This window comes from Cupressus sempervirens, chromosome 3, assembly GCF_028749045.1.
Source record: "Cupressus sempervirens isolate cs-2001-9-10 chromosome 3, ASM2874904v1, whole genome shotgun sequence".
Lineage (NCBI taxonomy): Eukaryota > Viridiplantae > Streptophyta > Pinopsida > Cupressales > Cupressaceae > Cupressus > Cupressus sempervirens.
This window is the reverse complement of record NC_143120.1, coordinates 184,566,471-184,854,828: the sequence shown is the minus strand read 5'-3', so window position 1 is coordinate 184,854,828 and position 288,358 is coordinate 184,566,471. Positions and strand designations below refer to the sequence as shown.

General features: G+C 36.4%; 2 protein-coding genes across 5 annotated transcripts; both read right to left on the bottom strand.

The window, feature by feature from the left end:
• Nucleotides 1-53,932: 53,932 nt before the first annotated feature.
• Nucleotides 53,933-250,739, bottom strand: LOC149565406 (Chaperone DnaJ-domain superfamily protein). 4 transcript variants are annotated; one of them, XM_089818918.1, is made up of 7 exons: nt 250,377-250,739; nt 176,294-176,374; nt 125,449-125,489; nt 115,257-115,336; nt 114,250-114,336; nt 54,388-54,496; nt 53,933-54,249 (listed from the first exon to the last, which is right to left on the bottom strand). In XM_089818918.1, exons 1-7 carry the CDS (start codon nt 250,620-250,622, stop codon nt 54,108-54,110), a joined length of 786 nt encoding a protein of 261 aa, XP_089675044.1. In that variant the 5' UTR covers nt 250,623-250,739; the 3' UTR covers nt 53,933-54,107. The 4 variants fall into 4 exon arrangements, with proteins under 4 accessions (XP_089675044.1, XP_089675046.1, XP_089675043.1 ...); XM_089818920.1 differs by having other exon boundaries at nt 114,250-114,333; XM_089818917.1 differs by having other exon boundaries at nt 176,294-176,377; nt 250,377-250,731.
• LOC149565407 (uncharacterized) lies at nt 233,184-236,636 on the bottom strand. The gene is made up of 6 exons (XM_089818916.1): nt 235,815-236,636; nt 235,443-235,675; nt 235,175-235,327; nt 234,633-235,033; nt 234,090-234,495; nt 233,184-233,955 (listed from the first exon to the last, which is right to left on the bottom strand). The coding sequence occupies exons 1-6, from the start codon at nt 236,474-236,476 to the stop codon at nt 233,375-233,377; spliced, it is 2,436 nt and encodes an 811-aa protein (XP_089675042.1). The 5' UTR covers nt 236,477-236,636; the 3' UTR covers nt 233,184-233,374.
• Nucleotides 250,740-288,358: the final 37,619 nt, after the last annotated feature.

Below are 288,358 nucleotides of genomic sequence, written 5' to 3'. Positions count from 1 at the left end.
ATTTTCACTTTTGACTGGGGGTGAAAGTGAAACTCAAAATATCTCATAAGAGGCCAGGAGGAAGAGTCCAACAGACTTGGTTTTGAGGATAATATGAGGATTTTTCAAATTCTTTTAAATGGTAAAAGGAAGATTTTCAATCTTGTGAGGACAAAATGATTTTATTGATTTAATAAATGATTTATTTTCAACACACTGTTTAATTCCTATGATCCTTTGGTTTCGCACATTACTGGTGTCCACTCACAAGAGCCTCCTCTCGAATGGAACACCATGTGTACCTCGACCAATTTTGTGCATTACCTTGGGTGAGGTCCTTTCTCTGACATGTGACAGGTTAGTGTGCCTATTTTTATTATTCTGCAACTATAGCTTCTACTTCTTAGTGATTATCATTTTTTTGGGTACATTGTTCCTCTTTGCTGGTACTTCTCGATGTGACAAAGTATTCATATCACTATAGCTGAGCTAGTGGTGGTTGTACTCAGTCACTTTTATCACATGCTCTATGATGACAATTAGTTTGCATCTCTTTGAAAAATAATTGTTTCATTTAGGTTTGTCAGGGAGTAACTTGTTGTATCAGGTGGATGAGAAGGCATGGGATGTGTCAGTGGTAATTTAGCAGCAAAATCTAATGGTTGATGTGCATCGGTGGAAATTTGGGTGGCGAAATATTAGAGCTGAAGGTCAAATGTACTAGGTACCAGTGCGATAGGGTGCAAAGAGTGGATGATCCAAAAATTAATAAACAATGGAACCATTGAAGTAAACAATCTCGGTAATAATGAAGACCATACAGCCTTTAAGAACCCCTTTATGATTCATGAAAAGGGGGAGTCTTCCAATACCAATCAAAACACACCTCTGCAAACCAAGGTTAATTATGTGCACCACTACAATAGTACCATTGGCATGATTTCTTGATTTGATGAAATTGTAAATGTCATCATAATTAAAGATAAAAATAAAAAACAATCCTCAAATGCCATCACCCGAGGTCAAGCCTCCAAAATTATCCTACCAGGACTAATGAAAAATCTTGACTAAACAACTCCAAGTTCCTCCATGCCCAAGTATAACCTAGTTAACCAATTGCTCAAGACTAGTTCACATCTCCATTTTTGAACTATTGCAAATCTCTCTGGAGCATAAAGAGATACTCACTAAAACCTTAGTGCCAAATGACCTAGATGTGAGTAGATTCCAAAACATGGTCAGTAATTTAGTTGCTTCTCACTACATGTCTTTTTCAACTTAAGATGACATGTCTGTCATATAGCCACAAAATTCTCCTTTGCACATAGAAGTATTCATCCATAGGAACCGAGTTAAAAGGGCATTGGTTGATGGTGGGGCTGGTCTAAGTATCTGCACACTCAATTTAGTGAAGGCCCTCGGGTATGCAGAGGATGTTGTTGACCCAAGAAAAAAGATTACCATCAAGGCCTATGATGATGAAGAAAGGTCCTCCAAAGGCATGGTCATATTACCAATCAGAGTAGGGCCAATCATGAAAGAAACGGTTTGTTAGGTCTTAGACCTACAATTAACTTATAACATTCTACTGGGAAGACCATGGATTCATGACATGCAGGCCATTCCCTCCACCTACCACCAATGCCTTACATTTCCATACATGGGTCAAGAGATAACCATACCTGGAGATCAACACTTTGCCCAATATTGTAACTCACTTGTCCCTCATAACAAAGAAGAAGTTGATACACCGACAGATGCCAACAGTTAGTCCACAGTTATGGGCACTTCATACTCAACTAACCAAATGAGCAACCACTTATCAACATCAACTAAGGGTAAAGAGAAAGTGGCTTGTTCGGGTCCTTCTACTCCTTCACCACCACCATCATCAAAAGATCCCAAACAACTACACTATGAAGAAATGGATAAACTGATGAAGGAATTTGATAGAAAATGTAAGTTGCACCATAAAGGGGTAGGTGAGTACTCAGTCTCCCTATTTGATCCCCCACTTTCTCCAAGGTCTCATGGAAAACTAACTTCCACCAAACCATATCATGCACATTTTATTAAAGCAAGTGGCACACCTCCAAACCTAGTGGAAGACATCAGTCAATAGAACATTGACATCTCCTCCCACCTACATGGGAAAAGCTTTTATCTAATGAAAATGATGGGATGCATGAGAGATGGCCCCTTAGGGAAAGCAAAAGGAATCATCGAACCTTTGATGGTATAATTCAGATCTAAAAAATCTAAAAAAGGGGTAGGGTATGATGGACAAGACAAGGCACAAACCTCTTCTACCTTGGTGTGGGTACCCAAACCAAAGGATAGTTATACCCCAGTAACAACTGATGACATGAATAAGAATTTAGCCCTCTCAAGTTCACATTCCATATAAGAACCACCCTTAAATACCTCTAATAACGAAGATGATGACGATTCCACTAAGTGGGAATTTGAGTCACTATCTGAGGAATCTCTCCATGACAAAGAATGTGATGTTGTTTACATACCCACCCCCAACAGTTTGGCTATGCAAAGAACAACTCATAGTTCAAGATCCACTTCACCAAGAAATAGAACACATCAGGGTGGCTTAGAAGATGACGAACACATTGAAGGGTTTCACTTTCAAACTTCATTCCCTAACTTCTTCCTAGTAGAAGTTGAAGATGATTACTACGAGCCTCTCACAAGCTCTACTTTCCTTGACACTCTAGAAGAAGTCCATGTCATAGATCTGATGGATACATCGTATGATCCATCTAATGAAGTTATGTCTTTAAACCCCTTTGAACCCTTCCCATATTAAGAATCGCTTTCCCTAGTCCATCCTGAGCTCATTAACTAGGATACAACCGAACCTCATCACCTCCCTCATTTTGACACTGACCATGAAGTTTTCATCTAACTTAACACGGTTGAACCATCTTGTCAACAAAGAATGAAAGAAGAGCATATAGTCAGGTCAGGTATCAATCACCTCAGTCACACTAGAGTAGGGCAAGCATCCCACAACCTTATTGACCACCACCAAGTTGTGGCCAATCTTGATAAAAAAATGGAAACAAACAAAAGTGGCCTATCCCAAGGTGAAAACCCAACTATGCCACCCATTGATGGGGTAACTGATACCTTACCTGAACATTTCGAGGAACAATCTTCTATTTTGATTGATCCTATAGAATCGGTCAACATCAGCATAGAACAAGAACCAAAGGTCATTTACTTGGCACAATCCTTGAATCCAGAAGAAAGGAAGCCATTCATTGAATTCTTCAAAGAAAGACAGATAAAATTTGCATGATCCTATGCAGACATGCCCAGCGTAGACCCAACCTTAATCCTCCACCATCTTAACATCTCTTTGGATGTCAAGCTAGTGAAATAGAAACTTAGAAAGATGCATCCACATATAGCCCTGTTAGTGAAAGAAAAATTGGAAAAATTAATTAGTACCAATTTAATTCGGCCCCTAGCGTATGCATCATGGATCTCCAACATTGTCCCAATATCAAAGAAGAATGGTAGCATATGCATCTGTATCAACTTTCAAGATTTAAACAAAGCATGTTCTAAAGATTACTTTCCTCTCCATAATATCGATACCATTATCAATCTCACAGTAGGACATTCCATGTTTTCACTTATGGATGAGTTTTCAAGATACAATCAAATCAGAATAACACTAGAAGATCAAGAGAAAAAAACTTTTACTTGTGCATGGGGCACATTTTGCTGGAAAGTAATGCCTTTTGGGTTAAATAACACTAGGGCCACCTATCAACGGGCCATGACCACTATCTTTCATGAAATGATGCATATCTTCATGGAAGATTATGTGGATGAGATTCTTGCTAAATCCCATAGTCGGGAAGAGCATCTCTCTATACTGGCCAAAATATTCACCCACCTAGAAGCATTTAAGGTCAGGCTCAATCCCAAGAAATGCACTTTTGGCATCAAATCAGGCAAGCTCCTAGGATATATTGTCTCATCTAAAGGGATAGAAGTTGACCTCGAGAAGGTACAAGCCATAGTTAGTATGCAACCTCCAAAGAACCTAAATCAGTTACGTTATCTTCAGGGTAGGCTTCAATCAGTGCATCGGTTCATTTCTCAGTTGGCAGAAAAGTGTATACCTTTCACACACTTGCTACATAAAGACATAAATTTTAAGTGGGATGATCAATGTTAGAAGGCTTTTGAAACACTTAAAACCTATTTGATGAATCTTCTTGTGTTGGTACCTCCGATATCACACAAACCATTACTATTGTATATCTCTATAATGGATAAGTCAATTAGAGCCCTCCTGGCACAAGAAAATGACCAAGGAAAGGAACGAGCCATTTACTACATCAGTCACACCTTAGTCAACTATGCGTTTAATTATTCTTTCATTGAAAAGGCTTGCCTAGCCATAGTTTTTGCTTCCCAAAAACTATGTCATTATCTCCTAATGCACAAAGTCAAGCTCATCTCCAAGATTGATCCTCTCAAATACCTTCTCAGCAAGACAACATTAATAGGTAGACTGGCTAAATGGGTAATGATCCTAAGAAAGTTTGACATTAAGTATGTGGATAGGAAGGCAATAAAAGGATAGGCCATTGCCGATCAATTGGCAGATGCACGTATAGAAAGTTCCAATCCTATCTTAGTTGACTTTCTTAATATGCACATCCTTCAAGCAGAGCTAGTAACATGGAAATTTTATTTTGATGGTTCCTACACACACCATGGGTTGGGCACCGATATTTTGTTCATCACACCACTTGGTGTTACCATCCCCAAATCTTACAAACTGCTCTTCCCTTGTACCAACAACATGGCCGAATATGAAGCTTTTGTCTTGGGTCTCAAGTTGGCTTTGGAATGGAAATTGATGGCCCTAGAAGTTTATGGAGACTCCCAGTTAGTCAACAATCAAGTTACAGATATTTATTAGATAAAAAATGAAAAATTGTTACCTTATAAACATATAGTTGATGCACTTAAGGCATGTTTTGTCCACATTACTTTTGAAAAAATTTCCAAAGAAAGAAATAGAGTAGCAGATGCTATGGCCACCTTGGCCTCCTTACTTTAGCTCTTGGAACAACATGAGCGGTATGAGTTCCTAGTGGAAGAGGTGGTTCAACCTGCATTTACTCAACTCGATTCCCTTATCATTTTCCATCTAAACGCCCCTGATTCCCTTTGGTACGGTCCATTATCACTTACCTCCATGATAACACCATCCTGTCTAAGCTTTCATGTAACCAAAAATGAAATTTCATTCGCCAAGCCTCCCGTTACACCTTGGTGGTTGATATGTTGTATAAGAAAGGCCTTGACGATACTTTATTTAGGTGTCTCAAAAAGGATGAGTCTAGAGTTGCTCTGAAAGAAGTCCATGTAGGGATTTGTAGGTCACACTCCAGTGGGTTCACATTAGCCAAGAACATTCTTAGAATGAGCTATTTATGGTCAACCATGGAAAAAGATCCTATTGATTTTATCAAAACTTGTAAAAAATGCCAAATCCATGGTAACCTTATTCATGCACCAGCCTAAGAGCTAAATCCTTTGGCCATGCCATGGCCTTTTTATCAATGGGGTTTTGATTTGATTGGAACCATCCATCCACCCTCCTCCGATGGACGTAAATGGATTATCACCGCCACCGAATACTTCACCAAGTGGGTCGAAGTGGTGCCACTTGTCGACTCTACGGGAAAGCAGATCTCCTCTTTTATTCTCAACCATATCATTTATTAGTTTGGCGTACCTCATGCAATTCTCATAGATAACGCCTTGTATTTTAAAAACCAAATAATTGATGAATTATGTGAAAAATTTCATATTATACACCATTCTTCATCAATTTACTATTCCCAAGGCAATGGCCAAGCAGAAGCTACCAACAAAACTATCATCAACATCCTCAAGAAAACAGTCAATGATACTAGTAAGGATTGGCATTTACAATTAAACCCCACCCTTTAGGCCTACAAGAAAAGTGTTAGGACGCCTACCGACATGAAGCTATTCTCTTTGGTTTATGGTTGTGAAGCTATTCTCCCTTTAGAGGTTGAGATCCCATCCTTGAGAGTTACTCTTCAAGACGTCCTATCAGATGAGGATTACAGAGTGGCCTATCTAGAACAACTAGAGTTGTTAGAAGAATATCAACGTACAACCCATGACCATCTCAAAGTGTATTAGAATAGATTATCAAGGTATTATAACAAAAAGGTCAAACCTCGTGTTTTTCAGACTAGTGACCTAGTGCTTAGAGAAAACCCCAAGAACCAAGCAGCAAGAGAAAAGAAAGGGAAATGGAAGGCCAATTGGATTGGTCCTTACCTTATCACATAATCCTTTGGGATTGGTACCTACTGACTTTCAGATTGTGATGGTACAGAATTAGCAGAACCTATCAATAACATCCATCTCAAACTGTTTTATGTCTAAAAGCTTCGAGAAAAACATCAAAAATACCAAAAAAAGAAAATAAACAAATAAACAAAAATTGGTACAATAGAAGTGAGAATGCCGCTTTTGGTTTGAAAAGGGGCGAGAGATAGCACTTTTGGACTTCACTAAACAACACAAGGCCTTCAATGCTAAAAAAGGGCTGTAGTTGAATGGTTGATTTACCGTCTCTGAGACAAATTTTGGTTCTTTGAGGCTTTTCATTGCAATTAGTGGAAGAGAGGAATAAGAGAAAGGGGTAGCATTTATAGTTGAATTATTTGAAGGTATTTGGAAGAAAATTATTTGTTTATCTGGGGTTGAGAAGTTTATAGCCTAGACCAGAGTAGTCCATCAGACTAGTATTCAATCTAGAATTAATTTCACACATACCCCATTGAGAAACATTTGTAGGTTACAATTCTGAGGTCTTTTGGCATCAAAAGTGGGTTCATAGCAGCAAAAATAATCAGTACCGAAGCAACAGTAAAGAAAGGGAAACAAAGCTCATAATGGCAATAATAATAACAATAACAAGAGCAAATCAAAGCCCTTTTCCTTGAGTGAATATACACAATAGTGTAAACAACTAGTATAACAACAACAACGGGGAGCACCACAAATTCAGCAACACAGGGAGTTTGATTACGTATTGAGATACCATAGACATGAATTGCAAGAAAATCAATGCACATCTCTGCCATCCACCTTGCCCAATGATCTCCAATATTTATTTTAGTCGTTAGTCAACTCATTTGGTGTCATAAACTCCTTTATTGCCTCTTTAGGTACCTCACATGGTTCTGGTTACCCCCGTATTCCACCAAATCTCACTCACATCCTCTGTTTCACCCCCACACATGCAAAACTTATCCAAAATTATCAAAAAATTCAAATACCATCCAAAAATGCCAAAAAAAGTCAAAAATAGCTTAAAACTACAAAAAAAATTCAAAAATTGTCCACAAATATCAAAAAAATTAACAAATTACCTAAACATACCAAAAAAAATCCAAATATCATCCAAAAATGTCAAAAAATTTTAAAATTATCCAAAATGTCCAAAAAAATTCAAAAATCATCTTAAAAAATAGCAAAAAAATTCACAACTAGCCCAACACATTCAAAATGGGGGCAATTCCTATCAACAACACCCTAAAATTCCTGTAAATTTCTCAATTTGGCTATCCAACAAAACATCAGCTCCCAACACACCCCATTAATATTAAGAAGAAGTGTGGTAATGTCCTAAAACATTTCGTAAGACTTTGGAAAATCTGGCACAACACAGATAGCACAAGAGGTGCCCTTGTTTCCCTCCTCTTGTTAAGAGCAACAATTCCCCACAAATCATTAGTCTTATCTAAGTTGTAGTGGCCACGATTAGTCTAGCCTCCTTCAACAAATATGTCAATGCTATCTTGAAAGCCCAGATATCTATCGAACTCTTTCATCCTCACTCAACTAGAGGCATAGAATAAGTAGGCGTAAGCATGTGAGCTTGGCCTTCCCCTCTAGTGCCTTTTTGAAGGCCCAAGCATCCTTTTTGGACCCCTCTAGTGCCTTTTTCGGCCCAAAGCACCTTTTTCAAGGCCCAAGCGTCCTTTTGGACCCCTCTAGTGCCCCTTTCATGGCCCAAGTGTCCTTTTTGGGACCCCTTTAGTGCCTCTTTAGGCCCAAAGCACCTTTTTTAGGCCCCTCAAGCACCTTTTTTGGCCCAAACGGCTTTTTATAGGCCCCATTTTGCCATTTTTCAAGACCCTCAATGTCTTTTGGGCCCCCAACATGCTTTTCTTGAGATAAAATGCCTTTTCAAGGTCCTATTTCACATACTTGAGACCCACGTGTCCTCTTTTGGGCCCCAAATGCATTTTCATAGGCCTCGAGAATGCTCGTCTTGTCACACACCTAGAGAAACATCCTCCTATTGGCATTATTATTGTCTATACTAGTGGTTCATATACACACTGACATTCTTGCTAACCCATCATGGTTATCCTCAATCTACGAATGGTCTTGTTCCCATTTTTACAAGAGTTAAACCATTCCAACATTTATCACAAAAATACAAAAACATCCAAATATTTGCCAAACATCCCAAAAACATTTAAATATTTGAACAAATACAAAAACATCCAAATATATTTTGAAAATACCAAAAATACACGTGACAATGCATTACAATCAACATCAGTTGCCGTAACAACAAACACCAACTTTTTATTCACCTATGACATCATTAACTGCATTACATCCCAACAATGTCTAGTGGATTATTTATTTTGGCCTCCTAGGGGAGGTGGCATAATAGGGTGTCCGATTAATGGTGTCTCTTCTAGCCTAGCCCTAGACAAAGAAGCTCCTAATGTCAACCCCCTACGTGTCCATACCGCTTCCATAGGAATTGGAAACCTTTCACCATGTAATTGCGCATTTAATAGATTTATAAATTCTTTATCTATAAATTGTGTTTCTTGCCAGTCCTCATGTAAGAATGCTTGATAATAACATCCCATCCAATAAGTGGCTTCTTGGTGTACCTTGGTCGTCTGGTGCATTTCCATAAACACATTCTCCACCAACTTGCTTACCCCTTGTGTACTGATCGCTCGTTGGGTCGCATCCTGCTCCTGTTGCATTTGATTGGTCATCATTCGCCAACACTCCACGTCTTCTTTTGCCTCACCCAAACACTGTTGTAGTTGCCTCACCTTCCCCTCACTTAACACTAACTGCTCTTGCAACTTCAATGCTAAGGAATTTGCTTTCGCAATCACCTCCCTAAATGACTCAAACTGTGACTGCAATAACACTAGCTCATTCTGTGCACTCTACAAACCTACCTACACCATCTTCATTGATTCTTGCAACTGTTGAGACTTTGATCGTTCAACCTGCAATCTTGCATCGCTTCCCTCTACTCGTGCATGTTCCATGCGCAACTCCATCTCTAACAATTACACCTGTGCTCGCTTTGCATCTATCATCGCTTGCACCGCTTTGCCTCTGTTTGTGCTCCATCCTCCTGAGCTTTCTCTATCAATCCTAGCAAAAATGCAACCTCCTGTTCTACATTCTCCACTCGCACTCTCTTTATCGCCAACAGTTTTCATAATCCTTCCATGTCCCATGATGCTTGATCACTATCTCCCACCTCTAGCTATGGCTACCCCATGTTTACAATGCTCGCTCCCCCTTTTGTTGAACCTCGTCCTAGTATCTTGAGGCTAATCCACTATCACATTACACTCAGTGCTTCACCACCACTAACACGCCCCACATCCTTTGCAGTTTCTCCCACAGAGTTTTCAAGAGACTTTATTTCCCCCACTTCCTCCTTTGCTCCCGACATACTCTTCGTCTTTTTATATGAAATATCCTCCACTTGTATCATTGGCCCATCATCTACTGCCTCCTACAGTGCATGTTGCACTGCAATACTAGATAACATCATTAAAGCTGACAAGGGCATTTCTTCCACCTCCATTTCCACCTCTTCGGGTTGAGCTGACCTTTATCCTTGCTGACTTGTCTCACCCAGACCCGAAAGTATCACTTGCAGCTTTGGTTGATTCACCTACTCCTCAGAAGTTTAACTCGTGCATTTCACTCTCTGACATTGCCTCCTTCACCTTCCCTAGTTAGTGTCACCCTCTCGCTGTGATTGATTTGGTGAGCTTGACATACTTTCACTTGCATGATTCTCACAACTTCTTGCTGTCTCCAATAATCGCATTCTACTCTCCACTTGACCTTGATTCATTATCATACTATTCACCTCCTTATAGCCATCATTCACCCGAGCCTCATTCTGCACCAGTCTTCCTCATATCCACTCTTTGCACCCTATCGCATTGGTACCTGGTACATTTGACCTTTAGCTCTGACATTCTGCCACCCAAATTTCCACCGATGCACATTGACCAATAGATTCTGCTGCTAAATCATTGCTAACACATCCCACACCTTCTCATCCACTTGATACAAGAAGTTACTCCTTGGAAGACCTAAACAAAACAAACAAAATAACGTGATACTATTGCACACAACTGGAAGCACACCTAGTTCAAACATAATGGTTTTCTATGCTATCATGCACTTTTAGTATCTCGATGATGTGTTCGACTAGAGGTACCAAGATAAAGTCATGATATTTTGTTGGTTTTTCACTGTTTAATTCCTATGATCCTTTGGTTTCGCACATTACTGGCATCCACTTATAAAAGCCTCCTCTCGGACAGAATGCCATGTGTACCTCAACCAATTTTGTGCGTTACCTTGGGTGAGGTCCTTTCTCTAATATGTGACTAGTTGGCGTGCCTGTTTTTATTATTCTGTGGCTATAGCTTCTGTTTCTTAGTGATTGTTACGTTTTTCTAGTACATTGTTCCTCTTTGTTGGTACTTCTCGATGTGACAAAGTATTCATATCACTATAGTTAAGCTACTAGTGGTTGTACTCAGTCACTTTTATCACATGCTTTATGATGACGATTAGTTTGCATCTCTTTGAAAAAGTGATAGTTAGTTGCATTCATCTAGTTTGCATTTTTCATCTTGGGCTCCTTGCAAAACAAATGGTTGGCACATAAATTTGGATACAGTTCACTGACATTAATCAAAAATTTCATTACTGGTTATAAACAACACCATCAACATCACCCTCAAAGCGAGCTTATGAGCACTCATGGACTTTGTTTCTTCATCCCATCCATGCCAGTGTTACATGTCATCAATTCACCATCAGATTGCACCACCTCATTTTCTGCCTTGAGTGGCTTTTGAATCTCAAACAATCTCATTTAACCACCTTCCATTTTCATCTAATTCATTGCATCGCCTTTTCTCATTCTCCATCTCTTTCATTTCACCATTTCATCCATTCATTTAGTGGCTTTTGAATCACAAATATTGACATACCAACTCAGAGCCTTGGAATCTCAAACAATTTCATTTCATATTCCATTTCATTTTCATTTCATGACTCATCTTATTGCATTTCCTAACATATTCCTTGTCATTTTCATTTCATGTCATATCCTTTCTTCTCATCACCTATTCCATATCCTTTCATTTTCATTTCATATTCCATCTCATTTTCATTTTATATTCCATGTCATTTCATTTCATTCCATATTCTATCTCGTTTCATTTTTTTATTTATCTCATTTTCATCTCATGTCATTTTCATTTCACTATTATACCATTTTAGTACATTTTTAACTATCATTACATTTTCACTACATTTCATATCATTTTCACTCTATTTCACTACATTTCATATCATTCCATTTCATTTTCACTTATCATTCCATTACATTTTCATTTCATTTCATTTTTTCATGTACATCTTATGATTACATTTCATATCATATTGTTCCATTTCCTTACATTTCACCTTATTTCATTCCATTCCATTTCATTTCATTGCATAATCCATTTCATTTTCACTTCATAATTCATTTCATTTTCCATTTCATTTTCATTCACATTCCATATCATTTCATTCTTCCATCTTCCATCTCATTACTTGTCTTATTTCATTTCATTTCATATACCATTGCATTTTTATTTCATTACTCATTGCATTTCATTACATAATCCATTTCATTTCATTTCATTCTCTATTTCATATCATGTCATTTTCATTTCATATATCATACCGTTTCGTCTTCATCTCATTTCACTTTTATTGCCTAATCCATCTCATTTCATTTCATCACGTAGTACATTTCTCATTTTAGTTCATTTTCACAGTACATTGTGATTCACTTTGTTTCATTTCATTCCTCATTTCATTGCATTTTCATTACATCATAATTCACACATTTTTATCGCGTTTCATTTTCTTACCATGACATTTACATCATTACAATTCATTTCTCATTTCATTCCATTATATTGCATTACAAACCATTTTCATCACCTCATATTATTTTTCATTATATCCCATCCCATTATTTCATTTCATTGCATTGCATTGCATTACATGTCATGTTATCACATCTCATTTCATTTCATGTCATTTCATATTTCATTTCATTTCATGTCATTTCATTTCATATTTCATTTCATTTCATTACATTCATGTTGCCACATCACATTTTCATTACATCATTAGTAACCTACCATCTATTCTAAATCATGATTCATCTACATTAATCATTCACATATATACACACATCCACATCCACTGTCAACATAATCATCACATCAAACAATCACATGACAATGTAAGTCCATGATATAATAAGTGCACACATCTAAACCATCAATGAAGCTCAGATATCTCATAAAGCACCATGACAATTAGAAAGTCCTGCAGAAGGCTAAATCACATGAACAACAGATAAAATGAATCAACATCACATGATCATATAACATGACAAAACATAAATCGAGGATCAACCAAGTATGTCAACATAAATTTCTAGTACACATCAACGTGAATAATCATACATGATGAAGAATGAGGCCATAGTACAATGATAAACACTCATCCCTGTAAGGGTGCTTGATCTAACGGTCCCTGCTCACTGGGTGCACCGTATCCTCTCGTTGTGACTACTCTATCACCTCTGATGATGGTGCAATCGGTCCAATCACAACCATCTAACTCGAAGATGCGCCATCTGTCCTCGGTGGTGGCATCAACGGTGGTGGTCCTGGTGTCATCACTACTATGAGTGTCTGCAAGATACTTAGCACCTTGCCCATCCAAGCCTCTATGGCACTCACTCAAGTGTTTAAATCAGTCGATCCTCCAGACCTCTTTGGTGGCTGTGCCTCTGGTGATACCTATTGCTACACCTGCGGCTGTGCATCTGGTAGATCTCTAATATGCCCATACACTCGTGGCCTTGGTCAGCAGACAAACTGTACATCCTCTAGTAATCTCGCCCTCATTTGCTCTGCTCCATCACGCTGCTCAACCATCCCACCTCTCACCCATGCACCACCTTGCCCGTGGATACCTCTAACTCTCCCTCCACCCACTGGTCTCTGCATTGGGCCTCGTGCCACTCCCCTCTATGGTAACACCATGGCTGCCCAACCTCGTCTCCCCTGTGCTCTGCCCACTTTGACCTTGGCTCGTCATCTCCCTCTACCTCTCCTTGGACCACCCTCATCATCATCATCCTCTCCCCCACTCAATGGCTCATCAATACCTAACATTGGCTCACCCGGATCTGTTTATCTCGGGAAAGGATGATCCCAAAACCACCGTGCATTATCTCCCTCCATCCCAACATCTGCCTCCCCATCTCATAAGGCCCAAGGCTATGGTGTGTCTATCATTTGTAAAAAAGCCTCATACTCCAATGTCGACCCCCACATTGCTCTCTCCAACTGAACTCGAGCATAATGTGCAGTCCCCTATGGCATGCCCTACCGTCAACCGAACTACCTCACCACTCGCCTGAAGCAAAACTGCTCTAGTATAGAAAGAATCTGACCAAGTAAATACCTCAGATTATAGAAATATACCATTTCATCATCATCCTTTTCCCATGGCTCTGTAAATCTGTAAGGTCTCCATACGAGCTCATCAATATCATCTAAAATCTGGCACAAGTACTCTATCTTGCCCAAATGGGGCTGCATGATAGGACCTGAATAAGTATACATATATGGCATGCCCTACGGCTGCTATCGTACACACACTAGACGAGTAATGGGTAGATGCTCCCATGTCCATACTTGTAGCAAAATAACCCCTTCTGATAATGACAAGGCCCCCGAATATACAACCTGCTGTAAATCATGATAAAAATGAGCCAAAATATAGCTACCCCATGCAAATCTTTGTGGCTCATAAATCATCCCCTGAATGAGCTGGCCCCATCCCACTGGACACCCTCGCCCTCAGCAATCTAGTAACAAGAACCCTCCTATTAGTCCTGCCAATAATGCTGGTAATGTATCATACTACAACATCTGAAACTAGGACATGTTGTCATCACCAATTCTGCCATCTCCAAATAGGTTTTGGAATGCAACCCCACCCACAATCTAATCATAATACACCAAATCCCCTACAGTCGGGATCCAAAAACTCCTGTACACATCCTTGGGAGTGACTGTCATCTCCCCCATTGGCAAATGGAATGTGTTGTGGTCCGAGTGCCACCGTTCGGCCACAGCTGTCAATAATCCCCTATTCACTTGGAACAGGGGCATTTGTAACAAATATGTGAAGCCACACCTATCAGTCACTTTCCATTCTGCATCAGACAATCGTCCCACTGACTCTAAGGGCCATAGATAGAGTCCTCATACCATGAGCTTTTGCCCACGCACCTGTTATTCATCAAGAAAACACAATGCATTAGATTTTTGTCACAAAGTGATCATCAAAAATCAATCTCATCATTACATCTAGCCATCTAGCTACTGGTTCTATCTTGGACCTATTGCTTGTCTTTCTCTATCCTGAGTTGGACTGGCTTGGCTTCCCTACTCTATATCCTGAGTTGGGGCATCACCTATCTATTATCATATCGATCTTATGAACTTCACTTCACGAATACCTGACTACTAATGTTTACTTGATGCCCATCTCTGATTGACAAACTTAGACTCTAATCTTTGGCGATATCTTACGCTCGACAGAGAATCTACACCCCATCAAATGAGTTACATAATTCAACTGCCCTACTCTGATATTCAAAAGCACTATTATATATATCATATGCACTATTTGATCCCATATGCACCATTATATCGGGTGGATGCACTCTTTTATTCATATGCGCTGCAACATTATCTATATGCGCTACTATAGCTCTCGCAAGCACTATTTTACTATAAGTGCTACAACATTGATCATATGCACTGTTTTATCCATAATATGCACTAATATATGCAAACGTGCTAATACATTATGTGTATGCACTATAAAATTGTTTGTATGCATTGTTTGATTAGTATGCGCTGCTATACTCCTCAGATGCGCTAATCTACCTGAAAATAGTGTTTCAAAATGCGCTAAGAAACCCTACGTATGTGCTAAAACACTACCCATATGTGCTAAAATAATGCAAATGCGCTAAAAGTATATGCAAATGTGATGAAGTACTAAAATAAACACATCTACCCTACAAATCCGTGCAAAAACTCACAAAATACAAGTAAAAAAAGCTAAATCTCAAACAAAGAGGGTCTCAACAACTTACCGGGACACCGTAGTCTGCTGGATGCTCATACCAATGACCCCTCTTGAATCTATGCTCACGTAATGACAGCAACATCTTTGTTGCATCAGAGCTCCAAATCACCAAATGCAAAAGCCAAAAGTGAAAATGACCAGGGTAAAAGGTCTTTTTGACCTATTTAACCCACCCACCCCCCCAAGTGGCATTTATATCATCTTTTCAAATTATTTACCTCCTCTTGGCATCTTTTTGTTCCCCAAAGTTGAATTGAGTATTGTATCAAACCATTCTAACTACCTTTCCTGCCAATTTTCCACCATGTTAAAAATAAAATTGGAACCTACTCAACTTTCTCATTTTCTCATTTTCTTCCAATTTTATTTCTGAGGGGGCAGTATATCTATATCAAATCGAGGCATCCAAACTAGGGCATTAAAAGGGCATCCAGGCTGAGGCATTAAATTTTTTTGAAATATCAAAAACATCCTACCTTGGCTAAAATTTTCAAACATCAAAACTAGGATATCCAAGCAAAACCATTGCAACTCCAAATCAACATCGCAATCCAATCATCAAATCAATGACAATCAAAACATCAAATCATCAATGATCAAGCATTGTGTCATCAACAGACAGAGACCACGACAACGACAAAATGACAGAATATCACCAAATAGACATCTAGTCATTAGAATTTAACCTAAAATCAGAAAATCAAGATAGTCTTTGAACTAATATGCTTTGCATATTAGCTCAAAGAGAGGCATTTGTAGACACCCAAAAATTGGCAAAGGCTTAAATCATGCAATCTTGATCAATCATGACTAAATTAAAGAGAAAATCAGAAGAAACACAATAGACTTTTAAATCAAAAAACACATTGGGTCATTAATCACCTATCGAATCAACTTTAAAAGAGGAAGAAAACAATTCAAATTCACAAAATAAAATTCAAAAAGGGAGGAAAGAAAAAAAAAACGTATTGAAAATAAATCATTTATTAAATCAATAAAATCATTTTATCCTCACAAGATTGAAAATCTCCCTTTTACCATTTAAAAGAATTTGAAAAATTCTCATATTATCTTCAAAACCAAGTTTATTGGACTCTTCCTCTTGGTCTCTTATGAGATATTTTGAGTTTCACTTTCAACCCAAGTCAAAAGTGAAAATCCTAGTTCTTACCCCAACCCCTTCTGAAATCCTATAAATAGGAGGGAAATCTAAGAGACAAGGGACCGAAGTTTTTATGCATCTACACTATAGGCATATTTAGACTCGTCATTTTAGCATTTTCATTGTAGCAATTTCATAGCATTGTTAAAATCATTTTGTGTCATTTAGCATCATTTGGTATCATTTAGCTTCATTTATTGCATATTTAGTTCATAGCATGATCATTTGAAGAGCATTTCTAAGAGTTGTATTTCACAGATAATTTGCATTTTAGTCATAGATATTGCATGTTCATTGTAGACCTACATTTTTCGCAATATCCCATTCTAGAATTGTTACTAAGATGCTGGTCTGAGTGTTATTTTAGTGGTTGTAGTTAGGGAGACATGAGACACTTGTAGATATTATATTATGTTGATGACATCTTGAGTCTAGTATAGTTTGTCATCAGTCCATTTGCTTTCTACAGTAAGGTTTCAGGAATACACGTTCTCACCATGTATAGTAATTAGCATGGTCATAGAGCAAATGAATGCAAAGAAAAGCCAAGATTTGAAGGAAAATATCACAAATGTAAGAAGAATGGACACAAGTCATCAGAATGCAAAACTAAGATATTGAATCCAGCAGAATAGATTGTGAAAGCTATATTTGGTTGTGACTATAGCACTTGGGGTAGATGTCATTACTGTGGAGAATTTGGACATATTGGAATGAATTGTGTAAAACATCACATGAGGAAAAGAGATACTACCAAAATATGTTTCATTTGTATAGAACTTGGTCATCTTGCCAAGAACTATATGGATACTAGAAGAATAGAAGATGAAAAGAAGGAAAAATCTAATAACATCAAAAAAAAAATGAGACAACAATGGGTTCCAAAATCTATCGAGAATGCAAGTCCAAGCAATGATGATCAAGTCACTCAAGAATTGAGTGACTCCACCATTTCCACTTGATTTCTTCAAAGACAACTAGAACTAGGCTACTAAAGAAAACATCTAGTTCAATTCCAATTAATAGGACAAAAGATCCATATCAACATTGAAGACACAAAGGGATCACTGAGTAAGAGGTACCAGTTACTATCGAGTTACCTTCCTTACCGAGCAAGGTTAGGTTACAGACTCCATTGAGTGAGGTCAGGAGTAACTAAATCTTATGTGGTTACCGAGTTAGGAAAGACTCCACTGAGTATTCAATGCAAGTGAAGTGGATGACAGTCTGTCAATTTGATCTAACATTCATACCAAGCATTTATGATGAAATCTAATAAAAGGAATGAAATAGAAGTCATTTTTCACTGTGAATTTTCAAGAGTTATTTGTGCAGAGCGATCTTCAAGAGCATTCAAGAAATTTGAGTGAATTGTTACCAAACGTTTTCAAAATTCTCTCCAACTCTACCAAGCGAAGATGGCAGCTACCAACATCAATTTTGGCCACAAAAGGTATTCCTACCACTAGTATTTCGATAAGTGCAGTATCCATTTTTGCAGTGAGTCCTACTAGTTCAACAATTGTTTACATTCCTAGTACGCAAGCAATAAGTGTAAGGATAGTTGATACCAAGCCTCAATTGAGCACCAATTTTTTGGGTAAGGGCAAAGAAAAGGAGGAGGATATAGATCTTGATGAGGAGATTGTCATTCCTAAATGGGACATCTCAAATCTAAATCTTGATCAGATGCAAACTTTTAGTGAACTTGTTCAAAAGAAAGCCAAGCAACGAAGGCTAAGAGAAGAAAGAAACAAAGAGTTTAAGATCATTGAAGATGCTAAGAACATTCTAGTCGAGGCTCTAGGTATAGAGGTTGATACCTCTTAACCAATTTTGTATCAGTTGGCAGAGGCAGTCCAGAAATATAATGAAGATTTGGATGGACAGGATAAATTATTTTAGAAAGCTGAAAAAAAAAATTGAGAATAAAGTTTTAGAACTTATTGATCAACAAATTGCCATTCATCAAGTAGAGTTATCTACTATTTTAAGCTCTTTAGAAACCTCTTGCATTAATGTATCTTTACTTTTTTGGTGAATTATGTGATTCATCAATTTTCACAAAAGAAATAAGAGACAAATTGTCTAAAATTGATGAAGATATGAAGGCAAGTTCATAGCAATTGCAACTTGACCTGAGTTCTAGCTTTGATCACTTCAACAGGATTAGATTTCTGATAGATATGCAGTCAGAATTGCTCAGAGAAGAAGCAAAAATCAGATCAGCTTTAATAGATATTCAAAATATGATTCTCCCTAACATGGATGCACTGCAAAAGTATATTGCACATTCAAAATTGTTCATCCATGACAATAATTTCTCCATTGCAAACACATGATTGAATTTTCAATAGAAGTGCAAATTGCATTGCACACATGCAAGGTCTTGCAAGAAAATTGGGACAAGTCTTTAGCACTTATCCTTAAGGTACACTCAAATTTCTTGTCTCATTTTGGCATTACCATGTAAATACATATAGCATAAATCTTTGGCAATAATGTCAAAAAGGGGGAGAAGATATAAGAAGACATAAAAGGGGAGAAGATTAGATAAGATGTAAAAAGAGAAAAGGGAAGAATTTTAAAAAAATATTGGAGAAGTTGTGTATTGTATATTGTATGAATAGTATACTGTAAATTATGTATGGGGGAGCATTACCATGTATAGAAATATATCTCTTACAAAACCGATTTTAAAAAATCTCAAAAACAGTATACTCTACTAAGTTGGAGACATAAGGTGAATGGACAAAGATATTCTTGAATTTAGTTTTGACTGATACATGTTTTTGTCACTAATGCCAACGGGGGATATTGTTGACATTCCAATCATGTTTGTTATTAGTGACATACACTTATTCAGATTATAAGCTTATACCAAGCATATTATACAGTTAACAGTGTTAACCAAGCATTTTTGTTGTTACCGATTCCTACAGTTGCTACCGAGTCCTTTGGACAAATTTTAGTTTGTACCGAGCAGTTACTACTAAGGTGATGATCAAAAGTGTAAACTGAGCATCTCAGTGTATGAAGGGTTTACTAGTACAAACCGAATTGTGCAATGCTTATCGAGTTCGTAGTTAATGTAATGTGAGTCTAGTGTTAACCGAGTTACTCAATGTTAACCAAGTGACTCAATTTATACTTAGCTTGACGTGATAGCATTGACCAAGCTATGCAATAAGAATCAAGTGATTCAGTTTATATGTTGAGTTTCACAATATTTTCCAAGTCACCAATGCAGACTGAGTTCAAGACTACTTGGAAGTGATCAGTACGGATCGAGCTTCTATGTCGACCTAGTGCATGACGATGCCAAGCATTGACAATGGATGCCGAGTATCAGAACCAAACCGAGTCAATCTTCGGAACCTGAGTTTTTACACTTTAGTTGACTTTGTAATATTTGTGTAAACTTGTATTATGGCTGATTTTGTAATTTTGTAATTGGATTGGTATATATGTTTTCATGCCCAAAATCTATGGGCATAACACATACAATTTTTTTTTAAAATATAATTAAAATTAAATCCACTTTTAAAAGTTAATCACACTACTAAGTTCGATATGTTTATATGAACATGTTAATGTATAGGCATAAAGAGAACCAGGTAAGTGATCTCCTATCAATGTCCTATCTCATCTATTAAGTTTATGATCAAGGGAAAGAAAAAGGTCAGTAAAACTGAGCGTGCATTATTACATTGAAAGAGCCATTTGTTTCGTTATTACTCTAATTATTTTGAGACTTTATTTAAAGAGCCCTCTAACTAAAATAATGTCTTACATACAAATAAATAAACTTTATTCCAAAATAATTTGCTTCAATCTACAACTACTCCCAATCCTCGCAAATTATAAATGTAATACTTTAAACCTACTAACAACTTTAATACAACTAAATCGAAAAGCGAAATATAATACTATCTTAACACTTATCAACCAATTAACTTTAATTAATATTAAAATTCAACTTGCCAATACTAATTGCTAACATCATGGATCTAAAGTATTTCTTAAACAAATTAAATAAACCCACTAACTTAACTTAAGCAACATGTTATGCTAACAATAGACTACTACTTTTCAAATTACGATCTAATATTAATTCATTTCTAACACTAAGTTTATCAATCATTCAAGTAACAATTATAAGACAAATACTATCCTAACTAATATTCTAAAATAATTTCCAAAAACAATTTATACTATCTACCACTTAATTAAAAGCTAACACTACACTTACAACTAAATTTAATTAAAACTAATAATAGAATATTTCTATTAATAAAATAACTTAACAAGGTATTTTAACTTATCTAAATTTATCTATCTATATTTACTAAAATTAAGAACATTAAACATATAATCACAGACTAAATAACTTTAAAACTGTAACAATATAAAACAACTAAAATCTAAATAGCCAATTAAAATTTCTAATCATTAGAATACTAAATAGCTAGTATTCAAACAACATGAACTATACATTACTAACACATAACTTTAACTATGTTTAAAACTAACCCTACCCCATTACTATCTTGACCAATCTAACATTCTAATTTAATACTACCCACACATAAAACCTTAATTTAAAAGTTATCTATAATCTAATACTAAACAATAGCATCTATAACATTCTGATCTATATCAAAACACTTTATTAATCATTGACTTCCGCTAATTAAACTTTAGTTACAACCCTCTAACCCTATACTTCCCTAGCCCAACCCTTGGCCACTTGACATATGGCAACCCCTACTTCCTAGGCCATGTGTTTCTCAAGCTACCCCCACTCTTTCCAAGGTCATAAGGTACGCTAGCTGCACTGAAGGATAAGAAGGGAATGATTCCAATTCCTTATGAAATTTCAAACAAAACTAAGGGGCAACTCCACAAAACATAATTTCCATGTCATGTCAAGACTGACATGGCCCTCCCATGTCTGCACACGGAAGCCAAAGTTGAATGCAGCTCAAGGGAGATGTGACAAGGATGCACACCTAGCAAGGGAGGAGAAAAAGGTTAAAACTATAAGCTAACTTGCTCATAGCGAAATCTGCCCCCCCCCCCCCCCCCCATCACCAATGACATGACAGTCCTTGCCTTGGTGCATGTGAAGGACATTAAGTCAGCCCACAAAGCCATCAATTCACCTCAAAAGAAGGGAGCTTGAAAGGAGTTTTAAGTGTAGACACCTAAATCCTTTAGAAAATAAAGTATTTTTATTTTCTGAAAAAATTTCTGATGACATCATCATTTATTAATTAATTAATTAATTAATTTTTATGCCATTAAATCCCTTTATCTTAATTAAAAATATTTAATTAAAGAATCCCTCCCAAAAATATTTAAATCTTATTTAAACATTATTTCCTTATTTATCAATTATTTAATTAATAAATTGACCAAAAAATCCAAAATAAATTAAAAAAATATTTTTTGCCCAAAACTTGGCCAATTTCCTTAAGACCACTAACCTCTTCCAAAATCTTCTAATATTTCTTTAATTTTGATTAAAAGCTAATCCCATCATTTCCTACCCCTAATCCAACTCAAAATATTTAATTAAGATTAAATATTAATCCTCATGTTCATTAAAAAAGTTTTAATAAATATCTCCTCAACCCAAACCCTTGAAATAAATAAAACTTTATTTATTTCTTAAAAATCTAATTTATCCTTATCCTAAGAAGTTCTAGACTCTTCTAGAAAGTCTTCATCCTCATCCTAGGAAGTTCTAGACTATTCTAGAAAGTCTTTATCCTCACCAAAGTCTAGACTCTTCTAGAAGATGTCTTTAAACCTAATTCTAATCCCTTCCTAACCTTCTCATATTCCCTAAACATGGGTTAAGACTTACTAACCCAAGCCAAAGTTAACAAATATCTCCTCCTTCACCCACCCCCATTAAATGCCATCCACTTGTGTATCCCTAAGCTAATCCTAAACCATCCTAATCCATCCTCTAATCATTTGCACAATCCTAAGCAAGCTTAAAACCTTCCTAATCAAGCCCAAGTCAAAATTCCTCTCATCTCCCTCAAAATATCCCAACCATAAAACTTTATGAAGCTCACTAGGCCATAAATGACTCTTCCAAGCCCTTTCATTGCTTTTACAAGTCATTATGAGGGTCTTTATGAAGATTTTATCCCTTGAGCCTCCTTTGTTGACTCATCCTCCCCCTTTCCTCCATCCTCTCACCCTATGACATGTGTCACTCTCTGATTGGTTGTAAGGAAGCACAATCCATGTGCTCTCCTCTCATTCAATCTAAACCTTCCATAAGCTTTTTCCCATCCTAGCCCTTGATTCCTCAAGCCCTTTGCCTATTTAAGGAATCCTCTCCTAAGCCATTTTAACACAATCCATGAAATAAAGTCATAATGCCATTTTACATCAAAATCATACACTCACACCCAAATTCCAACTCCATTTGAAACCCTTTTTGAAGCATAAGCTTGAGCATACATCCTATCTATTTAGACAAAGCCACTCAACAAGAGAGCTTCTCATTGAGAGAGCCCATTAATGGCTCATATTCTCAATTGAAAGCTCATCTTAGTCTATCTTGAAGTTTATGAATTTTTTTTAGTTTGTAGAAGCTTTATTTAAATTTGGTTTCTATTAGCATACTAACATTGCTTATATACATTTTGGCACACCCGGTGGGACCCCGCATGAGTCATCTTCATTAGCTTTTTTAGTCAAGTTTTGTATATCATTTGCTAATTTTGGCTAATTTTGCTTGTTTTTGTGATTGGTAGGATTGTATAAATTGGTTTTGTAGGTCCACATGAGCATGAAGAAGACAAAGGAACTCATAGTCTATCTTATAGTGTTTGCAGATTTTTCAAGCTTATAGGTGGACAAAGCACTTGGAATTCTTCTTCCGCTTCTTGTCTATATTCTTCTTATTCCATCCACTTTTTCTTCTTCTTCTTGTGGGAGATTTTGGCCCTTTTTTTTTTAAGGAAGCAAAATCATACACACTTCTTTTTAGTGCTTAAAATGAACCCTCAAATCATACTTAAATCTATTAAAAACTAAAAATTTGCAAAAAAAAAAAACTTTTAACAAGTGAAACTAAACCAATCCAATCATTTGCATCCTTGCAACATCAAGATTTTAGATGCATTCATGCAAAGTTAGAAACACTTTATTTTTAGGAATTAAAAAAGAACTTCAAGTTTCTATTTCCAAAGGTTCAAAATCAACACTAAGTGCACACTAAAATCTAAATCAAACTCAAAGCATCAATCAAGGATAAAATGAACCTCATTTGCAAATATTTTAAAGTTTTTTAAAAAATCTCATGAAAACAAAGAGTCCTAAATGGTTTCCAAAATTGTCTTAAAAGCTTTGTTATTTGTTCCAAACAAATGTCTTGTTCCAAAATCTTGAATGTTTCTTAGGTTTTTCATGCATCAAAACAATCTAGGAATATCATTTTTGAGCTTAAAACATGCAAACTAGAACACAAAATCTTGAATAAAAACCAAAGTCCAAAGAGTCATTTTCACTTTTGAGTCCAAAACAATCTTAAATGAGCTAAGGTTAAAACAAAGCACTTCAAAGTTCTTAAAACAACACACAAAATCTCAATCTTGAATGCTCAAAGGAAAAAACTTGATGTTTAATCACGTGTCTTTAAATGCATGTTGCTAAAATCACTCTTGAGTGCCATGGATTAAAATCAAGTTTTTTTTTTAATAAATGCATGATTAAAATAACAAATCCAATCTTGAATGCAAAAGGTCAGTTAATCATTACAATATCTCACACTTCATCTTTTGGGGCATAAAAAGAATTTACATTTTAGAAACTTTCTAAGTTATAAAAACAAATAAAGACACTTTGAGTGAATTTGTTGTTGGACTCACCCTCTTTAATCACCCATTATTCTAACCATTGGTTGCAATATCAGTGCCATATATGGGGATGGGTCTACCTAAGAAGGTGTTAAGTGCTCCACAAAAATAGAATTCCACTCACTTGAGTTTTTATTGATTTTTCTAACATAGAAAATTTTTTGAATGCACATTAGTCTCGCTAACACTTCATTTGGGCATAAAAATTGAACAAATCTTGACGCAGAGGGCCTCAGGGCGCACGCTTGAAACCGAGTTTTACACATCTTTATTTTGGGCTTAAAACAAACTCACACTCAATCTTGAATGCCTTAAAGAAAAATCAATCGATACTTGACGTGGAGGGCCTCCAAGCGCGCGAGTTTACTTTTGTTGACCCTAAATCTTCTTGGTGTATTCATTCTTCGATCGATTTTACTTTTGTTAATGCTTTAAGTTGGAATTGAACATTTGCATCCTAATCATGTGTATTTGCAAGGTCTAGATCCGAAAAACTTAAGTGTCAGTTGGAAAAGAATTTTGTCTTTTAGCCCAAGATCATCCAAGTCTTCTCTCCCCTTGTCATCTTTCGAGGCCATCTTGGGTGCATAAGATTAGGATCCAAAATCTTGTTTAAATTTTAGGAGGCCTGCTTGGGGATTTTATCACCCCTTGGGACGACCTCAACTCCAGTGTTCCGATGGAGTATAAAGATCGGGAGGTGAATCCAAAGACACCTCTCTTGGGATCAAGATTTTGTCACTCAGGCTAAGCCTCAAGCAACTTTATACCCTTGAGAAGTGAAAGAGGAGAAGTGGGTTACCGCTCCTCTCAGCTGTGCGACATCTTTTTATTTTTATCTACGAATTTGGGCCTCATGTACCTTGGATATATCGAGGACTCCCTAGCTAAACCAACTATCAGCCTTGCAGACAACCATCTAGGGTGTTAATGTGTTTGAAATGACTGATCAAAACATTTGTAAAACATACACACTCCTTGGTGTAAGTATCACATTCTAAGAATCAAAAACTTCTATCTGGTTGTTCGTATCTATTGCTTATTTTTTACTTGTTGAATGAATGTTTTCCAAACTTGGTCAATCCTAGCTTAGGGCATAATTAGCGTAGTCACTGCCTATTCCAAAAGTTGAACGAGTTGAAGCAAAACAACCAAAATCTCTCTAAGCCAAGTAGATTCAAGAATTTATGTCAGAACAACCCAAACCCAAACAGAAGTTTCACAAAGCCAAACTCAAGCCATCTCAGGTATACCAAGAAATTGTAGCTAAGAAAAAGGAAGTAACACCAAGCCCTCAAATTGCCAAACTCGACAAAGTAGAAGACAAAGCTGTCGACGAAGCCCTTCAAGATGCCTGGTTAGATTGCACTATCAAATTTAGCAAGAATCCAAGAGTTAACCCTGCTTATGCCTTACCAACTAGGCATGATTTCTATGATTAGGCTCCCTTGTTCCTCCACATCTTCTTGCATAAGCTCCACTTTAGAGTCATCCTTGTAGGTAAGCCGACCACCCTTAGTCATTCCCTTAAGAATTTTAGCTCACCCATCTCATTTAGATCTTTGCCTTAGAACCAAACCAATCCCCTCAAACCTAGGTAGCATCCCAAAAGCCTAAACTTCACATCCAAGCCTTGAAAATTGTTGTCACCTTGCCAAAGTCTACCATTCCTACCATCTTGCAAATCCACCAATCTCACCAAGGTTATCCCTTTGACAGAGCTTTGTCTAGGGTAATCTAGCTTTGTCACTTGTTATCCCTCATCACCTTGAGCTAAAGGTTGGGATCCACAAGTGGTCAATCTTGTATTTTTCCTAAAAGATCATTAGTCTATCCTTAAGTTGACACAATCACCACCAAGCTTGCACATAGGAAAGTAGACCTTTCATGATTTGGCGACATATCTTTGAAGTTAGAATCCCCAATCCAATCCTCCTTAGGTTTGTCATATAGCTTTGCCTCAACCCAGGAAATCATTTGCATAGAAAAGCCTTCCCCTTTGGCATCCATCAACATTGTTGCATCTCATCCCTAGGAACATTTTCATGCCACTCGTCACTTGCTTAGCCAAGAAGAAGAAAGAAACAATGGAACCCTATCATTTGGATCAAATAGCATCGCTCCCCTTGAGCACTCAACCATCCTTCAGCCCAAAGAACACTATACCATCACCTACTGACATTGAAGCTTTCATGAACCAACCAGGAAATGCAGTATTGGTGAACGCCATTATAGACAAGAACAAAGAAACAATCATGGCTAACTTTCGAAGGGACAATATTGGAGCCTTCGACTTTGGAAGACCTCCTCCCTTATCAGATCCATCTCACCCGTTGTTTGGACAACTACCACTCCCAATAGGCTCTTATGATTTAGATTATCCTCAATATGTGCCAAAAGAAGAGCCTGAAGCCAATCCTTATGATCCAACAGACCCAAACATACCAACCTCCACTCAAGTTGAAATCTCCCTTCCACAAGCCAATCCAGCCACCACCACTCCACCATTGGTCCATACCACTCCATCCCAAACCGCCTTCGCCCAAAACACCTCATCATTCACTCCCTTCACTATTGTTGCTGCTGCTCTCCAACCCAGCCTTCCAAATCCATCCATCTCCCAAATTAGTGCTAGCATCTTTGGCCAACCTCAGCAATATACAACCAGGATGCCACCCATGGGGCCAAGAAATCAACCTTTCATCACCCCCAGCTTGTTTACCTCAGCTCAGAGCATAATTCCATCATTTCCATTAGGTCCTTGGAGCTCAGTGCCATCAGCCACAAATCCACAAGTTACTTCCCTCACTCCACAAAGCTATCAAACCCCACAAGATACTACCAATGTTCTGCCAAGCTCTCAAGTGACCCAAGCTCCTGCTAGCACTCTACCAAGCTTTCAAATCCAACCACCAAGCTATCAAACCCCATTAGTTCCATTCCCAAGCTTTCAATTCCCACCACCTCCACCACCAACTAATCCATTACCTCCTATTACTAACTATTTTTCTATGCCACTTCTAGGAGGAAATCCACCACCACCAACCACCAATTACTTGGCCTCCTTTGCCATGATACCCTCCCAAATGGGGGCACAACCCACATATATTGGTCAAACTCCTCAAATCCCAAGTCCAGTTTCACAAGCTCCTCGATCCTTTCTCCAAGCTTCACAACCATCTTATACCTTACCTCCACAAAGCAATCCATTTATCCCACAGCCAGCCTACGTCCCTCAATCCCTGTCCCAAATCCCATATCAGCAGCAAGCCTCGCAACACATGTAGCAATATGTGCCTCCTCCAGCTCAGCAACCCATCATCCACCATTCAATTTCCCAAGCCATGTATAATCCCTACCAGCCCATACCTCAAAGCCATCCATGTTCCATTGCCCCATCTAGCACATACCTACCTCAGGGCACTCTTACATTGGGTGCACCCCAACCATCACCTATTAATTTAGAATGGGAAGCCATGAAGACAGCTTTGAAGAACATCCAGGAGGGAAATGATCCAAAAACCTTCAAGTTTGAAAATGTGTGTCCTTACCCATTTGACAGAGCCATTACCATGACACCATTTCCCAAACACTGTGAGATACCCAAGTTTGACAAATTTAGAGGAAAAGGAGACCTTGTCTCACATATCAAATAATTTTACATGCACTGCCAAGAAGTGGCATATGGTGACATCTTCCTCTTGCGTCTCTTTCCCAAAAGCTTGGCCAAACTAGCTCTTGAATGGTTTTATAGAATCCCATATGGCAAAACTAAAAACCTTGTTGAATTGTCTGAGGCATTCTTAGCCCAATATGCCCTTCTTGTTGAAATAGAGCTCTCAGTAGTTGATCTTGTCCACACTAAGCAAAAAGGTGGAGAAAGCCTTCCCGAATATCTGCAAAGATGGAAAACCCTTACCACCCACATATCTTTCACCTTTCCAGAACGCCATTTGGTGAAAATGTTTATTGATAATGCCCATCCCAGCTTGACTCACCACATGACCATGAACTATTTGCAGACGTACAAAGATATCAAAGAAAAAGGAATGATCCTTGAGCAAGGACTCATTAAAGATGGTGTGGTCAAGATTTACAAGGAAGCCAACCAAAATCAATCACATTCCAATGACAAGTCTAGGTATTGGAACAAAAACAAGCACATTGCAACAGACGACGCCACTAACCCCAGACATGTGAATATTGTTGGTCCCTCCCAAAATCAGTCCAACCCACTTTATCAACCAAAAAATCAACAAACTATCAACTAACAACACCAGAATCACCTAAGCTCTCAAGGCTACAATCCAAGACCCAACTTTCAAGGGTCTAGCAATCAAGATAATGCCATCAATGTAGTTGTAGGACCAAAGCTCAAGTTCCAACCTGCACCTAGAAATTATACACCCCTTGGTGAGCCATTGAATGTCATTTTTGAGAAATTGACTAAGGAAAACCTCATCAAATTTCCTCCTACCCAGCAAATTGACCTAGGCCAATCCAAAGCTGCATGGTACAAAGACAATGAGTACTGCAAATTTCATAGAGTAAAAGGTCACACCACCCTCAGATGCATGAAACTAAAAGATTATGTGCAGGACCTCATTGATCGGAAAGAAATCATCGTTCGTGCCCAAACCTCTCTCAATGCAAGCTTACAGATCTATCAAAATGCTTTCCCCCTCACAACAACCAAAATCCTGGAAAAGAACCTATCCAAACCAACAACAACACCAAAAATCGCTAGCCAAACCAACAGCATGAGAAGAACAATGACCACACTTCATCCTATATAGATTATGGTAGCCTCATAGGTTGTATATCCGAGAATGAGTCTTCTGTAAATGTTATCAATATCCAAGGACCAAACAATGAGTGTGCAGTCACTACTCGAAGAGCGCAATTTAACATTGTAGGCCCACCAGTTTCACCAGCACCATCAGCTCCATCAAAAAGCTAGTACAATATCTTGGAAAACCTTGGGAACATGCCAGCCCAAATCTCCATTTTAGACCTTCTCCACACTAGTCCTGTGTACAAAAACATCCTTGACAGTGCTCTCATAGAATCTCATGTCCCTTCAGATATCAACGCTACTAATTTTCATAATCTCGTTGGACACCTATCCTCATGTGCCCTATCATTCAAACCCACCGACATAGCCGTGGTCGAGCCAGATCACACCCTTCTGCTCCGCATAGCCATTATGGTATCCAATTTTGCCGTAAAAAGAGTAATGATAGATAATGGATCAGCCTTGAATATTTTCACCCTAAAATTCATAAAACAAGCTGGGTATACTAAGGCAGATATCATCAGTGAGGTTATCACCATCAAAGCTTATGACAACTTGGAAAGAACCACAGAAGGAACTATTTTGCTGTCAATCAAGGTTGGGCTAGTCATCCAAGAAACACTCTACCATGTTATTGATCTAAAACTACCATTTAACATCCTCCTCGGTCGCCCATGGATTCATGCCATGAAAGCCATTCCATCCACTTACCATCAGTGCGTCAAATTTTTGCATTAGGGCACTGAGGTAACCATCCATGCCGATCCAGAACCCTTTGCTTACTGCAATGCGGTTGAAGCTTCATATGCAAACCATTTCCCTAGAATTGATATCGGAACAACCATTGCCAGCTCATCCCACACTTGTAATGACCCAAAAACCATCCTTGCCTCCACCCTATCTACTGTGAAGATCAATAACAAAGGTTGTGGAGAGTATAGTCTGTCAGATGCATTTGCTGTCGGGGCACTCCCACTTGATCCACACGCCCATGGACGACCAACATATCACAAAGCTAAGGAGATTCCACCTCCTCAATACAAATAGTTTGGCCCAACAACCATTGTATCCTCGAAAATCCCTCTTCATGAGGAGCTCACTCCAGATATCAACAATGCCCATGACGATATCCCAGACCAAATCTTCCTCGGAGACTCTATTCTCCAAGAACTATCCATCCATTTCATTGACCTACCACTCACCCATCCACAACTCATAGATTGGGACCAACCAAGCGTCATACACATTGATGAGTTCACATCAGAGGAAGCGCTTCTGAGATTCATGGGAGCCGAAACTCCTCACAAGCAAACAAAGCCAGATTCTACCTATATCTATAAGCTAGATCCCAAGGGGTATTTTGGATAAAATTCCCAACCTAGTTCCGATACACCCAAAATTGGAACTAAGGTGAATCTAGGACTAGCTAAGGCAGTGAAGATAACCCCTCAATAAGAAAATCTAGAGTCACAAGTAGAACATGAGGATTTAGCATTGCCTCCTCAAGATAATCGACCAGAGGTGTCTTCTATTCTAATTGAGGATACTAGAGAAGTCAACATTAGTTCTTCAGAGATCCCCAGACTTGTTCACATTGCTGCATCCCTATCACAAGACCAAGCTGACCTCCTCTTTGAGGTCTTAAGAGAGAACATTGGCTGATTTGCATGGTCATATCAGGACATGCCAGGACTGGATCCAAAGCTTGTAGTTCATCATCTTGTAGTCGATCCAAAGATCAAGCCCATCAGACAAAAGCTTAGAAAAATGCACCCCAAGGTGGCATTGCTGGTCAAAGCTGAATTAGAAAGAATGTTAGCTGCTAAGGTTATCCGACCTATCGACTACTCAGAGTGGATCTCCAACATGGTCCCTATCACGAAGCCTTCTGGTGACATAAGAATCTGCACTGATTTCAGAGATCTTAACAAAGCTTGTCCAAAAGATGATTTTCCCTTGCCCAACATAGATATGATTGTAGATCTTACAGCTGGACATGAAATTCTATCCCTCATGGATGGATTTTCTGGGTATAATCAAATCAAGATTGCAGAAGAGGATCAGCATAAGACAACATTCTCTACCCCTTGGGGAACCTTTTGATACAACATGATGCCTTTTGGCCTAAAGAATGCTGGGGCTACCTGTCAAAGAGCTATGACAACCATTTTCCATGATCTTATCCATAGCATTTTGGAGGATTATGTGGATGATATCTTGGTTAAATCTCATACCTTCATGGATCATCTTACTGACCTGGAGAAATTCTTTGATAGGTTAGCCAAATATCATCTCATGCTAAATCCCAAGAAATGTATCTTTGGGGTCACATCTGGCAAGCTTCTAGGCTTTATAGTTTCTAAACGAGGTATAGAGATTGACCCCAAGAAGGTCAAAGCTATCTTAGGCATGCCTCCTCCCCAGACACTGCGACAGCTTCACACTCTTCAAGGAAAGCTTCAATCTGTTCGACACTTCATCTCCCAGCTTGTAGATAAGTGTACATCGTTTGCACACTTACTGAAGAAGGATGAAAACTTCAAGTGGGATCCTTTATGTCAATGCAGCTTCGATCATCTCAAGCAGTATCTCATCAATCCCCCTATCTTGGTTCCACTAGTTCTTGGTCATCCCTTGATCTTGTACATATCAGCAACGCCTACTGCTCTAGGGGGCACTTCTAGCATAGCTCGATTACTATGACAGAGAAAGAGCCATCTACTACATCAGTAAAACCCTAGTTGGTTATGAACTCAATTATACTCCTATGGAAAAAGCTTGTTTGGTAGTTATTTTCTCAACTCAAAAGCTTTTCCACTACATGCTAAGTCATACCATCCAACTAGTCTCCAAGACCGACCCTCTCAAGTATATGCTCTCCAGAACAACACTTACAGGCCATTTGGCCAAATGGGTTATGCTCCTTAGCGAATTTGACATCTAGTATGTGGACAGAAAGCCAATCAAAGGGAAAGCTATAGCAGATCACCTAGCTAATGCGCCTCTAGTAGATACATATCCTTTGATCACAGAATTTCCAGATGAGCATATTTGTCTAATTGAAGAACAACCCCCATGGAAACTTTATTTTGATGGCTCATATACATCTCATGGATTAGGGGCAAGAAAATTGTTGGTCACACCTCAAGGAGATTACATTCCAAAAGCCTTCAAGCTACAATTCTCTAGCACCAACAATATAGCTGAATATGAGGCTCTCATAGCAGGATTAAAGATAGTTGTAGAATGGAACATCACTGAGTTACAAATATTTGGTGATTCTTAGCTCATCATCAAGCAAGCCCTAAATGAATATCAAACCAAAGATGAAAAGCTATTACCCTAAAAAGAGCTAGTTGATCAATTAACCCAGCATTTTACAAAGCTTTAGTTTACACAAGTGCCTCGAATACAGAACAAAGCAGCAGACGCTATGGCTACTATCGGTTCGCTCTTGGAAATTCCCCAAGCAGTTACGTAGTATGAGTTTTTAGTCGAGCAACTCCTCACACCTACCTATGCGAATGATGACTCAAACTATGTTTGTATCTTGGTTGGTCTCCAATCCCCTTGGTACCATGAGATTGACACTTACCGTAAAGATGGTATCATCTCCCCTCACCTCACACATACCCAATGCCAAAACCTCATCCAAAAATCATCCTGCTATGTTATCATAGCCAATACCCTATATCGTCGGGGTTATCATGATACTCTCTCGATGTTTAGATGAAAATGAGGCCGCGATGGCATTAAAAGAAGTATACTCCAAACTTTGCGGTGCCCACACGAGTGGTATTGTCCTCATGCGATAAATCCTTAGAGCAGGCTACTATTGGCCTACCATTGAAGAAGACTCCTATGACTTTGTCAGAAAGTGTCTCCCATGTTAGCAACACACAAATCTTGTGCACACTCCAGCACAAGATCTACAGCCTATTGCACCACCTTGCCCTTTCGCTTGTTGGGGCCTTGATCTAGTTGTAACTATCACACCTCTCTCATCTGATGGACATAAATGGATAATAAAAACTACAAACTATTTCACTAAATGGGTGGAAGCAGTCCCCCTAGTCTCAGCTACAAGAGTTCAGGTCTCCAAGTTCATCTTGTACCACATTGTTTGCTGCTTTGGCATCCCATCCACCATCTTCACCGACCACGGAGGTAACTTTGAAAATCTCAACATGGAAGAATTATGCACTTCCCTCCGCATCCATCACTGCTTTTCTAGCCCATATTTCCCACAAGGTAACGTCCAGGTAGAGACAACTAACAAAACCCTCCTCAAAATCCTAAAGAAATTTTTCAATGATTCTGACTGGGATTGGCACCTACAAATAAATCTAGCCTATCGAACTTCCTTCCATACATCCACAGGCAAAACTCCATACTCCTTAGTCTATGGTGCCGAAGCAGTACTACCCATAGAGGTTGAACTTCCCTCCTTGCGCATATCTTTGCAAGGGAAAATATCAGATGAAGAATATAGAGTAGCTCGACTCACCCAGCTAGATCTCTTAGACGAGAAGCAATAACAAGCCTATGATCATCTCACAGTCTATCAAACTCGTCTCAAAAGGAATTTCAACAAGAAGGTGCTTCCACGACACTTTCAGTCGGGCGAAATGGTCCTCAAAGAAAATATGAAAGTCCAAGCTGATCGAGAAAAGAAAGAAAAGTTTGAACCTACCTGGCTTGGTCCTTATGTTGTCACTGCCTCCTTTGGCTCCGGAGCCTATCAGCTATCTACACCGAAAGGAGAACTCTTGAATGATCCTACTAATATCATTCATCTAAAGAAGTTCTATGCTTGAAGATCCTTGGTATACTTGGCTTTTGAAAAATACAAAAAAATAAGAAAGGGAAATAAGCGTCCAATGGTGAAAACTTGACAATTCAAGCACCTTGGATAGGTACCTTGGTGAAAACCTGGTAATTCAGGTGCCTTGTGTACTAAGACTAATCCATTATCTATCACTATCCTATCCCTCATCCATCCATTCACAATCCAATAAAACACCTGCTTGTTCCCTTGGTGTTCCGATCAAATATCCAAAATCTAATGAAGCTTGTAAATACCTCTTGTACAACTTGTAAATCTTGTACCTCGGCTTGTAAATCTTGTACCCCAGCTTGTAAATCTTGTATCATCCCTTGTATCATAGCTTGTATATCCAAATCTTGTCCAAAGCTTGTATCATATTCCAACTTGTATTATATGCCAAATCTTGTATCCTAGCTTGTATCCTATCACATGCACACAAAGAATCCCATTTTCTTTAAGCTTTTCGCAAACCATCTACCTATCCGCCTATCAACTATTGCAGACATCCCACCCTTCACGAACATTTCCATCTCACAAAAACCAAAACATGAACAACCTTGTACATTTGTAACATATCTTGGTCCGTCATCTTGTACATCCTCTTTAGCTTAGTACCATTGTATCTATCCAACTTTTGTGTCAGTTCCTCCTTGATCAGCATCTTGCACACATCGCATAACCCTTGGTTAGCTATTCCAATGCATCCTTTAGCTAGATCTCCTGTCACCAAAGTGTTATCCTTCTTAGTTCAGCTTGCCAAATGCATCACTCATCCAAAATCCATCAGCTTAGGTGCTCTCCGATAGATCCTTGCAGGATATAGCTTTCCACATGTCTGATCTTGGTCCATTAGTACCTCATCCTACCCATCTCGTTGGCAAACAGTTCTCTTTTCAATTTTCTCTTTCTTTTGATTTGGAATCTTCCCTTTTGGGTCTTGAAGTATCTTTTCTAAGCAATCTCCTTGTTACCTCCTCAAGGTTGCCACAATCTTCCATATCATGGTATATTGCGAATGGGGCAATCTGAGCGTAAGGTCTTGATCAGGCCTTTTGTTTGTTTTTCTTTTCTGCTTGTGGGTTACCCAGTGTCTATTCCACACTGCTTCCTCTGGGATTCATGTGTGATGCTGGGGAAATCCTTGCATGTTTGTTTTGAGTCAGTCCGTCAGTCCTTTGGACAATTGGTGCAAAGGCCTTGATGTTCTTGGTAACTTTGGCAATTAACCAACAGTCCTATAGAAAATCTAGTGCTCAACTACATGGTTGTACTTCTCTTTGAAGTATCACCTTGCTCAAAAAAGCTTCAATGGTTTCCCTTCATCTCCATTATCCCCCATCCATATCCAACATCTGTCTCTCCTACCCCAGCTTATGCATCAGTATCTCTTTGAATCAATCTACACTTTTAGCTTTAGGGATCCACCAATCCAATCAATCCACCAAGCCTCATCTTTCGAGCTCCACAATCCTAGTCCTAGGGATATCTGAAACCCATCTTCCACCAATCTGACTCTTTGAAATCCTGTTGCATCAGCTTTATCATCCCATCATCCATCTCCCTATCTTGGATTCTTTTTTATAGTGCTTCGCTCCTTCATCCTCTGCAATCCCTAAGATCTTAAGCTTGCTTCCTCTTGTGCCTTTGATTCTCCCTTTATCATTCTCCCGTAGTGAGAGTTTGAGCTAACTAAACCTCTTCTCTTAAGCCAATTTGAGTCTCCTTGCTCATCTCGAATTCTTGTACTTTTCAAGAAGTCGTTGAGCCTTGCTTTCTCTCCCCGCCGCCTTCTTGAGGGGGCATCTTGCAGTCCATTCTCTCCTCTTCTACTCTAGCCTTGGGCATCTTATTTTCTTATCTTTGATGCCATGCCACTTGCGGCATCACATCAAAGAGAGGCAAAATGTAGACGCCTAAATCTTTTAAGAAATAAAGTATTTTTATTTTTTGAAAAAAAATTTGATGACATCATCATTAATTAATTAATTAATTATTTAATTTATTTATTTATTTTTATGCTATTAAATCCCTTTATCTTAATTAAAAATATTTAATTAAAAAATCCCTCCCAAAAATGTTTAAATCTTATTTAAACATTATTTCCTTATTTATTAATTATTTAATTAATAAATTGACCAAAAAATCTAAAATAAATAAAAAATTTATTTTTTGCCCAAAACTTGGCCAATTTCCTTAAGACCACTAACCTCTTCCAAAATCTTCTAATCCTTGTTTAATTTTGATTAAAGGCTAATCCCATCATTTCCTATCCCTAATCTCAACTCAAAATATTTAATTAAGATTAAATATTAATCCTCATGTTTATTAAAAAAGTTTTAATAAATATCTTCTCAACCCAAACCCTTGAAATAAATAAAATTTTATTTATTTCCTAAAAATCTAATTTATCCTCATCCTAAGAAGTTCTAGACTCTTCTAGAAAGTCTTCATCCTCATCCTAAAAAGTTTTAGACTATTCTATAAAGTCTTTATCCTCATCCAAAGTCTAAACTCTTCTAGAAGATGTCTTTAAACCTAATCCTAATCCCCTTCTAACCTTGTCACATTCCCTAAACATGGGTTAAGACTTACTAACCCAAGCCAAAGTTAACAAATATCTCCTCCTTCATCCACCCTCATTAAATGCCATCCACTTGCCTATCCCTAAGCTAATCCTAAACCATCCTAATCCATTCTCTAATCATTTGCACAATCCTAAGCAAGCTTAAAACCTTCTTACTCAAGCCCAAGTCAAAATTCCTCTCATCTCTCTCAAAATATCCCAACCATAAAACTTTATGAAGCCCACTAGGCCATAAATGACTCTTCCAAGCCCTTTCATTGCTCTTACAAGCCATTATGAGGGTTTTTATGAAGATTTTATCTCTTGAGCCTACTTTGTTGACTCATCCTTCCCCTTTCCTCCATCCTCTCACCCTATGACATGTGTCACTTCCTGGTTGGCTGTAAGGAAGCACAATCCATGTGCTCTCCTCTCATTCAATCTAAACCTTCCATAAGCTTTTTTCCATCTTTGCATTCTAGCCCTTGATTCTTCAAGCCCTTTGCCTATTTAAGGAATTCTCTCCCAAGCCATTTTAACACAATCCATGAAGTAAAGTCATAATGCCATTTTCAGAAGCCATTTTACATCAAAACCATACACTCACACCCGAATTTCAACTCCATTTGAAGCCCTTTTTGAAGCATAAGCTTGAGCATACATCCTATTTATAACTTGAGCATAAGCTTGAGCATACATCCTATTTAAATTTAATGTTTTTAGGCCTTAAAGACTTAATAGAACCCAACCAAAGCTAGGAGAATTTAAAGACTATATAACAATCTTCAAAGAATGACAATGCAATTTAACACAAATAGCAAAGGGTTCAGTCTTGTCTTTCCATTTGATTTCCTGGTTAAGTATCCTACACGCTAATTGCACACATCAATAGTTCAAGAAAATCACATACATGTATTCAAAACTTATCTGTATAGTTACATAAATCAAAACATGAATCTTTCATATAGTTAACTGTTTAATTCATTTTTTCTCACATTTAATCATCAATAGACACAAATCAATATAACATAACTTATTCATTAATTCAAATTAACATACTAGAATAATCAACATTAGGTATGCATCTACCTAACATCATAACATCACTAATTTAGGAATACTAAACTATCTGAAAGCATAAAACTTAATCATTGAGGTACCAAAATCAACATCCTTATCACTGGGTGAAAAATGCCTTAAACTGTCATTAGTAGAATTTTAATATTTACATAGTCGAGATAAAGTAGTAGTTCTTGAATCACTGAGCATTTTAAATAGGGAAAAATTAACTGATCAAAATTTCATTAGGGCATTCACAACATAAAACATTACATCTTATCCATTCCAATCTCCTATAGCAATTTTAACAGAGCATTTGTATTGATAATTACATACAAGGAGAGACCTTACATATGTAATGTATTGTATCACATCCTAAGTAATGAATAAAAGAAATATAATAAGAAGAGAAGAGCATAAGAGTGAATTACAAAGGCTACAACAATATAAGGAGCAAGAAAGATTCATCTATCATAGCAAGGTGATTTGTACACTCAAAGGAATCTCATTCAGCAAACCAAGTTGCAAATCAGAGATCAGCTAGTGTGTCATCCTAATAGGTGGATCAGTCAAATCCTTTAACAAAGTAGACCTAATAGTCTTATGTAAATCTCTTTACTGAGTGCATACTTCATTGTATGTTTGTAAATCCTTTTGCAAGGTGGACCTAGCAGTCCTTATTGCTCCTAATAGGGTAGATCATCAGAAGTGATCATTGTAAGCCTTAACATGCCAATTTTATACTGTGGTACTAAAGCTTGTGGGTATCATTCCCACCCCAATTTTACTTTCTATTTGGAAGGTTTCTTGGTCACCAAATTTTGTGTGTTAAATCATTCTGTATGCTTTCATGTTTTCAATTTCTCATGCATGCAATTAGAATATACATAAGAATTAATTGTTAATCAAGGATAAAGTTTCATAAGTTACTGATTCACCCCTCCCCTCTCAGTAACTTAGCTTTTTATAATATTTTCAACAAAAGATAGCATCTTGAGAAAGCATGATCCAATGTAAATAACACAATTAAAGTATTTAGCTTGATTTCTTCTAAATTGCTTGCAGAACTGATGTTGTTGGGATTTATCATACTTTTTCTTACTGTTTGGCAGATAAGAATTGTAGAGATTTGTATATATGAAAGCTTAGGAGACTCTTTCCTTCCATGTCCAAAGGAGAATGCCTCAAAAGAAGAAGATAGTAGTGTTGAGGAGACTGAAAAGTTTTCAATACATAGAAAGCTCATGTTCATAGCTTCTCATGAAACCCAATTAAGGCAGAGCTTGGCAACTAGTCATTGTGCTTCGGAGGTAGAATATTTTTCTTGATTATTATGTTGTAGATCTTTCAAGGTTTAGATTTACTCATGAAACTACTTTTGGAGTCAATCAAATCAATGGTATGATATCATTCACATCTACAATTTTGCATTAGCAAGTTTAGTTAATTGTAAGGTGTTTTGTAGAGTTTTAATTGATAGATTCATGATAAGTAGGCAATATTCTTTGAATTGTGTAAAATTATGATATTGCTATTAGAATTCATGTGTACTTTTAAAAGTAAAACTCATTGATTTATGAAATTTAGTTGCAGTATTTGAAGTATTCAAAAGAATGAATTTCTATGAGATTGCCACAAATTATTCCTCTCTAAGGTATTCTATTGTTTGTATTTATCTGTAATCATGTTTTATCTTTGTTTGGGATACAATTCTATTGTATGTTTGAAATTAATTAGAAAGTATATACAGCTTTTAGATTTGATTTTGTAGAATTATTTGCATTACATTCTATGGATTATCATTAGAATGATAGAGCACTAGAATACATATTCTAAGATGAGTCCCAAAGAGTGGATCTGGCACATTGATGAAAAGGTTCAACACAATTGAATCATATTATGATGAAATGATCAAATTACATTCCATGATTCATTATTAAGATAATCATATTTGTAAGATCATAACTAAAACCTAATAAGTTAATATATATCTTGGTTTAATATCGATGCAAAATCTATAACCATGTTTAAAACACCACATATTGCTTCTTAAAAGAATATTGTAATTCCTCCAACTTGATCTCCAATGCATATATATGACATCATTAAAAGAAAAATCATGAAAGGCCATTACAATCTAACAACATACAACATAATACAAATAATTGATATTGTTTTGCATATGTCTAATAGATTGTTTACTTTGAGAGGTTCATGAAGTCTCATAGAAACATAGGAGCAAAGCAATAAAGAGATTGCCTATAGTATTTGACTTAATTTATTTTGAGAAGTTGAAGAAGTCTCATAGAAGCAGGCAAGTAGTACCAATGAAGGAGCAGATTAATCAGAGTTGGGATAGTAGCGGTATCCTCGCCCATCACACTTTCTCTTCTTGCAACACACATCCTCATGTTCCTCACAGTCACCATCTATGTTGCACAGAATGCCACCATAGGGATCAATGTAACAATAATATCCCAATGTCTTACCACCACATTTTTCGATGTCGTAGCATACATCAATCTCCTTCTCATAGTCACCATCTTCACTACATATAAAATTTTTGTCATAGGGATCTTCTTAAGCCACTTTTAATATATCTACCATACACATTGAACAAATCAACATCATTGTAATTCATAAAAATTTCATGAATGCTCCCATTCTCTTTCTTTTTCTATTTTACATTATGTTGGAAAAAAACTTTGTTCCATTTGAATTTATAACCGTCCAAGAAATTTTTAGAGTTATGAAATTTGGCTCTAGTTATTGCCTTTGTGGAGAGTGTAAGAGTGGAGTCTAAGAATGTTATTATCTGAGTGTAGTTATCAATAAAGTCTCCAACATTATTGTTCCAAGCATTATTTATCATGCTCATATAAGAAACAAAAAGAAACAATAGCCATATGAATGTTGGCACTCCAAACTTTCTATGCTCTTGACTTTGTAGCAGTCTGTAAGTTCAAATACTCAGAGAAAAGTTGATTGTGCAAAACTGGGAAGTGCAATCAACTCTGGGTTTCCTACTATAGAGATTCTTTGGAGAGCATTTGGTGGAACTTCTATCCCAATGAGATGACTATTATCATGAAGTGAGATTGTCTCGAGGGTGGGACAAGAGATGGAGATCTTGGTCAGTTGAGTTTTATATAGATCTATTTGCTTCAAACAAGTGAACAACCCTGTCCCCAGACCCAATGCTTCGAGTGGGCACCAACTTATTTTAAGTGACTGAAGATTAATTAGTTGTCTAACTGATTTTGTTAAGATCACTCCTGAAGAGAGTATGTGTAAATATTGCAAGAGATTAAGGAACCCTAGCGAGTCAGGTAAACTTTCCAACTTGGGACAACCCCAAATTACAAGAGAAGCCAAGAACCAAATAATAATTAAATTTTGATTTTATTTCAATATTTTTTTTAACAATACAACAAGTCATTGCTCCCACAACATTTTCATCAAATTCTAGTCATAATGATGATGGACTAGCCTAATGGATAGTCGTCGCTCCCACAACACTATTGTCGCATACGACAGACTGAAGACTTAAGCCATCATATTCACAATGGTCTATTGTTGTAATTGGGATGATGTGAAGATGAACTTTTCACTTTCCTGATTCCAAGTTGTGATGACTTTAGGTGTCGCAATTGCAACAAATGACCTTGCCATCGCAATTTGTGATAGTAAAAGTCTAACGCCCTTTCGATGGGAGCCAATTCGTGGTATTGTCGCTTGGGCGATAGGTTTCCGTTGCAATTAGGGCCCAAATGCAGTAGTGGAGTGACTTAGACTTGTTGACCCAAATGGGGAAATACCCTCTATGTCTAACCACTCAATGCATACATCAAGCATGTTAGAAAAAGAAAAAAGATAACACTAATTATCGAGTCATGAATTAATTATGACTGAACTAAACCATTCACCATAAATCCTATCTGAAAACTTAAAGACAATGCAAAGAAAATAACATCATAACACAACACCATTTTTTTTTGCATGGAAATCCTATTAGGGGAAAAACTACAATAGGGATCATTTCCACTATATTATGTACTAGCACATATAAAACCTTCTTAAAGGAAGATGAGGAATGCACATGCATGTAGGCACTCACTTAGAGCTCACTTCTCTTATTACAACAAGGGAAACGACTTATATTGGACAACAATCTACTATGGAAAATAGTCAACTAAGATGAAATGATTGATAGCATAAACTATGCCAATAGAATTCCTTTAAAGTATAATAGATTCCACTCATGCATCTTCTCAATCAACTCTATTCACTATCTCTACTTCAAATTTGCATAGTCAACTTCATATTATATTATTCTCTCCATCAGCACACATACACTTGCACACTTGAATTCTTCAAGTTATACAAGTCTCTTAACACTTATTAGGTAAGATGAAATGATATCTAATTAAAAATTAATATTACATCACAAAAATTATTTGCAAGTGTTGGCCAGAACCTATATAGAATACATAAAAATATAAAGTAATATGACATTATCCAATAATCAATCATAATAATATAATCAAGATGCTTCCTATTTGAGTCAACAAAAAAAAATTCCCTTCATTTTCAACAAGAAAAATGACTTCCAAGTCTCCACTCCATGATTTTTTTAAAAATTAGATGCAAATCTAAGTCTTCATGATATATCCTAAATTGCATACCAAAATTTTGTTCCACCAAAACTCACCGAAGACTATAACAAACCTCTATCTGAAATAGTTCTCAGTAAATATTGTTTTTAACCATGCTTCATAATTACTTATGTAACTTATTTGAATCAACTTAGGAACACATGCAATGGAAAATATAGAATGTAGACTCACCTAACATTATCCCATAAGGTTTTATATCTTAGGTTCAACATACTATGTCTTCACTAAAAATCTCTTTGCATTGTTCTTTAATAGGAACACCATTTGAATGACATATATGTTGACATCAATGACAAAGAATTAATGCTAAACATAACAAAAAACAATTCCTAATAGGAATCTCTCCCACCATCCAAAAATCTCCCCCTTTGGTATTGATGGCAACATATGATCTGAAAAACCTTCAATGCACAAAGACTCTCTCTCTCTCTCTCTCTCTCTCACACACACACACACACACACACACACACACACACACACACACACACATTTCTTACATAATTATTGCTCTCCACCTTTAACATCAATGGAAAGTGTTTAATTCTTCATTTTCACATCTCTACTAAAAAATAACCCCCCTAAGTAATACATACCTTGGTGTATCAATTACTCAAATAATCCCACATAGAAAAAACACACTGAAAATTAAGTCCATATGTAGGATGAGTTATTAAGACCACTGGACTAATCTCATCCTCCATCAACAAATTTTGAAAAGAAGGGGTCATCACCCTAGGAATACCTCTAAGATTTTCAAAGGAATACCTTAGTGAATGCTTTGCAAAGATGTAAACAATTTTTTCCTTGGTAGGTCATTACAAGAAATTCACTTCCTTCTCATTTACTTTCTCTCTCAAGTAATGATAATTTATTGACAAATGATTTTCTTTGAGTGAGACATAATATTAGTTGAAATATTTATCACACTTGAATTATCACAATGAATAGTAATAGATTAATCAAAATAACTTTGATATCCTCTAGCATTAAATTCTTCATCCAAAAACTTGTGTATAGTTAATAACAACAACATATAACTTTGACAATAGAATACAATTCTAATTTTGACTAACCAAGAAACTAATCTTCTTCCTAAGAAGAATGATCATCTACTAGTACTCTTCATGAAATCAACATTTCATTCCCAATTAACATCAGTATATGCATGAAGTGTAAATTCATCCTCTCTATCACACCATAATCCATAATGCATTGTTCCTTTTAGGTGTTTAAATATTCTCTTGATAGAAGCAACAATCATTCCCTCGATTGAACTTCAAATCTAGAAACAATTCTAATTGCCTTAGATATGTTAGGTCTTGTATGATTTAGGTATTAAAGTCTACCTATCACATATTTGTATCTAGTCTAATTAATAGTCCTAGATTCATCATCCCTTTTTAAATTTACATCTTGTAACCATCAGTGTTCCAAATGGATTTAAATCTTCCATACCAAATTTCTTCAAAAATTCTTTCACATGCTTTCTCTATGACATATAAATCCCTATCTTACCTTGATTAATTTGCAAACAAAGAAAGAACTTCATCTCTCCTATCATAGACATCTCAAATTTCTTCTACATCTCATTAAAAAAAATCTGAACTCATCTTATCATCATCAAAAAAAATGATATCATCAACAATAAAGTCAACAATTAAAATGCTTTCGGATTTAAATTTAAAGTATAAATTACTGTTGATAGTACCTATATTTAGTCCAAGATTCAATAAGCATTTATCTAATCTTTCATACCTAACTCTAGGAGATTTCTTTTATCCATAAAAATCTTTTTTCAATTAGTAAATCATGTCCTTTTGATTATCCATAGTAAATCCATCATGTTGTCCAAGATAGACTTCTCTCTCAAGATCTCCGTTAAAAAATGTTGATTTAACTTCCATTTGATATACCTTACAAAATTTGTAAGAAACATAGGTAAAAAATATTCTAACAACTTTAATTCTAGTAACCCATATATACCTATATAGTAATGGGGTGGCATATACTTTATGAATGAGAGTAACATTTTTCAATGGTGAAAAACCTATGTGCCTATAGGTTTGAGTTGATAATTTTAAGTGAGATAAAATCTTGTATAGTACACCCTATGCAAGAGTTGCATGATTTCTCACATATTTTGAAATCAAAGTGATATAGGGAAGATATTGCATTTATTGGGGAGTATACATTTTCCAAAAAAGCATACACAATCAAATCCAGAAGCAAAAAAATCATTGGAATCTATATTTCCAAAGTGTCTTGTAAATTAAGAAGTGCGAGTGTTTGAAGGATACTAGATGAGATGGAGGCAAACTTCACTATCTTGACAACCACACAATATCAAGCATTTTTAGGGAAAATCAAAGAGAACCAACTAAAGTTTGTGTTTAAAATCCATGACTCTATTTTTACAAATTGTGGATTTAATCACAAGAGATGAATTTATAAAGATATATCATATCTATCAAGTTAATGTTTATATCATGAAAAAAATATGGCATGGAAGTTTTGATTTGGCTCATATGAAGAGGTTAAATGGGTGGTAGGTGAATGTATAGAGGATGAATGATTGGAAGGATTTAGTCTCAAGGAAATGTATCTGATATAATGGGGGTTTTGGAGAGAAATAGAGATAAGGAAGGATTATTTGAAGCCCTTTGTTCTCTGGATTGTGAACAAATTGAGCAAGGAAAGCATATCAAAGTAGAGGTCAGGTGGGACTTTTCATTGGAGTACCTATAGGAACAAGAATTCATGGCACAATTAGATAAGAAGGATAATAACTGTGAAGGAACATCAATGAAAACTTTTGAACTCTCACGTTTTTGGATTTAACAAAAACACTCAAAAGTATCAAATATCAATTGCTTACCATAAATTATGAAACAATGAACTAATGTTTTGGAGTATGGCAATGAGCCATAAAATAAATATATTGAAATATTATCAAATAGTCAAGCTCTGACTATGAAGAACAAATAATTAGAAATAATATGAAGGTTGTACTTAAATGATCAAATTCAAGAAATAATCCTAGTTGCAAATAAGGAAGGCACAACCACAGATGGAGACATGATTCAAAATCATCCTAGTTGATGTGAATTATGATAAATGTAAAAACTTATACATTCGTCACCACTCAATAAGAATATTTTAACTATTTAGAACCAAAACATTGTCTTCACATAGTCGATGATGATTATATAAGTGACTCCTACATAAACTAAGTCAATATTAAGGCTAAAATGCTTTCAAACACTAAGAAACATATGAGAGAGACATACAACAACTCCTAGTTGAAATATTGTGACAAGTGTAATCACTTAATAATAATAATAATAATAGTCAAGAGGAGCTTAATACAGAGCATTTGATATTGACAAACATGGTGAGAAACTAATTCAGCAAAAGCTATGTTACCAAAATCAAGAAATAACAAGTGACACAAAGTGTCAAAATTCCTGTCAATAGTGCAATGCATTTATATCGTAAAAAGTGTATAGGGCTTTGTGATGTGAGCAGGGAAAATTGTGAGCACTTAGGTTGCAATCTTATAGAAAGGGCTTCTTAGAAAAATGTTATTTAAACATGTCGTACATGTACTATTATTGAAATTATTCTCCCATCTTCAACTTTTGACTTGAGTTTATGTCTTGAATAATAATTGAGTTGGATTGTGATAATTTTGCATGACAAATGTGTATTTATGTTAACTTGTTTTGAGGAAGTCTTTAAAGAACCATCTTATTGTTACAATAAGTTACATGTCGATAATAACCTTATTAATTTTAAATATTTTTAACAATTAGAAAATTAAATAAATCCTCAAAGTAAATTAAATGTGAAAATTTTGTAAGACCATTTACTATAAAATTGTCAACATCTAAGTTTAAAAAATAATAATTCATTGATAATTACTAATATAATTTATTTTGTATTAGTTTAAAAAATTGTGTAGTTAATAATATGTCAATAAATGAGATTTATTAACTTAATTATATTTAATTCTAATATGGAAAAAATGCACAAGCCAAAACTATATTAAATAAATAACAATTAACTCAATTATAAAAGATGTTGTTAAATTAATGAATGACATAAAGTTGCCATGAAATGACATCTTTGAAAAATTCTAATTAACATTTGGTAATTGTAAAAAAGATAAAGTTGTCACTAATGCATGACAGAAAGTGTCATTAATGATATAGCATATATTTTGTATTTTTGTTGAGGGAAATTGATTTTTATCCCTACCAAAATTAACATAGACAAATAGAATTACTGATAAATGTGAATTATGAAATCTTAAAAAATAAAGAAAACATGTAAACATTTGAAATTTCATTTATCTTTTTAAATTCTATTATGTGATTGGTCAATATAATTGGAAAAATGAATCGAATGGATGAAATAGTATCCTACCTTTGGTAGGAAATAATAATATAGGTGTACAAATGTAATGAATAAAAATAATTTGTTAATCAAACAAACCATGTGATATATCTAGTTGACTCGTATACCGAGCATATTGCCAATTTGAGGGAGTTTATTGCAAAAAACTTTGTCAATAACTAGTAATAAATGGTGGGTATCACATAATCAATGATCACCACTATGAGATCCTCATAATCAGAGAGTATGCTATCTCTTACATAAGAATTAAGAACAAGCAATTTATATGATAAATCAATTTGTTCAAGTCATGAAGAGACACAATTGAGAAATATGCCCCTTAATTTTTTTCATGATGTGACCATATGGCCTTCACAGTATAATGAGAATCTATTCTATTCTTAATGATTATCATGGAATAGGAGGTCTATATGTCATTAGTATCAATTACAAAAAAAAATGGAATTAAAAACTATGATATATAGGAGAAACCTAAAATTTAGCTCTATTGAGCACAAACCCAATCATTTAACCTATAAGCAATTTCATATTAAATGCATAAACCCTGTAGATTAGTTCTAGGCAAGACATTAATGGTAATTAGGTGCAATTTGAAAAATGTGGATGGTTGAATTCTGATTTAAAACAACTAGAGTTAGTTCACAACATTATTTGGTTGATGATTAATGTACTCATTGTAATATCTTCCCATAAATTAATTATCAAATTATTTTAGATACCCCCCTATAATCTAGAAAGAATGGGTCCAAGCTTATAGCCTTGGTAGGTATTCATTTATAATCACTTATCAAATATTATCATTTATATTGTTTTTGCTTGTCATAATCACTTTTTTTTGGCTTAAACCCCTAACTAATTCAATTTTGAGATGGTTTCAAACTTATCAAATATTATCATTTATATGATTTTTGCTCATCACAGTCACTTTGGTTTTTTTTGGCTTAAACCCCTAACTAATTCAATTTTGAGATGGTTTCAAACTCATCACATGCTTCACATTAAAGTGATTTTGGCTAACCACAAACTTCACTCTAGTGGTTTCAAGATGATTGCAACCCTTCTACTCTATTAGGCTTGGCTAACCATGAACATCTCAACAAGTGGTTTTGAATTACCACAAACTAAGCAGCATCTTTTTGGATGACTACAAACCATCACAATGAGGAAACTATCACCACTATGTTCTTTTCTCCTTTCATAACTACATCACAATTGATTATTGAATTCATATATAATAAATCTATCTACTAGGATACATGGTACCTAGACGATGTACATGCTAGTTCTATAAGACTCCTCATTTTTAGATACATGGTTCATCAATATGTAGAACCAAAAACCTCTAAGGTGTCAAGTAGAACTAATAATGCACCCCTTACAACAAGTTAGGTATAATACATCCTTTGGTTTTGCCTTTTAGAAAAGGTGACTCACACTCAAACATTTTCACAAAAATAAATATTTGATTAACAAAGAAAACATTTCTTGACTTCATGATTGCACATTTTTTGGGATTGACCTTTTTTCAACAATCACCCAAATATTGACAATAACTTCACAAAATGAAAACATGAATTTCTTGAAGGATATCTCTACAACATTCTTCAACTCAAGTATCTCAATGACACATGCACATTCTACCACTTGGATACTAACACAGTGTTCTTGATAAACATCAAACAAATAAACTTCCAACAAATTGTAGCATGTCATCTCGCCTCCAAACAAAACTATTTGCACCTAAGGAAATCAATGCTATTATTTATAACAATAGACACAACTGATTTATTTATAAAGAAATCCTATATATATGCATCTATTGGGTAGTTTAAATCCTCTCTTAACTATATTATCTTGGGTTAGAATTTTGTTATGTATTTTTGTCCACCAAAAAAATTGCTTTTGAGAATTAATTTAGGATTCAAACTTTTCGCTAGCATTCTAGAACATTTTTATACTTTAACAACTTATAAGCCAATCTAACAGAAAATATTCTCATTGGTGGTTTTGTATCCAAAAGAGCTTATCCTCCCTAGGGAATAGAGGGAGTCAAACCTTGTTGATGCTTCTTTGTAGGTCGATGGATTTACCAATTAGATCAAATCTATTTTAACAACATTCTATGACATCCTTCCATCTTAGCAATGTTGTGGTGTCAAAAACCCACTGACCAAAGAGTCTTTTCGAAATCTCCATCAAATCCCTATAGTTCAAATCACTTGCCATGGACTTATCACCAATGCAAATATCCCCCCAAAACCTATTTTTCTTACCATTTCCTACCTTCCCTATTGACACTTTTATATTTGAGGATGTTATTCCAAAAATTTGAACCCAAGTGGTAGCCATTTGAGGAAAGAAATTTGTATAAATGACTTAAGTTGTGATATTTGGCTCTCATGATGTTGCACCAATCCAAATTCTTTAGAGTAAATTTCCATCCCATTTTGGTAATAAGGTTTTAATTTAGAACTAAAAGCTTCCTTATTCAAAGGCCAACTTTGTGCTTTGGTTTGCAAACAATATCCCCATTAACCAAAGCCAATCTCTTATTCTCCTCAATTCTCATCCAATGAAAGGTTCTTTGGTTTTTCTAGTTTAACTCTGACATTCCTAGTTATTTTAAATTTGAAAGGAAAGTGATCATGCATACTTTGGAGGGAAGTAGCAAGAAGCTGAAGCTATCCTGCACTACTTAACAACTTACCCTTCCATCCAACCAACTTATTTTGTATTATTTCTTGTATGGTGTTCCAAAAAGGTGGGGCAACATCCTTAATAGTGAGAGGAAGACCAAGGTATGTACATGGCAAAACAACACACTAACAACCCAACTTTTTAAAAAACTCTTTAATCTTCTTTTGTGTTTAAAAAACTCGATGTTGTTTTTCTCATAGTTAATGTGTTGACCTAAGAAAGGCATAACAATGTTACCAAATTAAAGAAATGATAATATGAGCATACACACATAATGAATCAAAAGACATGTTTGTTTAAGTTAGACATACCACATGTCATATCTAGTTGATTCATATACTAAATATAATATACATATATTGTGGATTTGAGGGAATGTGATCTATATTAAGGAAACATTGTTACCAACTAATAAGAAATAATGAATATCACATAATCGGTGATTACAATTATGGGTTTCTCATAACGAGAGAGCACAATATCTATTATGTAATTATTAATGATCAACGACTTATATGATAAATCAATCTATTTAAGCCATAAGAGACCTAATTCAAATGTCTCTTGATTTTTAAATGATGCAACTACTCACTCTCGTGCAATATGGAGAATCAATCCCATTTTCAAGGATCCTCATGGAATAGATAAGATAAGATAATTTTATTAATGTCCAACAAGAGAGCACAAGGGTCTATGGGACTGAAAAACATATCAGATAAAAGACTACTAGTTGCAAGAGCACCAAACGGTGCCAAGGAAAGAAAGAAAACAAGAAAAATAGGAGATACAAGAAGCAAGGAGCACAAGAATGAGGTAAGGACTAAGGGTCCTTCCTAGGTAAAAAGAAGCCAAGCACCGAAGGGTACAAACTAGGGCAAGCAGGTGGTCTAAACTGCCATCAAGAAAAGATAGGAGGGTGTCGGTGACGAGTATAATAACAATGAGGTCTCACAGATCTAGAGTGGCCGGCAATGGTGACACTGGAAGGCTGCTTTGTCCCACATGCTGGAGACAAGGGAGAGAAGAAAGCAGTGATAAGATGAACCAGGGTTGCTCTCTGGGGGAATAAGAGCTGTAAGGTGTGGTCGTGGAGCTGCATAGTCTGTCTGAGGTAAAGTGCAAAGCATCTCTGGTTTGTGTAGCTAAAAAAGGCTACAAGGGAGCCTAGAGTCCCTAAATAAGCAATAAAATCTCCTACAAATCTCGTAGTAGGCAGGACAATGAAAAACTGAAATGGATCTCCATCTCGGTCATACCCAAGGTACACAAGTGACAAGTTCAGTCCTCTTTGTCCATGTGGTGATCGGTTTGAATTCAAAGCCGATGGGAGCCAACCCTGAAGGAGCCCAGAGAGATGCAAAAGGCATGACACCAATGCCAAGACAAGTAGCTAGGGGGCATTATAATATCGTCTCTGATAACTAGAAAGTGCTCGGTGTAAAAGGCCATCTTCGGACGTAACTCACCTGCAGGGTTATGCCAAGTCATGGTGATATACAGTCTATAAATGTCAAGTCCAACATGCTAGTTCAACTCCTGTTGTGAGGGGAGGAGGCAGGCGAGAGCATTGAGAGAGATTTGGAAGGGAGGGAGGTGGTCAATATCAATCCCAATCAAGGTCAATAAAGACGAAGCCTATGTGAACCAACAACGGCCCCAGGAGGTAAGATCAGAATCTATCACAGTGGCAGAGAAGCAATAAGCCAAGTAAGAGTATCTAAACCGATCACCCGCATATTCAACAAAACCACAAAGATAGTGAAGAAACCAAATTAGGTCAAAAATGGCCGCCAACCTAAAGGGATGGGCTCCGAACTTGGCCAGAGCAATACCATTGGGGGGTGAGTCTATGACATCTAATAATAAATCAAAGAAAAAGGGTCTAGACACGCTTAATGGAAGCCCAGTCAGAATCAAAGAAAGAAGGCCCCCAAACCATCGAGCCGTAAAGAACCGTCGGTTTGACCAAGGAATCCAAGAGGGACAACTTAGATGAAGTGTCCTAGAATTAATGTTTGAAGCACTGTCTCTCAAGCATGGCAAGGGAACCCTTATGCTTGCAAACCCTAGGCTAGATGGCGGGTCTCAAACTGAAGCAAGGTCCAAAGAACTTGACCCCAAGGTACACATATGATGTGGTGATCTCAACCTCATGACCCTAGAAGTAGAAGTGCAGATGAAAGATCTTCAAGTAGTTGAAGACCACCCACGTCTTGCTTAGGTTCACTGAGAGCTGACAAAGGTCACGAAAGGAGGCCAAGCCATCAAGAAGTCTTTGAAGACTCTCAGGAGAGGAGGCCAGAATAGGAAATTTAATATTTCATTAGTATTGATCACTACAAGAGGAATTTTTAACACAACAAAGAATGAAATATTATAATATACATTTGGAATGGAATCATTGATGGGGAACACTATAGAATGGTTTTGACAATGAGGAAGGAATTAGATTAGATATGGAGATGATTGAAGGATCCAAGGTTATTAATCATGATTGCTATTGGTCAAACAAAAGGTGTCGATTGATATATTAAATCTGTTATTCTTATTCTAAGGAATATGTTAGAGAGGAAAGAGATTAAATAAAACGTGTTTGGATAATATTAATGAGGAAGAGATAAGATGAATCATTTAATGCTATATAAATATTGTATGACAAAAAATGATTATGTAACATATCATTGAATTATCTACTTATTTACATAGATCATATTTTAATTCTATTAGGATTATACAAAAGATATTATTTACTTAACCAATTCCTTAATTGCTCACTAATACAGTTATGAGGATGGGGGTTGTATAGGAAGAGGCAGAGAAATTCGATCACATAATATGAGGCTCTCAAGATAGGTAAGAACATTGAGGAAGCCTTCTAGTATATATTTTTTGACCGAATATAGTAGTTCCATAATCATTCTTAAGGTTAGTGATTCAGACAAGTAAGGAATTGGGTTTAAGCATGTATTATGAATCAAAGATTGTTCTTTAATCTGATGTAAATGCATAGTGACAAAATCTAATCATTGGGAACATTATAGAGCCTAGATAAAATTTGTTTTCCCAAGAGAAAACCATCCCTAATCGGGAAATTTAGGATAAAAGTAAAGTCTCAATAGGGGACATTACACAAGCTCTTGAAGCTTTGAGTTGGCCAAGTTGAATTGACTTGACTCCTATGCCAAGTCTGGTTGAGTCTAGAAGAGTACTCTGGCACGTCTTGCTCCAAGATTCTCCTAGTTTTAGGCTTAGACTCCCAAGTCTTGAGCTCAAAGTCTTCTCTCTGGTACTTGGACATAACAGCCATGCTTTTTAAAATGAAATTTCAACAATTTTTGGTCTGTTTTTTCTCTTATTTGCCTATTTCACTCAATGAAGCTTCAACATAGCAAGAAGATGATTTGAGAAGAGAATACAAGGATTCAAAGTTGACCATATCATTAAAAGGAAAAAGAGAAAAAAAACAGCAAGTTGGATGCAATGAAGGAAAACAAGTTAACTTTTGAAGAGGCAGCCTATTGTCATAGCAAGAAGATGATTTGAGAAGAGAATACAAGGATTCAAAGTCGACCATATCATAAAAAGAAAAAAGGAAAAAACAGTAAGTTGGATGCAATGAAGGAAAACAAGTTAACTTTTGAAGAGGCAGCCTATTGTCATTTTGATATTGACTTACCTTCTAGTTCTAGGCTTGAAAATTTTATACTAGAAGGGGAATGATGTGTAATGTTCCATCACAAATTGACACTCAAATTAGACTTTTGTGTTCTCTAAATGCATGAATTTAAATTTTTTCCTGTAGTTATGAGATTAAATTTGTTGAGTCTGTACCAAGTTTTTTGCTGAGTCGCAAGTCTGGATCAAAATTTTGGGTTGCTGACTGGAGTCCGGGTCTGAATTTTCAAACTATGGTTTGAGTACTTTTGTGTTGCCAAAACATTCTATGATTCATTACTCGGATATAAATAGTTGATCCAGGAAACTATTCGTTATGGTTATTGTTTTACCAGTTTTGTCTCTTGAATTAGATTTATCTATTAGGCTCCTACAAATTCCTCAATGTTTCAGACTTGCAATGAAATTTCTGACCAACTCCTTAATTCCTTGGGTTTACACCAAAATTTTAATTTCTTTTGGACTTGTTTGACCTTTGTCCTGATAATTGCATTTTCAGAGTTTCAAACTAATGTTTTTTTGTAAAAAATGTTGATATGTATCAAGAAGATGGCACAAACCAATGCAATAATGTAACAGGCATTCAGTAATGAGAAAAATGGGTATAACCATAGGTGTTCTTCGTAAGCCATCAGAATGATCCGAATTATGTTAAAATGCATCATTTGAATGAGTTACTAGTCATGAAATAGATTTTTGTCAAAGCAAAAAATAGATCTTCCTATTGTTTATGACAAGTCAAAACCAGTCTACCCACTCCGTAGTATGCTTTACATTCCTTTTTGGGCGACCTCGATATCTATTATTCTCAAAATTGGCACGAGAAACTAGTGACTCCAACAAGATTTCTTCAGTTGATGAATATGTTCCATACAAAGCCCTGCCATATAGAAAGAGTAGAGCATTAGTAGAAAAAGATAAAGAGGGTACTATTCAGAGAGAATCACGATATATGGTTCTAAATCAAAAACAAAAAATTGCAGTAATAGTTCATGATAACCATGATGGAGATCTGAACCTTGCAAGTAATTCCTCCAATATAATCCTTTGAGCAGGGGTGACATAATATATGCAATTTCTGGGACACTGCCCGACTGCAAGTTGGACTTGGTAATCGTCACCTTGTCCTGTGTATATAAAAGAGCATAAAATTATTAACGGCACAAAAGAACAAAAACAAAATTGACTGAATAGGGACATAGTTGAATGCATAGAGCTTTTCTGCATTTAGATTAAGCGAGGTCACCGAAAGATGGGGAGATGGAGAGTCTCCGGTACTGGTACTGGTATCGGTAGGACAATTTTTCAAAACTAAGAGACAGGGGTACTTGGAGAGGGCAATTTTTTTTTATTAGTTTAAATAGTCTAATACTAAATATAAAATTTGAAAATAATAATACTGTAAAACTAAAAGACTAAAGTAAATAATAATAGTAATGTCACATTAATATAGAGTCAAATATTTCAAAACTCACATAATCACAATATTGTATCTCATTGGTCTTAATTTTTACAATAAAAATATTAAAATGAGGGCTAAAATATATAAAATTATTTAATATTATATTTTAAATTTATATTTTATCAAGAGACTTAGGGGAGACTTCACTATTTGGATTAGGAGACTGGGAGACTTCAGGGAACTTTGTCATGAAGTCTCCAACCTTTTTTGAGGTCTCTGGAGACACGAAAAATCTTCAAGACGTGACTTTTAGAGGGGAGACTTGACACAACTTTTAGAGGGGAGACAAGTCTCTGCGTAACCATGAGATTAAGGAATGAAAAGAATTGATGAGAATAAAACATACAAAATTATAGAATATATACTTTGGTCATGGGTAAAAATGTTATGGAGTAACAATGGTATCAAACAAATATTAGAATAAAGAAATTCGAAGATGTCTAAAAGAAATTATCAACCACTAATTGCACTTTGGTGTATAATGGGTACACCAAAGATATGTTTTTGAGACATTAGATTTTAGATAAATATTTAAAACATAAGTTCCAAAATTGTAATATTCAAAATTAAAATTAAATGAAAAAATATAAATTTATTTGCATATATTAGTAGGCTCCTCTAAATTAATATTTTTTCATTTTAAAATGATAAAATAATATTGCAAATAATTTTAAAATAAAATTGCAATAGCAAACAAACAATTATAATTAATTTAATAAAATGTATAGATAGAAATATAACAAAAATAAATAAATAAGAACTAACAGTTATAAATTATACATTAATTTTATTAAATGTATGCAAAGAAACATAACAAATATATGTGAGAAATAAAACTTCACAACTCAAAATTTCACTCGGCAAACTATGGATGCCGAGTGACAGGCAATGAGTGTCGAGTGAGCTCGACACATTAAGGAGTCGAGTGAAGGTTACTTGGCAGTAGTTGATGCCGAGTGACTTGAAAACAATGGGACCCGAGTGAACTCGGTCATCAAAGGGCTCGGCAGACTCAACACACAAACACTATGACCGAGTGAACTCGTTCAACGAAAGGACCAAGTGAGCTCGGTTAGGATGAGAGAGGAGCTCGGTGGACTCAGTTATAACTTGGTAGGCACAACACAGGTAATGCTAATCGAGTGAGCATAAAGAGAACTCGGTTAACATGTGAACCAAGCGAGTCAATAACAAACTTTTTGTCTGGTTTTACTCCACCATTAAAATGCAGAGATGATAACAATAGAGCTTGCAACAATGAACTTCTCAAATACTAAACACCATGTATAATAAATAGAAAGGAGACAACAAAGAGTCAAAACAACTAGATCGACTAGTATGCCTTCTTGCTTGTTTTCTATTCATAAACTGATTCAACTAAATACAAATCTGGAAGCATATGGCTTCAACCAGAAACAAAATACTTAACCTACAACTTCTGCTTGAAATATAAACTTGCAACACTACAAGACTGCATACAATAATGCCTGGAGCAATCACTACTTCATAGGACAAACAAAATGAACTTACAAAATGACAGGAAGATTCAACACATGTTGCAGCATACTCTGAAACTAAACCTTTCTTCTGTCCTCTAAACTCTGCTTTGATTATTCCTTTCTCCTCTACTTTGATTTGCTGATCTTCTTCCTATCTGCTATTCTCTCTCTACTAATCAAATGAATGAGACTTCATTCCTTTTAATGTCATAAAAACTTTTCCATCTCTTTGGGATTTTCAAACTCACCTACCGACTTAATTGTCTTGACAGGATAGGTGGGTGTGTGGCTCCAGGGACAACCAATTGTTTCCAAATTTTTGACAAAATAAATAAGAATTAACATAATATGAAAGAAGCCTCCAATATACTTTCTATGTATGGAAGTGAAATTTAGATAATAATAATTATTATAACTATTATAGAATTAATATAAGTGTTAAAATTTATTAGATTTTTTAAATTTTACTTGAATAATCACTTTAGTTTTTTTAATTTCTTTCATTTTTAAAAAAAGATTATATTTATATTCTATTTGATGACATTCTTAGTTTGTTATATTAAATTCATCTTTCAGTTATTATCAATATTATTTGAATTTTTATGTTTAAATTTATAAAAAAATATTATTTATTAATATTGAATTTCTCTTTTACTTAATATTTGTTTTTATTTATCTAAATTATTATTTTTAATATAAATAATGGATGCTTAATTATCATCTTAATATTTTGAGTAACAATCTTTATATATCATTTTTTTTTTATTTACAATCTTTATATTTCAAATTTTTTTTGCAAAACAATCTGTATATGTTATTGCATACCTATATCTTCTTTCCATTCTAGTAATAGATTTGACAATAGCGTCAACTATGCTTTGTAACATGAATTATGAAGAAAGAAAAAAATAGTAGCAGTGTTACTAAACAGATTTGTCATTGTAAAATTACCTTTAGAAATGATCATGTTTGCCCTATGACCACTGACAACTGTACCAACAGTTGGAGAGATTGTAGTGGATCACAATTAGGTTACAACCTTTGCGTTTGAGAGGGGCAGCACCCTCGTATCATGTAATTTTTTATTTTCAAATAAAGATGTATTCAAATTAAAAGATTGAAAGAAAGCTATTTATGATGAATGCACCAAACGTCTTCAAGCTTCCCTAAAACAACATAAATTGCTTATAAGAATGATCAAGAACTACGCTTGAAGGCTAGCATTAGCTCAATGATGATTTGATGGTTCACTAACATCTACACCGTAGTGTGAAAACATTAATTATAACAAGAATCCCAAACAGTTCAGACTTCGTAGAAAAGAAAACACAAAATGCACTTCCTTTCATTTATTTGCACCAAGAATATAAGAACATTTGTTGATTACAAGAGAAAGAACTTTCCAAAAATTGCTTTTTTATCAAACTTCAACATAAATGTCCCCTTATTTCCAAATCCAAAAGTCCTCTATTAAATTACATAAGCCTTGTATTTATAGGCTTTAGATGGTAACTATTGATGAGAGCAAATAATGTCCCATTTTCTATCACATTTCATCATATTCTTGCATTCCAATTCCATTCTATTTTCATGTAATTTCACCATTTTATGTTGCAAATGATTTAATATATAAGTTATATTGTTAATGTTTAATTTTGTCAGATAAATTATATTATATATATGAGATATATAATATATGACAAATATTATATACGAAATAATTAACTTATATTAAAAGTGATATATATATATATATATATATATATATATATATATATATATATATATATATATATATATATATATATATATATATATATATGTCGGATAAATTATATTATATATATGAGATATAAAATATATGACAAATATTATATACGAAATAATTAACTTATATTAAGAGTGATACATATATAATAATTATAATATATTGAGGGTATATTATTTGTGTTATAACTATAACTAATGTAAGTTAATATGTTAAAGAGACATGTCTCTTCAAAAGACATGCCTCTTTATTTCACATATATATTTATTCATATAGTAACTTGAAAAACACATTAAAAACACTAAAGTGCTATTACAAGTTACAGAACATAAAAATTGATCCTATCTTTAACATGGTATCAGAGCCAGGTTGGATTCCTACCTATTAACAATACGTTCTATATGTGCCAAGGTAACACAGAAATAAGACAAGTGATTCTCAAACATAAACTGCATTATACTTTTTCTCGAAATGGCACTGAGTGATGCCTTTGTGGTTGGTGTTGTCGGTCATTACTATTGAGAAGGAATCAAGATTACTATGAGGGGTTGCTACTACTCAATTTACGCATTTGGATTTAAATACTGCCACAGTTTTTTTCCAACGTCGTAAGTGCTGGTTGATGCGTAACTCGTAGGCATTGAAGATACAGGTATAAGAAGGTATAAGAAGATGAAGACGTGAGTTATACACAATGATGAAACAACATTTCATAGGCACACAGAATTTTAGAAACAGTGCAAAGATTAATCTAAAAGAATTTGTTTTTGCCACTGATTAGTAGTGAAAAGGTTATTCTCTGAAACTAGCAATGCGTGACTTCTTAATACGTTACCAAGATAAAATTAACATCATGTTTTGGAACATGCGTTCTATTCCTTATGGACTGATAGTCAAGTGACAGATGACTGGGTGTTGAATGGACATTACGTAATTTATTGATTCTGAAAAATAATGAAAGCGTGTGTGAAGATTTCTGGTGAGTGTGAAAAGAATGTGCTACCTGCAGCTACGTTTCATTTGAATGCATATAAATGTATCATGCAAGTCTGTATTTCATATTGAAGGGGAGATTAGCGTTCTTTGTATTGTGTAACACCAGAAGAGAGGCACCAAATATAATTTGGAAAGTGGGACCTATATTTAGGAACCTATAATATTTATATTTTCTCATTGGTGTGCTAATGAAGATAGAAAGAGCAATCTCTGAGGACTAACTTAAATATTATTATTATGCAAGTGATTCCCATGTCTTCAGACAACATCGAGGATTGGGTTTATCTTTAGCACACCAGACACAAGAGCTTATCGTTAAATAGCTCTTTGCTATGCTTTGTGGGAGATCTACAAACTATATGCAAGTATTGTTCAATTGAGGAGTCACACACTTACGTGACCATATGCCAGGTGGCGTGAAAAATAAAAATAAACTTATTCTGATTCCAATCACACTAGATGTCAGACATCAATATTAGTTAAACTAATCTTGATATCATGCGACGAGTCTTCTCACAATAGTTATCTGTGGTGCGAAGTACAGATACGTGATAACCAATTGCAGCAAGTAAATAGTGCATCTCTATGGTATTGACAAACGGATATTTTGCACAATGAAAGGTTGAGAACAAAAAACATATTTGGATCTTCTAACGTTAGAAATCAGAGACCATATTAGTACAATGCATTCATATTCAATACTGATGAAAGGTTATAGACAAGTCGTAAATATATCAGCAAGATACCAAAATAGTCGGAAGAGGATTTTAATGGATTATTACCAACTTCCAGTATGTATAAAAACATGTCCACACAATAATATTCGTACTGACTATTCTTGGAGATAATTAATCATTGATACATTATATAATGAAGACACCGTGGTGTACAAGATTAGAAGGATATTGTGCAACGTTGGACAATGATTCAAAATAAAGCAGACATATATAATATATAATTACAACGTTTAGTTTTTCAGAAGTAAATCAAGAACATGCAGCAATCAGAGATATCAACCCATATGAACAAAGGAGTTGTTTATGATGAATGTGTGATGGTTGTCTATAAACTTTACAAGATTAATATGCCTCATCTATTGGAGAATAAGTTATAATTTGCAAGATTTTTGCCTCTGAAATTCCTGCCTCTGTCAAGCTATAACCAAACTACATACAATGTTTTGCGAGTTTTTGATCTCCTTACTTGGCACAAGTGCTCAAATACGTCAACACCATATGAAAAATTGTAATAGTTCAATAGAAGTGTAACATTTTGTCATCTAGAATATATGCTTGCTGTAATCTTAACAGACATTTTAAGGTTTTAAGGATGCCAAGAAATCTCTGAATAATGGAATAAGTGAGAATTTTTAAGTGAGAATTTTTCATTGTGGGCAGAATAATAAACAATGTTTCATTCTCACTTGAACCAACTTTAAGAAAGAGATGTTAGAGGAGAGAGACTATAAAAATTCCAAATTTAATCCATCCTTAGTGCAGAGATGATTCAAAAGGGGAGATGATTGAAAAGAAGAGACATCTCTCAAACAAACTAAGAAGGAAAAGAAGAACGGTACATTAAGTATGCTACCAAATATTGTGCAGGACTTGATCTCATGTCATAAATGAATCATGCTAGATAATGCATCTTCTGAAGAAAGATAACTTCCATGATTGGGATCATGTAAGATGAAACATCTAGAGGACTTATTTAAAATTGACCATCAAGGGTTATATAGGGAGAAGATGATGTCTAGATTACTACAATCTTATGACCCACTCAAGGCTAGCTATATGATGTACCAACATAAGAGAAGTATTTCCCACCCTTGAATAGTGTTCATTAGCTCATACTATAACATTGGGATGAAAAATCTTATCTGGTACAATAACAAGATTGGAGATGTGGCATTGGCATGGCAGTTAATACCAACTAGGTGTTAGATGGTCTAAGAAATGGTCAATATCATGACTTATAAAGACCTAAGATCTATTAAATAAAAGATAAGTTATTTTTTTTTGTGCTCAACTAATTCATATGAATTTCTGTTATTAATTCATGCAATACCTATAGTAAATTGTGTATGCTTCTATTATTGGCATTTCCTATCAAGGATAGTTTAATTTGATGAAATATTTGTAATCTCTTTCTAATATGACTTCAGGATGGAAATCACTTACGGGAAAAGAGCTTGATGCTTGCATTCATGGGATTGAGTTAATGATTAAAAAAAAAAATTCGTGAAGAGAAGCACATAACATTCAGGGGGAGTCCAACATTCCTTGATGCATGAACTAGGAGATTCAGAAGGAAGCCACATTAACATGAATGTCTTATGTAATCAAAATTGGGGATAAATTCACAATTTACTACATTTATTGATGTTACTATGAATCAAGGTTGGAAGGCCTTATGTGGAGATCTAGACTATAACATTTCTAGATAGATGGATACTTGTTGAACTAGAGAAGCATGACACAACTTGATGCCAAGAGGTTAGAAGGATGATAATAGATTCAGAGGAAGTTTGATACTTCAATAGAGAGAACCTTGTGCTAAGAGGTCATAAAAGTTGATATCAAACTAAGAGGGAGAAACCTTATTCTCTGATATGTTTTATGGTGACAACACCACATGATAGTGTTCATGGAGATTTCATGTGAACTTTTTATGTCATACATGTATGAGCTTGTCCCCTGTGTACATCATGAAGAAGTGACGACTTCTAAATGATTATCACTTGTCTTAGGATAAGTTGTTGTAAAGTGACGTCCTTACAATAACTTGTAGCATGATTCATTTTTGCAAAATTGTTTCATGTAAAGGCTTTATCTTATAAATCAACAACTAAGCGGTTGATATCATTAATTTGATTATCTACAAGTTGTTTGTGTAGATATATTTGAGGTACTTGGTGTATATCTTGCCTTGATATTTTGATAGGCCATTACCACATTGAGTACTTGGTGGATATCATTTAGTTGATGTTCTGATAAGCCATTACTCAGAGTATTTGGTGAATGTCATTTGATTGATATTCTGATAGGCCAATGCTCATGTTACCAAATATGATATCAAATAGTAATTGGTGAATATCATATGTTGATATTCTGATAGGCCAATAACATGATATCATATTCTAGAAATCTTCTGATCAAAGATTTCCTATATGTATTATTTTTGAAATATTACTTATGGTGTAATATCTATGTGTTTTATCCTTCTTCATTAAGAGGGAGTGTTAATGTTTAATTCTGTCGGATAAATTATATTATATATATGAGATATATATATAATTTTATAACAATTATAATATATTGAGGGTATATTATTTGTGTTATAACTATAACTAATGTAAGTTAATATGTTAAAGAGACATGTCTCTTCAAGAGACATGCCTCTTTATTTCACATATATATTCATTCATCTAGTAACTTGGAAAACACATAAAAAATACAAAAGTGCTATTACAAGTTATAGAACATGAAAATAGATCCTATCTTTAACATATATTTAATTTAGTTTTGAGACTAGATAATGGAAAGTAGTTATTGATTATCTTTACTAATAAGCCTTATTCTTTTGGCATCGAAATATATATTTGCAACATGCATTCTATCACCTTCTATGGAGGACTCTTATTGGTATTTATTTGGAGTATTTTCTATTCCAACAATATTGACTAAGGAATATGTTGAAGAAAATATAATGATATTATTATATTTATTCGAATTTTGCAAGAAATCACAATTCAAACATTTTCTATAGTCAATATCGCATGGCAATTTCTGAGAAAATGAAGAAGAATCTGAAAAATCCAAAAGATGGGTTTTGTCCAAAATAGAGCCGATTTTGGTCTCATGCGAAAAAATCTTTAAAAAGTGAACGATAAAAGAGTTATGAGTGGTTTTCTAAAGGCCAAAATTTTAGATTTACCATTTCAGCCAGATTTTCATATTGTTTATTTGTTATATTATTAGAAAATTAGTTTGCAAATAATTAGTATATTGTTAAGAAATTAGTTTATTGTGTTATAAAAAGAGTGGCCATATATATTACACTCTTTATTAAAAATAAAACAATAAGTTTCAGCCATAGAGACTGAACTTCCATCATAAAAATGGAATTGTTTGTTTTATATGTAAAAGGCTATATAAGCCATCACATATTCAAGAGAAGAGGAGAAGAATGCATGAATCATAATATCAGAAATATATTATTGTGCTGAGCTGATTTAAGAGTTTTTAAAGCATTTTCTTCAATCGGTTTGTTGGGAGGAAGGGCGCCCACTCTCGGCTGCCAAATGTATATAAATATATTGTATATATTTTTGTAAGTTGTATATCTTAATTGTTTATGTTCTATATAATTTCATATCAGTATTTTAGTATCTTAATTATTTATGTTGTCTCATTTCAAATTAGTATTTCATATAGTATTTGTATCTATAATTCATCCCTATGTTTCATGCTTAATCATTGAGAATTGTATTAGTTGCATTAAGGTTTTCACTATATACTTTATTTTTTGAGAATTTATGAATATTTTATTTATTTTAAATTAGATTCCATGTTTTAGATTTGGCTTTATGATTTGTGTTAAAGTTGTTGTTTTAGAGTTTGCTACAACTTCATTATAGTTCTTGTCGCTTGAACATAAAAGAGAAGATCTTGTCACCAAGAAGTGACAGTTCCTGTCGCAAAATTGTTGTAGGTTTTCTTTTGTGTGTTCTAGCTGCATTCATAATCACTCAGCTCACAACTTGCATCCCTTGATAGCATATTGCTCAGACACCTTTCGCAAGCTCACGCTCTCGGATTGACACATATAGACCAGCCAAGTGTCATCATAAATCATTAATTCTTTTATTATTATTTGCTCCAGTGTTGGCCTATCATTTTGGCACCGTTGCCAAGGAAAGGTGTCAAAGGCATGTTTGCTTGATGAGTTGAGTTAGGAGCAATGCGTTAGGATGAAAGCTTTTGTAATTGCTAGCCTTGCTTAAGTCATTAATCATAATTTGCATTGCTTAAATCATATAGATGCATTGGTTTACGAGTTTTGTTTAAGAGTTTGCAAGTAGGCATTAGAAATTAGATTCATTAGTTGCTTTAGAAATTAAATTCAATTTTACATTATCACTAGTTGTGAGTTATTGGTAAAGAAAAGAAGCTATTTTGAAGAAAAAATGTTTAACATGATGTATTTCCAAAGTTGTTCAAGTACATCAATTTTGGGTGAAAATTGTTTCAAAAATGCAAAATTTGAAGGGAACACAAGAGGACAAATGTGGTTGGGCGCTGCCCCAAGATCTCATAAGGGGCGTTGCCCCTTGACCCCATTGGTGGTTGTCGCCCCCAGACCCATGCCTTCAAATTTAAAAACAAAAGAAGAAATTGGTGGGGAAATCACATTGACCAAAGGTGAGATTTTAATATCCTCTCTACCTAATGAATGCAACTTAAATGATCTCGATCTTCCATTATCGTAGGTATGCAAGAATTCTATCTCTATGTTGGAACATGAGAAAATCATTGATGAATTCTTAGAGCAATGTGATCCTCACCATGAGAGTGGAAGTGAACAAGTGTTCCTTGTAACTTATGAACCATTTCAAATGCCAACTCATGAAGATCAAGGTATGCATTATGTTGGCAACATGTATTGTCACTCTAATTCATTACAAAGGCAACATATTTCTTCAAAACGTACTTCTCCACCTAGCATGCACAATGAATGTAATATCCATCCTTACCATCTTCGTTTCACCCATTCTACTTATTCCCATCTACTTTATCTCCATACTTCTTACCATATTCATTCTCTTATTCACATCATATTCCACCACTCCACCTTATCCACCGAAGGAAACTATATTGCCTCAGATACCACTTCATAATAAGGTGGTTAATAGTACATATAAACTTTCATGGATCCCTTTACCATCTAATGATATGCTTAAAATTGATAAATTTTTGGTTTAATTAAGTTAGAAGAACAATATTATTTATCAAATTATAATCACTTTTGTTCTTCTTTTCCACTTAGTGAATTCCAAATATGCACAAATGAGCCCATACTTCAACCTACATCAATTTTAATTAATGGACTCATGAGTATGTGTGTAAAAATTACTCATACACTAAGTAATACTAAACCATATGCATTCCTCATTCCACAAACATGCTACCAAATCCTCCAATATCTACATTTTATTAATTTTGTACTTATACATACTGATATTTGGAGGCCTATGGTTAAAATGTGCATCCCTCACATACTTGTTGATTTGGGACCAATAATTGATTAAGCACAATTATAAGAGATTCTATACATTAATGGCCAAAATGTTAAAACTGGATGATTGTTATTCCTCATTGTTGATTCTTTCCATTGTCCTAAGATGACCAAATAAACTATGGATGATTTGTTTAAACAAGGATCAAGGTATTAATATCCATATATTCTTCATTCTTTGTTCTTGTATCTTATGATGATCATTCATTGATAACAAGTACTAAATTCATTTCTTGATTCCTTGGATAATTCAAATTCCCTGTGCTTTTATGACCTAGAGTTAATTTGGGAGTACATCCATTGAATTATTGAACTATTTGATTTATCTATTATTCAAAAAGGCTCACAAAATTCTAATGATGTGTTACTTACTCATGGGTTGCCTAATTTCTTTGGTGATCCTAATAATTTCATGACCTTGTCGCATGAAGTTAAGTTGGGGGGGAATTCCACCAATTTTGTTGTGCTCTGATCAAGATTCATTAATTGTTTTGTTGGTCCTTTTTAGAAAACTTCACCATGTGACATCTAAACAATTTAGGGTATGTATTCTTATGTTGATTAACATTGATATAATCATTGTAATCACATTCTTCTGTTTTTATCAAGTGTTTATTTATATTAATGACTCTACCTACCATTTGTATAAATGCATTACTCACTTAATGGTACGGTTATTAATTTGATAAAATTGCTTTACTACACTTGATATGCTTGGTTTTGGGAATATGGTTGTAGGTTCCTTGTTGTGGTGAAACAATCTTAGCACCAATATCAGTTGATGTTGTTTTTCTATACAAGCATTGTCTAACACACTGTGTTGGCTTTGTTAACATTGTGTGGGCTTGCTACCTATCTGGCGCATCTCCATTTCACTTGTGCTTTACTATTGGAGATCACAAGAAGATTGTGGCGTAAGGTGTTCATCACGTTCAGATAAGATTTATTTTCTTTGGTGATTTCTTACATGGAGGAAAATATGCAACTTGGTCTATGAGATTTATAATTTTTTTTGAGCTACACATCTAGAAAAACTTCAAAGACATTGCAGATCATCACACTCCTTCCTCAAGCTATGTTGCCTCCTCTCTGAAGTTATATGGATACATTGGAGACTACCATCGGTATTTCATGCTATGACCTTGTCCTTGATAATGAAGGTGTGTTTTATTTCAGAAAATGGATATCTCTCATTCTTTACAAGGATTGGATATGTAGCTCAACTTCATGCTAGGTGATCCAATTTTATCATCATCAGAGCACTATGTCATATAAGTATCGTCATCCTTGTGAGTATTTCTTTCATCCAAGCATGCTAGTTTGTTCTAAAGTTCTCCTAGAAGCTTTCAAATTTAGTGGCATGAGACACATAGATCAAGGTTGATTGGTGTAGTGTTCCCAACTTTGCGGAGATTATTCTTGGTCATCATTTCAAGTTCCTTATGCAATCAAGTTTCAATAGTAACTTTTGCATGGTCATGGACAAAAGCTCAAGTTTTGGATGGTATCATTTTTCATCATCCATGTCAGGATTTCATTTCTTTGGTCATGGTATGCAGTTATTGAAAATGAAAATATATAGAAAAAAAAGCGAAAAAAGGAAAAAAAAAGCAATAAAAGATCCAACAATGAAAGGCTTCGGGCATTGTTGGCCAATTAATAACTGAAAACTGGTTTCTGGCAGATGTTAACTGTAAAATTACTTCTTAGTGGTGAAAACTGTTTTTACAGTGCCATTAAGCGGTGAGTGATTGAAAACCGGCTTGCTAGCGGTCACTTGTTGTTATCAAAATATATTTAAAAAAAAAAAAAAAAACAAACAAATGCAATAATTGGTTTGAGGTGGCTATTTTTCAGGGACACTTATCTACTTCTATAGGTCTTTATCTCTCCTAATTTCTCTAATATCTCCTATTACTTAGTTTTGTGGTTGTGCTTCCATTATGGTGATCCCCATTGATCACCTTGGGTACACACTACACATTTAGTTGAGTTGTTATGAACAATGAATTCTGCTCCCTTTAGTGTGAGCTATATTGCTTCAATCAGATGTTTGTGGCTCCTCAAGTTACAAGACTTCTTGACTGTTTTGGTTCCTTCCAAAAGAGTTTTGTCTACTACTTTCAGTCCGATGGTGCTCTTTTGTGGTGTTGCAGTTCTTGGTATACTCCTTGGTTCCTTGTTGCAGCTTTATTATCAATATTGTTGAGATGCCTTGGCTTCCCTCGACATGTGAGTTGGTAAAATAGTCAATTTTATTTTTCATTATTTTATCTCTTACCTTTATTAATATCGATCATTTTGCAACACTCATACTTAGCCCCTCCTTGTTTCCCAGGACAGTCAACCTTTTCAGTTGGGGGGGAGGTGTATCATCTAATTACTTATCCATTCACCCATTATCACCCATTATTTATCCTTTTCCTTATCATTTCACCATAAATATCATTATTTCAACTTGCATAATAATTTGATTTCGTTAATCAGTCCCCCTTATATTTCTTTTTGCCTATCACCTATTTCATATGGCTAAGCATGGAAATTAATTTTCGTAATGTCATGAACACAAAAAGGTAGAAAAGCAAAAAAAAATGAAAATGAAAGGAGAAAAAGAAAGAAAGAAAAGATAAAGGTTACAAATTCAAACCTAAGAACTCTTAATCATAATGATTGCACGAGGACATGCAATATGTTAAGTTGGGGGGAATGATGAGAGCAAATAATGTCCCATTTTCTATCACATTTCATCATATTCTTGCATTCCAATTCCATTCTATTTTCATATCATTTCACCATTTTATGTTGCAAATGATTTAATATATAAGTTATATTTAATTTAGTTTTGAGATTAGATAATGGAAAGTAATTATTGATTATCTTTACTAATAAGCCTTATTCTTTTTGCATCGAAATATATATTTGCAAGATGCATTCTATCACCTTATATGGAGGACTCTTATTGTTATTTATTTGGAGTATTTTCTATTCCAACAATATTAACTAAGGAATATGTTGAAGAAAATATAATGATATTATTATATTTATTAGAATTTTGCAAGAAATCACAATTCAAACATTTTCTATAGTCAATATTGCATGGCAGTTTTGAGAAAATGAAGAAGAATATGAAAAATCCAAGATATGGGTTTTGTCCAGAATAGAGCCAATTTAATTCTCATGCAACAAAATCTTCAGAAAGTGAACAATGAAAGAGTTATGAGTGGTTTTCTAAAGACCAAAATTTCAGATTTACCATTTCGGCCAGATTTTCATATTGTTTATCTGTTATATTATTAGAAAATTAGTTTGCAAATAATTAGTATATTGTTAAGAAATTAGTTTATTGTGTTATAGAAAGAGTGGCCATATATTTTACACTCTTTATGAAAAATAAAACAATAAGTTTCAGTCATAAAGACTGAACTTCCATGATAAAAATGGAATTGTTTGTTTTATATGTAAAAGGCTATATAAGCCATCACATATTCAAGAGAGGAGGAGAATAATGTATGAATCATACTATCAAAAATATATTAATATGAAATATATTATTGTGCTGAGCTGATTTAAGAGTTCTTTGAGCATTTTCTTCAATCGGTTTGTTGAGAGGAAGGGCACCCACTCTCGGCTGCCGAATGTATATAAATATATTTTATATATTTTTGTAAGTTGTATGTCTTAATTGTTTATGTTCTATATAATTTCATATCAGTATTTTAGTGTCTTAATTATTTATGTTGTCTGATTTCAAATTAGTATTTCATATAGTATTTGTATCTATAATTCATCCCTATGTTTCATGCTTAATCATTGAGAATTGTATTAGTTGTATTAAGGTTTTCACTATATACTTTATTGTTTGAGAATTTATGAATATTTTATTTATTTTAAATTAGATTCCATGTTTTAGATTTGGCTTTATGATTTGTGTTAAAGTTGTTGTTTTAGAGTTTGCTGCAACTTCTTTATAGTTCATGTCGCTTGAACATAAAGGAGAAGATCTTGTCGCTAGGAAGTGACAGTTCCTGTCGCTAATTTTATTTTGCTTTGTTGTAGGTTTTCTTCTGTGTATTCTAGATACATTCATAATCACTCAGCTCACAACCTGCATCCCTTGATAGCATATTGCTTAGACGCCTTTCGCAAGCTTACGCTCTTGGATTGATATGTATAGACCAGCCAAACGTCATCATAAATCATTAATTCTTTTATTATTATTTGCCCCAGTGTTGGCCTATCAACTACCCAAAAGCTACTCATTCGGATTCGTAACTACCTCTAAAGTTAGAGTTTTGAAGTTTGGAGTAGAAGACTAACACTAACTCATATGGATCAAGACTCTAAATCCTAACTCTAGTTACAATAAGTGACATAAGTCACTTTTCACCACAAGGAAATTGAAAATCTATTGTAAAGAAAAGATCACAATGTTGATTTCACTGAGGTAGCCTTCTATCTTCATCTACCTCTTCTTTGTTTGTCATCACTTCACCACTTGAATAGTTGAATGTACCATGGGGTAGTCATGCCATCGAAATGAACTTGGTGTCTTTTCTCTATCTGTGAGAATTGTGTTCTTCGACTATTAGATTCTTCTAGTTTCAAAGCTCCCATCAGTCTCATTGATATGCGAGGAATTAAAATGAGAAATTCAATTTCTCTATTTAGCATTCCATGATTTTCATTTTCACAGTGGATCTATACAAGACAGCTCCAAAGTTGCCACATACATTTTGTTGAGTCTTAAAATCTTGTATTCCATCACATTTATGGTGTGGACATTGTTGTCATCGCAAATATCCTCAATGATATTGCACCAAGCATTCCATCATTTCTTTATCTGGCACGTTTAAATAAGCTTGTGTATGTTGAAATGATGGTCCTATGTTAACTTGAAGATTCTGAGAATGGCTTTGTACAATCTATTTTGCATGAACTTTTGTATTTTTGTTTGTTCAAATGCTTCCATTTTGCTCTCATTTGAATCACGATGTCGATTCACTCCTCCTATCTATCAAAAGTCCACATTCATCATGTTTGAAAAAGTGTCAAATGTGAATTTGATTTTCCTATTTTGGCCCACACACATGAAGCTTACTAGTAGATGTGGTGGCTTGGAGTTTATCCATAGTGCTTGTGCAACACTTGTACTTTACCCATCTGTTTGGATACTACATTTTTCAAGCACTGTATCAAGCATTTAGCATGTTCTCCCATCCATTGTGGCAAACTCTATTCTCATGAGGTATTTTGTCAAACAAGTGTCACACTATGCCTATGCATTCTTTCCAAATCATTCCTTGAGACATCCTTTTGGTTGTAGATATCTATCTCCCTCATTATTGCGGTACCAAGATTTCAAATGTAGTCTCATGTATGCTTTCTGACAGAGCGTTACATGCTTCAATACAACCCAATTAAACCTTTGTAAGTGTCTGTCAACTAAGTCACTGTCAAACTTGTTAAATAACATGGATCGGTTCTACAAATGTAATTATATTGCCATTGTTATAGATATGTTCCAAATGCAGATTTGGATCTCATATAAGTTTGAGAGGAGACATGTGTCTCTAAGGTTTAAAAATCATTATTTAGTATATTAATAATATAAATAACCATATGTATAATATATACATTATCATTATATATATAATATAATATATGTAATATATATAGTATATATATAATACATAATAATATATGTATATAAAAGAATATTTATCTAATGATGATTTACCATCAATAATGAATCTCATGACCATATCAATTTGATTGTAACTACAAACTTAACACTCCCTCTTAGTTAGGAAGGACTACTATAGAACATTTATGTTCTTGAGTATATGAAGAGATCTCATCTCAGTATGATATTCCTAGAATGGTAAATTATAGGATATCAACACACACACATATATAATAACATATATTACATATGGAATTGGCTTCGATTCACAATGAGGCTAAATTTCTCAACACTTCTTCTTTAGCAAAGAGGGAATTGAAGCAAATTCTATAACTTTAATATAAGTTTAAACACCACTTTACGTGTGGTCTATAATAAATTTATGTTATGGTGTCCACCAAGTTCCAGCCCGAAGAACCATACAAATTTAATTTCATGGTGTCCGGAAAAATCCGGCCCAAAGAACCATGATGAGTTGGTTACCAAGGTGTCCAAAAAAATTCGGCCTACTATTTTAGTGTTAGAAGATAGGTCTACTATTGATAAGATTGTCACCTTTCAATAGTTACCTTATGTTCGTTATCATAACTTCCAGCACTTTGGGACAACTTAATGTAGTTTGTTATGATAATAGGTCTAGCTATTGATAAGATTGTCACCTTTCAATAGCTCCCCTCTAAATGTATACATTAATGAAAAATCGTCACCTTTCATGACATAATCACAACAACATCATGTAGTAAATCACATGATATCCACTATGAACCAAGTCAAAGGGTGGACCCACTATAGCTGCTACTAGAGGGTGGAACAAGGGTTTTTACCTCAGACTTCTCTCTCATAGATGAGAGTGCATTACAAAGAATTTCTCTTAGAAGTTCTCCTCATAGAGAAGATATCATCCAAAAAGGATTGCATCTCAAAATTTCTTCCTTTGAACATCGATCCTGGGAAGTCAGGTCCTTTGGTTACTTCCTCAGAAACTCTCTTCACCCAAGGATGCCTGTTGAACTCACTCTAACTCTGATATCAATTATCTGATTTTTTGGTGATAAGTCGTCACTTCCTCATGATATATGAAGGAGTAGGCCCATCAACATCATGCAGTCACCCACATGTATTTCTAGATTCCCTCTAAGTATCAATCTTTTAAGCTCCTACATTGCCTTGGAAGAAGTGTCATACTCCCTCTTAATGTAGAAGGATCTCATAATTTCAATCATCAAAGATGTTTGCTTCAAGAGCCTCACTTCATCCATCTTGATCATTAGGGTCTTTGGAGCTACTATCATTAGATTGAGTCCACACAATATTTGGTAGCATGTGTAAAGTACCAACCTTGTTTTCCTATAAGAACATCCTTAAACATAAAAGAAAAGATCAAGGCAAATAACCCTTATAGTATGTATAAAACTACAAATAAGAGAGAGACTAAAAGAAGTAGATAAATGTAAAAGATAAGAAATACTTATCTGCACATAAAGATTCAGAAACTGTCTTTTTTTAGATTATTTGAGAATGAAACATCTCCCCTCTAAATAAGGTTCAAGTGGCAATGGAACACTGACTATTATGCCCCCCCGCAATTTAAAATTTCCACTCATTCTTATATTGTTGAACAATTTTATATTAAAAAAAGGACAACTCCTTTCCAAGTTCCAACTTGCTCTTTTCATCTATTGAAGGTCCAAATACTCATTTAGTTTAACAGTAAAAGTGAACATGTCCTTCCATTTTATCAAACTCGTCCACATATAATAGTCTAAAATTTTCAATTTCCTTTATATAAGCATTTGTCAAATAATGGGAATGAAACATTGATTACTATTTCCCCCTACAATGTGAAGTTCCCACTCTTATATCGTTGAATAATTCTGCATCACATCAAATATGGTAAACTTCTTTTTCTTCTTTGATATGCTCTGATTGAAAGATAATAGGTGGAGTGAACTTAACTTTATTAGCCCTTTCCCAAATTATCTTTTGTTGTATGGGAGTACTAACACATTCTCTTCAGGGAACTCCACATTTGTTTCACACAAAGTATTGAGTATAGGTGGGAAACTAACAACAAGGTAGTTCTCTTATGGATTAGCCTTGTCTCTAATCAAACTCTTGTCAATATTCATTGTATGAGGAATATCCCAGCCAATATCATAAGAGAACTAAGTTTATGAGAATTGGACTCACTAAAAATGAGTTAATTCTTACTCTCGTCAAATGTTCAGTGGGTCTTTCAAATTAATGAACCTCCAAGTTCTCAAACTAATAAATCAATTTAGAGCTTCTTCTAGTGAAATGATAAATCTCCAAATATAGGTGGATGATTAACCAAAGATGAACAGCAAGGATATAATGTATCCAAATGGCATATAATGCTCCAACCTCCAAGCTCATAGATACAACATAGAAATGGTGAAGTTACTATCGATTTTCCTTTCATTGTATATGCTTTATCATGTAACTTCAACCACAAATAGAAAGATAATCTCACCTTGTATGATTCACTTAGTTCTCTAGAATTTGAAACTGATGATTGGAATAAAGTTACTTTTATTTTGATATTATTGAGGACAAGTTTAAAATTATTATATTGTCAAATAACAAATCTGGTATAATTCTCAAGTTCGAATAGTATATTTGCTAAAGATGTAGATTATCTTTGATTCACTATGTAGATCATATAAGAAATACAATTTACAATCCTGGCTGAATTCCTCTTCAATTAATGGTAATAAGAGAGTCTCCCCTGTAGAGATGTTGGGAATATTTTGATGTCCTATTTTCTAGCAATGTGCTCAACTTTATTGAGATATGACAAAACAGATGTCACTATTTCCAAGGTGTGACTCGAGCAGCTCTTTCGACATATATATATGGACTACAAATTCCTGCCAAGTTTGAGAGTCTACAATCTTTATGTGTCCTAATTTCATGTGTTATCATTATGATGCTATATGGAATATATGTATTGTACCATGCAATTTCCAACATCAATTTCCTTATAATGAGTATGAAGCGATGTCCAGAATTAGGCATCCAACTCTGATATTCAGTGTTGGAGAGTCCCTATGATGTTCTTGTAGCCTCCCCCTTATATGGTAGTTTGATCATTCTCCTATACCTTGAAACTGTTCATTTGCTTTTGGGATGGATGAATCAGGACTCCTCCAGACAACTGCTATGTTGATTAGCTTTCATCCAGATCATCATTTATTGGTTGTATATCCAATAAAAAAAACAAAACATTATCACTAGACTTCCTCTATCTCAATTATCTATGACATGTGACAATAACCATTCTATCTGATATGTGACAATTATCATTCTATCTGATAACCGCAGGTTACTGAAATTTAAATCTGCAAATAATATCGAGTTCTGATTTGTCTCATTTGATATGGCTTCTTGACTATATTAGATATTAGATGCTGGGTGGATTATTTCAATTGTTGTAGCTTTCCCTTCCTTTCTGCCTAACATCATATTCCCGTATTGCTCCTCCCCAAATTCGTTAGTATGGGAACCTTTCACACCGTTGGGTATGCTTGTCAGTTTTGTAAGTCTCGTTAATTGTGAATCATTCATCTTTTCTAAATATCATGTTTTAAAAAGTGTCAAATGTGAATTTGATTTTCCTATTTTGGCCCACACACATGAAGCTTACTAGCAGATGTGGTGACTTGGAGTGTATCCATGGTGCTTGTGCAACACTTGTACTTTACCCATCTGTTTGGATACTGCATTTTTCAAACACTGTATCAAGCATTTAGCATGTTCTCCCACCCATCGTGGCAAACTCTATTCTCATGAGGTATTTTGTCAAACAAGTGTCACACTATGCCTGTGCACTCTTTCCAAATCATTCCTTGAGACACCCTTCTGGTTGTAGATATCTATCTCCCTCATGATTGCGGTACCAAGCTTTCAGATGTAGTCTCATGTATGCTTTCTGACAGAGCATTACATGCTTCAATACAACCCAATTGAACCTTTGTGAGTGTTTGTCAACTAAGTAACATTTAAACCAGCGCTTCATATTCCCATTATGTTTTTACTAATACAGCCTTGCACATCCCTCTGTAGCTTTTCTTACACTAAGAGGCAGCCTAGCTAAGGGGAGAGATATATGCGAGCTCGGGCAGCGCTATGAATTTCTCCTTCAAACACTATGTCTCAAGTTTGCTTAGACTAAGGCATTGATTCTAAATTCCTCCCAGGCCTCATTTGTGCGTGGGTTGGAGGGCGAAATCAATTGAGGCTTTCTGTCAAACAGTTCATGTTCTTGTCTATTCTTTTTCACTACACAGATTACTTCCAACTTTATTATTTCACAAAAATCCCCATACTACCAGGCTGCGCGGATAATGTCCTTCTGAGACAATTGATCATATAGTTTCCATGTCTTGTTTATGCTTTCACATCATTAAAATGCCACATGGAGCATCCGACCATGAGTAGTAAGTCTGTATCTCGGAGCATTCCACGTGATGACACCACTTTCATGATCTAGTCCAAAAGTTCGAGTTCCTTTTGCTCTGCTTTCACATCTCATATTTGTATTTTCCATCAATTACATTGATGCATTTGGTTAAATGTATAACATGTTTCCTCTACCCACCATGGCAAATTTTACTCTTCATGAGGAATGACATCAAACAAGTTCTATGATGAATATAGTAGTCACTCAAACTATATCCATACCAACTTGTTGCTATCATCTTATCAAACATTTCAAATGCATTCCTTCTCTCTTTGAACTGGGCATCAATAACAGTCTGATAATTCACAGATCCATGAGTGACCATTTTTGGGGCTCAACATTATTCTTCTCTCAATTTTATGTTCTACCATCTTCATACTGTTGGTGGGGTCATACCTGCTCAATAGTGATTGAACTCAAGATGCTCTCCATATTATGCACACACTTCACCCGTGGAGATCACAGTATGAAAGGAAAATAATAGACTGCTACTGCTGCTCAAATCAAACCAATAAGCTTCTAAATTTGCGAGTTGAGCTGTGGGATTTCAATCAAATTCTTAGCAACATCAATTTCAAACACTTTGCTGCCTTCAATGCATTTGGTCAAACGGGTCATGAGCTTCATACTTTAGCCTACAGTTTCCTTAGACAAACATACAACTTCGCCAAGCTTTTCACATATTTATATCCGCGAGCTGGAAGGAACCAGAGCCATTGTTCATGCTATGATTCTTGGCCTTAGATGCTTTAGCAAACATGGCAAACTATCACACATCCATAAATGTCACAAACTCTTCCCTCAAATTTTGTTTTGAATGGTGCTATATCACCAACTTACTGCCGATTCCTCCATCTTTGCACCTCTCTCCAATTTCATAAACTAACTATGTGCATCTTTGGAATTCCTCTTAAAGTTAAAGTTTTTCTATTGTGATGAAATTCCTCATTTGAGAAGCACAGACAAATTGCTCACAAAGATCGCGATTTAGCCTTACCTACAAATGCATTTTCTAAAATGTTTCCGGAAAGTAGTTATTCTGAAATTTGAGTTTAGGTTGGGATTCTTAAAATTTCCAAGTTAGGATTGGGGCAAAAAGTCTAGTACATGGATAGAAAAAACTTTTAGTACGTAGGAAGGGAGACAAAAGCTCTTAGTATGTAGAGAGAGAGAGAAGTACGTTAATGCTACATCCCAATTTTTGACCCAATTTAAAATGTTCATATAGCTCTTGAGGTTCACATGAAGTCAGTTGATGGTTAAATTTGTTATAATCCTCCAAAATGGTAAGATGGTTAGTCATTATAATTTCATATGAAGATAAAATGCTAGTTGATTATTTATCATGAATTCATGGAATTGAAAAGGCGGTTAGCCGTTATGATCATTTTTTATTAATAACTTGTTATGGTAATATGATTTAACTGTAGAGAATTTCCTTGTATAGAGCACGTCAAAGGGGTGGAAGCATTGTCAGAAAAGAATTTGGCACAAGAGCATCACCATTACTGGGAAAATGGGTATGAATCATGAATCACCATGTTGAGGACCTAGTGACTGCATAATAGGATACACACATTAGACATGCATGAGCTATTGGATAATCTTTAAAACATTAAATATTTATCTTAATCAAAATACATACCTTTATTGGATTATGGTTGACATTTCCATCACTTCATTATAATACATATTTATGTACATGCACATAGATATAAAAATAAAGGCGACACCATAGTATTATTTTTATATAAGATTTTATCTATTTAATACATACATTTAAATGCGTGTACAAGAAGATAAAATAATCTTCCAGATGAAACATGTATTTAGATATACATATTTAAAAGGTATGACCTTGGATAAACATTAATATGGTGCCATCTTGATAAAATATATTTACGTGCAATTAAATAAATATGCTTATAAATTATCCTTTTGATTTATAACCTTCAAGTTCTTTTCCATATTTATTTATTTCCTTATCAAAGACCGAAATGTACACTTGGCATATGATATCAGTGATTCAAAACACAAATCTTTTAACTATTCAAGAGTTATGGCTTCTTAGAAGCCTTTGATATTTTTGAATGCCTCCTTATTTATGGAAGTCAAGAAAGGCCAAAGACATTCTTCTTTTCCCACGATTTTAACTCTGCTCTCTTATGTTATTTCCTTCTTTTAACCTTTTGTTGCAAGTGATTTAGACTAGTCATAATTCATATCTACTCTGAGTTTTTCATTTGGATTGCTCACGTCTAAAAACCGGCTGCATATAATCAAGCCAAGGCTCACGTCTTCTTTTTTAGACCAGGTTATGTGGTCAGCCTTCCATTTTCAGATTGCTATATGTTTTTAAACTGTTTTCAAATTTACAACATAAAGGAATATGTCCATGAAAATTCTGTACATTACTTTTGAATTACAAATCGAATGGATATTCGATAAGTCTAATCTCTCTATGTTGAGTCAAGACCAAATGTGAATGACATGTTCATACATCTCTGTTTTACTGAAGTATATCTAAATCAAATTATATTTTTCTTGTAAGCCCCTGACAATGTTTCCCCTCTCCACAAGATGTCAGGACGTGCATCAAACAAAGATAAGTTAAGCATTCGAACATTTATTGATAATAGGTATTTTACTTTTATGATGCTTATTCAAGTAGAAGATAAGATGGCTTGAGTTATATCATTGTTTCAGTTATTTTTCTTTATTGAAAGCAACTTTTCTCGTCAATATAATTGGTAACCAGTTATATTGGTTGATTTTCTAGCTAAACATGAAATAATAACTATATGCAAGAGATAGGTTTATTTGATGGATTTTTATCTTTGTCTTCATTTATTTGAATAATGAATATGAGCGTATTTTTCTAATTGAATGGTAATTGATGCCCTAATTGATACAATGGTATGTGATGCCCTAAATGATCCAAAGGTAATTGACGCCCTAAATGATCCAATGGTAATTGATAGAATGGTATGTCATGGTAATCGTCATTTGATCCTAAGTGGTATTTGTGGACTAACTTGGGTGTTTGTAGAAGCATGCCTAGATTGATTTCGGTTTCGAATTCCATGGTATGTAAATTTAATTTCCATAGTAAATTCATTGATGGTGTTTTCAATTGTTAGTTATGAAATTTTCGTTTAATTGATTGTAACCATTAATCTCATTCACATGAGCGTAACTGATATAACTGTCTTCCTATGAAAATGAAATAATAACTGTATTTCTTTGATATGTTAGTTATTAGTTAAGATCCGGGAAAAGTGGTTGTTACAGTTAAGATAGAGGACTTTTGTACATAGAGAGAGATGGTTTGAATACGTAGAGAGAGAATATTTTGAGTATGTGGAGGGAGAATGTTTTGATATTTCAATTTTTTCTCTCATTCTAGGACTTACAACTTTCTAAATTTTTTGAGTAAAGTGTCAAGGTAACAGCTGGCTCTATCCGGGAACAAGGACTATGCAAATGCTAAATGAACCCAGCCTTAAGCGAGAGCAGTGCTTTATCACAAGGGCTATAGAGTCATCCGAAAAGAAGATAAATACATGAAAGAGGACTAAGCATGCCAAAATTGGGAACACAAGCCAAATAAAAAGGAGGAAAAGGCTCAACAAAAACTCCTCACTAACATATGTGCAAGGTAGGGAACCCCTACCTCTGATAGCTCTAGCTCCAAATGATTCATGCAAACCGTTGACTGAATGGGAAAAGTATATGCCATGGTCACTTAACTAGCAACAACTCCCCATTACTCATGAACTCAAATGAAGGTCTACTCCTTGGAATCTAAATTTTTGATTCCTAACATGCTCCATTGCTTTGGACAAGGGAATATATCCAAACAACCATGCCTCATCAAAAACCTCTAACTTTGGAATCAATTCTCCCTCATGATGCATGTTATTAGTGGCTTCATTTTGAAAGAGTTGGAGCACTAGATTTTCAAGCTTCTCAATGCAATTATGAGCTTTTGCTCCATCTAGAAAGTCCTCTGCCTGGACTTCTTGTGATTGGTTATCATGAATTCTTTGGCTCTTTTTTGATACATGTAGGCCTTCTTTTTCAATTGTCATGGTCCTTGTTGAAAATCCCGAGTAATGCTTTGGGTTTGAAGGCACATCTTCCTTGTATATGACTCGCATTAGTCGAGACTCATGATCATGTGAACCTCAGATGAGATATCCCTCTTCACAATTTGATTGTGGGTGTGGGAGGCTGGGGTTCTCATCTAGTCAATCTTTAGATTTCTCTACTTCTTGATTTGGACATACTTCATGAAACTTTGACCTTTGTGCAAATTGAGGTGAGGCTTCTATAGCATTATCTACAACATGATCCTTTCCAATTTGTATAGTACCCCGAGGAGTGAACACCTCTTTGGATGTATGTATCTTCATAAATGATGAATCATAATCATGATCAACAAATTGAGAGAGCTTACAAAGGGAGTCACTTCCTAAAGCATTAGGACCTTGATCAAGAGGGAATGTTGAATAGCTTTGGGCATTATCCTAAACCTCCTCGAGTTTATCAACACTCACACTTTCTTGATCACATTCCTTGAGATGGTCTACAATATATTTACTCATAGACATAGAATGAATCCTTTCCAAAATTGCCTCATTCTTGATATTAGCATTGTTCATATCTAGAAATTGATTTTCAATGCCATGATCTATAATTTGAAACAACTGTGATGGAAGATTATTTTCCTCGACTTTCACAAGATCATAATGAGTTTCATTTCTTAGCAACATGTTAGAGGAAGAAATACATGAGTTCATAGCTTGACTTTTATCAACATTTGTCTCCTCTTCGATGACCAGTAATAGAGGATGGGGAGGATCTTCTCCATATAGGAAGTCATCATCTAAAGCATCAAGACACCAACTTGGAATAGTGACCACATATGATTCATCTCGTGACACTCTCTTCATCATTCTTTTCAAACTGTGGGTGCAAGCATGTATATAAAGATTTTGATGCCTCTTCATCGGGATCACTGTTTTCAGATTCAGGAATGACTTCTATTACCTTCTCAAGATCTTTGTAATGCCTATCACAAGGCTCAATCATAGTTCCAAAAAATGCCTAAAAATCGCCCAAATTGCCCAAATCGCAATAAGATTCACGCTAGCCGATTTTTTATGAATCTTGAATCGCTAGAGCCGATTTTTTGACTGAATCGCCGATTCAGGCGATTCATGAAAAAAATCACATGAATCTCTCCTGTGAATCGCCCACGGCAGCTAGGAAGTTGACTTGAAAATTATAAAAAAACACATGTTTTATTTGCTTTTTTTTTGCCTTTCCTCTTTGTTATAACCCTAAAGGGCCTTCTAATTGCTTAGCATGAGTAGAAGAGAGGAAGAGTGAGAGAGAAGAAGAGAAAAGAAAAACCATAGGTTTCCAACCGACAAGAAGGAAGAGCACCAAAGAGATCAGAAGTCCATCTAGGGAGGCCATAAATTGCATTGGGAGCATTAAGGAGTCAATATCAACACTCCTCAACTCATTTGCAAAAGGTAAGTGCTGATTTTTTTTTGCATGTTAGTATATTATGCATTTTTTGTTAAATTTTTTAAGTTTTCATTTGTAAATCTTGAATGTTTTTTATTTTTACTAAATTGCAAACTAGGGTTTGTTGTTTTGTAGCCTTTCTTTATTAGTTTCAAACTTCGATATTTTACATGAATTTTTTTATTGCAGCAGCTCTTTGCTTTCATTTTCTACAATGGGTGAAAAAGATGAATGTTGGAAATATAATGAAGAGTTTCTTAGAAGAATCAAATTTCAAACAAAATGTATATTTTGTAAAGAAAAAATAAATTCTGGAGGTATCTATAGATTGGAATACCACATTGCTGCTATACCTGGACATGATGTCACAATTTGCACTCAACAAACTGCTGAGGCAAAATGCACTTGTTTAGTGGCATTAGAAAAAATTGAGCAAGACAAATTGAATAAAAAAATGCAACTTGAAGGGTTAAGAAGTATTGGCTCCCATGCTCCCGCATCCACAGTCATATCTACATCTACATCTGCATTAGCTTCCACATCCATAGGTTGTGTTGGAGAGGGTTCTTCCAAGCCTCCTTTTCGTCCTAGTTCTAGTGCTCATGCGAGTGCTAGTGGTAGTCAGTTTTATATTGAGACAGAGTCCAACACTAACCTATTGCGGCCTAAAGTGCGAAAGAACAGAATGGATAGTTACTTTGTGCCCTGCACTACTCTTGGCTTTCACCCCACACTTGAGGGTATGGGTTTGAACAAGGAGATTCATGATGCTGCCAGAAAAAAGATTTGCAAATTTTGGTACTTTTGCAATGTTCGATTTATTGCAGCCAGGTATTTGATTCTTTTTTCTTTGTTTTCTTTAAAGTTAAACTTAAAAGTAATAGTAAAACTTTAATTATATCTACTTGTTTTATGATTTGAGTTTTTGACATCTAAATTTCTAATCAATATCACTATCTATTTGTGACAGGGCTCCTTATTGGCAAAACATGATAGATGCAGTTGCTATTTGTGGTTCGGGGTTTAAAGCCCCAACTGAGGCTAAGTTGAGTGGATACCTCCTGGATAAAATGGTAGAGGATATGAGGGTTGAGCTTGAGGACAACCGAAAGGAGTGGATCGAAAAGGGTTGCACCATCATGACTGATGGTTGGACAGATAAGAGGGGAAGAACACTCCTCAATTTTCTTATATCCTATGGAGGTGATTGATCATTCTACTTTCCTACATACATAATTTTGAATCGTGATTGACTATTTCAAATTTTGATTTGTTGATTGCTAATTTGTTAATGATCCATTTAACATTATAATTTGTTGTTTTGTTACTTGTAGGATATACCATGTTCCTCAAATCCATTGATGCTTCTGCTCATGTAAAAAATGCCACATACTTATGTGAGGTTATTGAGGAAGTCATAGCAGAGGTGGGGGAACATGTGGTGCAAGTAGTGACAGATAATGCAGCAAGTTATGTTGCTGCAGGTAAACTTTTAACTTTTCAAGTTTTGAAAATAAATTTATTTGAATTTTGAACTTTTTCTAATTCTAACTTAGAATTTCTAAGTTTCCTAAGTTCTAACATGTTTGAAATTTGAATTTCTAATTAACTTAAAATTGTTGTAGGTAAACTTTTGATGGAGAGGCACCCCACCATATTTTGGTCCCCTTGTGCAGCACACTACATTGACCTCACGTTGGACGAAATTGGCAAACTTGAGTGGGTCAAGTCATATGTGGAAAGGGCAAAAAACATATGCAAGTTTATTTATAATCATTCATTTGCCCTTAGCACAATGAGAAAGTACACAGGAGGCAAGGAGTTAGCTCGTCCAGGATCACGAAGTTTGTCTCGAATTTCATCACCTTGCAGTCCTTGTTGACATCAAGGGATGATTTGAGGAGCATGTTTGTTGGGTGGGAGTGGATTTCATCTTCCTATGCTGCGACCACTATAAGGATAGATGTGGTGGATTGTATATTTGATGATAATGGTTTTTGGAAACCTGCTAGAGAAATCCTTAAGGTAAATTTATTGCAATTTAATATTTAGTATTTTACAGTTTACTATGCTAATTGTTTAATGATTTAGTTTTACCTTAAGTTATATTATTCTATATTTAAGTTTTGACTCAAATTTTTGTTTTACTTTATATGTAGGCCATTGAGCCCCTTGTATCTCTCCTATGAACTGCTGATGGGGAGAAGCCCTCTATGGGCTCCATATATGAGGGCATGGATAGGGCCAAGGAGGCCATTAGAGCCCAATATGTAGGAGTGCAAGAGAAGTATGCCCCTATTTGAGATATCACTGATAGGAGATGGCAGAATCAGCTACACAAACCCATCCATGCAGCAGCTTACTTTTTGAATCCGGCATTTCGTTTCCATCCTGACTTCAAGGTGGATGGGGAGGTTCTCACCAGATTATATACAGTGATCCAGAGGTTGAGTAGTGATGAGGATAGAGCTGCTACAATTATTGAGCTTGATAAGTTCAATAATAAAGAAGGGCCACTTTTCTCTAGCAGGATGGCCATAGATGCTCGAGCAACAATACAGCCAAGTAAAAATTAAATAATATATTCAATGTTCATGAATCTAGATTCTAAACTTAAAGTTGATTATGTAATTTTAGAGTTGTAATTTGTAATTTGTAAATGAGACTAATTGTTTTTATTTTCCCTTATTTCAGATAGATGGTGGCGAATGTTTGGGGCCACAACTCCAAAACTCCAAAAAATTACCATCCATATTCTAAGTCAGCCAAGAAGTGCTTCTGGATGTGAGCGCAGTTGGTCCATGTTTGAGCACATCCACTTGAAGAGGAGAAACAGGTTGACAGTGTAGAGGTTGAATGATCTTGTCTTTGTTCATTACAACCTCCGTCTTAGGATCAGACAAATTTTGGGCACTGACTCCTCTCCGATCATTCTGGAGGAGATTGATCTAGAATCAAAGTGGCTCACAGAGGTTGTGGATCCAGTCTTCATTGAGGAAGACCATGCATGGGTTGACCAGGTGGATATAGAGGCTGAGGCAGCTAGAGCATGTTCTTCAAGTATTGGTAGACGCACATGCGCATGCACAGACACAGGCCCTAGCGACGTTCATGAGCCCATCTTACATGCAAGGGATATGGCTCGGCGGTCCTCTAGGACCTACATTAGACAGCTTTCTAGTAGGCAGACTAGATACTCAGAGGCTGAGGTTGAGGCTACAGTTGAGCTTGAGGATGATGATGACTATGAGCCTGAGGCTTGAGCTGGAGCCTTGTTTTTATATTTTGTTTAAAGATATTGATACTGAATCATTGATAGACATACATTTCAAACTTTCATAGATCTTCATCTTAGATTCTTACATACATTTATGATTTGATGTCTTATGGATCTTCATCTTACATACATTCTATGATTTGAATCATTATGATCATTTGATTTTTATAATCTATTTATTTCAGCTAGCCTACAATTTACATTTTAGATAACATAGTTACGTATGTGATGGATTTTATGTTCCAAACTTCCATGTTTATGTATGTTAAGTTTTAACTTTTATTTGATGATGTTATAGTGTGCTTAAGTTATATTCAATAAAGGGTGCATGAAATAAGTTTTAAATTGTTAAAATCTCTAAATTTAAAGGGTTTTTTCAAATTTGCCGATTCATCGCCGATTCATGGGTGATTCATTGTCGATTCACGATTCGATTTGGCCTTGCCGATTCCGATCCGATTCCGATTCTCATTACTTTGGGCTCAATACATATATCTTTCCTGTTTCACTTACATTTTCTTGATCATTTTCTAGGCATGCATCTTCTGATAAATCTCTTTCAATAGTCTTCTCATAAGGTATTCCATCAACAAGGAAATGATTTTCCCCTTCACCTTCTTCAATTATCTGCAATTTTTGAAGCAATGAAGGATGTAGTTTGGTAGGATCAAGTCTTCAATTACCATAGAAGCTTTTCAAAAAATGAACTTGATCGAGATCATTGGAAGTATGATTCTATTGAGCAAGTGGTGCAGGTGTTGAACTACTTTCTTGATGAACAACATCCAACTTTAATTCACATGAATCATACTTTCAAACAAAGTCTTCTTTATGCTCGTATGTAGAACTTTTTTCTAACAATGACCTGGGTTTGCGAGAGAAAAACTGATTAACTTTACCGTCTTCTTGATCTATCTTTTGCATAGTTTGAGTAAAGATGGGTGAATCTTTTCTGGATCAAGCCGCAAGTCACCATAAAAGATCTTCAAGAAATCAACCTATATGGGTTCATTAGAAGTTTGCTTCTTTGGATATGCAAAATATTCATCATCACTATCAGTGTTGCTATCACTTTCAACTTTTCCTTTGTACCAAATCATGATTCTAAATTCATGCTTTCATATAGAGTCGTCAATATTCAATCTTTGAAATTGAGTCGCCAACCTTCATTCCAGGGAAGGTACCTTTTATCAGCCATCTTACTAATTATTGTTTGCTTGATCTTGAATGTGACCAAGATTTTGTATGTTCCTTCTTGGAATAAAAACTATTCTCTCAACAACCACAACATTTTGACCAATAGTAGCTCTTCGCAAGATTTCCCTGAATCCTTCTTCTTCTTATAGAACTCGATTCACCTGATGATATTCTTGAGTGCTTCATCTACACCTCCAGGCTAAAGTGTTCATATTAGAAATAATGTCTTCCTCGGTGTCTTGAAAGCCAAGATTTGGTTGGAGAATTGGAAACAAGTTCTCATGTGGTAGCACCATCTTGCTTCATCACAATCGACTGTTAATCTTTCTTGTTTCGTTCCCCAACAGAGTTGCCAAAAATTTGTTAGTAAACAACTTTGTCACTGTAAAATTACCTTTAGAAATGACCCTATTCACCTTATGAACAGTGACAACTGTGCCAACAATTGCAGAGATTGCAGCCGATCAAGATCCGGTAACAACCTTCCTCTACATTTCAGAGGGCCAGCTCCCTCATATGATGTAATTTTTTTATTTTCAAATAAAGATGTATTCAAATTAAAAGATTGAAAGAAAGTTGTTGATTACGAATGCACCAAACAACTTCAAAGCTTCCCTAAAACAACATAGACTGCTTATAAGAACGATCAAATTCTATGCTTGAAGGCTAGCATTAGCTCAATGATGATTCAATGGTTTACTAACATCTACACCATACCGTGAAAACATTAATTACAACAAGAATCAACACCCAAATAGTTTAGATTTTGTAGAAAATAGAACACAAAATGCACTTCCTTTTATTTCTTTCCCCCAAGAACATAAGAAAAGTTGTTGATTACAAGAGCGAGAATTGTACGCACTTTCCAAAAATTGCTTTGCTATCAAACTTCAACATTAGTGTCCCCTTATTTCCAAATCCAAAAGTCCTCTATTAAATTACATAAGCCTTGTATTTATAGGCTTTAGATGGTAACTACCCAAAAGCTACTCATTTGGGTTTGTAACTACCTCCAAAGTTAGAGTTTTGATGTTTGGAATACAAGACTAACTCTAACTCATATGAATCAAGACTCTAAATCCTAATTCTAGTTACAATAAGTGACATAAGTCACTTTTCACCACAAGGTAATTAAAAACCTACTATAAAGAAAAGACCACAATGTTGATTTCACTGAGGTAGCCTTCTATCTTCATCTGCCTCTTGTTTGTTTGTCATCACTTCACCACCTAAATAGTTGAATGTACTATGAGGTAGTCATGCTATCAAAATGAACTTGGCGTCTTTTCTCTATCTGAGAGAATTGTGTTCTTCGACTATTAGATTCTTCTAGTTTTGAAGCTCCCATCATTCTCATGGACATGCGAGGAATTACAATGAGGAATTCAATTTCTCTATTTAGCATTCCATGATTTTCATTTTCACTTTGGACCTATACGAGACAGCTCCAAAGTTGCCACATACATTCTGTTGAGTCTCAAAATCTTGTATTTCATCACATTTATGGTGTGGAGATTGTTTTCACTGCAAATATCCTCAATGATATTGCACCAAGCATTCTATCATTTCTTTATTTGGCACATTTATAAGCTTTCATAAGTTGAAATGATTGTCCTCTGTTAACTTCAAGATTCTGAGAATGGATTTGCACAATCTATTTTGCATGTACTCTTGTATCTTTGTATGTTCAAATCCTTCCATTTTTCTCTCATTTGAATCACGATGTAGATTCATTCCTTCTATCTATCAAAAGTCCACATTCATCATGTATTAAAAAGTGTCAAATGTGAATTTGATTTTCCTATTTTGGCCCACACACATGAAGCTTACTAACAGATGTGGTAGCTTGGAGTTTATCCATGGTGCTTGTGCAACACTTGTACTTTACCCATCTGTTTGGATACTGCATTTTTCAAACACTGTATCAAGCATTTAGCATGTTCTCCCACCCATCGTGGCAAACTCTATTCTCATGAGGTATTTTGTCAAACAAGTGTCACACTATGCCTGTGCACTCTTTGCAAATCATTCCTTGAGACACCCTTCTGGTTGTAGATATCTATCTCCCTCATGATTGCGATACCAAGCTTTCAGATGTAGTCTCATGTATGCTTTCTGACAGAGCGTTACATGCTTCAATACAACCCAATTGAACCTTTGTGAGTGTTTGTCAACTAAGTAACATTTAAACCAGCGCTTCATATTCCCATTATGTTTTCACTAATACAGCCTTGCACATCCCTCTGTAGCTTTTCTTACACTAAGAGGCAGCCTAGCTAAGGGGAGAGATATATGCAAGCTCGGGCAGCGCTATGAATTTCTCCTTCAAACACTATGTCTCAAGATTGCTTAGACTAAGGCATTGATTCTAAATTCCTCCCAGGTCTCATTTGTGTGTGCGTTGGAGAGCAAAATCAATTGAGGTTTCAGTCAAACAGTTCATGTTCTTGTTTATTCTTTTTCACTACACAGATTACTTCCAACTTTATTATTTCACAAAAATGCTCATACTCCCAAGCTGTGAGGATAACGTCCTTTTGAGACAATTGATCAAATAGTTTCCATGTCTTGTTTATGCTTTCACATCTTTAGTATGCCACATGGAGCATTCGACTGTGAGTAGTAAGTCTGTATCTCGGAGCATTCCACATGATGGCACCACTTTCATGATCTAGTCCAAAAGTTTGAGCTCCTTTTGCTTTGGTTTTACAACTCATATTTGTATTTTCCATCGATTACATTGATGCATTCAGCTAAATATATAACATGTTTCCTTTGCCTATCGTCGCGAATTTTACTCTTCATGAGGAATTACATCAAACAAGTTCTATGATGTATATAGTAGTCACTCAAACTATATCCATACTAACTTGTTACTAGCACGTTATCAAACATTCCAAATGCATTCCTTCTCTCTTTGAACTAGGCGTCAATAATAGTCTGACAAATAATTCGCGAATCCATGAGTGACCATTTGTGGGGATCAACATTATTCTTCTCTCAATTTTATGTTCTACCATCTTCATAGTATCGATGGGGTCATGCCTGCTCAATGGTGATTGAACTCGAGATACTCTCCATATTATGCACATACTTCACCCGTGGAGATCACAGTATGGAAGAAAAATAATAGACCACCACCACTACTCAAATCAAACCAATAAGCTTCTAAAATTGAGAGTTGAGCCCTAAGACTTCAATCAAATTCTTAGCAACATCAATTTCAAACACTTTGCTGCCTTCGGTGCATTTGGTCAAACAGATCATGAGCTTTATACTTTGCCTTGTAGTTTACTTAGACAAACATACAACTTCACCAAGCTTTTTTCGCATCTTTATATCCGTGAGTTGGAAGGAACCATAGCCATTGTTCAGACTATGATTATCGGCCTTAGATGCTTTAGCAAACATGACAAATCATCACACATCCATAAATGTCACGAACTCTTCCCTCAAAATTTGTTTTATGTTCTGTGAAAAGATGAATGGTGCTATATCACTGGCTTACTGTTGATTCCTCCATCTTTGCACCTCTCTCCAATTTCATAAACTACCTATGTGTATCTTTGTAATTCCTTTTAAAGTTTTTCTATCGTGATGAAATTCCTCATTTGAGAAGCACAAACAAATTGCTCACAAAGATCGCGATTTAGCCTCACACCTACAAATGCATTTTCTAAAATGTTTTTGGAAGGTAGTTATTCTGAAATTTGAGTTTGGGTTGAGATTCTTTAAATTTCTGGGTTAGGATTTGGGAAAAAGGTCTAGTACATGGAGAGAGAAAAAATTTAGTACGTAGAGAGCAAGAGAAGCTCTTAGTACATGGACAGAGAGATGTGCATTGAGAGAGAGGACCTTTGTATGTAGAGAGAGATGGTTTGAGTACATAGAGACAGAATAGTTTGAGTACGTCGAGAGAATATTTTGATATTCCAATTTCTGCTCTCATTTTGGGACCTAAACTTTCTATCTTTTTGAGTGAAGTGCCAAGGTAACAAGGAGAAAGGCATGACATGAAATTTCTTGCTTTGGTGATGATAATTTAACTGAGTAAACAAATTCGAGCGCCAACCTACTCAACAGCTATGATGAACCCTAATTCCTTCAATTTATAGCACTTTGAAAGTCTAATTACATCAACAAAAGTTTAAGAATTTATTGATGTGTTATGCTCTCTAATGTATAGAAGAGTTCTTCATGACTATTTGTGATGGTAAGTAGTTTGGCCTCCTATGAAATTCTCTCTTCGTCTATATTTTAAATTGACAATCGCTTTAGTGGCGGTGATCTTGACTTTACCATACAGACCTCCATTATCTACTTTGCATCATTCTTCTAATGGATTCAACAATCATGATCTGTAACTTAAAACACCTAAATATAGATGCATTGTGAGGAATGTACAAAAATAGAAGCAACAGAAAGGCATTGACACAAAAAAATTCTTCTCAGATGATAATATTTAATCAAGGAAACAAATTTGAGGGCTGACCGGCTTGGTGGCTATAAGAAACCTTAAATTCCTTCAAATGAATGCGCTCCTAAACCCTAGATGATCGGCCATGTACAACTTTTCCCAGACCATGTCTATGTCGTGCTTCGAGCTGAGCAATCAAGTTGCGTAGGACTAATTATCTATAGAAAAAACTAAACACGACCAAGGAGGCATATAAGTATTCCTTTGTTCCCTCATTTCTTCGCAAATTGAACAGCCATAATCCCAAAGATGCAGGGGATTTTCACAAACATTGCAGCAAATGGAAAAGCAGTCAGCAAGAAAGGTTGTTGTGCAGTTACAAGCGTGGGTTGCTCTACAAACATTCTTCCTTTTCTTCTCTTTTTTTCTTTTGCAATGATCTTTTCACCGTGACCTTCATTTTGGTGTAAATTGCAGCTTAAAAAAATATGTCGGTTGGATCCTAAAGCTGTTAATCTAAGGTTAGTGTAAAATGTCACATACAAATTATTGTTAATTGACAGAAGACTTTTTATCCCCATCGAGTTAGAATTTAACACATATGAAAACTTTGGACAATAGCATTCTCAGTTCTTGTCGCAAGCATCCATGCGTCCATCCATTTTAGACAAATGAAAACTCAGTAAAAATTCAAGCGTTAGGATTATTTGCATCATCTCACAACCTGTCTCTAGCATTTTGTACCATCAATGTCTAAAGTCATCTAAAGCGCTTCATGTATGAAATGCCTTCGACGTAAATATGTGAATGGACATAAAGGGAGGCTACCTCATTCTTGCATAATCAAGTCTTTTGAGAAGTATAGGATACAAAAGACCACTTGGGAAAAAAATAATGTTAGAAGGCGTTGGAAAACATTAAAAAATATCACACACAAAAAGCTATTTGACTGATATCTGACTCACGCTCCATGAAGAGGGAATAAGTACTATTTGTTTAAAGAAAGAACATCTCATGGGTCAAGAGATCTTGCATCACCCAAAGCTATTTCTTAATTTTTTTGCAATTATTTTGGATGGTCGCATTTGTTCTGATGTCACTGCAAAGACCAACGCTTACTACAAGGTTCATTCTAATTATTGTCGTAGTTGAGTGCCAAGTGTCTTAGGTAGTTTTTCTATTTGTGTAGTACTTTGTATTGCTTATAGAGCCTCAATATTGTAAATTTGGCATTATAATGGGATTCTTGAACTTTCGCAGGGTCAAAATGTACCCAATTCCCTAATGATCAAAGATGGCATGTTTTGAGAATAAAGGGACCTTTTTGGGACTTATTGCCAAAATTCGAATTGTGCGCAAAATTGTTATGATCTGTTTAGCATCATCTCACTTTGTTTTGCATCTCTTGCTCTCTTTCATCCTGATGATGGATCATGTAGTGTGATTTGAAACGTTGACAGTAAAAATCTTTACACAATCGAATCCAAAAAAAATCAATATAATCATATAAAAATAGTCGACCAATTGAAGAATATAGAATGACTGAACAAAGAGATGAATATATTAAAGATCTAAACTCCAAATATTGTAATCTTGTGTTAAGGAATATAAGATCAGAGATAGAGTAGAGATTGATACCAATTTAAGTTTATTTCAGACAATTATGAACTCTACTTTGGATCTGCAGGACTGTAATAATCTTTTACTGACATATCTATATTGCAACTGATGTATACTATTCTGAATACTCAGAATTGTATTGTATTTGCAGGAGGAAGTGATCGCTGCTAATGCTGAATATAATTCAAAATGCAGAGAGGAAGATTGCCGTTGTGATTGATCTCCTTTCTGCATTGAATGCAAGGCATATATATATCATATGGAAGGTCATGACTACATAGGGTCATGATCCTTACATGGCATCAGCCACATAGCATCATGGCCTTACGTGGTCATGCCCCTTGGTAACTATTTGTTAACAATAATATACGAACCACAATCTGCATAAAAACCAACGTACTTTGCCTTGGATCAACAACAATCTCAAAATGCAAAGGCCCGATCATTATACAAGGCATTATCATGATCTGCGGTGATTTCATAATACAAGGCACACTCAGGCATGACCAATTATGATGTGCGATCAAGTCTATGTGCAGATTAGTAAACCATCCAATGTTTAATGAAGCACAAAACATCAGAGTATAATATATATATATATATATATATATATATATATATATATATATATATATATATATATATATATATATATATATATATATATATATATATATATATATATATCACGATTTTCTTACTGTCAAACATATCATTTTACTGTGATTTATTGAAAGCATTAAACTGACTGAAGCTATAACTCTAACACTCCCTCTTAGCAAGGGAGGATATAGCCAATATGATCATCTCATAAATGATGATCTAAACTAAGCAATCTCATCACATGTGAGTGCTAGCATCAACATCAAGATGCCTATCAACAAGTATATCCTAGAAGGATATGAGTTATCTGATTTCTGACACATTCTGGGACAATCACTAAACATAATCTATCAGATAACAACCTTGATCTCAGAAACAACATAGTTAAAGTCATGACAATCATCACAATCTCCGACAAGCTCCAGTACATCAACTTAATGTAGTCTATCATAATATGTTAGTTATCATGATCTCTGACACATCCGAGACAACAATTTGATGTAGTCTCTCACGATAACAGATTAAAAAATGCAAGAACAACAAATGTAGTATCATGATTTCCAGCACATTCTGGAAAAACAACTTAATATAGTCTGATGGAGCCTAAATTCTAGTCTCCATTTTTGAAGAGTGAATGAACATAATAAGTTGGTGCTTTTGATGCCTTGAGAGAGTGGATAGGTTTAATGTACAGAATTTCAAGCACAATGTGTTTCTTTTACCTGGTGATCTTTTATGCGTAGATTATAAACAAAACCTATGTGACTCATTTGATCATTTTGTGGACCCTTTGTGAAGCAAAAGGCCTTGGGTGGTTACAGAAGGAGTACACAGTATAAATATCCTTGCAGATACAATATTTGTATATGTATGTATCTGTAGGTTTGCAGAATAAAGATATCAGCAGGGACAATATTCACATTTCTAAGTGTGTCAAGCTCAGACCTACACATTCAATAATAAGAAACTTGCACCAACAGATATACTTAACATCAAACTGTTCATTATGCCATTTACTTGTTAAAACAAGTCTCACCTGTAGCATTTCACTCCCAGCCAAATTTCTGAAAAATACAATCAGAAAGATAAACAAATAATCCACAGAAGCATCAATGAATAGCTTGTTGCTGGGTATTTATGAGGGCCATAACAACTTGGTGAATACTTTGAGTGCTATTAACTATGGACATGGACAATTTCGAGAATAGTAACCAAAATATTCTGGAGTTGACTACAGGACCACATTCTGCAACTTCCTGAGTTTTATTAATATCACAGGCAATATAGCCATGAGCAGTGAAAAGGCACAGAAACAATGATTAATATATGCAACGTTGGAGAGCTATAATCGATATATTAAAATCTGGTTACTACAACAACAACAACAGTCTAACATTTATGGGAAGATATTGAAGTCGTTATATATCAAGGCCCGACGATTTGCATGTGTTGATGCGATATTGTCATCGAAAGAACAATCAAATATTCATTGAACTCACATCTAATGCCCATACCCAACAGAGTTCAGAAATACATATGAATAACGGCGTAAAGGTTTGAATTCGGGTATCAAATACTCCAGACAGAATGGGCTTGTGCAGGTATGGAGTGCATGATGATGATGTCTTCACACCTTACCAATTGCAATTTGAAGCCATAGGTGCAGGGAACTAAAAAGGATCTCTATAGTGACATGTATAAAGTCGGATATGGTGAACCACTTCAAATACAATCCATAAGAGCCCACCGAATATCAAATAGCATGAGGATGAGATGGACACGTAAGAAAAGGATGTCTTATACAGACCAAATCATGGCACATAACAAAGGACTTTTGCATCACAAGAAATAACAATATTATTTCACGAGGATGTATCAAACAAAATAAATGCATCGATATCATTGATGGAAGACAAGTTTGAAGGATTTGCGACATATATTTCTCATCTTAGCCGCCGCATATAACTAATAATAAGAAATATTATTATAATCGTAGGGTGACCGAAGAAATCCAGTTTGTCTTCTAAGTATGTGCCCACGATTAATGCAGTAATAAATCGTAGTTGGTGAGGACTGTGCCAATGTGGTTCAAAGACATATTACCGCCAGGAGTACTCGTGAAGAATGATTTAAAAACTTAATAAAGTTAAACAATAAACAAAGAAAGTGAAAAGGTGTTATTATGAGGTATAAAACGATGCAATTTATTTTTGAAAAGATGTTAAGTTTTGAACTTAAAAGTTTTGTCCCCTTACATCAAGATATAAATAAGCATGACATATTCACTCTCAAAACAGAAGAAGACATATTCGAAAAACATATTCTCAACAAGAAGCATTTTAAATTTATTTGTAGATAGATAGATAGATAAAAAATTTAACGTCCACGAGGCTAAAAATAGCCTATGGGACAGCAAGACAACTCAAGCAGACTTAAGTAGCATTGTTTGCCTCTTGTGTAGACTAATGATGAGCCCCCCCAATTGCTCAATGTACTCTTCGTTGAACAGGTTATGCCAAGAACTGTCACATATAGTATCCGCAAACTTATCCCTGCTATCCTTGTAGGCCTCACATTCTAGAATAAAGTGCTGTTCAGTTTCCACTTTCCCAGAATTGCAAAATCTGCAAATTCTCTCTTCCCAAGCCTCCTTTGGCCTCTCCAACGCCCGGTCTCACAAAGAAGTTGGTGAGAGTTGGTTCTCAGCTGAGCAATAAGAATTTTAGCTCTCCAAGAAATGTTGGCTCCTATGTACGCTTTTTCGAGTTGATCACAAGTGGGGTTGAACTCATTTATATAATATAGTTTCTTCCTCCCAATCTCGCTTCCCCAATTTCTCTTGTAGAATTTCTCCATAACAAAGACCTTTATTTCTTTATTATTTGTGGGGCACATATTGAAATGAATATTCCATTTACTCATCCACTTGATGTTTTGTTGCATCCATGTCCTTTTTCGCTTACATAGTGTGTCCCTAAAGACAACTTTCGGCCATCTATCCTCTTCCATTTTTGCGATTCTTTTTAGATAGCTTAAAAGGCGAACCATAGCAAGTGCCTCGATAGGCGCAACCCCCATTTCACTTAGCATGATGTCATATGGAACATTGCTTTTAATTTTAAACTTGCTTGTAATCAAGCGCTTTTGGATTCCTTCGATTTGTTTTCATTGTGCTATAGTAGTGCTGCTGGCCCATAATTCACACCCATAAAGAACAACTGGCAGCACAAGAAGACCGAACAAGGTTTGAATAGTTTTCCAATCCCACAACTCCGCTTCACGGCACCTATTTTGAAGAGCGTAGAAAGCCTTCCATCCACCTAATGTCCTTTTATACCTGCAGCTAGACCAGCTTAGTTTTTTGTTTAAATCGATGCCAAGGTATTTATATTCCGCAACTTCTTCGAGAACACTTCCATTGTAATAAAATTCATGTTGATGCTGTTTTTTATTATTAGAGAAAATCATAACCTTGGTTTTGCTGATATTGACCTGCATCCCCACCATTCTACAAAAGCGCTCAAGAGAAGATAGATGGTCTTGCAAACCACAAGCAGATTTGGCAATTAAAATGAGGTCGTCCGCATATAAGAGTAGCTTTATAACAAATTCCCCTAGCTGAATGCCTTCACGCTTTTGCGTGTTTAACCACTTTTTCAGTTTGTCAATATATAAACCAAATAAAGTAGGAGATAAAGGGCAACCCTGTTTGACCCCGATATCGCTCCTAAAACATTCTGAAATGCCATCTGAAGTTCTGATTTTGACTTTCACCTCTTCGTACATCCTATGAGCAGCAGCTTTGAGATGCCTAGAAATCCCCAATTCTTCTATCCTCAACCAAAGCTTGTCTCTCGGAACGGTATCAAAAGCCTTTTTGAAGTCAACAAAGCAACAAAAAACCTCTTCCTTTTTCTCCCACTCTTTTTCAATAATGTGTCTCAGAGTGACACAGTGATCCACTATCGAGTGCTTTGGCCTAAAACCCGCTTGCCCTTTAGCACGTTTATGATTTTCTTCTGCCCATTTGCTGATCCTAGTTTCTAGCATATTGCCAAAAAGTTTAGCAAAAAGGGGATTGATCATTATAGTCCTGTAGTTGGAGGGATTGTTAACATCACCACTCTTAAAAAGTGGTATTGCAAGGCTGATTGTCCAATCTTTCGGAAACCCTTCCTGGCAGATTTTGTTGAAGATTTCAGTGATGTGCAATGCAAGAGTTTTCATACCCCACTTCAAATATTCAGCTTGAAGCGCAACAAGGTCTTTTGCTTTGCCTCCACCCAACTTCTTAATCCCTGTCTCTATCTCTTGCACAGTAAAAATATTTGTGGTATCATTGACCAAAGGTGGCTGTCCCACTCCACCCTCTTGTTCATAAAGTTTCTTAGCATAATCAAACCATTGGGTGGCAGTAATATTATTTTCAGTTTGCTTCCTCCTTGGTTGGTGTTCTTTCCAAAAACGTTTGGGGTTATTTCTGCCCAAGAAAATTAGCTCCTTTCTCCTTGTGGACATAAAATCGATTTTTTTCTTCTTTAGGATCTGTTTGTAGGTCTTAATGTCAAGGTTAGTTTTATTTGACTCCCTTAGATTTCTCCTAGCCCTCTTGCATTCCTTATCAAACCATGCATTGGCTGGAAAACAATTACTTTCAGATTTTCTATTTTTTGCTCTCTTGCATTTTGAAAGAGCCTTGTATGGAGGAATAAGGGCTTGAATATGACTTGTAATATAAATTCAATTATTTTATTTTAACGATAAAATAGAGTCTTGTTTATTTTTTAAATGGCATGGAGATTTAAACTGCAGATGAATCGTCCTTTGTAATTATTTTTTGGATTTATGTATACAATTTAAATGCCAGATAAGTGGACATGGTCATTTAGCATTTTAAATTCGATCATCATAGATATTGTGAAATATTAAATTGTTTCTGTATCTATGTCCAGTTTGTCTCCCTACCAGAGTAGTTAAAGTTCAATTTGGACTAATTTAAGATTGCATAAATATTTGATTTGTCACATCTTGATTATTTAATTGTTGGTAGTATGAGTGCGTAGAACAGTATAAAGTTGTATGTGAAAATCTTCACTGAAGTTGACTCTATTGCCAAGATAAGTAGAGGCATGGGTTTTTTATTATTGAAGTCAGAAAATCTATAACTTTCTACAAGCATCAAATACATTATTTAAATTTATCTTACAATTCATTCAATTCGAACACTCAGCATTCAGTTTCATTTTAGTCAAGTTCAAGGATCTTGCTAGCTGGAGAACTCCAAAGCTTAAATTCGCTTTAGAAAAGCTCTGAACCAAGCAATCAGGTTTGAGGAGGTCTACCCGCCTAGATGTAGTGGAGCTTGAAGTGCAAGGGAATCAAGGTGATTCTTGTCCATTGGCTAGAACTAATTGCAGAATCTTATCGGAGAAGTGGCAAGCTCTTGGATTCCCAATCTGCAATTTTGGGGACCAACATAGTCTATCATGATAACTTGGTCAAACTATTGCTAAGATTGTCACTATACAATAGCGACCTTACAAATATATCAAATGGAATATCATCACCTTTCATGACATAATCTACATATGCAACATTTATAATATAAACGAATATATATTAAATTTAAACATGATAGAGACTTAATCTCAAGAATTGCAATTACATTTTAGTCATACCAAGTTTACCTATAAAGTATCCCACTTTCAACTTTTCAAGAGGTTTGGTAAATATGTCGGCATTTCACACTTAGGTGTTGATACATACCAACTTGATGACATTCCTATCTACCATATCTCTAATGCACTGACAAGGAATCTTTATGTGCTTAGATCTGTTATGGAAGATTGACTTTACTGATAGTTTAATGCAACTTTGATTATCTTAGTGTATAACTGTGGAATTCAAGGACTTCCCAAATAGTCCAACCAATAATTTCCTTAACCGTACTACTTCTTGAGCTCCCATAGAGGTGGCTATGTATGCGACTTCAGTGGAACTCTGAGTAACTGCTCACTGCTTCCTGCTAAACCAAGATATCATAGTAGATCCAAGGCTAAAACAATATCCTATAGTACTTTTACGGTTGATGAAACTGTCCGCCCAGTCAGAATTTGAATACCCTTGAATTTGTATCTCAACATTGTCATATTTTAGACCAAGTCCAATGATACCGCACAAGTATCTCAAAATACATTTGGCTTCCATGAGATGAATCTTCTTAGGTTCACACATGAATTGACTCTATGCACTTGTTGCATAACAAATATTAGGGTGAGTATTCACCAAGTACATTAGAGATTCAATTATCTGTTTATAGTATGTGGTATCTATAGGTTCAAATTCAAATGTATCACTTTTAAGCTTATGAAGATTTGTTTCCACCTGTGTGGATAATGATTTAAAATCCACCATCCCAAATTTGGTCAAGATGTCAATAGTATTTTTTTTTTTGGTTTAGGAAAACGTAGTTCTCCTTTTGCCATACTTCTAGACCCAAAAAATAGTGTAGAAGACCTAGATCTTTCATATCAAATTCAGACACAACAATCCTATTTGTATTTTACAACATGATCTTCCCCTGTTATCAGTAAGTCATCAATATATAGAACGAGAATTAGCATGTCACATCTGATATTTTGAAGTATATATTAGGATCTACTTCATTTTTGAGTATCTTAATTTGATAACTATCTATCCTTTTGTACCATGCCCTAGAGGCTTGTTTAAGGCCGTAGAGAGCCTTCTTCAATTTACACACATAGGAGTTTTTGTCATAAGTGACAAAATCTTCTGGTTCTAGATATACTCCTTCATCAATAACCATTCAGCAAAGTAGTCTTTATGTCCATTTGATGTATCTTCCATCCTTTGGAAGCTGCAATAGCAATAATGATTCTCACAAAGGTATATCAAGCAATAGGAGCAACTGTATCTTCATAGTCAAATTCAGCCTTTTGAGAAAACCCCCTAACAACAAATCTGACTTTGTATTTTTCAATACTACCATCTGATGCATGTCTGATTTTGAATAACCATTTAGAGGAGACAACTAATTTGTCCTTAGCTCTAGGTATGACATCCCAAACATCATTTTTTAATATATATTAACATTCCTCAATCATTGCATCTTTCCAATCTTGACATGTTAAGGCCTCTTCAACACTTGATGCTTTAGATTTGATTAGTTTAAATACATGAGCAACATAGCATGAATGACTTCTTGTTTTCTAACTTTATCTAAAGATTTCATTAGGTGCCACATTATTTTCTTCAATCATCTTTCTTGCCCATGGTGGCATTTTCTTGTTGTTAGGGACTTCAACATTTCTAGTATTAGATGATAAGGGTTTGTGTTCTTCTAAACAATTCTCCCTCTGAGTCTCACCTATAGGATTTTCATCTAATTCTGTAGTTGGTTTCTCATTTGATTCTTCAATACTTTTAGAAAGGTTATATGCAGTACCTTCTTCAAAATTAACATCTCTGTTGATTTCAATAGTTCTTTGTCCTAGAATATAAACCTTGTAACCATTAGAGGATTTACTATACCCAACAAATATGCCTTTCTTCCCAGAAGATTCTAGTTTGGACCTCTTTTCCTTAGGGACATGAATATATACAGGACAATAAAAAATTCTCAATTGACATATATTTGGATTGTTTCTTGTCAAGGCTTCTTCAAGAGTTATACTTTCTAAAAATTTATGAGGACATCTATTTTGGATGTATACTACTATATTTGAGACTTTAGCCCAAAATGAGATGTGAAGATTTTGATCATGCATCATGCCTTTAGCGGATTCAATGATAGTTTTGTTTTTCCTTTCTGCCACTCCATTTTGTTGTGGATTATAATATACTATATATTACCTTTTAACCCCAACAGAAGTTCAAAATTCTTTAAAGTTCTCATAAATGTATTTACCCCCATTGTCAAATCTTAGAGATTTGATTTTCTTCTTGGTTTGATTTTCCATTAAAGCCTTAAATTTTTTGAATTTTGAACAATACTTCATTTGATTCTTTAAGTTTTAGGAAGTAAATCCAAGTTTTCCTAGAGTAGTCATCAACAAAAATCACATAATACAAAAATCTCCCTAAAGAGGGTATTGACATTGGACTACACAAATCAATTTGTATAAGTTCTAGTACAACTTTTGATTTATGTTCAGTATGTGAGAAAGATCCTTTGGAGTTCTTTCCTAAGGCATATCCTTTGTAAGTTCCAATATGTTCAGATTTTAGATGAGGTAATCATGTCACAATTTTTTCTATAGAGGGTAGGGCACGAAAATGGAGGTGTCCTAACCTTTTATGCCAAATTTCATTAGTTTGTGAAACTTGATGATTTAGTGCTCGATTCAGAACATTACAGAGTTTATATAAACTTCAATCTCTAAGTCCTATAGAGATTGCATTTTTTATGTTGAGATTTTTAGGCCGGGATAGTACTTTGTCTTCCTGAAAGGTGACATGACATCCTTGATCTGCTAGACTAGAAATGGAGACTAGGTTTCTTTTGATGCCTGCTACAAATAGAACATCCTTTAATTATAGGATAACTCTTGTTCTTAATTTGATTGAACAGGTCCCAATTCCATTCACTGGATAGGTGGAATTATCACCTATAGTGACCTCTTTAGTTGAGCATCCTTCAAAAGTTTCAAACTAATCTCTGAAATCTAGTTATGTGTCTGGAAGCTTCGCTATTAATTATCCAAGTATTCTTGTTTGAGTTTAGTTCGCTTGATAAAGCTAAGAAGAATAGTGGGTTTTCTACTTCCTTGACTTCATCTATAGAGACTTGAGATTTCTTCCTCTCTGGACAGTACCCGTCAGTGTGTCCAAACTTATCACACTTGCAACATTGTATTTTAGACAAATCTCCCTTTTGTAGTTTTGATTATTCTTCCCTCTTTTCCACTTGAAATTTCTTTTCTTTCCTTTATTGTTTGTGTTTGCATTAAGGGCTTGAATTTCTCCCTCTTTATTTGAACTATTCTCTCTTGTAATTAGTCTTGATTCTTCTTGAGTGCAATCATTCTGTACCTGATCAAATTTTGGTAAAGTGGATCGTGCACTGATACCTTGAATAAAAGTTTCCCAAGTAGTTGGTAACCCTTTACATGCCATTAATGATAATTCTAGATCATCTACCTTATTTCCAATAGTTGAAAGTTGATCTTTCTATTCTGAAATAATCATGAAATAAGATGTAATTGATTCTACTTTTATCATCTTGATATGCAGAAGTTGTTGTTTTAATGTGAGCAATCTTGATGCAGGGATGCAAGGAGGAATAAACTCAACTTAAACCTACAAGCATCTTGCCAAGAGCGCACACATAAGAAAACATAACATTGCAATAGAGTGCAGAGAAATACACTGATTTATTGATAATAAAATATACTTTCCATAACTAGTAACATGTCCGGTTGTAAGACCTTTCAGGTTGCAGCCATATACAATGAAATTAAAAATACAGATTCCAAGCTCGCATCTTTTATGTTCTCACTATCTTCTATACTACGAGCTGATGATTTCCTATCTCCAACCAAACTTCTTATATAGCTAGCTAAGCCACAAGTTGGCTAGTCAAACATTTAATTACATTTTAGGTCATTCCTAGGAAGCATAAATCATAACCCAAGCAAAGCTCCTTCAACTATTACACGCACTTAAGAATAGGTCCACATATGAGTTAGAAGTCAACTCCCAACCACGCAAGGTACCATGTTAGAATAGCAAACTACGCCAAAGGAAACATCACACCTCGTTGGATGAAACTTGCAGGAAACAGAGACTGCAAATAATGATACAAAGCTCGAAGAGGATAAAACATCAGCTCACACATACTTAGGATAAGGATCTAGAATAGGTCCTCAACATGATACCAACTGTGCACCTCATGAAAAATCAAGCATCAACGAACACTTCATGAACAACAGACTGGTATAGAAAATAAGAAATATTTTTGGATGATGCAAGATTGCTCAAAGACCCAAGATGCTCCTGCATCAAATCTACTCATATTATTGATCTCATATGTATTTTGAATTGTCATGAACATATCGTAAGCATTGTTAATTTTGATATAGTTGGAAGACTATGACCCTTATTAGCATCCATAATAATTTTCATGGCCATATTGTTATGTCTTTTCCATATTGTTTTATCTGGATCATTATCAGGCATTGATTTATTTTCTTCTACATATGTATCTAGTTCAAGTTCTTGAAGTATTATCATAATTCAAATTCTCCATGATACAAAATTTGATGCTCCTTCAAGCCTATCCTCAAGTCTGACATTATTCACCATGATTGCACTTTTTGAATGAAAGTCTGAAATTTTAATATTTTTTATTTAATATTTTAAATAATTAAATTTTTTTTATAGAATCTCAATGAGTAAATAAAGAAATAAAATTAAATACAAGAGACTATTGTAGAAAGTATGTTAACTTTCTAAATAGAATTTAATAACAAATAATAATAAACACAAATAAGTAAATAAGTAATATAAAATAGAAAAGTATAAATTAACTAAATCAAATGAAAAGTCAAGAAATGTTTAACAAATAGACACAACTCCTTAAAATTAAGATATAAAATGGAGGAGAGTTTATTTTAGAGAGGGGGAAAAAGAAGAGGAGAAGATAGGAGTTCAAAAAGGAAAAATGGAAGAGGAAAGTAATATGAAGAAAATAGGAAGTGACTTTCTGAAAATGTATTAATCATATTGAAAGGATGTGAACCTTCAAAAGGGTCATAATTATAATAGTTGTGACTCTTCAAAAATATTGTGATTATATTAGGACTTTAGTTATGAAGTGTTGTGACTTTTCAAAAGGATTATAACTATTAAGTGTTGTTACTTTTTGAAGGATTTGTATTATGAAAGGTTGTGACTCTTGGAAAAGAAGAAACAAAAATATATATTTTATCCTTTCCTTATAATTAGAAAAGGAAGAGTTTTAGAAAGTAAATATAGAGTTGAGATAATCTACAAAGAATAATTCATTGAAGGGCCGACTACGGATAGAGCCACATGAACCATGAAAAGGAGGTAAGAAAGGCATGTTAATGGATTATATTTATTTAAATTATGTTTATGAATTTATTTATATTAATGAATCATACTTGTAGATAAGAGTGTGTTAGCTCATAGGGTTAACACCATGGAGATAAACGAGACTCGAAACATGGAGCATGTGAGATATTAAGATCTCCATTGTCCGTCATGGCCGATAATCAATGTGCCAGAATATTCTGATGATGTCAGTATATGCATATGTGATTGGCCTTGGAAAGAGGATGCCCATCCAAGAAGAATCTTAAGGGGTGCACTCCCGGGAAGATGACGAGGTAGCTATGAGTTAGGAAGCCGGATCTGGAGAGGTCCTTAAGATTGGGGAAAAATTAGAGGGTAGAATAATATAGTTAGTTTTGTTATTGTTGTGATTTGACCATTATTTTGCAAGCATTACTAGTCCCAAACTAACCCTAATAGTGGGGACATTACAAAGATGATCTGGCTAAGACAACAAAGTCTGATGTCACACGTAAAGTTGTGAAGTTTGAGAGCCAACAGTTTTATGTAATTACAAAATTGTAATGTAACATGTATTGTATTGTACTAATGAGGTCCTATATTGTAATTTGTAATTGGGAAAGCCTCAAGACCGACTCAATAAATTATTTTGAGGACTTGGTATAAAGGAAGGTTGGTTTCCTTGGTTGTCATGTATGGAATGCGAATGTGAAGAGGTGATATGCAAAGTAAGTAAATGCATGCAAGAGATCAAAGGGATTATTGTGATGCGAGTTTGCAAATCTGGTATTGAGATCTAAGAAGTATTCAATGCGGAAGAGGCAAGCCAAGAGGACAAAGCAAGAATTTGAGTTGCTGAGATCAATTTTATTTAGTATTATTTTGCAAGGGATAATACAAGACAAGTTGGACAGTGAGTTTAGTGGTTTGCCCATAAAGCTGTTTGGACAATGGGTCCTTCTGCCTTCTACAACTCCTAGTAGGGTTGACACAACTCCTAATAGGGTTGGAATCTCCTCAAAGAGATTCAAAGTCTCGTAACAGGGAATGATATGTATTGAATGTATTTCATTGGCTCCTTACAAATTCCATCCTCTTACAAGGAACTTATATATTAGTACATTATTTTCTGGGTACCATCCCAATTGGGGTTTTTCCTCTAATTAAGGGTTTCCCTAGTTAACAAAATAAGGTTTTATTGTGTATGGTTATCTTCTTATGGTTGTTGTTTATGTCAATCACATGTTTCAAATTTAGTAAGGGCAATAAAAGTTGTTTTGATCAGATAATTGTTTCACCCTCCCTAGTTGTCTTGGTGGACTTTACTTTCTAACATGGTATCAGAGCATCAGGTACTTGAAGGACAAGCTTAACAACTTAAGGAGATCTATGGTGGGTCATTTCAAAAAAGAAAGTCCTAAGTTTGATGAAGTTAACTTGATAATTGGAAAGAGAAGATGGAGACACCTTTGTAGAATAGCCTCTACATAATGAACTAAAATTATGCTGCCAAGGTTGGTGAACAGATCCAACGTATGCTCAAGGTAGGGATCATATTCAAGGTCCAAACAAGTGAATGGGTCTCCCCATTGTAATATCATTAAAAAGCGATGCCACCCAAATCTGAATGTGTCAATTTCTGGAGCTTGAACACGGTCACTGTAAAGGATCCCTTCCCAATCCTGTTCAAAAACACAATATTGGAAGAGGTTTCCGGAGATGAATGTATTCATTTATGGACGGGTTTTCTAGTTATAACTAGATATCGATTACAGATGAATAAAACTTGAAAACTACAATCATGGCAAAAGATGGAGTCTTTGTGTATAACCATATACCCTTCGGATTGTGCAACGCGTTGGCAACCTCCCAGAGAATAAATCTCCGCTAACAAAATTTCTATGGGGAACTTTTGAGCATTTCTAAATAATTGGTCTATTTTCAGCGAACAAGATACACACTTAGCGGCATTGGGGGAGTCTATGGAAAGGTGTCAGTGGGCCAGGTTAGTATTTAACCCGAAGAAGTGCAGATTCATGGTCCCTCAAAGAAAGCTATTGGGGTACATCATGTGTAAGATGGGACTAAAAATCGATCCGGATAAGGTACAAGTAATAGTTGAAATGGAGGCTCTGACTAATGTGAGTTAAATCCTTCCTTAGGCGTATCGGCTATTACAAATGATTCATAAAGAATTTCGCTCAAGTTTCCCTTCCTTCGACAAACTGACAAGAAAAGGGGAACCCAATGTTCGGGGTATGAAGGAGACTTCTTTTGGTGAGTTGAAGAGCTGATTGCTATGAGCATTGATCTTGGCATAGCCCAACTGGGATAAAAAAATTCACATGTACGTGGATGCATCCAATTTTGCAATAGGTGTAACTCTTACACAGATAGGTGATCACAACCTGGATCATCCTGTCTATTTTGCAAGTAGGTTGTTGTCCAGGGCTGAGAAGAACTAAAGCACGATGGAGCAAGAAGCCCTAGGAATGGTAAATGTGGTACAAAAGTTCAAACATTATTTTTTGGCAACGTCGTTCACATTTTATGTGGACCACCAGGCATCGATGCACCTAGTGAAAAAACCTATTATTCAAGGACAAGTAAGGAAATGGTTGCTAATACTACAAGAGTTTACTTTTACCATTGTCATAAGGCCAGGGAAGAGCCATGTCATAGCAGACCAACTTTCTTGAATCAAATCAAGAGAGCCACCAAAAGGTATCAATGATGACTTCCCTAATGCACATCTACTTCGTATTGCCATACTTGAGTGGTACAAAAGTATTGGGGAATACCTATCGACTTCACAATTTTTGGGGAAGATGCCACTAGGAGAGTGACAGAAGCTTGTATAGCAAGGAAGAACATTTCAATTGATCAATAGAATCCTACACAAAATGGGAATAATACAATTGCTAAACATGAACTAAGGAGGCATAGGAAGTGTCCCTAGAGCTGATTAGGGTGCCGAACATGGCAACATCTTTTGAAGCTGGTACACTTGTTGGGCCCTGATGCCCAAATCTACTTGGGTCTTGGAGTTTGCCCTGACTACTTCCTTTAACATGAAGGCAACGTCCTGTAGTTCAGCCTCCTTTTTGTCACATGCTTTCTTGGCGTCGGCTAACTAGGTCACTACTACACACTTCTCTTGTGAGCTATTGCCAACTGTGTCTCTGCTAGACACTTGTCATGTGTAACTGCTGCCAATTGTGCCTCTACTAGACACTTTTCCTATGCAACGGCTGCTAGCTGTGTCACCACCAAACTCTTACACAATGTAGTTGACTCTAAATTCACCATGAGTGTTGTGCGCTCTGGAGCCCAAGCCTCTTGTTGAGTGGCCAAACTGCCTAACTACCAAGTTTCCTGACAACATATCTTAGAACATGGTATGAAAACTTTGCAACCCACATTTTTTCTTGACAATGAAGGGTTTTTTTGTAACACAAATGCATATTTCATATCTTTGTTGTAAAGAAAGGTTCTCTGAAAAATTTTGAGGGTTATAAACCCCACCCACATCATGGTTCCATATTTGATAAGAAAGCTTCAAATCTGGAAAGGAATTGTTTTCTCTGCTTTTCTGGGTAGTCCACATACCTTGTGTTCCCTTCTTTGAGATGCTAGCTTTGTTTTCACAAACATATTTCAATGCATATCGAATGCAGTCACTCTATATACTTATAGGTCATGACCTTTCCATTTAAGTTTCCTTCCATGTGCTTCTTTGCAAAATTGGGAATTTTCAACATCCTGAGGGATTTTCATACCCTTAGCTTTCTTTTAAATTTATGCGAAAATTCACTATGTACTCACTTTCAAGAGTGCCCTTCCATTTTACTTCCTAAGATATTCAAACATATGATATTAATTTCCACTTGTGGCTTCCTATTAAGAACACGATTTCTATAACTTGATACTGAAATGATATTTTCACCTTTGTTAGTACATTTGAAATTACTATTTATGTTATAAGAAGCACCACCTTCAATTTCTTCTTTGAAGCTGAAACTGTTACCAAATAACAACATTATCTGAACTTGCCATACGGAAATGTTGCACTTATATTGGCACTGTAGTATGTTTCTTCTTTTATCTCAAAGTCATAGTTCTTAAACACACTGAATTGTTAAATTTGGCATATTCCTTGATTGCCTCAATATTGTTGTCATACTCTAATCTCTTTAATCTGTTTCCAATGTTGATATGACATAGTCGATTCGGTAATCCTCTGAAGAATAGTATAATGCACCACCTTGAACTCTTTTGTCTAATATTGTTTGAACATCCTTGGATCTAACCATGCTCATTAGATACACTCTATTAGTTTCCTTTGATTGCCAATTTTCAGATGTATCTCTGTTGCTTACTAAAATGTAGTACATTCACGAACTCGTACTTAATTTAATGGTTCTATCATACTTTGTATCTCAAAATTCCATTTTATTTCCATCAAAATTCCTGTCTCATCCAAAAGGCATATTTGTTTGTCCAAGATCTTTATTCATGTTTAGAGCTAAGCATTAGAATTTTGATCTAGAATCACTTTTTGTGTGGTAGTATACCTTATGTGGTCATATCTTGGTAGTCTCACTCTATACATTTACTTTCATACCCTTGTAAATTCATTAAGACAACCATGACACTTCTGAAACGAAAATAACAGCAACATAAGTGTTTTACTGTGCTTGACTGTTTATCCAACTTTGGCACTCCATCATCTACATCCTTGTACCCTTTGTCGTTGGTAGATTTTGCATTATGTAGCCGACTGGGTTATGCCGTCGGAGATTTTGTATTTGGTAGCCGACAGGTAGATTAGGATTGTTTTATAGCCGTTGGCCCCCTTCGGGAAGATTCAGCAGAAAGTATTTATAACCCATCTACCGACTTATTCTCCATTTTGTTTATTAGGTCTTTTAATTTCCTGGCATATACTCAGACAATTTCATTCTTCCCCCCTTCCAGGTTCATAGGGAAACGGCGCCAAATACAGGTTATAAATACTTTTCGCCGAACCTTTCCAAAGGGGGCCGTCGGCTACAAAACAATCCTAATCTACCCTTCGACTACCAAATACAAAATCTCAGACGGCATAACCCAGTCGGCTACAGAATGCAAAATCTACCGACAACACCCTTGATCTTATAGACCCAAAAGCCTATTTCTATGCACTCTTTGCAGATTCCTATCATTACTTTTCTGCCCTTGAACCCAAATACATAATCAACTGTTTGTTTGCTGATTGCACTTGATCTATCATCGTATTGTCTATTAAGCTGCAAGGTTGCAACTCAGAAGGAATTGTTCATTGAACAGTCTATTTACTTTCTTGCATTTTCTTGCATTTGAACACAACAAAAGGTTTCATGTTTTTTAACTCATGTCCCTTTAATATTGCTTAATGATTTACACTTGATCTCCATAAGTGCATCTTGTCTCTCAATGGCATGTTGGACTTGAATCCTTATGGGAGCCACATTTACATCCACATGCCACTGACAAACAAATTACTTCACAAGAAACAAACATGTTAGAAATATATTTGTATTTTGGTTTTAGAGTATGTATGCATGTGTGGGGTATAGATGTGAAGTAGAGCTACTCATTGCTTAGATCCATTGTGTCTAACCCCCTTGTGTTTTACTTTCAAGATACATGAAAGCAAAGAAGTAAAGATGTAGGTTAGAGAGGACGCAAGCCATCTACGCCAACCAAACACCAACCAGTCATTCAAGCAATGACTGGCTCCATTTTACATTTAAGTTTTTTTCCTTTACACACATGTATGCATATTTTGTGTTCAAAATGATCAATTTATTTCTAGCTAGTTTCACGGCTTGTGTGGAGTAAAACAATATCTTGATAAATAAATTATTAGATTTTCAGAAGAGAATTTCAAAAAATGAGTTCATTTCTATATTACATTCTTTCCTTCATTAAATGTAATAATTATTTGCACAAAAAAAACAAGATTACTGCATGTGATTGGTAAGCACACAATATGGAATGTAACTAAATGTACCTTTTGATTTGGCAATGTAAAAGCTCTACCTAATTGAATCTATAGGTGAAATTAGATAACAAGCTTCATACAAGATGACCACTAGTGAGTTATATAAGATGAAGGTGCAGTTCTAGGATTTTCTTGACAAGTGCCTAATCAGAGCTAGTGTATTACCATGGGGAGGTTGATGGGGACACAACCCAAGAACAGAATGGACACAACAGAAAAGGAAAATTATATTAACTAAGAAAATAAGCTAGTACAAATAGTACAGAGAAAATAAACTTCAGAACATGCCCTAAGGGCTTACAATAGCATAAATCTGGAGAATATTTCTCCTTTTAGCACCTCCTCTCAAACTCCACTCCAAACTGCCTTTTACAATGCCAGAAATCTCCTTAAATAGACCCCGGAGGGTTAAAGACTAGGAGTACATTCTAGAAAGTGCTAGTAGGCATCCACCGACGAAATAGAAGGTTCCGGAAGCTGCGTTAGAAGTCGGTGCAAATCTAGAAGAATCCAGAAACGGTAACCGAACTTCCAGGAGGCATAACTTTTGAACCGTAGCTCCTATTGACGAACCGTTTACATTTTCGGAAAGCTCTCGAAGCGCTCTATAGCCCTATGGACAGCTTTGCTCGTCCCCCATTTTTTGACCCTTTTCGAGGTCATTTAATGCCCCAAACCTGACTTTGAAGCATTCTTAGGAGGTCTCCAAAACCCGAAAAACTGCAATAACTTTCAAACCGTGGGGCCTATTGACCTGATTCTTTTTCTGGAATGCTCTAAATCATGATTACATTCATCTGGCCAATTCACACCTTCTAGTTTACCGAAATGATGGCCCAAATACATGCTCCTATTTTTTCGGGATTTTCAAACGCACTGATAGTTGAACTATGAGAGTTGGAACCTTTATTTGAGCCAAATGGGTATCCAAAAATGTAAAGACATGAAACAGAAACTAAGTCTAAGTACATTTTTTTTGGGTGACACAGGATTGCCCTTATACCTCTGGATGCTCCTGCATCAGAGGTCTACTTATTTTTGTCAAAAACGATGACACCTTTGCTTATGTATTGTCAACCGGATGCTGAAAATGGCGACAATCAAGAATAGATAGCCTCTCCCACAAATTGCTGAATCATTTGAACAAATGAAGGAAACTAAAGTTTTCCCCAAGATTGATCCAAGATTTTGTACCACCAGCTTCAAATCAAGGAAGATGTATCAAAGCCTACATTTAGAACCTGGTATGGACATTATGAGTTTTTTGTCTTATGGTTTACCTTTTGGATCAATGAAGGCACCTACAGTATTTACAAATTAGATGACTAGTGCCTTTAGAGATTGCCTTGATGATTTTGTGTTGATATTCATTGATGATATTCTGCTCTATTCTAAGTCTTTGGAGGAGCAAGATAAACATCTTAGGATAGTTTTTGAGCACTTAATAGAACATCAGTTGTATGGAAAACTATCAAAGTGAACATTTTATCAAAACAATAAACTACTTAAAAGAAGAAGAAGTTGCACTTGACCTTGATAAGATCAAGCCAATAGTAGAATGGCCCACTCCAAATAATTTCAAAGAAGATCAAAGTTTCATGGGACTTGATAGATACTATCAGAAGTTTGTGTAAGGATTCTTGATGATTGCAACACCCATCACCTCTTCAGAGAAGAGGAAAGAAATTTGAGTGGACAGATAAACGCAAGCAATCTTTTCAGCTTCTTAAGGTCACTTCAGCTCCAATTTTGGCTATTCTAAATTCTATTGGACAATTCAACTTTATTCAAGATGCATTAGGTGAAGGAGTTGGAGAAGTGTTAATATAGAATCAACAAGTGGCAGCTTATGAGTCTAGGAAATTGAAACAATATGAACTCAAATATGCATCACACGATTCGGAACTAGCCGCAATAATGCATGCATAGCAGATTTGAAGACATTGCTTGCTAGGTAACCTTTTTAAGTTGAAGACTGATCACTTGGGACTCAAGTACATTTTTACCCAGCCAAATCTTAAAGCTCTAATACCAAATGTATGGTGCTCATATCCAAATAACACAATATTCAAAAAATGACATAAAACAAGTCATGATTCATTAATATTGCTTAAAAATTAGTTTTACAAAAATTTCTCACATCTGAGATAATATAACATAATGATGTATAGTATCACTATTTGATTTATATGATGTACTGACACGTTGATGGTCACTACTTATATCATTATTATTTCATATTTTGACAAGCTGGTCGATTTGATGCACTCATTATATTGTATTGCCTTAGATGTGAGAAAAAATCATTAAACTAGTTCTTATAAAATAATAATGAATCTTGATGCATTTTACGTTATTTTCGGAATATTACATTATATGGAAAGTACCTTCCACTACTAGTGGATGTTACTACTTTCTATAGCTACAACAATGATGGTAGGGAAATTATCAGCCATAGTTTGAAAACTTAAGCCTGATTCAAGGCTCAGCACTGACTCAGAAAAAACTTGAAACTCAACAAAAAATGAGAAACCTCACAAAAAAAGAAATCAATGCACTTAGAGAGCATAAAAGTGTAGTTTGACCATTGAATTGCCATAATTTAAACATTACACGTCATATGACCCTTAAACTCTCAAAATTTGAAATGTCAGTTGCTATGTATATTATGTTCAAGTGCAAGAAGAGTCCAAGCTTAGGACTTGAGAGTTTGAGCATAAGATGTGGAAGTATTGGTGTAATGACCCCATTTTCAAGATGGATTTTAATAATAATATAAGATTAAGAAAATATATATAAATAAAATTGTAATAATAATAATTTTGATTAAAATAATAATAATATATTATCATGAAAATTATTATTATTATGATGCAAGAAAATAATGTTAATAATAATTTTATATATATATATATATATATATATATATATAAAAATAAAAGTAATTATTATAAGTATAAGATTAGATATATTATAACTGAATAAGTTTAAATTAAAGATTTAATCTTATTTAATAAAAATATCTACTAATCTTAAGAAAGTGACCATTCAAGAATACATCATGGAAGAGATATAAAAATGAGAATGGATAGGAAGATTATGGGGGGAATATCTTTTCAGATTGATTCAGAGTAGAATATAAAAGATGATTGACACAGAGAGAAAATATTAGCATAAGGACTCAGAGCACTCAGGAATGGTCTGGATGGCTCTACAGGAAGGCAATCTATTCAATAGCAGTCCCAATTAATAAGCAGTCTCAATTAATGAAATAAATACGCTGAAGAAAAGAAGATAGGACTCAGCGATCAGAAATATCAGAGGAAAGACACATACATTTACAGTCAAAGAGGAGATACAATCACACAGACATCCAGCATACATATTACACACCAGACAACAACAGCTATAACAGAGGTAAAAGGAATGATAGAACTTAGATGAAATAAAAAGAAAGAAGACCACTCATGATAAGCAAATTGAACCAATTGTTATCCAATCAACAACAGTGAGAGAGGAATGGGTATGGGAGAGAAACAACGATAAAGAAAGATATACAGTTGGCAAAATGAAATATAGATTTAGGAATTACTGTAATACAATATCAAACATGGAATTTCATTACAGGTATACATATTTGGAGGGCAAGTGATATTTATAGACAAGAAGGAACCATACATCGTATATAATCCAATAGACAGCAACAGAGTCTATTCTAGTCAGCAAAATAAATAGTCCCAGCAAATATTCTCCAAATCAAATTGATTATAATATAAACATCTGCATGTTTATTATACAGTCAACATTGACAGGGGATCCAACACTGATTGCAACGATAGAACAAGAGGGCCCAAATAATGTTTGCCAATGATATTAATGATGCCAACATTCAGTATATTACAGTGGAACAGTGTTTCAAGATTACAAAATCAAGTATTTCGTCACAGTATTAACACCGCAATGGAAGAAGGTATACTAAGTAGAAAGGAATGACATAAGCTATGAGAAAAGAGAGATATTGTCATACTAATAAAATATTTGGGAGACGAGAAATCTGCAAGCCAGTGATAATATGAAATACATGACCTTTCTCATATACAATGATCACTAATAATATGAGGGACTTGTTCATTCCACACGATACCAAGGAAAGAAGAAATATATCTGAAGACTACAAGAACATATATAAATACATAGGAGTTGCAAAGATGGAAGACATGAGCAATCAGTCTTAGAAGAGCATACATCCGAATATAAATGCAGATATAGGAACATGAAGTTATTGTAATTAAGAAGATTTTTTTTAATCCATGAGTTCCTCATGTAAATCTAAAGAATAGAACGTGCACTTTAAAATCAAATGAAATCCTTGGATACCAAGTTAAAGAACATTGTTCCAAAAATTTCCAAGCTTGCCAGACTAAGGGACATTACACTTGGAGCAGGACTAACCAACTACTCTCCAGGATGAATGTCTGGTCAACTGAGCTTGGCCAGCTCAAAGACTCAAGTTTGGAAAGTTTTTCAAAGTACTCATTGAGTCTTCAAGCAACAATATCAATTGTAGCACATGTCAAGCATTGTGGCTGTGAGTTCATGATATTATTTAAAATTTCTTAGTTGATTGAAATGTTTGTACAAATGCTTATGCAACTAAAGTTAATAAACAGTTGTTTAGAAACTCTGAGACTCAAAAATATTTTAGGATTGTTCATTTGCATATTGTCTGACAAAATGTTTATGAGCTAGATTTGATATCATTTGCAAGTTTGGGAAAATATCTTGGAAGGGACATTTCATTAGCTTAAACCTAAATATTGAATAATCTCATAGACTTTTATTACACATTTATTTCATTGATTTATTGCTGGAATTAAAATATATCTAGTTACAATATAAGACCTAGGTAGATAAAAGTTTAAAACACACACCAACTTTGGCATTATAATACAAAACTAACCTTGAGAAATGGCACGTGCACGTTCAGTCTCAGGAGCAAAGGAAAAGGCATGAGGTGCTCGTTTCACACATGAATACAGGCATCCTGCTAAGAAACTCAAAAAATGAATACAAATCATCTACAATTATACATTTGTTTTTACTTTTCTACCCTATTAAAGGGTAAAGAAAATAATCAAGAGAAGAAAGAAAAGGTTGCATCCATTAACCTTCATGGGTTGAATAAGATATTACATTTGCATTTTTCTACCTTGATATTTTTCTTTACTTTTCCAATTAAATCAGTGATCTTATTAGTCACAATTGCAATATTTCCATGTAGAAATCTAACAAGAAAAATTAAGTTGTAAATAAAATTGTTGTAGAGCCAAATTAGTGCAATAGATTGTTAAATGAATGGGAAAAAAAACTTTTTAAAAAATTAAAGAATTACATGACCATAATACTAGTAACATTGTATCATATTAATGCATGCTAAGGTCCTAGTGAAATGAAGTTTTTAGTAGAAACTCTAGCTAAAAGATACTTTCTATTAGGAAGAATGAAACTAGTTATCTTTAGATTACATGAATGATAAAGATGGTAAGTGTTAACAAGAGTTACACTAGTGGCATTTATATGTTGAACTGTTCTGGGAGTGACATATCTTAACTACTGAATGAAAAACTTTGCTAGTGCTTCCTAGAGCTTTTGGTAAATGGGGAGCTTAATCTAAGATTTAATCTACCATTGTGAAGCTATCAAAGTATTAAAATTATGAGTGCTATAAAGAAATTAATTTCCATGATGATCCTCGCACCAGCCTTGTCAAAGTACGAAGCTACAAATACAATTGCACTAAAACACTTAGAGTAAAAGCCTTTCGTGGGATTTCTAAAATATTAAAATGTTTTTTGAGTTAAAAATATACACATGGTAGTCCATATTTTTAAGAATAAATTTCGAAAAGGTTTCAGCAATAATCTATGTCATATCCTTAGCTTATTCAAATATAAATCAAACAAATACCTTTTCCTAGACAAAGCAATTCATTTACGAAAATGTCTAATGCCTCACATTCTGGTTCCTCAAATGGATCTGAATTTTTCCTGTAAATCAAAAACAGTAAGAAAAACAAGCAAAAAAAGGGAACACTTTTTATCCATATAATTCAAATCAGCAGAAGTTGAAATGAATTAATGACTCCCCGGGGTATGAAGAGTTTGCCAAGTAAATATCAGTTATGATTCAAAACAGCGAAGACATGTCAAATGACAACAAACAAGATATTAAAAGATAACCTAAGGGGATAAAAAGGAAAGTAACAGTCAGTGTTTGACTGGCAGAGGGTATGCAGCAGAACACATTTTACTACTAAAGAATTATAAGAATTAAAATAGCATGGAATAGAAACCATTATAAAGTTACAAGTATACTCCAAGACAGGTCCACTTATAAGTTATATCTAATAATCATGTGTTCTATATGATTGTGTGGATAAAGTATAACACCATGCATTCAAAACAAAACAGATACGAAGGCCATTAAATGTATCAAAAAAACTGAAATCACCACATTGACTACAATTTTTATAGCTTCTAACTGTATATTATAATAATATGATTTTATTAATAATATAACAATTCAACGTCACCATGTCATTAAGGTGGCCTGAGGTTGTAGCTTTTCTTTCCAACCAACTTGAATAAAAAGATGCATATCAAATATCTATGAGGTGAACCAGCTTGAGAAAGATTAAATATGTGCCTTGACAATGTAGTTTCTAAATGGCATACCAATTTTACTTCATCATTGAAAAAATATCCCAATAGTCCTCTAGAAAAGTGTGGCTTCTTATTTAATAATGATTATGATATTTTTTGAGTTCAATGTTGATGAACCAACGTAGAAGAATAATTCAATGTGGTTATTCTAAATCCACATTATATTTTTCATATGGATTTGGTCGAGTATCTACACGTTAGTATATTTTTGTTATACAATCTTTTCGTGGTCAACCCAATGGTTGATTATTCTTGGTCAAAGATATATAACATCAATGAATCTGATTGTTTTGATGCATGTGGTGTATTAATTGTTTAGCTCTCTCCTCGAGCTCAATTTCATGCTCAAATCCTCTCTCAAATGGTCTACCTAGAGGAATATCACTCAATCCACACTATGCCTGTCTAATATAGACTAAATATCTACATAACATCTCTTCTTATTGTTTAAAGTGTCCAGTCTATATGAAACATTGAGCTACCTACCCAAGAAACTTTTCCATGAAAAAGAAGTTCCCCATTCTTTTAACCACAATGATCTTGGGTGAACCATTTAACATGCCATGGAGAACAACTTTCTTCCTATCTACTCTAAATTTCAACTCCTTGGTTTGAAAGTTTTGTGAATACTTTCTCAATGAGTGCAAGATTGGACTCCCAAAATAACATTGTGATCCCTAGTTTCTACTGTGCAAAAATCATCTATTTCTATATAATTGGACAATGCAATGCTGAATTGAGGAAGCCTCCTAGTGCTAGTCATGGTAAATCAATCTGCAACCATCACATAAATACCTTCAAAGTCCTCTAAGTGTAAGCCTCTCTTGGCCACCAAGGCCTTATCTATGGAATTGTGGGTTATTCTATTGTTAATCAATAAAGTAACTTGTTTCCCTTACAGAAATTATCTCATCTTGAATGAGTTTTATTTGGGGGTACTTAAAAGTGTAGCAATAGTACCTCCTCTTACTCCTCCAAAATTGTTCTCCCATGTGTCAATGTGTCAACATGTTCCTCCTCAAGTCATTCTATCCATTACTTAGTCATTTGTCAATACTCTTCCTTACTATCTTAAACCATCTTAATGTAATGGAGTTTTCCTTTAAATAGGAATTTGTCTCTTGCTTCCCATGGTTCCTTATAGGAGAAACCAAACTTCTTCCTCACTTCATTTTTGGCCTCATTTGACAAGCTTGGCTTCTTAGACCACTTCTTTTGGGAAAGTATTTTATCTTTCTTCAATACAGGAAACTTGGAGTGGAATTTGGCCTCTAGAGTAGGAAACTCCATGTTCCAAAACCTCTTAATGACATCCTGAAGCATGGGAGGATCAAAGGCATCAACCAAACCATGGTGAGGCTTTATCAACCCCTTACTAAAGAGCACTATAACTTCCTCTAATACATCTAGAACCATAATAGCTAGTCTCTACAATTCTAAAATGTATACATCAATTGTAACACTCTGCTTCAATTCTGCCAATTCCCTAAAATGCAACTCTGTTATAATATCTATCTATAAGCCTCAAGCCAAACATAGAATAGGATTAAATTAAATTATGTCCCTGTGTCATTAATGATATCACCATTCATGAACCTCACCATTCAAGTACAAAGTAATATACTCGATAGCCTCATTTTTAATAAAAAGTTAGCATTCGATTTTTGAGCCCATGAACTAACCATGCATTTGTTGTAGCCATCAAAAGCGAGAATAGAGAGCTAAGCCAACCTATTGGGTTTATTCCTCAACTTGAGCTGACATAAATCCTATGAAGGCATAGCAACATGAAACTCATAACTTAATGCCCTGTACTCATGTAACCAATTCATAAAAATTTCTCCTGCATTCTACTGATTTCCTCTAGCTACAACTCTACTTTGTAAGAATGTAGGCATTAGAGGTCTACAAGTAGGTCCACTAATTTCTTGAGAATGGTGGTTACCAAGTATATTTGTGTGATTACCTTCGCCATTGTTTCCCTATCTTCCATTATTGCCTTTATTGTTTAGATTTGTGCTCATTATTTGCATCATTTGTGTCATAAGTTGCACTATCTACTGCTGACCTCTAGCAAGATCATTCAAAATTTGTACTACCCTCATTTTGGTTTCTTTTGTCACCATGTTACCTATAATTCCACACAAAAAGTCTGCAATAGAAACATCCTATTCGGTTTTTGGTTGGTCTGGTGGATTGTTTGTCCTCCTCAAATAATATTTGTAATAACCCTCTAGCTGCATAAGGAATTTCTATTAACAAAAGATGACTCAAGAATTCCCATTAGTTGACAGAATACTTTACTTTGATACCCCTTTAGCTTACTATCCCAAAGTTTAAAGCCAAAATTTTGCAATTTTCCCTACTGCTATGCAAGCATTTTGTTGAACAGTTTGCACTCATTGTTTTAGCAATTTCCATAAGGGAACATCACATAAATTTATTTTCACATTTTCCAGATATTAAACAAATCAACAAAGCAATTCTTTTACAAATTGACTGAGCATGGATTCATAGTATTTGAAATATAAATATATAATAATTGTTGATACTCAACTTTGAACAAAAGGTACGAATGGATTTTCATATAATTGTTGATGTATTTGTGCACTAATGGAAGAACAAACAAATATTATATCATTTTGTTGTTTACTGCTATATCTTATAATACATTGAATAATAATAACGATGGCTGTGGGTATCACATATATGTGTAAAATATATCTTTATTTGCTCATGAATTCATTAAAGAGAAGTGGTTGGCCAAGAAATGTAATTCATCCCACTACACCACACTCCCTTCCTTGGTGGTACATAACATATTTAAAGAACACAGTGATTGCCAATAGGAATAAAGATACAATTAGATAAGTTTATTAATGTCCAACAAAATGCCAACAAGAGGGCCTAAGGGACTGCCAAAAATAGGGCAGCAGACTAGCAAACAACAAAAGCACCAAACGGTGTCCGAGAAAAGACAAAGCAACAAGAAAAGAAGAACCAAAGCAAGGGGCAAAAAAAAGAAAACCCAAACCAAGAGATACAACCCAGCAAGTTAGCTTCCCTAATCCATTGGAAAAAATCCATAATCGATGGATAAATTGTAGGATAGGATATCCTACAACGACTTCAAGGATGACCGAAAGACCTACAAGTAGAAGGAAGCTGCTACAGAGTGGAAGATCTCAAAGTTCTCACCACCCTATGGGATCCCGAAGCCCCTCATGGAGGGTACCATTGTAAAGACAATTAATACATCCATGGATAACCAATATTATCAAACATAATAATAGGCATTGGACAATGACTACAGTTATACCTCCAAAAACAATAATGACACCTGCTAAGAACGGTATGTCGGACTTTAAGCTTGAAACAACAGTCCCAACTTGATATGGAAGTCCTACAAGGGTAGAATAGACTTGGAGGGAGTGACACCACCTTGTTTGAGTGTTATGTTAACTTCCTTGACTCAACACAAGTTGCGCAAAATTTCCATACTCTTATTTTCTGTGTTGAAAAGTCACCATGAGCCCATTTAGACTTCCTTGAAACTTAATTCCCCTTTTCACTTATATTGCTCCTCTCGTTAATGAAGTGGGGGGGGGGGGGCGAGGGGGGGAAATACGCTCCCTTTGGAACTACACAAAGATGTACAATGGGGGTAGACCCAGCTACAATAAAATATGACACTAAATTTACCCTTGCACTGTACACATTTCATTTATGGTTTCTGCCATTTACACCATTGACACACAGCATAAAAACAGATTTATTATTTGCTTGTAAATCTCAATAAATTTGTACCTAGGAATCTAGAGCCACCAACTATAAAAAAATCACTGTTGCTCAATTTAAGCACAATTATGAATCCCATATAAATCCATCATGATTTTGAGAAGGAAGAAATTTTTCATCTCTGAAGCCAAATACCTATATGTTTTGTGTCTTGAGATTTAAAGTTGAACTTGTAGTTGAAACTTGGCAAATGAGAATAAAATGTCCAAGAGAAAAAAAAAAAAGTTCATTCTTTTTTTAAAAAAATTGAGAGAAATTTCAAGAAATTAACATTTAAATACACCTTTGTTAAAAATAATAATATTTTTGGCTGGATGAAATGACTTTGTATTTTTGTACTTTTTGACTTATGTCACTTTATAAAAAATTATTAAAAACAAGTCGCCCACAACATTAACTTAAGACCACTTAATTATAAATTAAATTATTCCTCCTCCAATTTTTCAAATTAGCCTACAAGAATAAAATAGGCTAATGGAACTCCCCTAAATGTCTCAATCAAAGAAAGGAAATTATACAATATCGGCATTTTCTAACATCACCAATTGGCACACATATAGTAAATAAAATAATGATCTACAAATTTCCACCTAAATGGCCTCTTAATCATGAATGTCAAAATTTCACACCTAAGAAACATCATCAAGAGAAATTTCTAGAGAAAAAAGCTACTTATCATGTGTTAGAGCCTTTGGGATCATTCATACAAACATTTTTGGACTTATGCAAAAGCCATCTTAAAGTAGTTCTAAACATTTAAACTCGCACTTTTTGATAATTTTCTAGAGTTCTATTGATATTTGACATCAAGCTCTAGGATGAAGCCTTCCTCAAGTTAAAGGAACTCAAAGCATGCATTTAGAACCAATATGACTAGTAGACTTTGTGACTTTATTTGGATCTAGAAGGCAACTATTTTAGAAAATTATTTCAAAAGTATCTAATAGACCATGTCATCTTATAGAGCCATCAATGTCTTTGATACATAAAAGGGGTCTCTCCATCTTCCACATTTGAGCTGCCTTCTAAGATATCCTTCAGCATAGGACATTCCATAGCAATCCCAATCATACAACTCCATAGTCAAGCTAAGGGGAGTGCTGGAGTTCTGTAATCTTGATTAAGTGCCTTCTAATGAATTTGAGGCTAAGTGCCTTAGTTAGATCAGCTTCCTTTAGATAGGTGCCGAGTTCCATTGCATAAATGTATTGACATTATATATACACATGCAATCACTGTCTACTAGTCAAATATCAAGTTTTAAAAAGTATTATAGCCTTTGGGAACTATTGCATATTTTTGTCTCTTTTACCACATTGTTCTTGCCTTGTTGAAGATTACTCTATTCCTTTCTAAGGGTGAATGCTATTTCAAAATAAAAAGAGAATGGTTGTGAAAATAATTCTTTTATATAGCTGATATCGATGATGATCAAAAGATAAATTTTTGGAACAGACATGGGAGAAAAGAGGTCACTTTTACCTAAGTTACCGATTCTAGTTCTGATGCTGATGCAAATGTGGGGTGGTGCTGATGTGTGGATGTATGGATTTTTTTGGGGGGAGATTTTGAATGCATTTGGGTGCATCCATACATAAGTATATATATTTTTATAAATAAATAAATAAATATATGTGTGTGTGTGTGTGTGTGTGTGAAGTTGTCAACTATAATTTATATATGCAAAGAAATACAAGAAATATTAAATATACAAAAATAACCCATTCATTGAATCATTATCATAATCAAATTGAAATAACAGTAATGTCTAATTAGTAAATTACTCAAGTTCAAGATTTGAATGCAATTTGAATTACAAAATCAAAACATAGTTCATGGTTTAATGTTGATCAATCAAGAGTCAAGGCTCAAGATTCACAAGTCTTATTCAATCATTCAGAATCATAAGGACTCTTAGAAAAATCCACGTTCTCATCATCTCCTCCTGCTGCAACACTTGCAAATACATTTAAACCATGCATGGTTCTAATTGTGCTAGGTGCATGTGCTATGATGTTATCAACGTCATCATCTGTCATCACAATAAGATCCTGAAGTGTTGCATCCAAGTCTACAGATTCAAGGGCTACATCCCAAAGCTTGGTTGACCCTTCCTGGTATCCATCCTCATTACATGACAAAAGATGCAAGCTGGTATGTATATAAACTAAGTCCTCAGCTTTCTTTGAGCCCAACCGGTTGCGCTCACTAAATGGATATAGGAGTATGTACTCCAATTCCGTTCAGCAGAAGAAGAACTTGCAACCTGAATAGTGTTCATAAAAATTTTAAATTTTAAAATTAAGCATATAAGTGAAAGCAAATTAGAGAATGTTAAACACTAAAGTGTAGAATACAATTGCTAAATAAATAAATAAATGAAAACTTATTTGTGAGAGGATCTTGATTGCAAGAGGTTGTAGATGCTTGAATGGCTGACCATACATGTACCACCATGTGATAGTTCCCATGTCATTTTGGTCCTTTATTGCATATGGAGTAAGTTTTGATCCTGAAGCAAATAAGCCAAATTCTTGCCTCACCTTTTTGTGTATTTCATCATCTGGGAAGAGTCTTGCAAATGCAGTAGAGCACCCAGTAGCAACTTCTTTATCCACATATGGTGCAATTCTAGCTGACATAGCAAGTATTTCCTGGCTATAGTACCTTGGAGATAAGGCATATGTAAGGAGGTGCAATGGGGTAGTCATCCTCTCCCAACTACGATGAATGATATCCTCCACCTTTTTGCACAAGGCTTCACATTCTGTGGGGTTAGTTTCATGTGCTTGTATGGAAAGCTTTACCTTTTCCACTATGGTGTCCATGCCATCGTACACATCTCCCAAGCAAGGTGCCTCTGTATCGGCAAAGCCTAGCATAGTCATGATAGGCTAGGTTAAATCCAATATAAATTGCACACAAGCCCACCAATGCTCATCCAAGATCATACCCCTGACCTTCAAGGCTCTCTCTAAATTTGAAGCCTTCTATCATTCATTACAAATAACCATTTGGCCCAATGCTGATTTCACCTTGAGGAGGCATTTTAGAACAACAATGTGAAATGCAAACCTAGTTTCAGCTACCTATAAGCAAGTTGACAATATGACATCAAATATAAAACAAATTTATAAACAAGAAATTTGATATTGAACATGAATATAAAACTTATTCAAAATAAATAAATAAATGAAACTAAATAATTACAATTTACAATTTTAAATCTACCTTCAACAACTCCAACTTGGAGAATGATCTGAATATAAATTGTGACATGTGGTGGTGTGTCACAAACATTTGTATCTCCTCTCCCTCTTGGTATATTTGCTTCACCCAATCTATTTGGGTGCCAATTTGTTGCATGACCAAGTTGAGAAAGTGTATAGTGCATGGTGTCCAAAAAATATGGTTGTATTGAGACTCAACCAAAGCACCTGCACCCCTACAATTCGTGGCATTATCTGTGACCACTTAGACCACATTTTCACTACCCACCATCTCTATTGCCTGAATAAGAATTCTAGAAATGAATTGTAAATCCTTAACTTGTCCTTCACAATCAATAGCCCTCAAAAACATTGCCCCTTTGGGGGACATTGCAATCACATTTATCAATGGTCGATTTCTTATGTCTTTCCGTCCATCAGATACAATAGTTATGCCGGAAGTTTTTCAAGATGTTCTAATTGGTTGAAGAGCTTTGTCTATAGAAATCTTTTCTTTTCACAGAAGAGTAGTACGCACCTTTTCATACCTGGTGCTAATGTCATCAGCTAGTGCTCTAAGGATGGCTGCAACCATTTCCCTCCAATATGGTGATCTTACCAAATTGAATGGAAGACCATTAGCATAAAGGCAATGTGTAATTGCTTCATCAGCAATCTCTCTTGCCTCCATTTTGAATGCTTGATCCAACAAACCTCTTTTGTGGGTAATAACTTCTACTTCATCATCCTCCTCTCCCACTTCCAAGAATGGATGTTTGGAGGATGCAACATGATCAGTGGACACATTCACTTTGCTCTTCGTAGATGAAGGTTTTTACAAACTTGTTTTTGATTTTCTCACTAAAGGATCAACAGCCTCTTGTTCTTTTATGAATCCGGCTAACTGTGCATCGCTCAACCTTTTTCCATCTTTACTTCCCTTGCACAATGCTATTCCTTTACCAGTAGGGCCCATAAAATGAGTTTTGACCCGAGAATATGAGTTGTTGAATGGTTTACTATGACATATATTGCATCTCCAAATGTATGACCCACCTCTGGAAACTTGTGATGATCTTGTGGTGTGTCTCCATAATGGAGATGCCACATTAATATTGAAGTTATCACTTATTCTTGCCCTCCTGTTGAACTTTGACTATCAGTAGTGGCCATTCTTGCACAATAGAAACTATGAATCTAATAAGAAAATAGAAAAAAATAACTTAGAAATGTTTTAAAAAACTTACTCCTCTATTTCTTTACAAATAAAAATAAAAAAATTTCTCGAAAAATTTCTTCTATAACTTGAAAAATTCATGAAGAATTAAAAAAAATCACTAAAAAAACTCATGAAATGGATTGAATGCTTACCTTAGATTCTTATTCATCCTTTGTGGAAGCTCAATAGACACCCTACAAATGATCCTCTTCAAAACTAATGACCTTGCTTTCAGAATTCCACAATGGAGACCAAATGAGAAGAGAGCCCAGCTGAAATCAAAATGGGAAGAATGGGCAATGAATGGCCTCTTTTTGAGCTGTTTTAGGGTTGTGAGGCAAATAGAAGGGAAAAAAAAAAAAAAAAAACATTTAGAGCACATGTTTTTTAAGTCACTTAAGTGACTAGACGCTGGAAATAGTCGAATGCTCACGGGATGCGCCCGGATGCTCTCCGGAGCAACCCATGCGCATCCGCAGGAGACAAAGCAGCAACCTGGAAGCATCCACGCACCAATCCACATCTGCATCCGCACCCCCCTCCTAGGCCCACGCATCACTTAGACTTTTACCAAAGCAACTAGCCACATTTGTCTAAAATTACAAAAAGTGAATGACTGTGGACATAATTGCTTCATAGAGATGATATGTGGACATAATTCTAGGCAAGAATCTAGAGAAAAGAGGTTACGTTTTTCGAAGCAATTAACCACCTTTGCCTAAAATCTACAAAGTAAAACAACTCAGTAAGATTGGTTGTAGGATGATAGACCACAAAAAGGAAAATTCACTAGCAAAGGTAAAGTATGCAAATATTTCTAATAGAAACAGTTTAAAAAGATATGCTTTCATATTATGTAATTTTATTTAAGCATTTTAATTTACATCATGAATGCATTGCAGTCCGTTCCTTACAAATATTTATTTTCCATTTTAACAAAATCTGCAGATTTTACTCATGTTCTTGGCTCATTGGCATGCATTGATACAAATGAATTGATGGTTAAATGTATAAATCTATGAAAAGATTGCATAAAGACCTATAATGTTGTTCAAGTAAAAATTCAGTGTATTGCCTCAACATTGAACAAAAGAATAATCATGTTACTCCAAGCTTAATATTTATTTATGCTCAATAGTTATGTAAGGCTCCTTTGTTCAGATTATGATAGAAATTATTTTGTTTGATTTCAATGTTCTAGAATAGCTCACCTCTGGATATACTCTCCTTTAGAAACACGCAACATGAGAACCTGTAAATTAAAAAGTAGAGAGTATAGTGACTATATCACCAAAATACACTCAACAATATGGAGCATGAAGGAAACAACACTCTCTGCTATCAAAATAGTGAATTATCTATAGGCATCTAGCACAAGGAAAACTTTCTAAAAAACAACAATGTAGTTGCCAAAAAAAAATTCAATCATAAGTTATGCTGCCTTCAACAATCTAGAGCCCATTTATTTTCCAAAATTGATAATTTAAAAGATATAACATGGTCAAAATACAATGAAACAAACAATTAGAGCATTATTTATCATATAAATAGGAATCAGGGGTATTACAAGTACTACAAAATGTGCTGAATGAGAAAATCCAACTAGAAAATAATTGAAAGAAGAAACTTAATCTTGAAAATCAATGATGCCAATAGGAAAAATTCTCACACCTTAATTGCCAATCAGGAAACCTTCATAAAAGCATTACCAGCAGTCATTAGTTCTAAGAAACCAGAATTGTACAATGTAAAAATGCATGCAAGATGGGCCAACCTACTTAAAAAAACATCTTGGAAAGAAAATTAGTTCAAGTGAGAAAGAAAACTAATTCTAATGGACATTTACACACAATGTGTTGTACTCTCACTTACCAATTCTAACATATTTGGAAATTTCTAACTTCTCTCACATGAGCACTCGAAAGATTTTTTACACATGTTGTTGATTTTTCATTATTTTAGGGTTGTGCTCCTTCTGAATACATTATTTGTGATGCCTACTGTTGGGTGGATATATTGCAAACAATAGTTTTGGGACTAATTTGAAAACAATGGTTTCGGCCATGGTGTATGACACAATCACTCTTGCTTCTAAGGTAAGGCTCCCCCTTCTTATTAAAGCTTGAATCAACAAAACACTTAACTACTTTTATTTATAATAAGCTAAAATAGATCATTAAATTCATCCGATTCTCTAATTTTCCAATAGATGTTACCTTTACAACTCAATCTATAATTGCTGGTGTAATTTACATACAAAATATTACTTGGATCAATAATCATGATAAGCAGAAGATTAGATAGAAGAATAACCTTCACCATACCAACAACCTCCAGTGACCTAGAAGTTCATGAAAGCTCAAAATTTTTCCATGACTCTATGAGATTTTGAGAAAAATAATGGAACACACATGTAGCTCAAAGTCTCCAACATATATTTCACATTGCATGCACAAATACAAACAATGAAGTAGCACAAAGTTGGCAAGCTATTTCCGTGTTTGTGTGTTCTATGCCAATCTCAAACATATCTTTCCATGACTCTATGAGATTTTGAGAAAAATAATGGAACACACATGCAGCTCAAAGTCTCCAACATATATTTCACATTGCATGCACAAATGCAAACAATGAAGTAGCACAAAGTTGGCAAGTTATTTCCGTGTTTGTGTGTTCTATGCCAATCTCAAACATGATGAACAACTCAGAATTTGCAAGATCAAACCTGAAACCTAACTACAACCCAAAAAAAAATTAGCAACTTAAAATCTGTAAGTTGAATTTAAATATCTCCTGAACAATAGCACAACACTCACAAATGATTTCTGAAAAATGTCATCACATAACAATTGAAATCATCACAAAGTCTGAAAACAACCTGCATCTTTTATTGATTACAATTTTATTTACATCTAAGCTCAAAGTCTTAGAGTTCTTGTCAAACTGACAAATTTTTGTTTGCTTGCCAAAAGCTAAAAGATTACATGGAGCATCCCCCTACATATAGGTGAGGGGTTTGGGAGAAAAAGGTCGGAGAATTCAAACTAAAACCTTTTCAATAGCTAACTATCTGCAATTAGACTTATTCAACATTGCAAGTCCTATTGTATTTCGATTTGCAATGTGATTAGATATAATTGCAAGTTACAACTTTGCATGGAATCTTGTCACATGAAATCACAATTTGTCATCTTACATGTAATTTGTTTTATTGAAATTACAAGTACATAATTGAATGTAATGTTCCCATCATAAAATAAATAAATAATCAAATCTTTGTTTATGGGCAAATTGATTTAGTATACCTTGGACCCTTTTTTTTGTTTCCATAGGTGTTGTTTGCTATCTTTGTAAATTTTCGAGAGTTTCTCTGAAGGGTATTTAAGTATGGCATGTAGGTATTAGTTGTTATGTGATTTTGGATTATTTATTTTATACTGTGAATTCTTGTTGGAGGTCACTACTGTTTGCCATTTCGGAAGTAAAAGATCTTCCCTGCTTGGCTTCTTGGTTTCGGTGGAATTCAACCCTTACCCTATTCCGTTGTGTTCTACTTTGCTTTGGATCTGGCACATTTGAGGCACCATCTTGTTGGAATATATTTGTGACTGGAACTACAATTATATCTATCAATTCATTCTGTGTATTTGGCAAGATTAAATTCAAATCCTTCCGGATTAATAACATTGTTTGCTCCGACATAGAAGGAAGTTAACACCTCCACCTCACACTCACAGACATCCCATATGGCCACCAAATACTCCATCTGTACGGTGTTGATACTCTGTAAGGCCCCCGTCACTCCCACCATACGAATAGCATCTGTACGGCCTCAAAGCACTTCATCTATACGGTCTTGACATTCTATATGGCCACCAACAAACCCACTGTATGGCCACCATCTCTATACAACCTCCCAATCTAATAGATTGTACAGTCATTCCTCATACCATGCGCCTGCCTCCTGACATCGTACAACCCAAATCTGGGTACAATAGTCACAAAAAAAAGGCATTACGTCAAGTCTAGCCTCTGGTAGGGGTTTGAAACATTATAGTAGTATCAGAGCCATACATCCTACTAGCTTGTGGACAATGAATGAAAGTTTATAGCCAAAAAAGGAGATCCCACTCAATTGATAGAATGACAGATCAAGAACCCACTCCTACCGAAGTCAAGGCATTGTTGAGGAATCTTTCAAGGAATTAGGCATAGATCAATGACACTCAACAACTTATGGAAGAAACTCTTTAGAAACTGGCAGATAATAAGATATCTGTGGAAGAAAATGGTCACAATGCTAACTCGGTCTCAGGAAAGGCAAATCCTCATCCAACACACTCTTGACCTTCCATGCCAACTGTCCCTCCACGGTCGAAGGTACCACATAGAAGGAGGCAACCAACGTTTGAGGAAGTTCAAGAACAGTTGAAAGAAGACTAGAAGAATGCAAGCTTAGAAGAGGATATATCTTGCAAAGATTACGCACAATTGAGAATGCGATATTCTAGAGGCGAAAACAAAGGATATTTGAATGATGATCTCAAAAGAAAGTTGAGTAAAGTAAGTATATCACCATTTGATGGATCCGGATCCATATTTGCCCAAGCATGGGTAATGAAGGTCGATACTTACTTTGAGCTTAATCCTATGCCAAAAGAAGCAACTAAATTTGCAGCACTCCACTTGGAGGGAGTGGCCCATGAATGGTGGCATCATGGCACCATTATATTGGGGCATGACCAAGTAAATACTTATGCAAAATTCACTAAAAGATTGATAAATCAGTTTGATGGTAAAGATCCGGAACTTAATTTTAAAGAGTTGGCACAATTGACACAAACACAATTGGTCGACTAGTACATCACTGAATTTTTTAAACTCTCTGTTTTGGTTACAGACATTTCTGAAGGAGACAAATAGTGCTCTTCATGGATGCACTGACAGAACCATTGAGGGGTTGGATAAAAAGTTTCAACCCTGTCACCCTTTCAAAGGCTATAAAAAAGACGCGAAGCATGGCATCATGATCAACATCATCCTCTTGAGGTTACTCTCACTCCAAACCGCTAGTATTTCCAAGGGAAAAAGATAACGAACCTCCATCGAAGAAGTCTTCGTTGGATGAAGCTATCAGACAGGAGCTCCAAAGGAAGAAATTATGTTTCAATTGTAAGAAGTTGTGGGAACCTAGCCACAAATGCCTCAATAAAGGAAAAATACACTACATCGAGGTCGTGTTTGATGATGAGGATGATCAGGAGAATCTACCCACAAAGGATGGTCACCAGCAAGAGGACTCCAAAATGGTTGAATTGAACCGTATAGAGAAGATCGCCACACTGGTACAGCGTGGAGGAACCACCATCCTCGTTGGGAGCCTGAGTTGTACGGTATTAAGAGTATGGGGAACCCTTCAGGGACAAAGGATCATTACGATGCTAGATAGGGAGCTACTCTAAACTTCATAAACTCATGTTTGGTGAAAAGAAGTCTATCTACAGAGACACACATAGGATTCCAAGTCAAGGTTGCAAGAGGAACACTCTTACCGTGCACGCACCTTGTTCCCAATTGAGTATCACCATGGCTAATCACATGGTTACGAAGGATTTCTTTATAGTAGACTTAGATGATATGGAGGTTACTCTAGGAATACAATACATGGAGTCACTAGATGAATACACATAGGGTTTCAAGTGGATGGACTTCGCTTTTGTTGTCAATGGGAAGAAGGTTGTTGTTAGCCGACTAGATGGTTCCGGCGGTATTTTGTATTCTGTAGCCGATGGTCCGGCGGTGTTTCTGTACTCTGTAGCCGACGGTCCGGCGGTGTTTCTGTATTCTGTAGCCAACAGTCCGGCGGTGTTTCTGTATTTTGTAGCCGACGGTCTGGCGGTGTTTCTATATTCTGTAGCCGATGGTTCGGCGGTGTTTCTGTATTCTGTAGCCGACGTCGTCGGTAAATAGTTTGTAGCGGATAGAATAATTGTGGCCAACGGACTTCTTCGGGAAGGTTCGGCGGTAGTATTTATAGCCCGTCTGGGATCATTGTAAATCATCATTCATCTACTATGCGAATATTATTCTGCTATTCATGTTCCTTATCTGTATGCGTTCATTTTCTTGACCTATACGGTAAATATTTGGCGCCATTGCCTTATGAATCTGGAAGGTGGGAGGAATGAAGATTAATGCCAAATCAGCTTAACAAGGATCGGAATAAGGCGAAGGGAAAAGATGGAATCCGTATTGCGCAAGAGAATTTAATTCTGGCACAGCAAGCCGAACGCCGACGAAGATTTCAAAAGATTGCCGACAGAAACCGAAGCGCGGAGAAATTGTTGGAGGAGACTCGACAGCGAGTGGAATTGATGGAAGAAGCACGGGAGGAGTTCTTGAATTTGTGTTCGCCGAGGGAAGAAAATTCAGACGGAAGAGCATCAACTCGCACGGCTCGCAGTGCCGACGGAGCACGAGCGTGGAGTGACCTCTTCGTCTAGGATAGACTTCCACGGGAAACAATTTCGGAGGATCTTTCGTCTTCACCAAGGTTCGCAGCTGTCGACACCTCCAGTGTGGGAGTTCAGACTGTCGATGTGGGAGTGCCAACCGCCGGTGTGGGAGGGCCGACCAGTGTAGGAGTGCAGACCTCCAGTGTTATGGCGGGACCCAAAGAAAAATTCCGAAATTTGAAGGCGATGGTACAGCCGACCCCCTCCAACATTGTAAGACATGTGAGACAATCTGGCAGGCAAATGGAATCACAGATACCGACGAATGGGTCAGGCAATTTCCGGCAACCCTACGGGGTGTCGCGATTGATTGGTTTTCGGATATGGATCCACAGAAGCTGGATACATGGGATAACATTAAAAAGGAGTTCTTGGCGGAATTTAAACTCTTGCAGGACGATAATGAAATCGTAGTAGAAATTTTCAATACCAAGCAAGGGAAGCATGAAACTGTCCGTGTCTATGCCAGGAGATTAAAAGACTTAATAAACAAAATGGAAAGCAAGCCGGCGGACGGATTGCAGAAAAGGTGGTTTGTGGACGGCCTACGCTCACAGTTGCGGAGGAAAATGAAAATTGTGCCACCATCGTCGTATGTGGACGCGTATAACAGAGCATTGGATTTTGAAAGTGAACAGAAGACAAAGAAAAAGAAAACTAGCTCATCTGATTCTGATGACGATGAGCCTGCCGGAGATGATAGCAGCGACGACGAAGGCAGCAGCAAGAAAGTTCGGGCCCTACAGAAGGATATGATCCGCATGATGGAGTTTAAAAATATGCAGAAGGAGCCAAAAGGTAGTGAACTGTGGTGCACGGAATGTGAGACTGACGGTCATACTAAAGGATCGTGTCCAAAGAACCAATTCTGTGACATTTGTTAGATCATGGGCCATTCGACAAAGGAGTGCCCCTTTAACATGAAGACAAGAGGATCTCCGCAGGTGGTTTTCACACATGAGGCTTCCCCGTCGGGTAGTAGCCGAAACACGAATACCACCGGTGCTACATCCGGAGGATACAGGAATAATAACAGAGGGCAAAATAATAACAATAATAACAATAATTATGGGAGCCGAAGTCGAACTCAGTATGATGCAAACGGACGGCCGATCGTTCAATGCCGAGCATGTAATTTGTGGGGTCATTTTGCGCGGAATTGTACAGCGGCAAACACACCGAAATTATTATGCAGATGGTGTGGACCCGGTGATCACGAAGATTCCAAGTGTTCAAAGTCTGGAGTAAACTTGATCACTGTCGGCACGGATGTAGAGGAGGTTCTGGCAATTACACGGAGGCAAGCGGAGGAGAAGAGGAAATTGGGGGAAGCGCAGGCGGAAATTGCAAAGGCATCCTCGGCGGGGACATCTCAGTTGAAGGACATCACCGGCACCTTGGCACGGAACTTCGCAGAACAAAACATTGTACGACAGATCTTACAAACGGAGATACCAGTCAAGATAAGGGACCTCCTTCTCACAATGCCCCAGTTACGGACAGCCATTTTGAGTCATACACCGTTTCCGAAACCAACGGAGGACACAGGAAGGGACAGTAGGGAAGTAACGACAACAGACCCAATGCTGCTGGCACTCACCTCCGGACGGCATTCGGCGGTCGTCGAGATGGGGATTTTGAGAAATGTTTTGACAGACACAATTGTCGACGGAGGGTCCGACGTGAATGTGTTGCCGGAGGATACTTGGAAGAAGTTGGGAAAGCCGACATTGTGGCCACCTGCATATCAGTTGCTCACGGCAGACCAACATGGAATCAAACCGTTGCGAATCTTGAAAGCGCAACCGGTAACAATTGGTACGCAACCATTTTTATTAGATTTCGTAGTCATTCCATTGAAAAGAAAAAGATATGATGCTATTCTGGGAGGGGATTGGTTGGTGCAAGCAACAGTAAAACATGATTGGAAACGAAATACCCTATCAATGGAGCGCGGAAGCAAAAGATTCACAATTGACCTGCATACACAAATGGTCGGTGAAGAGGCAGCATCGTTAGATTCAGAAAATGACGGCGAAAGTGACGACGAAGCAAAGAGGAGAATGGAACCAGACGAAGGAGTATTGAGACTTGACGGAGAATCGAATGATGACGACCTGGACTCGGTGAATGGCCTGTTCCACTGGCAGATAGAAGACTACGAACTGTTTCCGAGTTGCAATATGTTAACAGTCGACGAACGTGAAAAAACACAGGAAAATGACTGTCCGGAGGAATGCAGGGAAGCGGAAGAAGGAAAAGCTGTCATGGTTGAAGCTGAGGGGAAGAACATACAGTCTGAACACAGAAAAACAAAAGATCCCACTGTCCGGTACATGGTGAATGGACCGCGCGGAAAGAAAAGGTTACACCGCAGCATAAAATTAGTGGAAGGGCACCGACAGCAAGGAAATAATCCAGTTGCGCAACGACTGCAAGCACAATGGGCGACGGAGGTGGCACAAAACAAACAGAATGAAATCAAAGTGGAAAAGTTTAAGAGTAGAGGGGTTGGACCATATCAGATTCGGAAGGTTGGCGACAATGGGGCAATCAAACTGGCAACCTTGGACGGACAAGAGATAGCTCAGTCAGTTAACGGATCTAAGTTGAAATCATATCGTGCAAGAAAGCTCTCGCCGTCATTGAATCCTCCATCGTCGTCATTCCAGCACTCTCTGGCAGCAGCATCATCTGGAGGTACCTCTGTTATTTGATGTGTTCGACTTTGCAACCAAAAATAAAAATAAAAATTCGAAAAATAAAAATAAAAATTTCGAATAAATAAATAAATATATATATAAAAAAAAAAGGGCCCCGCGGACAGGAAGGCCCGCGGACTGAAAGGTCCCGCGGGCAACTGCCTGTCCGCGGGCAGTTAAAGTCCTGCGGGTCCGCGGGCAGAGAAAGACCCCGTAGGAGTGTAGCGGGAGGTCCCGCAGACAGTCTGTCCGTGGGCTCTTAAAAGCCTCCTGGGCAGCTGTCCGCAGGCATAAAGTTTTCCTCCTATAGAAAAAAAGCCCCCACGGGCAGATGTCCGCGGACGTAATTTTTTTTTTAGCGCCCTCCGCCAAGGAAAGCCCCGTGGGCTTGAACGTTTTTTGTCCTCCGTCCATTGCAAACTCTCCTCCGCGGGCTTATAACTCTTTTCTGCGAGCATACAGCAAGGTTTCCTTGCATACATTGTGCCTTCGGTGATAATCTTTAGCAGCAGTGACATCCGTTGTGCAATGGTCGACTTGGCATGATGGATACGAGGTGACGGCGGATCCCCTGCTTGGTGTTCTTTGTAAGGCTTGTCTGTGTATTGGTTTTCATTGTTGGAGGAGACGTTTCACCGAAAGTTTGTTGGAGTTCTGTTCCTCATTGAGTTCGTGTAGAAGATGGGTGTGACTTTTTTTTTAGCAAGCAAAAAAAAAAAAAAACGACGATAGATTCAAGTTGTTCAGAATGAGTGACAGATGATGGGGACGCATCCGTGGTTGCCAGAAAGAGTGTAGAATCGGCAGATAATGACAGAAATGGTGTGTTCCGTGCATTTCTGTGTGGATTGCGAAGTGCTAATTTGGTCTTGGCGGCGAGGGGCGCTGCCCCTCGACCCCCCCGGGGGCGTTGCCCCCTGGACCCCCAGTCGTGGCGAATATCAATCGTGGGAGTCTGATCAATTGAGAAGAGTTGAAGTTGCTGCAGGCATGGACTTTCTGTGTACCAGAGGCAGTGGGAGCAAGTGTTGGCTGTGAGGCTGTCTTGGTGGATGCGTAGAGAGCTCGGGAGGAGCTGATCATCCAATTAGAGGCAGTGCAGCGACACTTGGCTCAGGGTACCGAGGAATTGAAAACAAAGAAAGCAGCACAGGTGGCTATCAAGGTCAGCTTGAGGAGACAGTATTGTGTTAGCAGAGGCTACAGATGTAACGGGATGAATGTGGAAGTGATGTGACAGAAGCAGATTTTTCTTGTTGTAGTCGCTTTGATGATATATTTTGATTGTTAATTTGTCTCAAACATGTTGTAGTTGTCGTTCGGAGACGACTTTTCTTTTTGGGGGGGATGGTGTTAGCCGACTGAATGGTTTCGGCGATGTTTCGGTATTCTGTAGCCGACGGTTCGGCGGTGTTTCTGTATTCTATAGCCGACGGTCCGACGGTGTTTCTGTATTCTGTAGCCGACGGTCCGGCGGTGTTTCTGTATTCTGTAGCCGACGGTTCGGCGATGTTTTTGTATTCTGTAGCCGACGGTCCGGCGGTGTTTCGTATTCTGTAGCTGACGGTCCGACGGTGTTTCGGTATTCTGTAGCCGATGGTCCAGTGGTAAATAATTTGTAGCGGATAGAATAATTGTGGCCGACGGACTTCTTCGAGAAGGTTCGGTAGTAGTATTTATAGCCCGTCTGGGATCATTGTAAATCATCATTCATCTACTATGCGAATATAATTCTGCTATTCGTGCTCTATTGTCTGTATGCGTTCATTTCCTTTACCTATACGGTAAATAGTTGTTCTCCGTAGGATGGCCAATGAGGGACCAAAAGAAGTTTCAGCAAACAGATGGAGGCCATTTTTCGGCATGATGACATTGCATGGGCTGCACATTGCTTTGTTTCCACAAAATCAATAAAAGGACAATGGAGACCACACCAAGATGATCTAAAAGCTATCTTGAGTACCCATGATAATGTTTTTATAGACATTCCTCTTGGCATACCTCCCCATCGTATTTTTGAGCATACCATCGAGTTGGAAGTTGACGCCAAACCAGTTATCACCACGCCATACCACCATCCAAAAAAATTCAAAGAAGAGATTGAGAAGACAATTCAGGAGTTCCTCGAGAAGGGATGGATCCATTCCAACTCTAGCCCTTTTGCATCATCAGTGGTATTGGTGAAAAAGAAGGTTGGACATTGTAGATGTGTGTGGACTACCATGCGTTGAATAAGAAGAAAATGAAAAAATTTAAAATAGATATCCTATTCCCAGGATCGATGAATTGTTGGATGAGTTGCATGGTGCAGTTTATTTTTCTAAAATAGATCTTTGTTCCGGATACCATCAGATCCACATGCGGGAAGAAGATGTAGAGAAGATGGCTTTTCGTTGTCACTCTAGGCATTATGAGTTCTTGGTCATCCCATTCGGATTAATGAATGCACCAACTCCTTTTCAGTCTTGCATAAATCGCATCTTCAACAAACAATTGCATAAGTACTTGCTGGGATTCTTTGATGATATCCTTATTTATAGTAAAACCTAGGAAGAACACCTAAGACATTTGGACGAAGTTCTAGGGATCATGGAGGCTCAATCCTTGTTCGCCAAGCAATCCAAGTGTGAATTTGGAATGACAAAAATGTTATACCTAGGGCACGTTGTTAGTAAATATGGAGTACAGATCCACCAGGAAAAGATTCAAGCTATCTTTGATTGGCCCCCTCCAAAATCGCTCTCTGAGTTGTAGGGGTTCTTTGGGCTGTGCAGTTATTATTGGAGGTTTGTAAAAGGATTCTCTCAGCTCAATGCACCATTAACATATCTAACTAAGAAAGGCTCCTTCCAGTGGAATGAAAAGGCACAACACACTTTTGATAAGTTAAAACAAGCAATGAGCACTTACCCGATTCTCGCCTTACCAAACTTCACTCAACCATTCATTCTAGAGTGTGATGCATCCAAAGAGGGCATTGGCGCGGTATTTGTAATAAACACCCTAGAAATGCCCAAACAACTACCAACTACTAATAGGAATTTAGTCAAATAATTTGCATTCAACTCTTAATTTCTGCTTTTAATGTGTAAACCCCTTTATGGCTCCGGAAATTAAATGTTTGTTTATTTTTATGTCTTTGCATAGATTTGAAATCACATAACATGAACAAGAAGGAGTTTATAATAATATGCAAACTGAAGATTGAACTACTACTGAAATAATATTATTTTCAAAACTAATAAAATCAAACACATAGTAGTCTTTTCAACACACTAATTACTCCAGCATTATAACATAATGTTCCAATAATGACTTCCCATCATGCTGCTACAGTAACATGAATAGTGTCATGCTACAGTGACGTGAATAGTGTCACGCTGCATTGGCGTAAATAGTGTTGCGCTAGAGTAATGTGAATAGTGCCATGCTACAGTGCTGCTACAGTATAATTTTTCTTCAATTAGTCCAAGATCTTCATAAAAATCATCCCTTCAGAATGGCATAAGCATCGAACAAGAAGTGAGGAGGATATGAGCAAACACCTAATCTACCTATAGCTGGAAATGCACCCAATCTGCCTGTTAATGAAGCTGATAGAAATGAATTCTAAAGGCCAAACCCCAAGGGAATGACGTCTACAATGTCACAAGAGAGGATAGACATCCTCTAATGCCAAGAATGGATCTGCAACTCACACATTGATTTCTCCTTGTATTCAACCTCTCGAAATGAAGCCACCAACGCTCCCTTTTATTCTTTCTTTAAGGGTCAACTCAACTCTCATGAGAAATGTGGGATAAAAGATGTGCAATATAAAACATATTAAAATATTCACTTATGTCTCCCTTAGGTGCCCCTTTGATTTGCACACATTCCCATAAAATTCTATATTAAAGTAATACTTTAATATTTTACAACTAAATTAAATGTTACTTTATAATACTTCGAGCAAAAAAAAATATTAGCTATCGAACTCTGAATAGAATGAGCGATAGCTTGTCGGAAAGCTCTAGCCGAGGAGTATCAAATCCAATAACCAAAACTAGTCTTCGTCCTATTGACTTACTAAAAATAGTAAGTATGCCTGAGACTGATTAAATCAACTCCGTTTTGAAACTGGAGATGACTAGGCCAAAACACTCGAGGATCCCTTTAAACCCTTCATTAGCCCTTGGGATCATGTAGAACTAAGCTAACACACACACACACACAAACTTGGTCAACTGCTAAAGTGGGGACATTACAGTATTGATGCAAGAAAGACACCCTATAGCCTATGAGAGTTGAAAGCTTACACAAGTTGAGCACCTATATTCCATTTATGGCAAAGAGATGTTGGCCATTGTGCATGCCTTGACCAAGTTCCAGCAATATCTGGTGGGTACCAAGTTTTTCGTCCATGCTGATCATAATAGTTTGAGATATTTTCTAGGGCAACAGAATTTGAATGAGAGGAAACAAAAATGGGTAAGTAAGATTCAGGCTTTTGATTTCAACATTGAATATGTGAAGGGAAAGAACAATGTGGTTGCAAATGCTTTGTCAAGAAAACCAACCATCTGCTTAGTGTCTCAGATTTCGGCTGACTAGAAAGCACACTTATCTATGAAATAATCCAAAAACACATTTGCATGTAAGCTAATGGACGTTGACACTCAGGACAACCAATACGATGTGGTGGATGACATCATTTACTATAAGGATTGGATATACTTAGTGCCTGAATCCAAACAAAAGCTGAAAATCTGGAAGGAAATACATGCCTCACCCTTGGTCGAACACCCAAGGTTTCTCAAAACCTATAGACAACTTAGGGAGAGGTACTTTTGGAAGGAACTTAAAGATGAAGTTTGGCAATATGTACGGGAATGTGTAGTGTACCAACAAAATAAATCCAAACACACCTTACCTGCAGGACTATTGCAACCCTTGCCAATATTAGAACAAAAGTGGCAAAGTATCTCTATGGACTTCATCACCGGACTTCCTAAACTAAATGGAAGGGATTGTATCTTTGTGGTGGTTGATAGATTAATGAAGTACACAATTCTTCGCCATCTCCTCAGATTTCTAGGTTGCATAGGTAGTCGACTTATTTTTTAGAGAAATTTTTTTCTGCACAGGTTGCCCCGAAACATTGTTAGTGATAGGGATGGTTGGTTTTTCAATATTTTCTGGATAGAATTGTTTCAATTGGCAAGAATAGAATCATCGCCAAGTACTAGCTACCACCCTCAAATAGAAAAACAGACGGAGATTGTGAACAAGTGGCTGGAAGGCTACCTCCAGAACTATGTTTTAGCACAACAATGGGCATGGGTCAAATGGTTGCATATGGGGGAATACTATTACAATACAACTTATCACATGTCTATTGGGATGGCACCCTTCAAAGCATTGTACGAGTATGAACCCCTTTCATTTATGGGCATGGTTCTAGGTGATAGTCGCCCACTTAGGGAAAAGGACTGGCTTCAGAAGGGGCAAGACATTCTGAGATTCTTGAAGGAAAACTAACAAAGGGCACATAATCAACAAAATATCTATGTCAATAAACACCGACTCGAAAGAAGTTTCAGAGTGAGTGACTTGGTTTATCTCAGGCTCCAACCGTACAAGAAATCCTCATTGAAGAAAAAAGGGAATGTAAATTTGAAGCCACGTTTTTATTGTCCTTATCGTGTAACTTGTCGCATCGATGAAGTTGCCTATGAACTAGAACTGATAGAAGGGAGCCGCATCCATAACATCTTTCATGTCTCCTGCTTGTTGTGGGACAGAACACCACAGTAACCACAGATCTTCTACCACTCAATGAAGAAGGGAAGCTCGTGTTGGAACCAGCCAAGATCATTGATGTACAAGAGAAGACATTGTGGGACCGTACCATGAAGGAATACTTGGTATGCTGGAAACATTTTCCGTTGGAAAATGCTACTTGGGAAAGTGAACACATTCTTCAGCATCTAGCATTGCATTTGCTTGAGGACAAGCAAATATTGTCAGGGGAGGACTGTAATGTTCCTGTCATAAAATAAATAAATAATCAAAGCTTTGTTTATGGGTCGATTGATTTAGTATATCTCATACCCTTTTTTTTCCTTTCCGTAGGTGTTGCCATTGGCTATCTTTGTAAACCCCAGAGAGTTTCTCCGAAGGATATTTAAGTACAGCATGTAGGTATTAGTTATGCGATTTTGGATTACTTCTTTTATTTTGCAAATTGTTGCTGGAATTCTGTATTGTTCGCCATTTCAAAAGTGAAAGATCTTCCCTACTTGGCTTCCCAGTTTCAATGGGATTCCACCCTCGCCCTATTCCATTGTGTTCTACTTTGCTTTGGATCTGGCACATTTGGGGCACCATCTTGTTGGAATATATTTGTGATTGAAATTGCAATTATATTTATCAATTCATTATGTGTATTTGACAAGATTACATTCAAATCCTTCTGGATTAATAACATTGTTTTCTCTAGCATAGAAGGAAGTTAACACCTCCACCTCACATCCATAGACATCCTGTATGGCCACCAAATACTCCATCCTTATAGTCTTGACACTCCATACGACCCCCAGCATTCCCACTATACAACCAACATCCGTACGGCCTCCAAGCACTTCATTCATACAGTCTTGACATTTCATATGGCCCCCAGCAAACCCATTGTATGGTCAACATCTCTATACAACCTCCCAGTCTAACTGACTGTATGGTCATTCCTCATACCGTACGCTTGCCTCCTGACATCATACAACCCAAATCTGGTAACAATAGACACGGAAAAAAGGCACTACGCTGAGTCCAACCTCCAATAGGGGTTCGAAACATTACCTTGAAACTAAACTAAGTGTTTGGACACATGACTCAATGACATCATCCTCTATCTAAGAGGTCTTCAAACTGTTATAGGCTGGCTTACTCTTGAAACCTCTAACTTTAGTGAAGGCATTTGTATAGGGACAACTTGTGTCTCCTTCCTTGCATGGTTAGTATTTATTCTTTATGGGAAGTTCTTTCTATGCAACTGAAAGTGGGAAACCTAGAGTGTAAGTACATCCTCATGAATCACTCGTATCTTTGTATTCTTTTCAATGCCTCTTCATCAATAAGCTTCTATCATATAATTGTTTAGAACCATTGTCATTTTTGTCTTGAAAGCATTCTAATCCTCTCAAACATTCCTATTGCTTATTCACCACCTTCTATGGCTTTGTCTCGCGATATTTAGTCCTCTATATGAACTGACTTAGATGCTTGGAATTTCTTCAAGACCATCCTCTGACTTCACCAAAATTGAGCATGGCACAGGTTTTATCATGAAATCATACTCTTCTATTCCGATCTTCACATTTTTATAGAATGCTAGTAGTTTCTTAGAATCTTCAATTCCAGCAAAGAAATCATTCTAGGACAGTAACTTGCATCCTTAATTGTTCTGCATCATAGTGGTCTTCGTTAGAAAAGCATCTTTTCAACATTTTGTGACCATCTCAATCTTGAAAGCATTCTATTTCCTTTGATCAAGCAACAAACCATTTTCTGTACATTGTGTGGTATTGGTAAAATAGTCAATGCTTGCCATCTAGTTCATGACAAGGGACTACCTACCTCCTATGGATTCTATAAGTCTAGTGGTTGTATCAAGCATTGAAAGGTCAATCTTTTGGTGCAATGAAAACCACATTTGCAACATTTATTACGCCTTTTATCTTTCAATGATTATGAAGTGTCCTCGGTTTGCTCTTCCTTTAAGGACAAAATCGAATCCATACACCTTTTTGACCACTATTCTTAAAAAAGAAATGATTTAGTATTTTTTTAGAATCACAAGATTGTTATCTTATGATATCACATCCTCTATTCTTACATGAATCGCTCCTGGTTATCATTGCCTCTCTTTTACGTCTAGCACCTCTTGATGCTTTCAATGTCAATGTCTTGCCTTTGAGAATCTACATTTCATCATGTTACCATTGGGAAACCCATGACACCTTTAAGATGAAAATGTTTCTAAACAATCCCCATGTATTGATTTATGGGTTTGGTAAATCATATGCACAGAAACGGCTAACAAAAAGAGGTCTAAAATGACACAAATGCAAGGTCACAAGTGAATTTCAAGTCTTGAGGACTGTAATTAAAAGTGTGCAAGCCCGTAAGCATTTACTTGCAATTGGGGAAAACAAAAATATATTTCATATGTGCAATAGGAATATGCAAGTTTACACGTATAATTTGTGACAAAATGTGGGACAACAATGTGAAGAGTTCTCTCTCATTTCACATGAATTCTTATCCGGTTTACATTCTTGCAACTATGGGGACGTTCTTAGGACTCTCTACCAAGGGAAACAAAGCCCTAGTTCCTATTTGAAGCTATTACGAGCAGCCCACTCTTACACAGAGTAAGTGCCACTACAAAAAAGTACAAGATGCTTTCTATGGGAAATTCAAGTCCCATTTTGACAAGGAGTTGGCGACAAAGAGAGTATCAGATGAAGCACTATAAAAAGTAAGTCAATACAGGTTCCTGTTCCTACAGTTTTCAACTTTCACCTACATGAGTATAGTTTACTTCAAAGGAGTCATACACCTTACTAAGGTATCCTACTAATAGGATAATCCTCATGGAATTGGCAAGACAGCTCATGATAGTATAGAGTCATAGACATATCAAATCGTTCAACACAAGCCATGATTTGGGATCTCCTCCACTAATCCTCTTCAACTAGGCAAGTATTCCTTAACCATGGTGTACAAAGCCAAGGTTATGGAATCTGAACTTCAGTTTATCACATCGAAGAAGTTTAAATCTAGGGCGGATTTTGATTACAAAGGCATGCATTCAAAAATGAAAAGTGCAATAGATGTGGCCACACTGGATTATTGTTGGCTTACTTTCTAGCAGATCATAGATCTCAACTTAATCCCTATCAAAAGGGTTTGAAGATGATGACATGATCTTAGACCAAGAATTCAATAATAGTCAAATTGAGAAGCCTCTTCCTACTTCCATCCAATGCCACTAGAAAGAATCGGTTTCAATTTTTTTATCAATTTCAAGCCATCTTGATGAACACCACTTCATGGCTGAAAATTAAGGGTCTAAAAAAGGATCAAGCTGAAAGCAGGTGTAGATTGCAACCATTTCGGTCCTATGGGCAGTCAATCTTAGGCTTAAGTTAAGGAGAAATACAGTTCATCCACTTCAAAACCAAATAAGTGTTTCAAATTGGAACTCAAGAGAGAAAAGGTTATTGTTCCAAAATCACGTTCTTCTCTAGTTCCTCCAAAGCACATGAATCATATGAGGAAGAACAAATGATTTGTTCTCCACCACATTAGCCGAACAACCAAGAACCATCCATCCCAGATGAACCATTCTTGGCTGCAATAGATATTGATGTGGATTTTTTTCTCTATCGTGTTCACATCTACCACTCCTATTTTTGAAGTGAATACTTCACCATTGCCTATCTCTTATGTGGCTCCTCTTGTTCTCACAAAGGAACAATGTGACAATTTGGAGAAGGTGTTTGAATCTTTCTCTACTTTTTCAGCTTTCACAGAGGGACAAGTTTCCCGACTCAATACCTTATAGGGTTTGAAATGTTCATGTCAAAGTCCTCACAAAGAATGCCCATGGTTCTAGCTCTACAAACAAAGGTATGCACTAATAATGATAGAGATACAATCACGATCAGTGTCTTCTATAGCCACCATCCCAATCTCAACTGAAGAAGATTTCAGCTTGTCACCATGGTTGGGCAATATTACTGCAAGGAGGAGAAAGATCAAGCAGCCACCAGATGATCTTCCAAAGAAGAACAAATCTAAGCTTCTAGTACATAAGGAAAAAGTGGTCTCACGAATCCTTATTTATTTTGAGAAAACTAAATATGCTAAAATTGCAGAGCCCTTAGTGGAAAAGCCACCCAAAGAGCTTCAGCGCTCTAATTACAAGTTCAGAAAAATTGAACTCAGAAGACAGTCACAGTTGGGATGCCAGCAAGATGCACAAGATGCAGTTTCTACCTTGTCTAGAAGAAACGATGAACTTTGGGAGAAGAAGCCCCAGCTAAAGTTGGAGAATGCTTGCCTTCATGAGATTATTCGCAAACAAGCTTAACAATCCATTGTCACCACAACACATTCAGAATAGGTGAATCGGAAAATTGAAGCAACAAAGGCTTGGTTTGAACAAATCATTACAAAGAGAGTCCAATCCATAACAGATGTGCTTAAAGTTCTTGAATGTCTCAAGGGTACTGAAGAAAGGCTTATTGATATGCTTTCTTCCTTCAACCAATAACTAAAAACCTTAGATGAAGATCTGAGTATATGGGATAAATTCTCAAAAACTTACTTGGATGTCTTGATCACATATGATATCATCCCATCTATTGAGATGAACTATGAATACCAAGAACTCATGGGTCATAAGGCGCAAGTAATGGAAAGGCCTGGTAACAGAGGTCCAAGAAGCCCTCAAAAGTTGCAATACTGTGGAAACTAACGTCATGAATGATCTACAACGAATGGGGTGCAAGGTGCTCATTGAGTACAATAATTTGGTAACAAGAGGAAGACATGACTTCAGAATTCACCAAAAGGGTTGATGTTGAATTTGAATCATATGATTGCCGAGTACAGGTGATGAATCTCAACTTACAACTTTTCAGCTAAACACCTGTGAGAGTCTACTATAGAAAACTACTTGATCATCAAGAAGTGTTACACCACTACAATCAAGGTGGATGCAATTGCACATAAGATGGGAATTCCAAATCCTCAAGTGCTTCTTGATTACATCACAAAATACAAGACTTTTGTTGACATCTTCAAAGATTGATTCAGTATTTTTCCAACTTTTTCTTCAAGCTTGTTTACGTGTTTTTCAGCTTTGTAGTTTCAGAAGATAGGTTGCATGTAACACAATTACACGTACCCTCAATCATGTAATGCAATAAATCTTATTTCTTATTTGACTTAGTCAATGTGGTTGAGTTCCTCCCACCTTTTTCTCATTTTCTCTCGCTCCGATGCCTATCTAAGGCAGTGCCCTTCATTGCAAATAATGATCTTTTTCTCTATGCAAGAAAGCTCTGCCAAGTTTGTGCAAGCATAACTATGATTTATAGTACAAATTTGAAAGGAAAGTGAATATAAAGAGCAATTTGTTTCAAAGTTGTGTCTGGAAGCAATTGTGGTAGATCAAATTAGAAGTTGTGACTGCAATTTGTGTTACTATCTTTAGTTCATGTTCTTGTGTGTGTATTACAGCAATAGAATTCGAAGTTGTGACTTGAAGCAATTGTTGTGATACAAACTAGAAGCTGTAACTATTATTTGTATTGTTGTCTTATATGCATACAAGTTGTTTGAATTAAGTTACTTTCATGTCTATGAACTGAATAGCTTATAAGATTATAGTTTAGAAATCATCAACTTTAGGAAGTCTGTGTGCACCAATAGTAGAGATTTACCTAGGAAAAATTGCATAAGAGTTTGTGAGGTTCATAGCTATTCTTATAGTATTGAAAATAGACATAGATATAAGCCGATATGCCTTCAATCAGCCTGTGAGTTGGTGTGGGTTTATCGGTATCGCTGTTTACAATTTTCAGATAGAAGTCTAGTTAAAAGGTCCATTTTTCCCATTACCCACTCTGCTAGTAAGTGGATCATTTCCTAAAACAAGAGAGAAGAATATTAGTAACATCCTTTAAAAGAACCTCTAAACTTTTTGCTTACCTTGAGTTGATCCAAAGAACACTGAGAAAGGGGAGTCTTCCCTTTAAGGCAGGAGAGACTCTTTCTTGCACACTGTCGCTGGTAACCCTATTTTGCAAGGGATTTTGTATAATTGTCATTTGCAAAATATTCACCCAAAAATGTGGTCTTCAAGGGATGGTCATTGATTGATTGCTTTCATTTAGAACAGAGTAGAGCCATCTATTCGATGTATCTATGATCATCTTTATTGCCATTTACTATAAATTTATCATATGGAGGAATTATTATTTGAACCAAGATTATCGGGTAAACAAAAAGTCTACAACACCCACAAGAAAATTATATGAATATATCACAATCCATTCAAGAATGTCAAGGTTGAACTTTTACTTACGATTCTCGAATCAAATAAAATATATATAAGTGGTATGATATCATTATACAATAACAAAAATTAGAAGCCCGATGGACTGGAGGAGAGTAGGGTTTTTGCAGAAACATGGTAGGATATACTCATGAAAATAACAAACGGCCAAGATGGCCCTATAATAAAAGATGGAATAGAAAACGTGGTTTTAAATAGTAAGGGAAATTTGTAACGATTCATCCAAGCTCTTATGGGAGACCAAAGAAAACTACAAAGGGGTGTGGGAGCTACTGGAATGATCGTTTGGGATACATCCAGTGGATAGGTTTGTTTCAACTAATCTAGGCGGGCTGGTGGATTTTGGCACCATAGCAAAAGAAATTGGAGACCTAAGATTGTTCAAGTGCAAGAGAAGCTGATGAAGATCCCACCTTCTCAAATACAAAGATGCATGGTCTCTTTGTTAGTAAATGGTAAGGAATGGTTGGATTTTGTAAGTTTTTTACAAAGCCGTACTTCTTTTCTAAAATGAGGAGGGGAATGGCCAGCTTTTAGAAAAATAAAGGGTTGGTGTGATAAGCAATTAGAGAAGGTTTGTAGCTTAAAAACCCTTGAAAATGGTTCTATATGACAATAGTGGATAGTGAACAAGAAAGGGATTTATTTTAAATATGGCTTGTATATGTTTGAAGGGAAGGGTTTTTATATGAAGCCGTGGGAACCAAATTTTGACCCAACAAAGGAAGTAAACAAGGAATTTCCAATTTGGATAGGACTGAGAAACTTACTACAAGATTACTGGAATGAAAAATCCTTCAAGATGAAAGGGGACAAACTAGGTAAATTTGTTAATTCTATGGAGACAGTGGATAATGTCACTTTTTAGATGTTTCCTTGTATATGCAATTCAATGGTAGTCATGCCACCCATTGCCTGAGATGATAAAGTTGACCTAGATGAAGTGGTTTGGAAACAAGCCCAAAAGGGAAAGCTCTTGTAGAAGATAGATTAATACAAAGGGTTTTAAATTTAACTGAGGAGCATATCAAACATAAGGATAACATATGCACAAAATGAGTGGCAATGGAAAATGAGTTGGAAATGATGATAGCGATAAACCAACACTAACTCAAAGGCTAGTTGAAAGTGTACCAGTTTGTCTCTAAGTCTTGTTTAATCTATTCTATAAGAATAACCTCTACCATTGGGGTACAAAGACTTCCAAAAGTAGGGAATTCTAAATTGAGACGGCAATACAAGCTATAGTCAAAGCTTCTAGTCTATGTATCACCACAATTGCTCCCAGTCAAAGCTTCGGTTCTAATTGCTTCTTAACTCTTTATGCTCAATTGTTTAAACCATACAACAATAACATGAATCAAAGAAGACAGATGCAAATTACAGTCAAAGCTTCCAATTTGTACTTATCACAATTGCACTCAATCAAAGTTTCAGCTCCAATTGCTTCTTTGTATTCACTTTTCATCAAAATAGTACTAGACAATCAAAGTTAGGCTTGCACAATTCTTCAGAGCTTTCTTGCATACAATAAAAAATGATTTTTACAATAAGGGGGGTGCTCCTTAAATAGGAAAAGTGAGAAAAAAGAGAAAAAAGTGAGAGAAGTTCAACTTACTTTGCCCGGTATAGCTAAGTGAGAAGAATTATTGAATTACATATCTGAAGGACATGTAAATCGAATTACATATAATTACATCTCGTGCAATTCATCCTCTCGAACTACAAACATGAAAAATAAAGAAAGAAGAAAACAGAAGAAATAGGAACAATCCCAAGGATTATTCTAAATGACCTTATACTTGGCGATGCAATCATGCACTATAGGAAGATCTGAGATCTCCATTGTCTTTGATATAGCTTCAATTCTGACTGTATTGCTATATGCTGATTTCACAATCTTGTAGTTTTTTGCAAGAGAATCTTGTAGATGCTTTGCTATTGATTTGTATGCAGCAAACCTGTTCATTGTGTATGATCCAAATTCTTCAGAATCAAGTTCAACATTGAACCTGTTTGTATACTCCGAGGTCATTTCCTCTTCTAAGACCAAGTTATCATATTCGGTAAGAACATTACATCCTATTTGCTCCAAATTGCACATGATCTCTGTTTAAATTGTTTGATAGTCTTCTAGGGCTTCCCTCAACTTAGTCAAAAGCTTTCCCAGTGCCTCTTCTTTTTGATTCGTGAGTCCTTGACATCTGTAGAACATTTTTGAAGATGGAATCACTTCACAATCAACCATGCCATTTAGATCAATATTAGCTATCAAATCCCAATAAACCAAAACTTCTTACAAAGTTTTGGACTCCAGATTCAAAGAAATAATCAAGTCATGTAAAGTCTCTTCAATATCTCTACTACATTCAAGAACTTTGACCGCATCTTTGATGGCTTGTTCTCCTTCCAAGATAACTTCTCCAAACCATGTTTTTGCCACTCCAACTAGTTGTTTCTCCTTGGTTGTCTGAGATGTGGTGACTGAAAGTTGCGAAGATTATTGGCAGATGACCTCATTAAGGCGAGAAACCTCCTCCTTAAGATGATTCTTCTTTTCTCAAATCTCACAATTTCTTTGAGACACATTAGCAATTGCATCTTGAGCATCTTGCAAACATCCCAGCCGTGATTGTTTACCAGGATAAACTTTGGTGATCTTATAATCCAAGCAATTAAGCTCCTCAGCTCATTTATCTACTAAAGGTTCCATAATTTCAGCATATTTCATCTTTTCAAACCTAAAAACAATCCTTGAAACAATCCCTGGCAACGGTGCCAAATGTTTATTGTACAAGGTAAACAGATACTTATCGCATGTATAGTAAGATATAACACTGAACGGATACTTTATTCATATACGCAATATGCATTCCAATGGTTACAATATGATTATGATGATTCTAATGATTCCATAGTCCCCTCTGGATGATGTACATATACTTTCCCGAAGGGGTGACTCAACCGTCACGCGCCCTTTCTGATACATTTCTACTTGTCGGCTACAATATAGAATTTACCGACAATAAGATTTAGACTTGGTTTTCTTGAAAGGAAGATTTTTTGGAGGCACTACGACTTTCCTTCTCTTCATAGTGATCTTCCACAACCATGCAAGCAAACTGAAACCTTCATCCACTAAAACAAAGACAATGGTAATAGTAGACATTGATCTTGATTGTATTTCAGTTGTAACTGTGCACGCCTCAGTTTGTACAATTGAATTCATGGGTGCCTGTTGAGATGATTCCATCATGAACATCTCAAAACTAGCAACTGAAGTATCAAGTTGGGAAATCTTCAAACAAATCTCCCAAGTTTTCACACTACTCTACTATGACAATAGGAGAAGCTTTCGAAGAGATAGAAAAAGATGACATTTTCACCTCTAGGGTAGGAATAGGAGGTGTAAAAATAGTGGAGAATGAATCCACCTTGTGTAATGTTCTCGTCATAAAATAAATAATTAATCAAACCTTTGTTTATGGGTTAACTGATTTAGTATATCTCGGACCCATTTTTATTTTATTGTTTCCGTATAGGTGGCGGTTAGCTATTGGTGGTCAGCTATCTTTGTAAACCCTCGGGAAGTTCCTTCGAAGACATGGCATGTAGGTATTAGTTGGTGTGCGATTTGGATTATTCTTCTTTGTACTGCGAATTCCTATTGGCATCCTCTATTGTTCGCCATTTCAGAAGTGAAAGGTCTTCCCTATTTTGCTCTCGCGGTTTCAGTGGGAATCAACCCTCACCCCATTTCATCCATTTTACTTCTTTGCTTCAGATCTATCAAATCCAAAACACTATTTTAGTCTGGAATATATCTATATCTATCTGTGACTATCTCAATATACTTTGGTGTCTTCTATATTGTTTCCTTGAAGCTATCAATCCATCCTGGAGGACTTAGTTTGAGCGAATTTGAAGAACTACAAAGAACTACATCACCCCCGTCAAGTATGGCCTCTTATTTCCTCACCAAATGCTCAACTCCATCATCGTACAATATCCTCCTATCACCATATGGACCCACTATCTCAACCCTCATACTACCATACGGACATAGACCATACAAAATCCCACTACTACCATGCGGCCTCTTCTAAAGCTACCTTACGGCCACTTCTCTTGCTGTCATACAACCACTTCTAATCCTACCGTCTGACCTCCCATTACATAATTACTTGCTACCATATGGCTCCGAATTACATTCTGACACTACCGTACGGCCTCCCTTGTCTACACTGTCTGCCAGAATACTACCATATGGCCTTTCCCATTGCACATCTGATGAATACTTGATAGTAATTTCACAGTTGGAACATGTTGGAAGGGAAACGGAAAATTACACATTGTTGTCTACATCATCCAAGAGGGATCTCTCCTAAGTGGGTGGATCTTCAGCATTTGTCGGTCATTGAGGAAAAAATGATCATAATCTCTCTTCATCTTCTTCATCAAAGTCTTCCTTGGATTCAGATTCTTCTTCCTGGATGGGCGCTTGAGAGGGTTCTTGAGATTGATTTGATCCTTTTCCACCTTTGAGCTTGATCTTGAGAGATTTAGCCAATGTTAAAGAAGACGAACCATCTTTTCTTGTGATCTCTCAAGATGTCTTTCCAACTGGTCCAAAACTATTGCAATCTAACCCAAGATTAGGATATACCTTGCTAAGGCGGTTGACTTTCAGCCACTTGTTCATATTTGTCATGATAGACTGAAATTTATCAAAGATAGAGATGCATTCTTTATGTTGCCAATTAATGGGGAAAGGACAATGCTTGTGAAAGCCAGCCTGATGGTATTCCGGATCTAGAATATTGTCATTATCTTTAGCTTGAAATTGGGTGGAATCTCAATCATGTTGAGATCAATGATTTGTTGCAATGTGAGCCTACATTAATCCATCTTCATGATATCCAGCACCATGCGCAAATCAATCCACACATTCTCCATGCGATGAACATGAGGAATGCTCTCTTGATTTTTGAATGCAATCCTCAGTAATCACAAATCTAACCTAGGCTTGAACTTCTTCAAAGTGATAAGTTGAAGTTCTACCTCCATGGCTTTTGCCTTGTATACTGAATTAAGCATATATTGACTAATAACCAAGGGTTTAAATGTGGTAATACCGAAACTTGGCCTATACTGAGTATTCTGATATGATTGCACCTCCATGAGCTGCCTGGCCAACTCCATTAGAATAATCCTATGAGTAGGATACCTTGGTAGTGTATATGGTTCTCCTTGAAAGTAATCAACTCTCAAATAAGTAAAATTTAGAAACTGTAAAAAGATGCAACCGAATTGATTTACCCTGTAGTGCCTGCCTCGTTCACATTTTTCTAGATACATTGTTGCTATCATGGTCGAACTTTATTAGACTAACATTGTTTTGAGACTATCAGATATTGTGCTATGGATTCAGTTGATATGTGATGAGATTACTTAGACTTTACATTTCATGTATGCATGATGATTATTACATCATTCTCAGTATTGATGATGATTAGTTAGAAGGTTTATTATCACATGTGTTTTCTTATGGATACTTACCCCATACTTGCATGTGTATGGTGTGCGTGTTTGTTCTCTTATTGTATGGCATTTCTGATATGGTTAAGGAAGGGAGTCATAGTCACCTGCTAGTCGGGATCTACACGATGCACCACTTTTTGCCATTGCCTGTTTAGCTTAGCATATATATATATAGTATGTGCATGCATGGATTTTATGCAGGTTGCAAGTACCGGGTATCAACTTCCTTGAATTGCCAGGATGAGCATACCCTATCGCACTATCTCAATGGTAAGAGAGGAGAGATAAATTCTCAAGTCCAAATCCTAAGCCCTTAAACCATTTATCCTAGAAAGGTAGGACAAGTATTCGAGATATTTTACCTTCCTAATGTGTTGGATGACATGATTTGTGATTTTAACCCTTTAGACTGATGTTATGTGGATTGTTCTATGATGGGTTTTCATATTTTATTTTGGAGGTCTTTTATTCTATTAATTAAGTCTAAAATTAAAAAATTTAATTAATAATTTAATTATTTTGGGGAGAATTAATATAAAGTTATGATATTTGATATTTTGATTTTAATTAATTAAATGGGAATTAATTGAGAAAAAGAATTAAATAAAAGAAATTAAAGTTAATAATAATAAAAATAATAATAAAATAATAAATAAATAATAATAATAATAATAAAAGAATTAAAATAAAAGTTATAAGTCTATCTAGGAGTAAGTGCACCTCTTGATTGCACGTATGTCTACAACACAGGAATTAGCGCACAAATTAAGCACATGGTGTCTACAACCTTGTGACTCATCTAGAAAGTTGGAAAAAGCTCGTGCTTAGTTGTCAACGCTTATCTCATCTTCTGGTTGTTTCTAGAGACATTCTAGGTGCTTCCTGAGAGTTCTTTATATTCAGACACTCCTAGAAGCTCGGGGAGAGCGTGTTTGGAGGACCCGAGAACGTTGGAGAAGGAAGGAGCTTACTCTGCAGTTTCTGAGGATAAGTGATTTAGCATCAGTGTCCAGGTAGACACTCATGATTTTGCATATGTTATTTTCACTTCTTGCACTTCCTGTCTTCTTCGTGTCTTCTGAATGCTTTTTGAGGATTTCATGTGTTGAATATCTTGGTTGTATGCATTCTTGTCATGGGTAGTTAAATTTCTATATGAGAAAATCCCACATGCGTAGATCTGAGGAATCTATGGGACGAGGGTTTTAATTGATGGATAGTATAAGGAAAATACACTGTATTCCTTCATTAGAATAATTTGTGCACATCCTTCAGAATTACACCTGAAATATATATTTATATATATATATATATACATGTATCTATACATATATATATATATACACATATCTATATACATATACATATACATATATATATATATACATTTAATTTTGAAATATTATCATATATTAACTGGTGATATTAAATGGGATTTATGTTAAAAAACGTCACAGTCGTGCGTTTTAATAAAGTTATTTTGAATGCATTTGGGGAAAACGTTATTGAAATCGCTTATAAAAATTTTTTATTTAAAAAATATATATGGGAGGGCGGGGGTTTCACCCCACACCACCCCCCTTTCCTTTATATCGTCGGCTACGATCTACTGACGCAGTCATACCTGCGACTGCGGTCGCAGGGCCGACTGCAGCAGCAGCCGTTAGTGCACAGCCCTGCGCTTGCGCAAGTGGATAGGTATATAAGTTTATGAGATGTGTAATATGAAGTCGATTTTTTTAATATTTCGATTGTTATAATTAGTATTATTAAATATTAAATATTAAATATAATATATTTTATTAATAATTATTAATTAATTATTTATAATTATTGATTGTTATATAATTTGTTAATGGAGTTTTTTTAAAATTTGTTATGAAGTTTTAAATTATCATTTTATTAATAATGTTTGGTGATAAAGTTTTATATTGTTATTTTAGAATTAATAATATCTACTAATAATATTTTAATAATATTTATCAAGTTCTATTGTTAGTTTAAATGCGTAGTAAATTATTAACTAATTTAATTAAATCTAATTTAATTAAGATTAGTTAATAATTGAAGGAAATTAATTCATTTATAATGATAATGAGTCTTAATAAATTCGGAATAAAATCCATTGAGGGATCATTAGTTATAGTGATTAAGTGATTTCATTTGTCTTTAGTAATGTTTAATTAAGGTATTATTAAAATGATTTAGAATTTTAGACTATGAATTATATACCTTATTAAGTAATTTAATTAAATGTTATAATTAAGATTAATTAATAAGGGAAGTTGTTTAATTTAAGTTCTGAAATTATTATAATATTGATTTAATTGAGTCAAGATGAATTTCTTGAAAATCATAGAGCATTATTTTAATAATTTAAAAAACAGATTGTTACTCATCCTTTTATTGTTTCCAGAGAAATTGAATTAAACACTAAGGAAATTTTATTGAGTTAGCAACATTGATTTTAGTAATAATGCGAATGGTTTTGTTAAAAGACAATGGGGACTAGTTCAATCAATTAAATAAGCAAATAATTATCTTCTAATTATTTTAGAAAATTGTTTCAAATTATGGAAGGAGGGATCTTTCTCAACATAGTGATTATGTAAATATCCTTAGAACATTTAGAAAATTGATTCTAAGAGTTACGGGGAAAACTTTTATCTATCAAAACAAATACTTGAGTTAGATGAATAATATTCATTCACTTGATATTTAACTCTTAAACGAAAACTGAGACCTCCGCACGTAATTCAACTATGTAACTTTAGCGAACCAAAATATGTGCTTGCATTTTGTGTTTTCTCTATGCTTCTTGTTTTGGGTTTTTAGGTTGATTAGTTGTTGACTAGTTATAGGACATCTACTAGAGGCTCGGGGGTTATGATTGTGATGTCATGATGATGTCTTTTGGTTTCGATCTTTATAAACTCAACCATTGTTATGTGATGGTATGCTGATTGATATGATTTTTAGTCTTCTTGTGTAAGTTGTGACTTATGTAATCATTTGAGTATCGATCAGTTGTATTTGGATTACTTTCCAGTCACCTTGATGGGACTGAATTGTTTATCTGATTTTAATGATGTCATGTTGTGACATGTTTTGACTCAACCATTTTTGGAGTCTTTGATCAGTATTACTTTGAGATACTTTTGGTTGCTTGTTGAGAACCAATGGATATTGTGATTATCATTGATACCTTCAATTGCCAAAAGAGAACTGTTGTGGTCATGATTATCTATGGATGCTTTTCAGTTGCTCATGGAGATTTGATGTTTTATTATGGATTGTTTTTGGTATTTTTCCAGTCGCTTGTATAGGACTGTGGTGATTTTTTGATTTATGATTCCATGAGCTTAGGGTAGGTTATCTACTTGTAGTGTCAGGACGTGGCTTGCAATGGGGGCCGGGGCCTAAGTGGCTGCCAGGGTAACTCATTGTAAGTTATTTTAATAAGTGAAAATATTACACCTAATACTGACTTAAATGAACCTAATAAGATAATTGTTTGTTCTCGCCCATGCCTCGAGTGCTAGTACAGACTAGGATGGGAGTAGAGAGAACACTTGGTTGCAACCTTGCATTCTGTAGTATGCCTCGTCAGTATGAGAGGATACTAGTGGCCACATAGGGATCACTAGGGGGCCGGGGTCTATTGAGAGACTACCAGGGTAACTCTAGCGTGATCCGTGCGATGACATTTTCCCGCTTGCATAGTAGGTTTCCTACATGTCTTTGCTGTGCCTCTGGGATTAGATGTCAGTTTGTGATTGGAACCTTTGAGTTAGTATACTTTTAGGATTCCTAGACTCAGAGAGTATTTGTGCTATGTGGTTTGATAACCTGTTTGGGACTTGAAATTATCTCCTCAGTGCGGTGGGAGTGGACCATTTAGGTTCCACGCAGTCGAGTGGTAGTGCTTTTTCACTCTTACCATTTGAGATTCATCTGAGACACTGTGGCTGATGCATTCTTTGTTGGCATTTATCTTCATTCTGTTCATGGATTATGATGATGGACACGTATCCTTATATTGATGATTTGCATATGTTAGATGATGTTATCTTATGCTTTATTTTGCATTATTTGATTTCTTATGCATATGTTGTAGTATGTTAGATTTCTTTCTGCATATGATGTAGTATGTTTTAGGAGTGACATTCCTACTATGATAATACCGATGATCTCTTTGGTGATTTGGAATGTTACGCACAGAGGGATGGCTAGGACCCATGATGGTCTAATGATGCTATTAATGGTTGGGAGGAACTGTGCACTTAGATAATTATGTGTTTATGATTTATGACTATCTTTTACGATGGATGTTTATATCTTCTATGATGATGTATCATGTATGGTATTTGGTTTCATTTACTTTACTGCATCATGGACTAGAATTAGGATGAAGATGTACTTTATTTTCACATATGTATATTCTTTTTAAGCTTTCATACCCTGTGACATGTACAATGGATGATTGAGCATTCTGAAATGTAATTTACTAAGGGACATTTGGAACAAAGTATATTATTTTAAGAACATTGGATTTATCATTATTATTCCATGAGGATGTGATGTTAGAAGGAAACATTAATAGTTAAATTAGATGTGATTCAACATTAAGGGATCCTTGAAGAATGTAACCTGTTATGTATACTTTCAGTTGAATGTTTGTTATTGCTTCCGTTACTATGTATAAGTTGTGAATGGTTTTACTTTCATGTTTCAAAAAAAAAAAAATGCTACCAAACTTAGTGAAACTTTAGGTTAATTCTTTGGATCCCTTGGCGAGGCATTACATACCCTATTCCAAGCTTCATTTGATACCCTCCTGATCACCAACTCTTTATCAAACTAACACATGAAATGTCCAAAAAATGCATCTTGACTCTCCTATAATGAAACTTGCTCTGTGTCAAGGTGATTTGATCATAGTGATTACAAATGGGAACCAGAGCGCGATCATGCTTAGTGCATAGGCCTGAGAAGGATCCCGTGGCTACGACAATTCAAACTAAATATGAATTCATGTTGAATGGGGCTGATGTCTCCACATTGAGCAAAAGCTCACACAATGTTGTACTGATAAGTTCTCCCCAAAAGATGGGTTCTTCATTATCAAAGATTTGAAAGATAAATTTGAAGTCCATTACATGCATTTCTAGTGAAAATCGCACTCTAGGGATGCATTTACATGTAAACATGTAATTGACATGTAAGTTGAGTTTGCACAACTTAAAAAACAAATTAAGCACATGTTTACTTGATTTTAGAGGAAATGTCATTTAATTGGGTCAAAAATAGTATTTACACTATATAGTTTAATATATCATGTGCAAAGATTATTCAAAAAAAATATTAATTTAGATATTCTAAAATAAAACATAAAGTAACTCAAAAAATAAATTAAACTATATAGTTAATAAAGTCACTTAAGTGAAAAATTTTAAAATACAACTCAACATGAAAATATAAGATAAAGTGCTTTATAGTCACTTAAGTGATAAAGTAACTTAAAAACATAACATAAAGTCAAGTTATGTTATATTTTTCAAAAAGTGAATGTCAACATTAAAATATAACATAATATTTTGAATATGCAATTGTATCTCGAGTGTTCACCTTTTGGGCACCTAAATGGTCATATCTTTTGACTGCCAAGTCCTATTGAGCCCTAAGATATATTGAAATGAAGGAAAACCAAAAGCAAGAGATTGAACTAAAGTCTAAACCACAAGACCAAAAGCAATTAAACACACACTTGAAAATGTGGAGGACATTGAACGCTTCATAAATCAAGCATAAGCTTAATAAAATGAAAAACGAAAAAGGCTTGATGAAAGCCTTTAGTAATAGGATTCATTATACAAATTGGGGTCGATTGATTGATCAATATTAGCCAACTAAATAATGAACTATTTCAGAAAAATGCAAAACTAAGTTGAAAAAGTTTTGAACTTTTACCTACAAAATGTAGGACAATAAAGTTCTTACATGAAAGAATTATTATGCATGGCATTAAGGAGGATGATTTTGAGCACGAAATTTCTTAAGAAAAGAGTATGCGAAGGTTCTAGCTAAAGAGGAGATATTCTAGAGGCAGGCGACTAGAAAGACATGGCTGAATGAGGAGAACTGAAATACAAAATTCTTTCACAACTGGGTCATATTAGACGATCTCGTAATAAAAACAATTTCATTCAAGATGAGTTGGGTAGGGAATTAAGAGAGGTGGAGGATATTAACGAGGAAGTGGTAGCCTTTTTCAAGAAGCGAGGTCAGAAGGCGGATTTGAGCATTCTTGATCTAGACATGGTGCTCGGTAGGATTCTGAGTTGTATATCTCAAAAGAAAGAAAGAAAAGGTTGACTATGAAAGTTTATATGAAGGAAGTGAAAAAAGCTTTATGGTGTCTGGGTAGAGATAAGACCCCAAGCCCAAATGGGTTTTTAGCTCTCTTTTTTAAGACCTTTTGGAATGTAATAGGTTTGGATTTATGGGAGGTAGTGGAAGAGTCTCAGATGGGGGGATTCATTCTCAAAGACCTTAATAATACTTTTATTGCACTAATTCTTAAAAAGGCTGAAGTGATTACTTTTAGGATTTTCGTCCCATTTCTCTATGCAATACTATGTATAAAGTTATATCAAAATTCAATGCAAACAAGTTGAAGATGGTCTTGGATTTGGTCATATCAAGTGAGAAGAGTGGATTCTCCTAAGACAGGTTTATTTAGAAAGGTGTGATTATAGCTCATGAGATGGTTCATTATATTAGAACCACGAGATGGAAAAAATGATGGTGATCCTTTTTGCCTAAGGTTTGAAGTGGTTTTGACTTTGATCAGAAAAATGGGTGGACTGGGTAAAGAGTTGCATAACTTCCCCTCACTTTTTGTTTTGGTAAATGCCAACTCATAATTTATTTTTTTCAGCTGGATAAAGGTATCCGCCAAGGGGATCTTCTTTCTCCCTATTTGTTTATAATCATGGTTGAGGTTTTGGGTCGGTTGATTGCTTGGAAGAGAGATGAAGGGCTTTGGAACGGTATTAAAGTGGTGGAAGGGACTGATTTTGTGTCTCGTCTTCAATTTGTGGATGACACCTTTTTAGCAGGTGCAGCTTTAGAAAGGGAAGCAAGAGTTATGAGAGAGACTTTGGATCTATATAGACAGGTTTCAAGGAAGAGTTTAACTAGCACAAGTCTGAGATTTTCTTTTTCAATGCCCCTTGAGAAAGCAATGAAAAATTTGCAGAATTCATAATATTTGAGAGGGCATTTTGCCAGGTAAGTATTTGGGGATTCCCATATTTCGAGGAAGGAATGAAGCTGATTTAAGGAAAGGTTTAGTGTTAAAGTGTTCGAGGAAAATGAAGGGATGGAAGGCGAGATGGCTGACCTCTATGGGACATATTCTTATGCTGAAATCAGTGATCTTTGTCATCCCAATATTTTCAATGATGTGCATAAAGATTCCAAACCAAGCGATCAAAGCTATTAAGCTCAAATGAGGAATTTTTCTGGAATGGAGCGAATGAGGATTATAAGTTACCTTTACTACCCTGGGAGAAAATTTTCAAGTCAAAATATAATGGGGGAGCAGGTTTGAGGGATTGGAATTTGATGAATGAAGCTTTGGATGCTAAATTGATATGGAGCCTTCATAATTTCCCAAATCAACCGTTGGTTAAAATTTTGAGAGCCAACAACTTGGATTCGGAGGAAAATGAGAGGATTTTTACTATTAGAAATCCCTCGATTGGATCTACTATTTGGAATTTCATGATGTCTTGTAGGCACTTATCACCAATCATATTTATTGGAAGATTGGTAAAGGGCAGAAGGCAAAGTTTTGGGATGATTCATGGAATGGATATCCTGCAATGATGGGTATTCAACCTTTCGAGGAACTAAAGGAGGTGATGTGGACAAGTTGGGGGAAAGAGTGATTACATGGAACATGTGGAGGGCCTTTTAGGTAGAATATGGCAATGGAAGAGTTGCAATATGGATTAGCTCACAAAGAAACAAAGAGAGTTAGTAGTATTTTTAAGCAAATAGAGGTTTGTGAAGTGGATGAGGATAAAAAACGTGGTGTGCTTCCTCATCAAGGCATTATTCAATAAAATTGGGATATAGACTGCTAAATAGGGAGGTGGAGAATAGGTTTGAAGCCTTAGATTTGTGTTGGAACAAGGATTGCCTTCCAAAAGCCAGATCCTTTGCATGGTTGGCCATTCGAAGTAGAATCTTGACTGGTGAGAGAAGAAAAAGACTAGGTCTCTATGGACCGATAAAATGTGTGATGTGTGAAAAACATGAAGAAATAGTTGATCACCTTCTCCTAAATTGTAGGGTGGCGATGGAGTGTTGGAATGGGGTTAGGAGAAATTTGGGATGGCAGGGTCCATGGCAGCACACACTTAAGGAATTTTTTATTAGTTGGCCCAGACCTAATGTCAGAGCAGTTTTATCATGTGTGTGGATGGTGTCTCCATCTTTAGTGATTTGGGAAATTTGGAAGGAGAGGAATAGACGGATTTCTTAGAGAAGCAAGAGTCTTTAAAAAGGTTGAAATGGCGGATAGGTCATTCGATTGAGGAGGTTCTTCAAGTTGTTTCTTTTAGATTCTGGTCTTCTAAGATCTCTTTTACAAAGAGGATAGTTGGATACAAAAATAGTGGCTAGCAGTTAAAATCAAGAATTCAAGTTGTCTTCAGCTAGGGGTAAAGATAAATTTATCCAACACATACTCTCAATCATTTGAGTCTCATGGGGTAACATACTCTCTGTCACGCAAGTCTCTTGGGGTAACATACTCGCATGTATGCGAATCTCTCGCAATAACATACTCCCAGTCATGCAAATCTCTCGAGGTAGCATACTCTCATTAACGCAAGTCTCTCGAGAAAACATACTACCAGTCACGCAAGTCTCTCGAAGTGGCATACTCTTAGTCACACAAACCTCTCAAGGTAACATACTTGTTGATGTCAGCTTTGTACCACTACATAACATATAGCAATTGAACACTTGATATGGGATATCAAACACTCAATTCCTCTCTTGAAAAGTTGATACTCATGAAGACATGAGAAAAACTTCAATGTACCTTACACCTATGGATACTAACTCAGTTATATCGATGTGATTTGTTGGTAATCACGTAGGCGGCCTTACGTTGTTCACTCAAGGATGACTTGGGCTTCTAGATGTGGTGATGATGATGGGTTTGAAAAATATGAGTGCTAGATAATGTTGATCATGGTGATGGTGGGGGGTGTTCACACCATCGCCCCAAAAAGTTTTGGGGACCCCCTTTTTTGGGCAAGCCTTGGCAATTTTCGCGGATTTTTGGAATTTTTGGGTTGCCTTAGCAATTTTTTTTTTGTTTTTTTGGAGTTGTCCAAAAGTTTTCGATTTGAAAATTTTACACCTTGGATGCCTTCAGGCCCAAGAGGGATTTGATGTATTTTTTTTTTCACCCGGTGTTGACTTGATTTTTCGAAAAATGTAATTTTATCCTTAGGCCAAACAAATTTCAAAAACAACTTTTTTTTTCAATGGTTAGAAGAATATTCGGTAGGATAAATTTGCAAATTTTTGGACTTAGATGGATTTTGAAAATTTGATATAATTGTATAAGCTTGAGCATTTTCAAAATATTTTTTTTTAGATTTAGTCATTTCAGAAAATCTTGAATTTTTCGGTAAAAAAGAAAAAAAATTATAGTGAAATTAAAATTGGAAAATTGATTTTGAATGCCAAAAAAATGATTTATTTCAATTAAAAATTAAAATTGCATTGCAAAATTGAAAGTGGATTAAATTGCAAAGTCTCATTAAAATTGGTTGAAATATTGTTTAGGAGATTTTTAAATGTTGAAAAAAATTGGTAAATTAAAATTGAAAATTGATTTTAGCTTGCAAAATTCGATTTTAATGATATTTTAATTGCTAAAACGTTTTTAAATGAAAAATTTGGCATCTCCTAAGCTTTCCTTGTTTTATTTTGCAAATTTTGATCACAATCGACAATTAAATGGGCTAATTTCTCTTTGAACTAAGTAATTTTAGCATGGCATTTAAATATGGGCCATTAATAAAGATGCTAATTTAATTTTGCTTTCCTCTAGGGCAAGTTGGCTAGCTTGAAGGGATAAGGAAATTTTGGTATAAGAGGGGCTCCCCCCTCTCTTATTTCCTCATTCCATCTTCCTCCTCCTTCCTTGGTGAGCGATTTTTCTTGGAGAGGCAATTTGCAAATTTGGGCAATTTTCTTGGGCAGATTTTTTCTTGGCTTGGCAGCATTTTCTTCCTTTCTCTTGGGCGAATTTCTCCCTTAATTGATTTTTTGGGGCAGATCTGAATTTTTCTTGCTTGGGCAATTTTTGTTGAGGTCTGATTTTCTTTCCAAAGGCTGTGATTTCAACTTCCAAATTTAGGCAATTTTGCTTGGTGAAGAGGCTAAGTGATTTGAGGTCTGCTTTTTGGCAAATGTGGGCAATTTCAAGGAAGTCAAAATTCTGATTTTTGCTAGGGCATCATTATTTGCAAGGAGGCTTGAAATTTCCGAGATCTGATCCAAATTTGAAGAGGGCCCGATTGGTGGTAAAGGTAGATTTAAGGTAAAATTCTATTCATTTTATAGGTGAAGATTGGTTTAAAGGCGGATTCTATTCCTTCTTCTTACTTGGTTCATTTCCCTTATATTCTTCTTGCATTCATCATCCACCACTTCATTCCATTGATAGGTTGAAGTTTGGAGAGATAAGTGTAGATTTCATGATAGGACACTTGGCAAGGAAAAAATAAGCTAGACCACCCTAGGTTGAAGTTGGAAGATATAAGTGTAGTCCATCCTAAGGTAATGAAGAGGTAGAAATAAGTGATAGTCCCACCCCTAGGTTGAAAGTTGAAAATTGATAAGTGTAGAGATAAGACTTGGCGAGGCAGAAATAAGCTAGATTCCATTGATAGAAAGAAGGTTGGAGATTGATAAGTGTAGTCCATATCATTTAGAACGAAGGGGCAAAAATAAGTGTTTAGGATGGTAGATGTTAGTGCAACCAAGAACCCAAAGAGAACGAATACCAAAAAAGACAAGGAAGACATGATGCCTAAAACCACCTTCTTGAAAGTGAGGCGAATAAGTGATACCAATATCGACACAGTGAACATGGTACAGTTAAAAGACAGATTGAAGGAAGGACAATTCCCCATGGCAAAGATCTACAAGAGCGGAATTGTACACGCGGTGGCTTTCCCTCCTACCTTGCCTTGTCCGGAATTGGTAATGGAGTGTGCATCCCAGTTTGATATTGTTACCGAGTCCATCATTTTTGATGAAGGGAAGAGTGTTGGCCAACATCGGCGAACAAGTGGTTGAAGAAGCATTTAATATTCCCAAGTATGAAAGCATGACAATGGTAATGATGGATTAGGCTGCTAAGTTACTTCAGGATAATCAGGAGGCTTACTTCATTCATCTAAAGCAGAATTAGTTACACGAAGGCAAGAAGGGAGTTATCAGGTCATCAGAGCTCACCAAGTCAGATTTCAAATTAGAGTATGGCGATCTCATTGTGCTTCTCAGTTGGATCATGGGCTTAGCTCAAGGTATGCAATTCGAAAGCTAGATGTATTATTTTATTGATGAAACTGAAAATGGAAAAAGAAGATTTGATTGGGCTAGGATTATAAGCGAGAATTTAGAGTTGCAACTTAGGACCATGCAAAATCAAAGGCAATTCTATTAGGGGTCCTACCCCTTTTATTTGATTTAGAGGTGGTGAAAATTGAAAAGTGAATCTCAATGAAGAGTGAATTTCAAGGAAGAGCAAATTTGGAGGAAGTGATTTGAAAATATTTGAGGCTAAAGACCAAAGGGATAATTCAAGTGGACAAGAGAACGTCAATGAGATAGAATTTGGATCAAGATTGGATGAGTTGGGGAAGGTTGTCATCAAAAAGAAACATTTGGGCACCCTTGCCTCTCTCAACGCCTTTATCGGATATGCGAAAGAATATGAGAAGGATCATGAGAAAACACTACAAGTAGCAAGCAACATGATGAACTCAGCTGAGCTCAAGATGAAACATACACTTTGCCCTCCCATGAAAGAAGTCAATGACAAGCTAGCCAAGTTCATTGCTTTGGCTAGAAAGATGAAAGAAAGAGGTAGAACTATATTAGAAGATCATCTGATGTAAGCCCAAGTGGCAAATTCTCCTTCCTCTTGGGTAGGATAGATGTCTGATTCTGATTGGCTACCATTTTGGTGCCTTCTCATTGGTTGCCACTTTTCCTTTTTTCATTGGTCCATTGATGAGGTGGCATCTTCTCATTGGCCAATGGGGTGGCAACCCTAATTAGGGTTTCTAGGATCCAATCTGGATTGTTGGTTTTGCCTCTTGATCTCTACCATTGGTTATAATTTTGGCCTCTATATAAGGTCATTTGCTCTCATTTGTAAAGGGTCGGAGAAAATTGTTACTAAGATAATACCAAAATTGCCTCTCTTTATCATTGTTGTGACTTGCATGGTGATTAAGAACATTTGGTGTTATTGCATTGTTTCTACTTCCGATAGTTAGAATTAGATTTTCTTTGAAGTTGCTAAAGTAGATTTTATTTCAAAAAGGTTGTTAAGTAAGAGTAGATGGATAATTGCATGGTGATATTAGCGGATGTTTGATAGGGATTTATAAACTAAGCCACTAGCATCCTAGCGGCTTGTTAGGAAGCCTTGTGTGGTAAACTAGCGCTTTTCCCTTGAATCATTGCATCTATGGAGGTAGAGCCGCTGGTTAGCTTTCATTAGATTCAATCCTCATCCATTTGCTAATCTTTCCATTCATAGGAGTAAGAGTAAAATAGCAAGTAGTTGAGTAGTCGGATTTCATTCTAAGAAAGTTAAGAAGGTAAAAGTCATTAGAGCATTATTGCCTCCATCATCACCACCATCAACATCATCTGGCACTCATACCAAAATCATCACCATCATCCAAAAACCCAAGTCATCCTTGAATGATCAACATAAGGCCGCCTACATGATTACTAGCAAATCACATCGATATAACTGAGTTAGTATCCATAGGTGTAAGGAACATTGGGGTTTTTCTCATGTCTTCGTGAGTATTAACTTTTCAAGAGAGGAATTGAGTGTTTGATATCCCATATCAAGTGTTCAATTGCTATATGTTATGTAGTGGTACAAAACTGACATCAACAATACTCTCAGTCACATAAGCCTCTCGGGGTCAGGAACATTACAAAATTCTACTACACTATAATTCAAGGAGAACTATTAAGGCACCCTATTGTTAGCACCTTCCCATGGTTTAAATTAAAGGAGAATTGCTAGGGCACCCCATTACAATAGCATCTACTACTCTGTAATTAATGGAAAACCACTAGGGCACCCTATTGCAGAAGAGATTCAAGATGAAATTAAGGGAGAATAGTAAAGTACACCTTGTTATAGCAACAATTAAGGGAGAACCATTGTAAGGACACCCCACTATGTTGTAAATGAGGGAGAATCACTAAAAGCACCCTACTACAAAGGTAGTTGAGGGAGAACTACTAAGGGCACCCAGCCACAATTGTAGTTAAGGGAGAACCGCTAGTAGGGAACCCTAGTGCACTGTGATTACAAGAAAACCGCTAAGGCACCCCACTACAAAGTAGAGATTATATCTTTAAAGACCTAGGAGAGATAAATTGATCTTCTAGGAAGGATGGATATGCCAAATTTTGGATATCCATAAGGCCTTAGGAGGAGATAGTTGTAATGAGATGGTGACATTGACTGAGGTCCGCTCTAGAAAGCTATATGGCAGCTAGAACCCTAGTAGGTCCTCAAACTTGATTACGAACTCTCCCTAAGGATTACTCATCAACACTCATTATGAAACAAATGAGATACAAAGTAATACAACAAATCAAGATAAGTTCCATCTTTTGAATTATTTTTTTAGATTTTACATTAAATATTATATTTTCAGATTTGATAAGTTATAATTTAAAATATATGACATTTCTCATTCCAGGTTGAAATTATTGTTGCAAGGCTATGGGATTCATGTATAAGCAAGTTGATATAAAAATTTAAGAAACTAATGTTGCTTGAGGGCAAGCAATTTGAGAGAAGGGCAGATTGCAGTATCCCCCCAAAATAGGATTTAATAATAAATAGTAATTAAATAATAAAATATAAAATAATTAATACCTAATATGACATAATTATTAACATCCAATAGTATATTATTAGTATAATAATATATTATTAATAAAATAATATATAAATCAACATTTTAATAGTAACATTAATATTACATAATGTATAATATTAATATTCATAATTTAGCATATAATTCTAATATCCAATGTTTACCGTATGGGTAAATGGATTGATGCATACAGACAATAAACAAAGACATGTAACAGCAGTATTCCTTTTATTATTCACATACGCCAAAGACATTACATTATGCTTATGATGATGATTTACAATGATCTCAGATGGGGTATATATACTTCCTGCCAAACCTTCCCGAAGGGGTTTGTCGGCTTCATGATGTTTACCAACGACATCATCCCGTCGACTACACACTATCTACTGATGACATCATCCCCCCCAAAAGAAAAGTCTCCTAGCGACTTCAAAACTAACAAAATAGGAGACAACATCATACAATATAGAAAATACATATACTAGAGAGGAGGTTGTGATCCTGAAGAATGCTATTGCCGGCACAATTCATACACTCGATCCGTCCGGATGCGCAAGTCCTTCTAAGTTCGTGTATTAACCTCTACGACTTCCTTCAAGAGAAGCGTTGTGTCCATGACCTGGGCCTTAGCTAATTGCAATTCCTGCTCGACCGCTTCTTTATCCCACAAAAGTGTTGCACGCTCAGCTGCCCACACTGCTTGCTGGCTGGCCAGGTTTGTATTTAACTTTTCTCTAGCCTCCCTCTCTGCTATCAGAGACGTCTCAGCTATGACTTTGTCTACTGCCTTGTCTTCCTCTGCACACCTGCGAGCATAATAGACTTCTTTATACAACCCCATTATCTCATATGCCAACTTCTCCATCGGAGTGGTGCATGGCCCCAACTCAGGCTCGGTGGCCCAATCCGCCAACATCTCAGGTGTCTCAACTATTGGCCATCCCCTGTTCTCAAAGCACGAGCAGAATCGCTCAGGACAAACCCCCTGGATATAAGCCCGGACCAAATGCAACTCATTCCAATGAGTCAAAGCCTGTAATGCAATGGTGTGTCATTTCTTCAGTGCAACCCGCATGGCTTTGAGGTAGTCCCTACATCTATCCTCATCTGACCCATAATCCTCCTTCGCCACATCGACCATGGTCCATTCCCTATCACTACTCGTCTCTGCTACTCCTGTGGTAACCATGTCCACATCTGGTGCCGCCTCCTCCTGCTTGGGCACATCCTCGGACTATGGAACTGCCACCTCCTGTGGCTACGATATGACGGCTAGTCCTGGGGAGACACCTCCATGCCTTGGGGACTGAATGGACGAACTGACCTTTGCAGGAATGAGTCAGAATTGTTGCCGTAGGAATGCGCTCGCTCTGTCCATCGCCTCCATCTTCTCGGGCTGCTCTGTCTGTGCTAGCTCGATGCTCTCCTCTTGTTGTGCTAGTTGTACTGATTGTGCTGGCTATGCCTCCGCCAACAAGGAGGACGAAATAGTGACCATAGCATCAGAGCCAATCACATCTAATCGAACCTGAGGTTCGGGCTCTGGGATTGCCGACTCTACCACCTCCAGGGCTGGCTCTGCTGATGCAACGGGGTCTGGCAAACAACCCTGGGAAGGCATGCCCTTAGTCAAGGCCATAGGCGAAACAACATCCATCACGGCCATCGGGAAAACATTTGTAGTAACCGTCAGTGCAACAACATCGGTCGTCATCCGTGGGACAACATTTGCAACTACCCGTGGGACAACATCTGTCACCATTGGTGGAGTCATAATGATCGGTGCATGACGCTGACCAAATGGAGGAATGAGTGAAGTGGTGGTGGTCAAGTGCGCCGATGTTGGCAACTGAGGCGGGGTGAAGAATGTAGACTCACTAACTGTTGGGTCACTACCAACTTTCGCAGAAGTACTCTCTTCCTCGGACTTAGCCCTGCTGCTCTCTGAAGTATCCTCCCGTCTGCTATCCGTGTCTCCATATGCCTCCAATCCTTGGAATACCTTCTTCTGCCTGGCTGTTGTTCCACTTGTGTCCAAATGTCTCCAATAGAATATTGGAGGCTCTCCTGGTGCCAACTTTCCCCTCAGTGGAACCTCAAAATCATCAAGCAGTATCTGATTAATGGTTGCCTCTAGAAATAAGCCAATGGCATGGTGCGGCATAAAGAACGTCCAGTGCTGGAGTGTCATGAACTCCTCCATCTTGTCGGCGAGGACTGTAGCCCAAATGTCTCCAATAGAATATTGGAGGCTCTCCTGGTGCCAACTTTCCCCTCAGTGGAACCTCAAAATCATCAAGCAGTATCCGATTAATGGTTGCCTCTAGAAATAAGCCAATGGCATGGTGCGGCATAAAGAACGTCCAGTGCTAGAGTGTCATGAACTCCTCCATCCTGTCGGCGAGGACTGTAGCCCAATCATACACTGTGCCGTTCATAATGCCATTCATGAATACAATTTGTGGCAAAGCTATATCTGAAGCCCGACTTGCCCCTATCAACTTGCTTTTAATGACATCCATGATGCATCTCCAGTGGCCCTCCCGAATAAAATCTCGCCAAAGCCCTCTGCATTTGGCACCCTTGACCACTGATTCCATTTCTTCAGGCGTAAGATCACGGCCTACTAATTTCACCCAATATTCTTTTCATTCTTGTGACAGCTTGTGGTTCTTAATTTCCACTTTCTGACCTCCTTGGCCAGGGATGCCAAAAACCCTAGTGAAATCCTTCAGTTTGAAAGAAACTATCATGCGGTGCTTCTTGTACAAAAATGTACTGGTTCTGCTGTGCCTATTGTATGATTCTATCATGGTTCACAAAACCGATTCAAACAATACAATGGAGAATATTGGAAGCTGTATGGCCCAATGCACTTGTGCTTGTACCAAAATTTGTTTGATTACCTCTGTGTCTGGAGTTTCTTGCCACCATTTCCGACATTTACTGCCATTGAGTTCTTCAAACTAAACTGTACAGTGTGAGAGTTCAACCCTTACTTTTTTCTTCTTACTAGTGGATGCTGACGGCCCTGCAACTCGGATTCCAAAAGCCAAGACTTTGGCATTCTTTTCCATACTTTAGTTGGTTCTTCCACTGCTTCTGTTGCTCTGCGGATTCCATAATAACAACTTCTACCTTGACCTTTATAATGTAGGGTTCCTCCTCTTTTCGCTTTTGCCTTTCCACAGATAATGTCCCAATATATTTTTCCCATTACTTCTTTCTTTTCCTTCCACTTGGTGATGGCGTTTCCTTTAACTAGCGGCTGGAAAATTACTTGTCCATGGGATTTCAAGATTCCGTCCATGGAAAGTTTGTAACCCAACCGGTCATGAACACAACCAATGCAAACCTTCTCTGTTATAAATGCATAGTTGTCACAAGCCCTTCAAAAATCCAGCCTGGATATGCGAATGGAAGCTCATACATGCCCTTCACTACAATTTCAGCCAATCTCCTTCAATCCGAGCAAATCCATTTAACTGAATTCTGCTTGATCATCAATTATAATTTCCTTGATAGGCTGCATGGGAGAAATGTTAAGGCCCAACCCTCTTATGTGCAAATGTGCAGCTATCCATTCAATGCGCATCAGGTCCCTACCTTCCAATAGGTGAGTGAAAAGCAAGTAAACCACTGAGTTAACCCTACGAAGATCCAAGGCTCGGTCTGTGGACACCTTTACCATGGGAAGAGATAAGTTGTGGAGGAAGATACGCTGCGGAGGATAACCAAGGCACAAGGTTTTTTAGGCAAGCCAGGGGAGAAGTCCACGGGGACAATCCGCGGAACACCCACGGAACACCTCGTCCATAGGACAGGTGTCCGCAGAACACCTCATCCGTGGGAAAGGTGTTCGCGGAACACCCCGTCTGCAGAACATAATTCATCATTTTTATTTTTATTTTTTCAATTTTCAATTCTCCCTCTGAGTTTCGCTATTCTCTGACGACAAGGGGATCATTCTAGCATGGTACATCTTTAGCTTCGAACTATTGACTACCTCTGGTATTTCTTGTTCGTCTAATGTCCACAACTTTATTGCTCCATTGTCACCTACTTCTCATATTTGGTATGGCCCAACCTATTTGACTTTAAACTTCCCTATTTTGATTTTGTTCCATCCATCATACTTCAACACGAACTATCCTGGTTGGAACTTGTTTAGTTTCAGGTGTTTATCATGCCATGCCTTTCGCCTATTCTATGTCACCTCCGTAGTCCATTGTGCCAATAATCGCTTCTCCTCGAGTTTGTTCAGATTATGCAATCTTTCCCTCAGGCTTTCCATATCACCTAGCTTATTCTCCAGCGCAATCCTCAGACTTGGTATCATGAATTCTGCTGGTACCACTGCCTCCTGTCCGAACATCAACTGGAACAGTGTGTCCCAGTTTCACCTTGTACACCGTGCAGTATGCCCAAAGGCAGAGGGCAATTTTTACTCCTAGTCTTCACCTTCGACCACACATGACTTATAGATGATTGCTACCAGGATCTTGTTTGTAGCCTCCGCCTGTCCATTTTCTCTCGGGTAGTACAGGATCGATAATGAATGATAGATCTTAAATTCAGTAGTGAGCAGACGGATAACATGGTTAACGAAGTGTCCTCCCCTATCACTTGTCAACTGCAATGGAATCCCGTACCTGGTAATAATTTTCTCATAAATAAATCTCGCTATGCTTACTGTCAAGTTATCCGGTATTGCACGTGCCTCCACCCACTTGGTCAGATACTCCATCGCTACAACAATGTATCGGCACCTTCTAGTTTTACTCACCTTCAAAGGTTCGATGAAGTCCAATCCCCATCTTTCAAAGAGTTCCTCCTCATGTGAGGGGTTAAGTGGCATGAAGTCTCTCTTCAATGGCTTCCCGACCCTTTGGCAAGTGTCACAACCGACAACCCATTCCCGCACGTCATTGTACACTGTTGGCCACCATAGTCCTACCAGTAGTATTTTCCTTGCCGTGGTGTCAAGTCCCATATGTCCTCCTGCTGGTCCCTCATGCGCTTCCTTCAATACTATTGGTATTTCCTCCTCTAACACACACCATTGCAGGATGTGATCCGACCCCATTTTGTACAGTAATCCATTAATCAATTGAAATGTACGGCTCTTTAATACCAATTTTCATTTTTCATTCTCTAGCATCTCCCTCAGTGGCTATCCTGTGGACAATACTCCCCAATACTCGTGTACCATTTTGGTAGTACTGCAATTTGAAATAACTGTGCATCAGGAAAATCATCATTCACGCCGCCGTCCGCTGGTTCACCTATTTTAATTCATGATAAATGGTCTGCGCTAACATGTTTCTTCCTGGCCTATATAATGATTTTGAAGGTGAATTCCTGTAGCAAAAGTAGCCACTGGCTAATTCTTCCTTGGATGACAGGTTTATTCACCAAGTACAATAGAGCTTGATGGTCTACATAGAACACGAACGGTGTCACCAGCAAGTAATGTCAAAACTTTTGCACTGCGTAGACCATTCCTAATGCCTTTCGCTCCATTGTAGTGTAGTTTTTCTCTGCCTTAGACAGTAGTCGACTGGCAAAATATACCAGGTGATCTAACCCGTGGCTACCTGTCTGTGCCAAAGTTGCTCTGATTGCATAGTTGGATGCGTCCATGTGAACATGAAATTCCTTGGTCCAATTTGGGTACGCCAATATAGGTGTTGTGGCCAACCGTACCTTCAACCCTTCAAACGACTCATCCTATTCTTTGCCCCATTTGAAAAATTCCCCTTTGCATGTTAACCTGTCTAGTGGGTATGATACTTTAGCAAAAATTTTGATGAATCTTCTATAATAGCCTATGTGTCCGAAGAATGACTTTACCTCTGTTAAATTTGTGGATGGTTGCATTTCCATTATGACTCTAACTTTGTCCAGATCTGTTTTCAATCCTTCCTTACAGACTATATGCCCGAGCAATCTTCCCTATGGAACCATGAATCTGCATTTCTTTGGGTTCAAGGCTAGACGTGCCCTTCGACATCTTTCCATGCATTCACCCAATGCCGCCAGATATTTGTCCTCGGTGCTAAATACAGACTAGTCATCCAGAAATGCCTTAAAGTTTTCGACAAACATTTTGTCGAATATGTGTAGTATGATCTACTAGAATGTAGCCAGTGCATTGCACAGGGCGAATGGCATCCAGTTGTATGCATACACCTCGTCTTCTACCACAAATGTCATTTCAGCTTGTCCTCTTCTGCTATACAAATTTGATTATATCCTGAGAACCCATCCATAAATGAATAAATCTCATGCCTAGCTACCTCCAATATACTGTCTGTGAATGGTATCGGGATGGGGTCCTTGATTGTTACCGCATTGAGGCATCTCAAATCGACATATATCCTGATTTGGGTGGTATCCTTCTTCAGGGATATAACCATGGGCGACACCCATTCATTGGTTTAAACCTTAAAAATAATACCAGCCTCCAGCATCCTGTTAATTTTTTTTGCAACCCGTGCCGCGTAGTTCTTGTTCATCCTGTAAGGTCGCTTTCGTAGAGGTACTGCATCTTCAACTAGCGAAATGCAGTGAACACACAGCTCCGACCGAACTCCCTTCAAATCCTTATATGTCCACGTGAGTACAACTTTGTATTCTAAAAATATTTTAAACACCGCTACTTTTAGTACTAGATCCCAATTATCTCCCACCAGTATTTTTTTGGTTCAGCCTCATCTCCCAGATTCATGGTTTGTACTGTGGCTTCGTCATATTTTATTCGCTTCCCCTCACCGAATACATGTGCAGGTGTCTCATCCAGTGGTGTGTCTCCCTAATTTATTTCCCTAAATTCTTTTAGAAATCCATCTCCGTTATGTCCTTCCTTTATCGTTAGTATGTTGCAGCTCTGGAATAGCTCATAGTCCTCCATCTACTAGTGGAAAAGGTCGTTCACCGAGTCCAAATCATCATTCGTTGATCCTCCTTCCAACCGTAGGACTCCTTCCTAATCTGGTTCCATTCACTGCTTCCCTTCATCCTCTTCCTTGGAATCTAATGACAGAGCTTCTTCGCCCACCATTTGCGTGTGTAAATCAATGATGAATTTTCATCCTTTGCTTTCCAGTGATAGTGTATTCTTCTTCTAGTCATGCTTGACCTTTCCTTGCACGAGCCATCCACGGCCTAGAATGGCATCGTATCCTCTCCTTTTCAGTGGGATGATGACGAAGTTGAGTAGGAATGGCTATGTTCCAATCATCACTGGTTGTTCCATCAAAACACCGAGAGGTTTAATGCCGTGTTGGTCCACTGTTAGCAATTGGGATGTAGGTGGCCACAATGTCGGCTGTCACAAGCTCTTCCAAGTATCCTCTAGTAACACATTCACACCGAACCCTCCGTCCACAATTGTGTCTGTCTGAACAGTTCCCAGAATTCTCATCTCGACGACTGCCGAATGTCGTCCAAATGTGAGGGCTAGCAGCATTAGGTCCTCTACACTTTCTCTACTTTCTTTCTCCTTTCCTTGTTCTCCTGGTAACTTAGCAGTTGGAGCGATGTTTGTGAGTGCCGATTGGAGCTAAGGCATTGTGAGCAGTAGATCGTTTATTTTGACGAGTACCTCAATTTGTAATATCTGTCGTACGATGTTCTGTTCCGCACAGTTCCTTGTTGAGGTACCTATGGTGTCCCTCAAGTGTTCTTTTTCTGCCTATGTCACTTTCTCAATTTTCGTCTGCACTTCCTCTAGCTTCTTCTTTTCTTTTGTCGGATCGGGGTATAGTTTTGCTTGTTTCCATGTGATTGCCAGAACCTCCTCTTCGTTCATCCTGATGGTGATCAAATTGACTCCTGATTTCGGGCACTTAGCATCTTCATGATCTCTCAGACCACACCATCGGCATAACAACTTTGGTGTATTTGCTAATGTATAGTTTCGTGCAAAATGGCCCCACAAATTGCATGCTCGACATTGAACCATTGGTCGGTCGTCCACATCGTACTGAATTCTACGACGGCCCCCATTATTGTTGTTGGCATTGCTGTTGGTATTGTTGTTTTGTCCTCTTCTATTATTTTTGTACCCTACTGACGTGGCACCCTCGTTGCTAGTGTTTCTGCTCCCTCCTGACGCAGAAGCCTCCTGTGTTAGAAGTACTTGCTAAGGTCCTCTTGTTTTCATATTGAAGGGGCATTCTTTTAAGGATCCCATAATTTGGCAGATCTCATAGAACTGGGTCTACAGATAGGATCCTTCCGTGTGTCCTGTCTTACATTCTGTGCACCACAACTCATTTCCCTTTGTTTCTTTCTGCATATTCTTGAATTCCTTCATCATTCTGATCATATCCTTCTAAAGAGCTCAGACCTTCTTGCTACCTTTTTTTTCATCATTGCTATCCTCTTCGAAAGACACGTCATCTAAGTCGGATGAGCTACTTTTCTTCTTCTTTTTCGTTTTTTGTTCACTCTCTAAGTCCATCACCCAATTGTATGCTTCGGTATATGATGATGGTGGCACAATTTTCATTTTCTTCCTCAACTCTAGTCACAGTCCTTCAATGAACCATCTCTTCTTCAGCCCATCTGCCGGCTTACTTTCCATTTTATTTATTAATTCTTTTAGCTTCCTGGTATATACATGAACGGTTTCATTTTTCCCTTGTTTTGTGGTGAAGATTTTTGCTACAATTTCATTTTCGTCACGTAGCAATTGAAACTCGGTGATAAATTCCTTTTTAACATTCGCCCATGTATTTAATTTATGGGGATCCGCATCGAAAAACCAATCAACTGCTACACCACTTAGGGTTGCTGGAAATTGTCGCACCCATTCATCTGTGTCAGTTACGCCATTCGCGATCCAAATTGTTTCACATGTCTTGCAGTGTCTGATTGGATCAGTCGTTCCATCACCATCAAACTTTGGCAACTTCTCCTTTGGTCCTGCCATTATTACTTGATTTTGTGTACGACTGTTGTTCGGTACTGCAACACCGATGCTGTTATGGACTCCAACACTGGTGCTTTGCACTCCCACACCGACGCTCTGCACTCCCACACCAATGCTTTGCACTCCCACACTGGCGCTCTCTCCAACAGTTGTCTTATTTCCAACAGCTGCATTCTTTGGTGAAGGGTCTTCGTTAAGCGAAGTTGTCCATTCCAGAAGTGTATCGTGGACGAAGAATTCACTCTACACTTGTGCTCCCTCGACACTCCGAGCTATGCTAGTTAATTTCCTTCTGTCTGGATTCTCTTCTCTCGGCATGTACAGGTTCAAAAATTCCTCCCTTGCTTCTTCCACCAAACCTAATTGCTGTCAAGTCTCTTCTAATAATTTCTCGGTGCTTCGGTGTCCATCAGCAATCTACTGAAACCTTTGTCTGTGCCCGGCTTGTTGTGCCAAAATTAAATTTTCTTGTGCAGTGCATATTCCATCTTTTCCCTTGATCTTATTTCTATCCTTGTTAAGCTGATTCGGCATTAATCTTCATTCCTCTGCCTTCGTTCCAGGTCCATTAGGCAACCGTGCCAAATGCTTATCGTATGGGCAAATGGATTAATGCATACAAACAATAAACAAAAACATGTAACAGTAGTATTCCTTTTATTATTCGCATACGCCAAAGGCTGATGATGACTTACAATGATCTCAGATGGGGTATATATACTTCCCACCGAACCTTCCCAAAGAGGTCCATCGGCTACATGATGTTTACCGACGACATCATCCCGTCGGCTACTATCTACCGACGACATCCAAAATATTCAATACCTTGATATTAATGAGTATACATAATTATATCATGTATAGATACGATAATATGAATGATATAATATGTTGATTATTTATATATAATTATTTCATTTATATTTATGCTATGTTTATTTAAAGCTTTACAAAGACAATTTTCTATTTTTATTTTGCTATAGCCTATCAGGGGCCCAGACTCGGCAAGGGTAACTCGACTTGTGACCTGGCTCAAACTCGCCATTGACTCGGCAAAGTGACGAAACCCTTAAAATTAAGAGTTTTTTTTAAGGATTTAAAGAAATTCCATACACCCATTATTGAATAAAGCTTAAAGACACAATAGCATCAAGAAATAGAAGGTAATGTGATCACATACATAACATACATCAATTACATAAGTACAAAGATAAATTTTAGATGTATTAAGAAAATTTTGAAAACAAAAATTAAAAATAAGATGAGTCAAATGAGTCAGCCAAGTTAGCTAAGCGAGTCAACCGAGTCAAGCGAATCAGGCGAGTCACCCTAGTTGACCTGCCAAGTCAAGGTCACGGTTCATTTGACCCGATCAAGGTAACTCGACTCACTGACCCAAATGAATCACTTGACTCGCAGCAAGTCTCGTTACCATGGTACCAAACATCACCATTCCACATGAGGATGTCATTTTGTACCCAACTTGCATTTAAATGTATCTAGACTCAACTTCTTTCTTTGTTTACTTATTTACTAACTCATTGGATGCATCTCCTCATTGAATTTTACAAAAAAAATGCATTTTTCATTAAATTTAATTAATTTTCTAATTTACCAAGTCTTCACTGAGTTTTTGCTGAGTTTTTTGTTTGGGCCTTGGTGAGAAGTTGTCAAGTCTGAGTATTTCGACTATGATCCAAACAATAAACACCTAAAATAAAACTATGAGCAAACACTTTACCCTTAGATTTTTCTTAACATTCAAGGAAACACAATCAGGTAGATGTTACAGTGTTATGAAGATCAAACACAAGATTTACCTCCCAAAAAGGCATGACCATGCAAAATATCTGATGCTATTCCATTATATAAAAATGTCACTCAGTGTCAGTTAGATCTTCCATCAATTTCAAGGTATGGAAAAATGTTGAGATTAAATCCAACACATAAGATAGCCTGATTTAATATTTAAAAAACGACTTGAAGATACCTCATATGCTTGAATCACACGTTGAATAATTGTACTTGCATCACTTGGACCTTTATAAACATCTGGATGGAATTCTTTTACCTGCTAGATAAAATAAGGCATTTCCTAGCTGTTAGTTTACAAGATACTTGCATGAGTCTTCTTCAGAACATTACATCTGCCCATTTTATAAGATTTTAGCATATACCAGATGACATTATCTTGATTTCTGCTGGCAATTATTGTGGATGACAGAAAAGGTAATCATACATCTACCCAGTCTTAGAATTTAGTAAAAAACTATTTCCCTTTAAAATTTTGATCCTCAAAGAAGCTCAAAAAACCATATTGATTGAATCTACATATTTGTATTGTAGCAGCAAAAATCTTTTGGAAAAAATTTTGGCAAACCAAAAGTAAATTATTTTGCAGAAATCTGGAAAAATCAGGTTTAAAAAAAAATTTAAAAGTGTAGAATAAGAGACAAAAACTAGCTGTTTTTTTAATTTAAAGGCATTTCCATAGTACGGAGATATACAGAAAATAAAATAGAGAGTTTAACCCATTAACTGTATAAAATATATGGGTAAAGATGCTCCATGACTCTTGCTTCTTGACCTTATACTGATGTCTTGATCCCATTTTCAAATGTTGTTATTATTGTTGCTGCTGATTCTGCTATTACTCAAGGGATATTCTTAGTAGATATCTATCATATTCGATGTAGGGTTAACAGTAGTTTTGGATGTCTTGTTACTGGTTGTTTTCTTCTTGTAAGTAATGGATAGTAATGTATGTAATAGACGACCTTGATATGTAATTGATGACCTTCGTAATGGGCTGATCTAGGCTATGATGTAAGGGTTCCTCTTTGTGATTGGTGGACTGGCTGGATAGTCCTTTGATAGATGTTTTACACATGGTTCCATTTTGCACTTTGGAGCTCATCTAATGGTGTTTGTACTTTGATGCTCCTATGCTATATTTGTAAACTAATACCAATATTTGTTTTATTTAAATCCTTATGTTTCTCATCTCACACTAATTTTAACATATTATGAAGTCCCGACTTTATTAATTATTCAAATCTCCAATGAATGATTATAAGGAAATCATATTCACTCAAATAATTTTATTTTCAATTGTATCTCTAAGGAGATTTCTATTGTCAATGTTAACTCACCTGGTAATATTTAATGTCAATAATGGTAAGGACTTTCAAAATCTGCCGAAATGTTATACTGAGGATTGAATTAAGAATGCATTTTGAGAGTTTAGTAAAAATGTTGAAAATATGAAACAAGTGTTGTTGCCAAAGCTCATTTTAGAGGCGATGGTGCTCTTAATATCCAGGGCAAAATGGTTTTTTCAAGGTATTGATACTCTAGTAGATTCCTGCCAGAATCCATGTCATCCAAGAAGCTGCAAAACTAGTGGTGTTGGCAACCCTTATCAAGAGAGAGAAGCTAGGAGGTTTACATGACCTCAATAAAAAAAAATTGGTTGTGAGGGATGGAACCCCAACTTCTGTTGGGTACAGAAATACAAATCACTAGGACTGAAGTCAAAGAGTTGAAGTAGAATGAAAGTGTATTGACTAAGGAAGAGCCATCTTAGTACGAGGCACCTTATGAAGAATTATTTGCATATTATTGTTCATAGTATTCCTGCTGGGTCTGTTACTCATGTTCATAGTGTTTGACATACAACTTACAATGATACCTATGATTAAGCAATGAACTTGGAAATTTAGAATATGCTAGATGCAATAACAAAAACATCCATTACTCCAACAACGACACTCCAACAGAAAATGCATAAGTAACAATCCTGTGGATAAACATAATAAGAAAGTTCAGAGTTTAGAAGTGGGCAAAAAAGAGAAGAAATTTGGAGCGCAACCTGCCATATAGAAGGTCACACCAGTGAAAAATAAATTAACCACTAACTTGCAAGTCGCTGATTAAAAATCATGGTATGAAAATAAAATACTGATAATGCATCACTATTACTCCCCATATCCCTGTGGCACACTCACATTTCCAATTCTGTGATTAGAATTTCACCCAAGTTCCAATTAAATATTTTTCTCACAGCTTTTTAGGGTTTTTAGATGGCAGGATATTTCTGCAATTTATAGACAATTTCAATGCCAAAAAAAATCATTGAAAAACAAGGTCAAAGAATCATGACTTTTCCTGTCACAAAATCATGGCAAGGTCTATTTAAAATTTTAATCAAAACCACAATTTTTCCAGTTGTTATGCTTCCACGTGTATTACAACAGGCATGATAGGGTATGCTGTGATAGGACCCAACTAATATCAATTGACTATAATGTTTAAATTTCATTTCTGCTATATTTTCTACATTCCACACATTTCATTCTTAAGAACCTATCATATCATTTATTCTACTCCAAATGAAACTTGGCATACATCCCAACTCCATACGTGATAGAGCATAAATTCTTGCCTTTTACCAAAGTCATTCATGCGATTTACTCAAACTGTTTCCAAAAATGGTCTTGTAAAAGATGTGTGCAATAAAAAGATGAACTACACATGTATCAAAAATATATATTACAAGTTTGCCTCTTACTTAATTGTAAGTAACTCATTGGACTCAATGTTAATGAATCCAAGAAAGTTTAAACATTTCAATGAATGCATATTGAGAATCATAGTTAATGTGTTCAATGTAATGAACCCTGCTAGCTCAAGCTCTATCCGACTGGCAACTAAGAAGTTTTCCATTTTGAAGAGTTTGTATTTTTTTGTATTTTGAGATTTTGTGTATTTTTTTTGCTTTTTGAAAATAAGAACAATTCGTGAAATGATATCTAAATACTTGCAATGGTAGAGATTATTTTATTTAAATAATAGATAACAACAATGCATACAAATGCAATTATTTATTCTGAAAATGGATTTGCAGCATATAGAAGAGCCTAGAATCCAGGTCTAACTTATAATAGTATGCCAGAATTCCTGAAAAACACAGTAGAATGCTTTTAAAATACTAGACACCCTATTTTGAATTGATAGACAGCACCAAATGCTGATCGAACTACCCTGGACACCAAATGCCCAACTATGGTATCTCATGTGGAGTAGATATATTTTGTACAGCTGCCTTCACAAAACCAGTCAACAAAACACTGCTAACAGTTGCCTGTAGATTTATCCCGGAATTAATAGACATTCCAAAAACTTCAACCAATTTGCACAATCTGAATCTGTGAATGATGCTCACATGTAAGGATACTTCAACCAGTCTTTCACAGTCTCAGAATTGCACATAATTACCGCCCTCCAATACTGAAAATAACAGAAACCCTAGGTTTCATGGCTCAATTCCCAAGAAATTGCATCATCAAAAGAAAAATGAAGTTGATTTTCACTTTGGATTTTTATAATTCATAAGGTTTGTTCCATGAAACTTCACTCACAAGACATTAATAACTTAAATGGACATGCTTTTGTTGCATAGTTGACTTTATAATGTTAATTTATAACCTCCTTGGTTTGGGCACCCACTTGAATAAAATATTTCATTAATGAAGATTTCGGCCCCATTTACTTTATTGACTTTGTAATAGTCTTTTATAACACTATATTAATAAAGTGCAACCTTATTAATAATTAAATAGCATTAACTTAAGCCAATAAATGTATTTCAATTAGTCAACTAGAAATCAAGATGCCTACTATATATGCCACATATCCAAGTGCTCTACCAATAATTACTCTACAAATATGACTTTTTATAATAGTAAGTCCCTAAATATCTGCTCAAGCCAGAGATGCCAAAGCTCAACACTACGACATAGCATGTTCATGTGCCCTACTATATAATAAATTTGTCATGTTCCCTTTATAGCCAGCATCAAAGGATGAGTTGTTAGCCCATCATTGCGACCCTTGTGGGCTAATGTTATAGATAGGGGGTTAGAGCTAGTTGAGCCAGTGGCTATTTCCCACTCCATTGGTTAGGGATCTTAAGGTTTATTCTTCATTTGAGTTAGATTGGCACATTTAGTGTCTATTTTGGATAAGTCAGAGTTTCTGTCTTTAGTAGGGTGCCTAAACAACTTGATGGCAGTGTTGAGGTACAGTAGTGTTGACTGGAGAAGTTATTCATAGACTTACTATTTATAGTAAGTCATTGTTGAGGAGTTTCTATGTCTGGAAGGGACACCCAGACTCATGGTATGTGCAATTGGCTCACTTGTCAATTGGCTCAGTTATGGACTTACTATTTATCAGGATTGCACGGGTACATGTGCCCAGATCCTTGGTACACGTATCAAGTACTAGAACATGTTTCTCGTACCCAATACGGACCAGGGTACAGACCCTTAATTTGGGAACACCACATCAACAAAATGAAATGTGAAAAGTCAAAAATCCACCCAAAAATGCCATGTTAGAAACAACACCAGCTAGAAACTTGTTTCTGTCGTTCACGGACTTATCTATATCATTGCACTCATGGATTTTAACTTTTATTTGAGTTTCGAACCATTTTTTTACGCACGCAGCAATAGAATAGGGTATCCACAAGCGGGTAAAGCAGCAGAGATGCAGGCATAAGATCTAGACGCGGGCATAAACTTCAGATGGAGTACACACATAGGTGAAGTAGCAAAGGCACAGCATAAACGCATGAGGCATAGAAGAGCCACAAACACAAGTAGGCATAAATGCGGCAGGTATAAACATAGGAAGACAAACGTAGCAAGGTATTCTGCCTCAGGTTTCCGCTTTGCAAATAAATAAAAAACTATCGTGCCTTACAGTACAAATAAGTTGAACATATTGATATCATGCATTGGTAACGTTATAGTTAAATGAACACTTAATAAATGAATAGTAATGCTAATAGGTATTGTGCTAGTTTTTAATTTTAATTGTAGCTTTCGCACTAGCTTTTCATCTCATAAATCAGTAGTAATACTAATAGGTATGTAATTTTAATGTTACTGTTTTCTATTTTTAATGTAGGTATTGTGCATGGGAAGTGAATAGTAAATAATTTATTATTCAATATTAAATATTTATAAGTGGATAGAAAATATTTTTTATAAACTAATTAGTAAACAATTTTTAATATTTATAAACTCATATTTTTTTAACAGTAAAGTTATGAGTTGTAAACTCACAGTATTTATATTAATAATTTCTTAGAAAATTTCAAACACAGCATTGCAGCCTCATTAAAGATTTTAAATTTATATTTCTACAACTTCTTAGTATTATGGAATCTACTTTTGACACAAACAGTCTAATTTTTTTTTTAAATTCCATGTAGAATGTCAGGTGAAGGAAAGCAAGGGTTGTATCCTTTGTGGAAGCACGTTGATTGTGTTGCAAAGCGAAAGGGTTCAGGTGGATCAGCCAAGGTCAAATGCAAGCTTTCTCGTTTGGGATGGAAGGATTCTTACATGAGAGTGAAGGCTCACTTTCTTCACTCATCTAGAGTAGGTGTTGAGCCTTGTCCAAATGAGGTGGAATGGTATGATCTTATAAGGGAGAAAGAAAGGGTTGAGGGGAAAGTTGCTAATAAGAGCTCTCATGCTTCAACAACAGGGCCTACATAGAGTCATCATAGAGATTCAGATGTTGATGTCTCATCTACAAATGTAACAACCAAACACGCTTGCAAGAGACTACAAATTGACCGCTCAAACCCCATTGGATTGTTTGATGTGCAAGGTCAAGATGTTGTTGATGCAGCAATTGCATGATTCATTTATGCAAATGGAATAGCATTTAATGTTGCTCACTCCCCTTTCTACACTGAGATGGTCCAAGCTATCCATCATGCACCAACAAGGTATAAACCACCTAGATATGAAAAGCTTCGCACTACTTCACTTGCTAAACAAAAAAGTCAATTAGATGAACAAACTACACCAATGAAAAGAGTGTGGGCTATAGAGGGCTGCAATATTGTGGTGGGTGGATGGATAGATGCAAGAAATCATCCACTACTTAATATCATGGTAACATGCAACAAAGTGTCTTGTTTTTTGAAGGCAATAGACTATTCAAGGAAAGAAAAGAATGCAGAATTTCTACATACCTAGCTATGTGAGGGCATTAAGGAGGTGGGGGTTACACATGTAGTCCAAGTTGTTACTAATGCTGCCCCTATTTGTAAAGCAGCAGGTATGTTGGTGCAAAAGAAGTACAAACATATATTTTGGACACCCTATTGTGCGCATCGATTGAATAATGTGTTGTCTTGCATTTTGTTACCACAAAATGTAGGTAACAGTACGGAGCTTTTTCTACTTAGTTTCATTTTTTTCCTGAGTTGATTCATTATTTAATTGGCCGACATTGATCAACCAATTGACTCTAATTGATATCATGATTTTTTTTACAGAAGGCTTTCATCAAGTCCTTTTAGTTTTTCTATTTGTTGAGCCTATGCATGATTTTTGAAGCCTTCAACGTCCTTTTTTTCATTTTGAGTCTGTGTTGGTTTGCTTTTGGTCTTTTGGGTTTTCCTCAAATCATTGCTTTCGATTTTTCCTTTGATTCGGTCTATCTTAGGGCTTAATCGAAGTTACAATCAAAAGATATGACCATTTTAGTGCTCAAAAAGTGGACTCTTTAGATGCAATTGCATGATTTAAAAAATCATGTTATATTTTAATGTTGACATTCACTTTTTGAAGACATTCACTTTTTGAAAAGTATAACATAAAATCACTTTATGTTATATTTTTAAGTTACTTTATCATTTAAATTTATCACTTAAAGTAACTATAGAACATTTTATAGTGTATTTTAAAGTTGAGTTGTTTTTTAATTTTTCACTTTAGTGACTTTATTAACTATATAGTTTGATTTATTTTTGAGTTACTATATGTTTTATTTAAAACATCTAAAGTTAAATATTGCACATAGTAATTAAACTATATAGTTTAAATGTTATTTTTGACCCAATTAAGTAATATTTCCTCAAAAATCAATTAGACGTGTGCTTAATTGATTACTTAAGTTGTGCAATTACATGTCTTTCAACTTCTTTACATGTCACTATGTAAATGCCTCTAGAGACCACAATTTTGCACTAAAAAGACATTTTAAAACATTTAAACATGTAAATGCATGCATTTTAAAATGTACAATGGGTCTCCTAGAGTGCGATTTGCATATTAGAGCCTTTTTAAAACATGCAGTGACCCTTGGAGAGTGCTATTTTGCACTATACGCTTGTTTGCACAAGTTTTTAAAACGTGTAATACTCTTCCAAGAGTGCGATTTGCCCTTAGAAGCCAAAATACAAGTTTTTAAAACATGTAATCTCCTTCCTAGAATGTAATTTGCATCTAGACATCAAATGCATGCTTTTTAAAATAGGCAAATGCATTCCAAGAGTGCAACTTTGCATAAGAGACCAAGTTTGATGCATTTTAAAACATGCAATCTCCTTCCTAGAGTGCGATTTGCATTTCCTTCACATGCATTTGAATGTTAAGAACTCGATTTTGGTTTCCAAGGGAAAAATGTTCATGCATTTGCTCCTTAAGAACACCATTTTGTTAGGAAATCTCCAGATCCGCCCATTCCAAGGCTTAGAATTCCTCTAACTAGGGTCATTTTGGCATTTGAGTGCATTTTTTGTCCAAATCCATGCAAGAAATGATGTGTTTTATGACATCTTGAAGGCATGTTTTGATGAAAAACACCAAGATTTGGGGCTTTTGACCACGTTTTTGCTCAAAAGAAAATTGTTTTTCTATTTTGATCCTTGTGTTTGCTTCCAATGAACGTGTTTTTGCCTCTCAATAGCAAAAGCAACTTGTGACATAGTAGTAAGAGACCACATTTTTTATAAAAACGGTTTCAAACTTGGTTTTTTTTGCAAGAAACAATTTGTGTATGAGAAATTTTTGAACACGTTGTTGGCATATCCGTGCCAAAATGACCATTCAATGCTCATCAATATCCATTTCTTGCAAAGTTCAAGGAGTCAATATAGTTGTTTGTGGATTCGAATTTGAAGAACTTTTCTTCAAACCTATCAATCCTCCTTTTTTGGCTCTTTGAATAACAAGTTGAAATTTTCAATCTCTTTCCATTTCATTGCATCTTTTTATTCATCCTTGTACATTTGTCTCAAGATGTGCCATGAAAAGGAAATTTCTAGTTAAATAAGATAACTTCCATTTTTTAGTGTTTAGAATTTTCCCAAGTTCTAAATTTGAATTTGCATAAGAGAACAACTTTGTTCTTGTCATGTTTGAGTCAAAGATCAAAGTTGTGTTTTCTTTTTGTGTTTAGTTATTTGGTTGTTTGCTTGATGTTTTGTTTTTCTTCTTTTGAAGAAGTTGCAAGTTCATTCCCAAGAACGCAAGGTCATTCCACTTTTCACCTTTTCATGCAAGTGCATTGTTTTCCATCATTACATGCCATAGCACTTCACATCTCATCTTCCATATGCATTTACATGTAATCACATCCCACATCCGCACTTACAAGTAATCTCATTCTTCATTCTCACTTACATGTATTTCCATCCTTTGAACCTAATTACATGTTTACATCAAGTCACAATTACATGTAAATTACTTTACATGTAATTACCTCCAGAGAACTCGATTTTGGTAAAAGGTCACTCTTTTAAACACCAAAGTTGCCATTTACACACATCCATATGCATCCCAACTTTGTTCTTCGCTATACCCACAAAAGCCCATCTTTGCCCACATGCAATCGACCCTTGAGACTCTGATTTTGGCCCTTTTCACTCAAATACATATGCTTTCCGGTTCATTTCCAGCCATCGTATGTGTTCCATAAGTGTCTAATCCATACTTCAAACACTTATCCCTCATGGATCTGTCATTGTAACTCAAATCCAAAAGTTTTCATGGATCCAATCTCATTGAAAGACGTTTTCATCTTCATGTTGCAACGCACTCTTCAAGATATGTCAGAACTTCTTCAAAGAACAGAGACATCCCTTCAAGAAGACTTGCTTCAAATCCAAGGAAGCAATAATTCATTTGGTCTCCATTTTCCAATGGCTGGCCTAGAACCTGAGTTCGTGTGGGAATGCGCCAAACACTTTGCTTCAAAAAAAAAAAAGAGTTTAAGGTGATAATGGAAAGTTGTTTCGAGTTTACATCCGGACACCATCGAGAAGGTTTTCAAAGTGTCAGAGACTCTAGTATGTGCCAATCTACAAAAGAGAATTCACGACAACTCGAACGAGAAAAGCCTTGATCACCTCAAGTTTTCAACTAACAATAGGCAATTCATCAAAGAGAGATAGAGGCTATCAAAAGATGCAACACCATGATTATCAAGGTAAATGCAGTGCCATACAATACAAGAACTTTTGATCCTATGATCATCTGGTATTGCATCATCAAGTACAAGGCCTTTTCCAACAATCTACAGGATTAATTCAATCAGAATCATAAACCTCAACATTTTCTTCAAGTGTTTTTCATGCTTTTATTTGGAGAGAATGAATTGCATTGTAATAACCCTCACCTAGCTATAACTAGAACAAGTCCAATTTCACCAACTTTCATCACCAAGCAGATTATAGGCATTTTGTCAAACACTTGGCAGTCATACTTTCATAGCTCAATGTGTAGTTTCGCTTGTCTTGTAAATTCTAGATTTCAGTATATAAGATTTCGAACAAATATATATATGCAAGTAAATACAAAATAGCACCAAGAAACAACCCATAAATGAAAGTAATTTATATTCAATCTTCCATTATCTCAAAAAAAAAATCACAGTCAACATTACTGAATATTACAATTACAAATAAGTATTTTTGGCATAAGAACCTGATGGAAATGATGTGGTCTTGTCCCAAAATGCACAGGCAAGTCTATGCACAATGCTAGACCATCTTCACATGATGAATTGCCAAACACAAGCCACTCTTACTTGCAAACTCTTCCACAAAATAAATCACAAACGCAGGATTCCCAAAGAAACTCCCACGACATCTACACCATCCACAGGCCTTAGATATCCAACTGCAAGCCCTGAAATGTCTACACCAGCCTCTAAAAATGGCCCAGATCAGATTGCAAGCCTCTCGCAGATCAAACAGAAGCCTCAAATGCTTGATGACAGCCTTAATTGTAAAATCCAGACCCAAAATAGATGAATTGCTGCTCCTTTACTTTGCACATAGGGATATTAACATGCAACGAAACCCTTCAAGAATGATTAACAGCTCCAAATAATCCTCCAATGCTGCCATAGATAGGTATTGGCAGCCCAAAACATGCACAATGGTCTTACAATAAAAATTGCGGATCTTGAGGAACAAAGGCAATCACAAAATCCTCATCGACAAGAATATAATAGAATCACTATACCTCAGCAGTGACTAAATAACAACCTCTCAATTTTAATTCTCCTTACACATAGCTAATTGCAAAGCAATCTTAGACTAAAATCTCAAATTCAAATCTACAACACTTCAGCTGTAGATCCAATGAAATAACTCAAAATTTAGACACTTATATTTCAGAAAGAGCACAAAAAGTAGAACTCAAAAAAAGCCACAAAGGCAACAAAAGCAAATAAATTATTCAAGAATGCTTTTCTCAACAAATGGGCTTGTATATATAACCTCCAAATTCCCTTTTGTTGCCAAAATATAACTTCACTCAAGAAGTTTCATCACACAACATTAATTAGAAGTTTCCATTAGATTCTCTCACTTGACTTGGCTTAACTAATTATAAATAGCTCTTTCCCTTGATAACTCAACCTTCAACTTAAGTGAAATTATAAAGTTAAATTATAGCTTTATAATTAGCCATTTAATTATTTAATAATAATTTGGTCACTAAAAATATAATAACTCCCAAAATATTCATCATTTAAATATACTGTTTGAAATAGGAGTCATACCTATTATTTCTCCGTGTGACCAAATGCACTTTCCAAAAATAGAAAGGGTTCATCTCGAGCAACACCAACTTACCACAAATAGTAAGTACACAAAACTGAGCCCAAACAAAGTCCAATCTGAGCCAAACGAAGACCAACCTATAGCTTACTAAATTGTGGAGAAGACAAGACCCTTCCAAGCCAAGCTACTACATCAGAAGACCCTCCATCCACAATAATTAGCCTACAAGGATCACAATAATAGGCTAATCTCTCAAACTCTGATGCCAACAAAAATGGGGACATTACAGTCCTCCCTCCCCGAGATTGCTTGTCCTCAAGCAATCCAGCAATACAGTGAACTCCAACCTCCACCTGGATCCCAAATGAAGAAGTACATGGTATCCCTGTCAACACTGAAAAAAATGCATGCCAATATCATCAAGTCCATCAACATCACCTACAATATAGCACCCAATACCTGTGCTGATGATGTGAAAGTTGAGGCATCACCAGAAGATAACTCCATAGGAGATCTATGCATCCTCTTCTTCCCAATCCACCTACATAATGTATATTGGACTAGAATCCTAATCATCACCAACAATCCATAAAAAAGACGTAGCTATAGGAGAACCATATGCACTCATGCCAATTGTGTCAAGAATAGGTGTACCCATGTCAAAATATGTTGTCATAGGAACATCACCAAGTGTCGCAACAAAAAATTGAACCAATCTGCAAATTGTGAAAACTAAATCCAACTCCACTCAGGTGAGTGATCAACATAAACCTCAAAAAATGGATTGTCATAACACAATGTTGCATCCATGTCAAATATAGGATTGTCCACGAAGTGAACCTCACCACTATGCTGATCTAAACTGTAACATGACTTTGCCTCACACCACTCACCTCATCATCATTGACATGTGTACTTGTTTACCGTACTGGGTAAAAAAATCAATGCATACAAACTATGGATCAGAATAGTAGAACTCCTTGTATTATTCACATATGCCAAAGATATTAAATTATGCTTATGATGATGATTTACAATGACCCAAGAGGGTGTATAAATAGTTTCCGAAGAACCTTCATGAAGGGGTCCATTGGCCACATGACAATTACCGAAAATGTTATATCTGTGGTTTGATGTAACATTTTCTTTTTGCGCAGTCGTATGGTGGGATCTTTCCTTTTTCTGGGTTCGTACTATATATTCTTCCCCTCATCTTCGGCCGTAACCGCCTTTCCGTCTTCCACTTCTCTATATTCCTTCGGACATTCATTTTCCTCTTCTTTTTCACCTTCGTCCACCCTTAACATATTACAGCTCGGAAAGAGTTCATAGTCCTCTATCTGCCAGTGGTAAAGACCGTTGACAGAATCCAAATCATCGTCTCCTTCCAACCGCAGGACTCCCTCCTTATCTAGTTCCATATACTACCTCCATCCTCTCCTTCGGAATCTAGTGACAAAGCTTCTTCCCCGACCATTTGCGTGTGCAGATCAATAATGAATTTTCTCCCTTTGCTTTCCAGTGATAATGTATTTTTCTTCTAGTTATGCTTGGCCTTCGCTTGCATGAGCCATCCACAGCCCAGAATAGCGTTGCATCCTCTTTAGCAGGATGACGACGAAGTCGAGCAGGAACGGCTGTGTTCCAATTGTCACTGGTTGCACCGTGAGGACTCCCAACGATTTGATCCTGTGCTGGTCTGCCGTTAATAATTGGAACGTAGGTGGCCATAACGTTGGCTGTCCCAACCTTTTTCAGGTGTCCTTTGGTAACACATTGACACCGGACCCTCCGTCCACAATCATCTCTGTCAGAACAGTCCCCAAAATTCCCATCTCGACAACTATCGGATGTCGTCCAGATGAGAGGGCTAACAGCATCGGATCTTCTACACTTGCGCCAACTTCTTTCTCCTTTTTGTCCGTTGTACTTGCTTCACTTTCTTGCTCCCTTCCATGTTCTCTTGGCAGTTTAGCAGCAAGAACGATGTTTGTGAGTGCCGATCGGAGCTAAAGCATTGTGAGCAACAAATCATTTATCTTGACTGGTACTTCAGTCTATAATATCTACCGTACGATGTTCTGTTCTACACAATTCCTTGCTGAGGTACCGGCAGTGTCCTTCAGGTGTGCTTTCTCTGCCTACGTTGCCTTCTGAATCTCTGCCCGCACTTCCTCAAGTCGCTTCTTTTCTTCCGTCGGGTCAGGGTACACTTTCGCTTGCTTCTGAGTGATGGCCAGAACCTCCTCTTCGTTGGTCCCGATGGTGATCAAATTTACTCCCAACTTCGAGCACTTAGCATCCTCATAGTCTCTCAGACCACACCACTTGCACAATAACTTCGGTGTGTTTGCCATTGTACAATCTCAGGCAAAGTGGCCCCGCAAATTACATGTGCGGCATTGAACTATCGGCCGACCGTTCGCATCGTACTGAATTCGACTCCTCTTGCCATTATTGGTGTTGCCGTTGTTGTTTTGTCCTCGCCGATTATTTCTATACCCTCTTGACGTGGCACCTTCTATACTGGTGTTCCCGCTCCCTCCTGACGCGGAAGCCTCCTGTGTCAAAAACGGTTAATATAATGATCTTGTTTTTAGGTTGAAAGGGCATTCCTTTGTTGAATGTCCCATGACCTGGCAAATCTCGCAAAATTGGTCTTTCAGGCAGGATCCCTTCATATGGCCTTCTTTCTTGCACTCGGTGCAACACAATCCATTTCCCTTGGTCTCCTTCTGCATGTTCTTGAATTCTTTCATCATCCGAATCATATCCTTCTGGAGGGCACGGACCTTCTTGCTGCCTCTTTCGTCATCGCTGCTCTCCCCTTCTGAAGATGTGTCATCATCTAAATCAGATGAGCTACTCTTCTTCTTTTTCGTCTTTTGTTCACTTTCCAAGTTCATTGCCCGATTGTATGCTTCAGTGTATGACGATGGTGGCACAATCTTCATCTTTTTTCGCAACTTCGAGTATAGTCCTTCAATGCACCATCTTTTCTGTAGTCCATCAATCGGCTTATTCTCCATTTTATTGATCAAGTCCTTCAACTTCCTGGCATAGACTCGAACTATTTCATTATTTCCTTGTTTTGTGTTGTATATCTCCGCTACAATTTCATTGTCATCACGCAACAGTTGAAATTCCACAGTAAACTCCTTAAGTTTGTCCCAAGTGGTTAATTTCAGGGAATCTGTATCAACGAACCAATCAATTGCAACACCTCGTAGGGTGGCTGAAAACTACCAAACCCATTTGCCTGTATTTGTTATGTCATTCGCTCTCCAAATCGTTTCACATGTTTTACAATGTCAGATCGGATTGGCTGCTCCATCACCATTGAATTTTGGCAACTTTTCCTTTGGTCCTGCCATTACTATTTGAAGTTGAGGGGTTTGTTGTGTACCTGCGTTGTTTTGCACTCCCTCACTGTTTTGGACTCCCGCGCTGTTCTACACACCTGCACTGTTTCCAACAGTTGTGTTATTTGGTGAAGAAGGGTTTTCGTCAACTGAAATTATTCGTTTCAAAAGTATATCTCGGACGAAGAGTTCACTCCACGCTCGTGCACCCTTGGCACTCCAAGTTGTGTGAGTAAATCGCCTTCCGTCTAGATTCTCTTCCCTCGGCATATGCAGGTTCAGAAACTCCTCCCTTGCTTCTTCTACCAAATCCAGCCGCTATCGAGTCTCCTCCAACAATTCTTCAGTGCTACAGTGTCCATCAGTAATTTGCTGAAACCTTTGTCTGTGTTCGGCCTGCTGTGCCAAAATTAAGTTTTCTTGCGTGGTGCATATTTTGTCCTTTTCCTTCAACTTATTCTTATTCTTGTTCAACTGATTCAGCATTAGTCTTCATTCTAGCCTTTGTTCCAAGTCCATCGGGCAACGGCACCAAATGTTTACTGTACTGGGTAAAGAAATCAATGCATACAGACAATGGATCAAAATAGCAGAACTCCTTGTATTATTCACATACACCAAAGATATTACATTATGCTTATGATGATGATTTACAATGACCCAAGAGGGTGTATAAATATTTTCCGAAGAACCTTCTCAAAGTGGTTCATCGGCTACATGACAATTACCAAAGGGCCCGTCAACTACATAACAAGAACCTTCCCAAAGGGACCCATCGGCTACACAATATCTACTGACGACATACATCTTGTTGGCTACACAATATTTACCTACGACAGTACTATCATCAAGGCACACATTTAAAACCACTACATGCATACTGCTAAACTCCTCACTAGATGGCTCAACTGACACAGAAGTGGTTGTTGATATGACAGTATCCTCACATGCTCCTCCCACTATCGCTGCATTGCCATCAAATACATGATCCTAGGAACTCATGCCAACAACCACATCATCTGACTCAACCTAACATGAATTCTCATCACATTCCACCTCAACTGTGCCCAACTAATGTGGTGTCTCATAAAAAATGTATCGCACATTTGTAGCCGCAACTGTAACATCACATTTCACTCTTCGAAAAAGCAATATCATGCTCTGCTCAAATCTTGGATTCGAAATCAGTTGCGTCGTCAATTTGTGGTTTTGATTCAGCTCATTCACTAGCACATTCAATTGTTTCACAATACCCCATATCTCAAATTCTTCATCCCTAGGCCGAGAAGTACGCCCTCTACGGGTATTATGAATACCAAACCTCTTGTCACCATCCATAATGCTGAAAATCGAATCTCCAAAACAAAGCACTAATCAAACTGAGCTTTGTAGGCTGGCAGGAAACTGCTCTAATACCACTATAATAACCCTCACTTGGCTATAAATAGAGCAAGTCCAATTTCTCCAACTTTCATCACAAAACAGATTTTAGGCATTTTGTCAAACACTTAGTAGTCATACTTTGATAGCTCAATGTGTAGTTTCTCGTCTTGCAATTTCTAGATTTTCAATATATAAGATTTCGAACAAATATATATATGGAAGTAAATACAAAAAAGCACCAAGAAACAACCCATAGATGAAAGTAATTTCTATTCAATCTTCCATTATTTCAAAAAACTTTTCACAGTCAACATTACTGAATATTGCAATTACAAATAAGTATTTTTGGCATAAGAACCTGACGGAAAGGATGTGGTCTTGTCCCAAAATGCACAGGCAAGTCTATGCACTACAATTACAAATAAGTATTTTTGGCATAAGAACCTGATGGAAAGGATGTGGTCTTGTCCCAAAATGCACAGGCAAGTCTATGCACAATGTTGGACCTTCTTCACATGATGAATTGCCAAATGTAGGCCACTCTTACTTGTAGACTCTTCCACAAAATAAATCACAAACGCAAGGTTCCCAAAGCAACTCCCACAGCATCTACACCATCCATAGGCCTTAGATATCCAACTACAAGCCCTGAAATGTCTACACCAGCCACTTAAAACGGCCCAAATCAAATTGCAGGTCTCTTGCAGATCAAACATAGGCCTTCAATGCTTGATGACAGCCTTAATTGTAAAATGCAAACCCAAATAGTTGAATTGCTGCTCCTTTACTTTGCTCGCAGGGATATTAACATGCAATGAAACCCTTCAGGAATGATTAGCAGCTCCAAAAAATCCTCCAACACTACCACAAATAGGTATTGGCAGCCCAAAACATGCACAGTAGTCTTACAATGAAAACTGTGGGTCTTGAGGAAAAAAGGTAATCACAAAATCCTCATCAACCAGAATGTAATAGAATCACCATACCTCAGCAGTGACTCAATAACCACCTCTCAATTTCAATTCTCCTTAGAGACAGAACAATAGGAGAATCTAACAAATAGTTTTACCTCAGCAACTAATTGAAAAGCAATCTTAGACTAAAATCTCAAATTCAAATCTATAACACTTCAGCTGTAGATCCAATGGAATAACTCAAAATTCAGATCCTTGTACTTCAGTAAGGGCACAAAATCCATAACTCGGAAAAAGCCACAAAGGCATCAAAAGCAAATAAATTATTCAAGCATGCTTTTCTCAACAATTGGGTTTGTATATATAACCTCCAGATTCCCTTTTGTTGCCAAAATGTAACTTCACTCAGGAAGCTTCACCACACAACATTAATTAAAAGTTTCCATTAGATTCTCTCACTTGTCTTGGCTTAACTAATTAATAAATGGCTCTTTCCCTTGATAACTCAACCTTCAACTTAAGTAAAATTATAACTTTATAATAAGCCATTTAATTATTTAATAATAATTTGGCCACTAAAAATATAATAACTCCCAAAATACTCATTATTTAAATATGCTGTCTAAAATAGGTGTGATGCAGGAGCATCCTGGGTGCAAGGGTAATCTTGCATCACCCAAAAATATTTTATTTTCAATCTTTTCTATTTTAATAAGAACTAGTAGACAGGGTGGTTACTATTTATGGGAACTTACTATTTTTAGTAAGTTTGTCATACAAGCTCAGAATGTTCTGATTTCTATAGGAAGGTTCATTTTAGAGTTGTAAGCCTACCATAAAAATCTCATTGCTCAAGCATTAGAATCAGAGAAGTTATTGCGGATTTTCGGTGGAAAAATTCGCAGAAAAATCTTCAAGCTCACCGTTGGAGGCCTTAAAGTGCCCAGATGAGGTCCGAAAACTCAACGAAAGAGTGCTAGCACGGTTTGAAGCCTGTGGATCAAGAGCTGGTGTTTCCAAAAAATGGTTATAATAGCCAATCGGAGCAACGGTTCGTGAGTTATGGACTTCGGAAGTTGGGCTACCAAAGTTTCTAAAATAACTTGTCAAAGATATATTTGGCCGACTCTGTGTATTGTTAGGGTCTATCGGCCCTAGATATTAAGTTTGAACATCTAGAACCTTCCTAGGCAGCATAAAACTACCTATTTAAGAAAGGCCCGAATTTTGTCTAGGAGAGCTCTAGGTGATAGTTCGTAACTTGTCTTGCAAATTATTGCACTGAAGGTGTCCATGAGGGTTAGCATATTGTACTTATGGATTCTGTAATTCCACATTTGTGGTGCAAATAAAAAGTCCATATTTTGTTCTCCCATTTTTCTATTGTTTCTATGTTTCTTCTATGAGCTTTTGGTATTAAGGGGAGCTCCCTGCATCGAGGCCTCACACCTATTATGTCTCCATGTGACCAAATGCACTTTTCAAAAATAGAAAAGGTCCATCTCGATCAACACCAACTTACCACAAATAGTAAGTACACAAAACTGAGCCCAAACAAAGTCCAATCTGGGCCAAATGAAGACCAACCTATAGCTTACGGAATTGTGGAGAAAACAAGACCCTCCCAAGCCAAGCTACTAGCACAGAAAACTGTCTATCCACAATAATTAGCCTATGAGGATCACAACAATAGGCTAATCTCTCAAACTCTGATGCCGACAAAAATGGGGACATTACATGCATGAAAATATGTAATTACATGTAATTCGACTGCATATCCTTATCACATGTAATCCAATAATTTCTCACCTATTTTGATCGAGTCAAAATTGGTTGAGTTGCTCCCACTTTTTCGTCTACCTTTTTCTCAACTCTTTTGCCTATATAAAGAATTGCCCTCTCATTATAAAAGTCATCTTTTGTTGTATACAAGAAAGCTCTGTCAAACTTGTACAAACATAACTTTGATTGTGTAGTACCAATTTGGCAAAAAAGTGAATAAAGGAAGCAATTGGATTTGAAGCTTTAACTAGATGCAATTGCAATAGAGTAAATTAGAATCTTTATAGAGCAAATTAGAATCTTTGACTGTAGTTTGTGCCCATTGTCTTTGATTCATGTTTTTATTGTGTGTTCAATAATAGAGCATAGTGAGTTAAGAAAGAATCAGAGCCGAAGATTTGACTGTAGCTTGTGTTACTATCTCAAATTCACAAAAAATAGTTAGAACTTCCCTACTTTTGGAAGTCTTTGCGCCCCAATGATAGTGATTTTTCTTATATAGAATAGATTAAAACTAAAAATAAGTTATAGAATAGAAAGCATATACTTCTAGAAGTCTTTGCACCCTAATGCTAGTGATTTTTCTTATAAATTAAATAAACAGAACTTAGAATCAAACAGATATGCTTTCAATCAGCCTTTGAGTTAGCATTGGTTTATTGGTATTACCATTTCCAACTACTAGATAGAAGTGTAGTTAGAGATTTTATTTTGCCCATTACTCGCTTTGCGAGTAAGTGGATTCTATCTTGAAAGATAAAGAGGAAAGAATATTGATAACACCCTTTACAAATCTCTCAACTTCTTGCTTACCTTGAATTGACCCAAGGAACAATGAGAAGGGGGAACCTTCCCTTTAAGGTAGGAGAGACTTTGTCTCATACGTTGTGGCTGGTCTACCTATTTTGTGACTGGATTTTCACAAAACTATTACTTGCAAAATATCCACCCAACATAATGCGCTCAAAGACATTGGAAAGTTTCAAAGGATTACAAATCTCATAGAGAAGGGGAGGAAAATACAAATGTTTATATGCAACCACCACCACACGCAAGCCATCTATCGTAAATTTTTCAAGGTGGAGCCACTCAAACCTGTTGATACACATTTTGCTTCTTACTCCATTCTTCTTGACCACCTTTGTGAAGTCGAAGGAGCTTCCATAGTTGTTAGTGATGCATGAACCAACTTGGAGACAATCTACATCAGCTATTGCAATTAAGATGAGAGGTATGGTTGTTGATGAGCATTTTTGGGTTGATGTGAAATTTGTTGACTTTATTAAGCCCATATGTGAGCTGATCAGATTTGCAGATTCAGATAAGGCATGTTTGGGAGAAATCTATGAAGCAATAGATTCCATGTGTGAAAAATTCAAGACAATAAGTGATGCAAAAGATCCTTCTCTATATCCTTTGATAGAAGAGAAGCTACATGGAAGATGAAATAAGCTTAGCACACCTCTTCATTGTGTTTCATATTCTCTTAATCATAAATGGCATGATATACAGGTGCTAGGAAGAGGGCTCCACATCAGCATAGAGATGTAATGAAAGGATTTTGGGATGCAATAAAAAAGATTTTTGGCCTAGGTGAGGATGCTTCAATTTTGAGGAGAGTCAATGGAATACGTTTTCACATGAGCAAGGTGATTTTGGTTCTATGGAAGCTTTATATGAAATAAAATCAAAGATAGACCCTATAGAGTGGTGGTGGAACCGTGGAGGTGAAGCTCCTGAATTGCAATCATTTGCAATAAGATCGCTCTCTCAAGTAGCTAGCTCTTCATCTTGTGAAAGAAATTGTACTTACAACCCATTCATTCACTATTGAGAAACCAGTTAGGGTCAAAGAAAGCAGAGAAATTGGTATACATTCATAGCTTACTTCGCCTCCTCTCTCGTCTAGATCTTGGATACAATAGGGTCCATCAAAACGGGATCAAATCCCACTTGATGGAGAACTTTCTGCCTTCGTGGATGGTGAGGTGTAATAACCACCCCTTTTTTGTTTTTTGAGGAGACTTGCAAATTACTTAGTATTATCAATTAGAGTGTTATTTTGAACATGGCATTTTGAGAAACACTTAGCAAACATTCAGCTATAAACATGCAAAGTCTAGAACCTCCTTATTTGTTGATAAAATATCGATTTTGCAATTGAAATGTTTACATACAATTGCCTTATAGGCTGTAGCAAATATTCAAACTGAAATTTAACAATTACAATGCCTAAAATGAACAGTATAATAGAAGGTACCTGAAAGTAGATACCGCAGCAATCTACTAATGAAACAACAACCCCCCAACCTTTAATCAATGAGAGTGAACAAGAAACTCAATGTAACACTGTTCGCATACTATAGCAGCACTATTCATGGCACTGTAGCAAAACACTATTCATGTGTATTATAGCAAAATCACTATTCATGCGCACTATAGCAAAATCACTATTCACACGCACTATAGCAAAATCACTATTCACGTGTACCATACCAAATCACTATTCATGCGCACTGTAGCAAAATCACTATTTATGAGACTGTAGCAACTTCTAACCTGAATTTTAGAGCTCTCTTCTACTATGTGCGAACACACAATAAATCCCACTATGTTTTCCTAAATGAAAACACCTGATAATCCCTCTCACTGTGTCTTTCAACAGTGAAGAGAATGCTAGCAAAGAGGGATTTTGTCCTCCAAGCCCAATAATTAGATTTTCGAGAAATCCAATAGCATAATAGTAATATCATCCAAGCATGCCTCTTAACTCATTCCAGCCAAGAGAATATAAAGTCCTCCAAGAAGTCTACTTCATTTGCATAAGCAATGTGGGATAAATGGGAAACACCTTTTTAAAACAACTTTATAATAAAGTGACTTAATTGATAAGTCTTTTATTTAATTATCACTTTATAATAAAGTAAATTAACTTCGGCATTAAAATCATACGAGTCAAGTTCAGAATACCATGTATGATAGAGCTCAACCAAATCCACCAAGCCAAACACTAGAAATTTCCATATCACTTGACTCCCACTAACTTACTAAAAATATTAACTCATGAAAATACTGCCAAATGAGCTCCCTAATCACTTCATTAGCCTACAGAAGCTCCTATCATAGGCTAATCTACTAACCCTAATGGTCACATTAAGTAGGGGACATTACAAGAGGTTGAAGTAGATGGCCTTATTGACTTACCCACCGTTATTCTACCAACAGAGGAACCTGAGCTCGAAAGCGATGACTATTTGGAGGACCTTGATATGGATGATCAAGACATAGAAGAATCAAAAATATGAATAGATTAAGATATCTCATGTCTGATTTTTGTTTTAGTTTGTCATTTGCATATCAGCTGCTTGTTTATCAAGCTTAATCCAGTATGTAATCAATTTGAATTTTGAAACTTTGGTACAATACTGATTAACTGTAAACTACTAAACTTTATCTGATTTTTACTGTTCAAGTTAGAATTAGAAGTTTATCATTTGTAATATGCTATTAATTTATGATCTTATTCAGATTTATAGTTTGTCTTCTATGTTAATATAATGTTCCGTTCTAGAGTTGCCTTATGAAGTCCGGGATTTTCACTCTAGACTTTTGCATGTTGTTTTCTTTGTCACTTTATTTTCCAACTTTCCAACAACATCCCGTAGTATGCTCCAAGTAGTCTTGTTGTAATAACCATGTCTAGCTATAGCTAAATCAAGTATCAATTTCTTTCACATTTCAATGGTTTAACATTTTGTCAAACACTTGGCAGGCTAACTCAATACAACTGTAATGACAAATCTCTCATGAAGTTTGAGTTAATTATATTTGTATTTAAAACATATATATTGAATACTGAAATCGTTATTGGTATCATAACTTTGTAAGCACAATTTTCAAATGAATGCCTATGTTGAAACTAACACAATCACATAGACTAATAACCATCTTAATTCAATGCAAATCTAATTGCTTACATGATAATTAACAATTCAAAATTCAAATTTCATACACTGAATGTGTTTACAAGGGAACCTGGATGATGCATGCAGTAATACAAAGGCCAAAAGTTGCAACAATCTGCCCAGCAGTTCTGAACACTCCAACATTCCTTACAGCAGTCATTGACAGTAACTTTTGGCAGCCACATTAGGAAGGGTTAGTACTTGTGCTGCCTCTAATACTGATCGCAGCCTTCTCTAATAGCTTCCTAGGCTCTCAAGGTCTGATTGTAGGCCCATTATAATTCATGCAGGCCTTGTACTATCCATCATAGCCCTCTAACAAAATCATAAGCTTTCCTAGTCAAATACAGGTCTGAAAAATGGCAAAGTCAATGCCTTTCAGCCACCAAATATGCCAACCTTGGCAATGTCAATATGTACGGATTAGATCTTTCAAATAGAAGAATGAAGCACCAACAAGAAGAGACTCCAAATATCAATTCTCGAATAAGTGCATTTCTCAATAAAAATAGTATCTCACAGCCACAGTCAACCACAGTAAAGGAGATGCTTCCAAACTTACAGAAAACAATTCTCTTCTTAGCCACAGTGTGTAACAATAGAAAAGTTAGGCAATCTTAGTTATACCTCAGCAGCTAAATTGCAAAGTGATTGCAAATGCAATTCTTAGATCTCAAAAACCTTATACTTCAGCAAGGGCACAAACTCAGAAGCTCCTCACAGGAAACAAAAGCAAATAGTCAATTGAATGTTTTACTCATCAAATCAGCTCATATTCATAATCTCCAAATGGCACAAAGTTTCCCAAATGAACTTCACTTGAGAAGTTTCCCATTATAATCTAATTTATTAATTGCTTTTGGCTCCGAAAGTGACATTTTACACAATAACTTAATATTCTTACAGGTAAGGCCATTGTTTCTTGTTCCCACGATTTAAAACTTTTTGTCCCGGTTCCAACAAGCTATGATACTGAGGTGACCAACAAAAATAGCAACCTCAGCGTATTTAGATGAATAATAACAACAATTCACCCATCTTGCGAAAACAGCTAAAGAAGCATCAGTATCGAAATCTAACTACACCCAAGTGGTCCTGAGGATGAAATAAGATGAATGAACCTAATTGGGTGACTTACTATAAATAGACGCTCCCTCCAAGATTCTTGGAGCTCAAACCAAAAGCCCAAAATAAAAACTAAGAGCATCACCCAACCCCTCTAAATCAATTGAGTTCATTGGAACCAATAGATTGACTTACTATAAATAGTAAGTCCCTCAAACGGAGCCAAAACACACCATAGGGTGCTAGAAAGCCTATAACCACACAACTAAGACCCTCAAATCCTACTGTTATCTCACGAGGGTTGCGATGGTAAACTGACCTGGCCAACTATAGAACCCTTCTAAAAATGGGGACATTAGACTTGTCGTTTGCTTTAGGTAATTTGGGCATGTTCTCCAGGTGGTATCCCTTAGTGCTTCGGGTAGCTAGTGCATCAAGTAGCTCTCCCTCACTGCTTCGGTTAGTCTTTCCCAATGCTTCAGGGAGTCTTCATCAATGCTTCGAGTAGTCCTTTTCAATTCTTCGGTAGTCTTCCTCAATGCTTCGAGTAGCCAGTGCTTCAGGTAGTTCTCCCCCAGTGCTTTGAGTAGTCATTCTTTGTGCTTCAAGTAGTCTTCCTCAGTGCTTTGGCTAGTCCTTTTCAATGCTTTGGTAGTCTTCCTCAATGCTTCGAGTAGCCAATGCTTCAGGTAGTTCTCCCTTAATTCTTCGGGGTAGTCTTCCTCAATGCTTCGGGTAGTTCCTTTAATGCTTCAAGTAATTAGTGCTTCAAGTAGTTCTCCCTCATTCCTTCAAGTAACCAGTGCTTCAGGTAGTTCTCCATTACTGCTTCGAGTAGTCTTTCTTTATGCTTCATGTAGTCTTCCTTAGTGCTTTGGGTAGTCTTTCTTTATGCTTCATGTAGTCTTCCTCAATGCTTCGAGTAGTCCTTTTCAATGCTTTAGTAGTCTTTCCCAATGCTTCGGGTAGCTAGTGCTTCAATTAGTTCTCCCTCAGTGCTTTGGGTAGCTAGTGCTTCAAGTAGTTCTCCCTCAGTGCTTCAAGTAGTCTTTCTTTATGCTTCAAGTAATATGTACGGTTCATATCATAATGTCAATATGGCCGTACAGCCTGAGGGTGATTAGAGGTGTCCATACGAATGGTTGGAGATGGCCGTATGGTATGGAGCAAGACGGTTGTGCGATATGGAGCAAGATGGTCATATGGTATGCAAATGGTCATATGGTATGTGTGCAACACAGGAAGTCATATGGTATTGGCATTGATTGAGGTGTCCATACGGTTTGAAATGCAGTTGTACAGTGAAGTCTGGGAGTTGTGCAGATGGTTATGAAAGTCGCAGAGGGTCATCAAGGTGATGGGTTGAGCTGCACTTTGAGATGCCAGAACAAAGTGAATATATTTGCCAGAAATGTCAATTAATGCCAATACAAATATTGAAATCCAATCATAGATATATAGATATATGTATTTGCAAACAAAGATGGTGAGTGGAATTGGCAAATTCGAGCAAGTAATACAAAGACGGAGTAGGGTGAGGGTTGAATCCCACCAAAACCAGATTAGCCAAGTAGGGAAGATCTTTCACCTCCGAAATGGTGAACAATATTGTACTCCAACAAGAATTCGCAATACAAAGAAATAATCCAAATCACATATCAAGTACTACCTACATGTTGTGCTTAAATACCCTTCGAAGGAACTTCCCGAGGGTTTATAAAGATAGCCGATGATTACACCTGTAGAACAATTAAATAAAAATGGGTCTGAGATATATTAAATCAATTGAAACCACAAATACAAATATTATTAACTTGGGCCGCATATTAATTAATTAAAGTAACTAATTAAAGGTCCTTTTATTATATTATTTAAATTCTGGGACCAATTAATTAATTAATTTAATTAAATCATTACATTAAAATTTGGGGACATGACAAATCCTTGCTTCCCAAAGATTGCTTCCCCTCAAGTAATCCATTATCAGACAAAACGCCAACAGCTATAGGGTCCCAAATCAAACGTGCAAGTGAGACGAGTGAAATGACATCAATCCTCTGCAGCACCACAATGCCATCAAACTTTCTTTGTGCCACTATGATATAAACATTTCCATACCCATCAGCAGGATCCCAATGACACAAATTGATGAAACCTTTCATGTCATTATGTTCAAAAATCTCTTCGAGTATGGTCATGCACACAGACGTCAATGCAGGAACAAACTTAGCCATTGACACAATCACAATGACCACTATTATATTCTTGACGGACGAAACCTTGACGAAGAGAGTTTTGGTGGTGAGAATAGCGACGAAGGGGGGCTTGGTCGCGAATACCTCGACAACAGGAGCTTCGGCAAAGGGTACCGCAATGATGGGATCCTCAGCGAAGACTACCTCAGTGAAGGGAACCTCGATAGAGAGTAACTCAACAAAGGAACCTCGACCATGAGTACCTCGACGAAGGGAGCCTTAGCAGAGAAAGCCTCGACAGAGAGTACTTCGTCAAACAAAATTTTAGCTATAGATAAAACCTCGGTGCCACACAGAACCCCGGCTGAAGCCTTGATGATGGATAGAACCTCGACAATGAGCAATGTCTCAATGGTGACAAACGTAGCTACTGCAACAAACACAGCCACAATGATGGACATAGCCACAACGACATCGATGGGAACAACTATAGCGACGACGGACATAGATTTGATGTCTATGACGGATACAACAACGTTGACATACACAACAACGATGACGGACATGATGATGGACTCAGTAACAGACACGACGGCAATGACAACAATAGACACAATGAAGATGACAGACATGGTGAGACATGGTGACAACGATGGTGATGGACATGACGATGGACTCAACAATGGACACAATGACGATGACGGACACGGCGACGGTGACAACAATGGACACAGTGATGGTGATAAACACAGTGACGAGCATGGTGACAGTGACAAAAGTAGACACAACTACAGTGACAGACACAGTGATGGGCACAGTGACGATGACAAAAATTGATACAACTACGGTGATAGACACGGTGACGGTGACGACAACAAACACAACTATAGTGATGGACATAAACCTCGGCGACGGACATGACCACAATGATGAACATAGCTTCAATGACAGACACACAACCTCGGCAACAAACATGACCTCGATGACGGAGACAACCTCGATGTCAAATTTAGCCTTAGCAACAAACAAATTCTATGATGGACAACCTCAGTAGCTAATAGAATCTCCATGACAAACAATGCCTCGGCAACAAGCACAACCTTGAGCACAACTTGGGTGATGGGCACAACTTGATCCATCCATGTCTTCACAAGATCCATGCAAGTAACATCTTCATTTTTTAAGAGTTCTCCCCATGTTGGTGTAGTAGAAAGATTTAGCAAATCCTCTTAGAGTAGCCCTATAATCATGCCTTCATTCTCCTCACGTAATGCATCACCCTTATCGTTGTCTTACATTTTCTCCCACTTGTGCAAATGAGATATTAGTTTCTCTTCAAAATGCTTGAAAACATTACTGACCAAACTATATGCTACTATAGAGGGGACACATTCTAGATTATGAACAACCCATAACATAGATGTGATGGGTTAGGCTATTTCATCCATCTCTTCAATGTATGAAATCATAAGACTTTCCATAGCAACTGAAATCTTATTATCATGATCTTCCTTGATGGTGACCAAGAAGTGATGAAACATATCATGGACCAAATTTTCCAATTTGAGATCTAAGAGGAGGTTACTTACTTTGACATTTGCACAATTTTGCAATATTGTAGGTCTCCTACCAAAAGGGTCAATACTAAAGTCATCAAGACTCTAAAAGCTGTCGACTATCAAATGCAATATCTCTATCATGGTGTTATCATCATACAGTGCATTAGGAGCCGAAATTCTCAAGACCTCATTGAGACATGTTGCACTGCCAACCTTCTTCCCTTGTCATGGTGTCTCAAAAGCCTAAGTTGACTTAAGGCATCCTTAATTGGCAAGAGGATTCTCTGTATAAATCTTGAAGGTAATTGGTTCACCTTACACAAACATACTTCCAATATATCTAATGGAAGATCAACGCCCTCATTGAGCTCTTTTTCAATCTTTTGTAGTGTCTTCAACCATCACTCTCCATCGTTGTTCGACACCATAATGTGATCCAAATACCAAATCTCTCAATCATCCTAGCAAACTGGCAAGATCACCAACTTCGATACCACTGTAATGTTTCGTTCTAGAGTTGCCTTATGAAGTCCAGAATTTTTTGCTCTAGACCTTTGCATGTTGTTTTCTTTGTCACTTTATTTTCCAGCTTTTCAACATCCCGTAGTATGCTTCAAGTAGTTTTGTTGTGTGCTTCAGGTAGCCTAGGCGTGTGCTCTAACTCGTATCCCTCAGTGCTTCGGGTAGCTACTGCTTTAGGTAGTTCTCCCTTAGTGCTTCGGTTAGTGTTTCCCAATGCTTCAAGGAGTCTTCCTCAATGCTTCGGGTGGTCCTTTCCAATGCTTTGGTAGTCTTCTTCAATGCTTCGGGTAGCCAGTTCTTCCTTAGTGCTTTGGGTAGTCTTTCTTTATGCTTCAAGTCGTCTTCCTTAGTGCTTCGATAGTCTTCATCAATGCTTCGATAGTCTTCATCAATGCTTTGGGTAGCCAGTGCTTCAGGTAGTTCTCCCTCAATGCTTTGGGTAGTCTTTTTTATGCTTCAGGTGGTCTTCCTCAGTGCTTCGGGTAGTCCTTTTCAATGCTTCAGTAGTCTTCCTCAATGCTTCGGATAGCCAATGCTTTAGGTAGTTCTCCCTCAGTGCTTCAGGTAACCAATGTTTTAGGTAGTTCTACCTCAGTGCTTCAGGTAACTAGTGTTTCAGATAGTTCTCCCTCAGTGCTTCGGGTAGTCTTTATTTATGCTTCATCTAGTCTTCCTCAATGCTTTGGGTAGTCCTTTTCAATAGTTCGGTAGTCTTCCTCAATGCTTCGGGTAGCTAGTGCTTCTGGTAGTTCTCCCTCAATGCTTTGGGTAGCCAATGCTTCAAGTAGTTCTCCCTCAGTGCTTCAGGTAGTCTTTCTTTATGCTTCAAGTAGTTTGTACGGTTCAGATCATAAAGACAATATGGTCGTATGGCCTAAGCATGATGAGAGGTGTCTATATGATTGGTTGGAGATGGCCATGCGGTATGGAGCAAGATGGCCGTGTCATATGGAGCAAGATGGTCGTACGATATGCAAATGGCCGTACAATGTGTGCAAAACAGGCAGTCGTACAGTATTGGAATTGATTGAGGTGTCTATATGGTTTGAAAAGCAGTCATACGGTGAAGTCTAGGAGTTGTGTGGATGGGTACGGAAGTCGCAAAGGGTCGTCGAGGGGATGGGTTGAGATGCACTTTGGGATGCTAGAACAAAGTGAATATATTTGTCAATTAATGCCAGTACAAATATTGAAATCCAATCACAGATATATAGATATATGTATTTGCAAACAAAAATGGTGGGCGGAATTGCCAGATTTGAGCAAGTAATACAGAGACAGAGTAGGGTGAGGGTTGAACCCCACCAAAACCGGATTATCCAAGTAAGGAAGATCTTTCACCTCCAAAATGGCGAACAATATTGAACTCCAATGAGAATTCCCAATACAAATAAATAATCCAAATCGTATACCAACTATACCTACATGCCATACTTAAATACCCTTCGGAGGAACTTCCCAAGGGTTTACAGAGATAGCTGATGGCTACACCTACGAAACAATTAAATAAAAATGGGTCCGAGATATATTAAATCAATTGGAACTACAAATACAAATACTATTAACTTGGGCTCCATATTAATTAGTTAAAGTAACTAATTAAAGGTCTTTTTATTATATTATTTAAATTCTGGGACCAATTAACTAATTAATTTAATTGATCATTACATTAAAACTTGGGGACATGACAGTTAAGCATCTAAAGTTTAAACATTCAGTAGATATACATTATAATTTATGACTTATGGCTCATATTTTCAAATTTCATGTTTTGAATGCTCAATATCATGACTCATCATTGATATTTTCAAATTTTCTATAAAATATTATATATATATAGGCATACACATGTACCCCCATCTCCTGTTTTGAAAAATACATGTACACATACCTGTACCTGCGTACCTATGCAACCTTGCAATTTATAGTAAGTCAATTATACCCATGTTGCTATTTTTAGCAATGCACCTAGACTTGGTATTAGCAAACTTTGTCAGTTAGCTCAATTTTAGGGAATTACTATTTATCGTAAGTTAGTGGATGTTAGAGATGGACCCCTACTATTTTTAATAAGGTAGTTGGATGCACAATGGATACAATGGTTACCTCTCAGGCTCAATCAGAATTGAAAAATAATAACTGACGATGGAGTTATAACATTATAATTATTATTAAAGTTAAACAATAATTAATTATTAAGTGTATCATAAGTTAAGTGGACTAAATGCTTTGAAAGTATATTTTATAATAAGTGATAGTGTAACCATGAATGGGTGTTTTGGGGTTACTCATGTAATGTTCCGTTGTCTGATTTACCTTCAGGAACCGATTTTCCCGTGTGTGAGCCTGGCGAATGCCAAAACCAGTCTCCAAACAATGCGTGCCCTAGGTCCTAGTAGTCGTACGGAATAGCTTGAATAGGTCATAAGGTGGGCAAGGGTGATGTACAGACCAGCCGGAGGAGATCTATACGGTGTGGCAAGCCATATGGTAAAGCCAAGAATAGGCCATACAATGGAGGGAATCAGTCATGAGGCTAGGTTGAGCTGGTCGTACGATAGGCTCAAAAGGTCGTATGATGCAACTAGGTGAAAAAACAAGGCCATAGGGTATTGTTATGATGTCGTACAGTAATGTTTGATGCCCGTCAAGTCAATAGTCTATACGATGGTGGAGTTGTATGGAAGGATTCGCACGGTGGTGGAAGAAGGGGGGTCAATCAAAACAATCATAAACAATATCAAAGTTCCAAATCCACCAAATAAATGCCAAGCAAGAATGGAGATTAAACACAAATAACCTTCAATTAATATTTGCAAACAAGATGGTGCTCGGATTTGCCAGATCCAAGCCAAAAAATACAAAGACAGAATAGGGTGAGGGTTAGATCCCACTAAAACCAGAGAGAGCCAAGTAGGGAAGACCTTTCACTTCCGAAATGGTAAACAACAAAGAATCCCAACAGGAATTCACAATACGAAGAAATAATCCAAATCGCATACTAACTACTACCTACATGTCATGCTTAAATACTAGTTGGAGAAACTTTTCGAGGGTTAACAAAGATAGCCAATGGCCACACCTGCCTACGGAAACAATTAAATAAAAATGGGTCCAAGATATACTAAATCAATCGGCCCATTAACAAAGGTTTGATTATATATTAATTTTATGACAAGAATATTTCAATCCATCCCAAAATTTGCTTGTCCTCAAGCAAATGCAAATCCGATTCTTGGAAACCTTCTGTAATTAGCTTCTTTAGTTTTGAGTCAGGTACCAAGTAGATCTTATCGCCGTAGTAAATGATATCATCAATAACTTGGTATCTTTCATCATGTATATAGCCATCCATCAATTGACATGCAAAAGTGTTCTTGGAGTACTTGCCCAATAGAAGGGCCTGCCAATTATCCAAGGAATGGGGTAAAGTGTTGACTATCATGTTTTTACTTGCAACATATGGGATCATGTCATGTTCAGAAATGGCCTCCATCTTCTTGATTGTTACTTCCCTTGATCCTTTATTTGACATTCCTCTTACCAGTACCTTCTTTCCATCTGTCTCGAATGACAAGTCCATCCTCTTGAAACTTTGGGCGTACTGGTCAAGGGTCTCCATCCATTGGATGCCCAATATGATATTTGTATCAACCAAATCTATAACAAAGAAATCATCTGTCAAAGTATAGTTTCCCATGGAAATTTTTAGTTGTGGGATCACATGAATGCAGAGTAACAAGGTTCCTCCAGCAACCTTAACCTCAAATCCTCCATGCTCTACTGCATGCAAGCCCTTACTAGTGGCCAAAGATGAACTAATGAAATTGAGCACAGCACCACTATCAATCATGACTGTGATTCATTTCTCATCAAGTATGCCACGAACCTTGAAGATACTACTTCCAGCCATTGTAGTGAAGGTAGCAATGGAACCCCCTTTTTGTATCAGGGCATTTATTCTCTCCTACTGGTTACTTTCTTCACCAGTCACTATAGGTACTTGTCCTTCATTGTCATCAGGAAACACCTCAATGTAAAGAATCTTTCCCTTCCCAAGGCAACGATGACCTGGTCCCCATTATTCCTTACACGTGAAACAAAGCTCTTGCTGAGAGTCTTCATCCAACAAAGGTTTTTTTTGAATTGGCTCCTTGTCTGTCTTCTTGTGGGGGATGGTGTTGGCGTAGCTACATGAGTTTTGGAGGAAGATGCAACCATGTCACACACCTTCTTAATAGTCTCGTTGAGTGCGCATCGATTGAACCCTTTGATCCAGCCTCTCAAAGGCTCTTTCAGCACATCCATGAATAACACAATTCGACGTCTTTCAAAGATGTCTATGACTAATATTGACAACCTTTGGAAGTCAGTGATGTAATTGTCTACTGTACCTATTTTCTTTAGCTGAGCTAGATATTTGAAGTTTAGTTCAGAGTCCTTCCCATCGAAATGCTCAATGAGTCTCTCAGTGAACTCCACATAAGAGGTTACTTAATTGTAGCCAAGAGTAACCAATCCATGGTGTCACCATTCTTGCGCCACTCCTTCCAGATGGAGTGCTATGAACTTGATTGCTTTCTCTCCAAGCATCGGATTGAGTTGGAAATAGGTGTCTGCATTCAGAACCCATGCCTGCACAGTTATGGCTCCAAATCCATCAAATGGTGATAGGTTTAATTTTTCGATCTTTCTCCTGGGATCATCATTAAAATAACCACGATTTCCCCCATCTGAATATCTCATTCTTAGATCAACAATCTCTGTAAGATATATCACCTTCCATATTCGCGTTCCTCCAATCTTCCCGAAGTTTTTCTTGTATTTCTTGAAAAGTGGGCTCTCTTTCCTTGCATGGTGCTTCTGTCCTTGGAAGGAAGATGGGTATCAAGGGTCAAGAGGAGAGGTTTGAGAGTTTGTCCTTCCGGAAATAGAGTTGTCGCTATGCCCATTTTGTTCTCCTATTGTCTTTCCCCTGGCCAATTTTCATAGCATTTCCTACATAAGCCTTTAGGTTTCATTGATTTGTATTTGGTTTCTACTCAGCTCTTTTAAAAGATTCAAGTTCTGTCATAGGGTCCTGAGAATTTTCCATTCTACCAACCAGGTTGTTTCACCTGCTCCTTTGGATATAAACTTGCATTCACTTCCACAGGTTGGTAGAAATTACTAGCTCTGATACCACTATAATGTTACGTTGTCTGATTTACCTTCAAGAACTGGCTTGCTCATGTGTGAGCCTAGCGAACACTAGAATTAGTCTCCAAATAATGTGTGCCCTAGGTCCTAGTAGCCATACAAAATAGCTCGAATAGGCCATACAGTGGGCAAGGGTGATGTACGGACCAGGTGGAGGAGAGCCGTATGGTGTGGTAGGTCGTACGATGGAGGGAATCAGCCGTGAGGCTAGGTTGAGTTGGTTGTACGGTAGGCTTAGAAGGTCGTATGGTGCAGCAACATGAGAACACAGGGTTGTATGATATTGTTATGATGTCATACGGTAATGTTTGATGCCCATCAAGTCAATATTTTGTATGGTGGTGGAGTTGTACGAAAGGAGTCGCACGGTGGTGGAAGAAGGGTGGGGGGTCAATCAATACAACCATAAACAATATCAGAGTTCCAAATTCACCAAATAAATGCCAAGCAAGAATGGAGATTGAAAACAGATAACCTTCAATTAATATTTGCAAACAAGATGGTGCTCCGATTTGCCAAATCCGAGCCAAGAAATACAAAGATGGAATAGGATGAGGGTTGAATCCCACCAGAACCAGAGAGAGTCAAGTAGGGAAGATCTTTCATTTCTGAAATGGAAAACAATAGAGAATCCCAAATGGGAATTCGCAATACAAAGAAATAATCCAAATCGCATACCAACTACTACCTACATGTGCTTAAATGCCTGTTGGAGAAACTTTCTAAGGGTTTACAAAGATAGCCGACAACCACACCTACCTACGGAAATAATTAAATTAAAATGGATCCGAGATATACTAAATCAATCGGCCCATTAACAAAGGTTTGATTAAATATTTATTTAATGACGGGAACATTACAAATCCCTCCCCCCCACTACTTGATGTTATCCAATGGGAAAGACCTCAACAAGGTCAATGGAAGTGTAACTTCGATAGTGCTTCTAAAGGGAACCCTAGCCCTTCTAGGATAAGATTCATAATCAAAGATTCATAAAGGGATCTCATTTCTTGTAGAGGCAAGCCTTTTTGGATGGAACAAATAATGTTGTGGACGTTGAAGCGACACTCTTGGCAATCACAGCATCAAAAAAGTTAGGAGCCAGAAAGCTACACGTCAAAAGTGACTCCCAAATTATAATTGAGGCCATTGTAAAAGGTGACATGGAGGCATGGCACCTCCAAAACTAAATCTCCAAAATCTATGATGAGTTGGCATTCTTTGAGGATTTTAAGTTATCATACATCAAAAGACAAGGGATCAGAGAGGCTAACACCATGAAATTGGGCATTAAACCATAACTTGCTGAATTTGTTATTGAGAATTTCATTGACGTCGAATGGGAGGAATGAAATCATTCCAACATTTTCTTACACTTTGAGTTTTCCACCATTCTCCCTCTAATTAATGCGGCATGCAAAACATGATTTTGAGGGGATGTCTTTGCATGAAGTAATACAGTGGATGTGATAGGTCTTTAATTTCTTCTCCATTGATAATCATTAGGTGTGTGCCCTCAAAACCAAAAATCATTTGAGTTTGCAAGAATTAACGGTGTAGCGTTTGTTTTGGGTTTATGGAAGATGGAAACTATATTCACACTCCAATGCCAGAAGAAACAAAACCCAACATGACTGGAGCGTGCGGTGCAAGCGGGAATGGGTTTTCGTATCAGCAGCAAGGCGGGAATGGAATTTTGAATCAGCAGCTAGGCGAGAATCGGGAGAACACGGGCGTTGGGGGGCAATTTGCAGGTGCAGGGCAGGAATCAGAGGTGAATGATGCGGATGCCTCAAAGGATGGGGACCCACGGGAGTTGTTGCCTCACCCAGGTGAGAAGATTCCTCCCCTTCACTCGGGCAGTGGGCCGCCTGGGGCCTAGGGGCACTGGTCGAACCTATTTGGAGTCAAACCTTCAGGTAAGTCGACATTCTCGAAAGTCATTGATAAATCAGACAAGGAGAAGGGCATCTTTGCTTTGGAAGTTCCTCGGAAAATTATAGACCACAATATCCTCAGTATGGCGAATACCCTGGTGGGAAAATTTGTAGGGCCAAGGCCCAACATTGATGTTGTGAGGATTTTTACCAGAAACAAATGGGATTTAAAGGGGCATGTAGAGGTGACAGCAATGGCAAAAGGTTTCATGACTTTTGAGTTTTCTTGCTCGGAAGATTTTTCTAGAATCCTGTGCGCAGGGAACTGGTCTCTGGGGAGATCTACTTTAATCTTGCAGAAATGGTCTACCAATTTGGACTTGAATAATGATTTCCTATCCCAGGCTCCAGTATGGATTAGACTCCCGGAATTGCCCATGGAATACTGGCATGAGGATGTCTTTGATGGCATTGCCAGGTCTTTTGGAGAGCTTCTTTCCATTGAACCTGTAACGGCAGCTAAGAAGAGACTTACTTATGCAAGAATATGTGTAGGAGTGACCGAAGGATAGGATATGCCTCAAGTTATTGAATTTCAATCTCGTTTGGGAAGCAAATTCCAAATGATTGACTATGAAAGTGTGCCCTTTGCGTGCTTCCATTGTAAGAAGGCAGACCACAAGGTTGAATTCTGCCCACTATTCAAAGGAAAGGGAATGGGGGGAAAGGCCCGCCCTCATGGTGGGAAGAAAGCTGCTCATGTTCCCAAAAAGACTTGGAAGAAGAAAGAAACGCAAGTCAAGAAAAATGGAGAGGTTGAAGAAAAAGCTAATGACCCTGTTACTGACCTCCAAGCTGAACCCCGAGACCTCCAGGTTGTAGTGGATGCTCTGGAAGGAGAAGGGAATGAGACAATTGAGGAAACAACCAACCCTTCCCAAATGAAGGAATCCAAGGATAATCTCGAAGAGGCAAGTTTTTTGGAGTCTCAAATCCCTGAGAGTTCTGAGGAGGTTGATCCAAACCCTTCCTCTGTCCCGGACTCTATGGAGGAGCAAAAGGAAGGGGAACCATTCTCTCAAAAATCCACAAACTCGGTTAGTAGGGAACCCCCTGTAATAGTGAATAGAATCTTAGAACAGTTGTCTGCCTCAACATCGGAACAACTAGCCAGGCTAGATGCTTTGTTTGATTTATGTAAAGAAGAAGAAGAGCCACCCTGGACAAAAGTCAGAAGAAGAAAGAAGAAGAATAGCCGAGACCCCTCTCCTGCCTCTCCTGCTTCAACTAGAAGCAAGGCCAAGGCAGATCTTGGTCATAAAGCCAACCCGGTGGGAAGAAAAAACAAGAATGAAATCTAGAAGGAGGAAGCAAGAAGAAACATCATGGATGGAACGCAGCGCACCATCCAGGAAGCTTGCTCATCAATTAAAGCATGAAGATCCTCTCATGAAATATTCGTGGACTCAATGGAATCCACAAGCAAGAAGTTGTAAGGAATATGATAAGGGATTATAGGCCTGATATTTTTCTTATTCAGGAAACGAAAATGAAGAAAGAAAATCTGGAAAATATTAGATTCAACAGTAACATGAATGGAATTGCCTCAAACTCAGAAGGAGCATCTGGAGGGCTGCTGCTATTATTCAATAACAGACATTTCAATATTGTGCCCGAGTATGATGAGGATAACATCATTTTCTATAGAGTACAACATTTGTTAACTAATGAATGCTGGTTTTTAGTGAACATTTATGCTCCCAACAACAAGAGAGATAGAAAAAATTACTGGGTCAAAGTTGGAAAGTTGGTGCAAGCCAGTGACATTAAAAAAGGCATTATCCTGGGAGACTTCAACTCTCCGCTGGAGGACAAGGAGAAGATGGGAGGATTGCCCCTGGATTGGGAAAGCAAGCAAGATCTTTCCAATTTCATCAATGACCTAGCCCTAATGGATTTGGAGCTCTCGGGGGGTACCTTTACCTGGTCTAACAAGAGAGCTGGTCAGGACTGCATTCAGGTCAGATTGGACAGAGCTTTAATCTCCCCGGATTGGTTGCACTCTTTTAGCTGTAGATTATCTCTGCTTCCTAGAGTTGGTTCTGACCACTCTCCCATTTCTCTTTCGGTGTCCCCTCTTGAGCCTAGGAGAAACTGCCCTTTTAGGTTCGAGAAAATGTGGACCACTCACCCAGACCTTTTGGATAATGTCAAAAGATGGTGGGGGATTGGTGTTGATGGCTCAGCCATGTTTAGAGTCACAGAAAGCTCAGAAATGTGAAGAGGATGGTAAAAATTTGGAACAAGTCTGATTTTGGCCATATATTCCATGACAAGGAGTTGTCAGACAATCTATCTGTCATCCAAGATAGTATTCAGAAGAAAGGATATAATGAGAGTAACAGGGAGGCTAAGTTGTTGATCCTGTCTGATCTTCATAAAATCATCAACAGGGAGGAAAAGTTCTGGAGGCAAAAATCTCGAATCTCTTGGCTTAAGGATGGAGACCGGAACACGAAGTTCTTTCATCTCTCCACCCTAAAACATAGGGCTAACAACAGGATCTCTGGAATCAGGAAGGGGCAGGTGGTGTTGTCTGACGATCCTGTTATCTCGGCTGAAGCGATCTCTTTCTTCTCTTCTCTTCTCTCCGAGGACCCCCTGCTATCCAAGGTGGATCAAGAGGATATCATCTCTTGTATTCCTCAAGTTATTCAACCCCACCATAATAAACTTCTCTATGCTATTCCTAATGCTTTGGAAGTTAGAGAGGCCCTTTTCTCCCTACTTCGTGATAAATCACCTGGTCCGGATGGATTTCCCACCTTTTTCTTCCAAATGTACTGGTCGGTGGTCATGGGGGATGTGGTAAAGGCAGTTCAGGAGTTCTTCGGAGCTAGAAGTATTCTTAAGAAGATTAATTCTACCTTCTTGGTTCTCATCCCTAAATCCCCAGGGGCTGACTCTTTTGACCAGTTCAGGGCCATCAGTTTGTGCAACTCTTTCTACAAGATTATCTCTAAAGTTCTCACTTCCAAAATGCTTAAAATCCTGCATTTGATCATTTCGCAGCAACAATCGGGTTTTGTTCCTGGGAGACAAATCTTGGACTCGGTGCTAATGGTTCATGAGGTTATTCATTCTTTAGAAGCTTCCAAGCGGGAAGGTATGTTGCTCAAACTGGATCTTTCAAAAGCCTATGATCGGGTGGACTGGTCCTTTCTTGGAAAGGTCCTTCAGGCCTTTGGTTTTGACAATAAAGTGTGTAAACTCATTTCTCAATTGGTGTCTACCACCTCTCTTGCTGTTCTGATAAATGGAGCCCCCTCTGAGTTCTTTAAACCTTCTAGAGGTCTCAGGCAAGGAGACCCCCTATCACCTATCCTCTTCATTATTTTAGCTGACTGCATTGGGAGGCTTATTGAACATAAAAATTCTGATGGAAGTCTTATAGGGATTAAGCCTTCTTTGAGAAATGACCCCTTCACTCACCAGCAATTTGTGGACGACACTATTATGGAGGGGGAAGCTTCTGTGAAAGAAGCTAAGACTTTGAAAGAGGTTCTTGATACTTACTCCAGAGGGACTGGTCAGCTGATTAACTGGAACAAAAGCTCGACCTTCTTTGTTAACACCCCTGAAGTAAGACAAAGGAAAATTGCCAAAATCCTTGGTTGTGGAGTGGGCTCTTTCCCTTCATCCTATCTAGGACTCCCCTTGGGCTCCTCTCCCCCAGACTCTTTCTGGAATGGTATTCTGGACAGATTCAACAAGAAGATGGTTGGATGGAAAGGTGCCTCTCTTAGCCAGGCTGGGAAATGTCTTCTGGTCAAATCCACTCTTCAGAACCTTCCCATTTATGCTCTGAGCCTTTTTGGAATTCCTGTGAAATTTGCAGAGAAAATGGAGAAAATCCAAAGAGACTTTCTATGGACCGGACTGGAAGGAAAGAAAAGGTACCCTCTTGTTGCCTAAGAGAAGGTCTGCCTCCCCAAGAGGTATGGAGGTCTGGGCATCAGAAAGCTTACCCATCTCAATAAGGCACTTCTTGCAAAACAAATCTGGCGTATCTTCAATAACACTGGTGAATGGAGAGACATTCTAGAAAAAAAATACCTCAAAAGACCCTCTCTTCATTTTATTTTATTCAATGAGGACATCCCTAAAGGGTCGACTATTTGGAATGGTATCCTGAAGGCTAGGGACCTCGCTAAGGCTAGGGTCTCTTGGAAACTAGGCAATGGGGAGGATATTCAATTTTGGTCTGACAGGTGGTTATGTCAAGGCCCACTTTCTAGCAACCCAGTTTTTGAGAGATGGGTGCAAGAATACACGGAGCTATATGGGTTTAAAGTAAGCAATTATAGGGTTGGTCAGGAATGGAGAGACCTTTCCCTCATTTCTGAGGACTTGAAACCAATTATGACTATGCTTAAAGCTTTGATCCCTAGTAATAATAAGGATGAGATGGTTTGGAGGGATAATCCCAATGGAAGTTATTCTGTTGCTTCTGGCTACAACTCTCTCTGGGGTTCAAAGTAGAAACCCCCTTGGGCGGATGCCTGGCTCTCGGGCCTCACTCCTAAGATCAACATATTTTATTGGCTGGCCCTACAGAACAAAATTCTAACGCAAGATAACCTCATGAAGAGAGGCCATGTTATGCTCAGTAGATGCCCGCTCTGTAAAAACCAGTCTGAGTCGGGAAATCATATCTTCATTCAATGTGACTTTGCTAGGGAGGTGGGGAATTCTCTTAATCAGGAAATGGAGATTCTCTGGAGCTGGCCAGATAACCTCATCGACTTTTTCAGTCATTGGAAAAGCCTCTATAAAATTGCAGGCCGACAGGATAATTATGCCTGGTTTTTGCCTCACTTTTGCTGGAGTATCTGGAAGGAAAGGAACAACAGAATTTTCAGGGACAGAGAGGAGCCGGCTATAATTCTAGGAAGGAAGATTTTGAAAAACATAAAAGAAAACCTTCAAGTGATGAAGGAGGGGGAAGTTGATATAGGGGACAGGAAGACGGTCAAAGAAAAAGACAGGGATCCCAAAAGACAGGATGCCAGATGGATCCTACCCTCGGAAGGATGGTCAAAAGCCAACTTTGATGGCGCTTCTAAGGGCAACCCTGGCCCCTCTGGAAGCGGTGGAATTATAAGAAACAGTTTTGGGGAGGGGATTGCGGCCTTTGCTCTCCCGCTTGGAACCCAAACCAACCATTTAGCTGAAGCCAGAGCCGCGTGCAGTGTGGTTAAGCTGGCTTTTGAAGCTAGAGTTTCCAAACTTTGGCTTGAAGGGGACTCCAAAAACATAATTAACAATATTAATGGTATCTCCCCTCCCTCGTGGTCGATAGCAAATATAATTGATGAGACACGTGCCACCCTCACAAAATTTGAGAAGGTCCACGTCACTCATGTGTTTAGAGAGGCAAACCCAGTTGCTGACTGGTTCGCTAAAAAAGGGGTGGGAGCAGACAAAGAGATGATCTGGCATTTCGGAAAAGATATTCCGATGGAGGCTAAGTCACTAATCGAGCTGGAAAAAATCCACGGAAATACGAGTCAATCTAACTGTAATCATGTTTAATAAAGAAAGAATGGATGTTGGTACGAGCAATAATATGTTTCTTGGTTTTCGTATTCTCAAGGGATTTTCTCCGTCTTTTCGACACGTTTGGAGGATCGTTATCATTTTCACTCGCTAGTGTATCAGAGAGGCGAACGATCACGAACCCAATACTAGAAACAAAGCCAAAATCTTGGCTAGAAAAAAATTGCAGAGATTGGGGCTCATGAGAATTGTTGAAGAAAAAACGGACGTCATGACTGGAGAACGGAGCAGAAAGGAGCCGGCGGGTGAAGTGGAGAAGTTGAAGAATATGGGCAAAGTCTGGAAAAAACTGGAAAAGGGTGGAGTTGCAAATTTTCTCCATGGTTTTGACCCTGAGGTCACCAACAGCATGGTGAACTCGTGGAACAACGGCAAGGTCAAGGTGAACAGGGTTTCCTTCCAAATCACAGAGGAGGTGGTTGCGGAGGTCACTGGTATCCCTATGGAGGGTTTCAAATTTTACAGGGACAAGAAACTTTCGTCCAATGCAGTCAAGGAGTTCGTGAAAAATTCTGCAGAGATGAACAAGCTGGAAAAGAAAGAGTCTTTCTATGTGACGGAGACTATAAAGAAGTTATGAGGGTATGTTTTATATGCCCTCATTGATTATGTTACCCTGGACCCTAGGTTTGATCGGGTCAGAATTCACCATTTTGTGATTTTAAATCATTTTCGCCATAAGAAAAGAATTTCCATACCCTTTTACCTTCTCACTTCTATGAACAAGGAAATCTCTAGTTTCAAGAAGAAAGCCACTGTTAACCCTGCTTTGCATGAGGGATTATTGCTCCTCATCCAAGAGCATTTCAAAGCTCAGTCTATATGCAAGAACCCTCCTCATGTTGAGGATGTTGACGAAGGCAGCTCCAGCTTTTCTTCTGACTCTAATGACATTGAGAGCATTAGCTCGGAGGAGGAGAATGTTTCCTCAGGAAAGAAGAAAAAAGGTCAAGCCAGGAAACTGTCCACTGCTACAACTCCCAGCAGGAAAAGCCCTAGGGATCACGGCCAAGCTCATGTAAAAGAGGGTTATGCTGAGGAGGAGGAAATGGATACGAAAGATTCTGACAAAGTGTCGGAGGAGGAGGTGGAAGAGGAGAAACCTGGGAAAAAACGGAAGAGGGAGGTTATGAGAGTTGAGGAGACTAGAAATCAGAGGACAGATGCTATCCCTCTTCCCCTCTCCCCTGTCCAGTCTCAGCCTCCTTCGGAGGAAAAAGCGAATGTCATCATTGGTGAGAACGAGGGGGAAGTGCAGGTCAAAAATAGGATTAAGGCCTGGAAAAATTTCAATGCAAGGACTGCTACTATGGGGATTTTTAGGGAAGCTATGAACCCTCAGATCCTGGTGGACAATCTAGAGCAGCCTAGGCTCAATGAGCTCATAGACCCAGCTATCCTGGCCATCTCGGACAACGCAAGGGAGACTGGAATGAACCTTCTGAATAATGCCCTTAGTAGTATGATTGACAACTTCAGATCAATCAAATGGCTCTTCCATGAGCTGGAGGAAGTTAGAGAAAGGGTATCCCAGATGGAAAGTATTAAGAATAAGACAGGTAATGACAGCCAAGAGGACCAGGAAAACAGAGAAAGCTTAAATGAAAGGAGATTAAGAAATCTTGAAAACTACAACCACAACCTGGCAAGTCAGATGATTTCTCTCCTGAGTTCAATGAATGACAACATCCAATCCCTTGCTGGTGGAGGAGGGAGGACAGAACAGGGATAAGGCCAAGTCGGATGATGACAAGGCCACAATCAGTACTCTCACCAGTATGGATCAGGGCATTGAGAAGGTCCAGGATCAAATGGCAAAGGAGCAACAAAAGATAATTGAGGCAGCTCAGATTATGCAAGAAATGGAGAAGATAACTGAAGACTAGTTTTCTTGTCTTTTGTCTTTTTGTCTTCCTGGCTTTTGGCTTTTCGACAGGTTTTCTGTAGTTTGTTTTAGTTTGTTTGTTTTCTAGCCTTTCTGTGGGCCTTTGTTTTGGGTTGGGCCTTCGGGTCTTTTTTCAGCTGTTGGACCTCTGTTTTGGCTGGGCTTCTTTGGCTTATTATCAGCCTTGTTTATGTAAAACTTATGGGTTTCAGGATCCCTTAAAATTTGTTTTTCTTATCAAAAACAAAACCCTTTTCACAGTCATAGTAGGAGGGTTGTCCTGAACAAAATGTACAATTGTTTTTCACCACAGACTTCCTCAGGTAATCGGCTACTTATTGGGTGAGATGTTTTACCAAGTTAAAAACTGCCACTGTACCAACACGAACATCTATTCGATGATTGTGGCATGGGCATTACAATTAGTGAAGGAAAAGACGTAGTTAGATTCATGATGATGAAGTTGGTTCCTCTTGGAGCACTATTCAAAATGGACAAAATTTATGAGGCATTAATTCCAAGTTGTAATGTCCCCACTTGTAAGGGCTTATAATATTGTCCTTTTTTTTCAAGGAATCAATTTAAAGTTTATCATTGCATTATTTAATCAAAAAAATTCTTATTAAATGTATACATTCATATCTAGTCTACTAAATTGTATGTATAGGCTAGGTAACCCGGGGATTGGACAAGGAAACCGCATTAAAGACTTGACAAGACCTTGGTCCTCGTCTTTCAAATGGGTGTTTTCCATCCCTCACCATGCCTAGATGCTATACCATCCTTCAATCCTCCAACACTGTGGTGGGGGCTCATAGCTCAATAAACCTAAACCGAAGAGTCAAAATATGCCTCTCTTGCCTTAGGACTCAGCCCTACCCTCTTATCCACCTAGTACTTACTGATTAACATAATCTTGAGATCTTATTATTTTTATTTCTTTTTGAATTATTAATCCTTTATTTATTAATGACTCAATTTAAATGTTTATTCCTTTTAATCTAATTATTTCAAGGAGAAGAAATTACTCATTCCTATTATCTCATATTCCTTTGATTAACTTATGTTATATTACCTTTACCATGATTTATTTAAACAATACTTACCATAATACATATTTTATTTACCTTTAACAATTAACATGACTATGCAACGTGTCCTCTCCCCACAATGTCCCCATACCACCTGCGGGTATCGCTACTTGTAGAGTGCTTTGACTCAAACACTACTCCTCCTTCGTTGTCTGTCCTTTCTTCTTCCCTAGCTACATCGTCCTTGCTCTATGACTTCTACATCCTTCTCACCTTTTTTCCCGTCTTGTTTTCTTGGTCCATGTGGCTCTATCCTTAGTCAACCCTTCAATGAATTATTCCTTCTAGATTATCTCAACTATATATTTACTTTCCAAATTCTTCATTTTCTAATTATAAGGAAAGGAAAAAATATACTTTTTCGTTTTTTCTTTTTCAAAAATCACAACCTTTCATAATACAAATCCTTTGAAAAGTCACAATACTTTATAATCAAAATTCTTTTTGAAGAGTCGCAACTGTTCATAATTATGACCTTTTCAAAAGTTCGCATCCTTTTCTATCATTATACCTTTTCAAAAAGTCACTTTCTTATTTTCTTCATATTACTTTCCTCTTCCATTTTTCCTTTTGTACTCCTCTCCTCTTCCCTTTCCTTTTTTCCCCTCTCTAAAATAAACTCTCCTCCCTTTTATATCTTAATTTTTAGGAGTCATGTCTATTTGTTAAAAATCTCTTGAATTTTCATTAGACTTAGTTAATTTATATTATTCTATGTTATATTATTTATTTACTTATTTGTGTTTATTTTATTTATTATTAAATTCTATTTAGAAAGTTAATAAACTTTCTACAATATTGTCTCTTGTATTTAATTTTCTTTCTTTCTTTAATCATTGAAATTTTATTATTTTTTAATTATTTAAAATATCATACTAAATACTATTTATTATTAATATAGATTAAATCATTATTATTTCATTGTTTTATATTTTAGTATTAGTTTAATATAACTTTATTATTTATTCAATAACATTGTATTATCTAATTATTATTAAAATTCTATCTTGAAATGGGGATATGACACAAGCATTGGGATTAACTTGGGTGACAAGCAAATTGGTTTGGAAAAGATATGAGGCACCAAGTACACTATTCATTTGGAGGTTTGATGAAAGGTTGAGGCACACAAGATTCAAGGAAGCGACGAAGGCCTGGCGTGCCCTAAAATTATTAGTAATGCAACAAATTATTGATGAAGGCTCATACGGGTTGGAGTGCAGCTGATGAAGAAAGGTTGCAAGAGATAAGGTGTGCAAGCGAGGAAACAAACAAAGTGGAGGAAGACTAGTCCGAGTCACATCAATGCCATGCTTAGAGAAAAAATTCAGGGCATTGTCCCTCATGCCCTTCGATGAATTCTAGGTGATCGTCCTTTTCCCTTTGGTGTCCTAGTGTTTGGTATTGTTGTGTTGTTGTCTATTGTTTTGAAGTGCACTCTGAAGTTTTTGCATTTTTAAAAATCTAGTGATTTGGTCTGCAAGTTAGTGGTAAGAATGGTCTGGTTTTTTGAAAGATTACTCTTCATGAAAAATAGTTTTGATGTCAATTTTGTTTAAAGCTGGGTTACGTTTTGTTCAAGGGTCTGGTCAGGGCAGGTTTGAAGCTCAATCTTGGACAATCCTGCATGATTGCAAATCACAAAGACAATCAGGAATGAATGAGGATGATGTAAAGAGAAGGTTTGTGGGCTTCAATGCCAAAATTTCTTCTTTGGCATGGCTGTAAATGTCAAAGTTTTTGTAATTATTATTACACGTGTATCTGGTTTTGGGGTTATTGAGGCATTACTGAATGCTCAATTATGTGAGCATTGTACAGGTTTACATTGTAAGGCTCTTTGTAATGATAGAGCTAGAAGTCATGGAATGGGTTTGTGTTGTAAGTTTGGTGATTGATTTTTGGGATGGACTGTTCATGGCTAAGGTTCCATTGTGTAGGTTTGATGCTGGTTTAGATTAGCTCTTTTACATTATGTAATGTTACCTTATCTTTTAATAAAATCAAAATTATTAGCAAGAAAAAAAAAAGTGAGTGTTATTTAAAAGGGAGGTATAAGTGTTTAATAAAGTACACTTTATTTGTGCACCAAAAGGAGGGATATAATTGAATATTATAATTGAATTGCAATAAAAGGAAATGGTATCAAAAGCTGAGTATTTTATAAGTTATGTAAAGAGTATTTGTGAAGATATCTCTTGGAGAATAATTTTTAAAAGCCAAGGCAAGAGGAAAAGGATTCATTCTATGCATTTTAATACTCTTGATTTATATAAAGAGAAGATTGGAGAGAGGTGTTTCAGATTTCAAGCTTGAAGAATTGTGAATTCTTCTAAATTATTCAACATAGTGAATTGGTGAAACACCGAACGAATTATGTCAGGTGTTAGCTTCATCCAAAGACCAAGAATAAATTTAATGTTGCAGAATTAAGGGTTTGAATGCTTCATTTGTTTCCAAAATAGCTTGCAAAGGTTGAAGAATTTCTTGATTGCAGATTGCAGCCATTGTATGGACTGTGTGTGTCACTTTCTAGAGCTGCTATCCATTTTTGGGCTCCATTATAACTGTGTTATCATTCCAGGTACTGTTGTAGGTGATCATTTATATTAGACTGTGGCATTGTTCGAAAATTTATTGAAAGCCAACAAATAGTCTTGGCTTAATTCGTATCAGTATTGTCCTAAAGTTTGCAAGCAATAAAGAGTATTTAATTACATGCCATAAGTTTGATCTAATATCTTAACTATTCATAATTAGTCAATTAAATTGCATGCCATGTGTTTGTATTAATGTCTATTGGTTGTAGATGCACTTTTTACATGTAAACATCATATAAAAGTAAAAAGAGATTGTATTTGCATTCTAGTTTCTTTGTTTGGATATCTTGGTAATCATTTGCAAACATTTAAGCTTCATTTAAAACCAGAGTTACCAAAGTTGCTGCAAGTTGGGCGAGTTGGCGAACAAAGGTCATCCCTGCTGAGTTATGCTAGCTCGCCTACTCGACTCACCACATTTTGGGCAAAACTAGCCCAACTCAGCAAGTTGGTGAGTTTTGTCAAAGCTCATCGAGTTCATGGCCAGTAACTCGATTGGCAGTACTGTTATTTTTGCACTTATAAATCATAAAAAATAAAACATTTTTGTTGCATTATTTTCCTTTTAACCCTAAAAGGTCTTCTAATTGCTTGATGTGGGAAGAAGAAAGGAAGAGAGGAAGACTAAGAGAGACGAAGGAAAAAGAGAAGCCATAGGTTTGTGTAAGAATTTGGCTTAGGCCAGAATTCACCCAAGAACTAAAGAACTCAACACAAGCACACAGTAGACCAAAATAGACAGAGTATGATCAGAATGACAATATTCATTCAATAACTGGATTCCAGAGTACACTAGGAGTGCCTGAATGTAAAGGCCTCAAGAGAGCTTCTAAAATGCATAGAAGTCAGCATCATGATATATCATACAACCAGGCACATGTCCACCAGATATGGGTTATCCTCCATTAAGCACAGGATTAAGTGCGATGATGTGAGGATAAGCCTACAATAGTGTAGCACGGAAATCAGTGGTGTAAACAACATGTGCTAAATGAGAAGTGCAGATTACTGTGTTGTCATCAGGACAACTCAGTGAATAATGCATACTCTTGTGTTGTAGACACCATGTGCATAATTAGAGTTGCGTAACTCAATGAGAGTTCACAAACTCCTAAGTGTCTCATCTAAAATAATAATAAAATAATGCAAAATAATTAAATAATGCATTAACCTAAGTAAAACTTAAGTAAGTGTAATAAGTAAATACTTATTTACACCAACAGTTTGCAACCAACATACAAGAAGTGTTAAAAACTCAAATCAATTTGGGGAGACCATAGGCTTGCGTTGAGAGCATCAAGGAGTCAATAGCAAAATTTCTCAACTCATTTGCAAGAGGTAAGTATTAAATTTTGTAGATTTTGTTGAATTTTTTTGGTATATCAATGTTTTTTTATTATGTGTTAAATTTTCCAATTTAAACTTTTTAACTTTTTAAATCTTGAATTTTTTTCATTAAATTGCATAAGAAAAGTAGAATAATAGCAAAGTGCAAAGTGCAACCCCTACAATTTTTTTAGAAAAAAAATTGCATACATGTTTACAATTTTTTTCTCGAAAGAATGTAGGGTTTGCTGATTTTTTTTATTAGTTTATAACTTGGTAAATTTGTCTTATTGTAGTAGCCTTAACATTCATTTTTCACAATGCCTAAAAAAAACCTCGCTTGGAAATATACTAAATATTTTTAGCGAAAAAAGCAATCAAAAAATTATTTTTTTTGTAAAGAAATCAATTTTGGTAGCATTAATAGATTCAAATACCACATTGTTGCCATACTTGGGCATAATATTGATTTATGCAAAAGCCAAACAACCGAGGCAAAACTTTTTTGTTAAGTCTTATCAGAAACACATGAATAAGAAAAGTTAACTTAGCAGAGGCAATTGGATATGTTAAGTGCTATTGGCTCCCATGCATCCACATCTTCATCTACATCCACAGATTCTATTGGACAAGGTTGCTAGGCCTCCCTTTCATCCTTAGGCTAGTGCTAGTGCTAGTGCTTCTACTCCTACTAGTGGTATTATTACCTTTCATCCTAGAGTGCAAAAATCGAGATTGTATAGTTATTTTGTGTCACGCAATACTTCTAGCACACAATCCTCGCTTGAGAGCACATGTTGGAACAAGAAGAATCCTCATGCTGCAAAAAAAAAATTGCAAATTTGGTTACTTTTGCAACATTCCATTTATTGCAAGTAATTCTTATTTATTCAATTGTTTTAAGTTTTAAAGAAAATTTAAAAATTTATAGTTTAAATTTGAAACTTTGAAGTCGAAGTCTACTCTGTCTAATCATAAAGATCTATCATCTAATCATAATCTATTTGTGACCAATCTCCTTATTGACAAGGCATTATAGGTGTCGTAACCATTTGTGATGTGGGGTTTACAGCCCTTACTGATGCTGAGTTAAGTGGCCCCATTTTGTTAGAAATGGTTGAGGATTTGAAACTTGAGCTAGAGGACCATTGACAATCTTAGATTCAAAAGGGTTGCACCTTCATGATAGATGGTTGGACAAATAGGAGGAATAGAACATTCCTAAATTTTCTCACTTCCTATAGAGGTGATTGATCATTCTATTTCCCTAAATACATTGAATAATTTCAATTTCAATTTTATGATTGATCCATAAAGATTGATAATTATTTTGCCCTATTTTAATTTTTTAGGATCTGCCATGTTCTTGAAGTCTATTGATGTATCCTCACATGTGAAAACTACAGCATACTTATGTGAGGCTATTGAGGAAGTCATACAAGACAAGAAAAGTGGTGCAAGTGATGATAGATAATGCAACAAGTTATATTGCTATAGATAAACTGTTAAGTTTTAGCTTTTTGTAAAAAAATTGATGGAGAGACATCTACAAATTTATATAAAATTTTCTTAACATACCTAAATTTCTAATTAATTTAAAATTGTTGCACGTAAACTTTTCATAGAGAGGCGTCCCAAAATGTTTTGGTCTCCATGTGCAACCATCGCTTTGATCTCATGTTGGAGGATATTGGTAAGCTTGAATGGGTCAAATCATGTATTGGAAGGGCCAAGAATATCAGAAAATTTATCTACAACCATGCATTGGTCCTTAGCATGATGAGGAAAACACAGGACAAAAGAAGTTGGTTGGTCCTAGTATCATAAGGTTTGCCTCAAATTCTTTACACTGAAATCCTTGTTGACATCAAAGGAAGCTTTGAGGTGCATGTTTGTTGGGGAGGAGTGGACCTCCTCATCCTATGCCATGACTAATACAAGATTAGATGTGGAAAATTGTATTTTTGATGAGGCAAGTTTTTGGGCTCGCTGTGAAGATTTGCAAATAGATTTATTGCAATTTAACATTTAGTAATTACTTGTTTAATAACTTAGTTTTACTTTTAACTTATATGCATATTTTTGTTTGGTTCGCAACTTTGTCATTTTTCTTATTTTTTATTTATATGCAAGTCACTAAGCCCCCTAGTAATTCTACAAGTTGTTCATGGGGAGAAGCCTTCTATGGGCTACATATATGAGGGCATGGATAGGACCAAGGAGACCATTAGATCAAGGTATGCAAGAGTGGAGGATAAGAGTGACCCCATTTGGGAGATCATTGATAAGAGATGGCAAAACCAACTTCACAGGTCCATCCATGCAGCCAGCTTATTACCTCAATCTAACATTTCAATTCTGTCCTGACTTCAAGGTAGATGAGGAGGTTCTTAGTGGCCTATTTACTGTATTGTAGAGGATGTGTCGTGATGGCACAACCTCAATTATAACCATTGAGCTGGATAAATATAATAATGAAGGGGTGATTTTCTCGATGCTCGGACAGAATTGTTTTGTTTTGTTTTTTTTTATCGATAAACAATTGAAGCCTAGATTAATTATTATTTGTTAGGATTAATTATTATTAAATGTTAATCTCAATAGATTCGAAACCAAGACCTCCCACATAAGAGGCTCACAAGTTACCGTTGTTATGTAGGCTTTTGCCTAGATGCTCAAACAGAATTACAGCCATGTAAAAATAAATATATTCTCAAGTTTTTGGCTTATAAGTTATGCATTTTGATTTTTGATTTTGTAATTTAGCCTTAAAATTGTACTTGTAAGTGAAACTAAATTTTTTATTTTCCTTATTTCAGATAGATGATAGCAAATGTTTGATCCCTCAACGCCAAATCTTTAAACAAATTGTCATGCCTATTTTGAGCTAGCCAGGTAGCGCTTCTAAATGTGATTGCAATTGTCCATGTTTGAGCACATCCACTTGAAAAGGCATAATAGATTGTCTGTGGAGAGATTGAATGATCTTTTCTTTGTTCATTACAACCTTTGTCTCAATACTTGACAAATATTGGACATTGACTCCTCTTGGATCACTCTAGAGGAGATTGATCCAAAGTCCGAGTGGCTCACTAAGCCTATCAATCCAATCTTCACTGAGGAGGACCATGAGTGGGTTGACCAAGAAAACACAGAGGTTTAGGCTATGGCTATGGAAGAGGAGGAGGATAGAGCATATTCTAGCACATGCACACGCATTGTTGATGTTGATCACGGCACCTCACAGGTAGAGAGTATGGCTTCTCAAAACTCCAAGACCTACCTTAGATGCCTTTGTAGAAGGCAAACAGATTACTTTGAGGCTGAGTTTGCAACTGAGGCCGAGGATGAGAATGAGGCTTGAGCTACAGCTTGAGTAGGTAGACTTGTTTTTTGTTTACAGTGTTTACACTTTACAGTTACACATACATGTTTCATGGAACATTTGATGTTGTGGGTTTCATGGATTTTAAATACATTTGAAAACATTTATAACTCTATATATCTATATCATATGATTCTATATTTTCTATTTCCTTCAGCTACAACTTACATTTTATACATGTGATGGAGTTATCATTTATATTCCTTGTTTATGTATGTGATGAAAGATTAGCTTCTATTTGATGATGTTATAGTTTCTTTAAGTTTTATTTAATAAAAGGTGCATGAAACAAAGTTTTAAATCATTAAAAATCTCTAAATTTCATGGGATTTTTTATTTTGCCAAATTGTAGTTGAGTTATTGCCAAGTCATAACCAAGTCACAAGTCGAGTCGGCCTTGTTGAGTCTGAGTTTGGGAACTATGTTTGAAACTATTCCAAGAAAGAAAAAACAATCTGAAAATAAAAGACAATGAGATAGAGCTTGCATGCAAAATATTTGACAAAATGTCAAACATTCGAAAGTAAAGCAGTTTGGTGTTTGTCATAATTAGAACCAAAACCAACAGGGGTTCTTATGGTGGTATTAGAGAGGTTTCCTGTCATCCTGTTAGGAGGTGGCAATTGAGCTCATGTTTGATTTTGAGAGATTACTACACTTAGTTGTTTTAGTTATGGAAAAATCCAAGAAATCGATTAAACAGGGAAACCGGTTAAAATAGCATGATTATTTCCAAGAAGCAATCAAATGCCATATTGAAAAAGTTGGGGAAGATTAAGCAAAATTAAAAAAAGATGGATGAATTGCTTTCAAATCTGGCAACCACAAATAGTTTAGCATGGTTTATGACATATTTTGTTTGAGGGCCTGCATCACAAAACAAAAAGGAAGAGAAACAAGAGGTCTCTACAAGTGAGACATCTAGGTACCTTTACAATGAACTTTCAGCAGTTAGTGAGCAACATGCAGCTGATCTCGTGGAGATTAAAAATCAGACTTACGTTAAAGAAAAAGTGGGCACTCGTAGTTCTGATTTCTATGACAACAATCCCTTGTTTGAGCATAATGACAACATTGATGACAAGGTCATTGCGGAAGATTTAGTGGGTGTATCCTTGAGTCTTGGCTCGCATGATGGGAGTTTCACTTTTTAAGATTGCACAGAAAATATGAGCTCTAATAGCTCTGATTTTTATGACAGCAGTCATAATGGTGAGCCTATGAAGGAGTTAGCAGTCTTTCTATGTGCGGGAGATAGTTGGATGGAGTTTCCCAGAGTTGACACTCATGATTTGGGTGTTAGAAATGAGTCATATGATGTAGATTTATTCCATAATGATTATGAATTTCATGACAGAAAATGAGAGGTGTTTGCATCAGTATGGGATATCAGGGGGTTTACAGATAGAGGATGTTATTACTCTGTATTTGGGTACTAGTGATGTTACTTGTGAAGAAGACTCATGTTGCGGTGAGTCTAATCTTTCATATCAGACATTAGGCAGTGAATCTGAGATTTCATTTGTTGGTAATAGGTCCCTGGATTGTTCTTCAAAGGGACTTACAGTTAAATGGCAAGTGAGAATGTGTGAGGAGATTCATATAGCAGCAACTTCTACTTTGTCAGAGGACTCATTTGTTGAGGTACTTAGCAGCAGTACCTCGATTGTTGATATGTGCAAAGTTCATAGCACAGGGTTCTATTTATCATGAGGTGAGCGACATGGACACAACTTCACACCACAGAGAAGACTTTGATTTAGAGAGCTTGCATGGGAGCAATGGATTTCAGAGACATCATATTGTTGGGCAACTAAAGGTCGATAAAAGAATAATTGCCACAGCCATAGAACACTTTGATGTTGCCTAACAAATGTTATCTACCTATGGTTGGAGTGCTGTGACAAATGAGCACTATGATGGTAATCTTTTCCTTACAGAGTTTCATACACTTCGAAAAGTTATCGGAATGATGAAACAAAATTATTTGAAACTATTGGTTGAGAGAGACTATCTTCTCGAGTGGGATTGCACTTACTATGATGCACTGAGGGGAAAGGAGGAGGTGGAAGTAGATGAGCTCAGCTATGAGCTTGGAGTGACTCTTGATTCATTGGAGAGAGCACATATGACCCTTCATGAGTCTCAATCACAGATTGAGGAGTTATCTGTGAAGTTCAATTTGGTACAGTCTTCATCAACTACAGTACAATTCAATCGTCTTCAGTGGCAGTTGGTGATTATTTGATATCCATGAGCTATGGTTGTGAAAGGTTGAGGATGTGACCACACTTATCACAACTACATGTGCAAATGATATAGTTGGGATGAGTGCATGTGTACAAAGTAGCAGAGAACCACATGTTGCATTAGGTACCCCTGTGGTTGCATCCACTGGCAGTGTTGTTAAAACTGAGTCAGATGATAGAGCTTTTATCCAAAGCTATGATAGTCAACATTTGATCAAGGTGAGAGATTTTTATCGTGAGTGTATAGGGAGAAGTATTTATCATGACTTCTCATGCATTAGTGTGGATTGGTTTCAAGGGTGTACCATCCTTTAGGGGGTGAGTATTTTCCATTTGCAATAGATGGGATTAGAGGTTGCAAGTTGGATTACTTGCAGAGTCAACACATCCATTGGAGCCTTACAGAGGATGGAAGTCATGTTAGTGATACAAACACTTTCAGATATCCTAATCTCCATAGTATGGATGGACGTGCATTTAGTGTGCTTTGGGTCCCTAGTGCTGACATGATTAGCATTGAAATTTGGTCATGTCTCATTGATTGGCTTTACCACTTTGGGCTTGGTGAAGTTGAGTTCAGAATTGAGCAGCAAATGTCAGAGGATGTTCTTCTTGACACGCTTTTGTTCAGTAATAGTGCATTGAGATTTCAAACAAGGCATGCAGAGGAGTTTTGGGATGTGTACATGTTGTTGAGTACATATGGTTTTACTGTTGACTCTCATGTGCATGATCTCTTTCAAATGCACAATTCAGTTGCGCATGTGTTGGATAGTGTGCAAGAAAGCTCACCTTGTAGAGTTTTGGGAAGCAAGCTTTGTCATCCTTTCAAGTTGCTTCCCTATCAGATGTTCACTCCTACAACATCTACAATCGAATTCATTTCAATTTTCCAAAATCTTTCAATTAAATTGGTGATGATGCTACAAGAGCTAGTTGGTGATCACATGGAAATTACAAAATTCTACTCTTGGGATCCAGGTGCATTATTGTGTTTTTTTGTTTCTTAGATTGATTGGGGACAAGCAATTTCAGGTAGGGTGGACTATAATTTTTTAGCTAGTATCAGAGGAAGAATCATTAACCCATCATTGCGGGCTAATGTTATGGATAGGGGATCTCAGTTGATTAAACCAATGGATATTTTCCCACTCTATTGGTCGGGGATGTTAATATTTTCTCTTTGTTTAAGTTAGATTAGTACACTTACTATTTATAGTATCTATTTTGGGTAACTCGAATAGCTTGGTGGCAGTGTTGAGTTATAGTATCATTGACTGGAGCAATTGTGCCCATATTATTATTTTTGGTGGTGCACCAAGACTTGGTATTAGCAAACTTCATTAGTTGGCTCAGTTTCAAGGACTAACTATTTATAGTAAGTTAGTGGATATTAGAGATAGACCCTTACGAAAATGGATGCAATGGTTACCTCTCTGGCTCAATCAGAATAGAAAAATGATGAGTAATAATGGAGTTATAACATTATGATTATTATTGAAGTTATACTTCAATAATAATTAATTATTAAGTGCATATCATAAGTTAAGTGGATTTTACTTTAAAAAGAGAGTTTTAAATGTTTTAAAAGTATACAATGATAAAGTGTCTTTTAAAAGGGAGATATAAGTGTTTGATAAAGTATAGTTAATATTGTGCACCAAAAGGAGGGATATAATTGAATATTATAAAATATAAATGAATTGCAATGAAAGAAAATGGTATGAAAAGCCTAGTATTATATAAGTTATGTGAAGATTATTTGTGAAGATATCTTTTGGAAAATAATAAAAAAAGGGCAAGGCAAGAGAAAATGGATTCATTCTATGTATTTTGATATTATTGATTTGTGTAAAGAGAAGATCAGAGACAAGGGTTTCAGATTTCAAGCTTGAAGAAATGTGAATTCTTCTAAGTTATTCAGCATAATGAATTGGCGAAACACCCAATGAATAATGTCAGGTATTGGCTTCATCGAGAGGCCAAGAATGAATTTATTGTTGCAAAATTCAGGGTTTCAATGCTTTTTTTTTCCAAGAATAGTTTGCAAGGTTGAAGAACTTCTTTATTGCATATTGTAGCCAGTATGGACTGTGTTTGGTATTCTCTAAGAGCTTTTATCCTTTTTTGAGCTCCATTATAGCTGCATTATCATTCCAAGTACTATTCTAGGAGATCATTTATATCAGACTGGCATTGTTTGGAAATTTATTGAAAGCAAACAGTCTTGGCTTAATACATATCAGTATAGTCCTAGAGTTCGTAAGTAATGAGGAGTATTTTATTGCATGCCATAAGTTTGATGTAATATCTTAACTATTCATAGTCAATTAGATTGCCGGACATAAGTTTGATGCAATATCTTAACTATTCATAATCAGTCAATTAGATTCCATGCCAAGTATTTTTTTAAATGTCTTTTGGCTGTCTAGATACATATTTTACATATAAAAATCATATGTTTGCATTCAAAAGCAAAAAAGGATTGCATATGCATGCTAGTTCTTTGTCTAGATACCCTGGCAATCATTTGCAAACATTTAAACTTCATTTGAAACCATTCCAAGCAAACAAAAGCAATCTGAAAATAAAAGGCAATGAGATAGAGCTTGCATGCAAAATATTTGACAAAATGTCAAACATCTGAAAATTAATGTAATTTGGTGTTTGTCAAAGTTAGAACCAACAAGACTTCTTACAAAATCTTTACTTTCTTGGAAGTCAATTACTGTAGATACTAAGTTTGTCAAACTGTACCTAGTGAAGAGCAATCCCAAACACTCCTGACCTTTGGAATGGAAATAGGCCTTATGTACTACCAAGTGGGACACTCTAACCATGAGACTTAGCCTACAAGGACCAACGACAGGCTAACCCAAACATAAACCATGGTGAGCTAAAATGGGGAAATTATATTCAAGTAGGGCACCATACATCTCTATGACTTTAACATCCGAGAACTTAAAAATGAAGACAAGATTACAATTTCTAAAAAACTTCAGAATTGGATGTGCACATAACAAAGATAAAACTGTGGTATTCTAATTGAGTTTCACTTGAAGATGATCTATATAATAGAAGCACAAGAAGCCTTCTTTGGACACATATTGATATTTAATATTATTTATAAAAGTTCAAGCATCGTACCAAATTCTCACTATAAGATCATCAATATACTTCTCATGAGTATATACTATACCCACATTAAGAAAATCAATATCTGTCTACTATGCACTAAAAACTAAACACATGCTACCAATATGATGAATTTGAAAATGTATAATATTCTATAAATTATAATTTTTGTCACTATTGCAGGTGAAGGTAAGGTCAGCTAGGGCACAATCATGTGGCCTAAACCAATAAAAATTGCAGGCCCTTGAAGGCACACTTTCCTTTACAAGTCCTTTGACTTGCCGTTATAAATTCTGAAGCCATTTAGATGTCTAAAGGTGGTTGGACAATGAGTGCGGGCTTTCACACATGTTGGCAAAAGAGGAAATTTATAGATGGACATACCACTAAATATGAAAACATAGTTTTTTATTATGTTGTATGTCAAATGGATTCTTCAAATTCAATTTCATGATTTTATGATCTTCCATTTTCATCAGGATTATTGCTATAGGGGCTCTTGTATAGATTTTGTGGGTTTTGGGTATTGCTAATGCTATTATCATGGCTGATAGGTGTAGTTCTAGGGACCCCTTTTATTAAGGCCATGTATCTGAACCAAAGAAACGTGAATCGGAATCGGCAAGGCCGAATCGAATCGTGAATCGGCAATGAATCGGCAATGAATCGGCGATGAATCAGCAAATTTGAAAAAACCCTTTAAATTTAAAGATTTTAACAATTTAAAACTTATTTCATGCACCCTTTATTGAATATAACTTAAGCACACTATAACATCATCAAATAGAAGTTAAAACTTAACATACATAAACATGAAACATAAAATCCATCACATACGTAACTATGTTATCTAAGATTCTAAAATGTAAATTGTAGGCTAGCTGAAGTAAATAGAAATCAAATGATCATAATGATTTAAATCATAGAATGTATGTAAGATGATCCATAAGACATCAAATCATAAATTTATGTAAGAATCTAAGATGAAGATCCATGAAAGTTTGAAACTTTGAAACATATGTCTATCAATGATTCAGTATCAATATCTGTAAACAAAATATAAAAACAAGGCTCCAGCTCAAGCCTCAGGCTCATAGTCATCATCATCCTCAACATCATCCTCAAGCTCGGCTACAGCCTCAGCCTCAGCCTCTGAGTATCCAGTCTGCCTAGTAGCAAGGCGTCTAATGTAGGTCCTAGAGGACTGTCGAGCCATATCTCCCGCATATAAGATGGGCTCACGAATGTCGCTAGGGCCTGTGTCTGTGCGTGCACGTGTGCGTCTACCAATGCCTGAAGAACGTGCTCTAGCTGCCTCAGCCTCTATATCCACCTGGTCAATCCACGCACGGTCTTCCTCAGTGAAGACTGGATCTACAACCTCTGTGAGCCACTCTGATTCTGGATCAATCTCCTCCAGAATGATCGGAGAGGAGTCAGTGCCCAAAATCTGTCTGATCCTAAGACGGAGGTTGTAATGAACGAAGACAAGATCATTCAACCTCTGCACTGTCAACCTGTTTCTCCTCTTCGAGTGGATGTGCTCGAACATGGACCAACTGCGCTCACATCCAGAAGCGCTGCTTGGCTGACTCAGAATACGAATGAAAATTTTTTGAAGTTTTGGGGTTGTGGCCCCAAACATTTGCCACCATCTATCTGAAATAAGGGAAAATAAAAATAATTAGTCTCATTTACAAATTACAAATTACAAGTTAACTCTAAAATTACATAATCAACTTTAAGTTTAGAATCTAGATTCATGAACATTGAATATATTATTTAATTTTTACCTGGCTGTATTGTTTCCCGAGCATCTATGGCTACCCTGCTAGAGAAAAGTGGCCCTTCTTTATTATTGAACTTATCAAGCTCAATAATTGCAGCACTGCTATCCTCATCAGTACTCAACCTCTGGATCACTGTATATAATCCGGTGAGAACCTCCTCATCCGCCTTGAAGTCAGGACGGAAACGAAATGCCGAATTCAAAAAGTAAGCTGCTGCATGGATGGGTCTGTGGAGCTGATTCTGCCATCTCCTATCAATGATGTCCCAAATAGGGGCATACTTCTCCTGCACTCCTGCATACTGAGCTCTAATGGCCTCCTTGGCCCTATCCATGCCCTCATATATGTAGCCCATAGAGGGCTTCTCCCCATCAGCAGTTCGTAGGAGAGATACAAGAGGCTCAGTGGCCTACATATAAAGTAAAACAAAAATTTGAGTCAAAACTTAAACATAGAATAATTCAATAATATAAGGTAAAACTAAATCATTAAACAATTAGCATAGTAAACTGTAAAATATTAAATGTTAAATTGCAATAAAATTACCTTAAGTATTTCTCTAGCAGGTTTCCAAAAACCATCATCATCAAATATGCAATCCACCACATCTATCCCTGCAGTGGTCGTAGCATAGGAAGATGAAATCCACTCCCGCCCAACAAACATGCTCCTTAAATCATCCCTTGATGTCAACAAGGACTGCAAGGTGATGAAATTCGAGGCAAACCTCGTGATCCCTGGACGAGCTAACTCTTTGTCTCCTGTGTACTTCCTCATTGTGCTAAGGACAAATGAATGATTATAAATAAACTTACATATGTTTTTTGCCCTTTCCACACATGACTTGACCCACTCAAGTTTGTCAATTTCCTCCAACATGAGGTCAAGGCAGTGTGCTGCACAAGGGGACCAAAATATGGTGAGGTGCCTCTCCATCAAAAGTTTGCCTACAACAATTTTAAGATAATTAGAAATTCAAATTTCAAACATGTTAGAACTTAGGAAACTTAGAAATTCTAAGTTAGAATTAGAAAAAGTTCAAAATTCAAATAAATTTATTTTCAAAACTTAAAAAGTTAAAAGTTTACCTGCAGCAACATAACTTGCTGCATTATCCGTCACCACTTGCACCACATGTTGTTCCCCCACCTCTGCTATAACTTCCTCAATAACCTCACATAAGTATGTGGCGTTTTTTACATGAGCAGAAGCATCAATGGATTTGAGGAACATGGTATATCCTACAAGTAACAAAACAAGGAATTATAATTACTATTAGCAATCAACAAATCAAAATTTGAAATAGTCAATCACGATTCAAAATTATGTATGTAGGAAAGTAGAATGATCAATCACCTCCACAGGATACAAGAAAATTGAGGAGTGTTCTTCCCCTCCTATCTGTCCAACCATCAGTCATGATGGTGCAACCCTTTTCGATCCACTCCTTTCGGTTGTCCTCAAGCTCATGCCTCATATCCTCAACCATTTCCTCCAGGAGGTATCCACTCAACTCAGCCTCAGTTGGGGCTTTAAACCCCGGACCACAAATGGCAACTGCATCTATCATGTTCTGCCAATAAGGAGTCCTGTCACAAATAGATAATGATATTGATTAGAAATTTAGATGTCAAAAACTAAAATCATAAAACAAGTAGATATAATTAAAGTTTTACTTTTACTTTTAACTTTAACTTTGAAGATAACAAAGAAAAAAGAATCAATTACCTGGCTGCAATAAATGGAATGTTGCAAAAGTACCAGAATTTGCAAATCTCTTTTCTGGCAGCATCATGAATCTCCTTGTTCAAACCCATGCCCTCAAGCGTGGGTTGGGAGCCAGGAGTAGTGCGGGGCACAAAGTAACTATCCATTCTGTTTTTCCGCACTCTAGGCCGCAATAGGTTGGTGTTGGACTCTGTCTCAGTATGAGACCGACTACCACTAACACTCACATGAGCACTAGCACTAGGATGAAAAGGAGGCCTAGAAGAACCCTCCCCAACACAACCTACGGATGCGGAAGCTGATGCAGATGCACTTGCAGTTGCGGATGTGGGAGCACGGGAGCCAATACCTCTTAACCCTTCAAGTTGCATTTTCTTAGTCAACTTCTCTTGTTCAATTTTTTCTAATGCCACTAAACAAGAGCGTTTTGCCTCAGCGGTTTGTTGAGTGCAAACTGTGACATCATGGCCAGGTATGCCAGCAATGTGGTATTTCAATCTATAGATACCTCCCGAATTTATTTTTTCTTTGCAAAATATACATTTTGTTTGATATTTGGTTCTCCCAGGAAACTCTTCATTATATTTCCAGCATTCATCTTTTTTACCCATTGTGGAAATTGGAAAATGAAAGCAAAGGGCTGCTGCAATAAAAAAATTCATGTAAAAAATCAAAGTTTGCAACTAATAAACAAAAACTACAAAACAACAAACCCTAGTTTGCAATTTAGTAAAACTAAAAATAAAAAACATTCAAGATTTGCAAATGAACACTAAAAAAATTTAACAAAAAATGCATACTACACTAACATGCAAAAAAAAAACCAACACTTACTTCTTGCAAATGAGTTGAGGAGTGTTGATATTGACTCCTTAATGCTCCCAATGCAATTTATGGCCTCCCCAAATGGACTTCTGATCTCTTTGGTGCTCTTCCTTCTTGCCGGTTGGAAACCTATGGATTCTCTTTTCTCTTCTTCTCTCTCACTCTTCCTCTCTTCTACTCATACTAAGCAAATAGAAGGCTCTTTAGGGTTATAACAAAGAGGAAAGTCAACTTAGAAAGCAAATAAAACATGTGTTTTTTTTTTAAAATTGAACTTTCTATCCTTGCTGCCGCGGCTGATTTCTGGAGATTCACGATGGCGATTTTGGCGATTTTTGCCATGAATCGCCGATTTTGGCGATTCAGGCGATTCACAAGAAAAAATCGCCACCAGCGATTTCCGATTCCAAAAAAATCGGGAGCCATGAATCTTATCGCGATTTCGGCGATTTCGGCGATTTCATGGCGATTTTTGGAACTATGATCTGAACCCTGACCATAGATTAAGGAAAATCATTAACTGCTTCGGTGCAGCAGCATTGAAAGTTATAAAGGTCATTCTAGGAAGAGAGGACAGAAGATAATGAGATATTGAGAATGCATGCCTCAATTTTAGGGGATTATAAGGCAATTTTGCTGGTGATGAATCCATCAATAGAAGCAAATGAGTTCCTATTAGCTACTAGCTATGCCAAGCCTAAAAGGGAGAAAAGTGCAAGAGAGAAGAATGCTGAAAAGGGAGGAAGAACATCACATGCATGCACATGGCTCTAGAAAGACAAAGAAGGATTTAGTCTGGATATAAAACAAAACATGAGGAGGTTCAAGCATTGATGAATGATGTGCAAACCGTAACTGATTTTTGCTAGGATATTTGCATGGTTGTTTCACAGCACCAAGGGGTGCTTGAGGTGATGAGTGATCACAAACATCCTCTGCTTGCAAATGATATGTTGGTTATTGTGGTGCAGCATGCGGAGATAATAAAAGGCATTATATTCTAAGGTACCGAACTGGCTGAAGCCTGACTACAGTTTACTTTTAAGGCTCGTCTGGTGGTTGTCTCCCACAATGAAGTTTATCGTGTTGTCTTGCATTTTGTCACCACAAAATGTAAGTAGCAATAGAAAACTTTTTCAACTTAGTTCCGCATTTCTCTAAGTTTAATTCATTCTTTAATTGGTATTCCAATTGATATAATGAATCATTTTATTGAAGGCTTTTGTCAAATTTTTTTAATTTTTCTGTTTGTTGAGCCTATGCTTGATTTTTGAAGCCTTCAACGCCATTTTTCTTGTTTTTGAGTGTGTTTGTTGGCTTTGGGTCCTTTGTTTTTGCTCAAGTTATTGCTTTCGATTTTTCCTTTGATTTGGTATATCTTTGGGCTTAATCGGAGTTTACAATCAAAAGTTATGACTATTTTAGTGCCCAAAAAGTGGACTTTTTAGGTGCAACTACACAAATTAAAAATACCATGTTACATTATTAAGTTGACATTCACTTTTTGAAAAATATAATAAAGTTACTTTATGTTATGTTTTTAAGTTACTTTATCCTTTTAATTTTCACTTAAAGTAGCTATAGTGCACTTTATGTTATATTTTTAAGTTGAGTTGATTTTAAATTTTTCACTTAAGTGACTATATTAATTATATAGTCTAATTTAATTTTTGAGTTTTAAATTAAAACATCTTGATAAATATTACTTTTAAGATAATATTTGCACATACTATATTAACTATATAGTGTAGATATTATTTATGACCCATTTGAGTAATATTTTTTCAAAAATTAAATTGACATGTGCTTAATTCATCACTTAAGTTGTGCAACCATGTCTACAAACATATTTTCATTAAAAATGTGCAATTGCACCTAAAATGTTCGATTTTGAATGAAAATATCATGTAAATATTCAAAAAACATGTTATTACATGTGTTTTCAAATGTGCAATGACTCCCAAAATGTGAGACATGCATATTATATGTGTTTTTGAAAATATGCAATTGCACCCAAAAGGTGTGTTTTTGCCTAAAGGTCATTTTTATGCAAAACTTAAAACATGCACAAGCACCTAAAAGGTGCATTTTTGCTTGTGACTTCAATTTAAAACATGCAACAGCACCCAAAAGGTGTGTTTTTGCTTGTGGCTTCAAATCAAAACATGCATTTGCACCCAAAGGGTGTGTTTTTTATAAAGAGGTCATTTTTAAAAAATTTAATACATGCAATGGCATCCAAAAGATGCATTTTCTCTCGAAGAGCATGCATTTGTCTTCAAGAAACACGAAATTGAAGATTCAAGGACAAAATACTTGATGTTTTCTTTCTCTAAGAATACATTTTTCATAAAAAATGCTTAGATCTGCCCATATAATGGCTTGAAATCCATCACTAGAAGGGTGTTTTTGAGTTTTAATGCATATATATGCATTTGGAGGTCATGATTTTGCATATTCAAGACAAAAATGACTCAAATACATGCATTTTATTGCCACGTTTTTGTGAAAAACGCCTAAATTTGGGGCAATTTTGATCACTTTTTGGCTGAAATATAAATCATTTTGAGGTTTTAATCCATATATATTATTGAAGAACATGTTTATGCCTTTAGATGTCAAAAGAGTTCCATTTCATGCCTTTTATGAATCACGTTTTTGCTAAAAATGCCTAGAAAATTGGGGTTTATCCACTTTTATGAGTGTTGAAGTCACTTTTTTGCATTTAGGTTCATGTGTATACATTTGGGGAAGACAATTTTGCATTCTCAAATTAAAAACGAGCAATTTACATTCATTTTTTGACCACGTTTTTGAAAAAATGACCCAAATTTTTGCATGAAAAGGGCACCTTTTTTGTTAAAAAAACACAAAAAATGGCATTTCCAGCCCATACCTTGTAATGTCCCCATTATAAAATGAATTTTAATTGTAATTGGGTCGGTTGATTTAATATATCTCAGACCCATTTCTATTTTTGTTTCCATAGTTTGTGTTTCCATTGGCTATCTTTGTACACCCTCAGAAAGTATTCCCTGACGAGTATTTAAGTACAGATTGTAGGTAGTCATTAGGTATACATTCTGGATTATTTCTTTGTACTGTGAATTCCCGTTGGGATTCTCTATTGTTCGCCATTTCGGAAGTGAAAGATCTTCCCTACTTGGTTTGTTTGGTTTCAGTGGGATTCAACCCTCGCCCTATTCTGTTGCATGTAATACTTCGCTCGGACCTGGCAAATCGGAGCTAATTGAAGGTTATGTGTATTCAATCTCAATTCTTGTGTAGCTTTATTTGATGAATTTGATCTATAAGTTTATATGATTGCATGACTAAGCATTCCTCCGTCCGTACACCATCCACCTTCCACATTTTGAAGTGCATATTTTGTACTGCAACTCTACCCTTCAGTATGGTCTTGTGCTCTATCATACTGTACGGCCTTGTGCTCCATCATATTGTACGACCATATCTGTAATTCACCATCCGTACCCTTGCTTTGCCTATTGTACAGAGTCCAAACTCCTACTTGTGGCCGCCATACGACACTATCTCCCTTGATTCCCCTCTCCCATACGGTCATTTTCACCCTCCTACACAGCCATCTTCACTACTCCTGTACGGCCATCTTCTCTACTCACCATACGGTTCATCCTCACTACTCACCGTACGACCTCTTGTTTCACCATCGTACGGCTCCCTCCAAGTCTCTAGTTTGATTCCTCTCTTCTGTCCACACCTACTGACCACCTGACGCTAAAGGATATAGAATATAGAGGAGCAACACCTTCAATCACGGGAATTGGAACATTACAGTGGTATCAAAGCTTTGATCCTGCCAGCTTGTGAACAATGAATGAGAATTTATAGCCGGAAGAGGAGAACCCATTCGGTTGGTAGAATGGCGGCAGAACTGGAACCCACAACGACCAAACTCATGGCACTGCTAAGAGAACTTGAGGGAATCAAGCACAAATCAATGATACTTAGCAACTCATGGAAGAAACTTTCAAGAAATTGGTGGACAATCAAGTATCCGGTGAACAGAATAGTCACAGCATAGCCTCTATGTTGGGTAAAGCAAACCCTCATCCTATACGTTCATGACCTTCCATGTCGTCTTTTCCCCCATAGACGAAAGCACCACAGGGATGGAAGCAACCAATATTTGAGGAGGTTCAAGAACAATTGAGAGAGGATTGGAAGAATGCGAATTTTGAGGAACATATATTTTACAAAGACTATGCAGGTCTAAGAGAGATATTTCGAAGGTGGAAACCGAGGATATTTTAATGATGATCTCAAGAGGAAGTTGAGTAAAGTAAATTTGTTTCCATTTGACGGATTTGGATCCATATCTGCGCAAGCGTGGGTAATGAAGGTCAATACTTACTTCTAGCTAAATCTTATGCCAGAATAAACAATTAAATTTGCGGCATTACAGTTGAAGGGAGTTGCACATGAATGGTGGCATCACGACACCATCACACTAGGGCATGATCAAATAAATACCTATGCAAAATTCACTAAGACATTGATAGATCGATTTGATGGAAAAGATTTGGAACTCAATTTCAAAGATTTGGCATAGCTAAGGCAAAATGGATCGGTTGACCAATACATTGTGGAATTTCAGAAACTCTTTGTTTTGGTCACAAAAATTTCTAAAAAAAGACAGATAGTGCTCTTCAGGGATGGGCTGACAAAACCACTAAAGGGTTGGGTAAAGAGGTTCAATCCTGCCACCCTATTGGAGGCCATTAAGAAAGCATGGAGTATGGCATCATTGTCGGCATCATCCTCTCGAGGTTATTCACATTCCAATTCGCCGATATTTCGAAGGGACAAAGATAATAAACCTTCGCCAAGGAAATCGTCATTGGACGAAGCTCCCAGACAAGAGCTCCGAAGGAAGAAACTATGTTTCAACTACAAATGACCATGGGAACCTGGACACAGATGCCTCGGGAAAGAAAAGATCCACTACATTGAGGTCGTGTCCAATGATGAGGACGAATAGGAAAGAATTGCAGCATTGGTACAGCACGGAAGAAATATTGCCCTAGTCGGTAGCCTGAGGTGCACAGTGTTTCGTGTACAGGGAACCCTTCAAGGACAAAGGGTTATGGTGATGCTTGATAGTGGAGCTACTCTAAACTTCATAAACTCCTCTCTGGTGAAACGAAGAGGTCTACTTATGGAGACACACGCAGGATTTCAAATCAAGGTTGTCAAAGGGACTCTCCTGCCCTGCACACATCTTGTTCCTCGGCTAAGTATCACAATGGCGAATCACACGGTGACCAAGGATTTCCCCATAATGGCCCTTGATGATATGGACGTTATTCTTGGCATACAATAGATGGAAACACTTGATGAATACACTCAGAGCTTCAAACGGATGGACTTCACTTTTGTTGTCAATGGAAAGAAGGTTGTTCTCTGTGGAATGGCAAATGAAGGTCCGAAGGAAGTTTCTGCACATCGGATGAAGGCAATTTTTCGACGTAATGACATTGCTTGGGCTACACATTGTTTTGTCTCAGTAGAACCTATAAAAGGGCAACAAACACCTCCCTAGGATGATCTGCAGAATATTTTGAATGAACATGATAAATTTTTTATTGACATTTCTCCTAGCATACCACCTCATCAAGGGTTTGAACATACTATTGAGTTGGAAGCTGGAGCCAAGCCAATCATAACCACACCCTACCGCCATCTCAAGAAATTCAAAAATGAGATCGAGAAGACTACTCAAGGACTGTTGGAGAAAGGATGGATCCATCCTAGTTCTAGCCCCTTCGCATCATCAGTGTTATTGGTCAAAAAGGATGAGACGATGCACATGTGTGCGGACTACTGTGCATTGAACAAAAAAACCAATAAAGAATAGATATCCCATTCCAAGGATAGATGAGTTGCTAGATGAATTACATGGCGCAGTCTATTTTTCGAAAATAGATCTCCATTCTGAATACCATCAGATCCGCATAAGGGAGGAAGACGTGGAAAAAATGACCTTTCATTGTCACTACGGGTATTATGAGTTCCTAGTCATGTCATTCAGATTAACAAATGCACCTGCTACATTCCAATCATGCATGAATTACATCTTCAACAAACAATTGCATAAGTACTTACTAGTATTTTTTGATAATATTCTTATTTATAGCAGGACATGGGAAGAGCACTTGAAGCATCTGGACGAAGTCCTACAAGTCATGAAGGATTAGTCCTTGTTTGCCAAGCGATCCAAGTGTGAATTCGACATGACTGAAATATTGTACTTGGGGCATGTTGTCAGTAAATATGAAGTTCAAGTTCATCAAGAGAAGATTCGGATTATCCTTGATTGGCCTCCCCCGAAATCACTCACAGAGTTGTGAGGATTTTTTGGACTGTGCAGTTATTACCAGAAGTTTGTAAAAGGATTCTCTCAGCTTAGTGCCCCATTAACAGATCTAATAAGAAAGGGTTCCTTCCAGTGGAATGAAAAAGCACAACTCACTTTTGATAAGCTGAAAGAAGCAATGAGCACTTGTCCCGTACTTGCACTGCTTGATTTTGCTCGACCTTTCATTCTGAAGTGTGACGCATCCAGAGAATGCATTGGTGTAGTACTGATGCAAGATAGGCACCCCATAGCCTATAAGAGCAGGAAGCTTATGCAAACAGAATGCTTATATTCTATTTATGACAGAGATGTTGGCTATCATACATGCACTAACCAAGTGCTGGCAGTATCTGGTGGGTGTCGAGTTTGTTGTTCATACGGATCACAATAGTCTGAGATTTTTTCTGGAGCGACGGGACTTGAACGAGAGGCAACAAAAATGGGTAAGCAAGGTTCGAGCTTTTGATTTTGACACTGAATATGTGAAAGGAAAGAACAATATGGTTGCAGATGCTTTGTCCAAAAAACCCGCTATCTACTTATTGACCCAGATTTCAGCTAACTTGAACACACATTTGTTGGTAGAATATTCCAAAAATACATTTGGCTGTGAGCTAATGGATGGCAACACCTAGGATGATCCGTACAAAGTGGTGGATGACATCATTTACTATAAGAATCGGATATTTTTAGTGGCGGAATCCAAATTGAAGCAGAAAATTTTGAAGGAAGTCCATGACTCACCATTGGTAGGACACTCGGGCTTCCTCAAAACTTACAGACGTCTCAAAGAGAGGTTTTCATGGAAGGGTCTTAAAGGAGACGTATTGTAGTATGTAAGAGAGTGTGTGGTCTGCCAGCAGAACAAATTTGAACATACTCCACCTGCTGGGTTACTGCAACCTCTGCCAATTCCACAACAAAAGTGGGAAAGTATCTCGATTGATTTCATTACTAGACTTCCCAAGGTGAACGGAAAGGATTGTATTTACGTGGTGGTTGACAGGCTGACGAAGTATGCACATTTCTTTGCCATCTCCTCAGACTTTCAGGCCGCACAAGTAGCTGATCTATTTTATAGAGAAGTTTTTCGTCTGCACGAGTTACTCGGAAACATTGTCAGTGATCAGGATGGACGATTTATCAATATCTTCTGGACAGAACTATTTCGACTGGCAGGAACAAAATTGTCACCAAGCAGTAGTAATCACCCTCAGACAGACGGACAGACAGAGATTTTGAACAAGTGGCTTGAAGGTTACCTTCGGAATTATGTTTCGACACAGCAATAGGCGTGGGTCAAATGGATGCACCTAGGGGAATATTGTTACAATACCACTTACCACATGTCCATCGGGATGGCACCATTCAAATCACTATATGATTATGAACCCCTTTCCTTCATCGACATAGTTCTAGGTGACACTCGTGCACCAAGGGTGAGGAACTAGCTTCAGGAGAGACAGGACATACTGAGATGCTTGAAGGAAAACTTACAATGCGCACAAAATCAACAAAAAATCTACACCGAAAGACATCGAATCGAGAGAACTTTCAAAGTGGAAGACTTGGTTTATCTCAGATTTCAACTATACCGACAATCCTCATTGAAGGAAGAAGGGAAAGAAAAATTGAAGCCACAATTTTATGGTCCTTATCGGGTAGTTCGCCACATCGGTAAAGTTGCCTATGAGTTGAAACTTCCAGAGGGGAGTCGTATTCATAAAGTTTTTCATGTCTCTTGCCTTAAGAAAGCTGTGGGACAGAACATCACAGTAGCGGAAGACCTTCCACTGCTCAATGAAGAAGGAACGCTTGTATTGGAACTAGTCAAGATCATCGAAGTACGTGAGAAAACCTTGCAGAATTGCACAGTGAAGGAAAATTTGGTACATTGGAAACACTTGCCATTGGATGACGCAACGTGGGAAGGCAAGCACATTCTACAGCATCCGGCATTGTATTTGCTTGAGGACAAGCAAAATTTGGGATGGGAGGATTGTAATGTTCCCATTATAAAATAAATTTTAATTGTAATTGGGTTAGTTGATTTAATATATCTCGGACCCATTTTTATTTTTATTTCCATAGTTTGTGTTGCCATCGGCTATCTTTGTACCCTCGAAAAGTTTTCCCCAACAGGTATTCAAGCACAGCTTGTAGGTAGTCATTAGGTATGCATTCTAGACTTTTTTTTTGTACTACAAATTTTCGTTGGGACTCTCTGTTGTTTGCCATTTCGGAAGTGAAAGATCTTCCCTACTTGGTTTGTTCAATTTCAGTGGGATTCAACCCTCACCCTTTTCCGTTGCATGTAATACTTCGCTCAGATCTAGCAAATTGGAGCACCATCTTTTGGCAAATATTAATTGAAGGTTATGCATATTCAATCTCGATTCTTGTGTAGCTTTATTTGATGAATTCGATCTATAAGTTTATGATTGCATGACTGAGCATTCCTCCTTCGTCCGTACACTATCTACCTTCCACATTTCAAAGTGCATATTCTATACTGCAACTCTACCCTTCTGTATGGTCTTGTGCTCTATCATACCATACGGCCTTGTGCTCCATCATACCATATGACCATATCTGGAATCCACCATCCGTACGGCTTGCTTTGCCTATTGTACGGACTCCTACTTGTGGCCACCGTATGACACTATCTCCCTTGATTTCCCTCTCCTATACGATCATCTTCACCCTCCCTTATGGCCATCTCCACTACTCCCATATGGCCATCTTCTCTACTCACCATATGGCCCATTCTCACTACTCACTATACAACCTCTTGTTTCACCGTCGTATGGCTCCCTCCAAGTCTCTAGTTTGATTCCTCTCTTCCGTCCACACTTGCTGACCACCTAATGCTAAAGGATTTGGGATACAGAGGAGCAACACCTTCAATCACGGGAATTGGAACATTACATACCTTTGGATCAATAGGGATTGTTCTTGAGTTGTAATGTATGCTATTGCCTTTGGAGACCACGTATTTGGCATTCTCATGTCAAATTCAACCATAGAATGTCCACTGCTTGCAAATGTGGAGAGAGTCAAAAAGTTGTTTGAAAATCCGGATTTGAGGGAGAATTGATCTTCAAGTCTATAAAACTTGTTATTTTGGCTCTTTGATCTCCAAGTGGACATTTTCAAACTTGCTCATCAATTCATGCTTATTTTGCTATTTCCATGCATATTATGGCTTGTTACTGCACATTTGTCCAAATGTATGCCATGTAAAGTGCAAATTCTCTTTAAATAGAATGAAAACATTCATTTTAAGTGTTTGGAATTTCCTCAAATTCCAATTTGAAATTTGCACATGAAAACAATTTGCTTGTTGACATGTTTGAGTCTAAAACCAAAAGTATGTGTTTGTTTTGTGCTTGTTTTCGTTGTTTGCTTGCTTGTTTTTTCGTTTTTCTTCTTTTGGAAGAAATTGCAAGTTCTTTCCCAACAACTTGAGCATGTTTCATTTCCCTCCACCTTTCACCATTTCATGCAAGTGCATCATTTCATTCCACCTCCATCATTACATGCCATGACACATTGCATCTCATTCTCCATCTACGATTATATGTAATCTCATCTTCCATCCGCTATTACATGTGATTTCATCCTTCATATGCATTTACATATAGACTTATTTTCCAAATTTGCTTACACGCATTTCCATCCTCCGAACTTAATTGCATGTTTGAATCAAGTCACAATTACATGTAATCTACTTTACGTATAATGATATCCAAAGAACCCATTTTTGACTAAGGGTCACACTTTTAAAGTCAAAAGTTATCATTTGCACACATCCATATGCATCCCACCTTGCATTCTTGGTTGTACCCACGAAAGCCCCTCATTGCCCACATGCAATCCATCTTTCCAAGTCTGAATTTGGCCCTTTCCATCCATATACATACGCTTTCCAATTCATTTCCAGCCATCATATGTGTTCCATAAGTGTCTAATCCATACTTTGAATAGCCACCCCTCATGGATTCGTCATTATAACTCAAATCCAAAGGTTTTCATGAATCTAATCTCATTAGAAGATGTTTTCGCCTTTATGTTGCAGCGCACTTGTCAAGATATGTCAAAATTTCTTCAAAGAACAGTAACAACTTGTCAAGAAGGCGTGCTTTAATTTTCAAAAAGAAATTATTCATGTGGTTTCCACTTTCCCAATGGCGGCTTTGGAACTTAAGTTCGTATGAGAACATGCCAAGCACTTTGCTTCAAAAAAAAAAAAGGTTAAAGGTGTTGGTGGAAAGTTGTTCCGAGTTTACATACGGACATCATTGAGGTCTTCAGAATGTCAGAGATTCCAGAATGTGTCAATCTACAAAGGAGAATTCACGACAACTTGAACGAGAAAAAACTTGATCACATCAAGATTTCAAATGACAACAAACAATTCATCAAAGAGAGTCAGAGGCTCTCAAAAGATGCAACACCATGGTTATCAAGGTGAATGTAGTGGCACAAAATACAGGAACTCCCGCTCCTGTTATCATTCAGGATTGCATCTCCAAGTATAAGGCCCTTCAAAACAATCCCTAGGATTGTTTCAATTCTCTTCTGTCTTTCTTCTTCTTCTTTCATGTATGTGATTGAAGAAGAAAAATTGTATAAGATTGTGTAATTACATGTAATACGAGTTGCATGTGTAATGACATGTAATCCAATCATTTCTCTTTTAGTTAGACTCGGTCAAAGTTAGTTGAGTTGCTCCCAACTTTTTCTTCCATCTTTTTCTCAATTCCTTTGCCTATATAAAGCAGTGTTCTCTTATTGTAAAATCCATCTTTTATTGTATGTAAGAGAGCTTTGGAGAAATTGTGCAAGCATAGCTTTGATTGTGTAGTGTCATTTTGAAAGAAAAGTGAATACAAAGAATCAAATGAGACTTAACTTTGACTGACTAATATTGTTACTTGTGCAAGCTAGAACTTTGACTGTGATTTGCATTTGTTGTCTTTGATTCACATGATGTTTTGCATTCTTGATAATTGAGTTTAAAAAAGAGTTAGAAAGCAACCGGATCCGAAGCTTTGACTAGGAGTGATTGCAGAAATATATAGACTGGAAGCTTTGTCTGTAGCTTATATCTCTTTCTTGATTCACAAAATAATTAAGATATCTTTATCTCTAGAAGTCTTTGTTCTCCGATAGTAAAGTTTATTCAGAGTTGGTCTTTGTTTATTAGTATCACTGTTTCTAGCTATTTGATAGAAGTGTAGTTAGAGATTTCATCTTGCCCATTACTCGCTCTACAGGTAAGTGGATTCTTTTTTGAAAGTTAAGAGGAATGAATATTGGTAACACCCCTTCACAAAATCTCTCAACTTCTTGCTTACCTTGAGTTGATCCAAGGAACGGTGAGAAAGGGGAGCCTTCCCTTTAAGGTAGGAGAGAAACTGTCTCACACGCTCTAATTGGTCATCCTATTTTGCGACTAGATTTTATCCAAAACTATCAGTTGCAAAATATCCACCCAGCATATAGCAAGGCATTTAACCATTGGATTATTCCTCCACCTAAGGCCGGTGCAGCTCGTTGGAGATTGTCAAAGCTTCCTTAGGTGACCAATGGATATTTGCTCACTGACAAATTTTGGCGCTTGTTTTTTAACTTGTCAGGGTAGTGTTCCTTTGTTTCGGTAGTGGTTTGAGTTCAACCGAATTTGATACTATATTTTAATCCATACATGCCTACTTGGTAACCTTATTTAAGCATTGTTTATGCACTAGTTCTGTGTTTTGTATTGTCTTTGTTGCTTGTAATTGCAGGGTTGGTGCCCTTTATATAGATCTTCAAATGTTAATCTTTAAAAAGTATTGAAGCTCTCCATTTCAATGTTGGTTTTTGTTTGCCAAGTTGATGCGGGTTTTTCAACAGCCGTATATGACTCAGTGGCCTTCGCACCCAACCTGCTTGCTTTCCTTCTAATTCTTTGGTTTTTCAAAAACCAATTTATATGGCATATATGACTTATTTTTATTTGGGTTAGGCCTGATTTTGTATCTTTTTGTCAAATGCAGATACTCTAAGGGTGAGTGCCCCATTAGATCTCTCACGTACCAATAAAAATATACTGTTGTGCACTTTACATTAAGTACTCCATGTTCAAAATAATTATAAATTATCATTGGAAAATGTAGAGAGCACTGTGACCACTTGCGATTGGATTTTCTAACATTTTATATTTTTAACTCCAGTAAGGAATGAAAACATGTACTACTCTCTACACTTATTAAAGTGTAATAGGTCAGGACAACGGCAAAACTATTATCTACGTCAACTTTTAAATTTTAATAATCCATTTATCCGCAAAGAAAATAACTTCTTGAAATACTTCACAAAGTTGGCTGCCTGCAGAGAGCCAAGGACCTAGAATCAGCCATCGATGTTGGCCAGCTCATTTTGTCATACATCACAAACTTCTCACTTGCAATAACTGGCCCTACTTTTGGTATTTTCTCTTATCTAATTGTTTTTCAGTTTTATAAATTATTTGCTATTTTTTGGCATTGTCTAATGGTTTCTTTTTGTTAAGGCCATTTTTCATTTGCTTCCAGCTTTCACTCTTTTTAGCTCTAGTGACACATGGTAGCTTTGTTTCACTCACGTCTTTAGTTCTTTCTCCACTGCTCTAATATCTTGTTCCCTAAGTCCATTCCTTCACCCCTCTCTCTCGCTCCGTCCCACTACCTGCTCCACGTCACTCTTCCCGCCTTCTCCCTCTTTTTTCAATGCATTTCATAACACTGCTACAGTAGATATACCTACCTAAAACAGCAGCGAGATATCTTAATTCATCTGCAATCTGGCATTTGTGTACTGTTCACATAAGGAACAGAATTCTGAGCATGCACTTATAAATTAATTTTTCAATACGCTGAAATAAAAATTGGGGATTTCTTGACCAATTTTACCAGATTCCATCCAGTTGCATAAGAACTTCACACTGAAAAACCTTCGGCGGAACAGGGAACTAGTCCAATTATCATAAATTAGATGAATCAACAAATAAAGTTCAACCAAAACAACAGAAATAATGCATGGAAGATGTAAATTGCTTATAGAAAACAAGAAAACAAGTACAGGAGTTTCATTAAAGGTGTTTAATTATGAAGTGTACAGACAAAGGTTTAAATGTTCAATTTACACTCTTTTGAGAAAAAGATCTCCCTTGGTCCTGTTGCACGTCTGAAGTATTTTTTTCTATTCCTTGAATTAATATGGCGTGCATAATTTTGAAAATAAATTAGCAAGTGGGCAGCGTCGAAAAATAATATATGGCATAAGTATGGCAGTGTTTAGTACAAAAGACCGACCTTAGCTCGAAAAGCTGTCTTGATATCATCCTCTGTGCAATCATCCTTCACACCCAAAACCTCCAGTGGACTTGCCTTTGCAAACCATTCCAGACTTCCTATCTCTTCATTCTTCTTACTGTAATTGCAATGCACTCCTAATTTTACTCCCCTTCTCCTTTCTAAATTTAAATGCTTGAGGCAGTGGCCAATTGGAAAGATACATCTTCTGCACCGCGCAAAAGAAGAATGGTGAAGGATTTCCATCTCTGTGTATTCGAAGGCTGTCCCCAAAGGTGCATACTAAGAATCCATCCAATTGGAATCGCATTAACTGGTTGCTTATGCTTGTATTCTCCCAAGAATTTATGTATGCCACCTGCTGTCTATCTTGAGTGATTATATTTAATAATTTTATTATTATAATTAATTATAATTATGTTAAAGCAGGTTCATGTTGTGGGTATTTGGATGAAGGTAAGTTTTAATTTTCTACAATATTTTTTTTTTTTAAATTACATTATGTGATCTAAATTTTATCAAAATTTAAATTAAAACTCATCTAAAATTATTTAAAATTTAAAATTATTGTGTAAAAATATATTTGAGGTTAAAATCATTTTATTTTATAATGAATTTCTTAATTCATTTTAATAGTGTAGGAAATGTGATTCAAAAAGAAAAATTATATTTTCTTGAGAGTCATTTTATTTTGTATATTAGATATTTACAATTAATTACATTAATAAAAATATATAATTATAGATACATGAAATAAAGTTTCTAGCTATAGAAACAGAAAGTGTAATAATAGTCTTTGGTCAAAATTTGAAGTATCTTGGCTAAGAACAATGGCATAGTGTAGGAATTGCCATGTCATGTGCTATAGTTCGATGTGAACGACAATTGGAAAATACATAAAATATAACAAGGACCCAACTCTTTGCTTTGACTAACCTACAAAATCCAAAATTCAAAAATACAACAAATATTATATAATAGAGATAAATAGAAATATAAATAATAGACTCATGAAAACCTCCATGAGTAAGAATATCTTTTAAAAACTTACATAATAAAATAATAGAATACATATTTGGGGTTATACTGGACTTGCCTCAATTAAGTCCTTACTTTGACTTTTCCATCTCCATACCAACTAGATAGACGAATAAACAAATAATAGAATACATATTTGGGGTTATACTGGACTTGCCTCAATTAAGTCCTTACTTTGACTTTTCCATCTACAAGAAAAATTATAGATACAATGATAAATTGATTTGATAAACATGGATGATAAATCTCAAGGTTTCCAAAGATACAAAACACTTTCGTAGCAAGTTGTAGAGAGTCAAAGAAAGATTTAAACAATAAGAATAAGAGAGAAATAAGGGTTGTCGAACCATTGAATTTTCTTGGGTCATTCCCACTTACCTAGGAAAATAATTAGTGGCAAAATACTCATAAAAGACCCTCAAACAATTAAATATCAAGGGTGCTAGTACAACATTTGAACATCTACACTACATGCTAGTGTCCTGAAAAATAATGCTAAACAATGATGGGCGAAAAGAGACACATATAATTAATACAAATTTGGTGGGTACCTAAAAGTGTCCCAACGCATCTTAAGACGGCAAGGGCTAAAATGAGCCTACACCACAAAGCTAAGGGAATGGATGGAAAAGTACAAGTGAGATTGCAAGGGTATGCAATTTATTACTCCACAAGTACTAAGATTACAACTATGATTAATTTAAGGAATACATTCCCACTTGTAAGGGGGTTGTTTACTAACAAATTTAAGTTTTTAAATAAAAAATAGTGTGATTATACTATTGTTGTTATTTTATTTGTACATAATGGATTGCATAACATTGATTATATAAATTTAAATTAGAAATTATTTAATTGCTAAATTATAAGTAACAAGATGTAGTGTATCCAAGTCACCAAAGATCAAATTAGTTGTGGTCAAGCCTCTAGGAATTTGAACCCTTGTGAATAGCATGATCGACATACTATCATCCTTGTGGTAACTACTAGTATTTGATGCTCAAACTACATAATGGTTGTTTTTATCATCAATTTCCCATCATTTGTGTGATGTCAAGACAATATTGTTTTCTAGGAAGGACCAAGGTTGTTTGGATCAATATCAATATTTTTGGGTCTAGTAAGGGTTCTATTGGGATGGTATTTTAAATGTTGATGTTTACATGGGACATTTAGCATTGTTGATTTTGGATGTAGGGGCTCAAAATAAATGTATAAATTTTAGGGTGGGGATGCATAGATTTATATAAAGAGTTTTGGTACCAAGATAGGAAATTGGGGTTTGGAGAGTTGAGGACATAATTACCCAAAATGGATGTAGGATTTATAGGATGAGGATGCTTGGATTTATATAAAGGTTCTGAGATCACCATGGAGGATATGGATTTTTTTTCTAGTTTAGCTATATCACAACATCAAACAATATTATTTATAATGTATAAAAAAAAAAAAATTAAAAGTTCACAATTATATACAGATTTAAAACATAATTCAACCAATGCATGCAAAATCCACAAAGAAATAACTATACACTTCCTCCTATTATCTTGTAGAGAAACAAAATACAATCTTATGACTTTTTATATTCCATGGCTAGTTATTTATCAAGATTCAATATTCTAAAATAACAATTGACTCCTTTAATCACTTGAAGGAAAAATGCATATGTCAAAGTCACTTAAATTTAAACTTGATAGCATGACTAGTCACTACATACCTACAATATCCCACTTGGAGACTAATCAAGGTTAGCAACAAACAATCTCCCTCTTGGAGAGTAATCTAGCATAACATCAATGCTCTCATTGGATTTGTGCCCTTGGACTTGATTTCATTTTCATTTCACTATTATCATGCTTGAAGGAAATAAAAATTGAGAAAGAAATCAGCTTCTCCCAACTTATAGCCTTTGTTAATATTTGTATAAGATTTTGGCTATCATGTATCTTTTCCAACATCATTTATCCATATTCTAAAACTAATCATATAAAATAGTGCATGTGTTGTATATGCTTATTCCAAGAATGAATAGGTGAGTCCTTTGCAATTTGAATGACAATTTGACCACCATTCAACAACTATCTATTCTCTTGTTGCTTGTCCAATTCTTCCATAAACCTTTGTAATTGAATCATATTCTTACTAGTCTCTATAGAAACAACATATTCAACTTTAAGTTTTTAAAGTGCAACAACCTAAATTACATGTGTGAATTCCAACTAAGTATTGTCCACTTATACTAAACACATAGCTTGAACTATTTCATTCACTATCTATATAACTAGTCAAATCCCAATTAACATATCCCTCTAGAGTAGATTTAGAACCTCCAAATTATAATATTTGTGTAATATTACCTCTCACATATTTGAGAATCCACTTGATTGTGTTTGGATGCTCTTTTGTAGGATTTTTCATAAACTTGCAACTCTCACATGCATGTACATAAATGACCTTATACTCACCATGGCATACATCAAACTACCAATTGCTCAAGAGTATGAATCCTTGTACATGTGTTTTTTTTAGTCTTATGTCTAGCAAAGTTCTTATTAAAAACATTTTGGAATAACCAAGCTAAGGAATACTAACTAGTTTTGTATCCCACATATGAAATATTTTTAAAACTTCTATGTACTCAATTTGAGATAATGCTAATGTGCAATTTTTCCTATATACTATAAGTCTCATACCAAGGATTTTTTCTTCTACACCCAAACCCTTCATAGGAAATGAATTTTCTAATTTTTAGATAAGCTCATTTATACGTTGCATATTAGATCTAATAGCAAGCATGCCATCTATGTACAATAATAAACTAATATAATTACCATTATCCAATCTTTCAAAATAAACATAATGTCTTCATGTATATGACACATTCAAACAAACATTCACAAATGTTTTTATTAAATTATCTATTTTTCCTATATCTTTTCTTATTTTATATTTACTAATTCATTTTTTTCATTCTCTTATTCTTATTTTTATCTAAACCTATGTACACAAAAACCTATATACTATCAACCAATTGCTTGATTCCTAATTTCTATCTTGAATTGTGTGCAACTTCCCCCCCCCCCCCCCCCCCCCTCTCTTCTCTTTTTATTATGTCTAGGTCTTCAATTCATTCATTCTAAACTATGAAGACAAAACAAGTTATTGGTTTTTTTAAAGATGGTCACTATGTCTTCATCATTGTCATACACTTTAATTGTATTATCCCATCCATGAACTTGTAACCATCTACCAAAAAATTTTGTTAATCCACATTTATATATATCCTTTACAACTTCCTCCAAGTCCTTTATAGTACTTGACACTAGTGTCACTAGTCTCATAATATTTTTGATAATTCCTTCTTGACATCAGTGCCAGTATTATTTCTAACATATGGAATAATGTAGTGAGTAATGGTAAGGGGCATGGAGGCATAATGGTTCTTTTAAAAGAAAAGGAAGGTTGTGTCATCCACTTGGAAAATGAAGATACTAACAAGCAGTTCATATGGCTCAAAATCATGGAAAATAACATTCTTCTTAGGATTGCAGCATGTTACTTTTCTCCACGGGTCTTCAAAATATATAAGAAGTGTGGTTTAGATCATAGAGAACCTTATGCATCTCTAAAGAAGGATGCCACTATATTTTCACAATGGGGAGATGTTCTTCTTATTGGAGATTTCAATTCTAGAACAACAAATGGTTAGGCTAGCATTTTCAATGACAAAGTAAATGATAATCCTATGAAGCTTACAAAAAAGAATAAACACCGATGGGAAAGAATATCTAATGATGCTAAAGGCTACAATCATTTTGGGGAAGAATTAATCACCTTATGTGGTACTTTTGATTTAACTATTTGTAATGGTGTGACTAGATGCGAAAAATCAAGAAATTTCACTTGCAACACCTACAATGGTGCAAGTGTGGTTGATTATGCATTATGCTCACACAACTTATATGAGAGAATCAAAGAAGTTATGATTGGGGAACACATACGGGAAATTAAATCAAATCATAGACCGCTATACATAAAATTGTTGTTGGCAGAGAATGAGCAACTTGGGGCAAAAGGCCAATGTCCTCAACAATATCTATCACATGGAAAAATTCTTTTATATATCCAAAACCACACTTGAGAGAATATATAAGGGTGAGAGCATGCATGAACATGATGTTAATAGCCATGTATTAGCAAATCTCATTCACAAGGCTCTTTCCAAGTGCAAAAGATCAAAACAAAGAAAATTTGTAACAAATTGTTTTCTAGTGAATGTATGGTATGATAAAGATTGCAAATTAGCCTAGAGAACACTAAGAGACCCTAACAAAAAAATCCTCAACATTAAAGTGTACAAGAAAATCCTAAAGAAGATGAGGAAATAACTTTATGATCACAAGAAGAGAAGAGCTAATCTCTCTTGGTAAAATTAACCCCAAACTTTTTTGGAGAGAGTTACAACAAGAAAGAAACAAACTGAAAATATTATTACAGCCAATCAATGGTTCAAGTATGCTAAGAAACTTTATGACAAAAAGGTTGAGGCAGATCTGTCACCCTTGATCAACAACATGGAAAATATTTTCACTATGCAAGAGGTTGAATTGAGTATTAAGAAGTTGGGTGTAGGTAAGGCAAAAGACTTGGTTGAACTTCAAACAGAGTATCTCAAGTGAGGCACGAAAACCCTTGCACCACACATTATGAAAATCTTTAAAAATATCAACCTACATAAATTTCCTAAAGATTGGACGATTATCCTTGCTATACCCCTTTCCAAAAGTGGTGATGTTAATAATCCCTCCAATTATAGAACCATAGTGATCAACCCCCTAGTTGCAAAAATTTTTGCCAGCATGCTAGAAAATAGAATCGACAATTAGGCTGAGGAAAATCATAAATGTGCAAAAGGGAAAGCTAGTTTTAGGCCAAAGCACTCAACAATTGATCATTGTATCACCTTAAGCCATATCGTCAAAAAAATATGGGAGATAAAGTCTGAGGTTTTTTGTTGCTTTGTTAATTTTAAAAAGGCTTTTGACACTATCCCTAGGGACAAGCTTTGGCTCAGGATGGAAGAATTGGGAATCCCTATAAATCTTAGAGCTAATGTTCATAGAATGTATGAAGAGGTAAAGTCAAAATTAGAACGTCAGATGGCATTTTAGAGTGTTTTAGGAGTGATATAGGGGTCAAATAGGGATATCCATTATCTCCTACTTTTTTTGGCCTATATATTGGAAAACTTGAGGAATGGTTAGACATGAAAAATGGTGAGGGTATCCAGTTAGGTGAATTTTTAGTAAGGTTGCTCCTTTATGCAGATGATCTCATTTTAGTTGTGAAATCTCCTCGTGATTTGGAAGAACATCTACTTTCTCTTGAGCACTTTTTCAAAATGGTTGGGATGTAGTTCAATATTCACAAGACTAAAATCATGATTTTTTCAAAAAATAGAAAACAACATCAGCATAAGTTCTATTTTTAAGACAACACACTTGAGGAAGTTGCAAAGTATAAATGCCTTGGGTAGACTTCAACAAAAATTGAAGTTGGGAAGGTTGTAGAAAGAAAATATTATTGGGTGGGTGGAAGACACTTTATGCACTTCAAAATATGTGTTGGGAGGCAAAGGTTTTGGATTGGAAAACTAGTCAAACTTTGTTTAGTTTTCTTGTGTGACCGATTATTCTTTATGGATGTGAAATATGGGCTAGCGAAACTTTAGCCTTATAGTGGAAACAAATTGAGAGGATTCAAAAGCATTGAATCACAAACAAGTTTAAAATCAAGAGCATTATTTTATATGATATTATGTTAAGTAAAATGGGGGTTGTACCTATTGAGGCAATTGCTATGGTTTGCATCATTAGCTGCCTAAAAAGAACTGAAAAAATGTGTGAAGATAGATGGCCTAACATGGTCATTAATGATAAATTGTGCAAACATAAAAAGAAATGGATGCAAAAAAATATCAAGTGGATATCCATTTTAATATGTGCCCTGCTAATAATAAAGAAATAAAGCTCTTTGTTATGGAGAAATTCTATAAGAAGATTTGGCGTAATGGACTTGGAAGGAAAAAAACTTATTATATCAATGAGTTCAACCCTACATGTGATCAATTCCAAAAGGCATACATAGGGGCCAACATTTCTTGGAGAGCTAAAAGTCTCATTGCACAACTCAAAACCAACTCTCATCAATTGATCTGATATGAAATTGGTCGATGAAAGAGGCCAAAAGAGTCTTGGGAAGAGAGAATTTGCGTGTTTTGCAACACTAGGAAGGTGGATATGGAATAGCACTTTATGTTAGAATGTGATGTATACAAGGACATCAAGTTTAAATTTGCAGATATTATATCTGGATGCTCTTGGCATAATTTATTCAACATGGAGTACATTTAGAAGTTAGGGGGGCTCATCATTAGCTTGCATAAAAAAAGATTTGAATTGCAAAAGTTGGTTTAGTCGAAAGGTTGTCCAATAGACTATTCTTAGCCTCATGGATGTTAAAAATCTATTTATCTATCTATCTATGTCTAAATCACATGAAGTGAAACAAATCGTTAGAAGATTTTAGTTGGATACTTAAGTAGTGTAAATAAAATTTATTCTAGTAGGCTAAAATTAGCTAGATAAGGTCTTTATTTATACTAGAATTCAAAATTTTGGTAATTAATCTTATTAGAATATATATATATATATATATATATATATATATATATATATATATATATATATATATATATATATATATATATATATATATATATATATATATATATTGGAACAAGGTAGATAAATATTTAAACTAAAACCCTTGAATGAGGGAACTGGTGGGTTGATGGAAATCATAAGAGTGAAAAAGCTCATGTTCTAAAAATCCTCAAGATAATACATGTGTGAATGTTATAATACAGTGCACTAGGTAAGGGTTACGATCTTAGGAAGACTTGACAAAAAAAAAAAAGAGGTGAATGCTAACAATATATTAGATCCCTAGGTGAATTCAAGGGAACAAACTCTTTAGTAGTGGTATCTTAACCAAGGGATGCTTCTAATATTGGTGAATACTTACTCAAAACATCCCCAACTACCCAAGGGTATTTTTAACATGATTATATTTCTTAAAAGTACCAATCAAGATTATATTTTATTCTTAAATGACATATATTTTTCCAAATGTTGTAGTAAAATTTATTAGTATATTTGATCTATTGTAAATATCCAACTTGCTAAGTAATTGAGGAAAACCACTCCCCTGGATATGAAACAATTTCTATCAATGACTAGTTATTTAACCTCCTTTGTGTACATGTTTTATGCACACATTTTCTATAGCATACTAAATATTAATGAAGACCACAAGTAGAAATACTTTTATGCAAAACCTATACTTATTCAAAGAAATATTATAGTGTATAATCCTAAAATGTTATCACTTATAATTAAATGCTCACTTAAGCCCCATTTTGGTAATTTCAATATATAATTTTGATTATGCTTGATCTAGCTTCCTATCTATACCTATTATGAAATCTATCATATATCCTTGATCCCTAAATTCAATTATGGCTCTTTCTCCTAGGTACATAATGCTCAAGGAATTATGTTCCAAGGGCATTGTGCTCCCCTATAATTGGGTTCAAAACTAAACTTGGACCTCATCATAGGTTTTTAGTTAGAAATTAGATCTATTGGTTTTCCTAGGTGAATTTTGAATCCTAAACTATGTGAGAGGTATATAAGTAGCCCATCTCTCCTTATATTGAAAATAAAATATTTTCAAGTATTATACACATCCATTATCAAGCTATCAATTTCAATATTTTAATGTGTGCATCCAAGATCAAGAATTTCATTAAGCGTCTAATAGAATTTCAAAGGCAATATTCTCTGTTATAGAAAGATTCTCCTATGATGGCCACATAGACAAGTTTTTAATGAAGAAAGAAGATCCTTTTCCCATCCACATAAATTATTCCTTCATAGAAAGTGTCCATCAAACATAAAAATATTGAATATCTAGGAGTGACATTCATAGATCCATGCATTTATAAAAGAACCTTTGATTCATTTCTATATTCCAAGGTTCAAGAATTATTATTCAAGAAACATACGAGAGCCTTCATTAATGTGTGTAGTCCTAATATCTATTTACTAAGGTACATGCATTTGCAAGGTATATCTAACTTTTAACTTTATACTTACATACTTTCCATTGTGCAATTTCATTAAATTTTAAGGTTGATTCCTTAATAAGGCCTTTCCCAAGCAAAAAAATGATCTCCACAACCGTTTTCATTTTTTTGTGTGTGAAAATAGGTAGAAAAGTTTTTGGGATTTAATCTGGAAAGTGTGAGATCTATTAGATTCATTGTGAAAGTTTCAAGCAGAATCACTAGGATTAGAGTGCCTTGGGATATTTATTCCTAAGAACAAAATACCCAAGGCAATTTGTACCTGGTGAATCAGCTCCAAATTCAAACTATATGTTAGTATAGTCTTTTGGTTTCTATTTTATGCCATTATGATTATTTACCCTTTTTTTTTAATCTATATCTTTTGTAACTTGTTATATTTTCTTGTTTGGCCTCCTATTTTTCATCATCATATCATTTCCTCCAAAATATAACTTCTCCCAATTCATAATTGTAAAGGACCATTGACTCATTTAGGGCTTAAATCATACTTTAGGCTATCAGATCATCTTCCTCCAAATTGTGCATTAGGGAAAGGAGGAAATTTTCATGCATTAAATTACTTCACTTTCCCTACTATATATTGGGTGAACCTAACATACAATTGTACATTATAATTTGGTTTCTAGATCTTCTTTTCATGAATTATATTCCCTCTTTTCATTTTATGGTTAGATGTGGTTTTCGTTATATTTTGTGTGCAACTTAATTTATGTTGCATAAATTTAATGAGTGCTTTCAAATTTATTTCAAAGTTATTACTTGCATTTGTTAAACATGTTTTCCTTTCAATTTCTACGTACATGATGTTGACATATCAGTCAAGTTTTTTATTAGTGACACACACTTATTTAGATTGTATATAGCCATCAAGCTTATTGAACAGTTTATAGTGTTTTCCATGTAATTCAGTAGCCACCGAGTTCTATAGTTGCTACTGAGTCCTTTTGACAAATCTTAGTGGTTATCAAGCAGATTCAATCAATGTGAAGTCCACCAGTTTAAACTGTGCATTTCAGTATACACCATGTTTATCAGTGGTTATCAAGCATTGCAATATCTACCGAGTTTGCAGTTCATGTGATGTGAAGCTAGTGTTAACCGAGCTACTTTATGCTAACCAAGTGATTCATTGTTTTTCAAGTTGCACAATATCTACCAAGTCACTAGTGCAGACTAAGTTCAAGACTACTTGAAAGTGATTAGTATGGACCAAGCTTTTATGTCTATCGAGTGCATGCCAATGTCGAGCAATGACAGTGGATGTCGAGTATCAGAACCTCACCGAGTCAGTCTTTAGAACCCGAGTGTCTTAATGTGGGCTGACTTTGTAATATTTGTGTTAACTTGTATCATGACCGACTTTGTAATTATGTAATTTGGATTGGTATATATATGTAATGTATTGTACCATATCATTGTGTATGCATGGATGTAATATGAATGTGGATACAAAAGTTGAAGTTATAAATGCAGCAGGAAAAGAGTGAATTGTAAAGGCCATAACATCATAAGGAGTAGTAGAGACATATCTATCACAGAAAGGTGATCAATACACAAAGGAATCTCTTTCAAAAAACCTAGTTGCAAATCAGAGATCTACTACTACTTCATTCTAACAGGTGAACTAGTCAAAATCCTTTAACAAGGTAGACCTAACAGTCTTTCATAAATCTCTTTACAGAGTGCATACTTAATTGTACGTTTGTAAATCCTTTCACAAGGTGGACCTAACAGTCCTAATTGCTCCTAACAAGTCAGATCATCATAAGTGATCAATTTAATCCTTAACAGGCCAACTTTATGCTGCAGTACTAAAGTTTGTGGATATCATCCCCACCCCAGTTTTACTTTCTATTTGGAAGGTTTCTGGGTCACCAAATCTTTGTGTCAATATGTTATGGATGCTTTCATGTTTTTCAGTTTCTCATGCATCCAATTAGATCATATGTGATGAATTAATTACTAATTGACTTATTGGATTAGGAATTGAAATTGTTAAAGTTTTAGAAGTAACTAATTCACCCCTCCCCTCTCAGTAACTTAGCATAGTCTTGAATATTTCTAATAATTGGTATCAAAGCATTGTGGTTCTCAAGAGAAAGTTTAATAGCTTGAGGAAAGATCAAGGATATGGAGATATTCAGACTTGACAAAGCTATTGATTATGAAAAGTTGGATCTGGAAATGGCATTTGCCCAACTCAAGAAAGCTAAGGAGCAACTTTCCCAATCCCTGAAAAGAAGAAAAGAACTTACAAATCAAATGAATGATCATCTCTACATTGAAGAAAGAATTGAAGACTTTCACCCTTCAAGCAGCTCAGATGAAGAAAATGAAGCAATCAAAGAACTCCTAGAGAAGAGTGGTTCCCTACAAGAAGTAAGAAAGCTAAGAAGAAGGCAAGAGATTCAGTCATTAAGGTTATGTGAAGTCTTGGAATAGAGAAACAAGATAAAAGAAGATATGGATGGAAGGAACAATGAAATCTAGAACCAATCACTTTAGCAAGCAGACCTTATTGATCAGCTCTCCAATGCAAATGAGAAAATCATGAGCCTAAGATTTGAAAATGAAAGAATGAGGAATGATCTAAATTCTAAAAGGAAAATCAATGAAAGAATGAAAAATGATCTAAAATTCGAAAGACAAATCAATGAAAGATTGAGAAATGATCTAAACTCTGAGAAGCAAATCAATGAGAGAATGATGAAATCTCAAGCACACATGAATCAATTGAATGAGAAAAACCTCTATAGGCAAAAAGAAAAAGCAAGAATTGGATACAAAGAAGAAGGTGAATCCTCCAAATAAGGTGCTTAAAAGAATCAAATACCTACTTGCAATCACTGTGGTAAGATAGTCCATACATCAAACAAATGTGGGAGTAATGGAAAAGCAAAATTCAATAGAAAATGCTACAATTGCAATTAGCATGGTCATAGGGATAATGAATGCAAAGAGAAACCAAGATTTGAAGGCAACTATCATAAATGTAAAAAACATGGACACAAGGCATTAGAGTGCAAAACCAAGACATTAAATCCTGTAGAGAAAATTGTGAAAGCAATATTTGGTTGGGACTACAATACTTGGTGTAAATGTCATTACTGTGGAGAATTTGGACACATTGGTATAAATTGTGTTAAACATCATATGAGGAAAAGAGATACTACCAAAAGATGTTTCATTTGTATAGAACTTGGTCATCTTGCCAAGAACTATATGAAAACTGGTAGAATTGAAGATGAGAAGAAGGAAAAAGTTGATAACATATGAAAGAAAATGAAACAACAATGGATTCCTAAGTCTACCGAGGATACTAGTCAAAAAAAATTCCATTAATGCTCGATACAAAAGTAGATATGTTGACAGACCGTCATCCACTACATGGCATTGATTACTCGACGACATCATTATGACTCGATAACCATAGGTGCCTTTATTACTCTTGACCTTGCTTGGTAGAGTCTATGACCCGACCTTACTTGGTAGACAAGGTAACTTAGTAATAACTAATACCAATCTTGCTTAGTGATCCCTTTGTATCTTGTATACATATTTGGATCTTTGTCACCTTTCAATTGGAACTGATTTAGATGTCTTCTTTGATGGCCTAGTTCTAGTTCTTCCTTGAGAACTTAATTAGAAATGGTAGAGTCACCCAATTCTTGAGTGACTTGACCATCATTGCTTGGACTAGTATCCTTAGTAGACTTAGGAATCCATTGTTGTTTCATTTTTTTTTAGATGTTATCAACTTTTGCCTTCTTCTCATCTTCAATTCTACCAGTGCTCTTGGCAAGATGACCAAGTTCTATACAAATGAAACATCTCTTGGTACTATCTCTTTTCCTCATATGATGTTTAACACAATGTATACCAATGTGTCCAAATTCTATTGCAAAGAGTGATTTCCAGTGTGATCAAAGTGACTTGAGTGAATTTCTAGGAAAAAAATTTCAAAGTTCTCTCAATCTACTGAGTGAAAATGGCATCGAGTAGTAGCAAGGTCAAGTGAGGATCTAACATGTTGGTTTGAGGAGTTGAATGGAAAGCACCAAATTTCAAACTCACTCCCACAGTTTCTGAAACCCTAGATCCAAGAAAAAGCTCAATCCCAAATTCCTCCTAATGTACTTCTTATTAATGACATTCATACTCATTTCAAATGTGCTATTCAAGAAATTGGTACTCTAGAAATAGATGATGCCCTAGGTCAAGTATGTGTAAATGGAGCCCTAAAACTTGAGCATCAACATCTAGAAGCCAAAGGGTTGACACATATCCCCCATATGCCTTAAGAATTTCAAATCAAATCAATTAGGTTTATCCTTAGCCGGGTGCATAATGGGCAACTATGGTTAGAAAAACTAATTTTGATAATGAAGAAGATGATTTATCGAATCACTAGCCTACCTATGCTAGCCAAAGCTAAAACAACAAAAACCCTAGGTCGAGCAGAGTTGGAGAAGAAAACACTACCTGAATGGGATGGCAGAGGTATGAAAATCAGCAGTCTCACTAATGTAGAAATAAAATATGAAATTCATGTTATTGCACGCAAGATATATAGTTCAAGTCAACTAAACATTATGTAATGTGAAGTTACAGATTTGGCATTCAAAGTGGTTAAGAACAACTTATCATATGACCTTGTCAACCTATTGTTGAGACAATTCAACAAAAACATACAAAGTATTAGAAAATCAAAGAACAACCCGTGCATTTTTGGTTCATTGCTAACCTACCTATTCTTTTATGTATAGAAGTTCTTCCCTTCTAAAGGCACTATAGCCTAGAGAAAAGATGTGCTTGTGCTTTACAAAATAAATGAATATATTATAGAGATGGGTGAGAAATATAATCGCATCATGGACAACTACTTCAATGTATTCAAGGAGAAAATAAACAATAGGTTTAGGATTCCAATGAATTTAGTTGAAGATTATAAGGATGATGTATGCTTCATGGTGGATAGTGACAAGGTGTATATCCAAGTAGTTAAGCCTAGAGTTGCATGGGTGAAACCTCTTGGCTATGAGGTGAATATTGACGAGGCAAAGGATATCATTGAAGCCCTTGTCAATGAACCAATTGATCCCAAGGCCCCTTTGTTGGAATGTTCAAAATGGGAAGAGTATTTCTGAGAGGGGGGGCTAAATCAAAAGTATCACACTTTTAACCTTTTCTAATCTTTTAAATAAAATAAAAAATTGAAAAGTAAACTGGATGCATGTAAACATATAAATGAACATAAAGTAAACACATGCAATAACACATAACACTAGATTTGGTAACTTAGAAACCCTCCAGGAATAAGAAGGTAAAACTGGGGTGGGGATGATACCCACAAAAATCACTGCAACAATAAATGTTTGACCACTTCTGATGGTCTGCCCTATGAAAGGCATGCCCTATTAAAGGCTTTACACTGTGTTAATAGTGACCTGGTTAGAGGATTTATAAACACTTTACATGAAATGTTACCCTGTTAAAGGATTTAATCACCTCTTCAAAGGATCTACGGAGTAGTTGTTAAGCTAACCTATCAACACAAGATTTTCACTTATCTAATACAATGGCTAGAAAGTATTAGAAATCTTTGACCTGATTGCTTACAATCTTTAATTGCTAATTTTAGGCACTTGATCTGCTCCTTCTGATCTTGATCCTCTGAGATCTAATATATGATCGTGTCCCTTATCACTTGTATTGTTCTAATCAACTGGATATGTAATTGTTGCTCTGTTCCTTTAAGTCTTTCTCTCTTTCACACTGAATTTTACTATAGTTTTCCCATACACTGCTCTCTTCTACACATGCAATGGAGTTTTTTGACCTCCTTTTAAATATTGTGAAGGCTTAGAGTTAAGTATGAATCTATGATCCATATTGAATCTTTAAATTTCTACTCATCCCTTCCATTTCCCTCATTGGTTGCATGCCTTCTCCATTTTTCTGATTGGCTGCATGCAGATCGTATAGGGAATGTAAAAGATTCATCCTTATCCTTTTTCTCCTTCGAAAACATTATATTTCGGCTCCAAAAATGGTTTACATCTAAGTTTGTGAGGGCATAAAATCATATGTTGATTCTATGTTACTCGACACATACTAGACTATTAGTGCTCGACACATATACTATCTTGGCTTGCTTGACACCTATTACACTCTGTCTCGCTAGGCACATTTATGATTCTAACTCACTCAACATATGAATCATTTTGACTTGCTCGACATCAACTCTGACTTGACACCTATATGTCACTCGACACTTATATACTGCTCGGCACATGAAGTCACTCAGCACTTGTTGAAAATCTAACTAAGCACACATTATGGCTCTGCATACATAGTGTACTCAACTTCAATGTAGAAAGTGGTTAAGTGTGTTGACACTCAAATGTCAAAACCATCTAAGACCAACAATCTCCTCCTTTGACATGAGTTTCAAAACCACTTAACTAATCATTACTAATATGTCCTTATGAGTACCTTATCCTCAAAATTTAAAAATTTGTTCAAAATACCTTATAACTTCCCCTCGACTGATTGTGTCTTGTCATTGTTGCAACCAAAATTCTATGCTAAATGTGTTTGATACTTTTTGTCTTTTTCCTTGTTCTTGTATTTTGTACCTGTGTGCTGATTTATTCATGTCTCCCCCAAAACATTATTTCTCCTCATGAAAGAATGTAATCAAAATTTATAGTATTCTCCCCCTTAGTTATATCAAACTATTATATCTCCCATTGTTGGAATGTTCAAAATGGGAAGAGTACTTCTGAGAGGAGGGAGGGGGGGTTGAATCAGAAGTATCACACTTTTAACCTTTTCTAATCCTTTAAATAAATAAAAAACTAAAAAATAAATTGCATGCATGTAAACATATAAATGAACATAAAGTAAACACATGCAATAACACAAAACACCAGACTTGGTAAACCAGAAACCCTCCTAGAATAAGAAGGTAAAACTAGGGTGGAGATGATACCCACAAAAATCACTGCAGTAATAAATGTTTGACCACTTCTGATGGTCTACCCTATGAAAGGGATGCCCTGTTAAAGGCTTTACACTCTGTCAATAGTGACCTAGTTAGAGGATTTACAAACACATTACTTGAAGTGTTACCCTATTAAAGGATTTAATCACCTCTTCAAAGGATCTACAAAGTAGTTGTTAAGCTAACCTATCAACATAGGATTTTCACTTATCTAATACAATGGCTAGAAAGTATTAGAAATCTTTGACCTGATTGCTTACAATCTTTAATTGATGATTTCATGCACTTGATCTACTTCTTTTGATCTTGATCCTCTGAGATCTTATATATGATCATGTCCCTTGTCCCTTGTACTATTCTAATCAACTGGATGTGTAATTGCTGCTTTGTTCATCTAAGTCTTTCTCTCTTTCACATTGAATTTCAGTATAGTTTTCCCATACACTACTCTCTTCTACACATGCAATGGAGTTTTTCAACCTCTTTTTAAAGATTGTAAAGGCTTAGAGTTAGGTATGAATCTATGATCCATATTGAATCTTTAAATTCTCGCTCATTCCTTGCATTTCCCTTATTGGTTGCATGCCTTCTCCATTTTTTGATTGGCTGCATGCAGATCATATAGGGAATGTAAAATATTTGTCCTTATCCTTTTTCTCCTTCAAAAACCTTATATGTCAGCTCCAAAAATGGTTTACATCTTAGTTTGTGAGGACACAAACTCATATGTTGATTCTATATTACTCAACACATACTAGACTAATGGTGCTCGACACATATACTATCCTGGCTTGCTCGACACCTATTACACTCTGTCTCACTCAACACATATATGATTCTAACTCACTTGGCATATGAAGCATTTTGACTTGCTCGGCATCAACTGTGACTCGAGACCTATATGTCACTTGACACTTATATACTGCTTGGCACCTAAAGTCACTCAACACCTATTAAAAATTTGACTCGACATACACTATGGCTTGGCATACATAGTGTACTCAGCTTCAATGTAGAAAGTGGTTAAGTGTGTCTACACTCAATTGTCAAAACCATCTAAAACCAAAAATCTTCCACTTTGACATGAGTGTCAAAACCACTTAACTAATCATTACTAATCTATCCTTATGAGTACCTTATCCTGAAAATTCCAAAATTTGTTTAAAATTTGTTCAAAATACCTTATAACTTCCCCTTAGTTGATTGTGCCTTGTCATTCTTGAAACCAAAATTATGTGTTGAATGTGCCTGATCCTCTTTGTCTTTTGCCCTATTCTTATATTCTGTACCTGTGTGCTGATTTATTCATGTCTCCCCCAAAACATTATTTCTCCTCAAGAAAAGAATGTAATCAAAATTTATTGTATTCTCCCCCTTAGTTATATCAAACTATTATATCTCCCTTATATCTTCTCTAAAAAATCTATCTCCCTCTTTTTGACACTAATGTCAAAGGGTTCTATGGAGTAATACCATACTTAGCCAAAATTTTACTATTTACCTCCATTAATGTTTTCAAAATTGCATCCCAATTCTCCAAAGCAATGTCAAGTGACTTGTGCTAGATAGCAGTCTCTGCAGCAAGGTGTACAAGTCCATCACTTGTGTAGAAAGATTTGGATCTTACTTTAAAATTGTTTCAACATATGCTTGCTCCTTGTGGAGGACTTCTAAATTTAAGGTTATGGAGGATTGGATTTGCATCAATTTAGCCTTAATATGGGCTTCCTCTACTATAAGTATAGATAACTCCCTTTGAGTGTGAAGCAATTGTGCAAAATGCTTCTCACTTTGAGCTGGATCCTTTGGTAGTTGCATGCTAGAAATTTTCAAATTTCTTTCCAAGCTCATTATGCTCTGATTTGTTTCTTGTGTGAAATTGGAAAAATCACACAATTTCCTGTATAAAGAGAAAATGTTCTCAAGTACAACTTTGACCTTGTCAATTTTCTTGGCCAATTCTACCTATTCAAGTGTTATTCCACTTGATATCTTCTCATTTCTTTTCCTTGAAATTTTCTCTCTAACCATTCCATGAGATTAACATTAGTATCTTGGTCTTTATTGGTCACCTAGTCAACTATATTTGATAGTTGCTCTATTATTGGCTTTGCTTCATTTGGTGACTGCAAGTTGAAGGCATCCATAAAGATTTCCTTAATGTCATGAAGTGCTTTCTTGTAATTGAACTCCTTCCTCAGTACTTCCTGCCTTAGCCTTCTATCTAATGCAGTTTGCATTTCATTGATTTGTGCCATGTGATGGTCTTGGAATTATAGGAAGGTATTACAATATCTTCATCTAAGTCAAGATCTCCATAGTGAAGTACCCATGCCACTCTAGTTGAATTCGAGCCTAGGGTTGAGAATTACAAAGGAATGGCTTCAGTGCTCAGCTTCTAAATGGTCTTTGTAGGAGTACCAGTCTTTGGTAGTTCTACCAATGTTTGTATGGCGGCCTGCTCCTTTTCTTTTTGAGGTATCCTCCTCATCTAATTTCCCTTCCACTACACTCAACATCTGAATAGTATCACTTGTTGCACTTGGTGGAGGTGGTGGTGGAAGAATCAAAATATTAGTGCAAGTAGTTGTATATGTGAAAGGTGATTCCTTTGGTTTCAAATTTTCTTTTAGTGGTGTTGCTACTGCCTTTTGTAACTCATCAACACTCACCAATATAGGGCTTATGCATAACTATGCCTATAGAGTGGATTGGTGAAGGATCTTGGAGAGATCCTTTGGAGTTAGTGGATTGATGTTCTAAGTTAAATTATCAGGAACATGCTTGAAAATTATTGTCTCTGTAGGTGTAATGGTTACATGAGGTGGACTAGGAGGTGGAATTTGTGTGTCTTGCACACTCTATTCTTCTTCTTGCTACTGATTAGCTATTTCCATAGTTTCTTCCTCCTGCATTTCTTCCTTCTCACCTTTTTCTTTATCCTCCTCAACTTTCTTATCTTCTTCTTCTTTCTTCTTATCTTTTTCAACTCTTGTTTTTGCTTCCTTCTCCTCCTCTTGCTTCTCTTCTTCATCTTTCTTCTCCTCCATTTTCTTTTCCTCTATCTTTTCTTTGGCACTAGTTTATGCCTTATTTGCTTCCTCTAGCTTGTCATCAGTTATCTTATAAATTGTTTTCCACAATTGTGTGGATTTATTCACAACATCCTCAATCTTGTTTTGAAGGATGCTAAAGGCCCTATACCACCATGTTTCTTGTTTTCCTTTGTTATTTGAGCCTTTGTCATGTTTGGCTTTACTTGAGCCAATGTGGATTCTCTAATTTCTCTTTCCATTTTTAGACAATAATGCCATTTGTTCTCAATTATTTCATACAGTTCCTTGGCCATGGTATTGTCAAGTTCTAGGGGTGTGTTTTTGAACTCTGCCATCATGGCATACATAGATTCCTCTACTTTATTATACTCTCCCCTATTGATATTATTGAAATTAAGAGACATTAAATCATTCAAGTTTGCATTTTAATCTTATCACAAAATTTATCAATTGCAGTCTTAGGAGGATGGCTTACCACTTTAAATTGGCTGATGTCCTTTGACTCAGTTCTCTCTTCATCATCTGTATCTAGCTATGCCACATACTTCCTTCTCTTGTTTGGCTCTTCAATAGGCTATTGAATGGCTTTCTTCTTCTCTTTTGATGCCTCTTTAGCCTTTTGAGTGGATGCCCTTATAGTGGCCCTTGTTGCTCGAGCTGGCTTAGTTTGAGTTGGTTTGGTAACCTTCTTGGGCTTGGGTTGAGCTACAGGTTGATTTTTTGCCTTTCTCTCCTTTTGCTCGACAGATGTAGGTGCTTCCTCATCTTCTTCTCCCTCAGCACCTTCCTCCTTGTCTTCTCCTAAGCCTTGTGTCAGCTCTACTGGGCCTTGCCCTTGCTCTTCTTCTTCTTCATTATCTCCCTCTACTTCTTCTTCTTCTTCTTCACCTACTTCTCCTTCATAACTTGCTCCAAATGTCTTCTTTATCTTCTTTACCATTTTACCTTTCTTCTTGATAACAGAAGTTGTTTTCAATTTAGTCTCAACTTTGGACTTGACAACATCATATGTTCCAAAGTGAGGATCCTTCTTGTCTATCTCTTCTACTAGCAATTTTGTGATTGCTACTGAGGCTTCATCTACATCAAGCTCATATCCCAATGGCCTTAGCCATCTTACTCTTGGTATTGCTACTTGGATGTAGGTGTAGTTAATGTCAACCAAGAAGCATATGTCATTGACATGTTGCTCTACCAATGAGACTAGTATTCTCATTCTCTGCTTCATGGACTTCTTAAAGTCCTCAAAATAGCTAGTCATCTGAGCCTCAAAATTATCTCCCATCTAATCAATGAACTCATTAATTTGTGTGATTGCAGACTTCTTGGAATTCCAATTTACCTTTCCAATTGAAGGGAATTCTTCCATCACATAAAAAAATATGCAGATTAATACTGATCCAAATTTGCATTGTTCTCCCTTGGATCTTCTTATAGCTACCAAATTTTCATTTATATACTAAAGCATTAGTTCTACCAGATCATAGGTATGATCTACATCAACAGCTATATGTGGCACACTGTTTAGCCTACTGGATTGATAGAATTTTTGGGATATTATTCTCACAACAAAGTTAAGTAGGGGTTCAGTTATAGTGTCTATGGTCATTCCCCTATTGTTCCATTTGGCTCATGTATTCTTCTCAATGACTTCCTTTCTATCACTTCTCAAGTTCTTTGGCTGATCTAGGGTTGGGAATCATGTAACCCTATGCACTACCCTTTTTTTAATCTTTATAGATTTTGTCTGCAGCCATAGGTAGCCATCATGAATTCGACTCAAAATAATGTGAATCCATTCAGTCTTAAACACGGTAGGAAAAACTAGGGTTTTTCTCAGACCCTTCTTCTTAACAATCTACAATTCACCTTTCAATATCCCATTGTTACATATCTTATCATAGGCATGGAAGATTTCAAGATCACCTATGGTGCCAATTTTATAGTTATAACATTTTCTCACATCTTGAACCATGATAACTTTAGGTGGAATGATGTATAACGCACCAGCTGGGTCATTTCTGTAGGCAACCTTAGGGATTGGCCTAAACTCAGTCTACTTTACCTCATTTCCAACTAATTGAATCTCATGATCTTCCTTTGCTTTGGGGTTTCTTGAACTAGAGGCTATTTTACAAGACCAGGGTTTAAGTTATATTTAAAACTTTAACTTATGTGTAGCTCGACACTTGATAAATACCTTTGAATAGATGAATTTTTGCTGAATTTCTATTGAAATCTATGCAAATGGCTATTAGGTTGGTACTTGATCACTTCTTCCCTCTTCTCATCTTTTCTTTGTGTTCAAATGACATGAAAATGAGAAAAATTCAACCTTATACTTGTCAAAACCTAGCATTAAATGCTTCGTGCATGCAACTGTAAACTTGACACTTGAAGGTTTCACCATAACTCAGCTCCCATTGTATTTTCATTTACTCAACTTCCATCAACTCGGCATCCATTGGAGCTTTCCTCAACATCTGAGGATAGTTCGGTAATATTTGCAAAAAATTTAGATTTTGACCTGGCATCTTTGCTTATGCAGATTTCTTCCTTGCAGTACTTCTTTGTCTTGGAACTGATGTATGATATAACTTTATATATGAGTCCCATACACATTTCTTTTGCTTAGTTGGATGAAGTGTGATCACTTGACCTCTTGGGTGAAGTGATCTCTCCATTTGATGTGTTGCACTCATCTTTCTTTTTCCAAGTTTTATTCATTTGCCCTCTTATTTGTTCAACATCAACCTTCTCTTTTCCTTTTTTGACCTCTATCTTGGGTGCTTTTGACTTTGTTGGGCAATTCCTACTGATATGACCAGTTTTCAAGGAACTAAAACATATGGTTTGGCTCAACCATCTACTGTAATTGCCTCCAAAATGTGTCTATATGCAATTTTCAAGAATGTGTGAATACTCCTGACAATAGTGATAGCTATACTTGGTACTATAATCCCAGTTGTGGTGATGACCATGGTTGTTTCCTCTTATAGGTTGATTAGGTGTCCATATAGGCTTTGATCTACACTCAAATGCTCTATGTCCATACATTTTGCAGTTGTAGCACTGACCTTAAAATCTTGGTGTCCTCATAGTCTTTGTTCTACACTCATGTGCTTGATGTCCTTGCTTTTAGCACTTCTGACAAAAGCTTGCATTTGTAGGCTTATCATGTTGATGATTTTTATTGCTCCTACATATATTAGAGGTATGTCCCTTTTTACCAAAGAAATGACAAGTAGGTTTAGTGTTTTTACCTTTGTTACTCCTTTCTTCTACAGTCTTGGATGATTCTCCTTATTCAGTGCTAGTGTAACCAAGTCCTAAAGTATCATGACTAGCCCTTGGTGATTTTAGTAGTTGTTCAAAGTACTTGATAGCCTCATTGGGTTTGTTGAATTTTTTTGCTACCTCCTTTTCCCTCATCAATTCATTCTGCAATTGTTCATTTTGCATTCTTAGAGTGGAAATCTCAATGTCCTTCATGTTTAGCTCATGATGAGCATTCATCATCTGACTTAAGGTGTCTAGCTGCATGTTTGAGATCCTTTCAAACTCTATTGTCTTCTCCTCCAGTCTGTTGGTAAGATTTCTCTTGTCATCTTCTATCATGACCTTGTCTTTAATGGCTCTCTTTTTTTGTTCAGTCACTTCACAAAGCATTATGGCTTGTGATTCTTGTTCAAGCTTGAGTATTCTGATTTATTCAGCTTGGGCTCTGTTTTTCTCCACCAATTTTTCTATTGCTGCATCAAATTCCTTGGAATCTCCATTTGAGAACACTTGTGTGGTATCAATCTCCTTGTAGTGTATGCCATTTTCAGCTTTGGCTATATCCTTCCTTCTTTTTAAGGATTTTTTCAATTCTTCTCTGGCTTCCTCCAATTTGTGTAGAGCAAGGTGCACATCAATCACCTGATTGTCTATGATCTTCCCAAGTTTGAAGACTTCCATCTTTAGACCTTTTTTCTAAGCTGTTAGGCTTCTCCTTGTGAGAACCTTAGCTCTTATACCAATTGTTGGAATGTTCAAAATGGGAAGAGTACTTCTGAGAGGGGGTGAATCAAAAGTATCCCACTTTTAACCTTTTCTTATCCTTTAAATAAAATTTTGAAAAAAATTGAAAAGTAAACTGCATGCATGTAAACATATAAATGAACATAAAGTAAACACATGCAATAACACATAACACCAGATTTGGTAACCCAAAAACCCTCTAGGAATAAGAAGGTAAAATTGGGGTGGGGACGATACCCACAAAAATTACTACAGCAATAAATGTTTGACCACTTTTGATGGTTTGCCTTGTGAAAGGTCTGCCCTGTTAAAGGCTTTACACTCTGACAATAGTGACCTAGTTAGAGGATTTAGAAAAACTTTACATGAAGTGTTACCCTATTAAAGGATTTAATCACCTCTTCAAAGGATCTACAAAGTAGCTATTAAGCTAACCTATCAACATAGGATTTTTGCTTATCTAATGTAATGGCTAGAAAGTATTAGAAATCTTTGACTTGATTGCTTACAATCTCAATTTGTGATTTCTGGTACTTGATCTACTTCTTCTAATCTTGATCCTCTGAAATTTGATATATGATCGTGTCCCTTGTCCCTTGTACTATTCTAATCAATTGGATGTGTAATTCCTGCTCTGTTCCTCTAAGTCTTTCTCTCTTTCACACTGAATTTTTCTATAGTTTGCCCATACACTACTCTCTTCTACACATGCAATGGAGTTTTATGACCTCCTTTTAAAGATTGTGAAGGCTTAGAGTTAGATATGGATCTATGATCCATATTGAATCTTTAAATTCTCGCTCATTCCCCACATTTCCCTCATTGGTTGCATGCCTTCTCCATTTTTCTGATTGGCTGCATGTAGATCATATAGGGAATGTAAAAGATTCATCCTTATCCTTTTTCTCCTTTGAAAACTTTATATGTTGGCTCCAAAAATAGTTTACATCTAAGTTTGTGAGGGCACAAACTCATATGTTGATTTTGTGTTATTCGACACATACTGGACTACTAGTGCTTGGCACATATACTATCTAGGCTTGCTTGGCACCTATTACACCCTATCTCACTCAATACATATATGACTCTTACTCACTCGACATATGAAGCATTTTGACTTGCTAGGCATCAATTGTGACTCGGCACTTATATGTCACTCAACACTTATATATTACTCGACACCTGAAGTCACTCAATACCTATTGAAAATCTAACTTGGCACACACTATGGCTCAACATACATAGTGTACTCACTTCAATGTAGAAAGTAGTTAAGTGTGTGGACACTCAAATGTCAAAACCATCTAAGACCAAAAATTGTTCGAAAGTTCAAAATTGAAAGAGTACTTCTAAGAGGGGGGGTGAATTAGAAGTATCACACTTTTAACCTTTTCTAATCATTTAAATAAAATAAAAAACTAAAAACTAAACTACATGCATGTAAACATATAAATGAACATAAAGTAAACACATGCAGTAACACATAACACCAGATTCGGTAACCTAGATACCCTCCGAGAATAAGAAGGTAAAATTGGAGTGGGGATGATACCCACAAAAATCACTATAGCAATAAATGTTTGACCACTTCTGATGGTCTACCCTTTGAAAAGCCTACTCAATTAAAGCCTTTACATTGTGTCAATAGTGACCTGGTTAGAGGATTTACAAACACTTTACATGAAGTGTTACCCTGTTAAAGGATTTAATCACCTCTTCAAAGGATCTACAAAATTAGCTATTAAGCTAACCTATCAACATAGGATTTTCACTTATCTAATACAATGGCTAGAAAGTATTAGAAATCTTTGACTTGATTGCTTACAATCTTCAATTGCTGATTTGAGGCACTTGATCTACTTCTTCTGATCTTGATCCTCTAAGTTCTGATATCTAATCATGTGCCTTGTCCCTTCTACTATTCTAATTAATTGGCTATGTAATTTTCGTTCTGTTCCTCTAAGTCTTTTTCTCTTTCACACTGAATTTCCTTATAGTTTTTCCATACACTTCTCTCTTCTACACATGCAATGAAGTTTTTTGACCTCCTTTTAAAGATTGTGAAGGCTTAGAGTTAGGTATGGATCTACAATCCATATTGAATCTTTAAAGTCCCACTCATTCCCTGCATTTCCCTCATTGGTTGCATGCCTTATCCATTTTTCTGATTGGCTACATGCAGATTGTATAGGGAATGTAAAAGATTCATCCTTATCCTTTTTCTCCTTCGAACACCTTATATGTCAGCTCCAAAAATAGTTTACATCCAAGTTTGTGAGGGCACAAATGCATATGTTGATTCTGTGTTACTCAACACATAATGGACTACTGGTGCTTGACACATATATCATTTTGGCTTGCTCGGCACCTATTACACTCTATCTTGCTCGACACATATATGATTCTGACTCACTCAGCATATGAAGCATTTTGACTTGCTCAACATAAACTGTGACTTGACACCTATATGTCACTCAACACTTATATACTACTCGGTACCTGAAGTCACTCGGCACCTATTGAAAATTTGACTCGACACACATTGTGGCTCAACATACATAGTGTACTTGACTTCAATGTAGAAAGTGGTTAAGTGTGTTGACACTCAAATATCAAAACCATCTAAGACCAACAATCTCCCCCTTTGACATGAGTGTCAAAACCAATTAACTAATCATTACTAATCTATCCTTATGAGTACCTTATCTTCAAAATTTTAAACTTTGTTCAAAATACCTTATAACTTCCCCTAAGCTGATTGTGGCTTGTCATTCTTGCAACCAAATTTTTGTGCTGAATGTGCCTGATACTCTTTGTCTTTTTCCCTGTTCTTGTATTCTGTACATGTGTGCTGATTTATTCATGTCTTCCCCAAAACATTATTTCTCCTCATGAAAGAATGCAGTCCAAATTTATAGTATTCTCCCCCTTAGCTATATTAAACTATTATATCTCCCTTATATCTTCTCTAAAACATCTATCTACCCCTTTTTGACACTAATGTCAAAGGGTTCTATGGAGTAATACCATACTTAGCCAAAAAGTTACTATTTACTTCCATTATTGTTTGCAAAGCTACATCCCAATTCTCCACAGCAATGTCAAGTGACTTGTGCTAGATAGCAGTCTCTGTAGCAAGGTGTACAAGTCCATCAAGTGTAGAAAGATTTGGATCTTTCTTTAAAACTTTTTCAGCATATACTTGGTCCTTGTGGAGGATTTCTAAATGTGGGGTTATGGAGGATTGGATTTGCTAAATTCTATGTATATATTGGGGGATTGAATTTGCATCAATTTAGCCATAATATTGGCTTCCTCTACCAGAAGTACAACTAACTCCCTTTGCATGTGAAGCGATTGTACAAAATGTTTCTCACTTTGAGTTTGATCCTTTTGCAGTTGCATGCTAGAAATCTTCAAATTTCTTTCCAAGCTCATTATTCTCTTATTTCTTTCTTGTGTGAAATTGGAAAAATCACACAGCTTCTTGTACAATGAGAAAATGTTCTCATGTAGAACTTTGACCTTGTCAATTTTCTTGGCCAATTCTACCTATTCAAGTGCTATTCCACTTGATATCTTCTTATTTACTTTTCCTTTAAATTTTCTATCTGACAATTTCATGAGTTTAACATTTGTATCCTGGTCTTCATTGGTCACTTGGTCAACTATATCTAATAGTTGCTCTATTATTGGCTTTGCTTCATTTGGTGACTCCAAGCTAAAAGCATCCATAAAGATGTCCTTAATCTCATGAAGTGCTTGCTTATGTTTGAACTTCTTCCTCAGTATTTGCTGCCTCATTCTTCTATCTAATGCAGTTTGCATTTCATTGATTTGTGCCATTGTGATGGTCTTGGAATCATAGGAAGGTATTACAATATCTTTATCTAATTCAGTGTCTCCATAGTGAAGTACCCGTGCCACTCTAGTTGAACTCGAGCCTGGAGTTGAGAATTGCAAAGGAATGGCTTTAGTGCTCAGCTTCTGAATGGTCTTTGTAGGAGTGCCAGTCTTTGATAGTTCTACCAATGTTTGTATGGCGGCCTACTCCTTTTTTTTTTTGAGGTATCCTCCTTCTCATCTGATTTCCCTTCCACTGCAGTCAACATCTGAATAGTATCACTTGTTGCACTTGGTGGAGGTGGTGGTGGAAGCATCAAAATCTTAGTGCATGTAGCTGTATTTGTGAAAGGTGATTCCTTTGGTTTCACCTTTTCTTTTTGTGGTGCTGCTACTGCCTTTTGTAACTTATCAACACTCACCAATATAAGGCTTGTGCATAATTGTGCCTGTAGAGTGGATTGGTGAAGGATCTTGGATAGATCCTCTATAGTTAGTGGATTGATGTTCTAAGCTAAATTGTCAGGAACATCCTTGATAATTATTTGTCTCTGCAGGTGTAATGGTTACATGAGGTGGACTAGGAGGTGACATTTGTGTGTGTTTTGGACACTCTATTCTTGTTCTTGTTGCTGATCAAATGTTGCCATAGTTTCTTCCCCCTATGTTTCTTCCTCCTCACCTTTTTCTTTATCCTCCTCAACTTTCTTATCTTCCTCTTCTTTCTTCTTCTCTTATTTAGCTCTTGTTGTTGCTTCCTTCTCCTCCTCTTGCTTCTCTTCTTCTCCTTTCTTCTCCTTTGTTTTCTTTTCCTCTATCTTTTCTTTGGCACTAGTTTCTGCATTATTTGCTTCCTCTAGCTGATCATCAATTATCTTATAATTTTTTGTCCACAATTGTGTGGATTTATTCACAACATCATCAAGCTTGTTTTGAAGGATGCTGAAAGCTCTATACTTAGGTGCAAACTTGCCACCATGTTTCTTGTTTGCCTTTGTTATTTGAGCCTTTTTCATGTTAGGTTTTACTTGAGCCAAGGTGGATTCTATAATTTCCCTTTCCATTTTTAGACAATAATGCCATTTATTCTCAATTATTTCATATAGTTCCTTGGCCATGGTATTTTCAAGCTCTAGAGGTGTGTTTTTAAACTCTGCCATCATGGCATACACAGATTACTCTACTTTATTCTGCTCTTCCCTACTGAGCTTATTGAAATTAAGAGACTTTAAATCATTCAAGTCTACCATTTTAATCTTATCACAAAGTTTATCAATTGCAATCTTAGGAGGATGGCTTACCACTTTAAATTGGCTGATGTCCTCTGACTCTGTTCTCTCTTCATCATCTATATCTTGCTGTGCCACATACTTCCTTCTCTTCTTCTCTTCTTCAACAGGTTGTTCAGTGGCTTTCTTCTTCTCTTTTGATGCCTCTTTAGCATTTTGAGTGGATGCCCTTGTAGTGGCCCTTGTTACTGGAGCTGGCTTAGTTTGAGTTGGCTTGGTAACCTTCTTAGACTTGGGTTGAGCTGCAGGCTGAGTTTTTATCTTTCTCTTCTTTTTCTTGATAGATGTAGGTGCTTCCTTGGATCTTCTTATAGCTCCCAAATTTTCATTTATTTGCTGAAGCATTAGTTCTGCCAGATCATAGGTATGATCTTTCTTCTCCAATTTATAAGCTACATTAATAGCTATACATGGCACACTGTTTAGTCTTCTAGATTTATAGAATTTTTGGGATATTATTCTCATAGCAAAGTCAAGTAGGTGTTCTGTTACAATTTCTATGGTCATTCCCCTATCGTTCCATTTGGCTCTTGTATTCTTCTCAATGACCTCCTTTCTATCGCTTCTCAAGGTCTTTGGCCAATCTAGGGTTGGGAGTCTTGTAACCCTATGAACTATCCTTTTTGTAATCTTTATAGGTCCTGTCTCCAGCCATAGGTAGCCATCATGAATTTGACTTAAAATAATGTGAATCCATTCAGTCTTAAACATGGTAGGAAAAACTAGGGTTTTTTTTAGACCCTTCTTCTCAACAATTGGAATTAATCTTTCAATAACCCATTGTCATGTAACTTATCATAGGCATGGAAGATTCCAAGACCACCTATGTCACCAATTTTGTAGTTATAACATTTTCTCACATCTTGAACCATGACAACTTTAGGTGGAATGATAGATAATGCACTAGTTGGGTCGTTTCTGTAGGCAACCTTAGGGATTGTCCGAAACTCAATCTACTTTACCTCATTTCTAACTAATTGAATCTCATGATCTTACTTTGGTTTGGGGTTTCTTGAACTAGGGGCCATTTTACCAGACTGGGGTTTAAGTTCTACTGAAAACTTTAACTTCTGTGTAGCTCAACACTTGATAAATACCTTTGAATCGATGAATTTGTGTTGAATTTCTATTGAAATCCGCACAAATGGTTTTTAGGTTGCTATTTGATCGCTTCTTCACTCTTCACATCTTTTCTTTGTGTTCAAATGCCATGAAAATGAGCAACATTCAACCTTATACATGTCAAAACTTAACATTAAATGCTTCGTGCATATAGCTGTAAACTCGGCACTTGAAGGTTTCACCATGACTCAGCTCCCATTGTGTTTTCATTTACTTGGCTTCCACTAGTTCTCCTCTTCACTTGGCTTCAACTATCAACTTGACATCCATTAGAGCTTTACTTGGCATCTGAGGACAGTTCGACAGTATTTAAAAAATCTTTAGATTTTGACCTGGCATCTTTCCTTATGCAAATTTCTTCCTTGCAGTACTTCTTTGTCTAGGAACTGATGTATGATATAACTTTGTATATGAGTCCCATACACTTTTCTTTTGCTTAGTTGGATGAAGTGTGATCAGTTGACCTCTTGGGTGAAGTGATCTCTTCATTTGATATGCTACACTCATATTTCTTTTTCCAAGTTTTATTCATTTGCCCTCTTATTTGTTCAACACCAACCTTCTCTTTTCCTTTGTTGACTTCTGTCTTGGGTGCTTTTGACTTTGTTGGACAATTACTGCTAATATGACTAGTTTTCAAGCAACTAAAAAATATGGTTTGGATCAACCATCTGCTATAATTCCCTCTAAAATGTGTCCTTATGCAATTTTTAGGAATGTGTGAATACTCCTGACAATAGTGACAGCTATACCTAGTATTGTAATCCCAATTGTGGTGATGACCATGGTTGTTTCCTCTTGTAGGTTGATTAGGTGTCCACATAAGCTTTGATCTGCAGTCAAATTCTCTATGTCCATACTTTTTGCAGTTGTAGTAGTGACCTTCAAAGCTTGGTGTCCTCATAGTCTTTGTTCTACACTCATGTGCTTGATGTCCTTGCTTTTTGCACTTGTGACAAAAGCTTGCATTTGTAGGCTTATCATGTTGATGATTGTTCTTGCTCCTACATACTTTAGAGATATGTCCTTTTTTACCACAAAGATAACAAGTAGGTTTAGTGTTTTTTTACCTTTGTTACTCCTTTCTTCTACAATCTTGGATGATTCTCCTTGTTAAGTGCTAGTGTAACCAAGTCCCGAAGTATCATTACTAACCCTTGGTGATCTTAGTACTTGCTCAAAGTACTTGAAAACCTCTTTGGGTTTTTTGAAGCTTTTTGCTACCTCCTTTTGTCTCTTCAATTCATTTTGCAATTGTTCATTCTACATTCTCAGAGTGGAAATCTCAATGTCCTTCATGTTTAGCTCATGATGAGAATTCATCATCTAACTTAAGGTTTCTAGCTACATGTTTAAGATCCTTTCAAACTCTATTTTCTTCTGCTTCATTCTATTGCTAAGATTTCTCTTGTCATCTTCTATCATGATATGTAATTGCTACTTTGTTCCTCTAATTCTTTTTCTCTTTCACACTAAATGCCCATACACTAGTCTCTTCTACACATGCAATGATGTTTGTTGACCTCCTTTTCAAGATTTTGAAGGCTTAGAGTTAGATATGGATCTAAGATCCATATTGAATCTTTAAATTCCCACTCATTCCCTGCATTTCCCTAATTGGTTGCATGCCTTCTCAATTTTTTTGATTGGCTGCATGTAGATCATATAGGGAATGTAAAAGATTCATCCTTATCTATTTTCTCCTTCAAAAACCTTATATGTCAGCTCCTAAAATGGTTTACATCTAATTTTGTGAGGGCACAAACTCATATGTTTATTTTGTGTTACTTGGCACATACTGGACTACTGTTGCTCGGCACATATCCTATCCTGTCTTGCTCAACACCTATTACACTATGTCTTGTTCGACACATATATGATTCTGACTCCCACGACATATGAAACATTCTGACTTTCTTGGCATCAACTATGACTTGGCACCTATATGTCACTCGACACTTATATAGTGCTCGAAACCTTTAGTAACTCAGTAGCAGTTGAAAATCTGACTCAACACACACTATTGCTCAGCATACATAGTGTACTCGGCTTCAATGTAGAAAGTGGTTAAGTGTGTTGACACTCAAATGTCAAAACCATCTAAGACCAACAATCTCCCCCTTTGACATGAGTGTCAAAACCACTTAACTAATCATTACTAATCTGCCCTTATGAGTAGCTTATCTTCAAAATTTTAAATTTTTTTCAAAATACCTTATAACTTCCCCTCAGCTGATTATGCCTTGTCATTTTTACAACCAAAATTCTATGCTGAATGTGCCTGATACTCTTTGTCTTTTGCCATGTTCCTGTATTTTGTACCTGTCTGCTGATTTTTTTATGTCTCCCCCAAAACCTTATTTCTCCTCATGAAAGAATGTAATCAAAATTTATAGTATTCTACCCCTTAGTTATATCGAACTATTATATCTCCCTTATATCTTCTCTGAAACATCTACCTCTCCCTTTTTGACACTAATGTCAAAGGGTTCTAAGGAGTAATACCATACTTAGCCAAAAATTTAATATTTACGTCCGTTATTGTTTTTAGAGCTGCATCCCAATTCTCCAAAGAAATGTCAAGTGACTTGTGCTAGATAGCAGTCTCTACAACAAGATGTACACATCCATCAAGTGTAGAAAGATTTGGATCTTTCTTTAAAACTATTTAAGCATATACTTGCTCCTTATGGAGGACTTCTAAATGTGGGATTATGGAGGATTGGATTTGCATCAATTTAGCCTTAATATTGGCTTCCTCTACCGTAAGTACAACTTACTCCCTTTGAGTGTGAAGCAATTGTGCAAAATGCTTCTCATTTTGAGTCGGATCCTTTGGCAGTTGCATGCTAGAAATTTTCAAATTTCTTTCCAATCTCATTATTCTCTGATTTGTTTCTTGTGTGAAATTGGAAAAATCACACAGGTTCCTATACAATGAGAAAATGATCTCAAGTACAACTTTCACCTTGTCAATTTTCTTGGCCAATTCTACATGTTCAAGTGCTATTCCACTTGATATCTTCTCATTTACTTTTCCTTGAAATTTTCTCTAACCATTCTATGAGTTTAACATTAGTATCCTAGTCTTCATTGGTCACTTGTTCAACTATATCTGATAATTTCTCTATTATTGGTTTTTCTTCATCTGGTGACTGCAAGCTAAAGGCATCCATAAAGATGTCCTTAATGTCACGAAGTGCTTGCTTATGTTTGAATTTATTCCTCAGTGTTTCCTGTCTCATCCTTATATCTGATACAATTTGCATTTTGTTAATTTGTGCCATTGTGATGGTCTTGGAATCATAGGAAGTTATTACAATATCTTCATCTAATTCAAGGTCTCCATAGTGAAGTACCCTTGCCACTCTAGTTGAACTCGAGCCTAGAGTTGAGAATTGCAAAGGAATGGCTTTAGTGCTCGGCTTCTTAATGGTCTTTGTAGGAGTGCCAGTCTTTGGTAGTTCTACTAATGTTTGTATGGTAGCCTACTCCTTTTCTTTTGAGGTATCCTCCTTCTCATCTGATTTCCCTTTGTTGGTGTAAATAAGTATTTACTTATTACACTTACTTAAGTTTACTTAGGTTTATGCATTATTTTATTATTTTTATTTGTGAGACAGTTAGGAGTTTGCACACCTTTTTGAGTTGTCATGTTGACAACACAGGAGTATGCAACTCTATTTTAGCACATGGTGTCTACAACACTGATTTGTGTGTCACACCCTTGTAGGCTTATCCTCTCATCACCGCACTTACTTTCGTGCTTAATGGAGGATAACCCATATCTGGTGGACATGTGCTTAGTTGTATGACACATCATGGTGCTGATTACAAGGCATTCTAGAAGCTCTCCTGAGGCCTTTATATACAGGCACTCCTAGTGTACTTTTACATGACATTACATTACACATTGCATGAATGGTATATTGAATACATTATCATTCTGATCATACTCTCTATCTCTCTCATTGGTCTACTGTGTGCTTGTGTTTGAGTTCTTAGTTCCTGGGTGAATTTTTCCCTTAGGAAAATTCTTACATGGTATCAGAGCAACTTGGAGAATTTCTCATCACATAGCCATTCGAGACCATGCTTGCTTCATCACCTCAGCCCGAATCTGGAGTACTATAGAATTTGGGAGCGTCTAGAGCTAGATCTGACCTTTCCATTATGTCTGAAACACTGAACCGGTGAAAATCGAATATAAATACGCCTACCTTGGCCGAAAGTTAATTGTGAGGCAAATTTGTTTTTACAAATCAGAACTCGGACACTTCGACTTGCAATATGGGTATGATCTTTTTTAGCAGATTCAATTAATTGTTCAAATCTACAATTTTATTTTTCTTTGCTATTTTATTTTCCATTAGGTTATTAGTGGAAATTCAGAGAATTTTTTTTTAACAAATCTGGGTTGTGACACCCGAATTTGTTATTTTTGGAGGGTATTTTTATTTGTTTGTAGGGTTTAATTCCATTTGAAAGTGCACTGGCTGTACCTCTACAAATCGACTAAGGCCGTACTTGCCAAATCAACCTAACATTCCCTGGTCGAAGAACGAACAAGTCACACCCATAATAATTCGACGAGCTACATTTGCTTGAAAAGCACGGTCATTTTCTTTTAAACCATGCTAGAGTCCAAACACCCATGCATGTGGGATTAAAATTTTCTAACTCCGGCGATGAATCGTGGCCAGTTCTCCTGTGTTGGCTCTATTTTTTCAGCATCCATTGGCAAGTAGACTGCAGACTCTTCGAAAAACTAGTGTCGACAACCTATTTTCTCCAAGACTTGCGTTCACTTTTCTAATGCATTTTCCCGCCTGACTATTGCTTCTCGGCTCATTAAGGACTTTTGGCTTGCCTTCCTCATTTCTAGCAGCATTTTCAACTTTCCAATGACTGTCTGCCCACCTGCCCCACCCATCTGTAGATTTCACACGGCATAAGTTGAATTCGGCAACTCCGTGAGCGCTACAGACTTTTTAGCGCTATCTTTTCGAACGTGTGAGACTATTTAACGACGAGATTTCCCACCTGAATTCTTTGACTGTTGCAGACTTATCTTTGGTAGTCACTGCCACTTACTCCGACAACCTTTTGAGTATCCCGACAACAGTAGAATTAAAACTCTGGCAACTTGCATCACAATTTTTTGGCAGTTTGTCCACACGCCATGCGACTTAAACAGACTACACATGCGGTAATTGTGACAGGCCTACGGTAGTCTACACCTAAGCACACACGTACCTATTTGCATTCGCCACTCAACATCCACTTTCCCTTCCTACAAATCAAATAATATTTTGACACGTGTACACTTTGACACAATGTCTCAGACTGCCATGTCACTTGTGGAACTGGAGAGTAGTGCCATGTCATCCTGTACAGATTGACACGTATTCCAACCATACATTATGAACATCCAACTCAACATGCCATGTCACCCCTAGGGGTCCATTTTATGCTGATGTCATCATTTCATTGTGTTAAAATTGACAGCTGTTTGACTGTCATTTTTAGGCATCTTACAACTATAGTGACAACTGTTTGACCGTCAAATTTTGACACTCAATTTTTGTTCCAGACCCCTCTCCAAATTTCTTTTTAGTTTGGTAGCCTGACTTTGTGAGTCCATATCTTGGACATTTGGACTCCGATTCAGGTGCATTTTTTTTTGAAATTGGGAAAAATTTCGTGAAGTTTCAAATGGTGGTGTTGTTTTCTAGTTTTGGTGCACAAATTTTGTAAAAATTACATTTTTTGGTGATTGTACCTGCATAATCTTGTGTTTTGCAACTTTGGAAGCTCCTTACGAGCACATCTGGTCTCTTTTTTAGGTTCTATTTTTTTTGAAAGTGCATATTTTTTTGTCTACTTTTGAGATCTAAAGTTAGATTCTAGGGTTGTGTGGACCAATTTCTCACTTTCAGAATTAGGCCTTTTTCGACATTGTAAAGCATTGATTCTTTTTCAAAATTGTTGTAAATCTAAGCTACAGTGCTTAAGTGATAGATTTCAGCCTCATAAGGTAGTTGTAAAAGCAAAATCAGAAAGTCCACTTTGTTCATTTTGACAAGTGGCCCATTATAAATGCACTACTTATAAACTGCCAAAGCATCTTTTTTGGGGGGGTCTCTTAATTGAGTGAAAAGGGGGGGTGTGTACTGTGTTTCTTGTGTCTCTCTATTGTGCTCTTTTCATTTCTAAATCATGGGTTTTAAGTATCCTCCTCTAACTTCATGCAACTATTCTACATGGAAAGATATTGCATGGAGTAGATTAATGGTCTGTATGTTGATGGTACAATTACCAAACCTATTGATGCTAAAGAGCTCATTGATTGGAAAAATCATGATCGATAAGCTTTAGGTGTTATCAAGAGTTGTGTACATGGGGATCTTCTCTTCTAGATTAAAAATTGTTCAGAATCTTGGTATAAACTTGAACAGTTGTATGGTAAGGTGGATGAAGAAAAGGGATTTCAGATTGAGGATGATCTACTTCTCTTGGATCCTAAGAATTATGACACAATTTAGGATTATATCATTAAAGTCAATGAGTATAGGGCACTTCTGAAAGATTGTGGAAATCCCATGAAAGATGATAGGTTGATTCATCACATCTTGAAGAGGCTACCTTATGAGTATGCCAACTTTTTTTGGAGTTTCAATACTCACATGTTAACCATGGGATCTGCTTACCAGAAGCCTTCCTTTGATGCATTTGCAGACATGTTGATTGTTGAACAATCTCACTTGGTGAATTTTGGACTTCTCAAGTTATCCAAGACTAAAGCCTTGGTGGCTAGTGATGATCACAAATCTAGTCAAGGGGGAAAAAGAAACAACAACAAGAAGTAGTGGAAGCAGAAAACACAATCTGAGACAGAACAATCCTCCTCTCAACAAGGAAGTCCTTCTTCAAACAAGAAGGGAAGTAATGAAAAGAAGGACAAACTCTTTTGTGCATACTCCAAAAAGAAAAATCATGATGAGCATCATTGCAAGAAAAAAAGAATCGATGAGTTAGAAAATCTACTCAAGAAGAACAAGATTCAAGTTCCAGGAAATTCCAAGGATTCTACTCCAACCTCTTCGAAGGGTAAAGGTCAAGAACTTATGGCAAACACAAATTCTTCTTTGGAATGGATACTTGACTCAGATGCCTCCTATCATATGGGTTCTTCAAAAGAAGACTTTTCTTCATTGAAGCAGTCAAAGGTACCACACATCTTCATGTGAGATGATGCTAAGATGGAAGTTGAAGGGAAAGGACATGTGGAAATGGAAAATGGGGAATTCAAAGATGTTCTCTACGTTCCAAATCTAAGCTCCAATCTCCTATCAGTTTACTAAATCACTCACCTTGGAGATGGTCACAAAGTTGAGTTCCTTCCCGATTCAGTGATGGTGCAAAGTCTCAAAGATGATTCATTGGTAGTAGTGGGGAAAGTCAATGATGAGAAGAGGTTATATTCCTTCTCCCACTTTGTGCCTAAGAGTCCTTCTCAAGCCTTGTTAACTCACTCTACTTTAAACATCAACTTATGGCATGAGCAGTTTGGTCACCTTGACTTCCGCTCTCTTCAGCAACTTTGCTCAAAATGCATGGTCAAAGGTCTACCTAGTATAAGCTTTTCTAAGGGAGAGTGTTCATCTTGTTCCGTGGATATGAATCTCAAGGAGAAGTATGATAAAAGGAAGTCTTCTTGAGCTCTAGTTGTTCTTCAACTAGTTCACATGGTATTAGCAGGACCCTTTATAGTGACTTCAGTCAGCCAAGGCCGCTACATACTCATATTTGTTGATGAATTTTTTAGATTCACTTGGGTCTGCTTCCTTCATCATAAGAATGAAGTGGTTCATAAGCTTCAAGACTTTGAGACTCATGTTGAACACAAGTCAAGGAAATCCATCAAAGTACTAAGGGTGGACAATGAGAACAAATATGTAGACATAAGACTTAAGAACTTTTGCAGAATTGAGGGGATTGATCTTCAGAACTCACCAACATTCAGTCCACACAAGATAGCTTTGAGGATTAGGACTCTCAAGAACATGGCAAGTTGCATGATAAAGGCCAACTCTCTTGATCCTACACTTGAAGTTGAAGCCATTAGCAGTGCTACACACATACTTAATAGGTCTCCTCATCTAGCCTTAGATGGCAAGACTCCTTTTGAGGTATGGTGCGGCAAAAAACTAGTTGTGAGTCACCTTAGAGTCTTCGGTTTTCTAGCATGGGCTAACCTTTCTTCCAAGAGTTGCAAGGCACCAACACCTAGGCCTTGTACCTTTATCGATTATGAAGACAATTCAAAGGCTTACAGACTAATGGATCCAGAGACTCATGAGATTTTTGTGGAGAAGGATGTTCATTTTGAG

What these genes read in the sequence shown, in the direction of transcription:
- LOC149565407 (XM_089818916.1), bottom strand. Translation starts at nt 236,476, where the DNA reads ATGAATTTTTTTATTGCAGCAGCCCTTTGCTTTCATTTTCCAATTTCC. An exon ending in AGCAAGTTATGTTGCTGCAG is followed by an intron (nt 235,034 to 235,174) that starts GTAAACTTTTAA and finishes AAATTGTTGTAG; the next exon opens with GCAAACTTTTGATGGAGAGG. An exon ending in CTGCTAGAGAAATACTTAAG is followed by an intron (nt 234,496 to 234,632) that starts GTAATTTTATTG and finishes CTTTATATGTAG; the next exon opens with GCCACTGAGCCTCTTGTATC.
- LOC149565406 (XM_089818917.1), bottom strand. Translation starts at nt 250,622, where the DNA reads ATGGAAATCCTTCACCATTCTTCTTTTGCGCGGTGCAGAAGATGTATC. An exon ending in AAAGGAGAGTATATCCAGAG is followed by an intron (nt 115,337 to 125,448) that starts GTGAGCTATTCT and finishes TTTGATTTACAG; the next exon opens with GAAAAATTCAGATCCATTTG. An exon ending in ATTGCTTTGTCTAGGAAAAG is followed by an intron (nt 114,337 to 115,256) that starts GTATTTGTTTGA and finishes TGAGTTTCTTAG; the next exon opens with CAGGATGCCTGTATTCATGT.